The sequence below is a fragment of the Scatophagus argus genome, chromosome 7 (assembly GCF_020382885.2).
Source record: "Scatophagus argus isolate fScaArg1 chromosome 7, fScaArg1.pri, whole genome shotgun sequence".
In the NCBI taxonomy this organism is placed as follows: Eukaryota; Metazoa; Chordata; class Actinopteri; family Scatophagidae; genus Scatophagus; species Scatophagus argus.
The window spans coordinates 12265483-12545225 of record NC_058499.1 but is presented as its reverse complement, the minus strand read 5'-3'; the positions used below and the strand labels follow the sequence as shown (position 1 = coordinate 12545225).

The window sequence follows — 279743 nt, the reverse complement described above, 5'->3', positions numbered from 1 at the left end:
AAAACTAATGTAGCGCCAAAAAAATTTTACATATTGTACGATGACATTACTAATAAGATTATCAAGCTTTGGAGATGAGGAATAAGGAAAATGACAGCAAACTATTCCTAAAGAGTAAACTGAAGTGATGGATATAAGCTTTTAAGGAATCTATTTGTGGGTTAAAGTATGTTCATTGTACCCAATTTGAAAGAACGTCAACAGACGACATGCGTTTCTATAACCAGTTGTTACAGAACTACAGTCGATGAAAGTTGCAGTTGAGTACTGCTATACTTAGAGGCACATAACAAAAGCAAGCTAGCAGCAGTCTGATCTACTGAAATATTTACCCAGAGGTACTGTAGATGTAACAGTGATAAGGAAATAAAGCTAATAAGTGTCACTTTGATGTGACAACAAATTATACATGGTTCTATCAGATCTCATTTCCATTCCACAACACAGAGACAGAGAATACCCTGAAGCATGGCTGTTAATGGGAGCCTCTATCAGCCATCGTGGAAAGACTGCCTCATTACTCACTCCAACACAACTGTGCCCAGGGTGGTCGATTTCCCCAACGGACACTGGTTCACAGACCGGAGACGCACTGTGCTGCATATGACTTGTTTTTCAGTGTGCGGGGCGCAGATGCTGTCACGCTGCAAGTGTGCAGAATCATTTCTTATCAGGAAATTCATTTAGGCAAAACATTTTTGAATTAAAGAGAATCAGTCGCTTAAGAAAAAAATAGATTAAATATGGGGTCGGAAATTTTTCTAATATTTTATTTTGCGTCTAACTTATAATTATTGGGCTGATACATTCACAGTTGATTCTCTTCCAGACTCTAGAAATTTGTCCTACGTAGCTAAAACCATCTCCCACTCATCTTCGTTTTCATTATACGTCTGATTCTATACAACCTGATTGTTATTCAGAGAGAATTCTCCATTCCGGAGGGCGCCAAATACGCACATAACCTTCTATCCCCTGTGCAATGAATATTTTAAAACCTAAATGTATATTGGCCATCTGAATTTTCAGCCCGAGCCTCTCTTTTGTCCATATAATCTCAGGGACCGATTTCCTACTGTTGTGGTTGTAACTGAGAACACTGGCACTCTCGTTATTTTCTTCACAATTTGCAGTCACTGATGCTCTCAGGTTTTACTCCCTCTACCTCTGTTCCTAGCCTCCCTGACAAAGTCAATAGGGGGCATCCCTCATCTGTCAAAAACAAACACCAGAATACTTCTCGTGCTTCCCTCCTCTTCCCTCGCCCCGTCTCTTTGTGCACTCTCTCCCACTGTCTGCCAGACATACTGTAGATTGTCACTCAGTGCAGATTATGAGATTATTAGTTGCGTTGCTTGGTGACCCCAATCAACATGAGCGAGTAAGAGCAGTCAAAACGTATAAGGGAGAAAGTCCTGAAGAAGTAGCTGACCCTCTGGTGACTCTCTCACCCAGAGGGGTGGCAGCAGCACTTGCTGTGTGTGTTTCAGTGCAATCTGTGGAGCAGATGGCTGGAGTCCTGGGCAGAGAGCAGCAGGTCTCAGCCTGCATGTCACCAGGATGATGTGAGCTGGCTCCCTCCGAGCTTTAGTTAATACCTTCCTGTATTACTGACTTGTTAAGGGTCTGGGCGAAACTCACAGAGTCTTTACAAAAGAACAATACTCTCTCTCTCTCTCTCTCCTCTCTCTCTCTGCTGCTCTCTGTTCCGCTTTCTCTTTGCGTGTTGCCTCTCCTGGGTGGTAGTAAATGTTTACTGGTAAGTATTGCCCTTAACCTCTTTGTATTTATATATGTTGGTCTCTGTGGTTGGGTAACGTTATTCACACACACTTTGTATTTGTAGGCTTTGGGAATGGACAATTAAGTGTCATCTTGTGATTTATCATAATACAGTAGATATTGTGTGAATTGCACTGAGAAACTGTTTATGGATAAAATAACCAGATGTTCGTATCTGTTTTTCAGCTAATGGAGCTAATCAAATACCTGACATAGGAAGGCGTGGTGATTGAGTAATATGGCACAGGTTTAAAGAAGATTCAAAGCCGTCTGGGCCGCCTGAATAGAATACCTTCAAACTGCAGTGTCAAAGAGTAATTATGGACATTAGTGTTTCACTGTTAAAAGATAATGTCCCTGACTAAGTGATTTTGCATCGACTTTGATTGAGAAGTTTCTGGTTCTGATGAAGTCATTAAAGCAGAGTCGCTTGTGAGGTAGATAAACATTGACTCCTCTCTTGTTCGTCCAGCTCTCCCTCTGCCACTTACTGTAGGCTTTAATCTTGGTTACTGGCAGGTAGAGCAGGCTAGGCTGTGCCTTGTGAGGTGCAAGTGGTGCTGCCTCTCCTCCTCCTCTCCTCCTCCTCTCTCTCTCTCTCTCTCTCTTCATATTATATAAAGAGTGGCAGCAGGCAGAGTGACAGACTGCCCCAAGAGATGACACCTGTCACCGAGGGGAGTGCTGCTAATCTACAAGCCTCATTTTGTTTGAACTCTTTGTCACCTTGCCGTCAAATCCTCATCTTCTCAGTCACTGCCAGCTTCACTCCCCTCTGCTTCTCTGCTCGCTCTGCTTTGCCCAATCTCTCCACAATATACCTCCACCTTCACCACACACAGCACGCTCCCCCAGACAAACCGTGACATTTTCCTGCCAACAAACATTTTTTTATTGAATGTGTATTGTATATATTTTTTTTCTCTGTTGTTTTGGATTTATAAATAGATACGTAATCAATGCTTTTTTGACAAAGTCCAAAACCTGTAAAATCTCGGCAGCTCAGAGTCTTTTTCAGACATGCTTAAAATTGCTCGGGTGCCCCCAGCTTATGAGAAGATGATGCTGTCTTGTTCAAATGTTTTTATTTTCCAAACAAAGCCCCATTCATTCATATTGAGATTTGTCTAAGTTAAAGTGATCTGAATAGAAATGCAGTCTGGAGTGGCCCAGTCTCTATGGAGCAGCACACTCCACCCCCAGCCAAATATCTATATTGTCCACTTATACAGACTGTGCTTTGTAATTATAATATAATTCATTATGTCTATGCTGCATGTGTCACAAAGGAGGAGTCCGCCCCAAAATCCTCCTGCGCTGTTCAGGCTGACCGAACACATTCTTGTTCCCATTTTAAAGCCTGCGGCTTGGAAATACCCTCTCACACCCCCATAAACAATAGATTTTCCTACTTTGCTTAATTGAGATATCACCCCGCAAATCTGACAGCTCACACCGGCCCCTAACTCCGACTGAGGCAACGCTATATAGTGACAGGAAATGGAAAGAAAAAAGAGACAAATAAGAATAAATGACAAAGAATATAATAATATTAACAGTAATAATAACAACAACAATGCTAATAATAGCAACAATAATAATAATATTAATTGATTTTAATATGTCTCATTAGTTACCCTCTCTGAATGTAGAAAATCTCACTATTTTTTTTTTTTTTGCTTCTATCAAAATGATCAAATTATTAATTTGGACGCTGTAATAAACATTCATGTTGACGTTGAGTCCCACCCCTTCTCCTTTTTTTAAGATAAATTGTGACAGCAGAAAGAAATAAAAACATGGTATAATCCAAGTTGCAGCAGAGGCATCAGCCAACTTCTTTAAATGCCTCCATTAAGTGGAATTATCTTTTCCAGACACATTTTGCATGAATGCGTCCAAAAGTCCCCATTCCATTTGGACTGCATGGGGTTTAATTTAATCCTTCTGCTTATTAAAATATAAGATGCAGCATCTTTAACAATAGAAGGGCTAGTCTACATCGAACACAATGGCTAAGGTTAAATTGAAGGTTGTGTGTACCCTTTGCTGTATTGGCAGAGCATTCATATTCAGATAAAAGTAGGCATCACTGGTTCATGTTGCATAGCGGTGTACGATTGTGCATTTGCACCCACAAAGCACAACCGCAATGCAAAGTTTGTTTTCTAATATTAAAAATGAACAGCCTTCTTTACCCGTTTTTCATTTTGCATTTGCTTAAACATCCTGTTAGCGGTAATTTGTTCCTCTCTAAGTCATACAACTTCAATACTTAGTGCTGTACAAACAAATAAAACCACCAGCGGAGAAAATACTCTGTTGGTCATGATCGTTAGCACATTTTACAGTGTTTTTGTTCAAACAAAACCACAGCACACGTCTCCAGCCCTGTCAAAGGATGGCAGAATTATAGACTCATGTGTGTTATGTGTTTAATGTTAACTAAGGAACTTGAAAATCAACCGGAAATGGAGAACTTCTATTTGATCTGCTGTTTCGTCTACATTTCAGTTCATCACAAAATTTCTAAAACTGTTTCGGGGCCAAGAATATCTTAAACATTTTACTTAATAATATAATATTTATGTGCAGTACACTTACAAGAAGATAAGTAAACCTTACAATGCAGTGCCAAAATGTACAAATTAAAGCGCTTAAAATCCATTAACTGATATTTCTTTTATTAATTTCAGCATACATATTTTCATGGTGCTGTAGAAAATATCAGTCAATATTAATCATGGTTAACAAATGCAATCAGTGACTACTGATGGTGGCAGCGCAGAAGCTTTTGTAATTTCAACCATGTTTGCACACCAGACAGCAGAGAGAGGGATGTGCTTGTAGCCAGTGTGCAAAGCAAAACTGGGGATCAAACATTTTTCATCTCGTGTTGTCATCAGTTTTCTCAGACAGAAAAAAGAACTCGACGTTAAAACACAATTTTTACATTTGATTGTCGGAAGCAGCATATGCCAATGTGAATCCAAATTCATCACATATTTAAAGTTGGACATCACACGTTCACCTGTTGGAAGGTGAACAGCGCGATGCAAATGACAAAATCAGGGTGCAACTTTAGCTTTAAAACGAAATGATTCATAATCGTAAAACATTTGACACTGACACGACCGCTGCAGCTTTGCTTAGCTGTTTCTTTGTTGTGTTCAGCTAAATGTAGCCATAAAGGATAACAGCAGTCCTCACATTACAAAGGCGAAAACCCTCACTAATCTTTAGGCCAAATTATCACAAAGTAAGAACCAGCAGAGTGAATATGAAGAGTGAACTGTAAACTGTTCATTACAAAGCAATTCAGAAAAGACATGACACATTTGACATGTACTATATAGCCTTTTGAAGCTTCGGCTAAAAGGTTTATCTTTCAGGCAGCTACAGAAACACACACAGACTGTAATAAAGCAAACTATTTTCATACATTAGAAGGCACAATGGAAATTTTTTTGAACCTCTTCAAGCAACTGAATAAAAAAACTTGTTCTCTTGAATAACCTTTGCCTAAAATGTTTTTGGCACAAAGTGTCTCTACCCGATTTTCATAGCTAATATTACTGGTTTTAGTGAAACAGCAGGCTTGATTCCAAAAGAACTAACTTCATGAGTTAGCAGCACAAGTTAACAGTGTAATGTTTAAGTTAAAACACCACACAAATGCAAAGAAACTTGCTGGTACCAGCAGTGACACACAAGCGTTGTATGTTTGTTTTTTGGTGTTTTGTTTTTTTTTTTTAGCATTATCATTTCAGCTGTCATGCGATCAACAACTTGCCCATCATGATCGCAGAGTAAACTTTCATCTAAGACTTAAGTGAATTTTGCCACCAATTCAATATACGTTGACAATATATCTCTTTCAATTAGGGTTGATTAACTTCTAAATCTAATATGTTCTAATTAAAGAAAGCACAGTTTCATTTATGAAAAAACTAATAATAAATTAGTACCTAGTAAACATCTTTGACTTTATGACCTAACTTATAAGCAAACTTGTGTCCAGCTGCTAAAACTCACTTCACAGAGTATACTGTTTTCTTGTTGATAAAATAAAGAATTAATTTCACACACGCACACTGAATTGTCACCAGTCCAAATAACCTCCATTTTAGTGCAGAGAGACTCTACCTCGTGATGCATTGTCTTTCCCATCCCCCTTTGTGTCTGGGGAAAGTCACGTGGCTGTGGGGAAACAAATAATTTCATTGGCTAAATTCAGAGCATGTCTAAGAAGAGCACAGCAGCTTGTCTTGGGAGTCAAGAACTTGGTACAATGTCTTCTGCAATGGGATGGCCAACACAAATGGGCTGGCGCACCTATCCAATTAACACCCTGCCTGCCAATCCCTGTCAGGTCACACGCTGACTCCCATGGCATGCTCTACCTGTCTCTGCTGCTCTCAACACATGCCCAGCTCCAATATAGAATTAACGCCACTTTTCACCTGGTCACGCTGACATGCCATAGATTAGACTGGTGCAGCATGGAGATATGCTAGGCACTCCAAATGAGGGCACCTTGGGTTAAGATTTCAAATGCAGTGGGGCTATTGTTTTGCCACTCTTTTAATATTAATTAAACTCTGAGGTGAAAATGTTCTTTACCAAACTACCGCTTAATTCTTTCACGAGTGAACACCTGATAAGAGATTTTATTTAATGGCTGCCTAGATGTTACAACTTATCACACCAGTTAAGACCTTAATAAGACCAATAAGCTACTGGGGCTGAGCGGTTCTTTTGTATTATACAATCTGTGAGACATATGCATTTTTATACGGAACCACAAAAGGAAAGGTGTTTTTTTTGTTTGTTTTTTTTTTTCTTTTTCGCTTCTGTCCTAATCCTTAAACACAATGAAATTGATTGCTAGCCCTGCAAAGAAACTGATATTTTCAGTTATTTGTCAGAGATCTTGACTGCACATGAGTTATCTCTAAGTGAGGATCTCTAGATTTATTTTGTTTGCATAAATAGTTTAGATAGTGTATGCAGTTTTCGAGAAGAAGTTAGTAATACTGCTGTATCTTATTTCAGAAAGTTAACTGTTTAGTGTATGTGATAGCACATTTTAATATTTGCAGATGCAGCTGTTATATTGTAGCTTGCATAATGTGTTGGATGAGAACAGCATTTCTGAGGTCAAAACAAAAAGTGTACCGAGTGGAGTACAAACACGTACAGCAAGGACAAGTATAGTCCACTTAGTCTTTGGGTTTTGGACTGTTTTGCATGTTGAACTAAAACCTTATTCAGCGTCCAGTCGTCTGGCAGGTTTCTGCTGCATCACGGCCATGTTACAACAAATCAAATGTTTGATCTGCTGTGTCTTCTGTTTTTTGTGTCCGTCAACTCCTGAGAAAAATATCTAGGTTTGTTAGCATGTCTGGCTGTCTCCATTAGCTTTGGACAGTGCGATCACTTCATTATCAGAGCCTGTTTGCCGAAAGCAGTTGCTGAGAGCTGTGAGAATCAACTTTGGACAGTGTTGTGTCAGTGAATGTAGAATATAGTGTGCAAATACACTGCTATGAACCAGACACACAGAAGATTTTGGTTTCCAGATTGTCAGTTTTTGAAGTGTACTTAAATTGAAAATTGAATTTACCTCTCATGGTTGGGTGTTGGTTGCTGTGACAAGTTAATAGCATTTCAGTGGATTAATAATTAGAGCAGAATGAATTTCCACCAATCACAAATGAATATGTCAACCCATGCCCAACAGAGATGTCAGATCACAGTAAAAATGTTCTTTAGTTTTAACTCAATACAAACAGAAAAATTAAAAATTGGAATAAAAAGTCCTCAAATTAAATGTGAATCATCCAATCATGCAGACAACTGTATAATAGACCAATAAATAGCACTTTACTTAAATATAGAAATAACCTTTCTATTTCTATGTATCAGTGTAGGAAATACTGATTGTCTGGAAGGTTTCTTTTTTTGGGGGGGGGGGCGATCAAACTGGATGTAACCATAGTGATAACAGTGAAGTACCGTTTTCAGTTTTCTATGAACTTCACCTCTCATGTCTCACAATATGCGTTAGCAGCACCAGCATAGCTGTTACTTCAGCAGAGAAAGCATTCAGTGGTTAAAAACCTTACAGGTCTGGTCATGTTGATAGCTGCAGCTATGCCAGCTAGCATACAGGACTGACTATACAACATTGGTGATTGTATAAAATGAGGAGGTCTTTGTGGTGTGGTCTTTCTAATTATGTATTTTTATAGTCTTGTACTTCTATTATTTTATGAACAGCTATGACTTTCTGGAGTTGTGAAATGATCTTTTAAATTGACAAACATCATGTGTGTAATTCAGGGCAATGGCAGGACAACGCTGAAGTTGGCGTAGATGAGAGCCACAGTACAGCATACTGTATGTCCTCACTGAAATTCTCCAATGTTGGATTTATTGGCTCCAGGAAGCGTTTTCATATGATCTGCCTTACACAACTACAGTTAAATGTCATATACAGGCTGGTATTGAACAGTTTAAAGACTAGACAAGACATGATTTTCATACAACTTTTCAGAAGTAAACGCAGATTATATGGCATGATTACAAGCAAACACCAGTAACTTTAGTGTTATAAGGCATTGTTTATTTTATTAGCAGCTTCTCATCTGTAACAGTATCTGTGTTATTTGAATGAATTGACGTCTTATGTCCATATGCACACACCACCCAGAGGAGCAAGTTTTTTTATTCAGTTGTTCATTGTGGTTAATGTTTTAGATACAACAGTGTTCACAGTTTCAATAAAATGACAATAGCAAGTTGTTCTGAGCAAACTGTAGACTGTGTGTATTAAAGTATTGTGTTGAAAAATGATTGAAAAATAATTTGTAATCTTTATTTCTTTCTGAAAAGTTTTCGTTTTTAACTTTAAACTTTTCTACTGTCAACTAATACGTCTTCTGTGATGGGAAATCAAAGTCATGCCTCTGTAGGAAAATGACATTGAAGGCCATATTTCCGTATATCCAACTTGTAGGACAGATACCAAAAAGGCACTCTTAAACTCCCTCTTGAAGGGTTCTGTATTCACTGCATTCAAAGCCTGATGAATGAGTTTGCAGAGTTAGGTTTGGTTTTGCAGTATTCAACTGAATGAATATGAGTAAACTGAATCAGAACAACCTGCAGATGATTTGACTGCCAGATTCGACTGCCAGGACATTTTCTGTGGGGAAACTCACAACATGTTGCATGCAAAGATCATTTTTGCACAACCCACTCACCAGATAGTCCACTGGTATTGGACGATTTCTCAAAAACCCAGATGACGTTCTGTGACAACGTTTTTGAGTGTTCGCTGCCAGAGTTTTCCAAATGATTTATTCCTACGTTGTCCAGTTGATTAGTCTGAGGCAACTTAAGATACTTGATTTAGGTCATGGAAAGACAGCAGTCGTGGCAAATGAACCAAATGTATAAAACTACACAGCAAGAAGAAGTTTTTTTTAACTCATGATCCCATATTTGGACCATGGTGGTTTTTTAACGCAGTATTATTATCATTCACCTTTGTCGTTTCCTTAATGTTCATTTGATAGCCAGCCTCTGGAAAGCAGGTGGGGCAAGTGATCCCTCCCTGAATCCCATTCCCCTATAAAAGCCTCAGGTGGTCCTCCATGCAGATAAGAGTTGGTAGAATTTGATACATGACTCCCTGTATGCATGTGTAAAAATTTAATAATACTTTAACTATGGCTTTTCTCTCTGTCAACTTGAGCAAGGGAAATATCATTAGTGCCACATTTGCCCGAGATAAATTTTGCTATCTTGGGATGTTACAAACCATTATCATCAAGCAAAGGCCTATCACTTTCCAGGACTGAGTATCGTATGTGAAAGCCTACACTCACCTCAGTGGGTCCCAGTGGATATTAAGCTAACAGTTCTGGATTCCAGTGGGCATCTTAGCAAAGAGAACCTCTTTATTACACTGTAAGTCAATGGCACAAATATGATCTGGGTGATGTGAGGCTTTTTAGAGGAGTCAGCCCAGCAGCTTTGTAGGAAGGGGTGCAGCTTGTCTACACTGCATGCAATTTGCAGATTCTTTACACTGTATTGTGTACACTGACAGGTTTGTGATTTGTTTGCACTTCATGGGTGTCTAATTGATTAAGATTAAAGGCGGACGGGTTGTCTGGCTGTTGAGGGAAATTCCTGGCTGATTTGTATTTGCTGTGCAACTAGACCCTCTAACTACACACCTAACATGAGCCAACACAGGCCACATGCTGGTATGCATGCTGGTTCACATGCACTGCATGACACAGCAGCTGAATAAAGCCATCAGTTGCTCACTAAACAACTGGGCTTATGGCGTTGCTGCCTCGTCCAGGGAGCTTTACCATTTCTGTACAGTAGTGAATATTCTGCTTATACTGTTATTGATAGAATTAAATGTATGAAATGTTTGATATCTACATAGCATAATTCCTATATTTAGAATGTATTTCATCTGTTTTTATCACTGAAGTAGAGATTAAATAGTCTGTATGTGGTGCATCAAATTTTAACAAGATAGTCTTTTTGTTATCACTAGTAATTGTAAAAGTAGTACTTGTATTTCTGCAAGCTGGGATCCTGTAATGCAGTTCTACTTGAATGGGCAGGCAAAATCCTTGAAACTGTTACTTGTTTTAATTAAACCTTAAATTTGAAAGGTGGGAGTGAAGTGAGTTGAATTACAAAGGAAAATATTATGTCAAAGTCAGAGAAGTGGTTTTATTTTTTTGCTGCGAGCTAACGCTAAACTACAAAGTGTAAGAACTGAATCCTGTCCTACTTCACTTGCTTTGATAGTGGACCACCATGTTATAAATAATGTATTAAAGGATTTACAATGCATAGAAAGAGAGCTGCTTTCAGAAGAATGAAAGTTCCTTTGCTTGTGCGTGAAAAAAAAAACATGTTAACTCTTTGCAGTCCAGGCCCAGACTGAGTTATAAAAGACTTCATATATTTTCTTTTGTATTGTCCAGGTTAAGAGAGTGTTTGGTTTCCTTTTTACAGTTTGTGGTAGCTTATTTTTTCTGCCAAAAGGTGTCTGAGGCCTACTGGGACCACTTAAAAGTTTATGCAGAGCACTAGCCAAGTTGGACAAAAAAGCCTTGAAGTATACACACACTGGCCCCTTTCTCAGAACCTCTCAGCGCTGGCTAGGGGGAGTGTTGTTGGTTTATGAGAGGGAAAATAGCCCCAGCCTTCTGCAAAAGTGAAATGGGATTAAGGCCTTTGTTCAGCCCACAATGGCGAGGGGAATTAGCAATAGTTGTAGGCACTTAGAAGAGCTCTCACACAGAAGCTTATCCAGGATTTTGCACAATAATCATTTGAATATCAACAGTGTTTTGCAACTACAGCGCTAATGTATAAACCTCTCTCTTTTAGATATCGAAATCGCCAAAAGGATTTTTTTACCAGTGGCCACATCACAAATATTCACGCTCTTTATGAAGAGTCATATTTTTGACTACCGTTGCGCTTCATGTATCAGAAAACTACATTTTAATAGTGGTGAGGATAAGTTTGGGACAGAAGTTTTCCACACTTGTATCTGTTGTATTCTAAGCTTTGTATATTTGTTTGTTGACTTGAAATGCCATTGAATCAAATACATGATTAAACAGTGAAACGACATCATCCTGTATCCAGCAGGTCTGATGACTGATGTCCAATTTATTGCAGTATTTCACTGCAGATTTCCTTAATTATTGCTCTGTTTTTACAACATTTCATAGCAAAATTCACTATAAGGAACACTTGTAAGTGAACTTTGTACTTGTGACCTTATTGCTGATTTTCTGTTCAAAACATCATCAAAATAAACAGTTTAAACCTCTAAGTCACTGATATTAAAGATTCAAAAGCAGCATAATGTTCAAACTGAATTGTGGGTTGTGTGAAAAACAACTTTTACGTCTCTCTCTGCAACTTTTTCAGTATGAATTTTATATAAAATAGAGTCTTGGTCATATCAGTATAGAAACACAGCAGCCTGTACTCTGACTGCAGACTTAACTGGGATCAGGCGGATCCACAGACTAGCGTAACTCTCGCAGAGGACGAATAATTCAGAGCTTCTGCCTGAGTTGAGTCTCACAAGACTGGCCTCAAGAAGTGTGATGGCCTCAGCATTTTTGCCCACACAGTGAAGACGTATTGTCCAAATCACAAAACATTGAGTGAGATCAGCAGACTTGTCAAGAGGCCCTGGCTTGAATATGAATGATGAGAGAAGAGCAGGGTGGTCCTAGTGCTGTTCTGGTGTAAGGCAGGTGAAAATAAGCTCAACTGTCTCCGCCAGCTGCACATCGCTAAATCAGAAATGGGAGAGCAGAGAGTTTACAGAATAAAAAGCAAAAAAGGGGGAGAAAAAAATAGCTGTTTACCACTTTTATGGAAATTATCACTGGTAGAACACACAAGTTATTTGCAGACAGTGGTGTTATTGTCAAAATATAATGAAATCTCTGCCATGATTACAATATTTCAAGCCGCAACGTGTAATCATAACACCAGCCTTCTCAGATGTGATACTTCAGGTAAACTACAAGTTCTCGTGCAGAAATGACAGGGCTGGAGGTGGTTTTTCAACGTGAAGCCACGCATGCATTTTCTGTCAAAATGAAGAAATTAAGACATAACACCTCCCCTTCTTTCCTGTCCCTAATACGTGCACGCACGCTAGTTCAATTCACTCGAGTGTCTGCATAGTTTCTGCATTCAACTGGATACAATGATGCACAAGATGAATAAAGTTATCTCTGTAGCTGAATGGGATGTTGCCGGTGGGAGGGAACAGGGAGGTTCCCTATACGCCTGAGCTGAAAAGAGCTCGGCTTTGAGGGCCAGTGCCGCAAGGGTCAGGGCCCAGCTGCTTTTAGGGGTGAAAGGGACACCAGCGGGCTGGACTGACTCAAGGAACATAACAAAACCAATCATGTCAAATAAAGACATCCCAGATTGGACGTTGACAGATCCCTTCCCGAAGTCGCTGAACACACTTCACACATTCAAACTTTGCTCTGGTTTGTATCATGTGTCACAGTCAGAGTCTCATTTCACTTCTCAAGAGTCTAATATATAACTCTTTATTTTTTTTGTTCGTTGGTGTAGGTTTTTTTTATTATTATTAGTTGTTTTTTTGGGTCTGAAATCAACATTACTACACAGGTAGGATATATTTTTAAATCATTTCACAGTGCCAGAAAATTTTGTTAAATTTAAAAATGATACTCAGATATTTATTTTCATAATAAGGAAATTTCAAAACCAATCAAAGTTCAAGTCTTCTTGGTTTTTAACTTATTTGTCAGTCACTCTTATTCAACATGAAGATTTAATCTCAGATTGAAAGCAGATAACGAGGATTTTTCTCATATATTGGACATTGTGTGACATATTGACGCATGTTGTTAAAACCATCAAGTAGTGTTCTTTCTTACTTTCTTTCTTTTTTTAACATACTTTGCTTATGTTGGAATTGGCTACATTGGTGTGCTTCAATGAAACTGTTTTAAAAAAAAAAAAAAGAAGAAGAAGAAAAGAAAAAAAAGACTTTCCTGTATGTGAGTTTACAAATTTCAAAGGGTGCAGAAATTCACTAAGTTTAAATTTGTGGGGGGTAAGTAGGATAATAATCAGGCCACATTATGAGGAATTGATGGTTCATTTTCCCTGTCAGCAGTAGCAGAGCTTTGCCCAAAGATGTGCCGACCTGTGCAGATGGGGTTCAAAGCCAATTTCCATGTTAAAATCTCCACGCGGTTCAGAAATCCCTCTGACTGACTCTTGCTGATCAGAATGTCTGACAAGCCTGTCTTTTAAAACAGGTCTGCTCATGTAAGTAGATTGAGGTGTACAAATGTGTACAACAAACAGTCTGGTCAGGTTTGAGTGTAGTAATAGTGCTGTTTTCATGCATGCCCAGAGGCAATGACATAAAGACAAAAGATAGCTTTGTAGTGGGCTGTCAAAATGGAAAATATGGCCCATTGTATGTGTCATACAGTAATTACACAAACTGTAAAAAAAAAAAAAAAAAAAAAATAGTCCTTTTTTGTTTTACTCTCCCTTTCATCAAATGTGTGTCAAGTGTCGTTACAAAGCTTTAATTCTTGTAGGAAAATCAGTTCAACCGTTCATCATCAACTCACATTTAAATTCGTTTTCCTTCAGGATGCTTTTTTTTTTTTTTTCTTTTTTGCCTATGTGCCGACTTTACTCAGAGACAGAAAATCTGTGAGAAGAATAAAGAGATCACTGGGATGGCAGGAGTTAGTTTGATGAGTTATGAGATGAACCAGTTTTAAAAACGAGGAAAAAAAAATACATCTGCCAAGTACCATCCTCGGTATCCTGAGGATGGCAGCGTTTACATCACTCTTTATCTGGCTGTCAACTGCTGCCTGAATGCTGTGTGTTTGCACACACACATGCACAGACACATACTTGTAGTGTGCAACTTGCAGGGAGGGATGGTTTTACTTCTCTTAGTTCTGCACAGTACTACCAGAACTGGCTTTTTTTTTTCCTTTTCTAAAGACATCTATCTTAATTGCAATCACATATACTTCAAGAAGAGAGGCAACTGGAGAACAGTCTCATTTTTTCAGACTTTGTTCTTTGTTCACTGTTATCACACGACTCTGTGTAATGGTGTCTGTGCTATAAGCTGCCAGCCTGCTCCACTATGCTGGATATATTATATCCATTGAAATGCTTTGCTGGCTGCAGAGTATTAAGTATGGTGAAAACACAATCTTGGTGGAGCCTGTGCGACTAACAATAGATAGAGACGTGATGACTTATTAAACACAGCCAACCAGCAGCAGCATGGCTTTTCTCATTACCTTTTTCAGTTCCCAGCCTATAAAGCCTATGAGTCTAGTGACAAAACTCTTGCTATGTAATTCTCTCTCTCAGGCTGCTTTCATCAGCCGATTTCGTGGGGAAATATGAAACTGATTTTATCGTACTCTATAAATTCACAAAAGGCCCTCAAGTTGCCCCCATGGAAGACATACCTCATCTCAGTGATGTGCCACCGCTATTGCTGATCCCAAGCATTTGATAACAGCACCTCTCCTTTTTAATGATTTGACAGGCGTCACACATGAGCCCTATAGACACAGCATTTTTTTTTAATACACTTTGCTTTACTTGTTTACACCGACCTGCTTGGATGAAAGAACATATCTATCATCTCTTTCTCTATCGATAAGTGATGTATATGAAAACCTACAGCAGCTTTCTGATTGTATCAGCTGTGCATCTTTGCTACACACAAATGGTTTATGCAGTTGTCAAAATAGTGGATGCTTTTAATTTTATGGCTTCACACACATTTATTTTTTATAGATAACATTTTCTTTTAAAATCTTGGCCAACGTGCCAGCTCGACACACAACGCCATCCAGAGTGCTCTGAAAGTCTTTGTGTTCCTGCAGAAATGTTTCATTAATACGTGGTACACAAAACAGGTATATAATAACAAGTCAGAGCCATCGAGTCAGTTGTAAAAAACAAAATGACATATCAGACAAACAACAAATTAGTTGTTGAGGAATCAGAAGAAAGTAAGCACTAATAAGACAGTTACTGTCATATATTGTTAAATTGTATGTGTTTGAATTTTCCTCTGTTTTAACCAGTTGTGTTCACTTTCCTCTTATCTAATTCTCTCATGTGGTTTCTGGCACATTTGCAGTATGCTGACATGCAGCTGGGATTGTTTCCTTTGAAATGTTTTGACTGCGGTGTCATTTTTAAAAACTTTCATCATGCATGGGTACCTAATCAATTGAAATACAGCTGCCTTAGCCCCAAGCTTGGGTGTAACTTAGACCAGCTTTCATCAGCTCAGCCTTTTAAAAATAGAAATCCTGCTATGGTGAAATGTTCAGGTTTGAAATGGATATTCAGCTTCTCCACTGTGCTGTAACTGTATTTAAAGTGAGAGTGATTTAGGCAGAAGATTGCACACATTTTTAACATTTTAAACAAGTTTTATACATAGTTTTTACATACAAAATTTGTACAACGAGCACTATGTCATGATGGTTAATATTAGTGGTGATGTCTATAGTTTATAATGCGCCATGTGTCAGTCTTAGCAGTTTACATAGTCTGGTTTTGATCAGTGCATCATGGAGTAACATCCCCCCCTCAGTCCTAATTAGATTTCCTACATTATAATGTTTGATAACGCCTCAAGGTTTGGTCCCTTCTATCAAAATATTTCTGCAGATATTCCCTCCTGTTAACTCTTTGTGAGTCCACGTTACATAATTATTTCATATTTGCTATCTTCACCTCCATAGGGAAAATATTATCTGCAATAATCATTGTCATCATCATGATTCTCTTCGTGGTCTGTTGGCTCCAAATAAGTAATTTAGTTGTAAAGCAGCTTCATTTATTTTGCCTATTCATTTTTCTTCCTATCATATATCTAAATACAAATCTTCATTTTATAACTGACAGCTTATTACCTCTGAGCACATGCTGATAAATTTAATTCCAATGAGTTAGCTTCCATTTTCGGATCCCATTATCCACTAATGTGGCAGCGGCGTGTGGGAGGAGGAAACTTACAGGACAAGAACGCAAGCTAAAATATGTCTTTACATTAAAACATGACATGTTTTAATGTTTGTTCATTATTATTATTATTGTTATTATAACTAGTATTATATTTTTGTGTTCTAATAAACATGTATTTATCTCTTAACGTAAAGATGAAGCTAATCCATTCTGCATATTTTTCATAGTTTTTTTATTTTATTATTATTATTTTGATTTGACAACATTAACTTTTAAAGTGTGCAAGTGTCAACCATAAAGCTTAAAAAAGAGGTGATTTTTTTTTTTTTTAAAGGTGTTTATTTAGTGGTTTATTTCTCACTGGTGTTCTTAAAAGTTTTTCATTCAGCCAAACTGCAGCAGTGCACTTCTTCCCCCCAAATAAAGCAGAAGTGTGAGTGTATGAAGTGTGAAGTGAGACTTTTAGCGACGAGAGTGTTGCTTGGCTTGTATTTCAGTTCATTCAGAAACATAGGTCCCTTTCTAAACATATACCTTGGAAGAGTGCAGCATTATGCCACAGTTGGGTCTATTTTGGCCAAGTAAGGAAGTAAGTAAACAATTATTATTAGCTTTGATGTTGGCCTGAATAGCACTCAATTAACAATGTGGCTAATGAGCCCATTAAGGATGAAAGTGTTCTCAACAGGTATGAGAGGATACTGCTGTTTTTGGAGTCTCAGTTCTCAGCACTGAATGCAGCATGAATAACGGTGCTCTTTCTCAATCGCTTCAAAGGCCAAACCTCTACAGCCCAGAGAGCAGAGTTAAATAAAGGTTTGCTTGCAGCTGGAAAAAAACGTCGCTTGGTAAATATTTTATGGAAAAGAAATTTGAGAAGAACAACAAATGGAAAAGTAGGACAAGAGTAACTCATGCTAATAATGTGAACCAATAAATTCCACTCACATCTATTTTTATTTTTCTTTTGCATGAAAATTAAATCTTTTTTTTTCCTTGTCTCTTTAAAATGCTTCATGAAACAACAAAGGAAGCCCAAAATCAATTTGTGTATTTTCAAAATTTTTAACAAATCTTGTTTTAATTACGCTTTAGTTAAAGTAAATATGAGCTTGCCTCAGTCTAATAGTAATTACTCTGCAGCACAAATAGGGCTTGTCTGTGGCAAAGAAAGAAAACTGAAAGAAAAAAGAGATTGTGAGGCTTTCTGCAGCCCCACTGTTTCCTCTGAAGGACATCCCAATGAAATGCACTGAAAGCCTCACGCGTGGATTATTTCGACCTTATTTGCTGCTGGATTCCAAAAGTTCTTGTTAACTAGCAACTACAGTCCTTTTATAATGACAGTTTGTTTTATACCCGGGAAACTATCTCTATATATAATTTTTTTTTTTTCCAATCTCATTTTGCCCAACAAAATGAAAAAAATAAAAGGGAATGAATTAAATATGTCAGGAATTAAAAGTAAAAATGTGACCTTACAAAAATTATCTTCCATTTTGTGGCAAGCATTTTGAGATCTTATTTTGCAATACATTAAGTGTGACTTTTTATTCTTTGCTGTCAAGCAATAAACTTTATACTTAAATGTAAACTTCCTTCAACTAAATAATAAAATCAGCTTTTATTTGTAGGCAGTTGAAAAGCAAAATAATTTCTGAAAGAAAAAACAAACAAACACTGCAGAAAAGGGCAAAACTTGTATTTAGAAACAGTCACTGTGCAATAAAAATGACAATAAATAAAGAAAATGATATAACAGTCTGTTGAATGGATTTATCTATTTGTAAAACCTGCTTGTCTGCAGAAGTTTCAGAATGTTATCAGTAGTTTCAGCTCAAGAATAGCTTGAGGTGTTTTGAGTGTAAATCCGTCTAAAGCTGCCAGCACTGACATACACAGCATATGCTAAATACAGATAAGAGTATTTTTAATAGATCTGCAAAAAGTCTCCCCACATAGCTCAATGGATGTGCTTTGAATGTAGTTGATAAGTTGGCTTAAGCTGAATGCTGTATCCCACTGCAACATTGTGCTACTGGGTGAGCCCATCACAAACTAGCCTTCCAATAAAGACCACTTCCAGGGGAGGGATTATAGAAAAGCCTTCGAGATCAGCTTCATGTCTTACTAGAGTTTCTGATTATAAATAGTCCTACGTTACAGGAAAAAAATAAATAAAAAAATAGCCATTGCCAAGGATCATATGGGAAAAAAATATCTTTAAGCATTTTATTTACCTACAATGTCAAACTGAAAAGAAGAAGTACGAGGGACATTTAGATTTTGTACTAAATTTCTTTAAACAATTTTATTCTCTTTGATGCAAAATTCTTCTAGTTTTAAATGTTTAAACTATCTTTTTTTTATTTATTTGAATTAATTTCTAAAGCATCAAAATAACATTTTCTTCAGAAAGAAAATACATTGTGAAACTGTGGAAACAGAATGTAAAAAAAAAAAAAAAATCCATAACTCCACCATTATACTCGCAGAGTTACCATGTGGTCAGACTCCTGTGCATTAATTTATGTCTGCACTCTGAGTTGGCTGAACTCGGGTCGCGAACTTTGCCTCTTATTATTTTAAATGTGAGGAGGGAATTCTGTTCCTTCCACTCGTTCTGTACAACAATTTGTCTCTTCAAGGTCCAACATGAATTCAGAGTTAAAGTCTCTGACATGATGAAATCATCCAGGTTTACCACAAAATCAACAGAGAGACTAAATAAAAGATAGATAGATAGATAGATGGAGGAGTAGGTGTTGACTGTCTTTGTTTCTCTGTAGCTCTCCTCAGGTCATCTGATTATGTGGCTGAAGAAATGAGAGGGGCAGATAAGCCTCTTTTATGCTTCCAAGCCACTTAAAGAGCTGAAGCACCAGCTTCTGTTGCCACACTGCGAGGGAAGAAAACAAGTCATTTGTGTACTACAAAATGGCTTCTCACTCAAATGTGTTCCCCCACATCCCAAATATACTGTGAGCTCTGGCTCACTGCTTCCACAGTTCATTTAAATGCAATTTAGAAAGTGGGCTTTCACTTCCACCGCAGTGTTGTCACTTAAAAATGTTAAAAATGATGCAGTAATATTTAATAATATGAAACAGTAGTACTGACACAGTATTCTTGATTTCATTTTCATTCAGTATTTCTCCTTTACTTTGACTCTCATTTGGATGTTTTAAATTGCTTTTTTGTTGTGTGTGTGTGTGTATTATTTCTAAATTATGACCTACAGTAAGTGTTTGTACATGCAAATTCTTTATTGGCTTGACTTTTGTGGATAGCAAATAAAACAGAATATAAGACTGTATTTTATTCAGTAATATGGAAATGTCCTCAGTTCCTGCTATATGTCACGAGGGCATCTCTTCTCTGCCTTCTTAATAAGGTGGTTCTGCAGGCCTCTACTGTAATATATTTCACCAATAAAGCAATTCCAAAGCTAGCCTGGCCTTTTGACCACCACTGAGAACGTGGAAAGCAGCAGGCCGCCTTTGCTAACTAGGCTTACTCTCTAATATTAGATACCTGTCCCCTGGCTTTCAGAGGGGGGCTTAGCAGTTGATATTTTCATTTGGTCCTGCCAAGATGCGACACCCCCGCTTTAATCTTGTGTTTGACGTTAAGCGCTCTGTTCATGAAAAGTCTCGGTGAACTTCAACCTTAGGGTGGTGCTGTCATACAAAAATGATGTGGAGGGGGGAGTGGAACTGGCTGGTCTATCCTTGACCTCTCCCATTGGCCTGCCAAAGTCTTTCCCCTGCCCTTCTTAATCAGGTGGGACCCTTCCCTTTTAGCGTGGAAGATGGTATATTCTCTGCATCCAGCTGCGTCTTTTATACCAACATGGCACAGATGTCCACGGATAAAGAAAGAGCAGAGAAATTTTGAGGGGAGAGAGCAATGCTTTGCTGTGCTTTTTGTTGGTGCAGATTTAAGATAGTTACAATTCAGTATCAAGAAATACTGTAGAAAAAGAACGCATGCTTCTTTTTGATACTTGATAATGAAAATCTCATTCGTTAACAAGCATAACTAAACACAACGTTGTAGCGTTTGGAAAAATGTTGTCGACACGATACGTGGTCTGAATTGAAATCCACTCTGTTGTTGAGAGGCAATTACTTTTTTTTTCTTTTCTTTTTTTTTTTTTTTTTTACCATTTCATCTGCGCTGGAGAACATCAGTGTACATTTGCAGGTATTAGACATGTTTGAAAATATCAGAAGGCAGATGCAGGCAAAGGAGTGGACTAATGAATTTCTTATGATGGGTAACTACCCCTTTATTCAGCTGCAGGTATTGCGCACTGCTTCCATGTTAGCGTTTATCGTGATGTTGAGGACAAACAAGCCACTTCTCTGCAATCGTTAAGATGAGTTTCCCTACTGATTGATGTGTGGAATCAATTGCTCCCCATAGCATCCATGTCAGTCTATTACCGCACTGCCTGGTAATGATAGGCTGTTCTCCACAAGATTATAGAGCTCTGTCACAAAGCAACAAAGACTTGCTTCCCTCTATCTGACCTGGTCTGCTGTAATTGAGAGTAGCTTCATTTTACTCTGTAGGTAAACAGAAAAAATTACAATGTTGATGGAAGGACGTCTTTATTATATTTAAAATAGTGATTTTTTTTTTTATGCTGTAATTCGATGAATTATTGATGATTGAATTACTGAATAAAAATGGATTTTTATCGCTCAGCGCCTGGGAGAAAAAATGTCCGCATTCACTATTGTACCTTCAAAAAGTTTTTCAAGAAACTTGTTAAACTCCTATGAATTTGCAGCTTTTTTTGTTTTGTTTTGTTTTTTGTTTTTTTGTTTTTTTGTTTTTACTTTAATGTCAGAGAAACCATTTGAAAAGCCAGGATCATATTCACAGCATGTCTCTGATCAGAATTTAAGACAGAGTCCACGCTTTCCAATGCAAACATATTTGAAGTCATCAAAACAACAGGTGTTTTATCCTCGAAACACCCCTCTGTGTAACTGTCCTTTTTTTTGTCATGTGAACACACCACAGCTCTCTTACTGCCAAGCTGACTACCATCCAACCCAGCAAGTGCCAGCAGCACTGCAACTCATTTAGTTTGTGGCCCAGAGATGCACCACACAGCCCAGATCCTGATTACACATGATCAAAGATGAGTTCTTCAGAAATTTGATTATATATGTGAGCTTGACTAAAATCCACGTGCCTGCGCTCCTCTGAAACAACTAATTGAATCGACTTTAGAGTTTCATAATGGTTTACAATTGGCATTTTTCTTCAGGTTGACCTCATTTGAGTAGGACTACAGTATGTGCTGCATTTAATTACCTACAGTGAAATTTGATTATCAGGAAATATGCTGCATATCAAGTGATTCCCTGCCCTTAAGTAATATTATTCTGTATAGTTAAAGTTGGAAAAGGATGACATGGGAACTTTAGTCAAGAAAAAAGACACAAGCTAATGAGACTGGTTAGTGATTCAAATTTATGGAAATTTTATTAATTACAGACACCTATCTTTCATCTGTACCATTTGGTGGTGAAGTAATTAAAACCAACAATGACAGTCCCAACGGTGGAAAAAGCAAACAAGATCAAGGAAAGCAGAGCAGTCAGGAGAAAGTCCTGCACACACTGAACCGGGTCTGGCCGTGGGCAACACGGCCTCATTAAAGTCAGACTGGGTTGATCATCAATTAACCTGCAGTGTTTTGCTTCTGATTTCCAACTTGCATAACACCACCACTCCTGTGCTCTTCAGCGATTGAGGTTTTGTGTGTCATGTCGGGCTGGAAGTGACCAAAATGCATCGTAAGAGCTTCTTTGTGTCATGGAGGGACAACTTTTGATGGGTTGACTGGAAAGGACAGTTGACCCAGAGGAGTTTACTGGCTTTAGTACATGACAAATGATACTTTTTTTTGCCATGTTTAAAACAACTTGTAAATGGAGGGCTTCTTTGCTGTTTTTTTTTTTGTCCCTTTTAGCCGTTTTTGTTCACCCCTATTAAACTAAAAACAAAAAGGCTGATTCAGACAAATTTACTTGTTTATGCATTGCCCTTGCGAATTATGTGAGGACAGACTGTAAATGTGTAGACGCTACATTTATGGAGGTTATTAAATTTGTTTCTCACTTGATTTCTGAGTTACGAAGACGTAGAGGCGGAAACAACTTACCGATGATCTCGAATGTTTAGCAGCGTAATGAAACCCGTGGCACTGTTTTGATATTAGGTGCAAACACTGCATTTTGCAACAGCTAAGTGTGCAAAAGTTGACGCCATGACGTTTTCTTTTGCACTGTTGCTTCTATGACAGGATTTGATGATCCGTCTGTGTTGAAGCACCTAGGAAAATACATGAAAATACATGTTCTTCACAGTGTGTGCTAAAAGTTCAGCAAGGGCTTGAGAATGTTCAACTCAACCACTGATCGAGATATTTAAGTTGTTTAATTGACTCAGACTCTGATGTGAAGATTACCACTCACAGCAGAGGAACGGATCACTGCCCCTCACAAAGACCCACCAGAGACCTGAAGCTATATGGACAACAAATGGATGGCTGGCCTTAACTTTTATTATGAGCAGTGGAGGTCATATTTAAAATGAGAGATTAGCCGCTCATCACAATATTGGTGGATTATCAACTACCTGCAATGAAAGCAACCCCTGGCTCTGGGTCGATAAGAGTTTGACTGCATTTCGAATTAATTTTCCTCAGCTTACAGAGCCGGACTCCTATCTTGTTATTGATCACAGCGTTAATCCATAACCGAGCTCATCCTCTCCCCGTGGAATGAGCAGGAAAATATAAAACGATCACTGAGGAGGACTCTTAACTCTTAACGTATTAAAAAAAACTGGAACAGACTTAGATTAGAGTTCATTATTTAAGAATACGCTCCCAGAATGCTGTTTCACATGTCATTTCATTTTTGTATTGATCTGTAGGTGTGTCCCCCCCCCACACACACACACACAATGTTATGCCAACATTTATTCTGCTCAGTATTCCTTTGGTCTGGGTTGTGTTTATACATGACAATTGATTGATTTCCCCGACAGCAGGAACACTTCACACCTCAGCTGCTTTCTCTGTTTGTCTTCTCCAACAGAGGGACCTCCACTGTGGATGAAATTTAGTCTCGACCTCTGAACTTTGGGTTCAGCGTTTGTCTCCAGTCCAGTGACCACAAACAACTCCTGGATTGCTGTAAATGTCAGTGCAGCGGCGTCTCCGCCCTCTCCCCTGTGAACCATAGGGCTGCACTCAACCTGCACTAATAGGACACTTTCACGAGAGCTCCATTATCAGTTATGCTGTATTTGATATCTCAGATTTCCTCCTTATGATGCCTCTAAAAACCAAACGACGTGTCGTCAAACAAAGAGCAGTGAGGGCCCGGCTTTTTTTTTTTAAAAACGTTTTATTATGCAGCTCTCTTCAAACCTTACATTTGACAGCACTCAACTTAAGGCACTTAACACAACACGAGAATGTGAAAAATTTGAATTATTTACATTTTTTATTTCCTTAATGTGAGATTTTTAGACGTGGACTTTAATAAATAAATTTTAAAAAAAAGCGCCTAAAGACTGTAGGGTGAGCTGCTGGAAGTGACCCATTTAGCTCACAAAGCAGCTGGTACTATCATAAGGTTCAGTTATAATAGATTAATTGGATTCTGAAGGGAATGGATCTCTGGATTCATGTTCTGAAGACACTGGTTGTAATGCATCCCATTCTGAAGCACTTTGGCTCGCCCTTCCCCCCACCCATAAACACACACGCTCCCTTTCTCTCCTCTCTCGGGCCTCCCGAGGTTGGTGTCTCTGCGTTAGGACTCCATTGTTGCCTACTGCTGGATAATGCCCTTATTAATTGTACCTCTTTGTAAGGTGTCAGCTGTAGCCTCAGATTGAGATGGATGGATCTCTGGAGTCTGCTCCCTGGCCCTCCACAGACGCTCTATCTCTGCACAACACACAGATGCAACAGTGAGTGCTGCCTCACTATGACTAAAAGCTGAGATAAAACAGGCATTTTAAATGATTTCACCAAAAAAAGAAACGTGTGCTGCTGAGAAACCTGTTTTCTGCCCTCGCTAAGGTGAGCTAGCATGTGATGTGTTTTAATTATCTGAATATCTGAGCATACAAACCATGGCAGTGATGAAATATCTTTTTTATTGATTATTTTAGTGTGTTGCAGGGAAAACTGGTTAATTAGGTGGATTGAAGCCTCAGTGAGATCAACAGCATTAACATCAAATCCTTTCCCTCTCATTAAAGGAAACAGAGTCAATTTAATTAATGCATATTAATCCCCACTGATGCTCATTTTAGCTTTAAAAAAGCGTGGCAGTGTGGACTTCACATTCATCCATTTCAAAAAAAAAAATCCAGGTTTGAGCGCTCTCTGAATCAACATATAGGAATTTTAATAGCATTTTTCATAATCTTTAGATCAATTAACTGAGTTTAAGGTATGACTGTCACCTTCTGGTATTTGGTTTCAATTATAAGGCGAGACAATAACACGCTAATGTAGTTTATGATCTCAAGGTGCGGTGTGTGTCTTAATACATAATAAGTACAATTCTTGGTAATTAGGGACATCCAGTTTATTTTTTCAAGTTACAGAATTTAGTACAGTTATCATAACAAAAATAAAAGGCTTTTTTTAAAAAAAAAAATAAACATTTTAGTTTAGAAATCAATACACCTGTATGAAGAACAAGCTGTGATGATATTTGCAGTGTTCATTTTCTCCATATCACCCCCCACTAGCATCTACCCCACTGATACTGAGCAGCATAATTTCTTGTCCGAACGTTCCCTGCTGTTTGCTCTCTTAACGTGGCTTCATGGATGTCAGCGGACGCCTCTTTAACCGACCCAGTCGTCATGATCAGACAGTTAGCCGGGGTTGCTGTAGTTATAATCACGAGTTGCTCTGAAGCCCCACTCTGAAAACACATGGTGTAATGATTTCCCAGAATGAACCTGCTAACAGCAAAATTTTCACGCTGAATTAAAAAAAAAAAAAAGAAAATCCTGCGTGTCCTGCCTCCACTGTCACCCATGTGCTCTTGAGCAAAGTAACTCATGCCAAAACAGCTCCGAACTCTCTTTACTTTGCGTTGTCCTACTCCCGAGCAACTCTTTAAAATGTCAGCGGAAATTCTAGTTGATCAAATAAATTAAAGTCGAAAAAATATGTCAAATTTGTTTTAACCAACCGCGACACTTATTTGAGAAGTTATTAGAAAAAATGTATAAAGAAAAAAAAATGAACAAATCTTTTTGTGTGGGTCATTCTTGTACATACTAAAATCCTTTGAAAGCACTTTATCCACAGTTTTTCCTCCAAAACAATATGGTACCTGCACAAGCAAAAGACTGAAGTAGGAGACAGGAGGAGGAAAAAAAAGAAGAAGAAGAAAAAAAAAAAAGCACAGACCAGAAAATGGAGATCCATTCCCTTCAGATCCCATTTAGAGAGGCCCTGCACATTTTTAAAGTGTCAATTGTTTTTGTCTCTTGAAGTGTAGATGGAATGTTTGAATTCCAGTATTAACTGTAGTGCCTGCTGAGTTAAATTATGGTCCCTGGGCTGTGGGGTGGGAGTAATCAATAAGAATACACGAGGCAGTGTGTAATGTGTCTGCTCCTAGCAGCAGGGACACTGTCCCCCTTACCCTGTCCCCCAGCAGGTTAGATAAATATGATACTGAAACAGGGCACACTGGATTATATGATATCAATGTAGAATCAGGGAAGTGCTATTACACTCCCCTAGCCCACTGTGAGTACTATTGACAAGGTTGGCTTTGAACACGGTAGTGTATTGCTCTCTTTCTTTTCTCTCCCTTTCCCCTCTCTCTCTCTCTCTCTCTCTCTCTCTCTCTCTCTCTCTCTCTCTCTCTCTCTCGCTCTCCCTCACTGCATAATGTGAAGAACCACAAAAAGAAAGGAGTCCATACTTCACTTAGCTTTGATTAAAATGGCAATTTTATGCTTATGCCTTTAAGTTTTGTTTAGCGCACCCAGGAGTTAATCTGTGAAGGGCACAAGCTGTGATCATAATTTCTACATTTTCCAGCCATATAAATATATGTAGCATAAAAAGCCGGCAACGTAATGTACAATCGATACACAGTGGATTTGATTTCTGTCACTCTGCAGTTGTGCGTCTTATTCATAACTGGATCTTTTCTCCTTTTTTTTCCACTTTGACCCTGTGAAATGTCCAGCCAATTAACCAGTGTGCCGCTGTTGTTGTTGTTTGGCTGCATATTGGTTACTCGCCCAACAACGTCATATCGCTGATCTTCTCAGACTATTGATTAACTCTCCCTCCTCAGTGGTGAAAGGATCAAACCTGGCATGTCTAAAAGGCCATTATCAGCGTCCACTTCAGATAACCTGCTACAACCTGATACAGCCCTTTTGGCAGGTCGCAACCTCTCTGCCCTCTCTAGACATCTAACCTCCCCCCTCCAACCATCATTATCATTCTTATGTTAAATGACATACAGGTCAAGGAAACGGCAGCATTTTGATGTCTCACATGTGAATAACCTCGTGTTGCTGCAGGACATCTCCTGCAAAATGTCATGCATCTGGTTTATCAAGCAGATTTTAGCATGAAGGTAAATGACAGTTTATTATGCACTTTCCACAAATTAAAATATACTGTAAGAGAATTTTTCATACGCTGGGAAATGTCAGCTCTTAAATATCACTGAAGTTTTCAGAGCATTGTTTCCAGGAAGAAGAAAAAAAAACACTTTCATAGTAGACAGGCAAATTCAATTAAAGGTTTATAACAGCAACCCAGAGTCTTCATTTACACGTTAAGTCGTTCCTTAATTTCAATTAAAACCACCAACAAGTGCGCTGGGGTCCAGAATTCTTGATTTGTTGTTACACTTTTCAAAATGCATTTTGCATTATGGAGAGGAATGTAGATATTAAAGCATTTTTTCTTTTGGTGGGGGGGGGCAGGTATTAGTGACATTGCAGTTGCTTTCACATAAAAGATTTGGCAGAAGTTAATTTGCATAAGGTCAGAGTCAAGCTCCTGATGGAAGTTGTGCAGCATCCCTGTCTCTTAGCAACACTCTTTCTCTATTGGTGTCTGTGTTGAATTGACTGGTCCTTGGCACTCATCTTTCACCAAGAAAATTCATAATGAAATGCCACCCGACAACCTGCATCTATCACCAAGAGACACTCCTCGCTTCCCTCGTGGGCTGCAATACTTTTACACTGAAATTAATAAATCAGTGCATTGTTTAACGGCAGGGTGGAGGAGAATGTGACTGCTACGTGTTTGCTCCTGCTCAGATTTTCAGAGACTAATAAGTTTATTAAGAATTATGCCAAGATTAGAGACAAATTAGCAGGTAATTGGAGACACCTGCAAAACAAAGGGGAGGATGGAGATGCGGTAGAGTGGAGAGTGATAAAGGAAGAGACTGGGCTTCTGTCCTGGCCTCCACCCATTTACTGGTGGGGGAGGTATTTAAAAAGAGGGGATTTGGTGTGTTGAGAAAATGACTTTTGTCCTGTGCCATGGTGACAGGATCCAGATGCTGCCAAGAGATGTTAATAGAGGGTCAAATTTTGGACAATAGTATCCATCATTGCTTTTACAACTGCCTCCGTCCTGCAAGACGGGCGCTTTCTCTGGGTGAAAGAAGGGATGTGCTCCAATTACTGTTTTTGCCAAAAGCGGCCATAAACTATACTATAATTACCATCCCGGTGATTCGTATCATTTTGGTCACACGTGTTCCAGTGCTCAACACATTTAAACTTTCCGTGAAAAGGTCAAAATCGTATGGCCAGCTTTATCGCACACTTCTTTTACATCCTCCTCGCCCTTAGAAGCGTAGCGCGGATCTTTTATTCCTCCCTCTCCGTCTTCTTCCTCTTCTTCGTCGTCACAAAACATCCAAGTCATGACAGGTGCTGGGCGGACATTAAACATGCTGTTTTCTCTTTCCAAGTACGCCGACTAATTTCCAGTCTGGCTCTGTGCACTGGGATTTATTTCAGCTTTTCCTGCTGTTGCATACACATGGACCCTTCACATGACTCCTGCCACTGCAGTACTGACTGTGATTATTAGTATTAGTATTATTGTGAAGGTTGCAGACCTCTGATTAGGAATGAAATAAATATATTACTTATGGATCTCAATTCTTTTTAAAAATGTGAATTATTTCATGATCCATTGCGGTAAATTGACACGGAGCGTCCTTTAAACGTTCTCTCGGTCTTTTATTTTAAATATATGTTTTCTGTGTAAATGAAAAATAGACTTCAGGGAACCCCGTGTATTCTACATGCTGTGCCGCTCTGTTTCCGACACGATCAGTGACAGTAAGTGAACAGGGAGTTTTTTCTTTGCTCCTGCGCTGAGGTGATCCAGATCTGCCGCACGGCCGCAGTGACTCCAACAGCATCAAACCCACTTAATTCTCCCCCTCAGGCTCTAGCAAAGCTGCGTAAAAAATATACCAGCATAAAATGCTGTAAATAACAAACGTTTTGTGATGCTTATTTATTGATGTGTGTGTGTGTGTGAGAGAGGGAAAGCACCTGCTCTTTCTGTCCATCTCGGGATCATGAACGCACCAAGTAGGTCTAATTTCTGAGACACTCATTTGGGCAGTGTCTCATTGGGGACTGAGATCAGAGGCTGTGATTGTCTGTCGCTTTAGATTGGGTTGCTCAGAGCAATTCTGGCAACTTTTATTGCAATCCACAGATTGCAATGATGGAGAGCCTTCGATGTGGCGGCGCTGATTACATCAGCCAGCCTCTGTGTCTACCTTTCATCTCAGGTATTTATTCGTTCTGCGCAGAGCCACAAATAGCTACAGCTTCTATACGTCTTTGTTACTGTTCACATAGGGACGGATTGTTCATTACAGACCGTAAACTCACAACAGTCTGACAGTTTCATCCGTTCATTGATCTTAGCGCTTAATTAGAAGGCAAAGATGGCCTTAAAACATGTCCAGATGTTTACATTTTGTGCTGAAAAGCATTTCCGCACACTTGTTTTCCGAGTGGAACTGAGTGGGCAGGAGGCTCCTCCTCGTGTGTTGCTAAATGATGTTTCCATGCCAAGTTTCCACAAGTATTCAAGTATTCATTCCTTTAAGCAGAAGATGAAATTCTGCAATAAAAAGTATCAGTTTCGAAAGTGAAATTCTGATAAAAAAAATAAGATTCAGACAAAATACCCCTGTGAATGCTATATTATTACAAACCATATTACTGAATTATTGTTAGTGACGCATTGGCTTTCTACCTGGTGGAGCTGATTTTAATTATTTTAAATTCTGCGTACTTCTAGAAAGGTGCGTCCACTTTTATAAGAGCATCATAAGTTTTCCTTGTAAATTCTTAATATGTTAAGTAACCATGCAGAGGAGTAAAAAGTACAATGCTTCCCTCTGAAATGTAGTGTAGAGAGTAAAAGCATGAAGTGGTAAAACTATACTTAAGTCATGTACTCAAGTAAATGTACTCACTAACTTAGTTTCATCAGTGTCCTGTACAGTAAAAATTACATTTTACAATCACACCTTTTAATTTTATGTCATAGTGTTGATGCATCACTTTGTGTAAGTCAAAGAAAATTCATTACTTTTTCTTTCTGTTTGCTGTTCACAAAGTGCTTTCTTAGATAAAAAGACAACTAACCAGACAACATTGTCAGACCCTTTACTTCAAAAAAAGTAGCAACACAACAGTGTAGCAGTTCTCCACTAAAAGTAAAAGTCCTGCACCGAAGTATCAGAAGTAAAAGTACTCATTATGTGGAATGGCCCCGTGCAGAGTGTTATATATCAAAATTAATTGGATTTTTATTACTGATGCCTTCACGCTGATGTGGCATCATCGTGTTGCAGTCGTCTGAGGCAAAGCTGACTGAACACTGCTGAGTAGTTTATTACAGTACGGCACATTATAAACTCACACATTTTGGATGTAAAATCTTCTGTAGGTGTCAAATAAATGCAGTGGAGTTGAAGTGTGTATCCTATAATGATATCAAATCCTCAAGAAAACTACGAGTACCTCAAAATAGCACTCAAATGCGGTACCTGAGTAAATGTACATGGTTACTGTCCGCCGCTGCGGCTGACAATAAATCACACTCATGTGTCTGCGGGTTGTGATCGCTATCAGCATGTGATTTCCAGCATGTTCCTATGAGAACCATCTCTGTGACATATGGAGATGCTTCCTCCCACAGCCACACCTGACTGATCCTCTCCTCTTTCCCTCACTGCACAGATGATATCACACGGCAGTGAAACAGTGACGAGATTCCCAAACGGCTCTCCTTTGCAGCGAAACACGTCATCTGACCATGTCGCCCGGCGAAACCCAAATATTGTGCATTGTTGGTAAAGAGAGGTCAGGAAACTGGCGAGTCGGGTATTTCAGGCTGTGTTCTCTAATTAAGTATTCATGAAGGAAAGTATAGGTTTACACGACACTCGTGGTTCCAACGGCATCACACCGCCGCCGCCGCCGCCACCTCCTTGTGTGTAATACTCAGCTTTCCCCCACCAGCAGACAGGCCATCATTCCTAGTGTACTTCGAGCAATGATATCAAAAAGGTTTTTTGGTCAAGCCAAAGAAAGGTCACTCTAATAATACCCAAGGTCAGTGGTGGGAGCCAGCGAGTCTCCCAGTCATTATTCATTTGTTCACAGAGTTAATGACAGTTGCAGGGGGACGAGAACTTGGAGCCAGTAGCCATGTGATGTCACCAACACATGCCAAGGGATTATGAGGGCAGGCAGGGGACAAGAAGTGTGGATTATACAGAGGGAAGGAAAAAAAAAAAAAAAACTAACCATGTTTAGTGCTGGAGTTTTGACAAACACGTGGAGGTATCACTCAGTCATGACTGGCTGATGTCAGAGGAGGCAGCACTGCCAAATAAAAGGCTACAAGAAACCTTTAACAAAAATGTTTTTATTTATTCACATTCATCCTTCATGTTCAAACATCATTGTGCATTTTCAGTCTTTGGGTAAATGACTGTAATATTGTTGATATTTTCATGGCTGGAGCCGATCCAGCAATCTCGCTCATTTGCTTCCCTTTTGCAAATTACTGTATTTCACAGTTACCACATCATATAAACGATGGCATAGTCAAGCACAGTAGCAACGCTGGCAGGAAAAACCGGAGCCCGTGGCTTTCACACACGGAGGGAATGAACAATGAACACACCTTATTCAGTGACTGGGCAGGCAGCGCACAGGGAACAATGAACCCCTCCTTCCTGTCTAGCACCATGTCTGATAATGACCACATCCACCACCACTGATAGCGCTCTTCTTTTACGACCTACATGAGCATTAATACGACTCGGGTAATGCATTTCAGGAAGGATACTGAGAATATGATCAGCTGCTGCAAAAGAAATTCTGAGGGGTTTTTTTTTGTTTGTTTGTTTGTTTGTTTTCGTGTGAAAAATATGAAAAAAGAAAAGCCACATGTTGCATATTTACAATACCTGCTGGTCACTTGATCCATGAGGTGAAATTATGTGGTTTTGCCTTCCACGTGAAAAGAAAGGGAGGGGAAAAAAAGGCTCCATATGTTGTTTTGTCTAAACAACATTTAGTCAAACTCTTTGTTGCAAAGCAACTGGTAAAGTAGTGTACGCCTTTGGATTTGCTCTCTTCTTCTTTCAGTTGCATCTGCTGAATAATTAGAAAACAAATAATATGCATTTTTATAAATTATGCAACAGGAATCCACCCTTTTTTGCCTTTGTCTCAGCACCTAACATGCAGATAGTAGATTCCCTGTTTGAGCATAAGGTCAGAGTATAAATATGAGCTGCATTTTGCATTACTTTCAGATGAGTGAAGCTGTCAGACCAATAATATGAGCTTTCAGTCCTACTTTCTGCCACTTATCCCCCATTCTAGGACCAAGGGGTCATGTGAAAATTGAAAGTGACAGTCAAACCAGCATGTTGAACAGGCTGATTGGACTAAGCTGTCATGGCCCAGATCAGAGCTCTTTAACACCAGGCCTATCAGAGGTCTTTCTGTTGAAGATCCCAGCCAGTTTGCAGGAAAAATAAAATCCTGACAAGGAGAAGAAAATATCATTAATCCATAGCTGTTCAGTAACTGGAAATACAGAGTCTGAACAGCCACGTGAATACTATAAGAGACTGACACGGTAATCAACAAACGCATTTGAAAAGAAGGACAAAGTTGTAGTAAATTGTCTAAATAAAACGTGAAGAACACTAGTGAGCACAGAAACAAAAGCCTGAGAGTTCACTGAAGGGCTTTTCTCTCAGGCAGGATTCAGCTCTCATTTCCACTTTCAGATGAATGAAGCCCAGCGTTTTTGGGTGGGTTTTTTATTTTTCCTCCTTTGTGGTTGATTGAATGAAAATGTTTGTATCACCTGTTTTGTGGATGATTTAATGAGCACATGATGCTGTCACATGAAAGATTTTTTTACTTCATCGAAAGCATTCCCTGTCAATTTATATTTTGTTTCATATGCAGCATTGCATGAAGCTCCGTCAAAAGCAATCAGCTCGCCGTCATCCATTCAGATGATAATAAATCACGTCATTATCACTTTTACTTGGGTCCATCTTTGAAACACAGCGAGAATGAAATATTTTTGTCAGGTGGAAGAATAACTTATGATCCTTTTATGTCCTGCTGAGAACCCTTGAAAATAATAATACACCACAGAAGAAGCACACGAACAACTGAAAGGCACCGAGTGTTATAAATCTGATGGGATTTGCATATTTTGCCTCCCTAGCAAGAAGCAGGCAAAAGAAATCACATGGCATATGAAAAAGGAAGCAGTTAGAAAACACTCAGAAGTTAGGGTTCACATTAAGAAGGATACGTTTCTCCAGAACTCACTAGTGATTGAAAAGAGGAGGATTTCAAGGTAAAAGCCTCTTGAAGAAAAAAAAAACCCTATTCTTGTATCTGAAAGACTCAAAGTCAAGATTACTAATCAAATAATGTGTCAGAATGTGCTTATTTGACCTTTGTTCTTTTTTTTTTTTACTTTAACAGTTTCTCTCAAGTTCATTTCTGTCTTATTTCAACAGATTTTCTTTATTACAGCATTTTTAAAAATGCTACAAGAGCCTCGAAATACGCTGAAACCTCAGCTGTCAAACAATGTTAGTCCTTGCTGAAGAAGCACATGTCTGACAACTTGGGAATCAAAGTGTCAAGTCTCGTCTCTCATGGGAATTTCAGGATCGGGCTTAAAGACAAAGTTGTTACAAATTTTAAGTTGTCAGTTAATTGATGTGAATCATGCTGGGAGTGAGTATGTTGTCATTGCTGTTGTATCATGTAGAGGAAGAAGCCAGAAAACCTTAAAAGACTAATTAAAATCATATTAATTGAGAATTTTCAAATACAAAATGTCTAACTGCTTTAAGATGCATAAATGTAAACTTTATGAAGACTTCACACTGTTGGTTTTTTTGTTCTGAGCTGTGATTGGCTGAAACAGGCTAACGACCACGTAGGACTCTGCTTTGTGTCGTCCTACATGCTGTGTGTGTGTGTGTGTGTGTGTTTCTGTGTGTGTGTGTGTGTGTGTGTGTGTGGGAGACACAGGAAGATGTGTGTTATCTGCTTTATATTTAAAGTTATATTTGTGCTGTTATGAGTTAAAATCAATAGCCCCTTTTCACATGCAGTATGCATCTCACAAATTTAATCTAATTTCATGCCTAAATTGTGGATATTAGATTTTCTCGGTTTCAATGCGGTGGCTTCTCCACCTCCTAACGACTTGGTGAGAAGTTAAAAACCTTGTAGAAAACATAAGAGTTTGATCACTCAGACGAAAGAGACGATCACCACAAAATATCAACCTGACTGCAGCCAGACGTCCTGTTTGTCTCGGGCTTCAGAAAAAGTTGATCAAAACCGCAGCGAAGTAGCAGTCAAATGGTGAGTTATAGCCTGAAAATAATTAGTAATGAAGGGTATAACAGTCGTTATTTAATTCCTTGCTTCTGTTTCCTTGTTCCTGAACTGTGCCAAAATTATTCACAAGTGTTCCACAGCTGAAAAGGGGCTCCACATTTCAACTACTGAGGTTCTCCTGAATCCGGGAGTCACAAAACACTTCAGAGCCGTTTTCCTGCACTAAGTCTTCCTGTCGACACACACCCAGCAAATTAAAGGAGAGTGTAGAGCATGTTTGGCACATTAAATTTCCCTCCTCTCTCTCTCTCTCTATCACACACACACACATTAGAGACGCTGTTACTTGTGTGATATGTGTTTTAATGTAAGAACAAAAACTTGGGCTCGCCTCCCTCCTCTAAAGGATCAGGTAAAAGGCTCCTGCATTCCAAAAAGCATTCGTCCCATGTCCATCCCAACATCAGAATTCTCCAACCCATGTTCTCCCTTTTTTTTTTTCCCTGATTCCACTGATCTGAGCTTGAAATGCGAAGACAGCAAAGCACTAAGCCTTCAAACGTGTGATTTTTTTCAAAAGATCTCTAGAAGCAATCTCTGCCTGACTGACCCCTGACAGCTGCAGATCTCTTTATTTCTCTCTCTGCTGGCACTTCATTTGGTAGAAAAGCTCTCAGATTCACACCTCTATCAGGCAGCACAAGTGTTTATTATGTGCATACACACAGAATATCCTATACGGTGCACACCTCAAAGGCATGCAGGCTGCAGTCTTTTAACAAAACATCCTGCAAATTCACACACACACACACAAAAAAACCCCATATATGTTACACTCATTTATGCTGTTTTTTCCCCTCATATTTATTGCACAAAAATCTTAAACACATGATTAAACATTTTCAATGAAACATATTCATATTTATTCCAAAGCCTTGATGTAATGAGACCCAGTGTAATCCATGAAATATGTTTCCTTAATACCAACAACGAACCTGAACTGCGTCCCCAGTGCAGGAGTAAAATGGTTGAACTTTCCCCTCATATTTGAATGTCATCTATTTTTTTTTTTTTTTTTTAAACCCACAGTAAGAACCACAAGACTTTACAGGCAGAATCACTACAACTTCAGAGGAAATCCTGACAGTGGCACCCAAAGGAAAAAAAACAAAAAACAAAACAAAAACACTGTCATTGTGTGATAACATGGTTCAAAACAAATGCATACATACTGTAAGTAGTGGTTACGTTTTAAATACACTCTCCCATGTTATTAGATTATAAATATCCACATCACAACAAATTTACCTGCAAAAACAGCATGTGTTCTTATGTGTAGTTTGTCTTGGTTTTATTATGGCAGCCTTTCCTCCGTCACTCGGAGTGCAGGGTTTGCTGGTGCCTCCCTCTGTGGAAATGAGACTGCAGGCTCTATCATTAGATCGGATGGCAAGTCTTTATGCAAAGTGTTTTGCATAATTACATACCAAAGCCAGAATAGCCACCCTCAAATTTTATGGGTCACAAAGCATCAACAATTGCCGCATTATTGTCCACCAAAGTCCAGCCCAACCAATGACAAGGAACGAAAAAAAAGAAGAAGAAGAAGAGAGAGAAAAAACTCGTCTGCCTAATCTAAGCTTGGGAGATTGAATTTTCATTCCAATAAAAAGTAAAGAAGATTATTGCCAAACTGACAACTTGTTTACATATAGTTGTAAAGTTCAGAGGACTGGCCAAGGCTTCAGGGAGCTTTAACACTGAGCCCACAACATGTGAGCGTCATGAAATGGCTCCAGTTGGTTAAGTCCTTCGTCTTCCTAAACTCCTGTGCAGAACTTCTAATTAGAAAAAGGAAACTTTTTAAAGCATATTAAGAAGTCACGTCATTTTATTTTATCTTTAAATACTATTTATTCGTGCACTGGAAAACACACAGTAGTAGTAGTAAAATTACAGTAGGCTAGCTGAAGTATTGCCTATCTAATATTGTCAATTACGAGGCTATAAAATGTTTTACTACCTAAATACATCGAGCCTGTGAGTTCAGACACATCACCTCAGTGGTTAATGCAGCCGGTTTAGGGGAGATTCAAGCTTTAATTTATTTTAATTTTTTTTAAAAACAATTTCTGTATTATAATAATAATAATAATAATAATGAATCCGATCACATGAATTGCATTCCAGCTTTTAAAGTCCACAGAAGAGTAAAACAAGCAATTAAAACGCGAACTAAAAACGAAAAACACGTCAGAATGATCGCATTTTAATTTCAGTATTCCAGACGTAAATTATTATTCTAGGATATTGGCTAAAATCAGCATTGGGACTTAATAACAACAACGATTTTACAATTTGTTTTATCAGCGGACATCCGTCGTGAATATGCATAATAAAAATCAGCCCCAACAGGGAGGAGAAGCTCCCAAATGAACACAGAAACAAGATTTCTCTGTAAGACAAAAGCGTTTGTGAAAACTGGTGACAGCAGAACTGCGTTTGGTTGTACAGCGTGGAGGGTGGAACAAGCTGCGACAACACGGAAAGTCAGAGTGGGGAAATAAAAGGTCTGATTTTCAAAAATGATCTTAATTGTCTTTTCAGTGAACATGTAAAGTGTTCGGTTGTCTTTAAAAACTGATCTCTTTGACGAGTAAAAAAAATAAAATAAATAAATAAATAATAACAACAAAACGAAAACATTTTCGATTCATGAGACGCAGCCTCGCGTGACACATTGTGTGTAATGACAAAATGCTTGTCAACAACGTGCGATTTAAAAAAAAAAACCCAAATCGAAATATGAGCAGCAGTGACGGCTCCGCAGGCTGCACCCATGAGCTCTCCTGAGCTTAGTGTAGCCTGCAGCACATAGACTGGATCATTTTTGTTTATCTGACCTAATATTTTTATCTCCTAAAATATCCTAAAATCCTTTATTTTGATTATACGTTAAATTAATGGCAGAAAAATGAATTTTCTACGAAGAGAATCAGAGCACATAATTTAAATTTGTTTGTAAAATATGTGAAATTTCCAACTCTTGAGTCTCGCAGCAAGTTCCCGCATCCCATCTATTGTATTAATTATTTATTCCTTTTTTTTTTTTTTTACATTTTTTTCGTATGAACGATGACACTCGCACGATTAAAAATAGAGAATAAAGCCAGTTAGAGGCGTAACACAATAGAGGCAGCCGGAGCACCGCTGAGGTTAAACGTGCAGAACAGCGCCATCTCGCTGCTGCGGCCAGGTATTCCTTCACATTTTTTTTCCTTCTTCTTCTTCTTCTTCTTCTTCTTCTGAGACCCTCCGTGAAGATTTGTCCTCTCATAAGGTTGACCGATTTCTGTGCGCACAGCCAGCTTTGACAACAGCCTGCGTGCTGCTGTCTTTTGGCGCCCACCAGTTTATATGTGTTATCGCTGTTCATTAGTGCAGGGGGTCCCGGAGCGGGTCCCGGGACCTGATGGGGTCAGTGAGGGAGGGAGAAGAGGGGGGGAGAACGGGGTGGCTGAAGCGCGTCCGCATCGACTTCAGATGTACTGTCATCTCACTGTAATCTAATTCAGCAAAATTATCACAGTCAAACATATACCCCCCCCCCCACCCACACACCCACCCCCCAGATCTGAGGTCCCGGGACGCTCGTGGGTCAGCCAGGAAGATAAACAGGGTGCTCGGAAATCAGAGACATAATTTAATTTCTCTTGTGGGTCATCGCTGGTCTGCAGTTGCACATTTACAGTGTCTATAAATTTGGCGATGCTCAGCCAGGACTTCGGCTTCGCGGCTTTTATCTGTTCAGTTTACGGACAGTGTGTACAAAAACCCCATCAAGCCTCAGAAAATGTCAGATGTGGATCCCTGTGACAAAAATCTTATCAAGCGGGGATCCAGGGCCTGTGGAAGCAGCGCGCACGGTGATCCTGACTTGAAAAGACGTGGGAGCCCGTGAAGTGGGAGCGAGAGGAGCCCGAATCTTAAGGCAGAAGAAGAGCTGTGCTACCGTCTCTATGAAGTATTACTAAGCTGGTTTGAGACTGACAGTTTTATGGAGAGGCTCTCTTGGTATATTTTACACGTATTATTATTATTATTATTATTTTAATTGAGGATGGAGAGGGAGCGGGTTACAGACTAGGGGTGGCGGATGGGTGTAGGGCCAGCAAGACGCTTAAGTTTACCTTTATTTATTTTTATTCAAACATTAAGAATATTATTCCAAAGCAAGACCTTATATTATAAAAAGAAATCCTACTTCAACAGCAACAAAAGGCCTGCAGGTCAAATAGGAGCAGCTAAGCAGTGCGTAAAAATGCCGTCAGAGACACACGCGAGAGCAGGCTTGACTGTAAACGGGCCTTTGCGTTTTCCTGTGCTTTCTCACGCCTGGTGTTCTCTCTGAGGTCCCGTAAGATGCCCAGTAAGATGCCCAGTAAGATGCCCAATAAGCTCCGTTCTGCTGAAATGTCAGGCGCACCCTCAGTGCCATTAAATGAACGGTGTTTTGCAGCTGCAGCGAGGAGCGGAATCATCACGTAAAGAAAAATAAATACAACATCACCAGCTTTTCGTGGAAACGTTTCCAAAGATTCTCATGTAGGGTGAAAAAACCCGCATGGAATTACACGTTAAAAGTTTGGGTTTTTTTTTTTTTTAAAAAAATCAATTTACAGGAAAAAAAGTTAACATTATTTTTACATTTTTTATTTCTTCACCTGTGGAATATGCGAACGTGTAGGCTATTGTTCATTGTGTTGCTGGTGGAAATGATGATGATGATGATGGTGATACTAACAGTGATAATAATGATGACGATGATGGTGGTGGTGATGAAGTCTGGACGTGAAATAACGCTCAGGGTGTGAGGAGGGGTTTTTTTTTCTTTCTTTTTGTTAAAGCACCTTCAGTCTAACACCAGCATCGACCAGAATTACGCCAAATTAATTTCACAGTTTGAGGGAGCTTTGCCAAGTGCGTGTTTGAAGTTTCGACAAACACACACGCCCCCATGCACACACACACACACACAAACACAAACACACACGCGCGGTTTTCTCGAAAGAGTATTTAGAGGGAATAAAACAGAAAACATCTCCATTAGCGGCGCGTAATGGCAGAGCCGTGTGTGGAGGGACACGGGCGAAGCATGGCAGGCCAGCCCGCCTAATTAATGCAAAATTGATTAAACATTTAGCCCTTATTTGAGCTATTTATGCCGCATTTTACATTCACATAAGCCAATGTCTTCAATATCATCATCATAATCATCAGGATCATCATCCTCATTACGTGGCTTGAGTTGGACAGATACGCACCTCTGCACCCACATGTACGTGCACGGAGGGGATGGGGGGGGTAAGTAAACAGACCTGCACGACTGACATTGTCAATTAAGTTGACTTCACCACACACACACACACACACACACACACACACACACACACACACACACACACACACACACACACACACCGAGGCGCCTCAAAACCACGCACGTGATCTCTAACTTGACGTGTGCGTAAAAGCTGAGATGTAGTCACACTCAGGCAAACTACTTGTGTCGAGTCTGTAACATTAATACTGCGACCCCTGGAAGACTGACAACCACTGCGGTGCACCTAATGGGGATCTTAATAAAGTATCTATGTACCCCAAGTAACAAATCAATACAAGATGTAGGCCCATATCGATCAATACCTATGAAGTAGCCCTGATGAAATAATGCGTTTGGGTTTTGGGATGCTGAGCGGGGGGCTGTCTAATATCCAGGAGAGTGTTTGCGGTCTCTTCAAATCATCCCTCCGGCTCACCGCCCGTCCTGGTCCTCCTCCTTCAGTGTGATCGTGTATATTAAGACAAATCAAACGGCTTGCTTTTAAAAAAAAAAAAAGGTGATGTCTCCCTGCTTTAAACCGTTGGCCATATCGTTATTTGATTCTCGCCCACTGACCCCACTTCTCTATTAAAGTTCAGTCCTCTTTCGGCTATAAGTAGTTAAAAAATAATAATAATAAAAATATAGTAGACCATAAGCGCCAGTCATGCTTACTCTATGGCCAAATAGTAGCTCGCGATTGGATTGTATTTGGCATGCAATATTCAAACTATCACAGGACACGCCGGCTGCTCCACTGGCATTGAAAGGCTCACTGTGAGGGCGCTCGGACTAAAAGAAAACTGAAATAGCCTTCTGAAAACGGGGGGGAAATTCAACATGGACTATGTCCACAGTCTTGCTCCACATCAGCTGCAGTTGTCTTTATCTTGCCTATTTATATCACCACAAAGCGCTGCGCCTCTTTTGAAAGTCTGGCAGTGTTTTTCTTTTTTTTTTTCAGACGAACCTTGCCATGTTGGTGTTGATTGGCCCTCTTTCTGCACTCCCCCCCACCCCCACCCCAATTTTTTTTTTTTTTCCTGCTAACTGCATTAAGAGGAAAGGTGTGTTTAGACTGGACAACTGCAGTAAGATAAAATTCTTGTTTAAACGCACTGTCATGGTCAGCAGTGTTCACATGTCTGAATATGAGAGACTTTATGAACCCTGGACGTGGGAAGCCTGTAATACTCCAACTGCTACGTCCAAACCCGCTCATATCCAGCATCAAGGGGCGAAAAAAGCGCTGATGGTGTCAACAACGCGGTAGCGTGTTTCCACTCAGGGTTACAAATTAAAGCCGTGAGCCACATGTGATGTGCAACAATTTCGAAGAAAAATCCACAGTTATCCCTTAATGTTATTTAATTTTAATACAAACCTCCCTGATAGAATCCCTGCTACTTCTGATCATGTTCTAAAAGGGGCCTACAGCATCAGGTTTGGACTCTCCTCTAGGCAGAGGTGGGCAGTAATCGCGCACTGCCTTCTCCACTCAGACAGACAGACGCAGTGGGATACAGAGTGGGTGACGGGTGCTTAAAGCACACGTTACTTGTAAAGTTACAGACTAATAGCAGTCGGCAGCTGCTGTCGGGGTGGTGCAAGGAGGCGCCTGCGTGTGCAGCGCGGGTCGCTTTCCCCCTTTGTGTCAAAGTGAGCTGAGGTCTCCGAGGTCTTGAAGCTACAGTTCCAGGGACAGCGGGTAGATGGCACAATTTTCTTACATTTATGGGCAGAATGCAGGGAAGCCTTGTGCACTAAGAAGTCAGAGGTGTTTAAAAGGCAAAAGATGAAAGTGGAACAGTGTTGAGAAAATTAAGAAATCACAAGTTTAAAATAAAGGGACATTTAAAATAAAATGAAAAAGGAACAAATGTGCTGCTGATGCAGGGTTTATCGCAATTTTATAGCCAATTTATTAGACGATAATAATAATAACTCTAATAATAATAATAATTTTGTTCAAAGCCAGTGCAGTAACATAAGGAACAGGTGTCCCATCGCGCCAAGCAGTTGACTTACAGGCTACATTGTAAATGAGCTGCGGTGCCTCAGTCTATATATGCAATAAAGCGCATGCTGTATGGGCTAATTTGTCATAGAGATAGTGCCAAGGTGCAAATAATGTGCATATTCGTCGTCGCTTAACTGTGCGGGTGTGTATGCGTATGTATGGGTGTGAAAGAGACAGAGGAGAGGGAGGGAGAGGCTGCAAACCATATTCTTATCTTATTGAACAAATAGCCCCACTAATAGCCTGTGAGCCCTGAATAGGTTCGCAGCTTCAGTGTGTAAACTCCTACAAACGTCAACCATCAGCACAGACTCGACTGAACACACACCTCACGCCTCGGGTTTTTCATTTTTTTGGGGGGGGTGGGCTGGACTATACTGGACTGGACTGGGGTGGGGGTGGTGGAGGGGTATAAGGCCACCAGCTCGTGTGTCAGAAAGTTCTCACGTCACACAGATGTAAATAAAAGTGACGTCGCAGTGAGTTACACCTCATTAGTTTTTCTGTACAATGCTAATAAATGAGCAGAAGTACAAATTATAGATTCCAGCATATACATCACGCTCTGTCAGCTAAAATCAGCCCGGCCAGTGTCGAGATCCGACCCGTCCAAACCTGCACTGAAGCTCTGCTTATGGCTTCTGACTGAAGTCAGTGCGCTTTTTGTTTCTGGAGATTTCAAATCGTCAGTGTGCTCCTATTTTGAAGAATGGTGGAGTGTTTTCTTTTTCTTTGATGGGTGTACTACTGTAGTAAATAGGTGGTGCAGTGAAATCATACTGGCTGGTGATGGTGATGGTGTGCAGTCAGATGTCCACCGTCAATTATCAATGTGGGGCTTAAATTGGCCCCAGTGTGACACAGTCCGGTTGGACAAACAGTGAACGCGTCACTCTGTGGATAAATAACGCTTTCAGCACGAAGCCGAGGATGAAAGACCATCACCATCACATCATAATCATCATTTTCATCATTATCAACAGCAACAAAACCACACACGCACACACACACACACACACACAGCAGCAGCAGCAGCAGCACAAACTGTGATGAAGTTGGCTTCCATGCTCATCCTGATTAAGCCTCTATGCAACAAGGCTAATTCTATTTCAGGCCCAACTCTCGCTATTAATAATTACGGATGGGCCAAAGGTTTATAGCGTCACAACAACACGCGCGTAAATATTTGGCATTTAAAGCCATCACATCCACTTCCTGGGTGGTCACACGTTTAAAAACTAACAGCTAAAAAAAAAAAAAATAGATAAAAAAAAGTTCAAACGGAGCGCTGAGCAACTTTTAGTCGTGTTAATGAAGCTCAGGGGAAAAACCAAAAAGTAGACCACAATGACGCAAAGAGTAGCCAGTGACATCCAGAGAAAATAAGTTCAACTTCTTCCCTTTTCAGTATCACAGCCGTATTGTTATTTGGATTATTTGAATGATAGTACTCATGATGTGTACTGCATTAATATTTATGTGAGATTCCACTGGTGAAAGTGTGTTCAGCTGAGTTGGCTTTTTCCCTCCACTGTACGCTGCCTGTCCCGTGCGAAGGGGATGTGCTGCTACGAAATGTTATTACCTGCCGAGGTGCCTTATTACAACTGGTGTATTTTCCTATTTCTGAAGTTTAGCAGACATCAGCCTTCAGTTCATTATTTTCTAAACAGTTTAGTAAAATACTGACCGGTCATTTTTGTAGAAAACAACGTTAACCTTGTGGCAGAAAGTGAAGGCGTTGAGCGGGCCTGTTGGCTGATTGATTAATTATTTTGTAATTCATTAATCACCTTCATGGGGCAAAAGGGCAACATCCTGCCACAGCAAATTGACTCCAATACCCCACCATCACACACACCCCCACCCGAGGATACACACACACACACACCACACACGCACATACAAGGACAAGTTCACACGCATGCGTGGGAAGTAAAAAAAAACATGGAAAAACTTGTGTTTTCAAATTCATAAATTATAATTTAATACCAAGAACAAATTTACAGCAGAATGCTTGTTTACAATAAGCTAACACAAACAAACAAGAATTGTGTTCAACTATAAACTTTCACACACACTCACATATATCACTTGCAATTAATAATAATAATAATCATAAAAAAAGTATCTATACGTTATCAATACCCTGCAGTCATATATTTTTATATATTTATATAAAAACGTGGGTCAGTTTAAACTGTTCATAATTACAATCATGTATCATTCTCTGGTCCATATGTGGCTACGAACAGCCAAAGATCAGTGTTCAATCAGTGATCCCTTTTTAATTCAACCACAACATGGTGTTTTTGTGTGTGTTGAAGAAAAGCCTCAAAACAAGGACAAAATTGCTAGCTTCCAAATACACACGCGCGCGCACGCACGCACTCACGCACACACGCGCGCGCAGACTCACATTCACACACACACACACGCGCGCGCGCACGCTCACGCACACCCACGGCACCTGTCAAAGACCAAAGGAGCAATAACACTAAAGTTAAAATATCAACTCCTTTTCCAAACCTGTTCACCCTGTTTAAGTCTGTAGCCTAATAATGAACGTCGTTTCTTTTTCTTTTTTGTTTCTTTAAATACAAGGGCTAGTGTACTGAATGCACAGATTATATCTATACAGTCAAAAAAGAGAGAGAAAAAACATTTACATTTATATATCAAAGGTAAAATAGGTTAGCGACCTGTGGCCATGCATTCACAGTCTAAATATACATGAAAAAGAAAACATTTTGTAGTAATATGTATATACATTAAAAACATAACTTTCAGTGCTACTAGCTAAGTCTGCCACTCAATTTTGAAGACGTTGTATTACCGAGAGAAAAAAAAATGGCAACCACAGATTTTTCTTAATCACATATACTTTGTATAAAGGAAAAACTCATTGAAATGAATTGACCTATATTTACAAGAATACTGCCTCTAATCAGTGTTTTTCGAGCGAAATACACGACTGAAGTTTCAAATCTAATTGTGTTCCCCAAAATGTTGTTGGCCTACTTTAACAACGTTTTGATAAGAAATCACATCATGCTTGTCAGGCACTTAATGCTTGAAGTGAATAAAGGGTGACATTTCAGGGAAGCTTTAATAATACTGCTATTAAACACTACTCTGGCTAGACTTCAAACTTTTATGACCCCTGACCTCTCCAATGTTTATTTAATTTTTTTTGGAAACAAGTCATTTATGTTTTCGGTGCAGTTTGAGCCACTGCGAATGCTCCTAAAATGCAACCACAGTGCGTTTAGAGCAACCTGTCTCAAGTGCCTTTTAGAACAGCATGTCCAGGCAACTTGTAGGATTTCTTTTATTTTTTGTATCCATACTGGGGGAACTGAAGCCAAATATTCAGAGGTGGACGAAATGGGGAAGACTTTCTGACAAAAGAAACCAAAGCGGATCCTGTAACTTCATATCGATAAAGAGCAGAACTGTTTCTGCAGGGTCATAAAGTTGGACATGAAGTCTAAAAACCTCCTCTTTTTTCCCAGATGGTATTGGTCATCCTAAGAACATAAGTGCGCTTGCAGCATTAAGCCTAAATTATAAGCCTACACTCCTATTGCTGTGGTTTTAATTCTTCTTAGAACCTTTTTTTCAACATTATTTCACCTTCTCAAAATAAATCATTGTCTTAGAAAATAACACCACCTGTACTACAGAAATCACATAGGCCGGTTTGGAACCAGAAAGGAGGAACAAAGAAAGTACAAAACACAGCTATACATGGACACAGGACAAGTCATTTGAGAAAAAGAAAATTCACGTTTTGTATTTTCCCTTTCTCCTGTTTTTTTTTTAAATTTTTTTACCCAAATTATCATTTTTAAATGCACTTAATACTTAAATTTTCCTTATAAGGACAAACAAAATCCCTTTTCCTTTTTTCCTCGTTTTCTTCTTTCATTAAAAAAAAAATGAATCGAAGCAGGTAGTTCTGCATGAACACTGGGAGCTTGAATCTGCCATTTTGAAAGTTCAGTGGATGTCTCGATTTTTTTTCTTTTTCTTTTCTTTTTTTTGCGGAGGGGGGGGGGGATTCACAGTCATTTACGTCAATGTCTTTCTTCATGAAAGCCAGCCCCGTGTAACAGCCGGTTGGTTTTTTATTCCTTCCAAAAAAGCAGCTATAATCATTGTAGTCTCGCAGCCCCCCCCCCACCCCCCTCCCTTCCACTCCCCACCACCACCACCACCAACAACCCCCACCAACCCCACCTTTTGTTTGTTCGTCTCCACCTTGGTTTACTGAATTGACATGTAAGGCCAGTTAAAACTGCTCCCCGAAAGCAACATATCCCTGATGAGAGTTTCAATTGGGGTTTTACCTACCAATCGGACGAAAAATAACTGTTCTATGACCGAGGAAGAGACTGTGCGGAGGGAAGGCAAGCGGAGTAACAACTTCCCAAACCGTGTTGGCTGGTTGGGATACTGGCTCCGGACATATTCCTCCAGGGCGCACTGGGACTTCTCCTGCAAACTTTCCACATGGGCCACATCTGAGAGGCCACAAGCATCTGAGAGGGGGGGGAAAGCAAATAAACATTAATAAAGTGTAACCTAAAGTGTTTCTCTCACTAGGAGGTTTTTTTTTTCCTGCTCACCGTAGTGATAAACTGGTGAAAATTGATAGCCTGTCATGTTTAGGGAAAAAAAAGCAATTATTTTAGAAATCATTCTTATCCCATTACACGCTAAAAAAAAAAAGTTGGGTTTATTTATCTCGAGGCAGGATGTTTTTCAAGTATTTAATAATAACTTGTCATCATCATTGTAACATTGCGCTGGGCGATAATTACAGCAGATAAATAAAATATAGTTTAAAATATAGTTCTACACTGTGACAACGTATATTGTTTTAACATTATGTTTGTTTAAAAATAAAAAATATGCATGTAAGGAAAACAGAAAGTTGGACTGTTGAATTTGCCACAGCAAGAAGCAGATGGAAACGTGAGTGTTGTTTTCCCACCGTCTCAATTCTGTGTTCCTCGATTTTCATCGCCCCTACAACTCGGTTATTTCCCTCGATAAAGCCACTAAAAAGTGAACTAAATAATTAAGCATATTCATAGCTAAAGACTGTGTTTTAGATGGGCCTGTCTCTCACAGTCAGAGGCACAGCGTGGAGGGGAGGACGGGGAGGGGAGGGGAGGGAGAGGGAAAGACACGGAGACCTACTGACCTTTAGTGAGCAGAGATTTAGCTTGGAAAAAAGGGCCCATAGCCTACGGAGCTGCCGTCATACTACACCACCAGAGACGCATAATCACTATCTATGCTGCTGCATGTGGGCGGCAGCTGATTATGTGCCAAAAAACGCTTGTACTCACATTGGTTAAGTTTGTAAAGTTTATGCATGACAACAACCAAACCACCAAAGTAGCAAAGGCGTGTCAGTCAAACTACAACACACAGCTCATGTTCAAGCCTCCGGGACTCAGGTATGGAGGCGACAAATTAAGCCATCGTGGCACCATAAAGGCTTCATAATAAATTTCAATGACCTGAAATATGATTTTTTTTAAATTTTTTTTTCCTTTTCTTTTATTTATTTATTTTTTTAAGAATAGGCTAACAAGGCACCACGGAAACAATAGTGGTTTGCTCGAGCTAAATGAAACACAGAGGGTGATGGCTCGCAGGTATGATATCATATCAAAGACATGCATTCACTCTACGGTGAAACCTTATAAACCTCTTCCACACGTATTTTTTTCATTACCCTGCTCCCTCCCCCCCTCCCTTAATTGTGCAGCTAATGTAACAAAATAGCAGCGAGGTTCGGGTCATGACCTAGTTCTGGAGCAAGTCCAGAGACGCCCTGAATCCTACAAGACGCAGGGAATATTTCTGTAAATAAAAATTAAAGCCGCCCCTCCTGCCACTGTTCAATATCAAACAATCCTGTTAGATAGTGACACATTTTCTGTTGCAGGGTGTGCATGGGGTTCTTCATGCTCTCTCTTGGACGTGGTCTGTCCCCCAGAAATGACAGGAGAGCGTTGAAACCTGCTCTTTGCTTTTACTGTGTGCAAATGGCACATTAGGCTTGTCTTTCTTTTTCTATTCCCCTCCCCCTCGGAGCCTGACATCATTTATATCTGTCATTCCCTACAAACAAGACGTGGGGTATACACACATTGATAAATGACGAAAAAAAAAAAAATAATCAAAGTGTAGCAATTCATCTGCAAGCTTGTGGATTCTCCATAAGTGTATTAACCTCTAAACTGTATGGTGCTTAAGGCAATTATTGTGAAGTTATCAGTCTTAATAAACTCATGATTGTGTTCTGAGGTTTCAGTCAGGCTGGACTTTTCTCCGCTTTGTTTTCATTTTAATTAAAAAATATTTTGTGTGCTCATGCCACGATTTCCGGTTTGTCCCTGTGCGTGTGCGTGCGTGTGTGTGTGAGTGAGTGTCTGACAAATTACTTTATTAATCAAGTGGGTTTTTTAATTTAATAGCCTAAAGCCTACCAAAAAAAAACTCTTGACCATGAAGGCAGCATAAGTGAACGTTTGAGCAAGGCAAAAATGTATGACAAGCAACAACCTCTAGCCAGTGCAGATATATTTAGGTCAGCGTTGATTTAGCTGATGTCAGTGTGCATGTTAGTGACATTCACACAGTCTGAACTTGGAGTGTGCCCGTCTATTGTCTTACCTGTGGTGAAGAGCACAATTGCCTTTAAGCAGCTATATTCAGCAGAGTCAACGTGCAAAGCTTTGAGCTTTTCCACTTGTTCTTGGAAGATCCTAATGTGGTCCATAAAGGCCACGACTCTGTCCGCAGACATCGGGGAGGCGTGAAGGCCAGCCGCCGCCAGGAGAGGAGCCACATGCAGGGGCATGGAGCACTGCGCGGCGTTGAGCACAAATAACTCACTCCACGTCAACCTCAGCAGAGCCACCTGGTCGGTGATCTGAAGGTCTGGAAAGAAGGGAATATTCCTGGCCCACTCCACGGCGCTGAAGAGCATCCTGGCTGCTAGTTCACAAATGTTCTCGATGCCCATTATGTTGTTGGGCTGCATGCATTGACTGCCATACCGGGACGTCGGGTAGGGCTCCGCTCTCAACAGAAGAGAGATATATCCGGATAAGTAGGAATGGCAGTGCAGTGGGTCTCCATTTGTCAAGGCGAACTGACCGTGGTGTGGCTGCGTGGGTGGCACACGTCCCCTTTGCACGGCTGCAGTAAAAAGAGAAACTACAGATATTGTAACCTGAATTCTTCCAATCATCACAATCACTATGAGCATGCAGACTGCTGTCAGATATATTACGCATTTTACAAACGATGAGAAACTGACCGCTGAATCAAAAGCTTACTCAAAAAATAAATGACACACAGCATGTTTGCTATATAAGATCATAACACACATACACACACAGAGAGAGAGAGAGAGACAGGCATTCACACACGTTATGTTATTGCACGGGAGTTTAATAAAGACAGGTTGCATTGTTAATAACGAGGCTGTGGCGAGACTTGTCGTGTACTGAAACAGCAGAGGTGCGCTTTTAACACGTTTTAACACAAGCCATGCATATGTCTAGCTTTAAAATGATGTTATACAGCAACATGAGCTGGCTGTGAAGGAACACAAAGAGGGCAAGGGAGACCTTGCATGTTTAACCCTTAACCTACTTCGCAATTCATCTCGCTTTACCATACGTGCGGGCCTATTTTCGACTAATGTTCAAATGAATTCTTGCGGTTATGCGGACGCTTTACGTGCACAATTCAAGCTGTTGCCCAGTTTCAGACACAGTGAGCGAGGCATTGCAGAGCTGATGTGGAGATGTAGCCTGAACACGCTATCTCTTAATTCGAGACTCGCCATAATAGCGCAGAAGGCTATATTGTATCATCTATTCAATACAGATGTATCTCCATGCCCGTGGCTTCGTCTAAGCATAAATTCGATAGCCCCAGCCCGGCCATGGGTCGGATCTTATTTTTGAAATGCACAGCTATTGCGTCGGAGCTGGATAGTATAATGCAACGCTAAAAGGAGGATCCGGCGAGCCCCGTCTCGACCACAGCAGAGAGCGGCTCCATGGCGTGCTCCAGCCGCACAGCCTTGGAGGGAACAGTCGGGAGAGAGAACAAGCTATGGGGGCGACATAACATGGTTTCATGTCTGGAAAGCCTATAAACGCACAAACACACACATGAATAAGAAAACAAAAATCCCAATACCTTCCCGTCTCATGCCGACTTTAAGGCATTTTTTGAGGCGGCAGTACTGACACTGATTGCGGTGGTGTTGGTCGATTGGACAATTCCTGTTGGCACGGCATGTGTAAGTGAGGTTCCGTCGTACGCTCCGTTTGAAGAAGCTTTTGCACCCCTCGCAAGTAAATTGGCCATAGTGTTTGCCACTTGATTTATCCCCACAGACCACACATTCAATGTGCTGTGGCTGTTTCTCCGACTGCTGCGTCGTCTGGTTCGTCGGCGTGGACTGTGTGTTGTTCGGGGGTCCTTGGACCGGAGTCTGAGGGGTCGGAGGGGCGACCTGAGAGGCTGTCAGATTCAACTGGCCTGGTTGAGGGGTGGGAAGAGATAGTCCTCCTTGGGTTTGCGAGGAAAGGGTGCCTTGGGTGTCAGCCACATCGTCCTGGGAGCCTCTCCACACTACCATTGCCATATCTATCAGTCAACGTAAAGAAACTTTTTGTCTGCCGTTTTGGTGTCGCGGTGAACAATGTCTCAAGGAAACGCGGAAAACTGTGATTAACAGCTGGACACACAAAATGTCAAATCTAGCCTACGTTGAATCCACTCTCGATCTCCCGAAAAACTGTCGATTTATTGCTGTTGGAGACGTTGCGAAGCACGTTTTCAAAACTGATGCGATGGCGAGCTGAGTCGCTGCCTTGCGCTTAAAGGCCAAGTCCAGGGGCGCTTACAGTCAGCCATCCAGTACACCCATCAATGGGAAAGGTAGTCTAAATATTAAAATAATCAACCGAGGTAGCATGGGCTATTCAGTGAACGATGGAGCAGGTTTGGTAAAGACCGTGCCTGCAGCAGCATAAAACAGTTGGTGGTGGTGAGAACACTGTAGCAGCTACTATCAAGTTCCAGCACAAGTCTTGAAGAAAATCACCAACTGGGTAAAAAAAAAAAATGCGTCTTCTTCCTTTTCTTCCTATGAGGTAGCGCCAACAAGCGCGCAGCTGAAGCCAATGTTTTGAGAGCCTGGAATATGAAGACAACTCTCCCCCCAAAAAAGCGAAAGCACTAAAACCAAAAAAAAAAAAAAACAAAGATCACAACCTACAAACCTCCTCCGTGGACTGAAAAATAATAGGAAAAAGGAGTAGAGAATCAAAGTGATCAAATATGTTAAAAAGGCGGAGGTTAGGAAGTGATTTGCGATTGGTAGGAGCCGGGCTGGCAGAATGCTTTCTCTCTGATCAGCTCACTGAGCTCTCTATATAGTGAACTTTGACACGACTGCTGCAACTTAGCACACGTTACCATGGAGATCAGCTGCCATATAAGGAAGGCGAGTGTGTTTGACTGGTCAGAGCTCAGGGACCTCCCCCTGAACCCCATTGGCTAGTCGGCACTTGTGCTACTTGGTACCTTGCCAGAGCTAGCAAGGAAGGTCGAGAGGGCCGCTTGGTCCTAAAAGGAGACGATTTTCGGGAAAGAGGAATCATTTCTTGTCACTCTATCCGCCCAGACTATAGGCTATTCTCATCATGCACGCCCGGTAAACCCTCCGCAATTTCAGCAAGAAAAGGCAAAATATCAGTCCTTTGCGTCACATCGCGGTGCAGCATACTCGGTGGTCTTACAACAAGCCGAGATATCCAGAGAGATTTCAGTCCCCGACACACAGGTGCACCTTCTGGACATGGTGTGTGCTCATAACATTACAAATGTCTGTCTATTGTGCCTGCATCTTAATGCTTTGGGTGTAAAAACAAACACTTTACCAAAACACACAAGATAAAATAAGGCACTGTGACCGCGTGACGACTCTAAATTAAGACTGTCGACATCATTAAATAATGAACAGCGTGAGGAGACTTGTACGGTCTGTGCATACGTATACAGGGTCACCCACCATGTGAACAAGACAGTAATGCCATGTCTTTTTTTCCATCACATTTTTATCAACATTAAGCTCAAGTCCCTATAGCTGTACAAGCCAATATACCTATTTTAGTGCTTCATCGCGCCAGTTACCATTCATTACAGTCCTCGCCTCTTATAAAAATGTTATGATAGGCTCCTGACATCATCTGGGCACCCATAATCCTCCTGGCCACACAAATAGGCCCGTCTCTAACCCACCAGGTCAGAAAATGCCCAATCGGATGTCTCAAAAGTCAGAGCGTGGAGCTGATGTGGTCAAAAGTTGAACTGACTCTAGATTTAAGCGGGGACTACATTTAGGAATGCTACTCGAGGTTAAAGGCCATGCACTTCACATTGAGGTTAAAGGATGAAAGTTAAGCCGCTCCCTGATAAATAACAGCATAAAAGCTGTCTGTGGTTATTTATACACTTCATAATGTCTGTCAGATGTCGCCCTATAGTAAAGATAATCTACAGTATGTGATAATTACAAGCACAATGAGGGGTGTAAAATGGGGTCAGTGGCAGTTCGGAGTTGCTGCCTACATGGTTAATAATTTTTTATTTTTTTAGGCTTTTATTCAAAAGACTGGTTTATGTTGTGTCCGGAGGCTGTCAAACTTGATCTGCAGGTAAAACTTCACGGAGCCACACAGATGATCCTGAAGCCTATAGAGCTGCGTGTTAGTGTATAGAGAGGAGCAGCAGCAGCATGCATGCATTGTCCCAGGGTGTACTACAGTATATGGGTGCCCCCTAGCGTATGAAGTTTTTTTGCTTCAAATAAGATTCAATTTAGAGGAGCCATCCGACACGGAAACTGCCTCAGTCTCGTCTCCCGCATCGACCAAACTAACGAGCACCATTTTAAACTGATGACTGTTTGTTTAAATTCTGTTTTACATGACTTGGACGGCAAAGCTTTGAGAGTTGCCAGAGTTGGATTTACTTTTTGCCACTTCAGACAGTCCCAGCGGTGGTATTTAGACCAATTGTGTCTTTATTCTAAAACAAATTAGCCAATTATATTTTGTCTGCATGACTATTTTGTCGGTTTTATTTACAGATCCCGCGAATATGGAGAGTCTGTAAATAAAATATCACCGCACGATATCCATTTACCGAGGATCCACCTTTGCTTCGAATGGTAAGTATACATTTTGCACAGTTTGTGGTGACAAATCGGCAAACTAAGGACGCTTTATTCTTCCGTTCTAAATTGCGTATTGTCTAAACAAGTGCACATGCTTATCTGTTGGAATAAAAGACACGGACTGCTGCAGACAGAGCACACAGTAACGTAGCTGTACGATATTTCAACAACGCGCAGCGGATACGCGACCCTGTCAGTCATTTTCTCTTATTATCCAGCTGATCATTTATATGGTGATCAACAAAAAAAACCCAACTTGTTTGCAAATAGCCATTCATAAAGTGATTTGATAGTGAGAGTGCGGCAGGAGGCTGTATTCTTATAGTAACAAACCTACCAAATGCATATGTTGCTGATTCGTCCGTAGCGGGATGCATCTTCTCTCTTATTCAGAATATATTTAGTCTTCTCTTTTTCGACACAGTGCTCAGAATGAAACTGGCAAAGCGTCCTCTCCAACAGACGGGATCAAACACAAAAAAAAACCCCCACGATGTTTATTGGAGAACTGCAATGTCTGATCATGCAAAAACTTTGGAGAGCCGAAGCAAACAACTGATTGACGTTATGTGTTGTTGAGCGAGGAAGTGGAAATATATAAGTTGACGTGTCGTCCGAGCAGAGTGATCATTTGTCTGCCTGTGGAAATGACAAGGAGGCTTTACAGCAAGCAGAGATCCTGCGCGTCTTTTCTCTCCTACAGTAATATGGCCAAAACGCGCTCGTACGCCGTTGCTTTGTGTGGGCTTGGAGAGAGGGAGCGAGGGAGGGAGGGAGAGGGGGGAGAGAAGTCAGAACAGACACCTGTCTTTAAGTGTGGCGGGCATGCATTACGAGATTCTGCATATTACAAATTATGTTGAGGTTGGCAGCAAAAAAAAAGGCAGTAAGATCAGTAATTAGAGCCGTAATTAAAAATGCCAAAATTGTAATTTTATTACAAAATAAAACATCCAGTATGCTTAAGTGAAGCCTATAAAAACCAGTAGTGATTATTATCATTAGTATTATTATTACAATTATTATAATCAATATTATTATCTTTATCAAAATTAATAACTACAATATTTAATTTTTGCATAGACATTACACACAAAATAATATAGATATACCATAATAATATATACCCTTTTTAACAATGACACCTCTAGCAAACATACATTATGCGGGGATTTAAAAGCACTACGTAAAAAATGATAACAGCCTCAATTAACCTCACGTAAACCTATACTGGGTTGATAAACGTTGCAATTTTTTATTTTTTTTTTTTTTTTTGTCCCCCCACGAATAAACATTTCCACACCAACACAATTGATTTGCTATTAACCCTCCCTCAAAAGTCTTGTGCTGTAGCTTTTATTTCCCGGGTTTAAAAGTTTCCTCTGTGTGATTAGTGGTTGTTCCCCCTTCAAAGCAGAGGATAAAAGCACTATATGCTCAGCAAGCCTGCATGCACACAACAATAGCGCTGCCCAACGGGGCCAGTATCGATTAAGACGAGACAGAGGATGTCGCCTGCACTAAATATTTACTGATCACACACAAATAGCTGGATCTTCAACGATTTCCCATGCTCCGGCTGGGAGAAAGGACTAAATCACTTTATTATTGTTAGTAAAACAAAGCGCACGCTCTGAAACACAGGAGTGGAGATGTGCTGATTGGGATAAGTGCAGTTAAATTAATCGATGGTGAGCAGATAATAGTTGAGATTTACGGGCGCGCAAAGAAAAAGCTCTCACTCATGTATCGGGTTAAACTGACTTGTGCAATGAGACTGGCAATTCTTCTTGTAGGTGCCAACATGCGCGTATTAGTCAGAGCAGCGTCAAATCAACAGATTATAGATTGAAGCACAGCAGTCAGCGTGAACAGTTTTCTTGAAAATGACGTTTTAAGAAAAAAAAAAAGCTTTGAGTTTATTTTTTTTTTATAAATAGATTGTCCTGTTGACAGCGAGAAACCCCTCCTCACACTTGCGTAAAAAGTCAAAACTGGAAGAAAAAGTCCACTTTCATCTTATCTCTGCCTTCACCAAGTCCTCCATGCAGATAGAGGGATACTGACCCGGAGGTCTCCAAGTTCCCGGCCTGATTAACCCTTCAAGACCCGCGCAGGAGCAAACGTTAACCAGGCTAATCAACTTCAGGAGTCTGATTGAATTAGATGTGGAATCGGGATAGAAGCTAATTTTTTTTCTTTTTTACCACTTAAAAAGAGAAGAGATACGCTGGTCATTTTTTTTATTTTTACAACTGAGTCAATTTAAATTAAGACGAAATATAAAATAGACAAAGTAATTAAACTGCAGGCAACAGGTTCCAGATGATTCTGGCATAATACAAAATTAAACATTTTTAGGTACTTCCGATATTCAAAAGTCTCTTTACGCACCCACCAGTTGGTTTTTTCATACTTGATAAAGATCACTTGATTGATGGTGCTTGTGCCCCATATGTTATGGCGATTTTATCTGCTGCATTACATAATATCAATCAGTACACTCCAGTAAAAGTTTTACGTCTTGTCTCTGTATGGCAGTTCTTCATTGTGCTGTTGTAATGCAGTTAATATATGCAGATTGAGAGAGAAAAAAAACCAAAACTGGACCAATTAATCAAATGTCTTCTTGTACTTTTAGCTCCATTAAGGTAAAGAATATTTGCTGGTAAAACATAATTAAAGTTTCAAGAAGTTACTGTAGACTCACAGAACGGTGATAAAAGGAAGAGCTACAAGCAAAGCAAGTAAAATCCTCGTTTATAAGGATATTTTAACTTTCATGATAAAAAAAGATTGAATAATCGTGTGAGCAAACACTGATTATTTCAAATGTGGTGACATTTTCAGGACATTTTTTCCCCTGATGCAGTATGCTGTGTGCATATTCTCAGTTTGTCGTGATCTGACTCACTTTCTTTCTTCATAGTTGATTCTTAGCTTTATATGACTTGTCCTTTAAACTATGTCTTCATTATAATACACCAATAGAAAAAATAATGGCATTACACTAACACCCCCTTATGGTAAATATGGGGTGTGTGTGTGTGTGTAATTAATTGTATGCACGCACATATAAGCTCTATAGAGTCAGGTACATACGCCGAGAGACAAAAAGGTGTGTAGTCACCTTTTTGTGAGTCTGCTCTCGTGTAAGCAGGCATACACGTCTTAGGCGAGACCATTTTACAAAGAGTCCATTCAGCGGAGGTAGATCACTTTCTCTCTGTCTGCATGCCCCAAGGGCCGCTATCTAAAAAGGCAATAGATCCCAGATAGCTCACTGTGTTCAATTTGCCAATGATAGATTATAGTGCCAATTTATAAAGATAGGGATCAATTTGTCTCAATGATCACTCTTTAGGCTGACTGCCAGACAGCTCTTAATGTATTTGTAAATGCTGCTTATTTAAAATTGCGGCCGTTAAAGTGATCAAAACTGTATGTAATATGGGGGAATGATGTGAGAAACGATAAATGATGTATTGTTTTGGCTGCTAAAGGCTGCATAGATCGAGCATACGTGACGGTTGCTTGAGGCAGCAGCACTATAGCAGCAATGGCCAGAAGGTCAATGGTTTAACTCTAACGACTCCCTGGGAAAGTCTGTGTACGGGAATTGTGTGATAAGTGCTCTCTAACCCTCAGGAACTCCTGCTGAAGTACCCTTCGGCAAAGCAGCTTAAACCCCATCTGTCCCAGTGGAGCCGCGCAGCGACCGGCAGTACAAGACTGCGGTTGTACTGGGCACTTGTGAGACGTGTCTCTTTGAGTGTGACCTGCCCACTCTTTTCTGTTAAAATAGGGAGAGTGGGCAGTTCACTTGCCTCACACGTTTTTTTTTTCTCATGTCAGACAGGGAAAATGTTTGGGAGAAGACACAAGAGGGAAAGCTGTGGCAGTATTCAGTCCTGAGCCCAGACGTTGCTCACATGTGGCCCCAAAGGCAGCAGACAGTGTATTGAATTACTGTAACTGAAGGTGTAATGTGGTAGCAGTGCGGAGGAGGTATAACTTACACAAACGGATGTAGAAGAGGCTTATTTCAGCTTTCTATTACAGCTTTTAAAAGTGGGATTGTACAGGTTATTTTCTCAAATTTCAGCCATCGCCATATACTGGTTAAAATGACAGCTGTATTTTTTTTAATAGGGATCATTAATGTCTCATTATCATTAGATTTATCAATTATATCGCGATGATATCGTCATGTAAAAACCTTGTAGCTATGATTTTCACGTCAGTTCAGAATTATGTGGTTTATAGTGCAAGAGAAAACGCTGACATCTGCAGCCGTGTTTCTTGGCTCTTGAACAGTTTGGACATTTAGGGAACACTTTGAATTGTGACATGTAACACCATGAGATGACCAGTTAAATATTACTCTTTGAACCGATGGTAGTCATGTAAGTATATTGTATATAATTGCAATTTGTTATCTTACACTGGCTACATTTGACTAATAAAGTTTTGAGACATCATACAAGCTGTGTTTTAACTTTTTTTAAACACTGTGTCTAATGTTGTGCACATACATTTCAAGAACTGATTATTTTTTATTTTTTTTCTTACAGTTTACTGTAAATGTGTAAATAAGCTTTCTTTTATTCCCCCCCGCCGCTCAAACTATGCTTCGGACTGTTTAACACAGTGACGGTGCACCTTCCTATCGGCTGAATTATTCTCTAAAGCTAAAACAGACTTTGCCTTAACTGATTCTGCAGAATATATGAAACAGTGGAGGTGCGTACTTCAAATCCTGTGACAGTCAGTCCTGACACTTTACACTGTATAATGATGGCATCTTTCTGTGGTCCAGAATGGTACTTACATTTCCTGAAATTAAAGTAAAACTAGATTCAGGACTAAACATAATGTTCACATTATTACATCAGGCACTTTTACAAGTTCCAAGCCTAAAGACTGCAGGCTGAGAAATCAATAAAGCTCAAATGTTTGAACGTAAGAGCGGATTTCTCTGTGAATGTGTGGCAGACATAAATTTTATTACTATGAGCAAAACCAGCAGTCCATTAATATTGAAGATGTTAACTACATCTCTCCTTCCACAGGTACTGATTCAACATAACATATCGTACAGTGGCAAATACCGCCATTTGAGCTTTTTCAATCGCACGTATCCTCATGTGATCAATGGTCCTTGTGAACTGATGGAGGGAATAAAAAGCTTAGGGAATGTGAATGGGATTTGGTGAGACCGTCTAAACAGTGACGACTCCCAATGAAAAAGAAAAGATTTTCTTGGCGTGAAAATGCGTTCGAGGTCAAAAGCCATTAAAAAAACAGAGCTGACTTATTTGCAGGATCTTCGTTACTTTATCTTTTATATCATCATGTGACGACAATGCAGAAGCTCCATGCACAGCTCACAACATGAGAGTCGAGACTCCCTGGATGATGTCATCAGAGTCAAAGCTTAGGCCTCCACTGACGACAAATCGAGAGAGGATTTGCAGACATTTGATAGTGACCCACAGGTGACTTACTGTGCTTTCAAATGCATGCTGAGGTGTGAACAGTATTTGTTTGTAATGTTCTAGTTTATGAGTTCTGCTACCTGACTTCCTCTGTCAGTAAGGCAATAATCATATGGAACTTTTGTCACTTTAGTGCATCGTACTTTACTCTGTTTAGTATTAATTATTAGGCACTCAAGTTTCTAAACACACAATTTCACATTTTACAAACATTTGACAAACACTACATTTGATGAAAAAAATAAATTTATTTTTTAATTTAGGCTGCTCTGTTTCTAAAATGCAGTCACCAGTGCAGACAACTGCTGACGAGTGCGTCAGAATACCTCCAAATTTCAGTATGTAACAATGCGATTTATGTTCGGACAAATCAGGATTGTGACAGCGGGGGCCACTGCTTTGTGTGGTGTCAGATAAACGTGTATTTTCAGAATGTCAACTATCAAACTAAAAGGATGCACTTTTGTAATGTGATGCTGGCACATGTTCACCGTTGAGTCTCATTCACCATCTATGAAGCTGCTCTGTACGTCACAGCCTGATGACATCAGCCTTCGGTTTCCATCAATCATGTTTGGTCAACTTTAAAATGTAAAGACAGTAAGTGGAGGTGCAACCAACACTGCCCACTGGCAAGTGTCACAACAACAAAATAAAACACCTGACCATGTTTGCCTGCCACCTCCATTTGTCACATAAGAAATTGGGTGAGACATTTTATGTAACAGTAACAACAGAGTCTTGATGCTGAATTATTAGATATAATTTAAGACATATTTTTCTTCCAAGATGGCCACTCGACCCTACGAATTATGGATTAAATTATCAGAGATTTTCCATGGCCTAGGATGTAATGATGTATTATGGTGGAATGAGTTCATGTACTCACCACAGTGCTTGTTTCCAGCATTATTGTGGATGACGTGTGAAAACAAAATTATGTTGTTCATTTTTACCTCAAGTCATACACAGCATCAACACTGTTTCCAGTGATTTAGGTAGCAATAAACTACTCATTCAACACAGCCACATGGCACACTGCATTAAGATATTGCACAATGGCATTTACCGGTTGTTTTTACATGGTATGATCAGAATCCATTGCTCAACAGGTGCTGTATAAACAAAAAGGGCTGTCTGTGCAGCCATTGCCTAAACTAAAAACATATGTTATAAAATGGTGTTATTTCCATAACAAAGGCTGGCACAGATGTGTGTGTGTGTGTGTGCTCTTGGGCAAAACCGTCAAAAAGAGGTGCCCACACGTGTCTTGTGTTGTCTGAGGTTGAGAAGATGGCTTTGCAAGCTTATCTGGTTTGCAAAGGAAAAATATCAGAAGGCAGAGAAGAACAAAATCCTTTTGCTCGTGCCCATCAAATTATTAATTGAGTAAAGAAAGGCTTGGGGCAGCGGAGTACTACTGAGGTGGCAGGTACACAGGGATGCCATGACAAGATTAAACTGCAGCCACCTCCCCTTTTTTGATTATCCAATCCTGTCTTGCCTCATCTAAAGTGTCCTCTATTGTGATTTCATTGGGAAATAAATAACATTTTATAAAGTATATATATATATATATATATATATTTCATTTGGATTTACAGTACAGTACATTAAAACAATAGGCAAACTATACAGTTTTGTCCATTTAGAGTAATTTAGTGGCATTTAGGTACTGTAGACCGGAGCATTGCACTATGACCTGTTACAACAGCTATTTTGCTCCATAGTTTACCACAAAATTACTGCTTGGCCTTGGGAAATCAAAATCAATTTCGAACTAATTAGTAAATCAACATATTGAGCAGGTATGCAAAACAACTGATGAAACCCCCCACAGACACAATTAGACATCACATAACTCGTGATGTGTGTACTCTGCATACTGTATGTACAGTACACTGGCCTACCTAGTAATTTGTTCAGTCACTACAGTACAACCTGTGATCTTATGTTGCTTCAATAACCTGCAGTCTGATCAGTTTTCAGCCATGAAGCTGTTAACTGTAATGGTTAAGGTAATTATATTTTACACAGCTTATTTCAGATGAGGATTTATAGCTTTTCAGATCATTAGCCTGCTTAGAGTGTTAGCCAGTGCTAACTTCTGGCTCCTTTTTGATCCAGATTTTCCTCTATGAATGAAACACTAGTAAAGTCTAGCCTGTTAAAGAGGGTGTGACTGATCTCTTCCAGGAAACATATACGGTAGAGGACAAATCTGCACAGTCAGGTTGCACGGCTGCCGTGGTAGTGAGTCCACACTGGATTAAGTCCTCCAGAGGGAAAGTTTGAAGCAAGATGGAAACATTGTGTACACCAACTCAAATAGCAGGTTTGTGCTGCTAATGAGAGCTCATTATGTGAATTTTAAAATATCTGTCTGAAACATAAAAGGTTAAACTAAGCCATGGGTACTTTATATACAGCTAAATTATATTTTTTTTCTATAAAAACAAATGTGAACAAATAAATTAGTATATTCATTTCATACAGTACACGTATGATCATTAACTGCGCAAGTTATAATGACCTATCAGTGTGAAATAAACACTGAGATGAACTGAAATAAGGAAGTTAAAAAAAAAAATGGATGCTCTATGGCTGTACTGTATTGTGTATGTGCTTCACGGCTAGCCTAGTAATGGTGTGATACTACCACCTTCATCACATGAACAAATGCTTCTGTCTGCTTCTGAACTTTCTCTGCACAAATTCAGCTGTGGTGATAAAAACAGAGCTGGCTGGGCTTTAGTACATGAAAAGAGCTACAGTTTGTTTAAACACCATATTGTTTGCAGCTCAAGGTGAAAATAATGCCATAAACTACAAGCCTGCCCATAATAATATGGGTTCACATTACCAGGCTGCGAAGGGAAAAAAAAAAAAGAGTAAGGCCCATTTCATCAAGCTAATTGCCTGTTTGTTAGAGAGAGCAAACTTTTCTACCACCACTCTGTTATGGAGGCTCTTTCTTAATCATAAATAGAGCCCTTGTATCCCAGAGGGACTTGCTATTCTAATTTACAATTGAACTAAAGACCAAAGCTATCAATCTTTCACAGACACTTTATTTCTGCCCCCCTTCTCTCTTGTAATTGTGGTGACATAACCATAAACAACAGAGGAAAACGCTGCTGTGACTGATCTGTGGAAATGACAGCATTAACACATGAGCTGCACATAAGCACTCCCATCCACCATGCATGTGATTGTGAGCGCGTACGCACACACACACACACACACACACCAAGGTGAAATGAATAGTCAGCATATGCTGAGTGACACAGGCTAAAAATTTAAATAGACACAGTGTTATGAAGACCTCTTCCTGACACATTATGAGGATTAATACATTTCACTGGTCTGAATCAAAGTAAAGCAAGAGATGCCAGTGTAAAAGGTTTTGGGAAAACCTGTAGACCCCGAAAAGAATCCACCACTTTTTCATTGGACATAAGTAGTAACTAATGGCATTATTTAAAGATATATATTATATACTAATCCTTTTAGCTACTGTTTACATTTGCATTTTTTATAATAACGTGCGTTTTTTATTTACTAATAAGCATTCAGTATGTAAGCAATGTTAATAAGCTGTATTTTGTTCCAGATGTTTTGCACACCCTTCACAGGATGTAAGGTGTCTAAGGCTCAGCTGAAGCCAGGAGAGAAATAAAACAACCTGGCAATCCAAACATAGCTGGTTACAACTGATCTGTAACGCCAGGGTGGTCAGTGGTTAACTGTTAACCCCAGAGGATATTTTTAACCAGTTATGCATGTTGTTCTGTAGTTTAAGCTGCATACAAACACGCAGACATGCACACATCACATTAATGCTGTGATGTGAGTCAGTGTGGTAGAGGGCTAGTAGAGATAGCTCAGTACCATGAGCCCAAGAACGTTATGTCATCAAGAGATACTGTAGCTAAACGCAGACAAGCTAACTCTGATCACCGACTGCTGGACAGCTCTCACAAACACAAGTTACATCACAGCTTCCTGTCACTTCATCACTGCTGACTGGAGGATGCAGTCCAGTTGGCTCCTCTCTCAGAGCCTCTCCATCCGGGACACGTCAGACAATCTCGACGAGCGCTGGACTAAAATGGAGTTAATTGGTATGAGGCTATTGAAATCAAAATTAACGAACACTGACATCTCCATTTAAACAACGAATAAATGATTTATTAAACAATGATAAAGCTACTAGTTATAATTTATACACCGCTTATAAAGTGCGCCTTATGAGAAGGCGGTACAGAGACCTAATATGTGACGTATTTTAAATCCACTGCACAAGACAACAAGAGGAGCGTGTCTCGGTAGATTCCCATTTTAAACAAAGCACTGCGAAGGTCTCATGCTATCAGTGTGCTGCTGCGGAGCTCTGGACACATTCCTACTTGCGGTGGCAGTGCAGTGTCACCACTGTTGCACCGTGCCTCCGTGATGCCTTTAATGATGAGTCTTTTCGTTAATGAGTTAATGCAAAAACTCTCAATGTCATCAGCAAAGATAAGAGGGAAGAAAGCCACGTATTGTACACATAATGACAGGCTCCCTGCTTGCCCCCGAGATGTCACGGGTCAGCCATGTTAAGAATGTGTGTGCCCAATCATCCACTGATCTTTATCTGGTGGGCCTGCAGCTAACCATGACATGGGCCCAATCAGGGGTGCTGATGAATGGACAAAGGGGCCCTTGAATTGTGGAAGCTGCCACATGACTGCCTCTCTACTAAATCATGATGACATTAGCAATCAATATACCAATTACTGAACAAGATATTAAACATGTTCGGCAAAGCAATGATCTTTGCAGACTATATACTGTGCATTTCAGGGATTTGTGAAGTTTAGTGTAAGTCAAGCTTCTACTTTGATAATTACAAGTCAATTTCAAACTCAAAATGTCTCCTACTTCCAAGGTGCGTTGAAAAGGGGAAAAAAGTCTAGCGTTAAAGTTGTTCTCTATACTAAAAATGCTGTATATATAGTTTTGACTTCTTTAGTGAGTTTGTGATAGCATCTCCTTTTTGTGTTTGCCTTTTAACAGAAGCCTCAATTTGTACAAAGTGACAAATTAGGACCTTAGATAGCTTTGGGTGACACAATGAGGTGGAATATAAAAGGTTAAAGAGATAAATTCCAGGCGTCACTGACATCATAAAACCTGACAAATTGTAATAACGGACTGTAATCCACACCACTGTCATTCTCATCTCTTCAAGCTCTCCCTGACACAGTTATGGTCTCAGATTCAAGTCCGCAGCCAGGTACAGACAAAAAGCCCCATCCGGTCCAGTGGCGTTTGTCTTGTTCTACACTATCTGAAATCAAACGCTCTATTCCACTCCCACCGTTCCATATAGAACAATCAGCCTGGCCCGAATGTGGGAATGTCTGTAATCCTCACAAAAGGACGCTGACATTTATACCCAGCAGAAATGAATTAGAAGGGGTCTGGATTCCTCCAGTGGCTTTGTGCATGGTACACTAGACTGGGTGGATAGATAATGACACTTTATTACAGGGTCATTATGGCAGGTAGCTCTCAACGATGAAAAGGCAGATCCAGTCAACATGGACAGCTCTGAGACAGGTGACCCAGCATGTTAACAAATATGGCACATGGGCATTATGGGACTAATGAAATCAAAAGACGCTCTAGGGAAAGATCAACATAATAGCTTGGCCCATCTGAAGATTGCCAAAAATGATACACATCTTAAGGCTGGTTTAGGGAAATATTCTCAACTATTGTGACCTGGCTTTCCCACAGTATTGGAAGGCCATGTTCGAATGTTTGTCAGTACTTTAAATTTACTTTACCAACACTTCAAATATACTGTAATAAGATTTCTTTCTTCAGTAAGATAAAGACATGCTGTTGTGTCGTCTATTTTTTTGGCATAAGCACAAGTTCCAAAGCCAAAAACATGTTAGTTTATTTCCACACAATTCTGTGTATGCATTAATACAATACACTTGGTCAATACAGTCATATCTTATAGACGTCATCTGTAAGTTCTCAATGTTATGTTTAATACCTTGACAAACTCAAGTTTAACACTGAGCTGAATGAGCGCAGAATATTTCACCCGGATCTCAGCTTATACAATCCAACCGATATCTACTAATTTACTGTAGAAAGATGGCTTCTACCTCTACAAGGGTTCTATTCAAAAGTTTAACAAGTGAACATGATTTTAAGATTACACGGTTCACATTTCTATCAAACATCTGAAAAGCATCTCCGTGGGGATAAAATGAAGCCCAAGAAAAGAAAAACAAAAAAGTTTTGTGTCAAATGTTATTCACAGGTCAAACTCCAGTGTAAAGTGAAATGTAAAAATGGCCACATTTGCATGTGTTCCATACCAACCTCTCACAGGGGTCAGGTTGCTGTTGGTATATCGATACTACTTACAGAACTTGGAGGTTCATCCTGTTCTTTTGTCACTGTGCCAAAAGTTTACCCAATGAGATCAGTCTAGGTGGCTGCAAATCCTATAACATGAGATTAGCCCTTTTGGCTTTACAGACAAGGTAATGACATTAGCTAATGTATGAACAACAGAATACCTCTGTGTGCATTCTGATACCTCGCTGACAAAGACACACCAGCACTTCTTCTGATTTCAACCAGTTTTTTTTTAATTCTCTGTCTTCACCGGATCCATCTAATGTGCAACCTGTTTATCAGGGCCAATTAAAAACAAAGGCTTGTTTGTCCTCTGCACTCTAATAATGATAGAGTAGTCTGTTTTCAAGAGTAAAGTTCTTAAAAGTGCTCATCACAGCAAGTGATTCTCATTACGTACAGTATGTGCCATTACTGGGTCACACTTGATGCACAAGTGGTTTAACATTGCACCTTGTAAATAGATGTTAACCTGATGATGGCAGGACTGATTAGATGCTAGCAGCTCCTTCACCTCCAGTGTGCTCTCTTTCCTGAACTGATCCTATGCATGTTTTTTTCTACACGAGGATAAGTTTGAAACAGCTTCAAGCTGTCACTGAAGACTGATGCGATGGGGCAAATGATTGATGATAGCTTTGATTTTTATTTTTTCCTTACTAAAACCAAATGCAAGGGATTTTAACAAAAAAAAAACATTTTCAGTGTCTTATTCACGGAGTTATGGATGCAAATGCAGAATATTTTAGATTTCCCCAAGCGGTTAAACATGCATCAATAATGCAAATGAAGGACAGAAACATCTTAAGGTCTTCTGGGCAGCATAGGGGGGGTAAGTAACAGACAGTGTAATTTGTTCAGCTGAATAATAGCTTTTAACAATGTTTAACAGTCTCAGATGTTTTTGAAAAGTAGCTACATCCCACAGCCACATAAAGAGCACACATGTGATTTTGTTCATTAGAGATGGGGAAAAAAAATGAAACACTGGTAGTTTCACAAAGCAATTACACATCGTAACCTTATGTGAATAACAGAGGCCAATCATATCATGCTTTAACATGATATTATCACAAAACAATTAGGGGGAAAGACCAGGGGAGGGTTCAAAGCATAACGAAGGGTGAAAACTCCCTCAGCCAGTGAACTTTGTGACCTGTGGGTTTTCCATGTGACCCCACCAATAAGGAATGTCTCTGGTAATTCAAATCAAGTGGAGGTGTGTCACTTTCAAACGGACTTGGCTGAAGAACCCTGCTGTAGCAGCATGCTGCTCCCCGACCAGATGTGTGGGGCTTTTTTTATCACAAGAGAAGGAGAAGCTGATAGTTGCAGGTGCAAGGCCGACATGAGGGCCAGCTTTGCAGGCCTTCATAAAGGGATATCCATTGCCTGCGTTTAATCAGAGCCAGTGGGACGGGATGGGATTCATTGCTCTTTGATGGAGAGCACTGTTATGAAGATGGACAGTCACTTTGCTCTCTAAGTGAAACCATCGTTTAGCCTCAATTCCCAGAGAAAAGGTCCATTTGTTATCCACAGGGGAGTGCAGCAGGGGTGGTTATGCTAGGTGGAGGCTGCATGCATTTTCCACACAGTTAGCGTGCACAGGCATACATTTATGGTCAGAGGAAACTGACTATGCTAAAGCCAAAGTGACATATAATATAGACTCTTAATATCCATTTATACCAACAGAGTAAAGCTGCAACACACTCACACACACACGTGGTATGATGTGTGTGTCCATGCATTCTTACTTGTGTGCTTATCTACTCTTTGCGTAACTGTGTGTTAATAATGTAACCGTGTTGAACTGTCACCAATTCTTTAAAGAGGCGTTTAGAAGTTTTTAAAAGGTGTGTCCTATTAACAGTCTGTCCACTGTTGGAGTTCTGACCTTTGCGAGTCTGTTAAGATTCATTTGAGGACAAGTTTATCAAACAGTTTGTTCTCCAACAGGTAAAGAATGAGCCTTGTCAAAGGAGGTGACATGGTGAAGAAGACAAGTCTATGTGGAGCCTTAATTCCTTACTCAGTCGTCCAAGAGGATGGGAATTACACCATGTATCATCCTGATAAAGAAGCTCCACTCACCCTGTTCATGAATTTGGACTCAAATTCTAATATGCTAAGTGGGAGTGTGTCGGAAAGGTTATTGCTAATGGTAATAACTAATCAAATTAAAGAGAATTAATTTGGAAAATTAGATATTGTGTTGCAGGCCCACGACCTATACACACAGAAAGGTGCACTAACACACACACACACCCCCTCAACAAACCGTTATCAGATCTGACATGTCCCTAATTTTCTAAGTCTGGTACTCTGACACAGTATCCTTGCTTTAGTGTTTAGTGACTTTAAATCTCCTTGCTGTATCCACTTTAAGGAATTTTCCAGATCCATTGTTTTGTTTCTAAATAACCAAGCTTGACAGGCTTGCTTTGGATCAGTGCTTTATAGTATCAGGGTATGTGTGTCTTGTCAGCCACATGTTGTATTTCACACTTGCATTGCCCTGTCTCTGCTATCATGCTTTTGTTGTGTTTAATGGTATCTCAAGGCTTGGACCACTGATACCAGCTGAGCGGTCAGAGTGTTAGCACTCCTCAATATCTATTACAATTAGTTTTTGATTAAGGAACCCTGCGTGGCTGTTTGAAGCCTTTAATGTTATGTCAACTGGATGATGATGGAGAGAGCAGTGTGGACGCCTCCCAGTAACAAAGCAGCCAGTAAAAGGCTCTGAGCGAACCATTTTATCTTCTTAATGGAAACCAGATGACCTTTCTTTTCTTTTTTTTCTCTGTTTTTAATGTTGAAGTTTTTCTCGTGGTGATATGGACTCAGAGTATTCCCTCACTTAAGTAATTTATGCCAGGATTTTTGGCAGCTTCATCTCACCTTTCCTATATTGGCTTTGGCCAGTGTCAGCCTTGGAATAAAGCATGAAACAAAGTATTTCAGCTCAGCAAGAGCTACAAAACATTACCTCCTCTAAACATCATGATCAGGATTTATTTAAACAAATGACAAAAACTTTAATTTTTCAGTCACAAATCTAAAATATCTGGACATTATGACACAAGCCTTTTCCCCCCTTTTAAAATAAAATCAATGTTATTAGCATTTGGAAGTTCAAAGTCATGACTTTCGATGACTCAACAGAAGTGTTTGCAAAAGTGGTCTTTCCCCAAAAACGAGTGCGATTTAGGAACATCGTTGAACATTGTGTTTCAAGAAGTTAACTTCCCCTATGTCTGTCTACATCAAAGAGTATTTTCTCAGTGTTTCGTATTCACATCTTTGATTATTATGTTAGAAACCCTTGGAAGTGACTTCTTAACGGTAAACGACCGTAAATATTTTTGAGCGGTATGTTATGTTGAAAGTTTTTGTAGAAAGGAGAAAGAAGAAAAGCAACACTAACTACTTTTCTTAATTAGATCTAAAAGTATGTTAAAAAGAACAACAGAGTACTCTTATTATGAATTTATGTAAATAATATGAACAAAATGAACCAAAAAAGTTACATATAAAGGAGTACAATTTCCATGATGGTCAAAGTTCAATTGTGGTATGCAAGCAAAAATGTTGGAAAATTATAGTATCCCACCAAATATAATTTTTGCAAAGCAAATCATAGACTTCTAAAACATCCTTTCATCAGTTATGCTGTGGTGCATCGTCTTTCGAATATGTATACCAGTTTTTTTTTATTTATGACAGATAATTTAGAAAACTTTTGTGAACATTTTATGCAGCATCCGTCATTATAAGTTTGAAAACTAAGGAAACAATGCCTACTGAGAAATTTCAAAGTAGTCAAAGGATTTCATAAATAAACATGTCAAGAAGTCCAAAGGTCAAACAACCACACTGCCTTTCTGTATTTTAAAAAGCTGCAAAATATTTAGGATTCATGTTCTGAGCACCCTGGTGGTTTTGAGGGATCACATGTTGAAACAATTTACAGAGTAGTAAGTTCTCGTCAAGTACTCAGCTTAGTTACTGAATGTGAGAAAGCAATCAAAACAGTTCTCAGAACGTCTACAGAATGAACAAAATAATCCTTACAAAAGCTCCATTTGTGCTGTATAGAAGGAGAGTTCAAGTGCCTTTTCCTGTGCTTTCCTTGTCTGTGATCAGACAGCATGTTCACTGTAACTCATTCTCACAATGAACAACCAGCAAACTTGCCTTCAACAAGATTCTTCCAGCAAAAAAGTGATAAATCAGCATGGTAATCAATTATTAAGTAAGAAAAAAAGACAATGATTCAACATGTGACAATAAAAAAATCAGCCACTCTGAAATATCATACATAAAATGGCTTCCTCCGTGTACAACACTTTTACATGTTTTGTGTTTTATTAATAAAGACTGAATTCTTAGCATACTGAAGGTCTTTCTAATGTTTGGTGAGGACTGTGAGGCCTCTCTGTCACACTCACAAACATGAGGAGAAGATAAAAAAAAAAAAGTCCTGGCATGCAAGCACTCTGATAAGTTGCAGCTTGTGTAGTTTTGTTTAGTTTACTTAATCCCTAAGCTGGAAATGACCTTGTGAACTTAAGTTGGTTGGACTGTTTTTTTTTCCTGCCCATTCTTTTCTCTTTTCATTTTACTCAGTCAGCAGCTATTTCTTCATACAGCACCTTCATTACAGTTTGGATGGCTTTGAAATATTTAAATCGCAGAGTAGCTGCCATCGATTGCATGTGTGCCTCTGCCACTTTACTGATACTTTCTGTCTAGTACATTCACACATCACAGGTCAAAGATCGCTGTCCTAGAACAATTACACTCACTCCTTTGGCACCAGCTTCAACCTGCTTTCATCCAACATGCTTTTGTGCACACATGGCCTATAACCTGGCCAACCTTGGCTTAATCATTACCTTGACCTGTTTATCTGATTGTCATGCAGGTAACCATTAATAAGTGTTTACCTCCCGATGACCTCTGAAAATGTGCATGCCACTTTTGCCCCACAAATGTCAGCCCTATCAGACAAGTTGGCTTGATTTTTTTTTTGTTGAAAGTGGCTGCACCTTGGACTCCAGTAATTCAGCCAGACCAGTGTGATAAAACCCTGCATTTATAGATTTGATTCTCCTCAAATTGTTTCCAATTTCTTTTGAAAACAACTCATTCATGGTTCAGCCCTGAGCACTGGGATTGCAAATTGCTTGACAAATTAGGACAGAATATGTGTGAAGTAGAAAGAACGTAAGATAGAAAGAAAGAAAGAAAGAAAGAAAGAAAGATTATTAGAAGTGAATCTGGCTGAGAATTGTATTGGCTTTGTGAAATCCTGCCATTTCCCAGTGACCAGCCGTGCCTCCCATCTTGTGTTTAGCTGATGCAGAATGATAACTCACCAGTTGTCTTTCTCAGAGAGATGGGTAATATATAGCTGAGAGATGTCCTGACATAGTTATAGCTGTTGGTGTCCTCGAAAAGACAAGGAGAGTCAATTACAATGGCAGAGCAGAACGCCTGTACGAATGTCAACTCCCCGCACAGACGGCTGTGATAAATAACACCTGACCTCACACCAGGCGGTGGTTTCTCTGCAGGTCCTGAGACAAGCCTGCACGAGGAAATGTGAAATCAAGGCGGAATGTGGGACACTTTAGGAGAAGGGTGTAGGGCACAGCACCAGCGGACAAGGGACATCTGAATGAGCAGCAAGAAATGTCAAGAAACATAGTGCTATTGTACTACTGGTGTTTACTTTGTGACAACACTGTGAAGATATGAAACTTCACTCGGGGGGTGTTGTGGCAGGCCCCGCTGTTATTCATACCTATTTCTGACAAGAAAAACAAAGCTCCAGCCCATCCCGCACATACTCTATTTGTCCGCATGAGACATAAAGCAGCAGGTTGGTCTGCCCAGAACTCCCATTGCGCTTGTCTGAGTGTAATCTTTGTTGACAGAAAGCAAGTGTGGGTATCAGGTCACTTTCTATGGCTTCCAGTAAAGCACCACTACAGCGTTGTGAAACCAGCAGAGACAGCGTGCAGATTGTTGATGCTCTAAGTGAGCTCTAAGAGACCTCTGTGCATGTTCGTGAACAGACTGGATTATTGGGCCCCAGCAAAGCTGACAGTAGCAAGGTGAGGGGTAGCATAAAGCACTGAAATAGTGAGCGCAGCTGAATATTCTCAACCTACATCTGCACGTGTGTGTACTTTGTGCGTATGCAGGCACACAAGCATGTGAGCATGTGTGTAAGGGGCAGAGAGGGGCAAGTGGGGGGAGTCCCAGGTCCCATAGGAGACATGCTGGCTGAAAGAAGGGAGGAATGAGCAACAGGCAGATACAAGGGCACAGGCAGATGTGTGCAAAGATAAATAAGGAGATAAATCACTGAGTGTCTGGGACTCTGGGCCTAAGGCATTTGCATTCCTGAAATGAAACTCCAAGGAGAAACACTGGTGTGTTCTGAGCTTCAGTGACTTTTCATAAAATATATACAGCCTGTGTGGCGTATGTACATGTAATGAGTGTTCATGTGTGGGAGAAAGAGAGATGGAGAGAAAATATTTTTCCTCCTAGCAGCTCTACAATAAAAATGTATCATGTTACTTCATCAAACAATAACCTCTGTGCAAGTCAAACGACTGTTACCAAGTGACAACAACTCCTGGTGGGTTGCAGCTTTTATCACACATTGTACTTAAATGAAATAATGAATTCGAGCAAATTGGGAGTAATTTTCATAACAAGCCTTCCTTGGTTCTGCTTGCTAAAATAAATGGTGGAAGGGGTCACCTACACATGGCTTTTTTTAGGCAGGCAATGTTTGATCTATGGGGGTCCTGGGTTGTCTCAATGTCAGAAAGAAGGACACTCCCCTTCTGGGATCACAGCGCCCCACATCTGATTTTCATGTCCACAGAAAAGACAGCTAAGACAAAAATCTGCTTCACAGGAAAATGTGCATTTGAATGAATTTCCAAATCTTCATCCTTGCTGATTTTTTTTCCCTGCCTTTGAAGGATCAACAGTGGGCAAAAAAACTGCAGTGGAATAACCACTGTGCTTTCCAGGAAAGAGTATTATAATGTTATAAGAACACAATAAAAATGTTGCAGGCTTTGCAGCTAATTCAATCATAGTTACAAATGCAAGAACATTCACTGTTTTTAGTTTGGAAAGCAGATCTAATCCCCCCCCCCCTTCTGAGTCATGTGAAGATAAAACTAAATTTTGCTGTTCCTACATGATCATTCACCCTGGTCATGACTTTACTAGCAGTGGGACATTCCCATGAACTCAAAGTGGGAGGCTCTGGGTGTGTGGGAGGGAGCATGAAGGAGAGACTGTCATCACTAATTCCTTGCCAGGCAGCCCAAGAAGTGTTGACTAACTAATGACCGTGTTTAACAAGTGAAGTGTATCGTGCTTGAGGAAACACAGCTGGATATGGGTCCTGTGCATTGAGTGAGTCAGAGAAAACAATCCATTGTCTTAAATGCTATCCACCCACAAACAGTTTTCTCAAAATGAGAAGGATATTTATTCATGAATGAAGTAAAGAGGGAGTTAAATTGGCAAAGGGAAACAGCTGGATTTTTAAAGCAGTACGGTTGGCGGTTGGGTCACAAAGACATATCTCTGTGGTGCTGTGGTGGGAGTGAGGGATAAAACGGTAGTCCAAGACTCATAAATGAGGGATAGAAGGATTAGGGCATGAGTGCAAAGTAAAGGAATGCAACTTATCTAAAGGATGTTGGTACAAAAAGGATGAGACAAACTGAAATGTTTCCTTTGTAAATCATAGTGCTGTATTGGCTTGTGAAACAATCAGCAGCAGCTCATTTAGAAGAAAGATGTCACCTCTAATAACAGGTCAGACTGAGTTCAGAAGTGTTATGTGAGAATACTATGAACATAAATTTGTCTGGTGAAAATCAACTTCTTCTACCAGACAACACCTCAAAATTACAGGGGATTTAAGCATATGCTATCAAGTTGTCTGACAATTATTTCAAGTCAGTTTTGGCATTTGGCAGCTACACTAACACGTGTTAGGATGATGCAGGGAAGCCAAGTTAATGTTTTATTTTATAACTACAGCACTCCTGGCCAGACGAAAGCTCACGCAGTTTTGTATTCCTCTCAAGAGGGTGGTCATAAGTCATTTCACATGCCAAGATTCTGTTTGCCTATAATGAGGCAGAAAAAAAAAGGAATTCCATTTAACAATAGTGCTTTGGTTGAACGGTGAACTAGCATTTCCCTAAAATGTCCTCCTAATGAGCATTTTTACTCACAGTCATTTAGGACCATGTTGTAGCTACCTTTTGACCATTTGATCTGGAAAAAAAAAACCCCACAAAAACAAAACTGTGCCTATTTATTGCATCTCCATTACATTATTACCAACCTCATTGAGTACACGCTTAGCCAGCAAAGCAGATTTTACTAGCTTATTTAAAGAAACATATACCACTAACTGAGCTCTGCCTGCTTGAAGTTGTCCTTTTGTACTGCTATACTCAACAGTGGAGAAATGTAAGGCCATCTGAATTGTGTTTTTAGCAGCATGGCTCTAGAAACGGCAATATCGACCCAACAGGGACTTTAAATTTTATATTCTAAATACATATTATAAACAAAAGTATTCAGACATACTTCTTCATTATTGAATTCAGATGAGGTATGGGGCTGTTTTTCAGGGGGTTAACTCGGCCCCTTACTATTCCAGCATGACAGGACCCCAGTGCACAAAGTAAATACAACTTTGCAGCCATAGCCTCTACTCTTCTGGGAAGGCTTTAAAGAAGATTTTGGAGTGTTTCTGTGGGAATTTTGCCCATTCGTGCAGTAGAGCATTTGTGAGGTCAGACACTGATGTTGGACGAAAAGGCCTGGCTCACAATCTCTGTTATAGTTCATCTCAAAGGTGTTTGATGGGGTTGAGGTCAGGACTCTGTGTGGGCCAGTCAAGTTCTCCCACACCAAACTCATCCAGCCATGTCTTTATGGACTTTGCTTTGTGCACTGGAGTACAGTCATGCTGGAATAGAAAAGGACCTTCCCTAAACTGTTGCCACAAAGTTGGAAGCATAACATTGTCCAGAATGTCTTGGCGTGCTGAAACATTAAGACTTCCCTTCACTGGAAGTCAGGGGCCAAGCACAACCCCTGAAAAACAGCCCCATATCACACCTGAATTCAATCATAAAGAGGTGTGTCAAACGAACAAATATTTTACACACATTCATGGTCCCCTGGTGATGAAACCTACTAACAATAGAGACTTCTACTCTGGTGCACCCTGAGGTTTTGTGTGACATTTTCCAAAGCTATTACATGGATTACCCTGAAATTTGCTGGGCACATTCATGTTCCATTCTGGATGAAATGTAAACACTTTGGGGATCCTCTTACATGTCATCTAGCGCCATCATCAGATTAAGTTTATATTATTCTTTTGTTTATGACCAAATACCTGCAAAAACAGGGTAAAAACAGCCTTGTCATTGTGAGCATGTTAGCATTTGGCACAAAGCAGTGCAGGGCACAAATGCGGATGTTTATGCAACTATGAAAAAGACATGGCGTTAACTGCATTAGCATTTCACCAAAAATCCAATCTTTCAATAAACTCAATGAAAGTCCTCTTGTTGCTTAAACCTAACCACACACTGGAGTCAAATACAAACCTTAGTCTCTAAGTCTCTCATCTAATGACCACTTTGACTTCCCTCTATGACTTGTGTGTGCATCAAAAATATAGAATCTCTTTCACTGTAGAGACAATTATGGTTCCTAACAAAACACACTTTGGAAAACAAGTTAGGAGTATATAAATGTTACTTCTGAAAGACACACCCACCATTCATCCTGGGCACTTTCCCAGGAGTTTTGTGTAGTACAAAAGTGAAATACTTGCTAATAATCCCGTGCAGTAGTTGTGGTATCTTAAACACGTAACTGGTGAAAAATTATTTTTACTATGTAAACCTGAGACAGGGCCAGCCTCTTCTATGTCCGTGTGAGAAAAATGTACAAGACCAGCACGAATTCAATTTCGGATCCCAAGTTTAAATCAAGCTGCCACCCGCCTTCCTCAAACTAACCACACACACACACATGCACACACACACACACACACACAACAACAACAACGTTCAGTAAGGAAGCTGTCCTAAGCCACTTAAATCTGTGCTATTTGATAGGGTTTGTGAAACGTTTACTTGTGACCTGTGCTCTCAAACTCCTTAAGCCATCCACATGACTGAGGGAAGTGAAGGGCCTTTTAAGGCCCTAAGTATTGCCAGAGTCCTCCTTATATTACTGATGATATCTGTCCTGAGGAGTTTGCTGACAAGAGCCCAGGGATCAGAAATAGCCATAAAGCAGATGGGGAAATTACATCTTATCCAACACATACTGAAATGGCCTGTCTGTTGATAGAAAAGGCTCACTACAGTGTCTTTAAGCAGGGATTTAGCCTTTGACCCATCCTCCTCAAGCCCATGGACACTACATCATGACTCAGTTGCCATAGCTTTACACTGTACTGCAACACAATACGCTGTAATATTGGTATGTCTGAGTGCTAAACAGAAGTGAGGGGAAATCCTTCAGCAAACCAAAAGGCAAGGCAAAAGTACATAATATGTTCTTGTACAGGGTTCAGCAAATAGATGTGTATTGTTAAACTACAGTGACATAAGACATGTATGAACCAACTGTGCTGTACCTATGTTCTCTCACAGCACAGTTTGATTGAATATTGGAGAGACAGAGTAAGCGCGCGAGACAACATTAATCCCTTAAGCCCTTCAATGATGGCCTTTGACCAGGCCATATGAGATCCACTACTCTCTACTAATCTGCTGCAAACAGTGATGAACCCAGAAAGTGGCTCTTGCATTTAACAAACTGTTGACAGCGGGATTATCCAGTTTGTGGCAATGCAAACGTCAGAAATCCTACCGTAAGTGCATGTCTCTTCATGTTGTTGTTGTTGTTTTTTTTTTTTTTTCCAAGAACGTCATGCGGATATACTTATCATGTCATATATTATCATGGTTCCAAAACATTCTTTAGCTGACCTACTCATCACTTAATCTCTGTGGGATAATTACAGACACGTGAATAGCAAGATTCATCTACACTCTGCAAATAAAAGACTTGACTTGGCCTTGGTCTCGTCAGTGTAGTTTACATGTTCTCTGTTCCTGCTGGTTTATTTCTGTGTGCAAAATTTAGCAGAATGCTGTTATTTTATTTTAATTATTCCCCTCACTCCCACAGTTGTTCTCTGTCTGTTTCAACTTTAAAAAAAATAAAATAGTAGAAACAATTTTTTACCCCCAAGAAAGCCTGAAATTGTGTTTTTCTTTCATGAACAATGAAATAATACCAACAGACCATTTAAATGGAGTACACACTGTAAGCTGAAGTCCTATTTTGTGTACACAGCAGCAGCATTAATACAGATTAATCAAAGGATTAGGGGTTTCATTTAGATAATGACACTCTCCCCTATTAGAATATATAGAAAAAACATAATCTCCTAATTGATATCAGATAAGTTTACATGAACCTATAGAAGAGTGTTTGACTCAGCGTCGGTGCTTTCTTGTCAACAAGTTTATTCTGTTAAGACTTTTTAGATTCAGAGTTTAATTTTTGTTTATCAAAACAGTCATCCAAAAGAGTGTTCACTCTTCATAAGGGACACATTTTACTGACACCGGGGTTAATCTGGAGATTTTCTGCCCCCTTTTTTTTCCTCCTTATTTCCTGCTAATGTCTTTCTTCAAACTTTACAAACTCAACTCCACTTCAGGAAGAATTTGCACCATTAACTCTCTCTCCCCGCCTCCTCCCCCTCCCTCTCTCTCTCTCTCCCACACACACACACACACACAAAGGAACAAAAAAGTACTGTTTGTTGGTTTGAAATGTGTTTGCACACATATAGACATAATACCATCAAATTCATTATGTGTAATACTGTCACCTCTCATCTGATAAAGTCCTTGAGTTGGTGATTGACACTTTGAGCCATGTTCACACTCACTCAAATGAGGGCCTTGTTTTTGAAAAGACACATGAGTGACTGTCAAACAAAGAACCTGCATTAAATTTTCACAAAATTTGCCACTGGTGAGGCCTTGAACCTACAGACATCCAGATACTAATGCTTAAAAGAGTAATTCATCCACAGAATGGCAGTATGTGGAGGTTTTACAATGTTGAATTGAACCCTGGATCACAAATCACAAATCATTTCCTTGCATCAGTGTGGAAAGGGTAATCATTTCATTAGAGTTGACCTTAATGCTTGGAAGCTTTAGCCACTGGTAAGCAAAGTCCAAATCAGTATAAATGTGAAATTAGAAAAGGAGACCTTGTATCAACAGCATAAACAAAAAGAAAGAAAAAGGGTGAGAAAGAGAAAGAAACTGGCCTCTTCTATGGCATTAATCTCCACACCTCCGCACACAAATAAACCAAATGTGTGCTCCATGTGCACAAACGCAGTCCAGCGAAAAAGGACTGAGGCAGGGCATTTGTGACAGTCCTAAACTTCACTTAAATAAAGGCAAATTTATATTGTTTATCTTGCTTCAAGCCACATGATCAGAGGAAGAAACAGAAGTAGAAACTGTGCAAGTCACTTCCATCCTGTGCACAAAACTGTCACTGCTTTTGTTGTAGCTTCAGCGGCGGAGGCAGGGTAAGGATGGCGGTGCAGCACGGAAATGTGCGATAGAGACTGTATGTATAAATGTATAAAATATATGTGTACACACAAAAAACCATATGCATCAAGATGAGATTGTATCACCTCACACAGACCTCAGACCAGAGCGCTGAAATTTTTCTATTGTCTTCATTTACAGTCATTACAACTATGACTTCCCTGACTGATCCTGAATTGTAATGCACTTTGTAAAATCTAATTCAGTATGAGCTCTATAGATTAATGATTGATCAACCTTCTGACATTGAATAGTGACGACGGAGATATGGTTTACAGGTCCATGATATCAATTAGTGATAGGGGCGTCAGATATACCTACAGCTGTGCGTACATGGTTGATGCAACATAATCGATCAATCTGCTCTTTTTCTTCGCCGCCGTCACTGACAGGTCTAATGAGTGGTGGAGCAGACACGAGTATTGCGACTTTCTTGTTGATTCCAAAAATAAACTACACAGAATGCCACTACACAATAATTAAATTCACAAACTTTAGTATAGAACCTATTTGGAAAAATACATATGTTGAAAACAAGCTATAAAATACCTCAGAAAATTGTGTTGAAGACTTTTGAGACTTTTTAAGGGCCCTAATGGTGGCTACATTTCTTTATCAACTTTTTCATACTTTGAGACCCTTTCTATTCCCACTCTGCTATGATTTGTGACAGTTGACTCTCCACGAAAGAGCCTAGCTGTTGAGCATGATGCTGTGAATGGAGCTTTACTGTGACGAAAACAAGGCCAAGTGTGGCTATGTGTGCAGGCCCTTTCATTGCGTTGCACTCAGAAGCTGCTCATCTGGGGGATGGAGTGATTCCATTCTGCTCAGCGACAAAGATGATGGATCCCTCGCTATGGCTGAAGAGGGAAGAGTGACTGGGCTAATGTCGGGAGTTCTGTCTAAACCCGACTAAAACTGATGGTTAAAAGCCCCCTTCCCAGTTTGGGAAGGAGTGTAGCTGCTGATGACAGCGGTCTGTCACAAAACAGTTTGGCAGCCATCAGGGACCAAATCTAGGCCCAGTCAGTGAGCAGGAGGCATAATCCTGTTTTTACCCAGACTGGCAGCTTAAGGGAAAGTGGGGTCCACCATTTGGATTCGCAGATGATGGAGCTGTCTTCCCAGCTGGCCTCTAATCTATCGGCGGGTGAGAGTACACCATGTAGCTATGCCGCCACTCTCTGTAATATACATCCTGTCATCCTGCCTGCCATTCAGTGAGCGGACATCTCTGAGGACAGCCTGCTGAATTTAACGTTATGTTGCTTTCACCCATTGTCATCATGTCTGCTGCTTAGCAGCATGTGGACACGTTATGGGACGATTCACAGAAAGCAGGGGCAAGACCAACACTCTTTATTCAGCATACACTAAGAGTCCAGCTGATTTAAAGGTTTGTGGTATGTCGATGGTCTTCATTCAACAAATCCATTCAACAAATTCTTTTCTGTCTCTTCATGTGTTATGTGTCCTGTCTAAAGGTGCCAGTATGTTGTTTGTTCGAATACAACAACTTTGTCTGGTGGAGTGTAACACACACAGTAACCTATACAGGCAGCTTAATAGACTTAAAAAATGTTTTATCATACACCCAGGAAAAATAGGTGGTGGAATACATAGAGGTTTGGTGAATAAAGTGAAGTAGCTAAGCTTGGCTGTGGCTAGAGCCACTCATGGCAGAACTACCTATCATTCAGCAGAGCAGTTCAGATAAAATTGGATGGCACAGCTCGTTTGACATCTTACTCCGCATTAAACTCTCTATTAATACTGTAAAGAGGGTGCAGCTGGTGTATTTTGTCTTTAGGAACAAATCTGTTATTTGTGGTGAATTCACTGAAAATAATTGATTTAATTCAATTGTAACAGTTTTTAACATTTTAAAGATCAAAAACTGTTCTTGGTTTTCAAGTAACAGATGTTGGCACCTGTTGCGTTATGTTTATGTTGGCTAAAGGTAAAAAGCACAACATATTGTGGGGTTGCACTATGCACTGGATGCACATACATCACAAACTAACTAACAAACAAACATTTAAGGAACCACGGGAGAGAAACAGCGTTAATTGTTCATGAGTTTTGTTTCGGGAAAATGCAAAGCACCAAAAAACAAGGGAGTTATTTAGATTTATTAGCCACACACACACACTCTTCAGTGTTCTCTGGTTGGCTAGGAATCAGACTTTGCTGAAAGAAAAATCCCTCCGACTCCCATCCTGATAGAGTCCATTGAAACGCAGACCCCACACCAAGACTAATAGCAATGGGAATCAGCTGAAAATATGTGACATAATCACATTAGTGTCTTAAAGAACACAAAGCGCATAGTCAACTTCCCTTGATCAAGGCACATCTGGAGGGACAGGGGACTTGAAACAGAGTCCTGCCTTTCCCCTACTGAAATGAAAACAAGCTGTTTCACTATGCTTCCAGGCCAAAGCAGAACAAGAACTTTGACACAGTAATGGATTGCTCCAGCAGCCGCACAGCGTAATGTGAAGATGCCAGAAAAAAAAGGGGAGAAGAGAAGATCTTGAAAGGTTTCAGAATAACGCCCACTGCTTTCCCAGTGCTTTTGAACTCTGACCTGAAAGACTGAACATTCAAAGCTACAATTTTCTCCTTTGAAAGTGACTGTAAAGCACTGTGCAGTTGTCCCATCGAAGCTACCAATAATGTCCAATTGTTCCAGTGCTGATATCTATGATCTACATTTAATTTTTTTAAAAAAACAAAAAATCAACATTAAAAAGACTGTACAAGACTTGAAAAAACAGAACAACATTTTCAAAACAATACTTTATAAACTAATGGAAAATATTATAAAAGGGGCAATTTTTCAGTGGTAAACTGCTGTCCTCAAATTGTATACAGCAAGTTGCCAAAGAGTTTTCCTGCTGAGCACACACAGAGAGGTGACAGTCATTATACTGGGCTTGTGATTTGGTCCAAGTGTTCTTTTAAAATATGAATGCTAGTTAATATTTTCCAGAGGTCCTTCTACACACTTTTAATGCCTACTTTTTGTCTTCTCCCTATCCAAGGAACAAAGACTAGTTTCTGTTTCTGCTCTCAGCCTGCTGTGCGAGTAAGGGCCTGGCCAGCCCATTAACACCCACCTCAACATGTTCCATTCCAGCATTGGGAGCTAATTACAAACACTGGCTAGGCTTAAAAACCTCTTATAGACAGCAAAGAAAGAAAGAAAGAGCGAGAGTGAGGCGCTTGAGCCTGTTAGAGAGAGGGAGAGGGGGAGAGAGAGAAGGAAGGGGGGAGAGAGACACTAAGGGAGAGAGTGGGGACTGAAGAGTGGGGAGGCCCCAAAGAGGCTAATGAATCCATAGGCAACTCCACAGCTCGGTCACTGCGTAAATAGTTGTTCACTATATGCGCTGCTACTTAGGCAAAATGGGGCTTCAAAATGTTCGGCTTTTGTCGCTCATCAAATTCCTCAAGAGCACAGGCGCTGAAAGGTGTGGCGGTATTTTATTCTTCTTGTGCCTCTCTCTTTCTTTTCGCCCTTTCAACATCTACTCCTGTGTAGTGTGGATTGGGGGGTGGGTGGTCGAGCGAGCAGCAGTGGCCATAACCCACAAATAAAGCTGCTCAAATCTGTGTTCAATTTGTGAGAGTAGAGCGCATGTTAATAATAAAATTTGTGCTATCAAATGCTGAAAATGGGAATTTGGTTAATCAGGACAGGTTTAATGTTGACAAAAAGTCAAATTCAAAAATTTAGAAAAATTAAGAAGGTCTTAAATATAAATGATCTGACACCTCCATAACACATTAATATTCTTTTCAATTAAAAAGTTGATTAAATAGGAGATTTTAATATTTATTTGTTCCACTGACAAAAAGAGGAATTTGATCTGTACTTTGATATATACTTTTTTTCCAAAAGCTAGATTGAAAATGGTATGTAAACACAAAAAGGATAAGAACCTTTACAGGCAATGGATGCGTTGTTTGTTAAGATCGGCTCCTTTGTGTCAGAAAATGTATTCTGAGATCTGAAGCCTTGAAAGAGAAAGTCAAAATACCTTGCTGCGAAGCCACCGCCCCTCTTACCTTTGTGGTTAAAACTACAAAGATACTGCAGTTTCCCAGCGCGGCTCTCACCCCAGTATATCTTAGCAAAAGACACATGACATGCATGCGGCTGACATTTGCTCCAAGTTGTGGTTAGCGCAGTAGTTCCCACATGTAACTGTCTCTAATCAAGTCCTGTGCCTCGACGCCTGAGGCACAGAGATCAGACAGATCTCAAAGTGTGCCATCAACCACAAATTACAGCCCTTGATTTGAGGTTAACTGAGAGCCACTCCTCTAAGAACAACAGAGACAGTTGTAATACCTAGATTGGCAGAAACCTGTGACAGAGCTTAGGAGCAACACTCGGTCTCAAGTTTGGCATGGAATTAAGTATTTTTACAGATAGACAGAGAGGGGCTGAGGGACACTCTGCAACTGTATGTCGCATTTGAATAAAAAAATCTTATGATCTTTAGTGTATCCAGAGGGCAGAGTTGGGGGTCTTGGCCAAACACCTCAACTTGCTGATAGTCTGGTCCATTTCCACATGCATGTGCATGTGCAGCGTGCAATCCAACTTCTACGTTTTTTGGAACACTTAAGCCCTACATGGGTAATGTCCCCTGCCAAATACCTACTAATAAAGCAACCACTAAAAATAAAGAGTGAAGACTGTTTTATTTCACCTCGCGAGGAGGTTTTATCATGTGTACTTTTTGGCACGTAAATAAGAAAAGCGGGTGATTGGTAGGCTCATAAGAAGTAGCACAAAGACATTTCTGGTGCCAGAGTTTCACATTTTTTATGTCGAGGCTTACGTTGCACTTCACCTTTTTCAGAGCCTTTAGTTACCACATCATAAAGCTGAGGCAGACATTTTCCCCCTGCTCCTGGCACCTCCTGCTCCTAAATCTACTTTTCAAGAATGCTTGAACTCGTTTGTTAAGATGCGAGCCAAAGTAAAGCAAAAACATTTGTCATTAGTTGGCTGTGGCAGAGGGGTGCCCCAGATGTAGCCCTTGTGCTGGCTTAAATGCAAAGTGTGTGTGTGTGTGTGTGTGTGTGTGTGCATGTGCTAACCAGCCCAGCTTATGTGGCTGGTAGGCAAGCAGCCAAGAGAAAGCGGCCTCCTACTGTTTAATGACAATAAATTTACTGCCCCACTCCGTATTGCTCTTGTATTTTGTAAACAAGGTTAATGCTCCTTTTATTTGAGTACCTGGTGACAGTATATGACCTTGCTCATGGTGACACTGATCTCTCTGTCCAACTGCGGGTGATGCTTCTTTCTTTAACCCAAAATCCTCCGTCCACCCAAAATGAATCACCATGCACAAGTATTTGAAATTGCTCATTCACTGATTGTAGTCAACAGCATCAGAGTTTCAGTCCTGCATCCAGTTGCATTTACTCGGCAGCAATTACAGTCTTTAACACGTATTTCTCAAGCACAAAGTTTTTGTGTCATTTACACAAAACTGAGCTAACTTCTAATTCCTCCTCTTATTTTCTTTAAAAAAAGATCGGCATTATGCATTTCTTATTTCATCTCACTTAAGGTGGTTCTTGTTCTTTAAGTAAAAACTTAAAACCCCTTTACTATCACCTCAAAAGAGGGATTATGGCTAATTGAGCATTGTAGCCAGATAATTGGGCCCGAGGACCTATCCACATGGCGAGAATAACCCTCCTAGTCTGATTCTGAAAAAGAGACAAAGCCAGGGGGTGGAGTAATGTGAGTTAAGGGATTCTCACCAGCTCTTGTGAGAGCTTGTTTCACATACACAGCTCAAAGTGGAGCTAATAACTTAACGCTAGTGTGTTTTCACTCTTGAGGGGTCTTTCTCCTTGGAACCTAGAACATTCTCCCAGATCCTTTGGTAAGGACTCTTGAGGGACTTTGTTGAGCTTGCCAAATTCTTTACAAAGACTTTCCCTCTCTTTATCTGCCTCTGTCTCGCTCTTTCACACACACACGCATGAACACACGCTCAAAACACACACACACACAAAACAGAAAACAAGGAATAATTATAAACTATTTTACAGAAATCGCACTGTTGTGAGTTAGTTACATGTCATAATCTCAGTTAAAATTGTGGTCCTGCTTATCTGTTCTCCATTTTCAAATTAAGGTGTAAAGCACTAAAGAAAAGCTTTTCCTTCTTTAAATGTATTTTTATTGTAAAACAAAACTTTTTGTGATATACTTCTTTCGGCTCAGTGTGGTGTAAAATTAAGACTACAACTTCTCTAATTAAGAAAATACTCAACTGACAGTCTGATATTTAAATACATTTTTTAAATTTTGACTGAAGAGAAGATCATAGCTGAGTGAGGTTACGCTGAACTTATCTTTTTAATGCTGAAACAGTGACTGAAGTTGTTGCATTCACTTCTTTTGGAGCCAACTGCATCTCTGTTGGCGACAGGATCACATCCCGCCATAACTTTCTCTGGCCCTTAACTCTCTTACTAATACTAATACATACAAATACAAATATACTGTAAACAAATACAGCTAAGAGAGATTTACTGTACACTTGAGAATTAGAACAGATTGCGTTATTCAACGTAACATAATCATACTGAACTGATTTAAAACATGATAAACAAACAATCTCTGCACTTGTAATGCCAAAGGGAAAATACTTTTTTTTTCCCCCTGTTAAAATGAAGGCTGTACCTGACCATAACCTGGCAGAAAATTCCCCTCTCATTGCCGCACGTAGCAGCAGCAGCTCTACAGTACATAGCCTCTTTCCTTTTCCTGTGAGCTCAATGTCCTGATATGGAGTCTCCGTCTGCAAAAACACCACAGTTGCTCAAAAAGAAAAACAACTGAATCACCACTGACCAGTCTCACTATCGCCTTCTACTGCACAGTGCATAGCTGTAGGGTCAAGGTATCCTACTTCCTTATTACATAACTGCCCGGCATGTTAAAACAGCTCTGAAGAGTGGCCCAGAAGGTCTACAACATTCCTCTGTATTTCTGTATCTGTGTAAAACTATACCATATATTCTCCAAATTCCATTTCAAAGAACGTAAATGAGTATTTCATATTCAGTCACACCTTCACCCACAAAACTGCTGTAAGCTGCAAGCTAAGCTAGGGGAAGTGAGTGTAACACTGCTAATGGGGTCTGAATCCTTCTGCAGTGACCCCTACCCCTCCTCCCATCCTCTTTCAAGACAAACAGTCCATGACTGCCCTTGACTCCTCCTCTGGTGCTGCAGCTCGATGCCCCAGCCCTCTCCGAGTGTGACCCTTGGTTGACAGTTCTCTCCAAGCCCCGAACTTAAGCAGCATTTCGCTAAGCCCGGTATGACGACAGGGGCATCAAGTGATCACTGGTCTCGGTATGAGAGCACGCCCCCCAGTGGGAGGCTTGTTAGTGATCCCCCCAGCAAGAAATGGCCTTTCTGTTTCCCCTATCTACGAACTGTAGTCTGACAAACTGTAGAGCGCAGGTGAAACATGACACTTGGCAAGAGTGCAACATCAGTTAACGGTGTAAGCTTCAGTTTCGCAGATTTACAGTTTTTCATAATGGTTGACTTATGGTTTGTTCAGGTAGAAATTTTACAGAATACCCAGAAAGTTCAATGAATGAATGTGTGTCTGTTCCCTTGTCTAGCCACCATAGACAACATTTATTTGAGTGGATTTTCTCTACATGAAGAGAGTCGTTGAAAGTGTTTAATGAGGGTTGCCAGATTTTTTGGGGGGGTGGGCCCTGATAGATGAGGAATAGGAGAAAGTGAAATATTAACTGTGTCATCCACCAACACTGTGTCATACAAATATAATAACACTCTGTACAAAACTGCACACATGCTGTCGTTTTGTTAATTCAGCTCTAATAGTACTGACTATACAGCTGTCCTCATCATCATGGCCAGGTTTCAGATGAAATAATGGGTAAGTGTATGTTTGTACACATCCTCTAACTGAGCTACAGGAAAAGGTCACAAGGAAACATATGGGGAATAATAGCTAAAGGAGCATCCCAAGCAGTGTGTTGCCTTCTGTTAATATCACATAGCTTTCTACTGATGGTGAACAGTGGGGTGACCCTGGGATGAGAGCCAAATAATTCTAAAAAGGTCAAAGATTTACTTTGTCTAAATTTTCTCTAAATGTGACTCTAACAAAAACAAAGAGTTTACAATTGCTCTGTCTCAGTGCTTGAGGAAATGAAAATGTTGCCTACTGACAGTGGGACATTAAACCAGGGAATTCCACAAAAATAACAACACAACACTTTTTTTAAGTGCAGAACATAGAGTGGGGGCATGCTAAAATTCCAAAAATTGAAATTAAAAATGACACACTTTTAAAAAACCAGTGACCAGTTGTGGCGGTGTGATCCAATTTAGACAAACTCTTAATGCCAATTTAATTCAGTCAAACTGCGATGGGGACTCCGGTGTCGGTTTTTCCAGCATGAAAATGCAATATCTGTTACAGAGATCTCATATTCTCATTTTGCTGATGTCTCTGTTGTATTTGTACACTAAAGTTCATCAAAACAAAAACTAAAACATTCCTCCGGTGCCAGATGCTGAATCACATCAGGTCGGTAACCAATCAGAGTGCATTTTCAGTGTACAAAAACATGGAGAAGATCTCAAAAGAAGTCATGGTCCTCTTATTCCAGACAAGACCACACAGCTGGTATGAAAATTTGAAATCTAATTTGATTAGATAACAGCAACGTCTTTTCGCGGGTGGCAAACGTCGTCAGCACTGTACAAAGGGACCAGTGGTAGCAGTCAGCGGTTAAACCACAGTAGCAGAAAGGTTAATACACTCAGCACATGTTGCCTCTTACAACAGGTGGTGCAGCACGATCGGCGGCTCCCAGCATTCCAGCTTTTCCATGCTGGTGGCCCCTGGTATTCTGGGATTTACGCTGCCTCCCCTCCTTTCAACCACAGAGGCCTGACTGACAAGCTAATCGTTGGGCTGGGATCCCCTCAGCTATTGATTCCACTGCAACACAACACCTCCCAGTCCATGAAACTGCAATATAATGCTTGAGCTGCAAAGAAAAGGGGAGTATTAGCGTGTTGAGCAACTGGAAGAAATTTGCTGCTGCTGCCTCCACTGCTTGCTCCTTGCTGCAGCTGCTGGTAGGTAGAAACAGAGCGGCACAAATAAAGTAGGGAAAAATGTGTCTCAGGGGGTAGAAGCTTGAAGGGGTAGGTTATTAAAAGCCACAAAGTGGAGCCCATGCTGGGCATAGAGAAATAGCCGCAGCATGGTAGAGGCACAATGGAAAAGAAGGGGGTCTGCTTTCTAAATTGTCCTAATCCTTTGAGTGTTTTATTTCATTCTGTTTTGTAGTTTAAAAATGCTGCCTTGGACTGTGAGTATTCTTTGGTTGAGCTACAAGCCATACAAAAAGGCAGGGTTTGTCAAACCAGCTGTACATTTTTTAAGATGAAGCGGCACATTTGCTGTTTGATTAAATGAGAAATGTCTTTAATTAAAAAAAAATATATACATTTTTAGTTTTCCAAATTTTCCACTATCTAAAAACGATTATCAAAAGTTCTTGCAAATGTGCTTCCAGATTACTGTAGAAAACAATCTGTCATCAAATTTCACCAAGTTATTTGATCACTCCTTTTACTTTTTAGAATTCAATACCTAGCGACTCTAAATATTGATTTGTGAGGCACAGTGGCTGCAACAGTAACCGCAATTAGTCGTATTACTGTTGGTTCCAGTCACTTAGTCAAGTATCCAATTTCCATGCTGTGTGAACACTTAATTAAAACAAATGTGTTACAAATATATATTGGGGATCAGCAGCCTTCAAAAAGCCCCTTGTGGCTGGGCAAGTCAATGCAACAAGGAGGATAGCAAATCAATATCGCTGGTCACTTATGCCATAGGGATTTAATCAAACTTGAATACTGACAGCAATGCCCAGAGAGGCCGGTGAAATTATGGCTAATAGCCTCTCTGGGAAAAAAAAGACCAAACACGTTGTTTATGTCAACTAAGACTTAAAAACTTCTGTTGGCCATTCTTCATTGGAGATTAATTTAAAAATGCCGAGGTATTACTGAAACGCACACTCGAACATCAGTGTTTGATGGGTGGTCATGCCGTCCAGTCTTTTCACGAGTGTCCTTTTCAGTTTCCATATGAGTAACAATGTACTTACTGTCGTGTCAGCGTGACCTCTTCTGATATTTGTAGCCTGTTTATACTTGGTCTTAAACATGTCAAGATAATTGAGCGATTCATATTTGGATGGAATATGAAGGCTGAAGTGTTATTTGTTTTCCAGCATGACATGCAAATGAATTGTCGGTCAAACAGGCAAACTGTGTCGCTACTGCATATCATAGAAGCAGAGGTCAGGAAAGTTCATTCCCACATGTAAACACTCATGCAAACACTATAGAATTATCGTGTGCTGATTTCACGTTGAATGGAAAACCAAGCTTATAGCGACGCAAAGCAAAATGAAGTAAAAGGCAAAAACAAATAGATTACTGTAGCATATTTACTCAGATAATTCCAAACAAATTCTTAAAACCACCCGCCAATGATCCGCCAGGGTCAAAAGGAATGACAGCTGCTCTGACAACAACAAATTGTCCTCGCGGCTAGTAGGACACAGCAGCTATGTTTGGTGGTTAAAGGGAAAGCTCGTAGTCATGGTTTGAAGGAAAACCAATGTTGAGTGCTGGTAGCAGGCAGAAGCAATCTGCGGTCTCTGGTGTAGAAAATTACACACTTTGTGCGTGCAACAATCCACCCCAACCTCCGCCTCAAGAGTTTTTATGACAGTGCAACAACATCCTACAACTTCTGCTTTTGTTACTGCCTTTCACAATCACTACTCCACAGCCGTGAGAGGCTGTATACTGGGACATATAAACATAAGTCATTTGAAGTGTGTTAACAAGTGACAAATGTTGTTGTTTCCCTGATGCATTCTGTATGCTCCAAGAAAATGAAACTACGACAAGAGATGATGGCGATTCTTCACTCTACGGATAAAAACGAGACAGTCTGAAGGTGCGTTATAAGCTCTGGCACTTCCACTTTCCAGTGCCAGTTAAAACCCAGTGACTTGTATGAAAAAAAATAAGGACAGAAAAAAATACTGGCATCCGAACCGGCCAATTAAGTGCAAATGGAATACTGACAAATTTTCACTTGGTTTTAAACAGTTCTAATTTTTGCAAATTAGTTCTTCAAGCATATGGTGTCCAGGGTGCAGGAAACATAATTATATACAGTGTATATGGTAATGTAGTACCAGTAGGGTGAAAACAAACCACTTTCCATGTAAAACTACGCTGAAAAATGTTTGATTTAAAAGTTTAATAACTTTTTTAACAGCGTTCAGTGTTGAATGAAGCAGAGTAGGAACCTAAGTGAGACCTAGGAGATTTTGTCTATAAATCTCATCAGTGTCCAGGCCACTTGATAATCAAAACAAAATCTGTGTGGATGCTCAAATGAGGCTTCTTTCACTAAAAGGTTTTAGCAATAAAGTGATTAGTAATTTTAATTATTTTTAGGACTGTTTGGAAACTTTTGATAAAGAAATTGTCATTACAAGTGCCCAACCTTGGCAAAGGTATGACTCTCTCCAGTGATGCCCTCACTATTTTGTTGTGTTCGCGTTAATGAAGGAATCAGTAGCAGATGGTTAGTGCACCATAAATAGCAAAGGTAATTAGACAGCCTGTCAAAACAGAAATGTGCTGTTGGTTCAGGTAAGGAAAAAAGAAAGCAACCAATTCCATAACTGATGGCCCAGGTTTTCTCAGGGGTGTTACACAGATCCCTCAAAGAGGAGAACAGATGACTAGATCGCCTTTAGCACGAAAATTACTGGTTAGCTACTGTTTCAAGAATACTTTCCTGATGCCAGATGGAGTTACTGTACCAGTTGCCAGACGTAGGAGTGTTATCGTGCAGTTCAACAGGTAGAAAAATAAAACGTATGTGTTTGCTGCAGTTGCGATAAGCGAATACTTTGAAAAAGCTGAAAAAACTCTAGGAGCAGCCATATGACTGCACGTGCTGTATGGATGCTAAGCATTTGTTCAAGTGATTACAAAACGACATTTCAAGCAAACAGTATAAAGACACCATGATAATAATGCTTTGTAATGGCATGAAGAAGTCAGGCTTTATTTATACATCCGCAGAGCGCTCCCTCTGTGAAGCTGAATAGGCAGCGCTTTGAAGTTTTGTTGAGATATTTCCCACATGTTGTATCACAGCAAATGACCTTATAACTCAGGTTTGTGGACATTTTAAAACATAACAGCCTGTGATTTATCTCAGTGTAATGCACTTTAAACTTAACAAACATGCATTAATAGAATAAGTCCACTCTGTGCATGATCAAGTATAATCCCTTTTTTAACATTGCGTACAGTAAATAAACATGAATGTGGCTCTGCATGATTCATCATTTAAATATGGCGGCAGCTATTATTATTATTTCTGGGCTTACTTTCCCGAAATGTTTTAACTGGATATTAGAATCTAGGTTACTGTTTTCAGGTCATTCTCTGGGAGACATGGGCCAAAATATCTTGGAACAAAAGAGGGCCAAACTGTTTTCTGAATATTCCCTGTCCTCTGACAATAAGCCTGTGCTCTGCATAAACAGCACTGCTCCGACAACATTTTTCAGTCCTCAGCCATTTCTAGGGCAAGCTCGGACCCCTGGGAGTTTACAGAAATATCCACAATTTCAGTGTGTGGCTTTTTTTTTTTTTTTTCCTGAGGCTCACCTGTGTTGTTTCACAAAGGGCCACAAAAGTCAACTGGAGCTGCTTGACATCTGACAACAAAGGTTATAAAATCTCTCTTATTCGCAGGTTGTTTGGAATTAACAGTATTTTGCCCATTTTGTTTTAACACGCAGGCAAAATTTCAAATGTAGTTGATAGAGAAAAATAAAATCAGTGTTTCTAAACCACACAACACGGCAAATATAAATGATCTAAGACACTTTTAAAAGTCTATAAAGATATGACCATGAGAACACATTTCATGTAAAAGTAATCAAATGTTACATAATAAGCGCCATTCATCCAAATTTATTTAAAATCTAAAATCTTAAAATCAATTGAAATGCCATTATTGTAATCTGACATGAAAGGTGAAGCTTATTTCCAGAGATTTTGACACATGATCCTGCTCAGAGCACTCAACTGCTTTACTGAAATTATAGATGGTAACATGTGGAATGAGATGAACAAGCGTACACTGTGGTTTCCCCCGAGTTTAATTCAATTTAAGGGTCTATAAAACTAAAATTAGATTTGTCAACGTTAGCTTTGTGTGTCTAATCCCACGTGTTCAGTAGATCTCCTGTAAAAAGCTACAGAGGCAATATGTTTCCTAAACATTACTGAGTGACAGCCTTGTAGATAAAGACTGTGTTATTTTGTTTTTTTGACAGCAGTCATCTGATTCATTTACGGTAACAATACTGTCGGACTGAGCTATGACTGTCACTTAAAAATGTTTTGAAGAATTCACGTGTGTAACTGCAATATTTCTTTTAGATACTGAAAAAAATACTTGTTTCCCTAAAGAGTTTTTTAAGTTAACCAGATTTTTTTCCTTCCTATTTAAACTGAGGATTCAAGGTAATTTTGTGTCCATTCAAGTATTCAAAATACTAGAACAGTCAGTCATATATTTAAAAATGTAATATTCAGAACCAAAATCACGTTATTCACTTTGCAACCACCTTGTCTTATTTCTTCATTTAACACCCTATTTAGAAAAAAAAAAGTTTTATAGACTTAAAAATACTTTTATAAGCGGGCTCAACACCACCAACTTGCAGCTGATAATGTATGAGCCAGCCAAGAAAAAAGGAGACAGAAAGCTGTGTCTTTAAATCTTTGTAGGAACAGGATGTCATCAATTGTTTTCCAAGCTTTTGACAGGTTGATAAGCAGCGCAGCAGTAATGCTTTATGTCAGCTTTCTACAGTATCAATTATTGTCAAATATGCAACTGCAAGTAAAACGGTCTATTTCAAACTATTATTTCAATTGATTTCAAATGATCAGTAGAGACTGAAAGAGCTGATTTTCCTTTAACCTGTTTTCAAACAGGTCATTGCAGTGCAGCAAAGAAACCCGTACAGTTCTGCAGCATGTAACTTTGAACACTCGAAATGTCAGGCATAGCACAGCAAATTACTAATTTCCTGTCTGTGTGTATGGCAGCAGAACGTTAGAGATACATCCTCCCCTCTGGCTGAAGGGAAGGAAACAGTGTGAATGGAGAGGGGATGTCACTGACCTCTCTGAAGAGAGTCAAGGCTTGACCTTGAAGCCTAGCTGACTAAACAGGGGAGCTGACTATCTCAGGGCTGAACATGGACACTGCTAGCACAATTTTTTTCAGCTCAGATATTCTTATGGCTGGCTGTGTGTTTAGTAATTATTTCTGCATAAAGAAAAACAGATTGCTGAAATATGTTCTGTAATTTGTGCCAGCATGAACGGCATGTCGTCATCCCACTTTGTCACAACCTGGTGTGCTTCAGTTTAGGAACTGAAACTGCAAGGTTTGGTTTAGGAAAAGATCGGTGATGTGCATTTTCTTTCACACAGGACCCGTACTCCACTGTCTCTTTGGTGAAAGTCACGTGACCCACCACTCAACCTCGACTTCCACCCCTCTGTCCTAAAGCATCATCCAGACGCCTTCACCTGGATAAGATGCGCCAAAAACAGCTAAAAACATTATTTTAAATGTTGCCAACTGAAGCACATCTGTCAGAGTTACTTAATTCTCTAAAGGCTTGTTTTTAATGCAGAACAGTATTAGTGGGTTAATACAGACAAAACAGTGACAGTGAACTAGATCTCTATTAAGTGCTCATCCGGTTGAACACACATGCTGTCTTAAAGTCAGCACTCATCCCGCAAAACCTAACATGCTACATGCGTTGGATCATAAAGGTAAAAAGCAACTTCCTAAATTTATGTGCCTACAACATGGGACGAAACCATTTGGTTTTTATTATTCCATTTACTCTTAGCCGGACCACAAAGTGGTTCTGAGAGCCTGTTTTATGTATTCAGCTGCCTTCCCCTCAACAAGCATGTGGAGCCGCTTAAATAAACCATCAACCAGAGCACAGCTGCAACAACAACCGATCGATCGGAGGCAGGTTACCGTCTGAACACTGCGCCGCCAGCACGCTGGCTTCAGCAGGTGGGGTGGGAGTTGTAATTTGCTGCTGAAGGGCTTTTGTGCCTGCCTGACTTCAGAAAAACTGTAACTTGTGCCTCCCTTGATAGATAGCCATGAAGGCTGATAGAATGTGTGTGTTTGGGTGAGATTCGCCGCTGTATAAACAATCGACTCCCTACCTTCCACAACATCTGGGAACTCTCAAGTATCGAGGCAGAAACAAATAACCAGGGACTTGTTAGTTTCTGATTAGATTTTAAACAACTCATCATGGCTCATGGAGTTCCCCTCACTGCGCCGTGTGGCCAGTCGCACAGGAATACACGAGAGGGAAAATAACGACAAGATTAAAAACAAATGAACATGGAGGACTCATCAGTATTCAGACACGATCTCCCAAGAAATATCATGAATTACATGCTTATAAGTATTTTTTTTTATGTATTTCTTTTAGCTGTTAAGAGTTTTCAACCAGAAAAGCTTTTCTAATTACAATAAAGCAAACGGTTCAATCACTATGAAGACGGGGTCTCGGTGGCATGACAATGATGGCAATCTCTCAGTAGGATTTAATTCCCTGAATTCTGTGTTCTCACTCTCCTTAATCTCCTCGTTCAAACAAACAAGCAGCATCAGATTCTTCTCCCCGTCAGTCAACTCAGTCCTGTTTGCCAGCTCTCCTTGAATGAAGACTGTCCACATTATCAGTAATCCTTTTGTCCATCTCAGTCTAAAGACTGGATGAGCATTGTGAGTAAAGTCTGGACCTTTCTTTGGCTTCAAAATAAATAAATAAAGGAATTCCTTCTTTTGTATGAGAGAATTTCATTACTCGCATAAACGGCGTCACTGGATGTAAGACAGGACAAGACTTAAAATCACTTTAAGACAAGAGTTTTTAATCACTTGTATATGATTCTTCAATGAATTAAATAATAATCGTTTTAATTTTATAGTAACACTGTAAGTATGCAGTCGCAGACTTTGAACATGACACCTGGCTTTCACTACTTTACTGACACATCTAACAACAGGTTGGAGTATAACTCAGTATCAAACAAACTGTATATGCATCACGCACCTTGTTGTGCTCTCCATGTGTGTCTGCATGCGTTTGACTTTCGTTTACACATTCTCTCTCACACGCACATAACCTCATACAATCATGTCGGCTGCAGCTGAACTTTTGCACTGCAGCATTGCGCAGGTTCTGCCCCTGCAAATCCGGTTGCTAGACAATCTAAGCCAATTACAGTATGAGGGCAAATGGTTAACCTCTATAATATACATTTCCCAGCCGCTTTCTCTGAGCTTGCTTGTCATCCCCAGAGAAGAGTTATGCACCAGGGCCCAGTGTCCCAGGCGACCCAGTTTGAATTGGCTCAATTCATTAAGCCAGGACCCGTGCACAAGCCTGAGTTCACACGGCGAAGACACTTGCAGCAAACAGCTGCTGCACATTCCTGATGGGAGGGCCAGGCAGATGTCCAAGGAAAATCAAAGGGAGAGACAGGGGAAAGTTTATGAGCCAGCGTTTGCCAACCTCAATGAGAAGCTCTCCATTCCCTGCTCAAAGACAGGGTGCAGCTGGCGGAACTCGAAGCCCTGTCCTGTTTGCGGCTCCCCTGGTTCTCCCTCTTCCACTCAAAACACTGCAACAACTCAACATGCTGACAATATCAGTTGTCTCCTCAGTGATCTCTATTTGAACCACAACCACTTTGGCACAAGCGGAGGTGGTCTGGCTGAGGGGTTGGCGTAATCATTAAATTTTATTCCTTTGACATTGTTACAGTGAACTGATTCACTGTAACATTCAACCTAAAAGTAAAAGTCGAGAATATGCAGCCTTTGATCGTATTTTCACAAATACTAATGCAAACAAACCTTTTGTTTAGTGTCTGCTTAAGATCTGAAAAGGTAATTTAGATTCACTGGTTAACTTTTATTGATAAAGTCATTGAGGATGAGATGGTAATAGATTTTCACACCTAAATACACGTATATTTTCATACATTTTTGAATAGTTTGGATAGAAAAAGTTAGCATCTTTCACAAATCATCAGACCTGGAAATATGTGCTTGTTTTACTGGTGTTTACAAACTCTAATGCAAGCAAACCTTTTATAGAATCAGACACATAAATAACAAACAACTATGAAAGTGACAGCAGGTTCCAGTGCACATGACTACCATCGCTGTAAGCTTGGATCACACCTTTGGAGACAACTCTCAAATGCCACAGTGCCTCCGTCATCGCAGGCCGCTCATTCATCACTTTCCAAACAAGGACAGGAGCATGGTCATGCTTACACTTCTCTCTCTCTGATACTTTTTCTTTGTCCTGCAGGCCTCCTCCTAACCCAGTACTGTCTCAGCTCTATCTTTGTCCACCCCCACCCACCCGCTCATCTCCACCCCTGCTCCACTGCACACAAACACAGCGTGATGCCAGTTGTAATCACTGTTGGACACAATTTCAGGGACAATTTGAAGACTATTTATTATCCTTGGTCAATAAAATAAGAGGGGACAAGCATTTTCTGGATGTTCATTTGAAACCTATTGACAGGTTTATAAATGGAACACTGAGATAGTAATTATTGTGCATGTATAGCCTTTAAGTGTTTATCCATTTTAATTAATTTTGTTCATTCTGAATGAACACATTTTAAGTTCCTCATATTCTCCTGATATGTCAATCCAGTACATTTTGAATTTTAATTGCACTGCATGCACAGACTTTTCACCTCAGTGAAATTAATGCTTGCTCTGCTTTTGATGTGCAGAAACTTAACACAGATAATTTAGCTGTAACCTAAAACTGATTTCGTCTTATAGCTGCAGTGTTGAATAAGCTCCTGCTTGGTTACTAAATTGAATATGAAGCCTGAGAGAGCTTCCCTGGGAAAAAAAACAGTGATAAAACTACTGGTAAACGGTGCTGTATCCATTCGTGGCCTCTTCAGATTAGGTGGACAGGACAAACTCCCCTCCAGGGGAAAGTTCCTCAGCAGGGCTCCAGGTAACACAAACCTCTTAATCACACATGACCTGGCAGCTAAGTGAGAGTTAAGCAGCAGCATGGGGCCTCCCATAGCGTTCCCTCCCTTCCTACAACATCATTAACGGGGGCACACGGTCTGCCTGCATCCATTCCAGTGTTTACAAACACCATCATCAGCGACATGCCAGGGAAACTGTGGCTTATTTTAGGAATTTGCTCATGATGAATTGGAAAGCCTTAAAGTCTATACTAACTACTACTCTGCATCATGTAAATTCCATATTAAGCCAAGACTTTGCTGTAAACATTTGTAATCTGTTGTGCCAAACCAGATTACCACTGTACCATGCCAGTATGAGCCAGTTTTGACAAAATGCTCTTACTGTTTCTCAGCAACCAATAAAAATCATTACAAACACATAATGTTTAATGAGGCCTTTCCCACTGAAAAAAGGGTGTTTGCACAGGATTGCATTGTACAGATGATCTCCTTCAGCATAGTTTTACTGGTGTGTGCGCACACACACACACACACACACACACTTCATTTATCAAAGCAAACTTTTAAAGGAAAAACATCCTGTACAATGGTTGAAGGTTTATATGTCATCAGCCATTAGAGTGACCCGGGGTGCTACTCAGCTCAAGGGAACAGTCTGCGTGCCCTTGGAAGAAGCTGACAGCAGGTCTACAATATTTTGGTAGAAGAGTCTATAAATATAACATATGTAAGATGTTCATCCGTGACAGGCGCAGGCTTGGCAATGCTATGTACACTTCACTGAAGGCACCATGACAGTTCAATCAGCATAGTGTGATCACGGTCTTGGGTGGAATCACAAATACAATGTTAATTATTTTGCTTGATTATCTTATAGTTGAAAAGCTTTCGTGGGAGGCAGGTAGAAAGTAAAGATAGTGTTCTTTCAAAGACTGGGAAAAAAACAGGGTTTCTTTTTCCTTTTGTCATGAATGACAGGTAAACAAAAGATGTTTAAACTTTACACAATCAGTTATGTTCAACTTTGATGCAACACTCATGGACATGGGAGCAGAACACTATAGTCAGTTTTCTCTTCTGGTTGTTTGTAAGTCCATTTATTTGGTGAAGGTGAACTAAGGTGAACTACATGTAAAATGTTCATCTGCATGGCAGATTTCTTAAGATGTTTATTTCACACACACATCACATTTCCTTTTGCCAGTTGCTCAAATTCCTAAAATCCACACCACATTTGGATGAAAACCTAGCTAGTGACAGTCTGAACAATAATTTACAGACTGTCCCTAATAAATAAAGATTTTATCTCAGTCTCCTGAATATATTTCTGAACAACAAGAGATCAAAAGTGTACAGTTTGATCACTCAAGGCAACCTCGACCATATCATAGCAGCTGCTTGCTTACCGATGACGGGTGATTATTATGTTAACATTGTACTATAACAAATTATCATGTACAATACAGTCGAATATCAGCTTCCTAGACACTTGAACAACACTTTGCCTTAATGTAATTTGTAAATTTCAAAGTGCTCGGCTTTGGCAACAACTTTTGCAGAGGGCAAAGGCTAAAGGAGGTCTTTAAGACCTGGGGCAGTTGCTCCGTGAGCTGGAATGCAGAGGGAGGCTTGTAAATTAGAGACCTAATGAAAACTCTCTGGTGTCCAACTGAAGCAATCATCTGGTTAGAATCAACCAGTTATTCCACTAATTTCCCCCCACTCTCTCCATGCCCCGAACGCCTAATTTAGAAGAAAAGTGCATGTTCCATTTTACACACCTGCAACTTGAACTCGAGACTGTGAGGCTGTGATCTCTTCTGCCAACTTTTTCCTCACTCGTTTTTCAAAGCTGGGTAAAAATAAATAAATAAACAACAACAACAACAAAGTGAACAAATCAAAAAATTCATTTGAACTGAATGAACTCAATTACCAATAACTGATTCAATGCTAAAATCTGATTTGTTTGATTTTTAAAGTTTACAGTTAGACTTATTTAAGTTTATCAAAATACTCAAAAATGGCAATGGTAATAATCCAAAATATTTTTATTAAGATTGAATTATTCATTGAGATTTTAAAAGATAAGATGCAACATGAGATAAGTAGATACCAAAAACAAGGTCTGAAACATCTCCCCAAAGATGTGGTCACTACCTTCCTTGGAGTTATTCAACCTTTCACCCACTGGGCCCCCTGAATCTGACCTTTAACCAGATGCCATTTGCAGAAAATCTCCCTGCCAGTTTCAACCTCTGGAATCTGCAACGCATTATAAGAGAAGAAGGGAACAAAGGCAGTAGATTAGAGCCCAGCCTGGTTATTAGTTTGCTGATACAGTTTTACAAGGGTCAAACACAATGATAGGGAAAACAAGCTCAGGAAGAAAAGGTGTTTCACAAGCTCAAATTTAAGGCTCCTAATAGAGCTGTAGAAAACAATGCCATGACAAAATAATCCCCCCCCCCCCCCCCCCCCCCCCCCCCCCCCCCCCATGCATATGTGTGCATCTGCAAGTTTTCTAAAACAGCAAATTATGTGCAATCAGTAATCCTGCTGCATGCCATTGCTTTTGTGTTTCCCTTGTCGGCAGCTCCATGTGGACTAAATATCGAATGGTAAAAATTCCTCCTGTTTCTGATCTTGGCTTGCTTTAAATGTCTGTGGATTTTGCTTCCCCCCTCAATCTCATATTATCTCAGTTAGAAAGTGTGTTTTTACCAGGGAGGGCGGCAGTGAGTGGAGGTGCTGATGTATTGAGCAAAGTTGCTTGTCTTTGCTGAAAGCTTTTGTTTCCTGGGGCTCTCTATTCATCACAAAGCCTTTGGTGGGATGAGACATAAAGACAGGCTGTGACCCTGGTGTGAGCCCTTTGACCTCTGTGAACCCAAGGGGACAGATTTTCAGCAACTGTGCAATCACTATTAGTTGACTGCGGGGTCTGTAGTGGAAAATGGCTGGAGCCAGACAAAGTGCATGGAGAGGCATGGTGGGAAAATCTGGTAATTTGTAGAAGTTGAGAATCTATTTCAAAAGAGGTGATGGTGGATCAGCTGACACGTGGGGTCAAAGGTGATGTTTGGTCATGATTTCCTGCCTGTGTTACTGTAACATCTGTGTGTTAAGAGTCGTCTGGGACTAAAGCATTTTGACCCTCAAGGGCATGATCGTGAAAGAAAAAAAAAAAAGTAAAACCCTACAGTTAAGAGCGCTGATGTCAATGACCATGTTTGACATGAAGCTCTCTAGAGCTGCTTTTGACAAGATAAAACCACTCACACCACTGAAAAAAATCAGTTGTTTGCCTTGAACTACTGCAGCACATTGAAACATTATAATGGTTAATGTGGCATTAAATCTCAATGTAACCAATTTTGGAATAACTTTCAACACTGCACTTCATTAAATTCACTCTGAAAGACAAAGGACTCTCCCGTAAAATGGCTCTGGTCATGGCTCTCCTATGAGACAAGCTGTGATAAAGTGGATCGTTTTGGCTCTTGCACTGTCATCCACAAGTGTCCGTGTAAAGAAATACTGGGAGTCCCCAGCCCCAGGGCTAGCCATTAAGTAAATTGGCCTCTCTAGACCTATAGCTGTGTCACTGTCCGTGACGAGCTGCCACCTATTTGACCCATGGATAGGAGTCCAGTGCTGACCAGCAGCTGCTCTGTGGGCTTCTCTTTCCAAGCCTGGGAAGTGGTTCCTAATTAGCCTCCCACACCCATAAATGTGTCCAGTAGGTCAGTCACTCCACGCTCATTGATCGCACTGATGTGTTCCGTGCTGAGGTTTGACTCCCTTACAGGGAGCTCCCTTCATCAAAACGAATGAGAGGCAGTAGGTGACACAAGCAGTCTGCATCTGTCAATAAGACTCTCAGAGGTAAACATCGTATTAAAACAAATAGATGTGTTGGCTGGCACTGATTTTGTAGGTTTAAAACATCAGCAAGTAAATAATAATAATAACGATGATATAATAATGTTAATGATAATAAAATGGTGTTGATCAAATATGAGGTGGTACATTTCATTGTAGAGGTGAAAGAAGATGAAAATAGAATATTTCTTCTATGGTTTTATTGTCAATAGAGGGAAGGGAGCAGCCTCCAGATTTATCTCTAATGTCCTATTACGGGCATCATGACCAGGTCAATACTTCAGCGGTAGCGACCACTAATAATGATAATGATAAATGGATGGAGCTACACTGCAGCCCGAGCACAATATCATCTCTGGCGTGTCAGACACGGGGTTCTCTTTTACTGAAGTCATAGGAAACAAGTCTTGAAACAAGTCTACCCTCCACAATCACTTCTCCAGATATTTTTCTCGTCCTTCTCTACCCTCCATGAGTTGTTTTTCTTTCATTTAGCTCGCCTCCACCAATAAAAATGCAAGCCAATTTTCCAGCGCATTAACCCAAGAGATCTTTAATACACAAGAGTTTTGGTGCAAAGGGGACGGCAAGGCCTCATGGAAAGATGGATGGGCCTGCCGACTAAGAGTGGGCAGTTTTCCCACTGCCCTGGTCTCAGCCTGGGACAAAGGCCTCATTGAGTGTGATGCTTGACATCAGCATCATAAACTAGTCATTGCTACAATGACTCTGACACTTTAAAGTACCAGCTACTGCCGCTCTCTTTTCTCTCCTTGTTACAGCATTGCTTAGGCTAATCACGTCGCTGCCAGTTGTTCCTTTTTTTCCTGCATTCACCAGTGCAAAGACTTTACATGTAAAATAACGTCAAGAGAAATCGCTCATGAGTGTTTGGATATTCACTTTGCACTCTTTGCCGACTATTAGGCAAAAAGACAATCTGCAAGATTCCAGTTTTTAGTGACACCATTGGTGATTCACAGTCACACACTGGACAAATATACAATAATTATCATGCTTAATGTTACAAAAAAGACCCCCCAAAAAAAAGACAAGAGGTGTTTTGTGCCTGATTACAGTGGATCAGAATTTTCTCAGAGTATTTAATTAAAATATGTCCAGGCAAATGATGCATAAGTCTCCTCCTGTACCCACACATAATGATCACTTTAGCAACTAAAAGAAAAAAAAAACATCTCAATAACCTTACAGTCATGGCATCAATAAGACAAGGAGATATGAGTGTGTTCGAGTCAATGGCAGTCTGATCCTCGAACATGATGTCAGCTTCAAAACCGGTTTCAGTTTCTCAATGTCATGGAAAAAGGCAAGGGTGCACTTTAATAGATTAAACACCGAAAGCCAGACAACTGTGCTGCCAGGGAGGTGCTGATGGATGCAGTCATGTTTTATATGAATTCATGCTGGATTGCGACAAAAATTAGGGACAGCACTGTATGAAACATAAATGAGAATGGAGCAAATCTTTAAAAGCATCATTATCCAGAGAAATACACATGCAGCATTTCTTTGAAAATACCAACATCAGTCAGTTGCTACTAATACATTTTGAAACAACATAAGGAAACATGAGAGAATGTAGGATTGCAATAAGGCATAATTAATTCTCTTTTGAAAGCAGATTAATCAGATTAAAATTGTTAGTATGAATCAAAAGATGAGGACAGACAACTACAACCATCCCTTATAACTGCCTACAATTGTTTTACTTAAATCATGACCTATATTTCACTCTTTTACACTCATTCACAATGTCTTCATTGATCAAGTCAAAGTCATATTTGACTTGAAGCAATAATTGCTCTCAAGGGCCATAGCTGCAGTGCATTAGAAGACTAAGCATCATAATGGAGAGGAGAGTGTGAGAATGATACAAACAGTGTTTTTATGTGTTGGGTGTGTGAGTGTGCATGCACGTGTGCATGTGTGTGAGGGTGGGGGGTAGTTGGGTGCTGTAGGGTGCAGCACAGACTGAACTCATATACGGGGAAACAGCTGCTTCACATTGCTAACCCCTGGAACAATGTGAAGGTAGTATGTTTAGACAGGTTTGGGCAAGAATAGAGGTCACCAAACCTTTAGGGGAGATGTCAGCCCGAGCTGTCAGCCCCTGGAAACACACAGTGAAATTACATTAGTCCTCACTGGCCTGTACTGCAGTTTTTACTGTGCTTTAATCCTGCAGGGCAACGTAAGAAGAATTTGAAGAAGAAATGAAATTTTTCTCCACCGACTCCTGTTTATTTCCTCAGTGAGTTTGTTACGAGGATGCAATTCACACTAAAGCGGTAGACCACCTGTCACCGAAGTTATTCTGCATGGATACAGAGGGATCCAAGTCGGTGCTGGTCACAGACCTTAAAGAAGGCAAAGACCTCAAAGAAGTGTGACACTATTCATCGTTGTGACCGACAACCTTGCAGCTGCCCAGTCGATCTATAGGGCAAAGCACTTGGCTGTGTTTTTGTCACCTATTTACTCGGGCATGTGTAATAGATCCTTCATGCGTTTGGAAGAAAACTTCAAGGTCTGGAGATTATCACCCTTGCCAGCTGGCTCACATGTGCCTTTGAGTCTATATTTAAATACAGTAAAATGATGAAGAATGAGTCGACGAGGAAACCATTATACATTGGCAAGCCAGCGGCAGCTTAAGCGTACTCCTCTGAGTGGGCCATTTCAAATACATTATTTCTGAAACTGTGCAATGCCAGTGTTGTGTTGTGTTGTTCAAGTCTGTAAATTAATGCCTTTTTATGATGCTCTTTATTTGGGATGTTACATTATCTTATTAATAAACTTCCACTTTCTATTTAAAAAAATACATTTTTGTCTGTTTTTTAAAACATAAAAATTTAAGTGTAATGATGAACTGGTAAAATGAGATTATATTCTGAGATGATTTGCACCTTCACTCTGAAAGTGTCCATGCTGTCCGGTCTTCTGAATGACTGAGGCATTATTCTGTTAATAGTTATCTGTCCTCAAGTCCTTGACCTCAGTGAATTGTAAACACGCTTTTTACACCACTCTCAGCACTCTTTGACCAAGGGAGTTTTGTCGACGGTGGGGCCCAGAGATAAGCAAGCAGGGGCTGAACCTGTTCCGGCCTGCACTGCCCTCTGCAGCACCTCTACTCAACACTCAGTCAAATTTCTCCCAGCGCTGCCAGATCACACGGGTTAATCTCTCCTGACCCCGACTCCTCAAAAGCACAAGCCTGGCTCTTTTGGACTCAGTCCCGGTGAGAGTGCAAAGCAGTACCATGGAAGTAGACCTCACACACATCCCCTTGTTCACTGGCACCAGTTTGCAGACTTCAGAGTAGTGAAGATAAGGTACAAGAATGTCAGGAAGTCTGACACCAATGAGCGGTATGGTAAACAAACAGTTGCAGACGTCTGCCCGCATCCCCTTCTCCTTGACAACCTTCAATTCCACCCTTTAAAATGTCAAGATGTGAAATATGGTTGTTTGGGTAGGCTACTCGTCAAACATATCGTGCTGCATTAACTGTACAGCCAAAAATATAGACATTAAAAACTGACATCAAAATTGACAACATTTACTTTACTTCTGTTTCGTATTTTCATCTTGATTTTAATTTCTACCATGTACCAAATTTCACCAATTTCTCAAACACATTTTCTACAAATAATTACCAATAGTACTTACAAAAGATCTGGTAATAGGAGGGCCATGTCTGCAGAATGGTCACAGGACATACCACATGGTCGTAACTGTTGCCGGTGCAATTCTAGCCGGCGACCTACCTGCCTCTCTCCCCTGCTTTCCTGTCTGCTGCTTCCCTCTATTCAATAAAGGCAGATAAAAGCCTAAAAATCTTAAAAGAAAAAAATCTCAAAATAGCTCAATCAGAAGAAAATCAAGCAGACACATAATAAAATAATTGCGTAACACAAAATACGTTTTCCATAGAATACCACTGAAACGTGAAATAAATGCTAATGATAGTCAGCGCAGCATTTTGTCTTTTAGAACAGGTCTTAATTATACGTTACAAATCTACGTCCTAGAACTCATTTAAATACGTTGGCCAGACATAGTGAAGCATTCCCACTGCAGCCCCTTGCCAAAAGCACTTAAGTACATATCATGCAATATTGTGTGTGATACGTCCGCAGAGGTTGCAGGTTGCGCTGAGAGGAAACAGTGACGATTATATATGCATGGAAGGTAAAATGAACAGAGCAGGATTTCTACTGGGACTCCAACACTCTGACATCTTTCATAGGTAGTTTGATCCCTGTGGTGTGCTGAAGCAAAAAGCCAATCATTCTTAACCACATAAAAGTTAACAGAGCATGGCCTGGTATTTAGTTTTATGTTTATCTGTGTTATTAATGTGGGCAAGAGGAGCGTGGCCCGTCACTGCGGGTCAGATTGGCAGGTGCTGAGCTGTTCTGACGCTGTGATTTCACAGCCTCTACGCTCTCTGCTTCAGGTGAGTGAAATGATGCTTGCTTTAATAGGGGACTTCAGCCTGACATGTGTAGGAGTATCACATGCTTCAACAACAACAACTGTCATGCTGGAATCACCACTTTATACTTTTTTTTTCCTCCCACTGAGAATAAATAAAGGTGTGATGAATTATAATTAGTGTTCTGAGGGTTGAAAAGGATAATTCGTTGATCTGCTAAAAAGGCAGCGCTTTGAGACGAGATAGCATCTGGGGGACAAGTGAGTGGCGGGGGGAGAAAGGCAGATAAAGAAATGTGACCACGTTTTTACGCATTCTCCGAAACCACAGGCAATCCTGATAAAGATGATAGAGGGAGTCTCTGATTAACCATCCGGTAAGCAGGATGTATGTCCCTGCCAAGGCAGACAAATGGAACTATTGTAATGCTGTGACAGTCTATGATCATCTCTGTGTTCAGGGAGAAATCTTCATCAGAAGTCCTTCTTGTTAAAGCTGTCACAGGCTAGCAGGCATAAATATTTGAAGTGCATTAGATTCCATGGGCCATCGATATATAATAATTACACTGAACATATGAGCACCTTGAGGCATATTTCTAACATTAAAGCACACGATTTGTCTTTCTACTTATTTAAATCTATGTTTTATTAAAGCTCTTTAAGCTCTAAGAGAAAGGCATACATATAGAAATATACATCTTCAATTTAAATGGCTCATAATATAAAAATGCAATTACCTGAATTACTTAAAATGATGTGTTATATTAGTATTATCTTAAATAATTGTGCTACTAATGCATATGTAGTATGAGCTTTACTATGTCTATTTTTTAGGCTAACTCATAAAAAATTAAGATGCTAAACTGTGGACTGATTGACCTATAACAGACAGCAGAAAACTTTTCACAGCCAGGAACCCATCTGTATGGTTCTACTGAATATGCATGGGGCTAGCAGTCTAGCCCGAGCCATTAATAATCTTGTCATCACAGCCCAGAACTCCCAAGTTATTCAGTTATTGTCTAACTTATTTTGCAATCCTCTGAATTCCCCATAACTACAAATGTCACAGCCGGAGTCAAAAAAGCAAAACCTTCTGAAATGAAAGCAGTGGTTCACTTTTCTTCAGTGGGATTAAACACTTGGGAGACTGCAAAAGGATTTATGCACATACATACAAAACAAGAAGACATTTTCACTGATGCTGGGATGTTGAAGCGGAGCTGTGTGTGTGTGAATGTGTGAACGTGCATGTGGGAGCTGCCCTGGCCCCAATAGTAAGCAACTATCAGAAGCGAGAAAGCGGGGGGTAAGAAGACTGACGCAAGGTAGCATTTGCAATTGGGAGGTTTTGGTTTCAGGCTCTCCAGTCATCAATCATCCCGGGCCTATTCTGTTCTTTGACAGCTCAGTACAAGGCTTGACATTTAACACTCACGACCCTGGACCAGGCTGTGCTCGAGACCAGAGACTTCAGAAACACAGAAATTGAATAGAATGACACTTTTCCCCTCTTCAGTAAGTGGTAGAACTGAGGCAAAGCAGATACAAATTAATAATTCCCATCTGCAATACACTTCACTCTGGTGAAATTACTGCTTAAGGCCCCGTGTTCCCCCTTTGCCCCTTACTCTGACATACACAAAAGAGCTAAATGAGAAAGTCAAGAGGCCTCTGGGCCTATTAGACTAAATGCTAGTATGTTTTTTTATGTGTGGATGGACTCTGTGAACTTTGTGAGAGGCAACTTTGAAACAACTCACGAAATCATTAGCAGTGTTTTGGAAAAATGGAGAGCAGATCTATTTTTATAGCTTAATGTTTTCAGTTAGAAATGCAGCATGATGGAATCTGGATTAATTGTACACATTTCAAATTATGAGGGAACATTTATCTGTCCTCAAGCTACCTCTGATATTACACTCAGTCAAATTTCCAGGGGGAAAACAGCTTATGTTTTGTGACCACATTTGGATTTCTGCCTTTTGGGGTCAGTAGGTCACTCTAAACAGAGTAATATTGTTGAAAAAACACTCCTCTGATAATAACCGACATGACCCGACATCAACTGGATAACGCAGCACTATGGCCTACAAAATACCAGATTTACCAAATTTGAACAGGCTTTTTTTTTTTTTTCTTCAATAAGCACATCTGTCAGTCCAGAGATCTCACAATGTGACCCACCCAAAACTACAGAAACTGGTTCAACTGCATTATATAACAACCCCATTCACCCTCTCTGTCTGTCTCTCTCTCTCTCTTCCTCTATCCCACGCACACATATGCATGTTCGTGACCCGTGATAACTCGGCAAACCGCATGCTTTTCATTTACACTGTTTTCTCTCAGGCCATACAAGCACGAACCTCACTGTCTTTCTTCCCTCATGGATTTAGTGTGTGGACGCCGATAACATCGCCTGGACATCAACCATATCCATTCACTCTTATGTCAGGGAATTGATAGCTTCTTTTGGATTGTGTGAGCAACAGAAAATCTCTTCCATCTTTGTGTGCGATACGCTCTGCTTGCTGCATACTAAACATGTTGCCAGACAACTGGTCATGTCTTAACTGTGAAACTGGCACCTATTGTTCGTGCTGCTATTGAACGTGCCTCTAACGACTCCAAGGGCAACCTTTTATCTTGCACAAGGTACCAGAGCTCTTAAACAGTTTCATGCATTCTTTAAGGTATTTCACATTGCAACACAGGTCTATATGCTTAGATAGACATGCAGACATGACGCAAAGAAAAAGAAAACTGTTGCATATAGTTTGTTATTCTAAGAAACAAGGGCGCCACAATTTATCTGGGGGAATGTGTAGCAAAAATATAGCATGTCAGTGTCATATGATTCTCTTAAGGATATTTGTCATGCTTCTTAATTTGTCACTTTTGATGTGCGCTGAGAGCCACACGCATGCATGACAAACTAAATATGCAAGAGGCACACATGCGTATACACACATACAAACACACCAGCGCAGATTGTTGTCCAGATGATTGGTTGTGATGTCATCATAGAAAACCTCTTTTCTGAGAAAGATTCATCAGATTATGACCAAAGCCAAGCCTTTCTTGCAACACTCCACTAGCTGCACCATATGGCTGGGTCCTAAAGCCATGGGTGGAGGGTTTAATGACAGAGCGGATGTGCAGCGCACATGCCGAGGGATGTTGGGGGATGGGCTAAAAAAAACACTCATCAAGTCTTTGGCCTGGAAAGGCTGCACAAGGTCAGCTGTGCGGCGGGGGCAGGGTGAGGGAGCCAGACACATGTCTACAACAAAAGGCAGGTGACCACAGCTGAAGTTTGTATATGGAAAATACAATAGCACACAATAAAATACTTTCTTTCCTTATAGTACCGTTCAAAAAGCTATTCTTCGTTTAGTACCTTACTATTTCTTTGTCCATCACAGTGCTGACATGTTTAGCGATTAATAACAACATCTTTCCTCACATTCACGAGGTCAGTAGTATAGGGACATCACCAAAATATAGAGACATGGAGATTCAATCCTCTTGGCAAATATGCACAGCTGCCAGTGTGGGGTGTAGGGATGAGTAAACAAAGATGGACTCATAATTAATGTTTACAAAGGCTGATGCAACTGCATGACATTTCTAGTACTGCACGACTTGTCCACTGACCACAAATGATCTCTATAAACACTTTCTTAGTCAGACGTCTCCTTTGGAGCTGCATATTTAAACACAGATCCTTAATTCTCTCTCTCTCTCTCTTTCTCCAAGTGAGGCTGCCTAATACCTCATTTCAGCAGCTAAATCGATTTGAAGTCGAGAAAAAAAGAATCTGTACAACAATACGGTGGTTGATTTGACAACATCTGATTCTCTGCCCTCTAACCATTATGAATATGCATATCTTAAAATCCCTTGGTTTCACGGGAAGAAATCACTTTGATTTTTTTTTTTCAGTGCATACCACCACAGACACAGCTTTAGGTAATATTAGCCCAGCAGTGGTGAGGTGGGACATGGGGCAGCCTGAGGAGTAAGAAGGCAGGGCAAGTGATTGATGGAGTTGTGGTTGGTCTATAAAGGTCTGCAAAGAGTGTTGGGAGATAATCAGAGAGAGGGTGTCTGCAGGCCTCATAACCCTCCCACCGCTAACCACTGCACACAAACATACACACACCCACATACGCACACATAAGCTGACTCAAGAGAGACGAGACGGGGGCTTCCGAATTATTAAGCAGACAGAAGCACTGATGATGAAATTCTGAAGGTTGGACGTAACAAGAGGCACCTTACAAGGGTCGCAACCTTTTCCTTGCTGGGTGTTTTGTTCTTTGTGCCCCCCTCACAACATCACCTTCCCACCTTTGTGTTCACTGGGGGGCAGGTGAGTGGGGGAGTTGTGTTACATCCCTGTTTATCTGTTCATGACCTCTAGCCGGCAATTCTGCACTTGATAAGAGGAGGGCTCGCCTCATAATGTGCACGGCAGCTGATATCAGCCCTGTATCCTTGTGAAATTGATTACCAAGGCCCAGGGAGCGTGCAGAATATAATAAATAGAGATGACACATAAGGCACACATGGTCTCGTAGGCTGATGGGTAACACTGCCTCAGCAATTACCTGCTACCCACTTAAAACAGGGGTCATGCAGGGCAGGTTGGCAGTGGAAGGAGTTATGGTTATTTCTTATTTTCTCTGCTGGGAGAGACTGTGAAACATCTTTCTTTCTCCCTCGTGTGTGTGTGTGTGTGTGTGTCTGTGCGTGTCAGGGAGTCTCAAAGGTTTAAGTAAAAAGACCAGGAACAGGTGTGGTTAAGGAACATCAATAATGTATGAAAGATAAGTGTTCTTTATGAATTTTTTTAAGAATTAGACTCACTGTGGATACTTTGGTCTGCAGCCTGCCTCATCTCTCAACAATAGTGTAAGATAAGCTAAGACGGCGTTGATTTCATTGTGCTTTCACCTGACCTCACAATCTAGCCTAGAGCAATTAAATCCTTGGGATCTTTTTATGATATAACTACTGTACTCTACTTTAATCAATTAGTCTTATTATACTAATACACTGTGGCAAGCTATTTCTTTTTTTTATTTATACCTTCTTATAGCCTAAATTAGGACAATAATTGACACAGCTGAAAGAGTGGCAGTGAATGATGAAGTCAGCAGTGAGTTTTGGCTGTCAAAGTGATGTTTTCTCTCTTACAGGAAGTCCTTCGCGGGAGCTGAGGATGTAATGATGCTTGGTATTCGTGTAGCGTGGCATTAATAAAATGTCAAAACAGTGCTCAGGTTTATACTTTGTAAGCAATAATTATCACAGACGGACAGACAGACAGATCACTTTTGTTGATACAGTCATCAACATCATTAGCAGAGCAAAGCCATCATTATGTAATTGGAAATTATAGTCATAATAATCATTGTAAGAATACAATGACTCTCGATATCTCAGTATCATCTCATAACATTTACAGTTGAGACATTTTCCTTCATCATCTTTAATCTGCATGCCCTTTATTATGCCACCAGTCGGCAAGTTACTGTTCCCACATCCGCAGAGAGACCTTAATCACTCTGGTCAGCCTCAGACTTGATGATGCCAAAGCTGTTTTTCTTGTCATCAACTGCTGCTAATAATCTGTTCTATCACACTTGCTTCACATCCCCAAAACAAAAACAATTACTCCTCTCATGACTAAATTCTCTACATTTTTGAAAATGGTATATCACCAATTTGCACCATATATAGCTGAGGTTGTCACTGACTAAATCAGTTCCACCATGTTCATTCAAACGTTTTATTGATCTCTTTAAAATGTGGTAATTTATTCCAATTATGTCCTGCCAAACAATTTGCAAAATGATAAAGAACAATGAGCTTAAACTACCTATCAAACCAGAGAGAGTTGAGTGTAGAGAGCTTAAACATAGTTTAGTTTAGTTTTGGGACACATTTTACTCCAAAATCTTTATGGCTTAAAAAAAATATATATGTGCATATATATATATATATATATAACTGATTTATTTTATGCTATTTGGCCAAATTACAGTGGACTATGACTTAAAAAAAACAAGGGGAATGTTTGTAAGATGTGTTTTCCAAATTCTTGCCATAAATATTTATTTACAAATAAATTTATTTACAAATAAATCATTTGTAAAATTTCTAATATTTTGTCTGATTGGCTGCAAAAATTAACACCTTTTCAAATGTAATCTTGCTTTTATCCAAAATAATATGGAACACACTGCGATGTACAACACATTACTAGCCAATGCTGCAAGCAACACATTGTGTTTCCAGGCAGTCGTTGTGTTTTAAAAGAAATCACCAACTGTCCAGCTGATTGCGTACTGCACATTCAACTAGCCCAAAAGAAAATATATCTATTTGTGGCCTTAAAGTTTCCACCAGAGGTGTCCTAGCGAGTGTGGTGCATAATGTATGGTTCATTTCAAAAAGAGGCACTCCAGTTGCTTAATGTTAGCATAAAGCAGGCCATGTAGATGTGGTGCTTGCCGTTTCAATGAAGAAATCTGAATGGCTGTAAGCTGCCAGGCAAACCTTTATATCTATTTGTTCCACTTGTCTGGCTCTCAATGAGTTTAATCAGCTGAGAAGAAGCCGTGAGGGGGGTGTTGCCTTACCCGCCCATACATTAGAGAGCCCCCCATGCACCACACACTCACACTCAAATACACACAACCTCAGAGCCCCATTCTCTGTGCATCGATGTGAGAGTTGAGGGTCTCCCTCTCCCCTGTTGCCTTACGGATTATCAAGTACACTTCAATTACTGCCGATCGATACACTTCTGGCTGCAAAAGGGAGTGTGAGGGAAATTAGACAGACTTTGGGTATGGCCGTGACTACAAAGCAATGGATTAACACTGATATGCATCTCTTCATTTACATCAGGAATGGGCCCATTCTCCATCAGCATACTGCACTCTCCTGTGCATGGACGTACATTCACATAGGCTTTAAGGGGACTTTTTGAAAGATTGCTTCTTTAAGTGCTGGGCAAGGTGAGGGCAAGCCTGTCATATACTGTAGGAGGATTAAAACCTACTGTAGTCACTATGGGAAAACGAGCCACTGTAACCAGGCTTTCTAACCGAATACAAGAGGTCTTGTGTAGAACCATTAATGTCATCATGATAATACTATGTCTTTGTAGGGTTGCCTTGTGATTGTATGTGTGTATTGTGCTCCAAATTGGCCAGGAGTCATTAAATGATTAAAGACACACTAATCCCAGAGTGCTTCAACACTAAGATTTATAATCCAGCCAGGTTCAAATATTTGCCGTAAAAGAGAAGAAAGGAGCATTTCCACCCTTAGAAAATGCGCGTCAGCAGATAATACAATGGCTGGCGTTGGTAGGAAATAATGCCAGAGTACTCGTCCTCCTAAACTGAGAGGAAAGGGAAATGAAAGCAGTACTGTGGAAGAGGATAAAAAAGAAGTAAAAGTGTAGGAAGAGATAAGCAGTGGCTGTATCCCCCTGAGGGAGGCTGTGAAGGTCTCCCAAGCACGGCCCCTGCCTCTGAACCCCCTCCAGGTCATCTGCCCTCGCTCTCCCACCCTTCCTCTCTACAGAGGCAGTAAAAACACTCCAACACCTGGGTTCCCCCTCTGCTCCGCGCAAGCTACAGCACAGCGCACCTCTGACTACATTTTTCATCTGCAGGACAGCTCCCATCACACAGAGAAAGTGCAGAGAGCGCTTTGTGATTGGATCTCGACATAAAAACAAAAGCTTGTCTCTGATAGGTTATTGTGAAGGCCGAGTAATAATGACAGCCATTACAACATCTGTAAAAAGATTATTATTGACTGACCTTCGAAGGCATTCCTAAAACATAATTTCATTGATTATTTAGAGACTAAAAAAGCTACGGGGTTTAATTCAGACATTTAGAAATCGTCCCGATGTTATCATCTTCTTCAAATGAATTAGTGTTCGAAAAATGGTCATGTGAATCAAACAGTTTGTTTTGGTCACGATAATATTTTTGTGTCTGTCACCAAAAGTCAGCGTTTACAACGCTCGCTGAACCATGTCCACTTCTCTCATCTCAGGGTCAGAGTCACATTACACATTACTACCCAGAGTGGGAGTTCAGTTTTGCGTCTAAAATGGCCTCCCTCCCCAAATAAAGATGCCTCTCTATTGAAAGCTCCTCACTCCACCATGAATTTGGTCTCCCTCCTCCCTCCCTCTTTCCCTCCCACTGCAATCTGTCCTGCCAGCTCCCACGGTTTGTCTTTGGAAGTGATCCGTCCCTGAGCGTTGAGCAGAGCCACTTCATGTTCACATCGGCCCCAGAGGCATTCCTGCCTGCCCACTACTCCTGCTTTCTTTTGTCAGCCAAATGGATACCAATTAAATCAACTGTTCTCCAATTAGAATTTGGAAGAATCTATCTTGTTCAGTGTTCTAAATCCCACTGCTTGACTTCTTTCTCTCATGTAGCTCCTTTTCTGGAATCAGTTACAGAGAAAATGAGACTAGTTATTTCCTGCAATGGGATACTCCTGGGTTTCTTTGTTTTTTTTTCTGTTTGTTCAATATGTTAAAAGTGCATTTAGGCAAATGTTTATAGGACCGTACACGAGGGACATTATTATAGTGCAAGTTAAGTCAAGGGCAATGGTCATCTGTGGAATAACAAGGAATAAATAATCCCCAAACCACGGCAATCATTGACAGCAGTGACTTACACTTTAACTGTACATTTTTTAAACAGGAGTTCATCTTTTCCTCACTGGTGAAAAAATACATTTCTGCCCCTGCAAACCTCTTTAGAAACAAGTATTCATATGCTGCCCTCACGCAGAGGCCACTATTTGATTAATACAAGGAGGGGCATATCTTAATCTGCAGACATGGACAGCAAATGGCTTGGACTTGAGCCACGTCATTATTGCCTAATAGTCGTGTTCAGAAAGTATGCCCCATTGTGTTTCATATGACCAGGCAACACCCCCTCCTGCCACTTGAAATCACATCCAGCTAAACAAACCAGCCTGCCTGCTTCCTGTGGAGCAACAATTCAAATCCCAGGCACTGGTTTAAGACCTCTGCAGCCTGCAGGATGCTACCATCCACATGTGGACCTCTGAGATGTTACTTGCTCCTCCACATTCAAATTGATATACTGTAGTGCTGTTTAGTTTTTTGTAAATAAGATTTCATGTTAAAATGCGAACTTGGTTTACATCGCCTGGTTTGCATTAAGCAGTTATTAGCTTTAGAGTACTGTTAGGTAATCAGCCCCCATGTAGCGATTCAGCAGTAGAAACACCAATCAAGTCCTCCTGCAATGTAAAGACAATAAAGAGAGTTACTAAATGAGGCGAATGTGTTCTCCCTGATTTGCCTGTAATTTATTGAAACATAAATAGTCCTGTTGGAGCAGCAAAAAGCTCAAACAACAAGCAGCACATCAATAATGAGAATTTAGAAATTGTTTCATATCAAAATAAGCAGAAGAACACTTTAGTTCACACATTTAATTATGGCTTCCATCATGAAGCACATCCACTGGGAATAATATCAAATCACAAATGGGTAATTGTGAGTGACTGTCAGAAAACTATTTTAATCAATACAACTTATTCAGCTATTCCCTCCATGAGAATGGCCAATATGTAAATAGTGTTGCTTGGACACTTCTAGTTTTGGATGTTTGACGGCCCCCTACTTTTACTTTGTTATGCTTATCTGCTTTAAGAATGGAGTCCTATTGTGTCTGAACAAAGGAAACCCTTTTATGTCCATCACTGAACAAAGATGGTAACAGACATTGTGCAACAACACAGCAAACCATTTCAAACTGTTTGCAGACCTCAGTTAAGGCAGCATTCTGAGTTAACCTCTTAAAACTTCTGCATTCGTTCATCCCTCTGCAACAGTCAAATATTCTAAACGTTCATTTTGTTCAGTAAACATCTACTTCCCACTTACTAGATTCAGTATATTCTTTACATTTTTCAGTGGTCCATGTATTTTTTTGTATTTCATTCGTACACTCAAAATACTAGTTGGCAGGACTACAGCAAGACATAACCTTACTTGGTCTTGATTTCATATACCATTTATCCTCATGTTCTGTACTCACATCTGGCACTACGTCCAGACAGAGTGTATTTTTCTTCAGTAGGTATCTTGTTACAGAGATAACAGAAATTTTGTTAAAACATGAAGTGATGGAATGAAGTATAATAAAATATGTGACATACTGAACCCCTCGTTTATATAATTTACCAAACAGTTAAATTGAAATTGAATACTTTGGAAAAATTACTATACCAGAATTTTTTTACTGTATGGAAATATTGAGAATTTACTCTTTCATACATGGCTCAACATATTTTTCATGGGCCAGTCCTTAATCCCTAGAAACTATATTAAAAGTGAACTGAAATACAAATAAAAACATGAGAGCGATAATACAGACAAAAAGGCCAAGATACAACATACTTTAGAATATTAATCATAATTTCAACTGAAATTTTAAATTCATTTGTTTTGTCCTTCAATATTATTGTAGTTTCAAGAATTTTCAAACAATGCCTCGACTGTAATGTTGATAAATCAGGATATTTCCTCCTATCTGGATAAAATATTGCCCGTCGGTTTTTAAATATACTTGCTCCTATTTCAACGCTTTCCAACGCAGAGCCTCAGAGCTGAACTTTCAAATGCCTCAAGTCGGGAAACCATCTGAGCTGAGCTCTAAATGAATGCCAAAATACAGCACTTGTTATTCCAGCTGGAGATAGAGGCAGGTTACTGAGTGTATAAACACAGGGAGAACATAATTTTCACTCTTCAAAGTATTTTGATTTATATCGTGCAGAACAGAATTAATATGCATAATTTGTATCGCATGGAGAACATTTGAAAACATTAGTGCAAGAGTTACATTAGAACAGTGTGCCATTGAGTCTCCAATAAGCAGTCACTGCCACCCACAGTTTAAAACCTTATTCACTGTAAGGTAAATAAAGGAACAATCACAGATTTTTTTTTTTCCACTGACTAATTCCAGAAGAAGAAAAAAGAAAAACAATTAAAAGTCCCTTCCCCTTCCCATCCAGACTATTCCCACGCATTTTTTGGCAGAGCTCTGCTGATGATCTCCAGAGGCTTTGCTTCTTGAGGAACTTGTCAGGAAAAGATCTACATTTCCCAGGGATGAGTGTGGGTGAAAGCGAGAATGAAACTGCAAGACAGAGCAGAAGTTTGAGCACAAGCCAAAAGGCAAGAATTAAAAGTGCAAAGAAGAGTTCATGTATTGACAGGGGGAGACATGGGGTTAAGAAATTAAGGACTGGGCTCAGGGTGTGGGGGTGGATTTGTGATATCCCCAAAGAAAGGAAAGAAAAGGCTAAAGAGAACAGAAAAAAATGGCACCTATCTGTCAGGGATCTCGAGCTGACTTGTATGTTAAAAGAACTGATGGCATTAAGGCACAGGGGGAGAAATATAAATCCTTTAATATCACTTTTGTTCTTCAAACTGTGACCCACTGAACACAAGTGCATCACTAATCAGTTTAACCCTGTTATACTAATTCAGCTTTGTAGCTTCACATGATGTGCAGCTGACATGAGTGCCAGGCCCACTCTAGAGTCAGTGTGGCCTGGAGCCCAGGGCAGGGCAAAAGCCCCGACCTCAGAGGCATACTGAACTGGCAGGGGGACACCTCTCTTGGCATTTTGACATCAGGTTCAGAGACAATAGATATCTTTCCAACAGCATCTTAAAGACTCCTCAACCTGCCACCATTATGATATTATCCTTATTCAAATGCGGGTTCATTTCTTTTGTTTTTTGATTTGTCTTCAGTGACATTTTGTTGACGGACTGGGTCAGTCCTGTGAGTAGTGGGTCACAAGCTGACAAAAATGCCAAAACTGGTTTCTCTGGCTTTTCAAACACACACACACACAAACACATATACACCATGACTGTTTGCTTTACCTCTTGAAATGAGGCCGCAAAGAAACAGTTGAGTGACTGAAACCTGAGTTACCCAATCAAAACGCATGTTTTATGGAATCATTTCTAAGCTGCATTTACCATTTGCAACACTGAGATACAAATTGTGTTATACAGTACATGAATACTGATTTTATACTGAAACATCAGAAATGTATTCATGTCACTAAATTTACATGTGCTATGAATTAAAAACCCAACATAAAGATATTTCAGTGCAGTGTTAAATACTGTTTTGTCTTTCCCATGCAACTAATAACCTAACTCAAGGATTACTATCTTGTTTTCTTTCAGTCCAGGACATCTCAGGGGATCTCAAAACTTCACAAGCCCAACAGGAAGTCCCTGCAGTCACGCCCGTTAGGTCAATAAGCATTCGAGCATCAGAAGAGGCCCTGCTCTTAGCTGTGGACATATTTATATAATTTAGAGATGATGATTGCTCTTTATGTATTCTTTATCTTATTTAAGTGGTTTGCTACCACAAAGATTTCAAAGTTTAATGTGCCATTGTGAAAATCTTCAGTGGAACTTTGCTGAAAACAAGGATGTGTTCATGTTAGTTTTCAGCTTGTTTTGCTTTCCAATTTGGCTAACCACTTAGATGTCATGTTACCAACACATCTCCAACCAAGAACAAAACCATTTTGCTACATAGTATCTGAAAACCCTACTACATCTGTATTCTTGACTTTGATTCAAACACGGTGACCTCAAGCTGAATCCGCTATCTCACTAGAATGTCTTTATCCTCAGATTTCTACAAGTGAGAGCCATACATAACCTTACTCATTCATCCTGTTCTTGTAAAACCTTGTGTCCGACCTGAGTAACTTTGGAGTGCAATATCATTAAAAAATCCTTTATGTTTCTAAACAAGGTGTATTCAGCTTCAGCTCAAAAGCACTTCTTTAACTGTGATTTCAGATAACACACATTGGTAGGAAATGTTGGCAAGAAAATAAGGTCAAAAATGGTTCTCGACAAAAAAACCCCAAAAAATAAATTAAAAAGGCAACGTTGTGATTGTTTTGAATATCCATAGATGAGCAAAATATTCCGTACTGTATGAGGTCTCAGTACAGCACATCTTCTCAAAGTGTGCATGTCTGATCAGTAACACTTCTGGACTTCATTGTAAAGCAATACATCCCCATTATTACACTGCGGTTGTCAATTGAACGACTCAGAACGTTAGTGAACAGACAGACACTTGGAGCTTGCAGACAGCCAATGCCTGGAATACCTATGCAATACTATAGATCCTAGTGGATCCTTAGATTTTTAAGTGAGTCAAGGTCAAGTTCTTCACATGGGAAAAAACTTGAGGTTCTTCAGGTTACCTTGAAGCATAATGAAGCTAGTCAGTGCTCAGTGCATGGGCCCCTACTCCACTAATCCTCCTGTAGAAATACTGCATGTTCAGTCAGTGAAGGTCATGTATTAAAAAAGAAAACTAAGAGTCTATAAACAAGTTAACAGCTTGGTGAGACTGTTCTTAGCTAAATGCTAAAAGTAGCGCTGGTATCTCCACGATTCCATGCTCACAGTGACAATCCTACCATGCTACTGTTTATTAAATCAAATGTTGACCATGTTAATTGTCTTAGTTTAGCATGTTGCCATGCTAATATTTGCCAATTAGCATTAAACAGGAAGTACAGCTGAGGCTGAAGGTGATATTGTTACATTTGTTTTAAAAATAAATAAATAAAGCTGATGATGGCACTAGATGGAAAGTAAAAGACCAAGAGAATTGTAATAATTCATCCCAAGGTATATATGAATATCTGTACAAAATGTCATGACAATCCCTTTAGGAATTGAGATATTTCAGACTAGAGGTAACATTAGAAGAAAATTAGTAACTTGAATTCACCCCCTATGAATACCTATATAAAATTTCATGGTAAACAATCCAAGACTTGTTGAGACATTTCAGTCTGGACCATTGTGGTTTATCAACCAACCAAAAGACAGAAAGACTGACATTTCTGTTGCTTCCAACCTGTCCAAAAAGATTATTTTATCGTCAAGGATAAAACTTGCAAATCTGCAGGAGGCCCACATAGTTAACACACTGCCACTATCTTGCAAGGTTAAACCTCCAAGCTGAACAACTGACAATGGATAGCAGGGCCCTGAGAGCCACAGGTTATTATCATTTATTTCCAAACAACTGACTCCATACCAGATAACAAAACCTGTTGTTCTAACATCTCATACTCTTGATTTATTCACTGCCCATTAAAATGCTTCCCCATTTGTAATGTCAGATTGTAGAAATCAGACAATATATGACTTACACATATTGTAATTGTAATTATGACGAGGATGTCACAGTAGTGGATGTTGTTCATACACGTGCGTTGGAAAGCAGTGCCATGATAAACCAAGACTTTGTACAGCTCTACTTGAAATTTAAATTTGATAAAAAAAAAAATTTAAGTCCAACACAAAAAGTGAAATAAGTTCAGGAAAGTTCCCAGTTGAGAATTACATTTGTTAGGCTTCTTAGAAATTGGTCTCTGTTGATGTTTGAATATGCTATAGAATATTCAATTAATTTTCTTCTTTATCTTTGGGATAGTAGAAACCTTGGACACTGAGTTATTGGGTTTTCATATGTATGACTGGACGATTCTTTTAAATATAGTTCATTTAATTCAGTTTTTTTTTTGCCTTATTTAAGAGACTTAGCCTTGGATTATTCATTGGATACGACACAAAATCACAGTAAAATATGAGATGAAAAATTGATATTATTTGGGTTACTAAATTTCAGAATGAATAAAAAAAACATTGAATTTCAAGCTGCATTGGAATCAGTTACATCCAAACCATCTGAGAATAAGTGATATCTCAGTGGTTTACATGATATGGGTCTTATGTCTCTACTTGGTCACAGGCTACCAAAGTGGAGAGCATGTCAGTTTGTCTTTATTAAGCAACAAGCAAGTTTAATCAATACTGGGGAAACTGTATGCTTTCTTTTCTCTAATGTGCCATTAAGAGCCATTCAGAGTGACTGAACAGTTGTCACAGAAAGTGGAGAAACACTAAGTAATCAATGATAGTTAAGAACTGTAATTTATCACCTTGCCACAACTGAGGGTTTGCAAAATGAGCCCTCTTGCTTGTAGGAGAGAATGTGTTGGGGGGAGCTTTGGTGATATGGTGGCCGAGGCACACAAGGGTCAGGGCCCAATTACTCTTCATCTACTGCTCCTCATCACCACTGACAGAAGCACAGTTCAATTGCTGCATTATCTGAGCATATCAATAGTGCAGAATTAAAAGTCATTGATTTTTTGCAAGTTTTTTTTTTCTCTTTGGTCAAAAGAAGGTAGAGGGAGCTGTTACACTGAACTTTAAATGAGTAAACACTAAATATATTGAAAATTAAACGGAAGGGGCAAGTTCTCTTGTTCTTCTTAATTTAATCTTTAAATAAATACAGTCAATTTTTACCATGGTAACAACAGATAAAAAGTCAGCTTTACTGGGAATTTTCTGACAATACTTAAATGTAAGATATTAATTTTCAGTACATTTACTGAAGTCTGTTCAACAAGGATATATTATACAAATTATGTCAGAATGTGACATTGTACCTTTTAAACATTACTTTTTTGTTGCACCCTTCCAGCAATGAAGTAAGAAAGAGTTCACTGTAAGCTGCAGTCTCTATCATGGCCAGAGTAGACCTTTCTGTGAAAATGACTCAACAGACATAAATAAAGATGCTAGTAATCACACATCAATCACATTGTGCATGAACAGTCAGAATGACCATAGCAGGAAAGGGTTGAAAGGGCCAAAAAAAGAGAGAAAAATTTCAATTTCAAGAGCATTATTATTTTCATTAATCATAGCCCAGCCATCAACCTATCCTTATGCCTTAGTGAGAGATCTATTATACGCTCCATTTAGCCTCAGCCATATTACCTCATATGTTTTCCTGGCTGACCAAATAAGACTTAAGAGATAAAACAATTTACTGTTCATTATGAGTCATGTCACTGGAATCAATCTATTAACCCGTGTTAACTGGGATGGCTAGCAAGATCTCATGGACTGTATTGAAGAAAAGAAAATGGATATTTATGTTTGGTATGTCTATGGTCATAAAACGACTGGGCATTTAATTTGCCCCCTCCAACTCAGTGGATGACTTTATTTTTCCGATGGCCAAGGCGCCCTCCTCGCCTTTAAGCAGCCTCTGACCTGTGAAAGATTCTAACAAATTAGCTTCTATTGTGAAGCCAAAGGTGCCATCAATGAGGAGATGGTCCACTGCACCTAAACTATGATGGCAGAGGCAAGCAACAGAGCAGAGAACCTTGACATGATTGAATTAACCCTTTGTAGGAAACGTGCTGATAAGGATGGTGGTGGAAGTTGGGTTAAAGGCCTGAACTGTTTGCCTCGTATGACAAGAAACAGGTGCCACGCCTGAATCTCACTTCCTAAACACAATGACCATTGACAGACTCTGCAATTAACTGATTTTCCATGTGTGAAATTTATTTATTATTTTCTGTTTACCCTGTCATTTAAATCAGATCTGTGTTGCATTTGAGAAAACAAAAATGGAGTTTACAGGTATGGTAGTAGCTCTGTGAAACCATAAATGCCATAGATGTAGAACACTATCTGTGATATGCCAGGATGGAATCATATGGCAGTTATCTTACATGGGTCCAGTTTAAACTAAGCTGTAACTGGAACCTTTGAAGAAAGAGGCTCATGTTTTCCTCATAATCCTTATATTTTTCTATCAACATACCAATATTATATTTTATTTATCAAATTAATAAGCATGGCATAACTGTGCCAGTGTGGAGCGACCCCCCCCCCCAAAAAAAAAACACATTAACACATAAAAAAAATCAAACCACATGATTTTTATAGCTCCAACAGAACAAATCATACTTTGATTTTTTTTTTTTTTTTTTAATTTTGCTTGAACTTAATATGCAAGAATTGTTATTCTGAATGATTCAAATATTATTATTAAGCAAAATATATTATGCAGGAATCCGGGACGCATTAAATGCTACTGCCTGCATTCATAGGCAATTACAATCTCTCTTAAAACAGTTCTAGTAAAACCTCTGCTTAAGAAGCCTGATCTGGACATTGCTGACCCTGCAAATTACAGGCCTGTCTGAAATCTCTCTTTGATGTAAACATGAGAAGATTGTTTTTGACCAAATCAATCACCATAATGTCAGATATCACTGTTTACACACACACACACACACATACATAAATGCATATCTATCTATCTATCTAGAGACATCAGCAACACCACTCATCATTCAGCATGGGCAGACTGCTTAACACACTTTCTATGCTGCGCTGCTTTGATCACTGTTGTCAGTCTTCACTAGTCCTGCTAAATGTGCTGCAAGAGTTTGTGGTGGCATCTCTCCCACAGCTGCTCAGTTTTAATGTTTGGGGCTACACAAAGACAACTCCATTGTGTCAGCATCATGTGCCAACAAACCTCATAATGCCATTTACCATTTGCTACCTACATTACCCCAACAGATTAACTGACCATGTTCTTAGATTCTGAAATGTTCAAACATTGAGAACCCATGCTAACTAGTAACAGTGGCTGATGACCCATATAATGGTCAGGAAAGACCTGGAAGTTCATGTTTGTTTTTGTTAATCAAATTTTTAAACTGGCTACCAGAGCGAAAACAGCATGTTAGCAGTGCAACAGCTTTAGTCCTACATCACTGTTCTTGCTGAATGCATTCAGCTATAGCGGAGGTTTTCAAATTGGAAAGTGGACCTGACCAGGGAGGGCTATAAACAGTTTCAGGGAATGATCAGTAAATGGAAGTGAAATAAAAATAAATTACATTAGTTAATACATTAGTTATCAAAATTAGATCACATAGAACAGCTTAAATGTTTGTGAACTAGTTAAAGAGATATAGGACATATGAGGAATTTTATTGTTCTTCCCACTTTCCCAGAGATAAAAACAAAATAATGCCTAAGGAAATACCTTTTTATGCATTTGGTGTAGTCTGAAGTTATGTAAAATAGTAATATTAGGCTATTTTGGCTCAATTGTTGAGTGTCTATAGGATCAAATAACATAACTGTGACCCCGCAGGCATCTAGGAGTCAAGCAAAACTATGAAAGTGAGGGAGCACCTTTTTCCAAGCTCTGTCTGAGAAGGGGATTCAGATTCACATTTGTTTTGACAGACCAATACAACATCACTGTAGTTACAAAGCCTAAAAGGCTTAAGCACATAAAGCATCGCTGATAGAGACAGCGCTACTGATTAAAACGGAACCAGACCCATTCCGTCAGAAGGTCGTTGCAAATGGCTGAAATGGATGAAAATTATAAAAAAATGATTAGTCTCCTGAAAACAGGTAGTTTTCAGAAAACAAGACAATATGTATAAATTTATGTAATTGCAATAACATGTTATGAATATGTCATTTTGGCATTAATTAAACAAATGGAATCAAATGGATGCCTGCATGGTGGGAGAATAAAAAAAAGAACAAAACATTTTTATATGCTCAGTAAAAAGTGTGCTTTATAAAGTAGTACTGTGAAGTATTGTGAAGCAATAATGATGGCATGTTCTTCCCCCTACACTCAGTATACACCGCGTAGGGTGTACAGCTAAAAAAACAAAACAAAACAAAACAAAGGCTCACAATAGGTGCTGTTGGTTGTCAACTAGTTAAGGAAACATAATAAGCCTTATACAAACCCATTTCAAGTTGAACAAAGTTGAGACAAATACAATAAAACAATCAAAATACACAGCATAATTTGTAAAGAAAAAAATACCTCAATTGCACTGAAGTAGGTTCGTAAATATGCTCCTAAAATATGTGAGATTCTATTTGGATTTCTGTTTTCATTTCACTGCACTGTCAAAGAATTTGTGAACCGAGATATTGACATTATCATATTTTTAATCAGACTTCAACACCTGTGACACTTTCCATCATAGAAAAAGAGGGTGCCAACTATGAATATATGTTTGGATAGAAAATTAAGTTCATAGGTCACCGGCATGATCTGCAGGCTAACAGGAGGTGAAATGTCCTTATTTGTTTTTAAGTCAAGACTGATTTCATTAAGACTGCGAAAGGTCAGCATGACATGAAAAAAGAGATTCAGTCTCTGTGGTCAGATCAAACCACACATAACTGAGTGAGCTGCTGGTGTGGCTAAGGATGCTGGGCTGTTGAGGGACCTGGGTTTACTGGTTTGCATAAGGTTGTAATTCACTCAGCATAAACTGCCCATAGGTACAACATGGAAACTGTTAAGTGACTGGTAAGATATAGGCTGTCAGAATGATAATTACATGGAAAAAGTCTAACAACAAAATTTTGTGTCTGACTGTAAATCAGAATATATCTTTGTTCAAATGGAAGATCAACCAAAGAACCTCTCAGGCTGATTATTAAGTTATCATCATGGGTAAACACCATTTAAAATCAAAATGTTAGCTGACTCTGGGTCTGAATGTCAGAGGGTTTACCCAAGGAAATATATGTACCTTATGGCTTTAGCAACAGCCATACAAAGGGAAAAAAATAAATAAATGGAAGAAAGGATCCCATACAACAGTATTGCCTTTAGGGGACTAGGAGTGTGGAGAGGACAATGGGGTCAGAGCAACTTGATTTGTATCTCCTGTCCTCTGGGACAAGAGAATACACCAGTCAAATCCAAGTTACCTGGCCTTTGGATACCCCTTTGCTCCTAAACAATAAGCTGGGATACTAGTAGATGTCTACCCCAGAGGTGTAAAAAAAAGGAATGGAATAAAATGGTGTGTTTGAGAGACTGAGGAGAAGGGAAAGAGGGGAGGGCAAAGTAAGGGTTACACGAGGAATGATTACCAAATAATTGCAAAGCTACTGGGGACCATTTTACTATCAGAAAGAAATGCAGAAATGCAATGAGCGCATATGGTCCATTCCCACACAAATACACATCATATTCTAACCAAAGTTCTACAAGTTGAAAGTAGAAGTTGAAAGTAATAATCCTGGCTCCTACAAATTCTGCTTATGTAGAATGACTTTGCAACAGAATTTGCAGTGTGTTTAAAATCTATTCACAAAATGGTACCTAACATTGTAATTATTGTTTCACCAAACCACAGTCTGTCTCTAACCATAACCAACTATTTACTGGTCTAAATCCTAAAACACGCAGGATGTAAACCATAGTCAAAGTCTGGCCCTTTACACACCCAAAACATCTAAAAACTATTTATACATGGCACAAGAATGTATCCCTTCATTAACTGCAAATACATGTTGTCAATCGACATAAATCATGCAGCAATTAAGTTTCATCCAAAATGATCTGGCTCTGGTTGGATAGGTAGGGAGTCTTTGTTAAACACTGTCACGGTATAATTAATGTTTGTCAACAGTATGCAGTGTCACTGACATTGATTCTAGCTAGCATAATGTTAGCTTTCTGGCTTACAGATGAGCAAAAGGGTTTTATGAGCTGAGCAGACTAGAAATGCTGAGTTCCCAAGTCATAAGTAAGTCCTATGCATAGGAACCTCATGGGGTGGTAATGATTGCTCCAGGTATTAGTCCAACCTTCAGTTATTACCCTAGATATTGAGTTATAACTGGTGAAAAACATCAAATTTTGATTGCAAAACACATGAAAATATGCATTTAAGTTCTTATTTTTTTCTTTGGTAAGTGACCAATAGTAGATATAGATAAACCAAAAAGGAAAATAATCATTAATTGCAGCTCTACAATTCAAGTTCTGATTGAGTGGACATGATTTCATCTAGATTACTGGAAATATAACGTCTACAAGGAGAAAACAGATCCTGACCTGACACAAAATCAATGATTATACCACTGACTTTTTGGCACACAGCCATAGTATTTGAGTTTAAGTTGATAGAAAATCAACTTAAATAAATACTAAATTAAATAACTTCTACCATGATATATGTTAAACTATACATCATGGATTGGGGTTTCACAAAATGTGAATAAAAACAAGTAGATGAAAACTTACATAATGCCATGCTGATGTGCTCTTTGAAGAGGGTAATGATGTGCCATCACCATGAGCACTTTACTTATCAGCATTGTAATGACTTAAGTGTTTTTGTAATCTCAGCATTTCACTTGTCCACACAGTGTGTGTTTCCTAGTATTTATAATAACAGTGTACCTTCCACTGTACTGGTAATTGTAAATTTAATTCACTGTCCAATAGCTTTTGTGTTATTATATACTTACATAACTCTGGCTGCAGAACAACCAGAGTCAGAAAATCAGAGCAAGGAAAAAAGGTGTACATCCCTCTGTATTTAAGTGTTTCAAACAAGTATGATCTGATTAAAAACACAATGTGTATCCTTTTCTTCTTAATCCACGCTCGACAGACAAAGAACATACAGATGAGGACTAGGATACGAATGTGTCTTAAAACAAAGAAAGCAAATCTAGGCCAGGCTTGGGAGAAGCAATTTGGCACATAAGCTCCTTGTAAGATATGCACCATAATATGCAGTCAGACATTTCATTTCTTCTGTTTCATCATCACTATCAGGCACCATGAACACATGTTGTTTAGCACAATACAGAACAACTGCATCCCCATAAAACATCTTTTAATATTGGAAGTGAATTTTCTCATCTCAGGTTGTCAGATACTGCTGCTTTGTCATCCAGATGCACAAGGTGCTAAGCCTTCCTGCAAGAGAGCATTTCTAATATGGAGTTAACATGAAACATCGCTTTGGCTTGGGCACAAAAACTACTAGATGACATTTGGTTTAATATATGACGTGAAGACAGGTCTCCTGGGTGAAAGTGGTCTGTGTGACCTACCACTTAACCACAACTTGGGACTTTTTGCTTTGTAAACTATGTCATGTTATGCAGTTGCTCCAATTGTTTCACACTGACACCCTGGGAATGAGACCGGGCTGATTCATTGGACATGCCAGTCAACTAACAAGGGAGTAATTATTAGAATGAAAATGAATCACACTGCAGGGTTTAGATGTACTGTCAAAAATCATCCTTTAATATAGTGTGTTAGTTTTAACATGAGAACAAAAAATAGAAGTAACAGAACTGAAATCTGTCCACTATACTTGTAGCATCACCCCTATACAACCCTAAACTCCAGTTTAAATGCTAATTTGCACCAGAAAATATGTTTTGAAAAAAATGCAATTCATGCCAGATTCAGGTTGTATTAACAAGGAAATGTTTTAGTTACCATATCTGCAAAGTCACAGAAAAACTCATATTCAATTCAAAAATCGTATTTATTGTATGTACTTGTATTTACTTTGATCTCCAGATGTCTTCACTTGCTCATGGCCAAAAAACATGATTGATGGTTTCATGGCCAAAGGTTTTTAAGGTTAGGAAACATAAGACCTTCTTTTTTTTTCGCCATTTATCTAATGGAAACTTAATGAACTGTTGAACAGTGTGGAGTCTGAAGAGGGCATTTATAGTTTTATGGATAATTCTGCTGACAGACGGCTGGGATATTCCAAGTTCATCAGCACTGCATGACTGCATTTTCTAGTAGCCAATTAGCAGATTTTTGTGCAAACCTTGATTCCTGGGGTTATTAGATTGTTTCAATTTATTGGGGAGGTGATTGCATCCCATATTAGGTCCACCACCATCAAAATACCCTTGTGATTGACTTCATTGATACTTTTGTGTATTTTTACAAAGTACTGATATGTTGAGCTGTGTTACAAAAGTTAGATGACTACTAACTATTAGATCTTAGTGACCCAAAGGCTTTTGGGACTATCCATAACTTACAGATTTCGGAGGTGTTAGCGCTCAAATGTTTCTATGTAGGCCTAACCGAAGACACGCTATTTTGAGGCTGGTTTTTACAGTAAACTACAGTGTTTTTTTCCTAAGACTGCCCGAATTAAAGATCCCCAACACAAGTATGAAGGCATAAATAAAAAAATTTTAACTTGTATCTGCCATGATCTTTTCTTTTATGTTTACTTAATCAAAATCCTTAAAACGGCATCCATTCATTCATTCGTTTGGGTTTACCAGGTCTGTCTGGCAGCTTCCCAACTGATCCAGCGCACCACCAGGTGACCAGATCTGCCCCTCTCTTTATGCGACGTACAGCTGCTGCTCTTATGATATGACCACAAATTTGATCACTGACCTTTGGCCTACAGTGGTTTGGTAACAGGTACACTTATGAACCACTGTACACTTGAACATGGTTTTTATTATGGCAAATCAATGACTAGCATAAAAGTCCAATAACAAAGCACCCCTCAGGTTCTAACAGGCTGTTCCTCTGAATAAATGTTGTATTAATGTGTACAGCACACTGCACTACCCCTGACCAAAATAAAGAATTGTAGGTTTTCACATGTAGTAACAGTATAAAAAAAAAGTAAAAAAAAAAAGATGATAAAAAAAAAAACCATTCAATTTAATTAAATGAAATTTGTTTATAAACAAGCGTATATTGCAGCACTCCACTCTGGTATCTTGCATTTGAAACAAACTTTCTGTGCACACAGATGCAACTTGGTAACACTACTGGCCAGTTAGCAGAACCCCAGAAGTAATTATGAGGTGTTGAGGTCCTCTTCACATTTTTCTTGCCCATACAGGGGAAATGCCTCTGGTAGCCTATTATCAAGCTATGATATGATGAGACTCACATAAATAAAAAACACGACTTTGCCTCCCTCTGCCATAATAGTTTGTCAGCTGTGTATTGACATGTTTGGTTTCCAACAAAAGCACAACTGAAAGCATGGTGGAAAATCAATACAAAAAAATATTAGCTAGTTTAGATGAGGTTGTGAGGTTACTGCAGTAAGACCACAGAGCAACAAACCAACACCTAGGTTCATATCACTGATTGGTTTGAGCTAGAGAACTGATAAAGAAAAAGAGAATTACAGGACGACATGCACAAGGTCTTCCTTACAATATGATACAGAATGAATGTAGAATTTACAAAGCAATGCATTTTTGAATGATCAAAAGATTAAGCAATCACTCCTCTTCTTTTTCATCACGATTGCAGTTTTTTCCCCAGCCAGTTTCACCTGATCAGGAGCTTATTTATTCATGTCAAATTGAATTGCAAACAAATTAGTTCTCATTGTTACCCTATTATCACTCATTTTGCTATTCAGTTGCTATTATTTTTATAGTGCAATACATTGTGACATTTTATTTCCTTAAATATCTTGCTGAATTGCCAGTACAGTGCATTATCTTCCATTTCGGCTTTTAAGTCGCTACTCTTCCATCCACTTCAACCGGTCATTCCATGACTGACTTTCTATTTTTGCTTGGGTTTATTCAAAAGTAAATTACTAGGGCAGTAACCAATGGTGGACTCACCTATTTGTGTGTTTAATTGGCCATGCTGTCGCTGGAGTTAATTGGTTCTCTGAGTCCAGGTAGTTACTAAATGTTTGGCAGCATTAGAACCTCAGCACTTTTCCATTAATGGTGCGTGAAATGAAATGTTTGATACTGCAAATAAAATCAGTGATATTCAAGGATGTTATGGTTGGTAATGTGTTGAAACTGCCATTTAATGGGTCCTGGAAGATTGGGGTAGTGTCAGCCGGAACCGCCTGGGCCCTCTCCTGACATTGCTAGTTGCCTCTCCATTCCCTTAACGACTGTCTACACTGATTACACAGACCCCCAAAAGCTTAAAGCTGAGGAAAGATTCTCTATTAGTAGTCCAATTAGAGTCATTAACATATTCTACTTCATTTTGATGCAATGATTATGCTGCACAAAATATAAACCTTAAAATTACAGTCAATAAGTACGCTGAAGAAGAAAAATTACCATGTCTGTTGAGGAAATAAACTTTCTTATCTTTCACACTGTAATGAAAGCTAGGGCTGACAAAACAAAACATTTTTTCATCTCAAAAGTTTCTGAAAAGTAAAGGGAAAGACTGACAGGTGTAAATATTGTGAAATAAGAAAAATAATGTTTTTTAAAGGTCTAGTCTTTTAAATTTAACAAAAGCCATTCTTATTATTAATTTAAGTTTTTATCACAATAAATATGAAAAAGAATACGATGTCTCTTAACCAGGATGACTACAACTGTGAACCTCCACATAGGTGTTTACATGCTTTCTGGCAGTTATCTGGCCGTCAGTGTACAGTATAAGTTACAGTGTGTCAGTCAATAAATTCTGCAGCTTCTCAGGACCAAGAAATCATGTCTGTTTTTTTGCTACTGCTGGAAAATTGAAGCAGGGTGTGAAAGTTAAGCAGGAACAGCTAACAACACTGTTGTGGTATTCATGTTGGCTCCGTTGTGATCATAACCTTTTCAGAAGCTTTGTAATCTAGCCTTGAATTGCAGTGTCTTTTGAAAGCTTTGGTAAAGTAAATCCGTAATTCCAACACTGAATGTCTTCTTTGATCATTTATGGCTTTTACTGTGTTGTCTCTGCTGTTGTTGTTGTTAGCATGATTATTCGTTGTCTACTTTTAACCCCATGATGCTTTAGGTTGAGTCTGTTGACCAATCAACTCCGTGGTCAGAATCACATAACCGCAGTTTTGAAGTCACACGGTTATTGTCAGTCTTAATCACGTCTGCTAACATGTAGTATCTGAGGTGGGATTTTACTTTTAAGGCAATAACCAAGATGTCTGAGTCAGACACACACTGAAATATTTACTTTAATATAAGAATCATAGAGCTATACAGTAATTTGACTATTAAATGCACTGGCAGCAAGAACTGAGTAATGTAAAGATGGGAGTAATTTTGATTCTCATGACACCTCTGACAATGATAAATGGTGAAAACAAAGCAGGACTGTTTGTGAGGGAGAGGGGTGACAGACAGGTTTTAATGAGCACAGTGGTGTGACAGTATCAGCTGAGAATGGAAATGAGGCCTCAATCTATCTTTGCAAAGGTTATGTCCCTATTTCATAAGAACATACTACAACCAGACAGTCTTTTGCTCTGTAATTGATTTCCTATATTTCTGCCACTAAATGGACACTGTCAAATGGTAAATTCCCTTCTCCTCCATCCAGATTAAATCAATTAAATTTCTTTTTACCCCAAAATGTATTAATGCATAGTTTTAAATACAACAACAGCAACTTTAAGTTAACAGTTAATCCAGTGAGAAGACTGATCCATGTGACACAAATCAGGTATCATGGAAATTACTTATGAAGGTACACAATATTAACAAGAAATGTCGAGTAATGCATTACTAATGTGTCATGCACAAAAATGTGCTTCGCTATACAAACAAGATGCTTACAGCATCTAGTGGCAATGCTGTAGATGTAAAACACATATTCATATGTAATGTGTTGATTTGGCGATTTAAACAAATGAATAATAAAGGAGTATTTGGTGGTAAGATGAACAAAACATTAAAACACATCTGCTTCTCACAAAAAGGTTTCTTACTCACATACCGAACAAGATTTTTTAAATACTTTTTAACACTTTTTTTATTCAATGTGTAAACCAATCTACCTTGTTTATTTATTTACAAATGGATTAGGGGAATGGTTTGACATGCCTCTGCTTCAAATACCAGCTGATATTTCTCGAGAAAAAAGACCTCTAACTTGTGTATAAAGTGGCAAACATGCAGGCAGGAACAGGGATCTGTTCTTTGCGATAAATATTCAGGTACTGATGACTGGACAAGATAACCAACATGTCTTCAGAGGTTATCAGAGAGGCTGCCACATTTGGATATATTTTATCAGAGTTTATCTGTTATCTGTTTAGCTAGTGGCTACCACAGAAATCAGAACAGGAGAGATTTTGAATCAAAATGAGATTGTACTTAGTGAAATCAATATATCTCTCTCTACATAACCTTTTGTGTAATGCATGGACAATGATGCTACATTTTCGTCTGCTTTTAAATGTTAACTGAGCATTTTGTAAATCTCCTGAAAGTAGTAATCAGTGTTCATCTCACTAAAATGTCTGGCTTATTTGTATTAAAGAAATGTCAATTATGTCATACCAAATAGTGTCATCAACATCAATCTGTCATATCATATATCAATAAAATGCATATACAAGGACCTAAAGGTTGAAAGCTGAAGACGATGAGATTACTTATATCATATTTAATAAAAAGTATTTGTATATCCCTGCTGATTTGCTTGATGCAAAGAGCACATCCAATCTGTTTCCCTGATAAATAAGTGAATGAAGCAGATACAAATTTTATTTTCTGCTACACACACTTGATGAGAGAATAAAATTGTAATTAATGAAACACCCAAGATCCAACATCTCAGATTTATTCCATACCCTTTTGCCAATTAGGCCTCTGAAGGTGGGACCTCTTTTGAAAGAGGCTTTTAGATTAATCATATTATCTGCAGGTTCTGAAACAAGAATGGTTCTTGACCTCCTTTTCCATAAGAATCCATTATCTTAAACTATCACAGTAATCCTGGCTTTGGGAGGGGACAGAAGGAAGCAAGAATCAAGCCTAATAGATAGCAAATAAGATTAATCTATGATCTAAGTGCCGATTACACTTGGACCTGCCCTTGAACACTCAGGTGTAACCTTGAGATCTGCATCCACTCTTAGCAAGCAATTGGATTGAAAGTCCCTTAAGGGCCTTGGGTGATGGAGGGGCACTTTGCCAAGACCTTACCCCTGAGAGATCAAAGGCCAAGCAGCTTAACCCTTACAGAACCAAAGGTGTTAAATATTACAGGTAATGGCTGGTCATAACAAATCTATGGAAAGTATTTATAGGTGTAAGCCCCCTCCATGTTAATGGGTCTTACTTAAAGCACATTTTAAATTTCATCATGTAACTATTCACATTAAGTGAAATACACCTGAACGTTGTGTTATTGCCATGATTGCAGAAATATAGACAAACAGGAATATATGACAAATAGGTGTATGTTAATTCAGTTAATATTAACTGCATTAATGATCATATTTTGTGAAATGTTAAACATGCTACCTAAGTGTATTTTCTAACTACAGAGAAAGAACAAGTAGACATTTGCCTTTGCACTGAATAATTGTTTTGTGATGGACTGTACATGTTTAACATATGGAGATCGATATAGAAGACTTTCACTCAAGGGTCAGATCAGCAGCATGAACGAGCCGCAGACAAACACAAGACTTGCAGATCGATGCTTCTTTCAGTTTGACTCTGAGGCTGACTATTTGATTAATCTGCCGGGGCAGCCGGGGAAGAGAGACCAGGCACACAACAGCTGATAGTTTCATGCCATTAGGATGGCTAGAGTAATGAAATTTCATTTAATTTGTCAGGAAGAAAGTGCTAATGTTAAAAAGCTTTTGGGTAATAAAAAAAAAAAGTCTTGAGAGATGTGAAGGAAAGCCTTAAGTAATTACTCTGTGTATCTTGGGTCCTCATGATGGAATATTTACATTACTGTCATGGAGGTCCTAAGAGTAATTAAATTAGTGAGGTGGGTAAGCTCTTTATTCCCACATTTTTTTAGCCTTTTGTGAAAGAAAAGACTAATATGTGGACAAAGCCACTTTTCCTCATGATGGAATTGCTTTGCAGTCGAGCCATGGCATGCAGGCTTAGTGAATGACTGTTATTTTATGGCATATGGAGTAAATACTATACCCCTTTGGACTTGAGTGCGTGCAGTAGTCCAAACCTTTGACAGTGCAGAATAAGCTTCGCTAAATCTATCAAGGTTTTTCCAGAGATGTGAGATGAGATGAGTGTGATGCTTTTGTAGGGATCATTTCCATTTATAGTGTTCTGATTTTGTGTGAGAATGTCAAATTAGTACACAGTGCTGATTTGTTAAACCTTAAGACTGAAGCCATAAGGTAAAAGCACTGTTGTCGTGCCTGGTTGCATGTTGCAGCTGACAAGTGCAGAAGTTAAGAAAATAAATTGTATGATGAAATAATGAATGACGTATATTAGAGTGGGAACAAGGTTAAACGTAATGCTATTCCAGTTTACATTCCAAGGGTACAGGCTCCATGATGGTGTTAAAAAAGGTCTTCAGAACAAAATAATCATAAATCCAGCAAGCTGTGTGTTGTGTCTGACATCTCTATCAGGGTATATCAGCATCCTTTCTCACTCTGTTCGAGTCTTACCAAGACAGATGTGTGAAAGGGCCTGGAAATGTATCTGACCGCTGGCTTGCTCTAATGAATAACTTCCACTTTAGGTCTTGCAATGTAAGCAGAAAATCCACCTTGCAGACGCTGGAGCCCCGTCATGAATCTAACCCGACAGCCGACATAATATAAAGGCGACAACACTTGTATGACTTCCATTTTCTTTGCTATCTATTGATTTTCAGTTAATAACAGAGGGAAATACTAAACGTCTGTGCTGAGTACCTAATAAATCCTGTCTGAGCTTTTTTATTGAGGAGAATTTAATAAAAGCAGTGGGCTAGGCATAGGGATTTGTCTCAGTGAGAGCAGACAAAAAAAGGATGAGTGGGGAAGGGTAAATCCAGATACTAAACACTCATTCAAGTCTGATAACGATGGCAATTTATCCATCCATTTTATGTCTCTATGCTTTCCTTTGACATTTAGGAAAATCCTACATTAGCTTTCAAAAAACATTTATATATATATATTGGTAAATATCCAGATTAGGCACTGTTGATATTGTTTCAATGATACTGTAAAGGTAGTTCATGTTAAGTTTAAAGGCTATGGCCTCATTGTCACAAACGTATGCAGCCACAAATGACATGATGTCTCGTCAAATTCCTGGAGGCCTGAGTGATAGCAGATACCCTATTAACAATAAATAACTAATGGCAGGACTGCAAATAGTAACTAAGTGGTGAAAAACATCTCCCCTCAGGGTGAAGCACATCAACCAATGCATAATTCGTCCTTCACAAACATCAAAACAATTCATTAACTCAGATATCTGTGTGTTTAAAATGAAAACGAAAGAGAAAATGTCCATTTAATTTATGTCAAGGTAAGCGGACTAAAACACTACCTCTTCATTCACCCTCAGGTCTAAAGAAATAGACAGCCCAGATGAAGTATGAAGGTAAAACATCAGCAATGCAGCCATGATGTCAATCGGTTATGGCAGCGGTTCATTGAGCCAAAGGTCTCTTTGAGGGCTAATTATGTGCCTTTGAGGAATCATTTAGAGTACAACACATCAAAGCCTTCAACACATACCATGGAACAAAAATAACATGTGAAGCGGAGATTGATAATATTTTGCAGTTTCACATTCAGGTTCATTACAAGAGCTTATGTCAATGTCAGTGACTTTTTGACCAGTTAATGTGTCCCTATTACTTTTATAAAAGCAATAGCTGCCCTTGTACACCATTTCATCGTCTAATCTGAAACACAGATTTTCAGCGTAGTTCAAATAATGACTGATACCATGACTAAAGCAGAAGGTTGACTGGACTGGATATAAATGTTTAAAAAAATAAGAAAAAAGGTAAGACCTCTTCTCCATCTCAAGGGCGAACAGAAAAAAATTAAACCAACCCTCAAATGAAGGCCCTTAAAACAATCAGCACAAACATCTGCGCTGATAAAGAGAAGTCTAGTGTGGACACCAGTGCATCAACAGGAGCTATTACACAGGACTTATCCCAAATGTAAATGCTAATTATAAGGATTTTAGTAGTCCATTAGGCCTGCACCAATATGCAACACGACTGAATTGCAACACTAGCATCACCAATCACATAATCATTTGCCCAAATTGAAAAACTACTACAACACATCCACCTGTGACAGTGGCAATGATTCCTCTTCACACTAGTTTATCTGAGATTAACTGGAGCCTTTGTGAGATTGCCACTGTTCCACTGTAGATGTGGTGCAGCCATTGAAGTCGTAATCCTCCATTCTCATAAAACAAGATAAATCTGGCAAATAACTTTTTTTTTGATTTGTGGAAAAAAATATGTTCTGTTTCCTGCCTCTCTGAATACCTAACCCAACTACAAGAACCTTATATTGAATCCTCCTCACTCATAATTTGTGTTTCCACCCCTTGATTCGGAGCGACTCCAAAAATTCATGGGGTGACCTATGCTACACTCTTCCAGCAAGTTTCATGAAATCTGGGCCAATAGTTTTTCTGCTGATATAAGACAAACTAGCAAAATGGACCAAAAACAATTATATTTCAAGGGGCGCTGTACTACAGTAAAGATGAGTGATATGGAGGAGAAAAATAAACAATGATCAAAACTGAAACAACACAGGCAGAGGTACCTTGACTTTGTGGCCCAAACTCCACAAGTACTCACTCCTCACTAAAACTTAAATTGACATGACTCAAGTGATGTTACTTGACCATTACACCAACAGGGACTTCAGTGACATCACATTCTAAATACATTGACATTACTGTGAGGTTAGTCTCTTCTTTGCAGTTTTCCACTCTTCTCAGGAGGCTTTCCGCCAGATTTTGGAGTGTTTCTATGGGAATTTTTGCCCATTCATGCACTAGAGCATTTTGAGGTCAGACACTAATGTTGGATGAAAAGGCCTGGTTCACAGTTTCCATTTCATCCCAAAGGTGTTCAGTAGGGTTGAGGTCAGGGCTCTGTGTGGGCCACTCAAGTTCTTCCACACCAAACTCATCCAACCATGTCTTTATGGTCTTTGCTGTGTACAATGGAGCAATCATGCTAGAATAGAAAAGGGCCTTCCCCAAACTGTTGGGAGTTGGAAAAGTTGGAAGCATAGCATTGTCCAAAATGTCTTAGTATGCTGAAGCATTAAGATTTCTCTTCACTGGAAGTTAGAGGCCGAGCCCTATCACTCATCTACTCTCTGTGTAATAAACATGGAAAGAAACAGACAGACAGACAGACAGACAACAGCTTTTGAAATATTATAATAAACTAATTTAATTTAATATTTTATTTATTCCACTTCAACTTTAGTAAATCAAAGACTATTTTTAGTAACACCAAAAGTCCCTTATGCTGACTGAAATGTACACTTAATATCAATATACATTAGTGTTTTTTAACAAGTAGGGTGAATGTTTTTTTTTAAATTGTTTGACTTATCAAACAAGACATTTTCCACGGGCCTTGCTAAAATTAAATAATCATCCATTACTAAATCTTTTGGAGGTTGTTTGTCTATGAAAAACTTTGAATTTATATTTAAAACATTGCAGAAATAGATCTTTCCAGGCCTCTGCATCAAAGAGTTCTGAACATTTACTAGGCCTCTCGCTGATTTCCTTACTGCTCTTTTGTCTGTATGAGAAAAAGCCACTCGGGGTCAAGCCATTAAAGGACTACCCTTGCAGTGGCTACATTTTCTCACAATTGAAACTAGAGCAAGAGATTAACAGACAATTGATTCAGGGGAAGAGGGAAACCAGGTATACAGCCATGATAACCTGCACAGGTCAAGTATCAACATCAGTGACGATTACGATTATCTGCAATTACTATTCCTTGCCAAGTCCAAAAAAAAGAGCAAGTAGTGTTTAGACTGAAACAATTACAAAGTAACACAAATGATTACAAAGCATGTGCTCTTTGACTTTTTATCTAAACTTTTTTTTGTACAAAGTGATAACATTGTCTACATCAATGGTTCTCAGCCTCCTGGGTAAATTCACTGAGGCATTCTTTGGGTGGAAAAAAATATATCCCAGACACACGTTATTGTCAGGTACGAAAGAAATAATATTTATTTGTGTCACCATTTAAAGTATGCCCTTAATGGTTGGGGTTGTGGTTTGGGGGGGGAATCCCAGCATATGCTGACACATTTTTTATCAAGGCAAATTCAAGCTCACTGTTTTCACTGGAGAAAACAATAGGTCAAGTCTTGATCTGGACAGAGAGCAGAGTAAGTAATTGAGTGGAGACATTTTAATAATCCAAATTATAAACATCAAGTACATCATCGTACAGGAGTCACAAACATATGGTAATTAACTTTTACTACCCGGATATAATATATTGACCCTGCTCCTGAATACACACATTCACATTCATACTCACACACAAAGACACCATTACCATATTGCATGAGATGAGAAGAATCATTTGGTTGATTGGACATAGCTTATAAATACTATAGAGGTCAAGGAACCAAGTGGAGGTCTTTTAATGTACTCTGTCATGAGCAACCTACAAATTAGTATCTATGAAAGATTCACAACATGTATTTAACTGAAGCAGCAAAAGTGTCTACTTCAAGCACCCAAAAAAAGAAGCATCTGTAAGCCCTACTGCAATTTTGACAATGTGGATTCAAAGGTCATATTCCAGTTGTATAACAAAGAAACACTTCCCTCAAACCAGTCATGAACCAAAAAAGTTGACAATAAACAGGACTGACAGTTTAGAATTCATCATGATTTACCACATATTAGCATAGCAGTAGCTTGATATGGCAAACAATTGAACAGGTGCTTATTTACATATTCAGCAAATTCAGAGAAACATTATCATTCATTTAGAGTCGTGTTGTTGGCCACTTCATTATTTTAAGTACAATATCACTCTCACTGTGGTGCTATGTTCACCAACTACTTGCTGCCTGGGTCTGTCTGCCTTTGGTATGCAGGCTGTACAGTGAGTTTTTAAAACTTTTTAAAATAACTGCCTGCTGCAGCCAAAAACTTCAGTGATGAGAGCAGTGAGACTGAAAAAGGTTGTGGGCTGGAAGACCAGCTGAAAGACCCCATCTACTGTAAACTTTATTTTCTTGTGAGATGTTTGGCTCACTTAAATCTAATCATTACCAAACTTTACGTTTAACAGACTTAAAGTAAGAACACCTTTAATTGTTTCTTTGAACATATTTCAACTTAACTTAGTTGACTCAGTGAGTTGAATCATGCACATCATGGACATTACTGCTCTGAATTTGACTTCACAAACTGTCACTGCGCTGTAAAAACAAACTGTTGTTGACTCTGAAACTGACTTTGAAAAGAATTTTACCTCTCTAAGATGTGCATGATTCTGTTTTTTTAAAAAAAATCTTGGACCTTCCTGAACACATACAAAACTTGAACAAAACACTGAAATAAACTGTATTGTTCACATCGCCACTACATCCCATTCTCACACTTTCAATAGATTCAGTTATTGGTACCATCCCAACCACAACAAGAATCATATATGTTCAGGCTCTCAACACAATTACATTTAAAAGAACAACCTTTAACATGCTATAAAATACTGCAGATTATAAAAATTGTTTGCACAGAAGCTTGGATTTTGTTTGGGGAGCGTGTCTGTTCACTTTTAATAAGGCATGCAGGCAACACAATAGTTTCCTGTGTTTTAGAGCTAGTACTGCAAGACCTTCTCCATCTACTCAACTGCTATTATTCTGTCAAGAGCTGCTGTGTTTTCCTGATGAAAGGAAGTTATTTCATTTCCACCTTTTGTCTGTGTCTGAATGTGAGCGGCGCTCTTTCAGCAATATTCACTTGTTTTAACTACCCTCTCCATCCTAACTAAAATATACAACTTTTCTCTGCCCTCTAACTCTCACTGGTCCCAGAAAAATAGGAATTTCCTCAATTGATTTAATTCCCCACACCAGATTTCAGCAGCTTTTTCTCCTAGCCTCAGCTGATTCCTGCCTTTCCGACAGACTACCTGTAGATTGACTGTAAGATCAGAGGAAACAAAACAAAGTAGATGCCAACAAAATATCAGCATTGTTGAACAGAGGGTTATAAAAACCTTGTTGGTTTTAGACAAAGTGACTCTTCAAAATGTGAAAAATGTGTTTTTAAGTGCTTGCCTACCAGAGCTGCATCCTGAACACCAACGTTAACGAATAAAGCATACTGATGGGTATATTTCTGATAATTCAGACTCTCCCTTGGTTTTACGTAAACAGTCCAGGTGCAAAAACAAGCTCAGAGCAAAACAACAACTCTTCAGCTTTTGTGACTACAGATTCAAACACAACTTCGGGCAATGTGGTGCAGAATTATAAAATATTATTTGTAGGATAAAACAGGTACAGTGTGGGTGGACTTCAATTGTGTCCAAACAAATCTGCTGTGAAAGCTGTATCCTGCAAAGACGAACAGTTTTCTCATGGGTTAGGAGGAAAGTCCAGTCCAGTTACAACTAAGAAAGAAACTCCTTCTTGTCAATAAGGTGCAGAGGAACAATAATCCAGTGTCAACATACCGTAATTATGTAACATTTCAAAAGTTACAAACAATTCCCTTTTATAAGTTTAATTCACGTTTAATCACACACCAAAATGAGGTCACTTTAGATATTTGTGCTATAACATTTGGGGGATTCACTGAAAACTTAACAGTCCTCACATTTATATCCTCTGTACAGCAAGTGGTCTAAAGGAAAGATGGCAGAATTGATGTGGAAACTGTCATTAATTTGAAAAGCACCACTGCAAAACTGGAAAATGAGCCAGTTTTCAACATCCAGTGTTACTGGGCTTTTTTGATTTTCACTGCAATGTGAAAAAAAAAAAATGCAAATTGACATGAAAAATCTTACCTAAAACAAGCAGACACAGAGAGGTGTCTGAAGTTGCAGCACACCTGTTCTCGAAACTGGCACGAAGATGACATACCTTCTTACGAATTAAGTGAAAACAAGCCCTACCTCAACAATCATAAAATACAGAATCAACTAAAGCCTAAAGATTCATTAGCTATGCAGTAAAATTGTACAGATTGGCAATTGGATTGTACACTGATGATTTAAGGGATGATCAGTGTTGGTTGTTGTTTCACTGCTCTGTGCAGGCTTGTGTTTCAACTGTGTCTCATTCAGCTGCATCTGTCTGGGTCCCACAGGCGAAACCACAACCTAAGGCCTTTATTTATGCTTCAGGTTTATTTTTTTTCCTACAATATGTGCATAAACAAAAGGCTGACAGCCCATCATGCTGTTCTGGACCGAGTAGTTTACTGTTTTATGTCACAAAATGCAAAAATGACTTCTTGTAAGTCTACAATTTTTCTGTTCAGAACATGACGGTTTATGTTGGCAATTTTTGTACCGTTTACAGTTCTAACCATTAGTAAACAGGGCTGACATAGCTGAGTCCATGCTGGCATTTCAGTAGTGTGTGTAACCCCATCAAAATTGTTATGTACCACTGCATTGTCTGGAACAATCTCAATATACTGTCCAACACCTCGCGTCTTCCACTATGCGCCTGCATTATATAGAACTAGTTGTCCATGCTCCACAGATTCATAATGTAAAAGTCACAGGTGTCCTTCACATCCCACCACTCCTGTTATTGTTGCTGCCTGACCTTGATGCCCTCTCCAAAAGACACACTTTACTTTGCAGGGCGGTTGTTAATCCTTTAAGAGAGATATGAGCTTACCCGTCTGCTCTTACATAACCTGTAATAAAAATTGTAGTCTATTTCATAGCACTGTGCTTAATATTTTATTATCTAAATTTTCATCTTAGCTGACCAACTGTTATCTTAACAGGCAACACAATTGTTTTGAGTTCAAAATATGTTTCATTCTCAAACAGCACATTTTTCGTCTTTTCCTAGTGAGCAAATGTTCATTCAGTAATCTCTCGCTTTTGGCTTTTGTCCCCTGTGCACAATATATGACCTGTCCTCCTGCTGTGGGGAGCAGACACATTAGGAGCAATGAAGCTAATGATATCAGAGCACTCTATAGAGCACATCAGTGCACAGGGATGACAAACCTGTCAAAAGGCATAATCTAGGAGGAGGTCGTAACATCCTCAGAAAACCTTAGCAATTTGCACTTATTTCTTGCCATCCCCTAATAACGGAGCACCAATAAATTCCTTACCTGCCAACAGGCAGCGAGTTCACAGGTAATAGCCAATGGCATTACGGGATGAAACATATCAAGGAAAATGGTTGTCTAGCTAGGCGCTTAGGACCTTGTTAGAGTCTTAATTTTCAAAAATGGCCTGAAACCTTTTATCCCTGGCTTATTTTGTGCTGATTTCTCTCTCTCTCTTTTACTTTCTAATAGCACCAAAACAACAAATTACTCCTCTGACACACTGCACGTACACATGCACATGTACATGCTGCAGCATACTGCTGTAAGACTGGGGCTGGAGTGCCACTGTCTTTGCCTGGAACTGACTAAGTCCAACTAGTGTAATGAACCAGCTGATTTAAAGGCTGGTGTGAGCTTCTAGTTGCTGTTTCTCAAAACTATTTGTCAACAAGTTTTTAATATAGGCAGGTAGAATATAAAGCATGACTCTGAAACAGCATTAAGTAATTGTTTTGAAAATGTTATTCGGAAACTGATTTTGGTTTATAATGATGTTTCAAGAACATCATTACACTATTATATTTGCATAATAATAATGTATGTGTTTATTACTTAATTATTATGTTTGAAAATCAGAAGCAAAGACCAATTGCTGCCCAAACAAGAAAGCAGTCATTCATCTATTTTCGTTCAATACAATACAGCTTAAATGTTGTATTTTCATGGTCTTAAGATCTTCAGTTCAGTCAAACAAGTTTCTGAATATAGAAAATTAAAAGAGTGATTCTCGACCTGGGGGTACAGGTACCACCTCTTCTGCAGTTACCATCTGCCATGGGAGACATCTGCAACCAACTTCAAAACTAGTAAGGAAACGAACAGAAAAGTCCAAATGGAGAGTGTACAGGCAAATATCATTCACAGCAAAATCAGTTCAAATGAACATATTTGGAATGTGACTTCTCTTGATGGAGAGGTACTTGAGCTCATCTGATGGGGCTGCCAGGCCTAAAAGGTTGTGAACCACTGTATTAGTCTGTTCTAGCTGAGAGGAAGGAACAGTCAATGTCTGTACAAGTTTTTGCATTATATTCACGTTACAAGTGGGTGTTTCTCAAAAAATCCTGAGCAGCAAATATAAAATCTAAATCACTACTTGTCAGCCCTGAAATATATATTTATTTATTTGATATCTCCCAACAGTAATGGCTCATGTAAAACTCTAACAATAGCTCCTTCTTTGTAAGATAAATCTGTTGTATCTTTCATTTTGTTTGTAAGAAGTGTGTTGCAAGAAGATATATGTACCTGGATCAAAAGAAAGGGAAGGGATGTTCTGTTTCTCCAACATAGGTTGGATGTCAGCGATAATAGAAAAGATTGGTGAATAGGTCTGAAATTTGAAGCATACCTGTGTTAATCCTGTTCTAGATTGCTGTGCTGAGACTGCTTGTATTTACATATGCAGAGGATCCCGCTGTTTTGAGCACACCATTGACAAGACAGAGCAATTAATCATCCCCAAATACTCCCGCCGTGCAACAGACGACCCTTGCAGAACATGCTGCCACAGAGGGTGTGCAGGTGTGAATCAAGCTGCAAGAAATATTTTCAGAGCCAGCCTCTTCTTCAATCCTCCTTGTTTGTCATGACGATCTCAAGCTTCAACAGAAATCTGATGTTTGCTCCTGCCCTGTTTTTGAATGAAAGCTATTTTCTATTGCAAAATCAATTTAAATTACATTTAAACTCTCTGCACCGAATTGTTTAATAGTATCATCTTTGTTACATGGTGGCACTGTAAAGTAGTAAAAAGGTCTGTTGATGTTTGCTCCACTCTAATCCACTGGGATAAAAATTCTACACTCAAAGAGAAAAGTATCTCAAATAGAATACTCTACTACTAGAATACATTTTTGGCTATACTGCTCCAAAGGTTACTTGCTTCCCCAAAATGGGGAATGACTCCCTTAAAACTGCATACATTATCTGTACTACTATTACATCTATTTGTCTCTAACTCTAAAATGCAATACAATATAAAATAAAACTGAACTGGGTCTGCATCTTGCAGGTGTCTGAGCCAGCAAATAAGCAAGTAGGTTGTCTTATTCTATATCAAAAGACATCGACTCCCAATCGTTTTCAAACCCCTGGAGCAGGGAAAAATTGTTGAATTTCGGTGAAAACCATCTGCTTGCTCTTAACAACAGGGGATAAGAACACGCTGAGGAGTAAGCTCTCTAGATAGCTTGCATTGGCTTCTGATTCCTTTGCCTATAACGTTCCTCCTGGCATCCTGTCTTTAGAGATACCACATCACAGTCCTCTGGGAGGCTCGACTTGTTGATGAGTTGATATATCAGCTGTCCATACTTTGTGTTTGAGGGTAACATCTAATCTGAACCATGGCGTCATACAATTGCATTTTCCACAGCTCTTGAACTATCACCACTTACACTGCGACGCATTTTTCTTCCGTTTGGTAAACTGAGGTAGTGTCTAGCACAATTTGGTCCTGGTCAGGTTAGACAAACAACACACCTTATTTTTAAATGCTGCCCTTACAGTCAAGGGCAATTTGAAGTACAGAAAATAACGCCATTGGTTGTACGAACATCTGCTCCCTGGGTATTTGATTTCCCAGGCAGATGTTAGACCCCAGCTGCTATCACAAGATAATTTGTATGTTTGTGGAGAGGGCTCCCCATTTGGCTGTTCTGTTGATGGTTATGTCTTCCTTGTGTGATTCAGCCAGCATCATTGTTAAGTATGTTTTACAGTCTCCCCCACCCTGATGCCCTCCATGCCCCTGGCTGTATGCATCCGCCTGACCTTTTTTAAATGTTTTGTCAGAATGAAGTTTGGGTGCATTATTTCTTCCGAATATGCTGCATATACACACAATCTTGCTTGCATGTGCACTTAATGCATACTGTAACTCTAACATAATTTAGGCAGAGTTTAACCAATAAATGAGCTGATATTAGCTTTTTACAGATATATTGTATCAGTGTATAAATCTGATGATAAGTAACAAGACTGCAACAACCTACAACTATATATTAAAAATCTGTCAGATAACACAAGTTTATAATAACATTGTTTATTTTGCTACTGTAAAATACCCTGTTCAGTACATACAGTTGCTCTTAAGAACAAAAATCAAATTAATAAAAATATTTGTTAATGTTATGTGTTTATATTTGTAAAAATACATCTTTTCAGATATCTCAAGAATTTATACTAATATCAGCTTAAAACTCCAGTATCAGTAGGGCTTAAGAATTAAGTATTCTCCTAAATCCAACTTAAAACTGACAACTTATGTTCACTTTCTCTACAGCTGTGTGTAACTGACCAGTAGCTAAGTCACAAAAGGTTAAAAATTACTTTACTTTTCATATATTTTTGATCACTCAATGACCTTGTCCCAGTGATGATTACAACACTGGGGTGAAAAATATATTCCCACAGAAGCCAAAATCAACAAGAGCATTTCAATGATCTTGTCATGTTGAGAATGTGGTAAAGGTTGTAACGTCTTCTCTGACACGATCTGTAGGCATGTACTGTGTGCCTACCTACTTACATGTATGTACCAGGCATGTACCTAAACTGGAGCTTGTACACCAGACATGCTCAGAGATAAAGTGATCAAATATGTCAGTGAAGTGAGAATGTAGGGCTTTCACATCACATTACCTACAGAATAAATGGCACACTTTATAGATGCACTGCACTGAGATAAAATCAATCAAAATTCTCGAGCAGGATTTTAAATTTAACATGAATACAAGAGTCAGAATTCCTTGTTTGCATTTCAACAGAATAATCAGCTTTCAATGCAAACATAAGCCTTTCATTCTATATCAACACTACAGCATTATGACAGCAAAATCACTAGAAATATATGACTGTCTGCTTCGCAGCGTCACCACACCTCATCCTTACACTCTGACCAGTTCAGGTGCAAGTAATATCATCATCTGTGACATGTGAAAGAGAAGGCAGTCCACGGAAAAGATAACTCAAAGGAGATTAGTCCCACACCTGACCTAGGAAGAAAAATGCAGCATTATCTGCTTGAGGAGAAGCTTGTCAAAGTCTCACAAGTCTTAACTGACCCCACCAGTCCCCACTTTTGTTGAAGCCTTTAAATTCTCCCCTCCCAAGTTCAGAGTCGATTTGTTATCAAATCAAGCGTCGAGCGTCTGATTCATTGCTATTCAGCACTCCAGCTGATTTATATGCAGAATGTAAAACAGATGCCTTATGTGATACATATTTATGGTGAGTCCTGCTCTCACAAGATTTATTATAGGTTCGTTCATCGGGGTGTGCATGAGCTGTGCTATGATGACTTGTATTTCCTCTCAGCTGCCAATGCCAAACTCATTAAAAAGAGGTGTGACTATTAATATACATTGTAATACTGACAACTCCTAATTTATAACCCAAGAGCATGTTTGGGGTTTCTTCTTTCCATGCCTCACATTGTTGGGGAGGGGGTGGGGTAGTGATCTTTTTGTATCTCCACATCCTCATGTGTGCATGTGCACATATGGCTCGTGTGCAAATCTATACAGTACATGGACCATGCAAATGCAGACACCATTTTTCAAATGCCTTTTTGTTCTCTTATGATATTTCATATTGATTTATTGGGTGTAATCCCTTGACCCTTATATACTCTGCTCTGGGCAATGTGAAGACTAAACCATAGCCTCTGAAGTTACAGCATACTCCTGTATCAGAATCTACAAACCACTACTTATTTAAAAGAAAAAAGAAATGCACATCCACCTAACCAGATTATTCAGTCAACTATAGCTATTGGTCTAATTTAGATCAAGTGAACACAGCAGCACAGATTTGCAGTTTCAAACTCTTTCACTCAGTATGAAATGTTAATTTTATTCTTCTAAAATCAACTTTCAGACTCAGTTTCAGTACTTTCAGCCAAACTAAAAAAAGATTTATATTCGCTAAAAACAATCTATATGCATTCACACAATGAGACAGACACACAGTCATATGTGTACAGTCACAGTTTCCGGGTAAGTTTACTGTAAATGATTATTAGTGTGCAAGTGTTATGAGTTATTTTAGTAATTTTGCTAAAAATCTTGCAAACCTTTTTCATTACTGACATAAATAATGTTTAGAGTTGTGCTCCCTGTCAAAGGGGAAAAAGTAATAACACGCTGCTGTGTCCCTTCAGCAATTGCATTTGTTGTATTCTGAGTTGGGCTGAAAATGTTCTGACCAGGTGAAGATCCAGGGATGTTGGACTGGGTGTGAAAGAGGACTGGATATACAGGAGCCTCACGTGAAGAAGGCCCACAGAATAAATAGCTGTGGATTTGGTGCTTAAGCACAGGGTCCAGAATTTTTTGTGCTATGCCCTGAGAAGGTCTTTTATATCGAAAAATATAATAGAAAAAACAGGATGGACAAAACAGAGTACAAGGAAGTGAGTAAAAATATTAAAAAACTTATGTAACCTATATTAACTTATGGTTGCATTTTAAGCACAATACAGCATAAACCCTATGGTAAGAATTAAGCAATATCGTTGAAAATGCGATTCAAAACCTTTTACGCTCGATTAAATGGCTTGCAAAAAGATTTGTGAAACTCAATACTTTTGATGAAACAGTATTCATTAAATACAAAAGGGTTTTTGATCATTTTTGAAATATCAGAATTATGCTGTGGCAGTATGGCACTGCAACATCCTGCTAAGTACTGTTACATAGCGAACACTTGTGATTTCTTGCCTTCTTTCAACCTTTAGTTGCATTCTTATTATGCCATATCCATGTTATGTGGGAGCTGCTGTGATCACTAGTTTCATGTTTCTAAGTATTTTTCATGTCAACATCCTAATCATAATCATGGAACTCAAAATCTTCTGAAAGCGCTGATATAACAGAGTTGGCACTGAATACTATGCTATGCTAATACTATGCTACTGTGCCTGAAAAAGCAAACGAACACAAACACCCAACATCAGTTGCTCAGTGAAATTAAATGCTAATGGATATACTCATCATGTACACCATTTTTTCATCATCATGCAGCTGCTCTGAGTTGTCAAATTCCCATCAGCATTCTCCATCCCATAAACTGTAAAATATATTTGAATCAATGTCTTAAAATATCAGTGAATAACACAGCAGGGGTGCGAGGGCTTGGGCAAAACAATGAATTGACCTATCAAATATAAATATATAATAGGACAGGTTCCTGGTAGATTTGCAATCATCACAAAGAATAAAATCATTTGTAAGAGTTGTGAGAATCTACCGTAAAGTGTTATTAACTGCTGTGCAGTGTTTCTCTGTGCAACAAGCCTTTCAAATGAATGCGATCAGTGGCGGTTATTCAATCATATTCCTTCTTACTCTGATACTGTAGCAACAGAACCTCACCAATGCAATGCCATTTTCCTTTGATCACAGTGGTTATTTATTCTGAAGAGCTTGCTAACATTTTTTAGGAAGGTGTAATTTTTTTTCCAGTTCAGGAATAATCCAACGTTTTCAGCTTAGCTGCTGTCAATTGTTGACTTTATGAATCCATACAAAGTAGCATTGCTTCTTTGTTCACACCATACAAACACACACATGTAAAAAAGTGACATTTTGGTTTCATGATCGGTTACATGCTGGACTATTTCTTGGCCTGCACAATGACTACACAGAGTCTCTGCAGTTGCCTAACTACGCACGGCAGCATAAGGACAGTACATCAGTACAAAAGATCATGTTTCTCCCATATTGGCTTCTCTGCGATGGCTCACAGTAAAATAAAGTGATAAAATTTGTAATTCTTCTCCTGTTGTACAAAGCCATTGATGGCCAGGCCCTATTGTAACTGTGTTACCAGGATGCAGGGTTACTTGTTTTTTTTCCAGTCTCCATAGCAGAATGGGAGCCAGAGCTTTCAGTGAAAATGCTCCTCTCCTGTGGACCCATCTTCCAGTCTCACTATAAGAGGCAGACACCCTCTCTGTGTTTAAGAGTTAAGTTTATGTTTATAGTTCTGACTGGCCTGAAAAGCAGAATATTTGATCACTCATCTTAAGCAATTAATACATCTTATTGTCAAGCCCTGTTCCTGCTATGTTTGTATATTCCAGCACTAGGCCATGCCTCTGTTATACATCATGGCTGCTGAAAGAGACTTCCACAAAGAATAAACCTGTGAATTCTCACTCACAGCTTCTCCAGCAAGCCTCCTCTCTCCTCAAGATGCATTTTAAGCATTGAGAAGTCACAGGCAGTTTTTTTTGTGTGTTTGTCTGTGCAGGATGGAGTGGGCATGGTCTACCTTCTTCATGATCCTGGCTCCTGACTCTATAATCAGCTCATCTACCTCCCATCTATATAAACCCCAGCTCTTCTGCTTCTTGTCAGATCACTCTGCTTGTTGTATGCAACTGTTTTTTTTTAGCGCTCTAGTACATAGTTTTTTGTTGTTACAGTAAGCTAAGTTCTGTCTTTTCCTTGTCCTCCAAGATCATCACTCATACGTCTGTCTACCTACCTGCTTATTCATTCACCCCATCCAGCTGGTCCTGCCATTCTTCACTGTCCACATGCCCTCTGCCTCAGCTAGCTACCTCCCCTGTTATTCCACCTCCATTTCCCTACTGCAGTTGGCAATAAGTCCACCTCATTTATTATATCTATAAGTCTGTGTCTGCATTTGAATCTACATTGCAAATTTTAACACCATGATTAATTGCGAATTAGAAATATTTCAGTCTAACCCTGATAGACAGTTTAATAACATTTAAGTTCTTAAATGCAAAAACAGTGGTCTGTGGCGAGGAAGTCCAAGGTATATGAATTAGCAAATGTAACATGATGGGGCTCGTGAGAATTCATGAGAATAAGTTCATGGAAATTATTTAAGATTGATTGAACATTTACTAAAAAGATTAAAAACAACCATTTTTTTTTAAATGAGAACTCTTGTTTGTTGTGACAATTTGCTTAAAATGCTTTAAGGAAATGCAACATTCCTTAAAATTATTCTAATGATCATTTTAGTGGACGTGCACTGCATGTAACTTTCTGAGCCGACACTGATATCCGATTTTTTTGGAAGCATGACTGGCCAATACTGATTTTTGCTAATTCCAATTTTCTTTCTAAGAACTATAATTGACAGCATACACAAACAAAAATCAACTTTTCTTAAATGCATTTGATATACATCTAAATATAGCAAAACATAATTTTCCTTGTAAATACTTTGGTCTTCACTGCTCATACCAAGGAAAGACAGGCTTGTGTCTGACACTGAGCTCTAGCTAGCTTTAGCTTCAGCTGCTTTTCCGTTGCTAGCTTCTTCAAACTGGGCATATTCAGCTGGATGCTGGTGTGCGTCTGATTGGGTTTCTGAATGTTTTTGCATTAGTCCGCCACAGTTAACTTGGCAGCACGTGTATCATGACTTATGAGCTTTGTGTCTTCTTTACTCACGGTGAAGAACTTGTTAGTGTCTGGCTGTGACGTTACGGCCTGCACTGCTGTGCGTATAACGTGTGGAACATGCAAAAAATGGACCGGCATGGAATCAGAGATATGGAAGACCGACTGGCAGGTCTCCGGTCCAAACCAAGTATGCTGAAAGCCGGTCGATTCTGCTCCATGGCCAGTTTCCTACTGGTCTATTGGTGCAGCTCTACATTTTAGCCAAAGATTGACATTGGGGTTAATGAGATGTTCATTGAAACAGAACTGTTAAACGATGTGATGTCAGGACAAACAGCCCATTCATTTTGCATAAGCAATCTGAGATCATGACTCAATCAGCATACAATAAGGAAATACAGTATATTTGTATTGACTGGCTTTATAGGCCCTAATGGGGGTAGTCACTTAAATGTTGACATGGAAAGTGCTAATGAGACATTTTAATTCTCCTATAGGACTGTATGAGTATATGTTAAAGTTGAATGTTTACTACTACTCTTACTTGAACAAAAGATCTAAATGATTTTTTAAACTGTCAAACAAAATTTCACCCAGTGAAGCCCAGTATAGTGATTTTTTTTTTTCTTTCACATATCTCTTCATGTTTCAAATGCATACCGGCAATCTATCCCCACTTCTGGCTCTCTGCATCTCTCCCCCAGCCCACACTTGAGGTGCTTTTATGTTACACGACTACTCGAATTTGAGCCCAGGGGGGACTCTATGGGTCCCTGAGCGAGAAAACCCCCAAAAATCTATAGACCAGATGTATGATGTTATATGGTCAAACTGGCAAACACAAAAGGTCTAAAAACAAAAGCCATGAATTAACTGAGGGCTTTCAACAGTGTGTTTTCAAAACAGCCCAGCTGAGAGCTCAGATGCCTCTCCTCCCTCTCAGTCACTCCCTCGCTCCAGTCTCGCTCTCAGCACTACCCCATCTCTTCTTTCTGTCTCACTCACTACACCCCCTTTCTCCATCTCCTCCTCTCGGTCTCATTCTCTCTCGCTCTCTGCCACCCCCCGAGACTAAATGCTTAAAAAGAAAAGAAAGGACACCATTTTTGCTAATTAGTTGAGGACTTAACAGGCACAGGATATGCTGCCTTAGTTTTTCATCTGCTGTCCACGGGCTGCCGACTGTCCTGTGAAGTTGAGCCTGTGTGGCTAAGAGTAGAAGAAAGAGGCAGGGTAGACACACAAATGCCTCAGTGGAGATCCTGAACAGGCCTCCAGTGGGGGTTGAGCTCAAAATGGGGGCCAATCATTAGTATTTAACATTTGGGAATAAAGAAGTCTTAAATAAGAAGTGTAAATGGCTCTGTGCCCCACCTCCATCTTTAGAAATGTTCACAGGCTTTTTTTTTTTAAATCATAGGGTTTTTTTATTTTGATTTTTTTCCCCCTTTTGTGTGTATGTATGTGTGGACCTTGCATGTGTGGTAACAATAAACTTAAAAAGAAAAAAAAATCAACCTAAACACAAATTAATTCTGCATTAGCAATTAAAGTAAAATTATGGTTCACTCCAGTCTTTTCACTTAATCTTTGTTTCTTTACTAAATTGAAAGATTTTGAAAAATCTTTAACACACTTTGATTTGTACTTAAGAAAGCTCCCAATCAAAAATAAATTTATGCGAATATGTTTGGAACAAGGATCTTTAAAATCAGAACTGAACTCTGAATTAACATCAGTTGGCATCAAACTGTGTAACTGAAGCTAAATTTGCTTTGGTTGAATTTACACAGTGACACTGCAGGATGGTATCTGTAGTAATCTATGTTGCCAGCGTTAAATGTTACATTACCAATGTTTATGCAAAACTACATTTACTGGATTGATCTTAGGCTATATGTAAAACAAGTTTTACATATTTTCTTTTCTTCTTTTAGTTGAGAAAAATGCTGGAAATGAGGCCCATGTTCCCACCTCCTCAGCTGAATTGCATGTAGTCAAGCAAAACCACATCCAGCACATGAAACAGACAAAGAACATGACAGAGAAAAAAAAACTCAAACTGATTTATATTTCAAAAACAACCAGGTCAGATACAAGGTTATTCGAAAAATATGTATTCATAATCACATTAACATATGCAGGACTATAGCAGGACTTCTTAAAACCATGACTGTATTTCATGTCATTGAGTCTGCGGGGGTGGGGGGGTGGGGGAGACTGACATGTTAAGCTTGAGCGTCAGAGGTTTAGAGAAGCACAACAAAGTGGAAAATTAACAGAGTGGAAACTTAATAAACAGTTGTTTCACTGCAGCACAACTCGGGGTAATTCCCGCAGGAAGAGAAAGGCCAAGACCATAGGAATGGCAATGAGACTTGCAGCAGAGGAGTTAAGACAGGAAGTCAGGGGTGAGGAGAGGGCTCTTGAGAGTCAGAGTTCAGCAATCACTATTAAAAAGGGCCAGAGTGTCTCTGGATTGTAACAGCCTTTCAGCATTTCTGCCTTAAAAGTGATGTTGCAAATGCTATTCCCTTGATAGCTGAATCAGATAAAGCATTGGTAGCATTGTTGTCATGTCCTAAAACACTTGCATTGAGATCTCTGAGAGGCTGTTATATTGCTTGCTAAAAGGAACAGGATAAAGCGACATAGGCTGCTAGCATTCTCAGATACTTTGCTCAAATGGGTGTATTTATCAGAGATGTAAGACACACATCCTATAAAACCAAGGGCACCAGAGAAATTCCTCACATGATCACCACAGCCCCATAACTGTCTGGGACAAAAATGGAGGCTGTGCCGTATGTCAGTTATATGGAGCAATAACCAACTTAAAGAAGTGTGGTAATAGAGCCATTTACCTGATCTTGAAAAATGAGGAGATAGGAGCCCTCCCTACCCCCTTACACCCGGAACACGCGTGCACGCGCTCGCGCACACAAACACACACACATACAAGTTGTTGCACAAACACACGAACCTGGTAAAGTCTGTGATTTCCGTTTTTAAAATAACTTTGAACAAAATTTTAAGAGCCACAGAATACAATAGAAAAATTAGAATTAAACAGCACCCTGACCCAATGCAAATAAGTGATATGACCAGTTGCAAGGAATGTTTCTTTCTCACTTTTGCATCATTTTTTTCCTGTGTACCTATGTATCAGACAGTACTGAAAATATGTCAAAGTGGCAAAAACAAAGCCATTTCAGTAATATAGAATGTTAACATACCGTATACGGTAAAGTAAAATATTTCAGATTACATGACACTTATCCATTTCTACAACACTGTACATGAAGACACTGTAATGACGACCTGCCAGGAAAGTTGTGTTTTGTTGTCACTGTGGTTGATGTTCTTGTCAAACACAGAAACATATCAGCCCAGCATATAGACGAGTGAAGGCCAAAGCAGGAAAATGAACATAGAGCAGCTTAGTGATTTTTTTAAATAAGTTTTTTTTCTTTGACATGCAGTGTGGAACTGCTGACTAATGTGACTGCAATAATCTATGTGTGCACACCAGCTCATAAAATAGTTTGAAAATGGAGTATAAAAACACTAAAAACACTGTTGTTAGCTGACACTAAATCTGTTGTAGAAAAAGCCTGTCATCAATGGCAGCTTAATAATTACTGTCCACAAGGGAGCAGAATTAACAAAGATTAACAGAAGGAAAAACAAACTTCCCTACAGTAAACTGCATCCTGGAGAGATGTAGTTTTTTTCAATTGTTCATCATTTTTCAGTGTACCCATAGAGACAGAGCACAATTTAATAACAGCACAAGCCAGGAGAGCGTATGAACGAGCATGCTGCTCAGGAGTCAGGCAGGATTATGCTCTGAAATCCTCTGAAACGGGAGCAGCGGGGGCCACTTGAGGCAGGGCAATTGTGTAGACTGTGAAGCAGGTCTCCAGTAGAATTGTGCTTATTTATGTAATCATGCAAGAAATATCTATTCTATTGCTTGTGAAATCATCTAAGATGAGAAGTCCAAGCTCTTCTTCTCTCTGATTCGGGATCAAAATAACAGTATAACTGCTCCCCCTGGTGTGCTTATCATTGCATTGCCTGGGAGAATAATCTGTAGTGTAATTAGTATTCACCCTCAGGTCAAAGTAGTGACGTGGTAAGAGTGCATTTTCACATAATGCTTCAGCTCGGTAGCCTTTCATTCACCTCTCCTGATGCCCAGAAAATACTGCATCATATTCCAGTATTTCCCTGAATAAAAATGAAAAAATAAAGAATTTCTGCTTTACAAACTTTCAGAGCTCAATTAAAAAATCTGATATGACACAGTGAAAATGTCAAAATGTTAATCCTTGATGTTGAAGAATTAAGGCTTATATCTGTAATAGATATAATACAAACGCACACACACACACACAGTCTCACACATACATAAACTGGTGTAAAGAAAAAAATGCTCTCATAATTAAGTAAGCTCATAAATCACACCAGGTTAATGCTCCACAAAACCCCTTCAACAACATTTAAGTGTTAAATCATCACTATGTGGAGGTAGTGGGAGAAAAGACAGGAAAAGGGGCAGGCAAGCAAAAGAGATAGTGCTGTACTTTTTCAAGTATGAAGTCTGGGGGTGTGTAGAGTCAACCTTTCAGTCAAATATGTTGCCATGCAAGGGATTAGGGGTCTGTGAAGAAGTAGGTCTTGACCTGCAAGCCATGGAGCCTGGTTGTAACCTGACCCAATACCAGGTGTATGCCTGTGGGTCAGAGGGTTGGGAAAGCATGCAACAAAAGACAGCTCCCCAATAAAACCCTCACTGTTCCAATTAACCATTTTAAACCTTGTTTTCAAGCCGTCAAATAGCTCCTGCAGTGTACAAGCATGGTTTTGCGAAGTGTGGTGGAAAGCCTCATATTTCCTTAATTGTAGAAGCCCACACAAATGTCAACTAAATGAAATGTGTAGTGTGTGTATATCCTAATAGAGAGAATGTTAATGGCATGCTTACTCCCTGCACCCGCCCGGCTTTGCTTTTACTTTCAAAATAATTTACAGCGCCTTTAAAGCTCCCCGTCATCTGCAGCCAGAGACCCATAACTGTCATGTGAGTCGATCATTTACGTAGTGATCTCCTAAGTGTTACGTGTTAATGGGTGGAAGCTGTAGAAAACGTAGGGAAATAAGTAACACCTACAGAACCAACAGATCATCTCTGCAGAGAGGAGAGCTGTATCATTTCATAACACATTCAGGACTGCAGCGGTTAATCACGCTACCTGCCAAGAGGACTGCCATATCTCAAGAACATGTCAGAGGAGAAGTCTTTTAAGTACACTCATATGGGACTGTATAACTGAGTGGGATTATTCTTTTACTTACATTAGTTGTTGACACTGGGGAATTGTGAACATTATATTTCGTGGTGACAAGGTTAATGTAACATAATGTAGTCCGCTAGTATGTGGTTCTTATTTTTGGCTGTAAAAGATAGCTAGAGTTGTACTTAGTTATGTCCAGTTGCTAAAATTGAGAATTTCAAAGATTAAATAATAATAAATACATGCATATGCACAAATAGTTCCATACAGAACCATTTCCAGACATGAATGTGATGAATTTTCTACATATGCTATGAGATCTAAAATAACAACAATACCTCAGTAATTATAGTCCTGATTATTTCAATATTTATTAGGCATTCCAGGCTGGGTTGACCTATCAGCTAAAATTGACTACACTTGAACAAGCCTGCAACTGGCTGGCCTCAGAGGGTCATTAATTGCTCCAGCATGGCCTTGCACAATGTGTTTGGATAGGTGTTTCTTGTAGCTAACAAAAAAGCCTTTGTATTGCTTCACTTTGGTCTGTGACTCAATTAGGGAAGGAAATGAGAGTAAATACAAAAAGCTATTGTTTTTCTTTGAGCTGCAGCTTGAACTGAAGATGTTACATAACTTTACAGTATCTAGTCTTTTACATGGACTATAATTTTTAACTGTAATGAAGGAGATGCAAAGAGAGATGAGAGAGTAGGTCAACTGCTGCACTGCTCTGATGCTGCACTATTGATGCTTCGAGAAGTAACTGAGCAGCATTGTTGATACAACATCTACAGTAATTTAACCAAGTTGTTTTAGTTCAGATTTCATACTCCAGAATCATTAAAAACATGCAAATTCAACAGTATCAGAATGAGAACATCAGTGACGCAAAACAATAATATAATAAAAACCTAACTAGTAAGTTAACTAAGTAGCTAATAATTTTCATTATCTAGTAATCTGCAAATTATTTTTTAAATAAATTATTGTTTTAACAATAAAATGTCCCAATCTTCTGAAAAACAAAAACTTTACTGACATCAAGCTGAAGTCTTCAAAGTGGCTATTTTTGTCTTACCAAGAGTCCAAAAGCATTCAGTTTCCCATTGCATAAGGCAAATACAAGCACGCTTGAGAAAAGGCTTGATGATCAAGAAATTATCAGAACAGCTGGAGATTAATTTCCTGTTGATCGACCAATTAATTAGTGGGCTAATAGTATCTGTTCTAATAAAGTAAAACCTCTGGTTCAGGTTAGCCTAGAATTTCTCTCAACAAACAAACATGACAGAGTTTGAAATTAAAAAAAAAAAAAAAAGTTTTACACATGATTGAGTGCATATGTTGCCAACCAAGCATACATTACTAAAATCTCAAAGTCTTTCAGATGGTTTTATTTGTGTTCACAGTCTGCTTTGTCTCACTCTTTCACCTCTGTGTGTCTCCCCTTGTCCACTCCTCTCATTCACTCTACTCATCTTGGAAAGGGGTTTCCTAGTGAGGCGAATTCCAACGTGCACTTGCCAAGTGACCCATGACCATGAGCAGACAAGGTTAGCAGTCATGACTTTTACAGCAGTTTCTGCCTCCATACAAGTCTGTATGTCTCCCCAGCCTGAAATAGTAAGTCGGATACTGTTGTAATGAAAAGCCCAGAGTTGGGAGGCTCAGGACAAACCTGCTGCTCTGATGCCCTCCAGGCTCAAGCTGACAAAAGCATCAAGACAATGACAGCAAAGTATAAGAGGTGAACAAAACCCCAAAGGATGTTAGAGGGAGCAGGGAGCAAAAGGTGACACAGCTTCAGAATCTACACACTAAATAAAAGTGTAATTTAGCACACTTATGGGTTCTTTGTCTTTTATGGTGCACCTGTGTGATAGAACTAATAGCTGCACTGTATAACATTTTCTGCTGTGGATCACTTTACATGGGTATACAATGGGAAAAAAACAAAACACTGCACACAGTACTGTAGATCATACATTTAGTGAAGTGGTTTTATCCTTAGTTCCTCAACTGTTCTGTTAGATTCAGATCCACATGCCATGCCATGCTATGCTATGTTCTCTGTCTCAAAAACTAAAATATGTGATACAGTCTCACAAATTGACAATCAGTGGTCATTGAAGTCATTAGAATAACATCCAATTAGTCATTTTATTAGGTTTTATAAAGATGCGCAAAACAGCATTTAGTTTTGTGTAAAGGGTTGGAGCAAGTGCTATACTTCATATATAACACTGTTACCTGAAACTACCAAAAACTACTTGAAAAAAATTTGCTTTAACATGTTTCTCATATGAGCATGCTTTAATTATTATACTTTATCATAGGTCAGAGAATACTCAAGATCAGAGAATACTCAAATATAATTGCTCACCACTTCTCTTAACAGATGCCTCTCAAAACATTGTGATGCTACTACAGGAGTATAGTTCTTCTTTTTTGTTTTTAAGGGTCTTTCTTGTCATTTCAGGGACAAAAACAAACCAACTTCTATCATGTGCTATCACACGACAAGAGACAACATGTCCTCCCCATTGTTTACTAAAAGAAAAATAATCCAGCACTACAAAGATATGTCCCCTGTTGACATGAAGTAACAAAATGTGACATCATGGTCAGTAGCCTGATGTGAACTTCAGTCAAGCAGGAGATGACATGCTGTGCTAGAGATATATAGTACAGTAAAATAATCCCATCTCACACAATAAAATGTGCTTTAAAATATTATGAGACATACGGGTATACTCAGTGTGCAAGAAATATTGAACATGCGGTGTATAACAATTTTATGGTATTTAAATCTTATGTGGCTGGTATAATTTTTGTGCCGGGAATACAGACAACTCCCATTTTGGTAATGTAGGGGTCGCACGGCTTGTAGCAACATACTGTATTCCTGGCACAAAGCCAAACACATTTTCGGGAATGTTTGACAACGGCATGGTTGCCCTATGTCTCTGATCCTGTTTGTGATATTCATGGATAGGATCTCAAGGCGTAGCTGAGGTGAGGAGAGTGTACAGCTTGGGAACCTCAGAATTGTGTCTCTGCTTTTTGCAGACGACATGGTTCTGTTGGCGTTATAGGCCTGTGACCGACAGCTCGCAGCAGTGCTGTTTACAGCTGAATGCGATGCGCCTGGGATCAAAGTCAGCACCTCCAGTCTAAGGGCATGGTTCTCTGCCGGGAAACAGTGGACTGCTCCCACCAAGTTGAGGGGCAGTTGCTGTCCCAAGTGAAGGAGTTCAAGTATCTTGTATCATGAGTGACAAAAAAACAGAGAGTGAGAACGACAGGCGGTTTGGTGCACCAGCAATGCGAGCATTGTAGCGAGCTGTTGTGGTGAAGAAGGAGCTGAGCCGGAAGTCAAAGCTCTCAATTTACCCCTCACCATGTGCTCTGGGCACTGACCGAAAGCATGACATCATGGATACAAGCAGCCGAAATGAGTTTCCTCCGTAGGTTGGCTGGGCTCAGCCTTAAAGACAGGCTGAGGAGCTCGGACATCCATATACCTAGTAACGAACTTCATTAAAACATATAACTACAAGGTAATACAAATTTTACAACAGCATTAAAATGTTCATTGTGTAGGACTTGGGAGCAGAAATGGAATATTCATGTTTGTGGAATGTTCAGAACACATATATCATGGCATGAGGTGAACCAACTTAAATATTTTGAACTGTTCAGCTCCACTGTGAAGAATTGGGCTCATCATCAAACCAGATTGCACACATTCATCTCATTCATGTCCCTCATCTGTTGCTGAATAAAGGGTGTAAAATGGTAACAGAACTACAACTAAATCATTTTCTTCCTCCTATACAGTAACACTGGTTTTGTAACACAGTGAGTCTTCTGGCATTTTGCCTTGGGGCCCATGGTTTCTCTACTTTGGTCAAGATGTACGTTTCTACCAGAGAAAGACACTGTAGAACTACGACATAGACTGAATGTAAATGCCTCAGTCACATTATCAGCTTTGGACTCTCTTTGCTCATGGCGGTGTCTCAAAAATCTGTCTTATAATAAAAGGCAAACTGGAAAAGGAAGACAAAAGCAGTGAATAAGCTGCAGAATTCAGTAATACTCTCCTTACCCCTCAGCAACATGGCCCCTCTAGGTCACCTCAATGTGTTCATTTTGTGCTATAATTTCTTTGTCCTTCTTGGCTCTTTTTTGAATCACTGTGTACAGCTTGGTGGACAAACACATAGGAAAATACATAAAACAAACACAATATGTGTGTGTGGTTCAGTACAAAAGCAGCTGCAGTGCTAAATGCAGACACTTAGTATATCTTGTTATTATTTTTTTTCCAAAACTACAAGTTACATTTATGTCACAAAGAAAATAAGAAATTAAGAGGATGGAAATACAACCCCATTGAACCATGAAGAGCGAACAAGCAAATGGGAGAAAGATAAGCCTGCATGAATGGCAGTCGATGCATAGTCAGTCAGTGAGAGAAAGAGAGAGAGAGTATGTTCATAAGAGTATGAGCTCCTCGTCCCCCAGGGTACACACCCTGTCAGAGAGATCATAATAAACTGTCATCTGTACAGCCAGGGGCTAAAGTTCCATGCTGGTGCTGAGACCACAGGAAGACTGAAACACTAACTGATGCCATGCCTTAGAAGGTTCCTGTACTGTACTGTTCTGTACAGCCTGAAAACAAGCCTGACTTGTTTTCTTTTCTCTTTCTTTCACCTAAATAACAGTGACACAAGCTCAGCTGAAAATACGCAGACACACACAATCAAACACACAGTATATGATACAGAGTTAGTCTAAAACAGTTAAACAAAACCTGAAGACAATAACCTCGCATTTACAAACTGTTGTGTTAAACCGCATTATTTTTAAGCGTATATATACACTGTGTAAAGGCTGTTGTGTTCAGGATATGAGGCTCAACCTCTTGTTTAACCACATCTCTCTATGAAGGTCACTTATAATTGCTAAACTCCACTGACCTTTCAGTCAGTCACTCATGCCCTACAGCATGGTGATGAGTACTGCAGGTAGTATCACAGCCATATATGCTTTGAAATAATACAGAAAACATTTACATGGATTTAGTGAGGCTGACAAGTAAGTTCTCATGGTCCACCAACTCTGATTTTTTTTAACAAAAACTAAGAATGTTACTTGCAGACATGGGGGTGAATTTTTGACCAACTATCACTCAATTTCATGACAAATTTTCACTACAGACTCCATCTGTTTTTGAGAAGTAAAGGGAAGCGGTGGAGGGAGTTCTCCTGGATTAAGACTGCTGTTTATCATTCATCAGACTATAGGAGTTTTCTGTGCGGAGGGGAAAGGGAGGAGAAAAGACCCCTAATTTTCAACAGCCATACTTTCTTTTGTACTTCAGGATTAACGGCAGGGCTGAGAGAACCTGATGAGTTTAAAGCTTCAGAGGAGAGCAGGGTGAAAGAAAGCCAGATCAGAACAGAGATACCATTAGAGAATCTCATAAATCAAGAGCGTTTATGGAGGGGGAATACCCTCTTAAAAACCATCTGGACTTTCAAACCTTAACATTTATTTTGAGCTGTCTCCATTGGGAATATGCTTTTAAGGATAGAATTTTCTCCAGTACCACTACAGTTAAGGATGCTCACTTCATGAAGAAAATGATCATGTTTTTGTTCAATCCACACTGCACTGATGTTTAAAGTCAGTGCGGTACTGGTATGAGGACCAATAAGAAGCCCATGCTACCCATTCCAACATGAACATTATGTTAGTCGGGGTGACACCCAGGCTCTTCAGCATGATAAGTGTGATTCTCTCTGAGGCCTTCATAGGCCAGCCAACTTCCTGCAGAAACCTCTTCCTTTCCGTGCTTCCTGATGTTATCATAATCCGGGACCCAGAGTGGACCTTTGTGGCTCATGGCCTCGTCTTCCGCTAGCACACGTGTGCGTCACATTATCTGCTGAGAGGCCAGACTTCACATCCTGCCAGGTGGGGGAGGGGTTGTAGAGCAATGTCGGGAACAGGAAAAGGAAGTGGACACGACCAGGATTGGGTGAGAGAATGGAAGGAACAGAGTACAATATCTATCCCCCGACTCCCTTCAATAATTTATAAACAACTGTGTCATATTTTCAAAACTGTAAATGTACTATGTCAGCATAGTTAAAAGAGTCTATCAGAAATCAAACCGACTGACCCCACAGTGAACAGTTTCAGTATTCACTGGCATCATACCAGTGGCAGTCTACCGCTGAAGGCTGACAAAGCTACTTCCGAAGTCCAACAGGCTGAGTGGTTAAAAAATGAAAAGAAAAAATATGCTTCTTTGTGCTGTTGTCTGTGTGTTTGTTTGCATGAATGTTGGCCCACCACTTGGCTGTAGTGTGAGTGAGAGTCAAGCCATGAGCTTGGTCTCTTGGCTCTGTACACTTAACTAGGCTTGGAGCTCTCATTTCAATGGAAGCCTAAGTAGAGTTTGACTTTGAAGGCTTTGATCCGGAGGCAATGCTATGGCATTTGACTTCTAGCTAAAAAAAAAAGCAGCATGTCAGACCTCTGGGGTCACTGGGATCACTTATCACGGCTGAAAATAACCAATGGCAAGCCACGATTTGGGGAATCTAAAAGAGGGCTGACATTAGCAGGTGCCCCGAGGTGGAATAGAGACAGCTACAGAGCAGGTCACTGACCTTGGACCACAGAGAACTTCTTTTTCTTTTTCTATCTCTCTCTCTCTTTTTTTTTTTCAAACCCGCGGGCCTGGTTTCATTTAGTGGAAAGGTTCTACAACTGAAACTGGTGAATCCACCAAATGTATAAATCAGTGCAAAATAGCGAACTAAAATGCAGTAAGGACCCATTTTTCAGACTCTTTATTGTACCCTTAGGTTAAGGTTTAGGTCATAATCAGAAGTACCTTTATTTGTAACTTGAAATTTCAAATGGGAAAGTTAAACCACATAAAACATATACTGTTGTTGTTGTATGATGAGCAATACCAATAACAGTTAAGTGATAATAAGTAGCTGTGTTGCTAAATATATCAATTGAAACGTCTAGAATCTAATTTCAAATGAATTAGCTGAAAGTTTGGAAATTGTTAAACTTCAAATCACCCTGTTTTTCTAACGTGGCCTCTTGTTATTTACTTGTAGTGATCAAACGTATCATCATCATCATCATCATGTATTTCTATATATTACAGATTATTTTAGAGTTTGTATGCATGACATATTCTCTGAGTGTGATGCATCACTTTTAATCAAATGACCAGAAATTGGTCTTGCATGCAAAAAGTAGTGCTTGCAGGGCTATATTTGCTGATTCAGAGATAACAGTCTATATAATTTAAGTGCTTATTGATTTCTACTTTAGTAGTCATTTTGTCCACACTCAGAAAAAGAGACAGACAACCTGTTTCTTAGCAAACCCAGGAGAGAAGAGGGGAAGATTGGCTACTACAAGGAAAGATTTTTCTTTTAATTTGGTAGCAAAAATAAAACTTGACATCTGGAAATACTACGGAAGTAGCTGTGGGCTGGATCAGGTACAGCAGACGTTGCAGCTGCTCTTTACTGCTAGACCTTTTACACTAAATCTAAAGAGTAACTTTTTGTTCATGTTAGTTGAATATCAATGTTGGAGTGCTGGCCAAAACTGGTTATAAGTAAAGACTGAATCCATATTTCCCCATATTGAAGTAATAGCTATGATGCACAGTGTGACTGTCTCCAAATCTGTAACTGGGCTGTGAGTGATTCCAAGATGATCATATGGACTACAAAATCATTCAAAGAAGTTTGTAGTTTAAGTTCCCAAAGGGAAATTCAGGGCTGTTGTAGCACAAGGGCATGAACATGCATTCTGCTGTTCAACCTCTGCCTTACCATTTTCTCTGTCCCATTTTGTGCTTGTGAAAAATCAATGGGTCATAGATGTACATAACTGTGCACACATAACTGTTCATCTGAGCACATAATGCCACAGGGGATTAACACATAGATATGCAGTAGTGTGGATGTAAAGGTGCTGTGTTCGTAAATATAAAATGGAAAAAGTCATTCCTGTGTGAAACAATTTTTAAAAATTGTATTTGGAATGTCTGTTCCTTTACATTAATTAAATTTCATAAAAAATAAATCAGTGAAAACATAATTTACAAATGTTGTATTATAGTGACAATGTAACCATTTAGCTGAGAACTGTCTAGTATTTGCCATATTTGTTTCCTTGTTGTCACTGTAAATAACAACAATTACAAGTTGGACAACAGATCAGTTAATGGTGAAAGTGCAACTGGCAGTAAAAAGATATCTCAGAAACTTAGGATCAAATTTCTCTTAAGTCTTCTTTTGATATTTATGGTCCCAAGAGGACGACTCATGAGTTAAAGTGATATGAAATAACCAGGAGAAAAAAAGACACTCTCTGAGAACATACTTGCTCCCAAGAGGACAAATCCATTTCATTTTAATGACCCCATGGCCTCTGCTCTTGTACCAGCATCAGGGCAATCCCACAATGGCAAAGCTTCAGGAACAGCCAAACTGGCAGTATGTTGTTTGCTTGGTCAAACGCTTTTGTGTTGTGTGGTGGAATGAACATTGCAGGCTACAAGAAAATGGTTTTAAATTTTGAGTCTTGTTAATCCCTAAACCACACACTACCCCTGAATCAGCTCCTGCTTGCCCAAATAAGAATGGTGTCTTAACAATGGTGCCGGTGGAGTCTTTGGAGCTCCATCACAAAGACCACCACCCCTATTAGCTTTGCAGCCAGAAAAAGGGTGTGAATCCAGTGTGCACTAGGGCTTCATCTAGTGAACTGTCAAGAAATAAGGAAGTTCTGAGCACCCAAGGCAAGATCTTTCAATGACCCAATAGCAGTCAATAATCAACAGACTCAGTACTTTCACTATTTACAATTCCATCTGATATTAAACAACCTGGATGACTGATATAACTGATGATTCAATTGCCAATAGCCAAACAATTAGTTTGTCAGAGCCCATAAACATTGATGAGTACACACTAAGAAATACTACTTATTGGTTGGATTAGTAATAGGTTTATAAGAATGCTGGGTTTTGTGTTAAAACAAATAAATAAATGTTTTGATTTTTGGACAGGCCACTTTATTTATTTACTTTATATTTCTGAGTGCCCTTTCAAAATAAAAGGAACAAAGCCTGGCTTTTTACCTTGACAGACACTCAAAGCAGGGCCATACAAACAGTGTATGAAAACCTCATTCTTTGTGCATTCTTCTAAGACACAGGTTTGGAAAAAGATTAAACAAAACTGAAAAAAATGCTGCACTGTTAACAACATAATGAAAAAGGGGAAAAGACATGAAAGGGGGAGTGAGGCAGCATCAAGGTAAAGAGTGCACAAGGCAGACAGAGAAAGGAGAGACAGATCATGTCAGGAAATAAGGTAGAAAAGGTTATTTACTTGACATTGATCTGTTGCAGCAGCATCTGAGCTTGCCCTGTTTCTCTTTTGTTAACCTTTAAGCTCGAATATGCTCACAAATGACGGGAGAGTCAACTAACAGGTGCAAATAATGGATCGAAGGAATTTGCACTACCTCTGTCAAAGAATCTTGCCTGTATCGTTACAGTCATGGAGACATTTAAACATCAATAAGAATAATGAGGAGAATTTTACAATGCGCTCAGGATTGAGTTTCCTCCTAAAAGCGTGGCCAGCTGTGGCACATAATATTTACTTTACCAATTCTGAATACATTATTAATGTGTAGTGACAATCCATATGTATATGTATGACATACAGAACCATGTCCTGTATGTCAAAATCTGAACAGAAATCACTTCCTTAGTAGAAGTATTGTGCCAAAAAATGTAATTCTGACGTTTTTATAGTAATTATTATTATGTATAGTAATTATAGCAATAAATCCATGATCACAAGTCTTCCAGAAACCTTAGTGAAGCCTTTTAGATGCCAACATAAGACATTATTTTAAACAAACATTTTAGTAGCCTAGCATTGGCCTCATTTTAATTATACTGTAGTTGCCATGCACAGATAAGTAAAAATATTCTTACTGAAAGTTTGTCATTGATATTGGAGGAATGTTGAACGGAACATAATCCCAATGTTCCCAATGTTTTTTTGTAAACACTGTCCAACACCGTATGGAAATAAAATGTGAGACTGATAACAAAGTTGATTGAGGCTGTTTCTAATGGTGGCTTATAGACATGAAAATGTCAGCTGGATTTGGCAAAAAAATAGCAATCATGACTTAACTGGGGTACCTTCGTCTCTCATGTGTCCATAGAACATGTAGAGTGAGAAAAAGGAGATGCTAATCTCTGTTTCATTAGATGTCTGAAGTTTTCCCTAACTATTAAAACCTTCTGCACTAGCATCTCTTAACCCTACATGACGTCTGTTTTATTGCACACATACTAAAGCTGAAACTGGAGTGTTATAATTCCATAAATTACAGCTGTTTCTCTCATGCAATGTCAGAGATTTAATAAGACCCATTGCATCTTCAGAATGTTTCAAAATACTCTTGAAAAAACTTGGTAACATTTTTCTAAATTTATTGAGATAAACTTACTGATCACTTTCTTTACTGGATAATCTTGCATGTATTGGATGTTTCACAAAAAAGGATCATCACAGCCCTCACGTTAAATGTATTTCTTATGAACACAAGAAAGTGACGAGATTGTCTAAGGAGAAACTAAACAACTGCAACATCAGTGGGAACTGTTGTTGCGGACTGCCTGACTGAATGTTGTGGAAATGCTGGTCTGTAAATCTAGTTGTCCTGTGGGTCAGTCTTCTACTGTTGGGTAATATTGTTCAATTTAAAATAACTCTAAAAAGTGAAAAGATTTGAAAATTGGGTCAAACCGTAAAATGAGGTTCACGACTGAGTGAAACATCATGGACAAAGGCTATATACTGTAGTTGCACTGGAGCAATATCTAAAAAACAATTAAAAGGGCAACCAATCCTGAATGTGGAATTGAGCTCTCTCATGAATATACTGTACAAAAGCAAAACATACGGAAAACTAATAATGGTAATGTTAAAAGTACATCCAATGCAGAGAAACTGGTCATGCTTGTGAAGCACATGAGAAGTACCTGGCGTCCGCTCAGTGATCACCTCTAGACATCCATCATGTCTCTTTTTTAGTCCATGAAGATGGCACAGACCTGATGCACTGAATGAGGAACTATTTGTTCTTCCATATGCCAGTGCTTGTAATCGCTTTCTCAGGATCCTGCCAAATTCTGCCCTTTGCCAACAAGGGCCACATGTTTCCACAAAGGCAAGTCTGGCAAATGGCACGCTGATGATTTTGTAATTTGGGGTTCAATAGGTAAAGTCCTGATTCCACCCAAATCAGCGCAACCATATTATTGTTTCACCTTACCTTGTTTCTTCTGTTCTTTCCATATTTATTTATTTCTTCATTTATTTTTCTCAAGTTAAAATCACAAAGAAGACAACTACAGTGGCCTGTAAAATAATGTTGCAATGTCTATCATATAAAATACATGTCTACAACATCAAGGACGATGCATAAAAAGCATTTCTTTTTCTTTTCTTTTCTTTTTTAACTTTCTTTCGTGCCTGTAATAGATGCCCCTCATACACCTTAGGTCATTTTGTGTCTGACTGCTGACACCAACAACCTTACATGTCCTTCTGCTCACACTGTTAAGGCATTGTAATTTCAAGATGTGGCTTTTTCATTGGCCACACTAACTGACTGAAACTTCACCAGTCTCACTGGGTTGGCAGGGCTGCTAAATAAACATGCATTGGTTGCTCAGGTTCATAACCTTTCCACATAGCACCACCATATGCCCTAATGGAAACATTCAATGTTGTGCAAAAGGCTATTTTTCTTTTTTTTTCCTTTGTCACACCCCTGAATGTCATTTAGTAAGACAAAAACTGCTGCATACAGAAAGCAAGGGTAGGTAAACATTTTTGGCAAATATTTGAGTAAATACATAAATACATGCCCTGCATTGTCACGGCTGTCATGCAATCCTATAAATAAAGAAGAGTTAAAAAAAATATATACATATTTTAATGTTCTTACATGGGTGTATGCAGAGGTGCTTCTCAGAAATCAGTCCATTGTGTATTCTGTTAACTCATTTTAAGAGAGGAAGTAGACCCAAGGGGTAAGTTGACCCTAAAAGAGCCAGGAAATTTGTTTTTTTCTCCTCCTGAACTTGGCTATATCTCACTTTCTAGAGGTACCTGTCCCACTCATTCACTCTCAAGGCCCAAGCCAATCTCCCTTTGTAAATAGAACTATGTTTTATAATTCCCCCTCTCTCTCAGATGACCATATCAATAATGCAGAGGAACCGCATCTGTCCAAAGCCATGAGATTATTTCTCTGATTTGGGCTGACAGTTATGGTAATAGTTTGGCAAACAATCTACTCGAGCAACAATGACCACAGATTACAGCTGTTTCCAGATCAAAGAGACTGCAGCGAGGCCCATGATTGATTGCTCACCAAGAAACAGAGTCAGGCAGTTCAGCCCCCCACATCTCACTTTTGCCTCTCTACTCTGATAATGGAAAAATTCCTTTATTTCTAATCTTGGGAATTCTGCTATCTTTTAGAGACCAGATGACCCACTTAAGCACTCAAAAATTTTAAAACATTTAAAACAAGGTTCAGTTCTTTTAAAACCTGTTTTTGTTTATGAATACATTGTCGAAACATATTTTAAGTAAATGCCAGAGAAGATTTCTAACACAGTGGTAACAGTGGTGTTACTGTTACTAACAGATTATTAAAACTGTGTATGGTCTCTACCAATGTACATCCTTGTGCGGCTTGAGAAAGACAGGTAACATTTTAGGTTTAGAGACAAAGTCTAAATATAGTGGAGAAAGTTCTGGAATCCCATCACATTAATAACAGAGTGATCTGTAAGTAATCTGAAAGAAAATGCCTTTTTCATCCTTGTTCTTCCTGCCACCATTGCTGATATGTTCTCAGATACTTAAGTTAGCGTGTGGTAAGAATTTTCTATGAGGGAAAATAAAAACTTATTTAGAAAGTACTGTATTTAGAAATTACTTCATGCATTCACTAAGCAAAGTATACTATTCATGTGGCATTATTTGTTGTTTAGTTATGGGCTGTAGCCTCTACTAAAAACTATGTTATGCTGTGTTATGTTGTGCAACATTGTTTTCTGGTATGAACACTTTGTATCCAAACACCTTAAATATCCAACAAAGAAGCTCATTATTTATTAATGACAAAAGCTGTAACACCATTTGGCTAACATAAATTTGCATATTTATTAAAATGGAGGCATTTGTGATTAATGGAAACCATGTCACTTGTGGATAAGGAGAAAAATCATGGATCCTTGATCATCTAGAGCCATGATGAGTGCACTAGTATTCCGACACTGTTCTCTACCAATAAAATACTTAATTGAATTATTGGCTCGGCAATATTATACTATACTTTTAGACTCATTAAGCAGTATTACACAATACTTCTATGACACATCATATAATGTATAAATAAAATGGCTTTATCAAGTAAATATTTTGTAATTTCAGTAGCAAACAACATGAACACACACTTTTAGTTGACTGTGTTGAACTGTAAAATACTGTGTGAAAATACTGGCTTGTCTACCCTTGATTCAAAGGGGAAAAATAAAAAAGGGAATAAAAAATTGTCTTGACGACAAGGACATTGTCAGATAAGTGGAGAAGGGCAGTCAGAGAGCTATTTAGAGTGACGGTAAATGGCCTTTTTACCATTCCAGCTACCACTGCCCCCCTTCCCCCGTTTAGGGATGGCATTAGAGACTGCAGACTGACATACATTTTTTATAGCTTCATAAAGTCGTCCAATGACCAGGTCACCCTTCTCATAACTAGGGAGCAGAACGCTTGAAAAAAGCCATTCATCACCATGAAAGGGCCTGCTTGTCCAAGCGCCTTCAAACATGCACACAGTCTGGCGAGAGACGCTCAGCACAAATGCTAACGTACTTCTGCCACTAATGCCAGATGACCTTCTCACATCTATTAGCGGGCTGGCTGACGCAGAGGGCGGACACGAGCCCCTCTTGTCTCTTGCAAAGATTTCAATGACAAGGAATAGAAAATATCATGCATGTTAATGGCTGTTGCCACCAACAAAGCAATCCTTGCCATTTTTTTAAACAATGCAAGGTAATGTCAGGTGAATATTAAATAATCTGTGATTAATCACATGCAAAAAATATTTGTCTCCACATACACTGCCCTGTAAATTGGGTGTTATTGTAGAGGTGCAGTTAGAGGAAATATAACAGAATAACATGACATGCTTTTTAAATGTGTCTCCTTTGATTTGGCAAGCTAGAAGGACCTCCAGTGTAGAATTGGAACACCCCTCACAGACAGACCATCAGACCACCAAACCCCATTAGTGGGCAATTAGTGACAGCTGGTGGGTTGTCAGCTTGGTAATGGCCTCAAAAGGAGTACCCATGGAATACAAAACTACCAGCAACGCAACGGTTTACACCTTGGTGATAAAAGTCAAAACAGAGAGCTTGTAGTTTGGAAAGTCATGTCCATTAAGCTCTATTTCCATATCTATAAAATGTACAGCAACACATTGGTGAATACCATCAATCCGACATAATGTTATTTTTAAATGTAATAGTGCCACTACAACAAAAAGATCCAGCATGACAGCTTCAACTGTTGAGCCTAGTAAATGCAGATATATTCAACTGATCCCATTTCAGCCAAAGGTGTGCTATTTTAGTGCTGTACCAGTTCCTCCTTTGCTGGCCTTTCATTTGAAAAGCAAGGGCTAAGCTGTGAGAGGCACAAGAGGTGGACGGGCAGAGAAGAAGGAGGAGGAGGAGGAGGAGAAGGGGGATGAAGTAGTTTAATAATTTATTTAAGAGGGAAAGAAGGCAGCCAAGGGGAACAAATAGTGTTTCTCCCAGAATCAAGCCCTTCTGACCCCGGCCCTGCGTACCTGAAGCCCAAGCCCCATCGCATTAGTGAAATTCTTATTTGATGGCATTTTAATATTCTGCCTTGATGACTTTTTAGCAACATTTACTTTCGGAGGTCTCGAGCGCTTCCCCCAGAGGAAATGAAACATGTCAAAACCCATTACGAAAAAATCAAAATTTAAATACCTCAGCCGTGTTAGCGGTAATACACACAATCCCCACCGCTCAGAGGCAAGGCTCACAAACACTCATCTGCTTGCCGGCTCGTAATGAGTCTGTTTGATGGGTAAGCGATTTGTGGGTCACAGAGCATACGTTACAGATCCAATTTAACCCTTGATTGCTTGTACTCTGGAGGACCTGGGAAAACGTGTTATTGAAATTTAATACCAGATCATTTCTTCTTCCTCCCATGCAGAGACAAAGGTATGCTTACATGACTCCTTCGATGGCCTGTGCAGATGGGGAGGCAGTGGGAAAAGCAACCAAGGAAGAAAAGGGAGAGACAAGACAACAGAGAAAACCAAACACAATTTTATGCATGAAGGTAATCTTTGCCTCATCTGCAGGTCTTGCTAAACACCGATCCAATTAGCCCCTGAAGGCGCTACACTAAGCACTAACTCAATTCAGTATGGGTTTTCTATCTTGATATATCACTTTTATAATGTTTATTGTAGTCTGCTGTCAAGTGTCAGTGTTGTGACCCCCAAAAACAATGTTGGCTGACTCAAGGAGGGTGTTCCTTTTCCTCTACAAGAACATAGCCATATTATTTGGCTGTGTAGCCTGAGATGACAATTCTAAAGGTACACTGGGAAGATATCTTATAATTAAAAATGTTAACATTCTGGTTTACAAACGCAGTGTGTTTGTTCTTGAGTGTGAGCTGAATGTGTCTCCAGCAAAGCCATTACTTAATTTTTTTCAAAATCTGCACTGTTTATATCCATGTTTAAATCCACTACCATTTTCCCCTTTCTCAACATTTGCTGAGACCATGCTTTGTTTCTTGTCACATTTCCACCAACAACTCTTGATCAGTGAAACAAAAGAAATACAGTACATAAATACACTGCCTGTGAACAGTATTCACTCCTTGGATGTTTTCCCATTTTATTGCTTTTAGAAATGAAATCATGGCTACAGTTAACAAAAGAAACCCTCTTTAATTACTAAAAGTGAAAACAGATTTCTACAAAGTAATGCCAATTAATGAAAAATATACAATGCAAAATAAGGGACTGCATAAATATTCACCCCCTTTAAAGTGGCCGGCCTAATTCAACTGGCGATTGTAGTCCCAGAATTACGGTAATGGAGATCACCTGAGTGATCAAGCGAATGTAGTATAAAGACACCTGTGTCTGGAAGATCCAGTCTCAGCATCAGCATTTGGCTACAATTACACCATGAAGGGTAAACCCTTCAATCAACTTGGAAAAAAGGTTATTGAAAAGTATAAGTCAAGAGATGGATACAAAAACGTTTCCAAGTCACCAAACATCCCCCGGAATTCTGTTAAATCCATCATTAAATGTGTAAATTTGCTGAGAGCAGGCTATCCTCACAAACTGAGTGACTGAAGGAGACTAGCAAGGAAGGCCACCAAGACACCTATGACTACTCTCAGCTTCAGCAGCTGAGATGGGAGAGACTCGGCATACAACAACTGTTTCCTGGGTTGTTCACCAGTCAAAACTTTATGGAGGAAAGCCGCTGTTGAAGAAAACTCATATTAAACCTCAACTAGATTTCGCCCAAGGGCATGTAGGAGACTCCAAGATCAAATGGAAGAGGATTCTTTAGTCACTCATTGGACCAAAGAATCTTCTGAGTCTGATGGTTTACTTGTTTACTTTCTAACCACTGCAATTTCTCCATTTTCAACAATTTCATATACTGAAATTGAACTGACTTTTAAAAATCATGATGAAATTACAAAGACAATATTGTTTAATCATCGATGTGTCAATTTTTAAAATCGGTAACATGAAGCCTTAGTAAGTGTAACTGGATCAGAAAGTTGTACCCAGTTTTATTAAATATGGTCCAAGGTAGTCAACCCTAAAGTTCAAGATTCTAAATTTTTATGTGTGCAAAAACAATGGCATGATTTTTCAATATTATATAACTAAGACTCTGCTTACTGATTTTCAAAGCACAATCAACTGAGCTGTGTCCAACACAAGAAAAGTATATTAAAGGGGTAACAGAAAAAAAACATTTAGGATTTTTGGGAACAGTCATAGTACTTGCAATAACATTCAGTTTAAGGTTAATGAACACACTGCAATAGTTGTTTTTTTCACTTATGGTAGTGAGAGAGAGAGGAGTTATGTATGCTGCTGAAACATCCTTGAGCAAGACACTGAGCTTGTACATCATGAGTCATTATTAGTCACTCTGAATAGCAGCTTCAGCCAACAGCAGAAAATGCAAATTGACAGCCATGAAAAGCTTTGGGCTGGAACCAAAATTTCTTCATGTCTAGAGTTGTTCTTTAGGTGGTTTCTTCACAGTTTTAAAATGAATACCACAGTGACAACATTGCACTTATTAACCAGAGTTAATGTTTTTGTTACATTCAATCTTGGTAACTGTGAAAAATGCCAGAGTTCTGAATGGACTGGAGACTTGCTGGTAAGGGGGCTAATTGAAAGCTCAAGTGAGCAGTCGGCAAGCTGGCATGGCTCATTCACAGTATTTATCATTAGACCCGACTGCAGGGAGAGAATAGAGTGCACTGCACCGTTCGTGTGTAACCAAGATTTATGCTAATGTCTCCCTGCATATGCTTATTCTACATATCTATATTAAACTTAATAGACTGTTACATTGCTTCTTAACCTCGGCTTCCATACATGATTACCTTTTCTGATTTCTTTGCAAAATGGCATATAAACACGGGGCAGGGATTTTATCAGCGTGTCAGTGAGTTTGTTTCCAGTGGCAGACCATGGCTCTCATAATCGTTTTGATACTTCAGGGACTCTACCTAGAATGCTTGCCTTAGAGGCCACAGTTAATATGTCACTCTGTAAATCTACCAGAAGGCAGAGCAGACCTACATTTACCCACGAGTGTCAGTGATATGGTGAATTTTAATTTAACACAACTACTTTCTATTAATTTGTTCCTATTTACTATGCATTTATTTGTTTGCTGAGACAAAAAAGCAAACAAACCTCCGCCCCAATTAACAATGCTCCTGGACCCAAGCAATACTTGGAATAAATTATTAAAGAGTACTTGAATACTTGCAAAAAAGAAAAAGAGATAAGATCTGACATGAACATCAAGCAAAGATGCGTTTGAAGTTAGGGCAGGGGGGTTAGGGTAACAGCATATATTAAAGACCACTGTTAGTAGCGTATAACTGTTGTTCGTTAATATCGACCATGTCTGACCCAAACTGTTACCTGTTGTCTGTATCTGCACAGGTCATTTGATAATAATTTGGCTACATGGATCTGTGCAGAAATTCACAGATAAGCAGTTACATCACTCCAACCTGTCCAAAAAATTGAAAATATTATATATGTGTGTGTTACACAGTTTAATTCTACAATTTGTCCAAAAACGCATATGTAATTGGGAGCCCAATGAAGTCTGCCTGGGACCCAATCAAGTGACCAGCTATGGGTCCCAGGGACTCAATACACTGAAAATCTTTTTCTAATGTAAAACATTTGATTTAGAGATTTATTAAGAAAGATGCAGACATTACTTGACTAATTTTTGAACCAGTTCTATAATTCAAAAACAAACTTAATATCATGATATAACATTATAACAAAATACCAATATGTAGAGACAATGTTAATAGGCAAGTTGCCATTTCTTTTTCACACAAATCTATATAAATCTTTAATTTTCGTATTTATGCCACCAAGTCTGATCCTTCTTGATGCTCATATTATCAGGTGAGGGAAAATACTGAGAACAATCATGTATGTCGCCGCTGACATTTTGACATTTTAGCATGAGGAATTCTCCTTAAAGCCCCGCGGCTGACTGGCGACCAGTCCAGGGTGTACCCCACCTCTCGCCCGTAGTCAGCTGGGTAGGCTCCACCCTTCCCCCCCGTGACCCTGATGGATAAGCGGTATAGAAAATGCATGGATGGATGGATGGAATTCTCCTTACTGAATACATCCTTGTAGATGACTGTATGGTTAACTGGGACGAGCTTAAAATCAAAACCTGATAATTTAAGCACTACGCACTGACTAAAACAAATCTGTTTTTTAAATTTCAAATTTAGTCTGTTTGTATCTGCCAACTCTAGTTACATGTCAAATGCCATTAATCTTTTACGGGTTCACTTTGTTCTGATAAAATCTGTAGTATCCAACAACACTATATAATAGTATCTGATATAGATAGATAAAAAAGGCTCAGATAATGTTTCTGGTGTCTTTAAGAGGCATGCAAAGTTGACCAGGGCTCCACTTGCCCTAAAGAGACCCTAGGCTCTCACTTTACACACCATATACTTTCAACTCCTTTTCCTCTCACACTACCCATTTTGCCAGGCTCTTGACTTACAAATTGCTGCTTTAGACTTGGCTTCATTGTAACAGCTTTCTAGGCAGAGGGGAAGAAACATTTCTAAAAAAAAAAAAAAAAAGCCCACTCAGGACACTTATGTCCCCATGCAATACAGCAGATCAAGTCCTTGGCTAACAGTCAGCACATTGTTTCCGCTTGTCCCTCAAAGTACTAACCTCAGCGCTGTCAATAACCTCTCTATCCATTCTCTAACCTTCCCATCTTTTCAATCTACTTGGACGACTTCCAAGAACCATGAAAAAGTTAAAATGCCCAGGACATAAGCTCTCAATGGCTCAGCGTAATTCCCTCTTTAAATGTAAGACAAAAATATCAAGGCTCTTTAGCATGCCAATGAGACTGCACAGAGGGCAGTGTTCCCAGTGGACGGTTGACAGGAAGAAGGGCAAGTCCTTCCTTGGCATAAAGAGGCACTGTGTGAAGAAAAGACACTGAGCAAAGGAACCATTTGAGTTAATACACATGCACACAATCACCCGCCCAGTATGCTAAACGTTCACTGAAACCTGCATGTGTTCATTCTACTACAAAATGTCCAGTACATAATAATATGCATTATCATATAACATATCTCTGCACCACGAGTGAAGGTCTCATCTTGCAAATGTTTTAATCACCTGCAGAACATATTCACTTGGGTTCAGATTCACTATCATAACAGCAAGCTTTTAAAACTCCAATCTCATTGAAAGTAGCACAAGCTTTTTTGTGTATTCCACCTAAAACCTAAAATACCTCTCCATCCAACAGCCCCGTACATTCCATCACACTCACCATGGCTAAGAATTAAAAGAGTAATCCAATGAAATATTAATTAAATTATTGTGGGGTTTTCACTTAAGCGCACCATTTTCATAATTGTTCCATAAATTATATTTTCCAGTACATTTGCTTTAGATGGATAATTAATTCCTGGCTTTGCCTGTTTCAATTTGATTTTGTTTATGGCAACTACTGAATGCAAATGTTTGTGTGTGTGTGTGTTTATTTACACACAGCTTTAGCAGAGCTCTTAGCCATGCCAAAATGTGATAGATTTATTTACTCAACTGTATATTTAACAATTACACACAGAAGTTCAGAGAATCAGTAAGGTCATGGCAAACAGCATATCATAGTGATAAAGAGGATTTCATCATGACAACATGTAGTAAAGTACAAGAGAGATGTAGCTGCATGCTTCAAGATGCACAAGAGTTTTGTCCCTCCATAGAGGCACTGACCCATGTAGATTCTACATACGATAACAACAATATATAAGTAACAATAAAAACACTAATTATTTTCAAGCTTGTGCATAAAAATCGGTACCAAACATGACAGCATGCGCAAAAAGAACCATAAAAAACCAGCCGAGAATCTTTTGCATTTTGGGCAGAAGCTAAAGCTGCAACAAATACTAATGGAAAAAATGTTGATGTATAATGCAAAATATGCCACTTACAACTCACCAACTCTGCCATTTATTCAGCTCTATGAAGCATTTTAGGATCTTTTGCTCAGCTCAATTTTGGTGTAACAGCCCTCAGTTTCACTGTTTTGGTTTCATTCTCACTGCTTTTATTAATCCCTGTTCCAGTCAAATTGAAATCGAGCATGTCTAACCTAAATCACCAAATCACAGTATGTATTTAATCATGCATATATATATATAGATATAGATATAGATATATATATATCTATAGATATATATAGATATATATATATGAAACATCCAAACATCTTGTTATGGCTAACCACCAATACAGGGCTGTACAAGTTGAATTATTAATGCAAACAAATCTGTTCCACAAGCTCAACTCTCCCTGTATTCAACAGTTATGACAAGCTGACAGTCAACAACACAGTGAAATGACACACATCAGACATATAAACATGTACCTTCATATAGAGTTCCTCCATGTTCGTACAATGATATTTCTGGGTGCTAAAAATGGCAGCTCAGTAGCTTCAGAATCTTGTATAAGTGAGGCCACATTATCATTTCACAAAGCAAAGACAGAAGGCAACATATGCCCGGCACTGTCCTTTGGTCCCTCAGACTCAAAGTATTCATCAAAAAGCTGTGCTCTCCCATGAGCTTGCTGCCATATGCGCTGGAAAATGTCACCAGTAAAAGTCATAATAATTCACGGGCTTCAGATCCGTATTTGATATTCCTGTTTTTCGAATATTGGAACTCGTATCTCATACTTTGGAGGTATATGTTGCCCAGTAGTCAACATAAAACAATTGTTATCACTGGCCTTTACATCCAGCAGGTGAAATATTGGTATGTCAAAATCATTTTATTGTGCAAACTTGGATTAACATACATCATCTGACCTGAGTTTAGGTCTGTAATTGTGCGGCGTTTGTAATAAAAGGTAACTACAAATTCATATGAAGTAACTACTGTAACCGTTTAATAGATATAACAACTCCTGACCTTTTCAGCTGTAACTATTTTTAAGAAAAGCAGTTAAACATAAATACGAACTTTTACATTCACTTTAAAAACTGTGACAGCATAAAAACAACAAATTTTATTTAAGCTACACCTATCATCTGGACATTATAACTGACGTAACGACGACATGAGAGCTCCCGAAAAGTTAAACCAAAACATCTTGATCGCCCCCTAGTGACGGGCTCTGAAACTAAAACCTCAAAATACATGCCAAATAGATTTTTACCAAAGAAGAATCAGCTTTATTGACAGTATATATATTTTTACATACACACACTGAATTTGTCTTTTGCATTTGACCCATCCTTAGTTGAACACACACATGCAACACCCAGCAAATTACAAGGGCACATCAGCCGGCTAATGGGAGGGGGGAGAATTTTTCGCATTAATCACTCCACCACACCCAAATTTTTCCTGCCCGTCCGGTGGGGGAATCGAACCGGTGACCCTCCGATCACGTCGGAGGGAGGTGCGGTGGTGGGATAGACTCCAACCCCATTTTAGGTAGTTTTTAGTGCAAGTGCTCATTTTACTGATGATTTTACTGGTTTTAATTAGTTATTAAAAGGGAATGAAATGTCATGATTGACAGCTGAGTGCTACTTGCAATTGGTTCAGATGGGTACATGGGCGGGAATACAATCCTGCGGCTCCATCACTCAATCACTACCGCGCTGTTTTGGGCTCTGAACGATGTCATCAGTGCAAGGTCGCAGTGCTCACATGTGGGATATTTTGGCTTCAAAATTTTTTGGTATAGTAGGAGAGAATGGAGATGCGTTGTCCATCTTTATATGTCAGTGGTGTTGCACAGACATTACTCCCAAAGGTGGGATGCTCATTCATTCACTTGTGCATTTTCTATCCTATGTAACAGTTAGTCAGTATTTTAGAATTATTACTGTAGCATTAGTTACATCAGCTGTCTTAGCCTAAAATGGGGGACATGTGAGCAATGTACTATCTAAATAAAAGTAGACTGCCAAGGACGTGTGAGAAAATCTGAAATTCAGTAATGTCACCATTACGATATCTGCTTCATCCTACAATGTCCTTGACAAATCCCCCTGACATATCTGTGAATGCTTGAATAGCCAGAAAATTTAAATAGAAGTGACACTTACAGATTATTATTTTATAATTGGTTTTGAATACCAGGACATGGGTCCTTCGTGACCACTCTTCTAACAGAGCACTAAAATCCGCTTACATTTGAAAAGAGGGCTACAGTTTGCACGATGACCCACTGTGGAGTACAAAATTCAGGTGGGAGGGATAATAGTCTGTTTTAATCATTAATCTGGCAACCAAGAACAGACAGTGTAATATAAAAGGTAGAGCAATGTACATGTTCAATGGATGGTATTTTCTGACAAGATGTATTCAACATTAACAAAAGATGTTCAATTAGAGGTACTCATCTATATTTTAGAAAATAGTGTTGTCATACGCACACTTTAAAGGTTTAAAGGAAATTATGGGGTTTTCCAAAATAGATTGTTCGGCAGCCAAGGAGGTCTGAATAATGGAATTTTTTAAATGGTTAAAATCGGTGTTTTCCTTATTCATGCATGGGCAGAGGGACAGAGAGAGGCAGCGCTATTCTGCGTGTTAGATGAGGGAGCTGTGCTGTTATCTGCTGATCCCAGAACTTCCCTTGGAGCACCGGAGTGGGTCTGTATCACGTAGTGCACCGTGCACTGGGACCATGCAGCCTGCTGACAGGAAAGCTCGATTAGCGAGCCACAAAGAGGCCAATATAGAGGAGCACTTCCTAAGCCAAGGGGAGTTTGTCCGGAGAACACGCTCCAACCCTCTTTCCTGACAGGGGACAGTGACAAACACACACACTGGCTGGCCCACCTTGGGGAATTCATGATGGACTGGGATTTGGTTTCTCCGACACATGTACATGCAGGAATCCCAACATAAAACATGACACATACAAACATACAAAACAGTATGTGAATAAGCACCAACTCTTTTTTTTAACAGGTAGAGAGAGTAATCTTTATTCACTGCTAAAACAAAACTGTTAAATGGATTTGGAAAGTAACGAAGTTTACATTCTTCAAAGAATACTGGCAGTCATCCAGAGAAAGAGATGAGTATGTTTGGACTGGCCCCAGCCCTGCGCGTGCTGCCTTCACTTAGACAATGGGATGTAGATGTGGAAGTGGGCCTGGGCCAGATGAGGAAGACGAGATAGCAAGGGTGGGATGAGGGGTGGAGGTGCGCTGAGCACAGACTGGTAGGCTGTTATGGGACCCTGTGGCGGAAGGGCATTGTTCAGCAGAGGAAAAACACAACAACAATAAAAAACAACTCTTCCTGAATCTTTTTATATGATTATGTGGAGAACAATTGAGTGGGTGGGATCCGCCACTTTGAGGATATTGAAAGAAGCTTCTCCTTTGAGACCTGGAATGATCCTTTCACACCTTAAACTGGAACACAAGCAGGAAAATAAAACAATGTGAGTTGCTGAGCAAGTAGCATATTGATCAAGAACAGTGTGTCCATTGAGAGAGATTACAATGGCCTTTGGCCTGTGACACATTAAGCAATGAACCAAAGGTTAATGAGAGGAAAATGGAATGATAATGGATCTATTTTTTTCAAAGATACAACATATTATGCATTGTGGTTTGGCATAATGCAAAGTCAATCAGTATTAAATCGAATTAAATTTAAAATGTACTCTTCCTAGGCAGTTAGTGTAGGATAAAACAACATGTACATAGATAATTTTAGATGATAAATCTATCTATCTATCAGTCTACCTACCTATCTATCCATCTATCTATTAGGATTGGGCAATATGGTCTAAAAAATTTATTCCAATAATTTCTGGTATTAATCACAGTAACAATAAAAATGACGATAAATAAACACCAGTTCAGCCTAATCTTTTTGACTATAAATCTATCACCAAAATAATAATAAAGGCTACTAAACTACATCAATTAAGTTCAAGTAGTACACCTGTACTGCAAAAATGTAGTGAGTGACACCAAGCAAACGCGTCCGAGATGTGAGAACAGAATCTATTATTTATTAAAAATGTATCAAAACGTTTTGGCACACAGGCAGTTTAAAAAAAACAGTGCAAGAAACAGTGCAAACAGCAAAAATAACAACTACCTCCGTTAATTCTTTCCACCATTTGCTCTGATCATCATACAGTGTGGAATGAGCAAATGCATCGGCAAGTTGAGTTGATGGTTTCTTTGGATGAAGTTGACGTTGCTTCTGCATCCTTGCGCATTTTCTGGCTATCGTCGTATTCCCGTTTGTGCTTGTGTTTGAGGTGGTGGAACAAATTAGTCGTGTTACTGTCCTTTGTATGCACTATTTGTTTGTAAACCTTGCATGCAGTAAATTGCTACTCCGCGTCAGACTTTTTAAAACCAATGCAGTTCCAGATAACGGAGCTGGAGCCCCGTTTAGGAATGAGCTCCCCACTGCCCGGCGTATCTGCTCCGCCTTCCGCCATTGTTGTCAATATTCCACACGTGTTGGGCTGCAAGTGTGTCGCACACTTACATACGTCATCAATGGGAATTTATCGTTTTTATCGAGGGATGACATATTCTTACCGTGGGGAATGTTTTGACGACATATCGTAAACGATAACATATCGACCATCCCTACTATCTATCTATCTATCCTTCTATCTATCTATCTACCAGCCACAGAAAGCAAAACATTGTATTTATGAGGGCATATGACTATTGTATGAGTGAGCATGTAATAGAAAGAATGGAAAGTTGGATGTGTGCGTCCATGTGTGTGTCTAATTCTATGCTGACCACATGGTGTCGAGTTCTGTGTTCGACTTTTACAGCTAATACTGCTTGGCTGTAAATTTCACTAACCCTAAGGTCATGCACCTGATATACCTTTGAATCCTGCTGTTCGGTGGAGTGCAGAATCCTCTCAGGGGAAAGACTCGTCCACAGATAAGAGTCTGGTGTGATGTTGTGCATCTTGGCCCTCAAGGCCTAGACACTGGTTTTCTCTTCATCTTGCTTTCACATTTTCGCAGCTTTCCATTGATTTAGTTCTAGCTCAATTCATTGGCTGTTCGAGAAAACGTTGTATTAGCTGGTGTGCCATTGTTTCTATACAAACAGTTGTCAATGTAAACATTCAAGATAAGTCCATATTTTATCAGTGTAGGTCAATATAGACACAGTTTCCTGTTATCCTCTTCACATTCTCCATTTGTCAGGATTCTATTAAGATCCTTGAACAATGTTTACACAGTTGAGAGCTCTTACAAGAGGAATGATAAGATAGTGGCAACAACAACAACAAAAAAAACATATTCAAAGTATCTTTAGATGTTACAATACTCAAGGCCGTTTTTTGGTCCCTGATTAATGTTTTGGTGAGAAGGATAAGCAGCTGATCAGTCAAAACATTTTACAAGCCTATGAATGTAATTTCACTTTCTTTGCACAACAATTATGTTTCAGAGGCCTCTGCTGGGCAAAGTAATTACGTTGTAACCAATGTATATAATGTTGTTTTGTCCATCCATTTTCTATACCACTTATTCGTTAGGGTTGCTGGGGAGCTGGAGCCTATCCCATCTGACTATGGACCAGAGGTGGGGAACACCCTGGACTGGTCACCAGTCAATCACAGGGCTGACATGCAAAGACAGACAACCACATTACTCTATATTGAACCTAGGGGCAATGTAGAGTAGCCAATAACCTGATGTTTTTGGGAAGCCAGAGTACCCAGGTTGGTACTCCAGAGAACACGCAGACTCCACACAGAAGGGCCCAGACCAGGATTCTAAGTACTAACCACTGCACCACCTTGCAGCCCATGTTATTATTTATGTATTTGTATTTGATTTTACTATCAGTTGCTGTATTCTGGCAATAGATAGTTCGATAGACCACAATCATTGACCATTTTTGCATAGTTCAAAACTGGAGTGCAAAATACAAAAAGTTGAATATTGGTATCTGCATGTGCCTTTTGTTTTTGACAAAAATCTACCTAATAGCCGGTCACTACTATTCTGAAATATAACATTTACAAACATAGGGTTATGAGCTGCATGTAATTTGTATTTTTAAACATGGCTAAAACAACTAATGTGAATAGACATTATAATGTTATGAATTAAAGTTTTTTTAGATTGCATTTCAAATAAAAATAGAGAAAATCTGCCTACAAAACTATTCTGTTTGAGAAATTAAGTGAAAGTTAGAAAAAATAATAAAGATCTGAACCCCCAGATCTTTTTCTTAAAGGTAAACATTTATTACTTCAGAAGTACCTGATAGGTGAGAGGCCCTCACTTCACCAGACTCTAAATGTCATCTTCTCTTTGACACATTAAAGACAAATGAGTCAAGCTCTAGTGGCATGAGAGATGATTTGCCCTTCCTTTCTCTGGTTCAGGCAACTAGCTGGCTAAAATCACAAGCTGTGCTTTTCAGAGTACTGAAGTATATACCATAAGTAAAGTAATCATTTACCACATACATCAATGTAATATACATTGATTGGACAAATTCCAAAATGTTGCATGTTTATTACACAGTGGGTGTATTTTTCTCCTGCCTTGCAAACCTGATATCTGAATATTGTAAAACAATGCATCAGTGTTGTTTGTTGTTGTTTTTCCATTGTTTTAATAAGGCTGTATAATGCCTGAAAGAATTGTTCTTATTTGTGTAAAATTAGATACATACATTATCCATTTATTTATTAATGACTTTGTACCGGCTGCATTTTATTTTTAGAACTAAAACTTAGGTTCTGCTCATTAAAGAAGAGCACAGTAATCTCTGAGGCATCTTTTTTCTTTCTTGGACTAACATTAGGTTACCTTCTGGAAGTTCTGACCTGGGCCAGACAGCAAGGCTTCAGAACTGGCAACTGTCTCTCCACACCATTAATCAGGCACACAGAGGACTGTCTTCCATCCAGATGGGGAGCCTCTCGACAACTAGAGAAAAATAAGCAGGCTAATTAATTCTTACTGTTATAGACAGAGGGAGATTAGATGGAGAGAAATTGAGAAGGAAACAAGGATGGAGATTGGCGACTAAGTCACCTTTAACAAAGCCTAGAATTCACAATATATTCTCCCTACATGCACATTGTTTCTTCAGCAAGCTATATCTATGACTTTAAATGCTAAATGAATGAATGAGGAGGGCAGAGCGACATCACAGCTAGAGGTTAATGAATAATAAGAAGCCTGGAGCACTCTGGGACACAGCGCGACTGTGATTAGACCAATAGGACGCAATCAAACTTTGAGTCCACTTTACAAGGATAAGTGAGATAACAGAGAATAATTCCCACTGGTTATATTACTATGTCACTCTAAATACCTATACATATTGAAAAGCAGACTACTCCACTGTAGAATTCTAGGGGATAGCTGCAGGTTTGGGCAATAGTATTTATTTGTTGTCGTGGTAACAAAATGGGTAAATAAGAAGTCTAAAGTAAAGAAGACAGATACTGTACACATCCAACCTAGTAAGGGCTTTGTGTTTATTCACTGCTATGATAGCAAAGACATTGAACAGGGTAATGAATGAGACAATAACACATTTACTAAAAAGAACAACTACTTATCAACTTAGATTATAATAATGTTCCCTAGTAATTAATTCAGACGAGGTTTGCTTCTGGGTTAATCCATGCTCTTGATGATTCATCGTCATATTGCCAACCACAATTTAAGCTATATTATGGGTACAGTAAGTTATATTTTTTGTAGGAGGGTTCATCAGCATGCAACCCTTATGGCTGCCCATGTGGATCTATTTACTTATGGCACGTTAAACGATAGCAATATTACAACTTTTGTTTTAAAAACTTAAAGCAGCTACAATCAATATTCATAGTGATGAACACACAGCAAATTATCAGCCATTTCTGCAGTTCAGTTCTGAAGCAGTTGAAGCATTTCACCGTATTTCAGCTCTTTGTTTTGTTTTGACTGAAACATCGATGTTTTGATTCACTCTCACCGGCGTCTGTTCCAGCGGCACAAGGAAAAGCTACGATAAACCCACTGTACACTTTCCTCCTAGCACCAAACAGCAGTTACTTAGCAATTAGCTGGTGAATGTAGTGCAGATTTTAGGAGCTAAAAAGCCAGATATTTCCCTCAGGATTTGGTGGAGACTGAAAACAGAGCTAAAAGGATAATCAATACTGGACTGAAACACGTTTGCTAACCCATTCAGCACATCAAGTGTATTGGTAATAAAATAGAAAAGAAAATGGAAAAGGTTAAAAAAAAAAACAAAACAGCACAGTTTTCAACCCAAATCTGCATGGATATTGCCATCATTGCATAAGTGTTGTTATGTGTTCAGTGACTTTTTCTGTACCATCACTATGTGCAATTATTTTTATTCTTACAATCTTTTTTCCCTTTTTGCTGTGGTATCAAGAGAGGTATCATAGGTATATTATTGAGGTATACTTTTTCAATATATTTTTACCTTTTATCTCTAGATAGCATACAGAACTTGTACACTACAACAGATGTCTTCAACCAAACCTTTTCCAGGGAGAGACATTTTTTTAAAGCATGAGATATTAGATACAGTAGAGACCAACTATGAGCCTGATGTGCTGAGGTAATCATCAGTCTAAACTAAGAAAGGCACCCTGTATATCACACACTCACACACAGTCGCTCTATGCTTTCCCACAAGTCATGATGAGATAAAAAAAAAAATAGTTGAAGTCAAGGTTCACAGCGTTAGCTGATGGCTCTCTTTACATGGAGCAACAACTTATTGGTTTTCTTATCAAATGTGAATTACGGAGAGGATATGAGTACCTGTTCCATAATAATGAGACAGCAGGTTAAATTGTGAAATCAATTATGTTAGTACGAGTAAATGAAAGAAACACTCTTACGTAGACGGAATATCTATACGCTTTTGCTGTTATACTCAGGATTACAAGAAAAGGTCAATTTAGGGTTTCCAACTTCTTAAACCTGACTGAAACAAAGACTGGGAGCAAAGAGAAACATCTCAGTTAGCTCAAACAAAAGTGATCAGACATGCATTTACAACAGCATGTTGTACTTATTAGTTGCCAAACAAGTCATTAATACCTAATGATTAAAACTAAACTGTATAGCTTTGCAGAAAAACATAGAACAGATGAACTGTGTTTTGTTATCAAACAAAATGCTTTCAGTGAATTTCCTGTTCCTGTCATCTAAGACAAACATACTGCAGTAACAAACAGTGGATAATGACGGAGGTCGTCTCTAGAGGACATGCGCAATTATCTCATCTACCCTGAAGCCTCCACTGGCATCTGTGGCTCCCCACCTGAAAATATGACACAAATGAAAAGATAGGATAGTAACAGAATGCCACCATTGTGCTTTGGTGACAAACCACACAGGGCTGCTAGTGTTTTGTGCTGATCCATGTAAGCACAAACAGCTGCTTAAGAATACTTGCACATGCTTGATTTTTATTTAAAATAATTATATCCGTCGTTCGTTTGATCAGAGCAGGATAGTAAGATAAATTCACACTGACTGTTACTTTGTCTTCATTTTTAAACTCAGAACTAAATTATAGATTTCTTTTTTTCTATTTCAGGAAATTTTCAATATTGACTATTGATTATACTTGTCTATAGTTTTGAACAGGGGTTCATGCAATGTCGCCTCTAATTTTCTACTAGCTGAGCTGAATCTTACATCATCACACGGACTGGACAGCACAGTTGCATCTTTTGTCTTATTGTGTGCAAATATTGTGCTGTTTTCTCAACTGTAGGCTCACATTGTTCATGTACAGCAGCATTTAAAAGTACCATTTAAGTATAGTAAATAAGTTCAGATTAAACACCACTGTATGATTTAACTTACCCAGCAGGTTCATTGAGTTATAATTGGTCTCCAACCACGACTAAAGAAGTTTAATCATTGTATCCCTTCAAATCACTGCCAGGAAAAATTTTCATTGCTGTTTGTAGCTGTTATATTTTATGTTTATTTGGATTAAGATCTCTTTTAATTTGAGTGGGTTCATCAACCAAACCAAACTCACTCAATGGCCCATTTTATGAATGCAGCGATGGTGTACGGGCCAGGGACACTTGCTCTCTTTCTTGTGCAGACATTGTCCCTCATGAACCTGCGAGCATGCTCCTCAACCCCTTGTGAGGCTGTGAAGGAATCTATTATTTTTTCAATCCTGAGGGAAGGAGAAAGGTCTCCAGCATCATTATTTTCCTTCAAAATGTAACTGACTTTACTGCACACCCTAATTTGCTTGCCGTAATTATAGGTCATGCTCCCCTTTTGTAATTTATAAAACCTTTTGTTCTTATCAATAATGAATGGGCTTTAGCAAATCATGGTGCTATAATATTTTGATATTATGAAAATGCTAATGCGTCAGGGACCTTAAGCCTTATCAGCCAGGTCCGATGGTCTATTAAACAGCCAGCAGAAGAAGTTGGACGCAAATTGCTTATGTTAATGCCCCAGTTGTACCCAGACAGCATGAGGAGTCTGCAATTAATTTCATCCAGGCGGTGGATGGAAAGGCAAATTTATTTCCCTTCCACAGGATGGTGGCTCCCCCTCCTTCCTCAAAAGGTCTCCATGCATAGAATTGGAAAGGCTGTGAGAACAAGAGACAGAGGGTAAAAGGGAAAGTGAGAGGGAAGCGGTAACTTAGGAGCAATCTGTGACCTAATTGAACAGCGGCAAAAAGGAAGGGTAGCATCAGGGAGACAAGAGACGAAATCTTCATTCATTCCGCTGACAAGTGTTTTCAGAACTTAAACCTGTTTTATTAATTATGTTTGACATTTCCCTAATTACTTTCATTTACATCACATCAGCTCCTAGCAGATGATTAGACTGCATATCAATTCAGTGCGGTGTGAGAGTGCAGGGAGAGGAGTGGATACTGACTGAGTTATAAAGTGTTGTTTTATTACAAGGAGTCTGAGATGATAAGATCTCGTACACTCAGAGACAATGTACCTCACTTCTCTGTCAACTTGTTGGGTATGGCTGGAGTGTAAATAAAAAAAAAAGAAAGTTTCAGCATGTTAGACACTTGAGTAATGAACATACAAGTCTGCCCATGTTTCAAATAGCCATCTCTGCTGAGAGAAGTAAACTTTGATGTCTTGTAGAGCACGGCCCATAAACACTTGATTAATTGACACCACTGTTCCCAGTTATATGAGCCACTGCCTTCCAAATGCCATACCATGACAGAAACACCCACAAAGTGTGTTATTTTTATCCTGCCTTGAGAAGAAAAAAAAAAAAAGGCATCTTCTCGCAGGAATATGCAGGAGAGAGTTTAGGTACAGTAACTCCAGCCTCACTGCTCATCTTGTTAAAAACCCTCACTGGGGCTCTCACAGGAACCGTCAACTGGAGACCCCACACCTCCTTCTTCGCTGTTGACTTTTATTTGTAATTGTACGCTCCCTGGGCAATTCCCACAGCCATGATGACAGCATTTTTAACAGAGCTTTCCTCGACACGTTGTGGGACATCGACCACAGATCATGATGCCAACAAGCTAAACAAGACCTCCTCTATATCATAAGCTGACAAAAAAAATAATCGCATCAAAGTGATGACACGCAATGAACAATCAGGTAATCCATTTTTTTTTTTTTTTTTTGATTAGTTGATTTATTGTTTAGTCTATGAAATAAAAAAGTAAAAAATACCACCTCAGGTTATGAAAAAAATCAAATGTGAGATAATGAGATGAAAAAAATAGTCCATAACCCAAAGATATTTGGTTTACAATGGGATTTTCTACACTAATTTTGCTTGAAAGATGACAATAAAGATTATCAAAAAACTTGATTTCATCAACTTATTATTTCAGTCCTAAATAAAGAACTGAGCAAACTTGTGCCAATTAGGATGACACTGTACTTCCATAATTGCATTCTTTGTGAAGCTGGCTGATTTCTGGATGCTCTTCAATCTGACTGCTTGAAGGAATGCAGCAAAGGATTGTCTGTTTAATCCAAATAACAGTGATAGTTTTAAAAACATAATGGAAATAGATGAGGATGGCTCATAAAAATTTATACCTCAATTCTCCGTTTTAATTTATTGCCCACCCTACAGGCACATATTATTCAAACATTAATATAAAAAAGAACTATACATCAAAAGATGTCGGCTTTCACTTTTACTTCCATTCATAGTCATGCATATTATATGCAGACTAGGCCTGACTGCTACTCGTCTTATAACAATTATACATTACAGTAACTAGCAGACTGATGGATTGATGGTTAATGTCTATATTCTGTATTCAGTGTACTTAAATTTTAATGACCTTTTCAACACCCTTACGTTTCACTTATATGTTTAGATAATACACTTTATGCAAATTGTAGAATTCTATAAATTTTAGATTTATCTCTATTCATCTTTCTCTGTGTCTGTGAGAGACCTTCAATGTGAAATGTGATTAAAATCAAGTTAGCCATTCATTTTCCTGGTGTGAGTAAGAGCTCCCTGTGTATAGCTTTATCCAACAACACACACACATAAACAGAAAAAAAAAAATAAAAATAAAAAATCAAAGCTTGTACGGAAAAATAAACCAACGTCATTCATCCATCAAAATAACCTATGTCAAGTACAGTATAATGCTTCCTTGTCTCTGTAATCAGTATCAATACTACTGAGATCAACCTCTGGATGCAGACTAATCATCGTGTATGATATATTGATGTGTAATGTTCTTGTTACATTAGCAATCATTAACAATGCAGTCATGTGATGTGATGCTAACAAACTGTTTGCCTTAGCGACAGGGGGCTAGGTAAACATCCAAATGGCATTTCTGCCCATCCCCCACCCCCCTCCCTCCCTGTCCAGTTTTAGTCCCGTATGTTTGGTAATCGGCATTGGTAAGTCAGAAGACATCAGCTTGACTCTATTAATTACCACCTGATCCTTTCTTCCTGGATAATTAGGTGCCCATTAGTTCTAATCAAGTAGTTACTTAATTATTGCAGTAATTAGTCTAATGGTCTAGCAAATTGAAGCTTTATCACTTTCGGATACTTAATGTTCTTGGCAGACTACATCAAAAGTGTCAAGGCTTGGGCTTCAGCAATCAAGCAGTAGAAAAAGAAGTTTCAACTATGGCATAAATAATATTTTATATATAAATTTAAATATATATTTATACGGTGTGTATAGAAATTTGCAACTTAACAAGAAAAAGACAGGCAGAGCTGGATTATGCTGTACAATCACATTAACCTGCTTGAACGAGGGAAAAGACCTCTGATACCAGAGAAAGAGGGCGAGGCAATCAGTGACACTAATCTACCAGCAGTTTTTTTAAAGAATGCATGGTATTCAATTCAATCATTTTTCCTTATGGGTTGTTTCAATGCTCTGTCACACAGTGGAGACACCAGACGCCAAGTGCATGCTTAGGGGTGGGTAAAAGCAATGCTCCAACATCAGGACTCACCCGGGCCATAGAGGGAAAGTGGATGGGTTGTCTTCAAACTGCAATAAATTGGGCCTGGCTTGTCTGTCATCACCTTCCAATTAGCTGCGGTTTATTGGGTCTGCCAGAGATGGAGGACGTTGGCAGGTGAAGAGAGGTGTCTGAAAGGTGCCTGCGCCAGTACAGCCAAATTGGACTGAGCTCACTTGTGACCCAGACATCGCCCACCACCTTGACCAATAGACCTCACAGGTGAGACAAAATAACATGTACACACACAAACTGCTTACAATATACAGGGCAGAAAAGCACAGAGTCTGTGAAAGCCCACAACATGTTTGGGTTTATTTAATACTATGACTAATTTTCAAATCAAAATTTACTTGATATAGCTGGTCAGTAAGGCTGAATTATACACTCAGTCAGCAGTCTGACAGAACAGTCCTGCAATAAATCCTACCTTTACTGCAGGAATATTTTATGAGTGGGAATGGGTATAATTAAGATTTTATCTATCAATATCGAGACCCATTGATATTTTTATTGACACTACTCTCCATATGTTGGTGAAAAGGCAAAGGATAAACACAGTTTATCAAAGAATATAATGAGCAGTTTCAACAGTATTTGCTGACACAAGTGAAAGTCCTGAATTAAATATTCGATTTATAGATTTATATTTATATATAGATTTGTAGAGTAATAGCATGCTACAGTGCAGAATGGCTGCTATAAGTGCTAATTTATGTCACTAAAGATCTTTCATCTTTTGAGCAGATGAGGACAGCTTATTACAGAGCCAGGCACTCTCCACAAACTACTTTTTGCCAAATGGGTCTCCCTGTGTAACTAACTTCTTCCACACCACTGGCCATCTCCCTAAAGTTGAAAAAAATTAGCAACCATAAGCAATACTAAATTAGTTATTTCTGTTTGTCAGGGCAGCCCAAACTAACTTCAAACATATACTACAAAGCAGTTAGCAATTTATGCTATGCTAGCTATTGGCTACCGAGCAGGGCTGTATATATTTCTTAATAAACTTAGCAACAGCTCTGTGACATTCTTCAGTTTTTTCCTGTTGTTTTATTTCGTCCAGCAACAGAGAATACGCTGGACAGTCTTTTGTGACACACTGATGAAGACGTTGCTGCTGACAATCTCTAAGGGACTATTCAGGAACATAATATATGCTTACAACTGTTGCTAAATGTGTCCCGAGTTAATAACTACAGGTTATAACAAGTGTTACCATGAGGAGGTTAGGAGGATGCTGCAGTGAGGACGTAGCATTAGCTGCAGCGCTGAAGATGTTTTAGTAAAGCAGTCAAACACACTGCACTGCTTCAGATTAATAAAAACTGTTTCTGAAACAGGAGCAGTTGAACAGATTTGACTGGCACTGATTTGCACAGACCGTAAGTCCATGTTGTAGTTTAAGTAAAACTCCAAAGCACTGCAAATTTTATACACGCCTACATCGTGTGGATACCTTCATTCATTTTCTTTTATAAGTTCAGTGCTTTCCATACATTGACTACTTTGTAGCGGAACACCATATCAACACTGACTGCCACATATTGAGTTTCTTTTTTTATTTTTTCCACGCTATGTAAAAAGTGCAGTGCATTTCCTTGCCATGCACGTTCTATCTCCCCTCCTCCGTCACATGCATGCGCACACAGAGACTGCCAAATGATTAACCTATGAATAGTTCCTCTTCGTACACACCATATCTGTCTGTGGAAGCGTGCTATTTGGTGCGGAGAAGACGAGAAGGCGGCTGGCGAGATCTAGAGTTCATGAATGGTTGGTATCCCATGAAAACACACAATCACACATGTTCAAAATGAAAGTTACCCCAGACAGATTATTCTATGTTCTGAACACAGTAGTGTTGGTGTTAATGTCGGAGACCCCCTAAGTAGGCTAAGCAAATAAACCATTGGAAACGTAGCGAGCATAAGCATAATTAGCTTATGTTTACATTAAAATGCAGTTGGGTAGTCCTGTTTCCCCCACCAAAACTGCTCCTGAGTCTATGAGAAACACACTATTTAAATAAAAACTGACCTTCTGTGGTGACTTTTATTATTAATTATTTCAATTTTCACCCACAGTCAGTCCACACGTTATCACTTTCACCTGTACTGGCTTGGAGCAGGACTCGATGTGGTGTGGGGTGTAAAAAAAAAAAGTTCACACCAGACTTAGCCGAAACTTTCTTTCAGCAGAAGCAATCAAAACCTTTGATTTACAAATAATGCAATAACAAGATAAAAGTTCTGTGAATTTTTAAAGCACACATAAACCTGTCATGTTTCCATGACCTATTTGTCACTGAATGCAGATGCCCCACAAGATGCCTTCATAGAATAAAGTAAAACGCAAAACTCTGCAGGCTTCCTTGCCATATGACAGGAGTGTGTGAAAACTGACACACAAGAGTTTTAAAATTGGGGCCCGGGGAGCCGAAGCATAAAATAACTTCAATCTCAGCAGCTCTCCTAGGAATAGAGCAGAAGTGCGACCAACAACAACACAACAACAGAGAGGCAGGAAGGGGTGAAGGTAGGAGTTATTAGAGAATAAAACATGCCTCTCCATCTCACTCCCTCTCTCTCAGGAAACCCAAGGATGATCAATGGATTTAGTCAGAGAGATATTCAAGCAGAAAATTGCTGCCTTTTTGCTTTTCTTTGAAGTATTTCCAGAACACATACCGAAGCCCCTGTCCACCAGGGTTGAAAATAACAGCACAAGTGCAGTATCTAACAGTAATCCTGGAAAAGGGAGAAGAAGGTGGGGGAGGGTGCTGGTGCAGGCACCGAATGTTAAAGGACGCCGGGAGGGCCTAGATTGAAACTTTGCAGGTATAAAATTGAAGGCAGCCAGCTGAATAGACATAGTCAAACTATGGCTATTTTTCAAAAGGGAACCTCAATGACCAACATAGAAGCTTGAAAAATAATAAAAAAAAAAATAAAAAAGAGGCAGACCCTGGGCCGAGACACAGGGCAAAGCTATGCAGATATGGCTGTATGATTTATTACATCCCGTTCACAACTATTTACTTTAAACATGCAGTTAACTTTACTGTAAAAATGTTTGTCTCACCAGTAAATCATAATTTGTACATCTTATAAAAGAACGGTGAGAGTAAAACATTATATTTTACAATTAGCAAACATTAGTGGTTGCCCTTTACTACTTAATAAGCAGCAGATTTTCAGGGTCATTGTGATGGTGAAGGTTTTCTAAATGAGTGATTGAACCAAAGTGCACCAGAACTCGAGAGCTGAATAGGGAGGACCTCCTTGGCCCCTGGGGGCCCCCAGTAGCACTGTGCAGATCCATGTGGCACACTCGTGGCATTATAGATAGGACACAGCAATGGGGGACCAGACTCCTCAGCCCCCTGCTGTGTGGCGTGATGGTCTCATCTGTTTTCCCATTGCTACTCTAATACATCTTCAGCAAATTTCCTCCTAACTAAGATCCCACTGTTCTATTTGTCATAGGATGGAAAAGGATATCACAGAGGGTAGTTTAGTCACAGTTTTGGATTAATTGCTGAGCGAATCACAGCAAACAACAATTGTCAGTGAGTCCAAGCAAGAATACCAGTGACAATAAGTCTGCTTTCTCTCCTTTATGTTATTTTTACTGATAAGCCTCCGTGGGGAACTGGACCCAGAAACTACGTATCACAGCCTGTTCCTCACTTGCATTATTAATGCTTAATATTGTGCTTGTTTAAAGACAAGGTTGAGCACGTATTTGTACAGATAGACACAGATGCAGTTCTGCTCTATGTCATGTGCCTTGTAGTTTTTTCTGTCCCATGTACAGTATAATGTAAGTAGACCTAAACAATGACACTGACTCTGAACACTGAAATAACATCAAAGAACGATTTGCAATGATAATGGTTTCACTGGTCATGAGCGCAGTTTCCATCACATCACATGCAATATCTGCCCCTTAGGTTGTTTTCAGCATTTTTATCTCAATCAAATACAATAAAAGAAGTAGTTTGATGATGTGATGTACTGTGCTGTAGCGTGAGGTCATGGCAGTTATTGTATTATTGTTATACATCACGACAACTACAGTAACACGTCACGAAATTCTATCGTGATGTTTAATTCATGTTACGTTCAGTCATGTTTGCAGACTTTCATCCTCACTCTCTGACTCCCTCCGAGAAGTTAAAGCAACGGACGACCAAATGAAACACATCCATACTGTGTATAAAACTGACAATGAAACTTGTCTTCATTATTGGAAATCTAGTACACAATTCAACAAAATACAGAACAAATACATAGTCATTGTTGAACATTTTAATGCGATATGTTTAATATTATATCTTTAAACAGGAATTTCAGGGTCTCTGGTTGGTCAGTGTGATCACAACTAAAAAGTGTTTTGCATAGCAGCTACAGAAAAGTTAATAAAATATGCCAACAACTGTCCAGTGGTGTCAGGGTGTCTCTAAAATGTGGTTAGACAAATATATTTAATATGAGATTGTCTCAGGCCTATGAAGTGGCTAGTTGGCCCAGATCATTCTGCTACCCTCAGACTGAAATGTGCTTTGCTCACTGGAATTTTTGGGATCATTTTACACATCATGTTCTAACAATATGACAGTGATAACCACAAAGTATTACAGAATTTGATGTGAGTATTAGGTTTGTTTATAAATAAAACACAATGTGTCAAAAATTGGATTGCCATTACATGCTACCTTTGAAACAGTGACCATATTCAGGTGATTATCTGAATGTGTAGTTTTCTATCATGAGGCAATCCTCATGTTATGAGAAAGTCAAGCAGGTTGAGCTTGAAATATAGCATGTGACTTGAAAATAAGCTCAATCAATAAGCAACACTCCTGTTAATGTAATGTTTTAACATCTGAAAATATTGATAAGAATCTTTCTTTAATTTGACATTATCTTGGTTTGGAAGTCTCAGCTCTCTGGTAGCTATTTTACATAACATAATATTAAAAGTGCAACATTTTAAGCGATAAATCTTTCAAAAATATTAAAATCAATTGTTTTTTTTTAATAGTTTCAACAAGAAGAGCATTCATAATAATGCCACGCACCTGAAGAAACATGTAGTGCCATGCTCTTTCTTATGTTCTCTCTCATGGGGAAGACACGCAAACACTATGTTGTAGATAAGCCAAAGAACTTCAGGTAAATCCTGGAGAGAATAAAAACATTCCTCCATTTTCAGCATGGTTCCTATCATGTCAAGGGGGAAGGATTTCTTTTTATGGTTTAATTCAACAATAGCATTTGCGATTGGGGTTTTGGGCATCTCAAGGGCATTCCTGGTGAAATTACTGAGACTCTGCACCATTTATCACAGCCTGACATGTGTCATGTTCCAGATTCTGGTGCAGAAAGGTTACAGCTGAAGACAGCTCTCTCTTTGTTGAGCAGCCATCAAAGACAACATCTCGTATTTATCAAAAAAAAAAAAAAAAGGAAAACGTGGCGGGGGGATAGGAACTACAAAAGTGTTGTCATATGTTCTCCAGTGCACTCTAATTCAGGCATTTTCATATGATACAGTATTGAAAAAATATCCAATCATAATCCCAGAAAAGCATGTGTTCATTACTACGTCCACAATCTAGTAGTAAGCGTTACACCACATGGCACACTTTCAGCTCAATAAATCATAAAAACAATATCAAATCAAAGTGTGCTCTGCTGTTTACTTATATTTTTGTTGTTTTTTATATGCATATAGTTTTGTTTAGTAGAGATTAGACAGCTGTAAGTCCTACAACTGAAGGTAATAAATAAAGAGGTTACTGCATTGTAATGTCTTGTACTTTTACCTTAATACAGAACAGAACATAATCCATTACAGACCGATAATGAAATTCAAATGGATGAACACAGTTGATAAAAAGAAGCCAGAACATTTTCACTGACTAACAAGTCATCTACACACTCCGATACAGTAGGTGGCAATATGTATCACTTAAGTGTGGTTGACGTCAACGACAACAAAGAACAACAACAAGCATAGGGCGTTAGTGTCACGCTCAAGCTCAACACAGTTAAGACACAGTTTAGACTAAATATGCTATTTTTGCAAGTCTGAAAAATAAATGGGGGGAACAAATTGAAATTGCAATTTGCAATACTAAATTTTAGCAGGTTGGCTACTAAGGACAGGTTCTGATTTGTCAAGACCATCTTCACGGAATACCTCATTGATACTGTCCATGCTGGCACTGAAGTGATCCATTGGTAGCCTGACTACACTGTAAGAAGTGTGGTAAAAAATCCATAGCTCTAGTTCCAAGCAAAATCCATAGCCACGTCAAGTGTGCATCTTCATCCTGCGTTTCACAAGGGGATTTACTGCATGAGTTTTGTTCTACAGTACAAAGTGCATGCAAGGAAACTGCAAGGGTAGACATTGTGCCTAGAAGTCACATCTTTGACAGTATAGCCATACTAAAAAGATATCTCTTCATTGCCAATATGAGAAGTAGGAATTATTAGAGTGACCAGTCTCTTTTAACTAGAGATGCATCAATCAAACGAGCAGGAACCGGAATCGGCCGGTTTTCAGCATCTCTCGAATCGGAGACCAGCCAGTCAGGCTCCTGTATCTCCAATTCCAAGCTGGTCTGCAGGCAATATCACAGCCGCGGTCACAGCGGCACACTAACATGTTGTACCGTGGAAGGTCTTCTCTTTGAGTGAAGAAGGTACAAAGCTTGCAATTTGTAACACATGTATGGCCAAAGTTAACAGTGGGGGACTACCACAAGAACATTTGGAACAACAAACCTTCTCAGACACTTAAAACACCATCACCCATTTGAACATGTCCATTTTGAAGAAGCTAGCAAAAGAAGAGTGGCTGAAGCTAAAATCAGCAAGAGCTCAGTGCCATCCACGAGCAAACAGCCTCTCCTGTCTTTCCTTGGTTTGAGCAGTGAAAAGACCAAAGCAATTATGAGGAAAATTATGAAATTCATGGCCCTGGATGATCAGTCGTTTTCCATAGTTGAGAACAGAGGCCTCAGACCTAGTGAATTTCTAAGCATACTGTAAAATGATAGAAGTAAATGACATTTGTTAGATATACATATGTGTGTGTTTGTGTTGCAGTCAGCCCTGCGATTGACTGGCGACCAGTCAAGAGTGTACCCGCCTCTCTCCCGTAGTCAGCTGGGATAGGCTCCAGGCCCCCCGTGACCCTGATGAACAAGCAGTATGGAGAATGAATGAATGAATGTGTTGCACCTGCTTTTGTTTGGTAAAGTAAAATATATCGGATAATGTTGAGTTCACAGCAAACTTGATTTTTGCTTGTTTAAACTGGCCTTACATATGGGCAAGTGAGCTTTTCATTACAATGGACAGATTGGAACAGTACCTACTGGTCAGGAATGTACCATCAGTAATCATTTACAATTATCAATGACTTGTATCTGTTTAGGTGATCAGGTACAGGGCAAACATTTTTATCAACAAAAATCATCTAATCAGGTACATCTACAGAAGTGTGAAAATAATGCTTGGAAAATAAATAACAGTTTTAATGTATTTGTAAACAAAATCCTTAAGTTACCTCGAAAGCAATTTTACCAACACCATGAGTGCCTCACAAACTATCTCCTTTTAAGAGGCATGTAAAATGTCATTGTTTAAGGAGTGCATCAATAACTGCTGACATCGTTAAATGTAAAGCACCACGTAAGGGGGGGATGTGGGGTGGGGTGTGTGTGTGTGTGGGGGGGGGGGGGGGGGGGGTATAAAATTAATTAATTTTACTGGCACATTATTTATGACTTAATATGATATACTGGTGTGCTTTATAATAACACTGAATGTGCATATTTCTGGAGGAGACAGTGAAGTAATTATGCAGAATGCCTTTTACCATGAATGTACAATATTAATTACAGGCACGGTTGTTTATCAATTGTGAAACACTGTTTATAAGCTGTTTGGAAGATTGCCATGATGACCCAGGCTTGCTCCGATCTTTTACTTTCAATTGTTTATAATGTGACACAAGGCAACCCTTTCCAGAGCAATGATATCCAGGTTGATTAATGAGGAAGCCATGAAGGAGAATCAAAGATTCAAACACCCGATAACCCTGACAAAGGCAAAGGAATAAATGAGATAAGAATGTTAAAACATTAATGTCAAGGTAATATTTTATACGCATCAAGGCTACATGACATAACCTGTTCGTTGACCATGCGCTATTGTCACAGACAGGCAGCGAGTTTACCACGAAATACTGGAAACCCTGTTCTCCACAAAATTGGGCAACTTCTATTGGTTGTGTTTTCGTTTAGTTCATTCTCTACACCTCTTCAAAACAGCCAGGTCACGAAGCAATTTGGACCATGTGTCACTGATGTGCCATCACAGCATTACTCGCCTAATCCTCCACATTATGTTGGATGAGAATCTGCACTCTGATAGCCTAAAGCACCAAGGAGGATTTGATCCCAGGGCCGTCTGTTTCAGAGTGGCATGTAATAATCGTCTGACATAAGTGGCCAGGCGCTGATAAGTACACTGGTAGAATTGTTTGTCTTCATATACGCAGTGCCTACTGAGGCCTGATATTTTTTCAGCAGATTGTAGTGCGGTTTTGGGGGATGCGGAAGACTTTTGATGGAAAATTTTCTTGGACCAACATTAAGATGCAGACTTTATGACACTAATTCTTCATTGGAAAATAATTCAGCTAAAATTGAGTAACTAAGAATGGTGATCTTAGAAGTCCATGAGTACATTTTTCTAATGTTTTGCCAGTCAGAAAGTATACACATGGTAGAGATCTTAATCAAATATTCAGAAAACCAAGATCATATGGTAACTGTAAATGAACTGAGTAAACATTTATAATAAAAGCATTATCTGTCCTGGTATCACATTTAGCATTAAGGCACATACAACGTGACAATGTCCTTCAATTAAAATCAGACAATGAATTTGCACAACTGCACAAAATGCACAACTTCCTAATAAACCAAAAATAAAGACATAGAACTTAAATAGATTTTAAAGGCATAACATTCAGCAACTGTCACTTGCTATTTGTAAACACATCATTAAGCAAATCTGGACAAAGAAGGTTGATTATTGAGCTTCATTCCCCGGCTGCCAAACTGTCACTAACCCAAAACGACAATATTTGATGACCTGAGAATGAAACTAAACAGCCAGCTTTCTCTCATCAGAATCACTGACTGTCACTGTCCCAAACGCAGCACAATATTAAGAAAACACAGGCAGAGGGCAGGGTATCCACAGGTTTTTTTTTCATATGAGCCTATACACTTTTTTTTGTTTTTAGGAAGTGTCTGCATATTATGTCTTTAATTTGATTTTTCAAAAAAAGCTCACACAGCATACAGTATTCCAGTGTTTTGAGGCCAAACAACAACAACAACAACAACAGATCAATATGTATCTGATTATGTCCCCCACAAAAAAATGACCTCAAACATCCAGAGGCGCATTGTTTCATAATAACTTAATGAGTGCTGCATTTGACAAATTCTATAAATTAACATAATGGCTTTATAACAGAAACAACAAGAAAAGCAAATAAAAATTGAATGTAAGTTTAACACTCCCCACGGGAATAAATGATACATAACAACGCACTTTATTTATGAAAATTATATTATATTATTCATCACACAAGGCTCCTGACAAACTTTCACTTGATGTGTCTATTCTTTTCATTTATGCGTATCAGTGCAAACCTTGGGTGCAATCAATAATGTAAGTGTTACCTTTTTTAGTTTCCACCAACATTGTTATTTCTTAACAAATTATCTAAATGATTCTAAACAGGAATAAAGGTGCAAATGCATGTTTTTCTGTCTGCTTACTGGGGAATGACAAAAAAATTAATTAAAACTGTTGTTGTGTTTTCCCTTGTCTTACTATGATATTTGTAGTATAGGAGAATTTGCTTCGTTTTCTCCATTTATTATGATCAGTATTAGTTCATTATGAGAACCCTTCACTGCTGACTCCATCACACAAAAACACTGAGTAGTTCTGAATCCAAGTAAGAGACATCAGGGTCAGACAAACCCCTGCAGAGAGCAGACATCTACTAATACTGCTGCTGTACAGTGACACTTGGGTACAATTTATATTGTAATAGGATGTGTAATTGAGTGAAATTTCTTATTACAAGATTATAAGATAGATATTGGTACTCAAGCTTGATCAAAATTATAGGTATCTGGCAGAGTATTAATGTCATAATATTTAAACATAGTGTAGTCCCCAATGACAGAGAGAGAGAGAGAGAGCTCATACGGACAGAAGTGTAGACGTGATACAAACACTTTCTGAAGTTAGTGAGTGCATGCACAGTGCTGACTGGATTCTCTACTAGCAAACAGAGTGAAGGTTGACTCATATGAAAAGGTCCAACACGTGTGTAAGGTGCAGCGGTAGGGCTGCATTATATACAACTTGTGTATGTAATATCAGCAACTAAACTGCATTTTTCAAACTAAAGTAAACTTCAGCCGCCACGCCCAGATACGATCTTAATCCCTTTTTCCTCTCCTCCCATGTCCCATCATGGCAAAATGTTAACAGAGGAAACAATAAAGACAGCCGTCTTAAGACCAAGGACAGGAGAGACAGCGGACAGGTGTAACAGTTTCCTCCACCCATGATGTTGAATTCCTCTCATTTGCATGCAAGGAATGCATGAGGTGAAAACAGTTGCAGCCTGGAGGCCTGGACAAAGAGGATTGTGTAAGGCTCCAAAAAGTTAGATTTTTACAGCATGTGAGACTGCTTTTATTGTGAAAGGCTTGCTATCTGCTGCTTGTTTGGACTGAGCTATTAAACTAAATCACGGTGGATAAAGAACAGACATTTTTTGAGATATGACAATGCAGACGGTGCTGTAAAGCTATTTCAACTGTTAAAGGGGCATGTCACAGATTAAAAAAAAGAAAAGAAAAAAAAAAACTCAGGTGATGTCATCAGAGTTACCTCAAATGGTCTGAGACTAAACAGAAAACCTGCATTATAAAGTGGTGTTGTGGAGACTGAAATACATGGACATATAACAAAAGATGCTATCCAGTTGCATTACAACACATGTAAGATCCAGTGCTTTTGGAGCTTGACCTATATAGTTACCAAAAGTCATGATGTTTCAGCACTTGCAGCTTTGACCATGTTTTTTATTTAAAAAAAAAAAAATCTGTCTCTCATAAGTATCCAACTCTTATGGAAGTGAAATAGTAAATCATTGGCGTATTCCCAATACAGAAGGGAATCTGTTGTCAGCAGGTCTGCTGAGTTGAAACAAAGCTGAAGAATGGTTCAGTATAGTGACCCTTACTTCAAATACAACTTAAATAATAATACACATTACGAGGTACACCAAGTTTATCTCAAATAAATGAAAACATACACAAAATAACAATGGAATATATTTTCTCAGCCAACTAGCTTGATTCTCACAGGTGGTTTTATGCTGCAGGATCACAGGCTCTAAAAAGGTTTCATTTACTACTTGTCACTACTGCATGTATGCTGTTAGGAATGCCATGCTTGGAGAACATTACATGTACTGCTTAGAGAGGACAGGACAGAACCTAGGTTTACACTGTGCCACGTGTCTTCACTGCCCTCTACAGGATGAAGAGTGTTTGTGATCTATGATCTGTCCTTGTGCCGCCCCCAGTATCATTTTTACAATGACCCCTTGCAGCACTCAAGAGCCCTTGCTTTCATTATTTTTTACACATGGGTTCCAATACACAGAAAAGGCTGTGGTGATATCATCTAAATGAAGAAATTCCATTAAGTTGGAGGATAATGACATTTCATGTCATCACACAGTGTAGCATCATACATAATTTGTTTACTCTTGCATCTCACAGTGTAAATGTGATTGTTTTGTATCCTATGTCTTAGTGGACCAGGTTAGTTTTAGGGTAGTTGCTGTGTTGTCTGTCACCTACACTTCTCAAGGAGCACAGTCTAAGATTATCTGGAGCTAGGGTCACTGAACTGAGTGGCTGAGAGCTTAACCAGCAGAGCAATTAACTCACAAACAAATCCGAAACAGCCAGTTGTCCAAGTAAATCTATACAGACGTGCTTATTCTAAGTGCCTGGTTTGTCTGCATATTTGTCAGGATCACAATAATCTTGACTTGAAACTTGAGAGTAAAGAAGAGAGGAAGTCCTTTAAATGCATACTAGCTGGTACACCATGACATGTCTTCCTTTTTATCAAATATGATGAATACATATATGCATACCTGCAACACTCATCTCTGATCGTAACTGCTAGCAGGTGGTTGCTATATTGCCACCATCATCATATTGGGAATGAGCCTGGAGGCTTTTGCTAAATTTAGTGACATACTACCAAAGAAGTTAAAGCTTCACAGCTTTGATAACTGCACCTCCACCACCAGGAGAATGTCTGATGTTATACTGCACCCCTCCTGGGCTCAGCCACCCAATAAAAGTCCAAAACACTCAACTCAATACTCATATCATTTAAGTGGCCATGTTGTCATATTTGATGAAATTGCTTATAATAAGGCATTATAGCTATTTAATAAAGCAATATTTCATTGTACTTACAGTAAATACATGACAGCAGGACGCTGTCATCACCACTAACCTAACACTTGTTTTAAGTGTAACTGCATCAATAAACCAGCACTACTCCAACAGCTATAAGTACTGATTGCTTTAGCTTAGCGGCTCCCAAATGTTTTCAAGTTAAGGACCACTAAACAGAAATGAGACCACAGACAACCATTTGATAAGGTTTTGTCCCAGAGTATCCCACCAGATAGAAATTTTGCTTTTAGTTGTTTAATTACAGAAGGTGACCAAACTCATGACAAAACAGTCATACATTCTCTCACTGTGTTATGTATGGACGGCATTATAGTGAAAAAGGAATTATTTCCCTTTTTCCTGGGAATCTTGGAACCCAGTTTAGGGAGCCTGCTTTTAAAACCACGGCTTTAGCTCATTAATGTACGAGTGTACATCTAAATCAGTGCAGATGTGATTTGGCATACCATGATATCAATTCATATTTTGCACTTCAACAAGTGTACCTGTTATATGAAATTATTATCTTTGACAACAGTGCATGACCCATCAGTTCAATATTATATGACTATGTGGCAAGACACACATTTTTTTTTTAAAAGCAATATTGCTGAGTTTATCCTTAAGTTACCTCCCACAGCATTTCCCTTACTGTAGGCATGTGCGTGATCTCACACTTTGTTGAGCCCTCCCTTCCTCATTCTCTCTCCCTCTCACTGCCTCTCCTGTCTCAACCTCATCTTTCTCTGCACTCTCTCTGCTTCTTCTGTCTCTGTGTGGGGCAACCGAGGCAAATGTGCCAAACTGCCCTATTTAGGTCACACTAACAACAGTAGCACAGCTCACTTGGGATTCAATCCGGCCAAATTTGACTGCATCACGGCAGTAGGGCAATTCGGGGCATGGCATCTTCAATGTGAACTCACAACCACATACAGAGGGCTAACTTTGTGACAAACACAGCTGTGTTAACTTCAAGACAAAACAATCCAGCAGATTTACTGTGCTGCAATCCATCTTCACAATTCCAAGAGGCATTCATAAAATCAGGTGATCATGTTGTCTCTGAGCACTCTTACAAGGGTATAAGGGCACTGGGGTCAACAGGGGTAAAGGTGACCTGGCTCTTTAACATGTGGCAGAGGGAATTACTGATATTGTGCACAAGGACAGACAGAGCAGCTGCTGTCACTTTTAATGGCATCATAGATTGCTTCAGAAGCACCACCGCTGGCTTTAGCTTCTTCTGTGATCTGGACAGAGCAGCCCAAGCCTCACTGCTTTGTTGCATTTTTGCCCAAATGGGTGTCACCTATTCTCAAGGGTATTGGATTTAAAAAATGGATTTATTTTTATAAATCTTTGAACTATGTCTCACAGTGAGCCATATTTTCATGTCCCTGCACCATTCTTGTAGTTCACTGTTTAAATCTGATAAAAACGTAATCTTTGTAATGACTGGAATATCCAAAAAATGGTCAAATACTGCAACTATTTTTAGCATGGGTGAACACAAGCGGGAGCTGTACCACATCAACCACCAAATGTGATCCCAAAGTCTCTGAATATGTTATTTCCCTTTAGACTCTGACAGATTTTTCCTAAATAAAAAAAAAAAAAGGCTTCTTAAAAATATTTATGTCTGCGGTCTGACTGTCATGTCTTACACTCATCACTACAGTATACGACAAGAGTTGTGCAGTGTTCTCCTGCCACTCATTTCTTATCTGTCAAAATACACTTGCTTCCACATTAAGAGGGCAGCAGTGACAAGCTGGCTGGCTGGCTCTGTGTGTGTGTGTGTGTGTGGGGGGGGGGGGGGGGCTCCATCGCCAAACAAAACAAGCTGCATTAATCTGTCATGATCTGTGACTCTCCCCTCATCATCTCATTGGGTGTGAGGTCTTGGGTGTGGTTATTAAGGACACTGATCTTAAATGGGCCTTCTGTTTTGTCCACTGATTATTACTCACTGGGCAGCTGTGTGCGGGATCACTGAGCTTTCAGACCTTGTTCAAGTGATGCAAGTTTAAATGTTGCATGGGCAATTCCACACGCAAAGAAAAGAGAAACTAATAAAAACTAAACAGTGCACAGGCTATAAAAGTTAACAAAATGTCACACACAATGACACAATGTGTGCGTTGAAGCCTAAGCAGTACAGCTTACCATGCTGCAAATTTAGACTAAAGTGAGGAAGTAAGGTTCAGTGCATGTGTGGAGAGTACAGTGACAAGTTACTAAGTTGATGCCAGAGGGAAGCAGACATACTTGTTGAAGCTCTGAGAACAAGCAGGAGATGAGTGTCGAGACCTGTTAGACGTTTAGAAATACTATGCAGAGTTTACACCCATGTCCAGGAGTGCCTGAAGTCCCACCCCCAACGTACCCTTCTAACAACCTTTGCCCTATCCAGTTTAGCTGCTCTGGGGTTAATTCCATGTCCTGGAGCTGAAACAACAGGATCACAGCCGCAGCACTAATACTCAATAGACACTGACCTACTTTGTTGGTTTATGTGGGAAAAAAAAAACCCGATCTGCTGCCCTAATGCCAGCAATGAAAACGATCTAATGGTTCTAACTGCTCTGTTTAATCTGAAAGCATGCTCATGTTATTAATTTCTCATTATGGGAATGCAGTTCTGATGATGGGATTAAATGCCCTGCTCCAGCTCTCTTTCATTCTATGACCTCCCAACAAAAACACAAAGGCTAAAAACCATCTGGACGGACACTCCCTCATGTCCCTTGTTTATTTGTTTGTGTCTCTCATGTGTAAGGGGCAGTGGGTTACTCATCCATGTTAAGACTCAAAACAATTTGAATCTAAGACAGTGGAGCGGCTAAATCTTTGTGACTATGCTCTGAAAATAAAAGAAAAAGTATGACTGCACAACACATCTCTGCTTTGTTTCTCTGTGAATTCTATAATGTTGTAAATTGAAATATTATTCTTTTCTCCATCTGGCGGATATATAAAACAGTAATATAAAATATTACATTGTTTGAGGCTTGTATAAATTGCTTTGCACATTGTTTCTTTCTGTGCAAATTAATGCTCAAATGGACATAGAGTGCCCTTGGCTGGTTTTACATCCAATTTGAACAATCAAAATCTATTTTTCTGGTCCATTACATCACCACCAGGGGGCACTTGATTCCTCAAGCATGCAGTGTTGTGTTTGACAAATTGCCATAGAGTTAACATATGTATTCAGCAAGGGAATTAGGTAACAAGACTGGGTTTACAACCAGGCTCCATCCAACCCACCCACCCCGATTTTCTGTGCACAATCTGCTATGTCATGTCAACCAGCAGCTACAGAAGAAGAGCTTTAACAGCATTACCCCTGGTTTATAAGTCAATAACTCAATAACAACAACAAGTTATTGGCTGAGGGGGAAAGAGAGCATAAAGTCACCTTAACATATTTTTAAAATGATTGTGATGTCATTTTGCTGTTTTTTTTAAATCCTTAATTAAGCATAATTCTTGTATAACTCACTCAAGTAGTGTGTCCAGAAGCAGAATAAAAAATAAAAGCTTTTCTGAAAATACACAATAACAATAGTCTTTTTTTTTCTACAGCTACATAATTGGCAGTAACACTAAAATGATGACCTATCTGGTATGTAAAATTGGGGTGTTGTGATTTTGTCCCATAAAAAATAGTATATAAAATGATATTGTGATATTCTTATACAGTAATACAAAGACTGCATGTAAGCTTATTTTAGAGTACTTTGAAGTAATCCATGTTGAATGCACTGGTCTATATTAAGCTTCACCTTTATCAACAACAACAAAAACACACCTTTGATAAACATATGCAAAAAAGCTTGTATAGTATTTACTTTTCACCAGGCAACAATTCAAATGGCTGAATCAGCAGAAAATATGTCTAAACCTGAGGCTTTCAGTATACCTAATAATACAAACATGACATGTAATACATCATATCACCCATTACCAGTTAGCCGTCTAAAACATGACGAAAATGCACAGGCTGTAGACACATCAGAAAAGGCATCTGCATTACCCTGTGGTATTTTCTATTCAGTCGTTCCACCAGCAGTCATTGTAATAGAAACACAGTGTTTTCAGGAAAATCCTTCTATACTGCCTTGTATTTTGAAGTGAAGAATATTAAGTATTCAAATTTATTTTAGATTATTAAATGTGATGGTTTTCTCTCCCAGGCAAAAAATATACAAATTTGTCAGTTTGTTATAACAAATTCCAAATGTGACATTTTTAAAAGCACAGCTATCACAACTATATTTAAAGCATGTACCATTAAGTTCAAAGAGTAAACCCTAGGGGGTGAGTGCTATGAATTATTTGCAAGGGAAAAGGCATGATGCATCTTTTAACATGTGCAGTCATTTCAGAGTGCAAAGCCTACAAATGTCATGTCCTCTTAAGATCAAAAGTAATTGGTCAGGCTGCACAACAAGGCACAGGGGTAACGAGGCAGTTTGCCACTGTAACAGACTCAAATGACATACTGTGTAGCATGTCGGTGAGCTAATAGACCCCATCGCACAAGGAGAGACCACGGTTTCACTCTGTCTTATCAAATTAAGCTAAAGAGGTGAACTACTTTTTTTATCCGCAAGCAACATTATTCCCCTGTAATACCTGATTTTTCAAAGCTGCAATGTCTAAGCATATCTAAATTAAAACTTAGCATTAATTCTGCTGCCAAATGCTAAAAGTATAAATAAATACTATTCATTTCACAGGAAGGTATTATTTCTCATCTCATAAAATCAGACTAATACTAAAACACAAGTGAATTATGTTTAAAAAAAAAATCTATGAACACAACATGGGACAATTCGTTGACCTAAAGAGAGAAGTAATTGCGTTCCAGCGTTCTAGGTGTGCCAATGAGTGACGCTGAAGTGTAAAGGCCATTAAGAGGGCAAAGTGGGGGATGCGGTGCACTAGCTCACAGAGCATTGACCAGGACCTGTGGTGCCTCACAGCTGCAAGGAAGAGGGTGGTGACAAGGGAAGCAGGTGATGTGCTCCAAGTCGCCCTCCACCACTTTGCAGCCTGCAGTGAGCTGCTCCTTCATACCCCTGAGATATCAGATGTCAGATCTGATGAATATGGCTCAGATAACATTAGGGCTATACTGACTTTAACACTAGGGGTTCAAGCAGAACTAGAGAATATAATCAAAACACACACAGTAATATGACAACATTTCCTACACTGCATGTTGGAGAATTGGCTAAGATGTAAGAGTTATTTAAGATACAGCAAAATACTACTACATCATTTTTATTGTTAGTTAAGAAAATAATGAAATCACCACATGAAAGTACCACTTAACTGTCAAGCAAATATACTGGATTACATTTTTTTAACTCCTGTGTACCTAAAGAGAGCACTGTGTAGTTGGATTATCCAGGAAGGTACATGTTACACTATATTAGATGTTAAAAACCCACGTGACTGCATTTGACATCAGGGGAAAACAAACTTGAACGATACATCTCTGATAATGGCAATGATGTGTGTAATTAAGGCAGAGCAATGACTTACAAGGACTCTAAAGAGTTCAGAAATGTTTTACACTTTACTTTTTAATGTACTCCATTTGAGTGAACAAAAATGAAAAAAATAACTATGCTTTAAATAGAATGGATGCTATGTGTCTTCCTAGTTTCATAACACTGGGGAGTAAAAGTTTTATACTTTTGGTGAGCATGGGGACAGGAACACTTGTCACAATGTGGGGCAAGCTGTTCACTGGACATTTCATTTTTATACAAGAACGGTAAAAATGGATACAATCAAAATAATTTGCAACAGAACAACTCAAAGAGTGACTTAGGTAGAAAACAACTGTATTTGAAGCCATGTTCGCTTGACTTTCTGTCCTTTGCACAACAAAAAAAAATATGCGGGCACCTTAAATAACATCTGTCAAACAAGTCATTAAATTCATCTGATCTGACGGGACTACAAGTCAACACTGCAAACAGTGGAACTGCTGTTTGAAGGTGAAGTTGATGCTGCTTCATACGTACGAGCACGACTGTCATCCTCCCATCAGCTAGTAAGTGGGTCACAGGACTGTACATGACCCAGACAAGGGTCTCGCCCCGCAGGGTCATGGGCCAGTCAGGCATGAGGTGCCAACTGAGCGCCTCTGATTTGACTCCCAGTTAGGTGGCCTGAGCTGAGCCCCTGAGTTGAGCCCCTGGCTCGCTCTACTGACACAAGGCACAGTCTGTAAGGAACCCCAGGGTTCACACACAGTCACAGTCACATGTCTTCAGCAGAACACTGCTTTAGTATGCTTGGACTGACACCACTAACCCTTAGCTTCTCCCCTTCTCTTTTCATCTTACATGAACTCATATATTTCTTTTATAAGTATGTTTTAATTAACACATCACAGTTAAGTTCTCAATTTACTTATCATGGTACCATTAACACATCATGGTAGTAACTATACTCAGAGCAGAAACTGTATTTCTGTATGTCAACAAAATTTGCTTGTATTGTTCAAGAAAGAAATATTGTTTTACTGGTTTGTGCCAACAGAACATAACGTGGCAAAGAGTGCCCGATAAGGCTCTTTCTCAGACCATATACAAAGCATGCTGCTAAGCACAAAGACAACATTTTCTTCAGTATTGAGCACTTTTATGTGGCCCCAAAATGTTCTTTTAGCCAAGGAAAGTTGGAAAAAAAAAAACACAATTCATTTTTACCTGCCCATGGCCTGTTGATTGAAATCACAGTAATACAAATAGGGCAGACATCAGTCTGTCAGAGGGGCCCCCTGCAGTGACAGAAAAGCCTTTTTTTCCCGGAGCTGGTTGATGGACATGATTTATAAAGCTTTTGCCTGTTGTAGAAAAAAAAAACTGGGCCAAAATGGATAAGAGGACATAATAACATCTAAAAAACTTCAAGATTTCTTGTACAGAACAAAATACCTGATTTTTAATATAATAGTACCAACATACATGTATGTGTAGAAATGAAAACATGGCAGATTAATCTCCTTAATGAAGCTACCAAACAGCAAATAAAATTAGAGTCAGAGGCTTGATACATCCAGCACCCAAGCAAACGCTGCTTGGTCAGAAAGTGTGAGTGAGGATATTAGAAGGCAATACTAATTAAGTCAACTGGCCTATGTAACCCTGAGACAATTCGTACTCCAGCCTGTAACATCTTTATTGATCTCAGGAACGCTTCAGTGGACTCCCTGTGCTTATCTCGCCATTAAAAGCATCTCTTGTGACGAACCATGATTTAATTAGATGACAATCACTGTTAACAATGTGCGTCTAACATCACAAAATTTACACATTACTGTTGGCAGTGATAAATTTCAGTATCCCAGCAGAGACAACTCACATCTTTCACTTAACCAGGACAAGATAGTGTAGTTTTCTAACTTTATAATAAAGGATGACACACAGGAACTTTAAAAATCCAACAAAGATGACAACATATTTTTCCATGTACATCAGATGTTTTTGCTGTGTTTCAAAACTGGAAATTAGCGTCAGGGCTTTCCTATAGTACAAAAGTTTATCCTGGCTTACATCTCACCTCACACTCAGTCATGTGGCCTAGCAATATGAGCAATGTATGAAAAGAGCCACTGGAGGGCAGTATACAATTTAAACACCATGAATTTGTATATTTTATTCCCAAGGATATTATAAAATGAAGGAGGAGCATACTGAAGAAAAAGTTTGGGTTTTTTTCCAAAAAATAGGGAGTGTCAAAAAATGCACTAAAACATGTAATATTGGATTTCTGGGAAATTAATGATATTGGCAGCCTTGTGAGACATCAAACTACATTTCGTAACTGAATCTTTTGGGCTGAGCTACATAAATGGATGTAATGAAGAGAAAATACAGGGAGGTATAAGCACATATTATACTGATATTTACTGGCTGTTTTCATCAGTGCAACTTCTGTCACTTTACAATCAACAATAAGGAATATTTGACCTGCAAAGCTAAAACCTAATAGAAATGGTCATCGAGACAATAACAGGAAGACACAGTATTTTTGGCAAGGTGAATAGGTGGAGGCCAGGGGCTAATAGCAATGAGGGATTTGTCAGTCATCCCTGTATTTAATAATCCCTAGCTCTCCATTTTCTGCTGTTTGTTTATATTAACCTCTGGTTGAACCCTCTTTAGTGGCAGCCTCTTTTGCCAGAAAGTTCAGTGAACATTCAGCTCGGAAGCGGAGAGCATGTCATCTCGAATCTATTAGCCCACAGGGGAGATTGCAGCGCCTCTCTCTCTCTCTCTCTCTCTCTGACGCTATCCGTCTCTCCTCCTCTCTCTCTGACTCTATCCATCTCTTTTCCTCTCTCTCTCTCTCTCTCTCTCTCTCTCTCTGAAACATACACATGCACACAATAACACACACTAGGTGAGCTTCTAACTCACACATTTTCTATGCTGATGGTGAATGTAACTGAGATTATTGCATACAGTGACCTGGTTCTGACCTCGCCTCTTCACTCATGCCTAATAATCTCATCACACCATGCACCATATAGCCCCACAGAGCTATACCAAGCTAAGAATGTAAAGCTTGAGAACAGAACAGAGCAGATGAAGTTTCGAAATAAGAAACGTGATAGATACATGATACACTGTAGTTCTCAAGCCAAATTTAAAAACCACATATCTTGTACATTATGTTTAACTTAGTGTGTTGAGTCAGAAGGAGGCCCACGTGTTTGAAAGCTATTAAAGCAAAGCTAACTATGGTGAAAGAAAAGTAAATTTTTAATATTTATAAAACTAATATATTTGGATGGTGTATACAAACTTGTAACATTCTAAATTGTCAACCATTGTGGGATATTTAGAGGTTTGATTTTATAAAGCAGGTATACCACTAAGCAAAAACAGTCACATAGTGACAGTCACAAGTTGTGCAAGCAAAATTATACCTTTAAGAGTACACATGTACATGTGCAAAAGTACAAGCAATCACTAAGCAAATCCGGTGTCCCATTTGGGACTTCTGATGCTTTCGCAGCTTTTTAAAGCTAGTCGAGATGAAGATCATTATATCCACTTTATATACTTTTGGATCAAGTTTAAAGTTCCTCTCTACTCCAAAAAATGCTTTTATTCTCGTTATAGTTAAATGTTTGGCCTGTGTGGAAGGGCATTTGTCTGACACTACGAAGCTGTTCTCACATTCATTCCTTAAGGCCTACAAGCAAGATTTGTGACATCACAAATACTTTGGAAGCCACAATATACACATACACAACATCACAATATACACAGTTGTGATGTGGAAAGTTGCCTTCAAGGAAACAGGAGATGTCTTGTGTCCAGCAGTTAAAATCTGGAAATGAAAAAATAATGAGGCAAAAGCTGCCATTGGGTAATTGTGCTTTTTTTTCTGCAAAAACAATGTCAGACACACATTAGAGAATTGTTATGTATTAATACATGTGTGAATGAGATCTTTAATCAAATGCTTCGCACATACAATGTTAAACAGCAAAGTAATGACACCAGTCAGGTATATCTGCAGGGGGAAGAAGTACTATATTTTTCTTCCAAATGTAGTGAAGTAGCAATACACACCAGCAAACAACAGATCTGAAATAAAGATTTCTTTTTTTTTTTAATAACAGCTGCACTTTCAACAACATTAAGGTGACTATCATCACTTTATCCAACTTATTGTCATGGTATGAGCATAAGCTACTGTTCTTGTTATAGAAAGCTGAAAAAAAACTGTTTTTTGTGTAATTTCAAGACACATTTAATATGACAAACTACTTGTTTGTGGCTGATATCCTTAAAAAAAACTTGTATCCTACACTAATGCAAGAATGGTAGCAACTTTCATTGGTGATGTGAAGGACTTATTGTTGAAATACAGCTCAGGCACTCATCATACCTCACTGATAAATATGAACATCGTGCTTATATAATGCCATTCTATATACATATATATATATATATATATATATATATATATATATATATATATATATATATATATATATATATATATTTTGGCTTTTTTTTCAGATCTGTGTAGGAGACCCTGTACTAAAATCCTGACACTATCAGCACATTTTAGTCACATGGAGCTCATCAGAGTGTGACAGGCATGTGTCTGGGCCAGTGCACATCTGATTCAGTCACCGCCTATTTACCTCTACAGATGACAGATTTTTAACCTCTGTCACTATGAGGTGCTGGGACATAGACGCAAATTGCATCATATTCTTACTCAAAAAGCATTTGATGTATCTTAAAGAAAAAGTTGATGGTGATTCTAATGCATGGTTGAGTCTGGTAATTTGCCTCAAGTGATGTCACTTAAGGCAGCTTCAGTTGGGGCTGAAGATTGCAAGTTTAAAAATGGAAAAAAAAAAGAAAAAAAAAATCTAGTACAATCGGGTGTGCAACCAGAAAGAAGTAAGAAGTTATCAGACCGTTCTTCATCCGTGCTTGAGGCTAGGATTCAGTTTTATTATCTTATTGTTAGACCTTTGAAGAAGAAAAGCTGAATGATTGTTTTGAGATTGTTTACTTCTTTCTGGTTGCACACCCAACAAAGTGTTGTTGATAGATTGTTCCTCCAATCTTCTCCTGGGGCCTCCTCTCTATTCACTCCTTGTCTCCTCAAGGTGCATTCAGTGGACTGGAAGGGCCTGACCCCAGAAAGCATAAGTTAGGATAATGAAATGCACGCCTTTACAGTCTAATGTTCCAGGCTTTCCCAGTGTTTAGTCCATGTGATTTTTGGACCTTTACTCTGCTTTGTCTGACCATGCCTGTTTTTTGACTTTTGGACTAGATTTTTTGACAGTCCCTGTGGATATTGTTTGCCTGTCTTGGACTGCATTTCAAGTTTGACCGTTTCTTACTTTAGTCTCGTGTAAGCCTTTCGTTCCTTTGACTGTTTATATTAAATTACTGCACTACCTCAGCATCTGAGGCATGCATATCAGTCCAATTCCTTTCATTACCCATTTCCGTGTAGGCAAAAGCACAACATGGTAGAGTCCAGAGAAACTTAATAAACTTAATGAAATGCTGTCAAAGACAAATTCCTAATTATTTGGGCATTCTTGCAAATTTGGCAAGTGTTATACATTAAGTTATTTCTGCATGTTGGCTACTACTGTTGGGCTGCTGATAAACAACAACAAAACATTTGGTCTTTGCAAACTGTAATTGTGCTGTAATTGTGCATGAAGAGCGAGGAATTGAAATCCAATCACAAGTGGTCATTCAAGACAGAGATGCATTTTACCGCAAGATATTAGGCTATGTTCACATGTGATAGTAAAACCTAAAACACATGTTAATGCCCAGTATAAACAGCCTCTTACATTCACACAGTACTTACAAATAAACATCTGAAGTCTTATTCTTACATTTCATAACTTTGCAAGACTGCTCCTATAAATTTCCTCTTAGGGTTGAGGGTAAAGCTCATCAAGCAGGAGTACATCCTTATGGGAGAAGTCGATTTCATCCTCATTAAATACATTTCAATGTCCCCGTTCATCTTGCTGGCCCATTTTCTTCAAAAACATGCTTCTTAACCTGGACCAGCTTCTGAACACGAGATAACCGCTAGCAAATACCCAGAGCATCACTGTGCTTGATCATATTTAAACAGCCAATTCTCTCTCTTAATTTCCAGAGGCATGTTGAGATTAGTATCCCACCAACTGCTTAGACAGTCGCACTCTGGGACACTAGAGATTTAATAAAGCACCTTTTATAAGAGCAGCATTAAGATTCATGAGGGTGGAGCAAGCTACAGTAGTTTAGCATAGACTCAGTTAACATATACCCTCCAAGGCTAAAAAAAAAAAAAAAAGAAAAAGAAAAGAAATTACAAGAACTTCCTATGCATCTTCAGGTAAAAAATTACGTGATTTACAAGGTTGCTGCTCCAAGAAAAAGGTGACAAAAAGATCATTTATTGCTGAGTATATAATGCTTCCCTTTAAACCACTAGGGGGCCACAAAAAACATTTTGACAGTCACATAGCCACCACAACACCGTTTGCTAATGCACATCATTGAGATGTAGGGCAACATTAGTGCTAATTTGGAATAATGCGTCTGTTTACTATCCCAAAGTATATTAAACTCTTTGAATAGTCATATTAGAACTAGCGTGACTGAGAGATTAGTTTGAATTACAGCAATTGCTTGGAAGCTTGATACAGTGATAGAAAGCTACGGCTACTATACATGATGGCCACTGTGACAAAAGCTGTCAATCTCAAAGACAACGGACATTACATATTATTTGAATGGGAAACGGGTGATCGTCAACTGAGGCTCGAGAGTCATATCCACATCACTTCCACAAAGCTTCCAATCGTCTGAGATCCCTAAGTGGAGTTTTTGTTGAGATAAGAACTCATTCAGTAGTTAAATTGTAGGTTTTGTATTGAGCACTGCCTCCTTAGCAGAGGTCTAACAGTATTATCTAAATATTATTACAAATTTCCCATGGTTTTATAAGTCTGTTCATACTAATATAGCTAAATAAAAATAACATTAATTTTGTTACAAAGTGATACATATATGTATATATAATACTATATACATATTTTATTTGAAAGCAAAGGCCCAACACTGTATGCTTAGAAAATTCTGGCCCTTGGACAAAATTAAGTGTAGCTGATGACCTTTTCAGATGAATTTAAAAGACTGGCTGATCAAAAGAATAAAGAGAAATAATGCCCATTTCAAACAGATGCAAATAAAGTGTGCACACACTTTGTACACATGATTCACCTCTGCTGCTACAATTCTATCCTCGGAGAAACACTGTATCTACTAAGTATTTGAGGTGAAACAGAGAGGATATATATTTTATCACAGAACATTATCTTAAATCGTATGTGACAGCTTCCCACAAAACAGCAGCAGCAATAAAAAGACAATCAGTTACTTACTGTTTAACAGGAAAATAAATTCATTCAGTAAACAACCTCACAGACATACAACCCATGCTCAGTGGTCATACCCTCATGCTTGTACAAATTCACCCAGGAATCTTTTGGGATGAGCATCCTGTGCAAAGCTGAGGGGTGATGTTGTATGTTCTGATGCCAGTATATCCCCTGTACATGCATGAGGGGTTAACTGAAGTCAGTGAATGCTTGTTTGCTTCCATATTGCTCCCTGTCGTCAGCAGTAAGCAGCTACAATGGGTCTTGAAAGTCAACTTATAAAAGTTTTATGGAACTCAGAGAGCTTAAGTGATCTTCCCAAGCTCTGCAGTAGCCTGCAGCATGCAGGATGTCTGCTTATATTAATTTCATGGAGTTTAAGAGGTCACCAAACTCATTTGGAGATTCTTACTCATTTATGAACTCTGCAACCCTTCTGTTCTGCAGTGCTCTAAGCTACTGGTCTTGAGATGCTTAAATTTACATGGAATATTATATGGCAAGGTGGCAAAAAGTATAGTGCATTTGGAGTTTAAAGGACATAGGGCTGAATGAAAATGCACTTTGAAATGACATTTACCTGTGTTTTAATGAAAAGTAAGGTGAGCAAGCTGATGTTTTATCTGCCTTCTGTCTTGGGATTTGGGCAGCTGGAGCAAGCAAGGAAGGGTTAGGAATAGGGGCTTTGGGAAAATTGGTTTATCCAATATTCAGAAGATTTCCAATAAGACAATGGACTTCTCAGAAAGCAGCTTAGCTGGATAGCAGTGAAGCCCTGAGGATGAAACTGAGTAAATGAGCTCACTTGCCGGTCTTAATTCAAGGAAAAGACATACTGACAACGAAACAGAAAAACAGAGCATTCCTTTCAATTAAAAACCAAGTTAAGATACTAAAGCAGGACTATAAGAGGGAAGTAGTTAAAGCTCAGCTTAAAGGTTAATCTGATGGTGCTCTCTCACTGAGAGATCCAGAGCAGTCTCATATTGTGGACAGCTTCACTGTCCACAGAAGCCCTTTGACAAAGCCAGTTTGTGGCAGTCTTTCATCTGCAGCAGATCTCCTAGTGAGAGTGTTTAAAACCAATGAGGCCTCACATCTGTGCAGGGACTGAGCTTGGTCAGGGGGGTAGTGGGTGATTAATTGATGGTCACATCTCGCTGACTGCTGCCCACACCGCTTTGATGAAGAGGGATTAGGTTGTGCGCCACAGGCTCAGCTGATAATAGGAGAACAGAAAGGAAATGCTCATGTCACGCTCCATGGCAAGGATTTCAATCAAAGGACCACTTCATCCAGAGAACCAAGACTTTTTAAACCAGTAAAACCCTTAGCTTCCTGCAGCCTGTTTATTAGAAAGTAATTATATGTCAGGATTATAAGTTACTAATTGACTGCATAATTTGAAGAAAACACATACTGCACAGGCAAAATGATCAACAACATCAACTGAAATCTTAAGACTAAAGTTTCTGATATAATCCCAGCCAGAGTGATTGCTTTAGTTGATGCTACTTTCTGAAGTCCGCTTGGAGTACTCATTCCACACATGTAGGCGTAACCAGACATAACCTTGTTGTAGCATAAAGGACATGTCCATGTGTTGTGTATAGTATAGTTTTGCCTTAACACCAGTTTGTTTTCCTTGATCTTTACGGAGATTATTGTTACAGTAATACCATAATTGCAATGCAGTGGAATATTGCTAATGCATTAGCCAATTCACATGAAACTGAAGTCCACACTGAACTAAGAAAACTGAAAATAGCATTTAAATAAAATTCTCATAGAATTTAACTAGTATTTTGTAGACATACTGTAAATGACGAACATAGACATCATAGTGAGCCAAGGGAAATGACTGTCTTGGGGTTGCAAGGTTTAGGCATAGTTTCATCTATCTGAGCCTTTATTTAGCCCCCTATCCTGTCTTGGTACCTGCTGAACTGAGATCAGTCTGCAGTTTTCCCTAGAGACAACACTAATGTCACATACTGACTTGGCACACTAATATTTCACATCCAAACCCAAACCTATTAAGGATGACTACTTACCATAGACAAGATATGTCCTTCACAGCAGCAACCTTCACATTCAGTGTTTTCTCAATCTACACACACAAACACGCATACACACACGTGAACATGAAACACACATAAATATGTGCATACACACACACACACACTGCTGTGCATATTTTTTGTGTTATATATTTTATCTGCTGCCACATACAATGGTGTTGTCCTCCGTACAAACATCCTTATTATACCCTTGAAATCTTAACAACTCTATAGCGTACCAATATTTTCTGATATCAATGAACACATGGCACAGGGTAAATTCAAAACACACTGAAAATTACAATGCCTGGTAAGTCCTCTCAAATTATAATGTGTATAATAATTGACAGGAAACAATGATACACGTGAATAAATTATTACTTTTGCTCTTGGTTGCGTAATTCACTCAAGTGAGTGCCGCGCTGCTTGCATTCTGTGTTTGTTTCTACAGTGGCCGGTACTGACTGCAAACACTGCACTGTGTGCGCAGTTTATTTCTTTCTGGATCTGGCTTTTATCATTTCTGTCTTTGATGACACTTAATGGTAGACACCAGATTAAATGTGATGCGTTCCTGTCACATAACATACATAGAGTTGCAAGATGTCAGCATGGGGTTAAAGTTGAAAAATTAAAGTTGAATTGGTATGCAGTGCTGTCTCCCATATCACCTCACTACTAAATAAAGCTTGGAAAACTGCTATTCATGCATGCATTTGCAATAGAAGGTGGTTAGCTCAAGGAGAACACTAAGTGCCATTTTATGCCAAAGTCAGCACCATCAGCAGAATCAGCAAAATGGCATTATTGGGGCAGTCGTGGATCAGCGGTTAGGGTGTTGGACCCGTAACCGGTGGATCGCTGGTTCGATTCCCCGTCCCGGTGTCCATGGCTGAGGTACCCTTGAGCAAGGTACCTAACCCCCACTGCTCCCCGGGCGCTGCACACGGTCGCCCACTGCCCCGGGTTTGCTGTGTGTGTGTGTGTGCATGTCACTTGGGTGGGTTAAATGCAGAGAACAAATTTCGTTGGAGTGAGTTCCCTCCAATGACAAGATATGTCACTTTCCTACTTTCCTTTATTATTCAACATGATCTGCATCAAACATTATCTCACCCGTACCACTCTCCGGACCTAAGTGCAAAAAGATTCATTTGGACTCAGGAAATTACACAAACAGGTTTATGTGCACAGTACTGACATATTATCACTTTTAAGGTAAGACTGCAATTATTTTTAGCACTTACCAGCAGATATGAAGCCACAATAGCATTCATTAAAAGTAACGTATCTGTTTATTTAAGCCCAATATTTACTCTCCTTTTAATTATGTAGAGCTGAGGGAAAACTACAGGATAAGGTGATAATTCAGTTACAAATGCTTTCACATTAATTATGCTCATTCTTTCCACTGTTATAAAAATACTGATTATAGCTGCTATACCACACATCAGTTGTATTGATATTAACTTTTTTGACCATATATGAGAGATTAGACACTACATTGTATCTGTTTCCTGTTGCGAAGGACACTGGAGTTTGATTTATGCTTTCCCCTATTCTATTGAACTATACAAAGGAACTCTCCACCTTGACCGCTCTATTAAAGTAAGGAGCCAAAGTTATCAATCGAGGTGGTGAAAGAAAGGGAAGTCTTCTCTACAAGCCATGCTTTCTCAGCTTAATGGATCACACTATACTGCAGAGAGCAAGAGAGTGAGACAGGGGGAGAGAGAGAGAGAGAGAATGAGTGAGTGAGACAGAGAGAGCAAGATGTTGCTTCTACTGTATGGTTTTGACTGATTATGCATTTTTTTCTTAAGCTATTCATAGAAGATAGATTCATCATTCCAATTTGTCAAGCTAGCAAAGATTTCAATTAATTATGTGCAGCGAAAGACCGGGTATATTAGGCCTCTCTGTCAGCACTAGTCTGAGTCCCCATTTACCGGACTCAAAATAAAGAGGTATCAGAGAGGTGCTTGGAACCACCAGTAATTAATTTGATGAATGCCTTAGCGACACAAATAGTGGCAGCCGTGCATCTTTTCATCAGACACCGGCAGCAGTCTCTGTGCTCAGTGCTAATTTGAAGGGGGCAGCTCATCTGTATAGTGGATGTGTTTGGGGCTGGGTCTATTCTTCAACCCATGTACTCACAGCCTCCTGCTGTCCAGACGGTGTGTGGGGGCTTTATGTTTTCTGTCAACTTTGTCCTTGTGCCAAGCAACTTGCTCCACTTAGTGCCCAGTTTTTTGACTTTGTGGCCTGAACTTGATAATGGGGGGGCGACTGGATTAATGGAAGGTGCGGTCATGTTGTTTCTGGGCTGCTGCTCTTGTGGTTTTCCAGACACTGTATTGTGGGAATGACCATATCATATACTGTACCTGGCAGGAGTGAAATTGATAAACACCATGATGAAGACTCCAACTTGATGAACTACCAATACCCCATTAAAGGAAAATGGCTGATTACAATCTTTAGGGATAAAGGTGCATCTAAAAAATGATAGATGAAGTAGGTAACATAGTGGGAGGTGTGATTGGGCCAATCTAAAATGATGGATCATATTATTGTTATTAGATGAAAGCTTCAATGGCAGCTATTTGTGATGCATACCGTCAATGTCGACAGGAGCCTAAGCCGAACAAAGAAATAATTGGACTGGTGCCACATAATTCAGGTTCATATTTTCACAAGTGGGGGAACCTCATTATAAATCAGGTCAGCCACTGATACAAGACCATAAATCAAAGAAAGACATGGCTCGAACAATTAGATAATTACTAGACCACCGTGTCACTGCTGCTGAGATGTTTTGCTGTGCCACTGGGAGGGAGTGGAGAAAGTAACGAACGGCACTAAAAACCCACAATCACACTTTAAGCATCAAATCAGACAGCGGGGAAGATTTCAAAAATAAAAAGGCATAAACAGGAATGTAGGAATGCAGGCTGTGCTTTAAATGGTGGTCTAATCAATAACCTTTTGCAGCAATTGCTTTGTGGTGAAAATAAAAAAAAATACATTGTTATTGCTAACATTTGTGTATGTATGTGTAAAAGAATCACCTTTGGTCAGATACTAAAAAGTCTGTCCTCTGATCATAACAAAAAGTGATGATATGCATGTTGGAAAGGGTCTCTTCACTACATGATTGCGTAGCCTGCCAATGACCCCTAGTGTTGCTCCAACATTCAGCTGCACTGCTTGAACTACAGTATGAAAACCTGTTACTCTAATTAGATCTACAGCCCCTGATTACCCCTAGGCATATAAACTGCCTGAAATCCAGAGGCAGGGGTCCAATTGACCCCAATTGAAAGTGTCATTTCACAGAACTGCCAAGTAGGAGATGCTCTTGCAGCCCAGGATAAGCGGATGTTAATTCAATGTTCAGCATCATTGTTTGAAATTTGAGCAGCTCTTCCACTCTGCCGACCTCTACTGTTTCTTGTGTCAAACCAGAGTGCAAGGAAGCTCCAACAGCAGTCCAAAATTGAGGTCACAGCACAAGAGTGAACCAACTGGAACAGATTGCTGTGGAACCTCCAGGCTTTTGCAGACACATGTTGAACCCAGCACAGTATGTCCTAGCTTTTACCTTCCCAACCCCTTCTTGGCAGCTCCCTTGACAACAGCTTATGGATAGCTAAAATGTACAGGCCTTTACCGCAGTCTTTTATCACCACTTGCACTGAACAGCCCCATCCATGTGTAAACTATGGCAGGCTTCATAATAATCAATGTCTAATACTTAAATGATGGATCATGGAATAATATGTTTTATAATATTGGGGTCATTTATTGTAAAATACAGAAATTTGGGAATGACATGCTGCTCATTTGAATATTAAAGAGAGGTTTAAAAAAATGAATTAAAAACAATAAAGAAAATGTTGGTGAAATTTTGATTTTAAAAGATATACAGAGCAGTGCCAAAGCCCTGAAGTTTATCCATTTTTTTAACTGTCAATTACATTTTTTTTTAACATTATATTTTGTTTTTACTAGCTAAGGGGGAATGTGAAGTGCATTTGTATACTAACAGTGGTCAGGGTTTCTTTTACCAAGAAATGTGATTCAAAAGATTCAGGTGAAAATCAAATTTAGTTGTGGTTAGAAATTGGTAAGAAGAGAAAAAAAAATGCCCATATCCACATTTTAGTTTATACAGTACATGTGTATCAGCAAAATTCATATGACAGTTGATTTGGTCTAAGCTTTCTCAACCCAGCTGAACAAAATGTAAATGTCTCATTAGATCATTGTCTCTAAAGCACTTTAAATAGATATTAAAGCCGCTCTGCATAAGCCCCTTCTGTTCTACTGCATATCCCCATGGAGAAGAGGCAGTGTTTTAAGGCACAATTGATCCTTTTATAATGTCATGACCACTGTGTGACCCATAGTGGGAGGTGTGTTTGTTGTAGGGAGGTGGCCTAAATCCAGACACACACACACCACGTTGAGAGAAGCAAAAAGAGTGTGTTAAAGGTCTGGTGATGGATGATGGGTGGGGGACAGGTACGATGTCTCTGTTTTATTCAAAGTGTCCTTTTGTGTTAACTGGCCACATCTGGCAACATTTCTGACATTCTGTCATTATTGTCACTTTACATGAGAACTGGGACAGCAAAGAGGGAGCAGTGACAGCAGATTGACCCCAGATGCTGTTCATTTGATTGATATCTCTACAGACAACGATCCTTTTCTGCACTGCAGTGGTGGTTACATGGCGAGGCGTTGGGAGGGGGCAAATACAGGAGAAATGTCACACCAGGGAAGTCAGCGAGGCGTAAAGCCCTGCCTGACGAGCGCAGGGTCAGTGGCTCCTCTCTGCCCCCTTTGTGCCCCGGGTAAAATGATCTAAGTGGCTCTGGACCTCTGCCACCGATCCGCTGGAGTGCAGGAGTCAACCGCGTAGGCATAGTGGAGTGAAGGCTGGCAAAGGAGTTGCTGATAAAACTGCACATAGTACGCTATTACCAAAAGGACAGACTGGTGGTTTTATTATATGTTTTTTCAATAAATTGGATATATTCTAATAAGACACAAACTATTTACAAGCTTGTGTTTAAAAGTAACAACTAAAATATATAGGCTGAAGATACTAATTAGCGTCACTTCTATCAAATTGTGTTATAAAGCTTTTAAGGCGAGAGTTCCATTTCGCATAATTTGTGCAAATCCTTCTGATGCGGACAGTGTTTATTTTTAGCTGGAAAGTTCAGCCTCCCAGATGATGAGTAAAGGGGAGAGGTTAAGATTATATTGTTCTGGTAAATTACTTGCACAGAGTGGCTGCAAGGCAAAAGCCATATCAGCGGATACATCCTTAAAAACTGCAGCACAGGATGTACAATACGCCTGTGCTTGCCTCTAGTTGTAAGCTGTCTGTGTTTGATGATTGTGATCAACCTTAATTAAATGTGTTAATACTGTCTTTGTCTCAGTTCAATTAGGGAAGTGGACACTGCAGCACAGACCCACAAAATAAACAGCTTTTCCTTCCTCTTCTTCTCTCTCCTGACATGCTCCACGATGGCATCCATAAATTTAATAAATTCTAGTTATTAAATGAAAACGTCTTGTCATGGTTGATATAGCATTAAAAGTTCCAACATAATCTATCACTGGTAATTTCCTATATGTTAAGCATTAGAGAAGCATCGGATTAATGTGAATGTAGTCGATGTATTTCACAAATATCTTAAAGGTTGGGTAAAGTATCTGCACCGAGATGTGTTTGTGTGTTAAAAAGTCAAAGGGAGCAAGTTATGTGGCAAGCTCGTCACTGTGCGGGGTAATAAGGTCAATGCAAAAAATAACCCAGGGGCATATTTCCCAACAAATGTGCAGAAACACACACAAATAAACACACACACACACACAACACTGTCCTGGCCTTATGTTGCAGAATCCAAACCAATCGAGTCAATTGCCAGAAAACATGACATGACCTTTCAGATTCACTGAGCATCAACCATGAGTGGGACTGGCGTGCTTTCCGTTTCAGCGCACCCTCTGCCCCTCCCGCCCACTCCGTCACCCCCAGGGCCCTAAACCCTCCACAAATAATTACTCTCGGTGGAGTCTGTACTCCACAAGACACAGCCAAAAAAACTTGACTCTGATCTTGACCCATACTTAGGGTACTCTCACTATTAAATCATCCCTCACAGGGGTTTTACTATTTGAACAATTCAGTCACCATAAATTGAAAATGAGCAAGGTCAAGTTCATGTGTACAAATATTCTGCTCCAAATATATGTTATGAGCTATACAGTATCAACAGGAAAAACTCAGCTCTTTATAAAATATGTGTGATGATATATGTGTTTTTTTCTGAAAGGTAAACTGTGCAGGATTCCCATTAATGGCCTTTTTTAAACCATAGGTGAATAGGTCACACACTCCTCTACTGACAGTGCACAACAGTTAGCAATACATTTTTCTTATAATTTTGCAAGAAATAAAAACTCAAATCACCCAAACAGCTAAAAAGATCGATCACAGTATTCATGTTTTTTGTTTATTTAAAGTTATATTATTGTCTAATTATGCTTAGAAACTCAAAGCCATGTATGAATTAGTATTTTCAGCAAATTAAAGAACCACAAAGCAAGTAACAAACAGCAGCAGTAAGTTGTACATGGTCAGAAAAAAGTGATGCAAACTTTAACCAGAGAGCAGATGCAGAGTAAGCAGGGATGGCTTCCCTAATAAAAGCCTTTTTAACTGCCTTTGAATGAATTTACTGATGTAATATGACTACCACCTACTGGTTAAGAAACAGGCTCTGCCATCCATCCCTCCTATATTTAAGACAGTACTTTTGCATGTGCTTAATAGTGCACGACACAATATCCTGACCGGTACTGTTAGGCTGATGCTAATATCAATATCTGGGGGGAAAAAAAACATACACGTACAACGCCCCATAGGATGCTTCACTCTAAAAACATGACAAAAAAAATCTTGATACAGATCCTTTAGATTGTCTTGAACTATTGCTGTTGCAATTAAGGTAGGGTTTCTACATTACCTCAAACCTAGGGTCAATTCAGGATTTGTAAACTCTTGTGATTTATTGGCTAACATACAGTATACACTCATAACACTGTCTCTTCAACAAGCAACAGGCTGTTGATTTTATATTGAGTACTGGCTGCCTCCTTGGTGGAGGTCTGAGATCATTTTTTTAGCATCTACTTATCGTTTGAATTCCCATATTTTTAGGAGACTGGTCATCCTGATACAGGCTAATAAAATAACTAGTTTCATGAGAAAGAGAAAATATTAAACAATAATGGGTTAATTGAACCAAGGTATATTCCTCCAGCGTTGAAATAAATCCATGTGATAGGCATTTTAAATTTTAAGTCAAGTACAGCAGTAGAAGTAGTAGTTGAAATGTTAATACAAGTTTTTCATATTTATTTTTGGACCTGTATTAATCTATTTTTTTTGGTCACTTGAGATCAAAACTGCCACTGTCGTGTTTATTTATTATTAATCTTCAGTCTGTTCAAGACTATATGATACAATGTATAATATACAGTTGTGAGCAATTACAAAGCAAACCGAAGTAGAACAAGACCTCCATGAAACTGTGTAATTTTACAGTATAAAAAAACAGATATCTAAACTTGTATTTCTGTTCAGTTCCATATAATGTCTGAATTCTAGCAGACGATGACAGAACGTCAGCAGTCAAACAACCGGGTTGAGGCAGTGGATGGACTAATGTCTGGTTTGTACCACCGTTCTGCATGGCAGCACCTGATGAAGTCATGGATCAATGAGGATTGTAGCTACTGACACTCAACAGTGAACTTCAACAATGTTATAATGGTTAGTCACTGAGCTGTAACTGAACTGTAAGAGACTTATTCACCAAGGCTTGAAACATATCTCTTTGTAATTCAGCAGACCAAACCTGAACACCGAATGATTCCTCTTGTATGTTCAAGATATTTAAGATATAGGTCTGTTTTATTGCTGAGTTCATAAGGGTTACTGGTATAAAGAACCTTCTAACTGCATCAGTTAGCTAATTTATTTGTTGTCTCGTACTAGTTGGACTTGTATCCTGATCACATGCCCGAGCCACCTTAACTGGCTCCTATGAATGCAAAGAAGCAGCAACTCTAATTTGAGCTCCCTCCGGATGTCTGAGCTCCTTACTCTATCTCTAAGGATGAGCCCAGTATCCCTGTGGAGGAAACTCTTTCATCTTTCATTCATCATCAAGACTGTTGTGGCCATTCAGCTAACGTTCTGTGCCAACAGTGGGGCACAGCGTCCTGCGTGATGAGGCAAGCCAATATTGCAGTGTGACTTTAAATAAGAGCAGCAGTTTTTTGTGGTTGATCACTAGTCACGCCATCTTTGAACTGTTCAACCTGACCAGCTGGACCTCCCAGAGAAACAGTCCATGATGTAAGTGCTGCTAGCCCAGCTTAAGGATACACCCCGCTAGTGTCCAGTTGTAGGAAAATGAAGTGGCCATAATGGGATTCACACTAACCAAGTAACAGAAAATCAGAAACTGCTATGCCCACAGACTTGTCTCCACCATAACATCCACCACCAAGCCGCTGTACTCGATTGGCAGAACCATGTTCTGAGACAAAAGAGCACATGACTCTGGCAGGACAGGGGAAGGAAGGCTCTGTGTTTACCTCATCTATGTTTAGCGGTCAAATGCAGTAAAAGTTGATGCACAGTGTTTCCCATATGTCGAAGTTTTAGTGAACAGATAGTGTAGTACATACAGTGTCCTATGTCTATGGTCAAGATGCTTTACGCATTATTATTACCATCGTGTTACTTGCGATAATAAGACACTTACATCTACAAATACAAATCTAACTCGTAAGTCTTTAAAGACTTGTGTTGCCTAGATACAGACGAAGCATATCAAAGCTTCATACAAGCAGAGTGATATAGTATCGTGTAAGTCATCACGGTTATTGCACCACGGCTAACAACCATTATTGCCTGATTTGCACAATCCATTTTATAAAATATAAATAACTACTATGTCCCATTTAATTGACTTCTATCCTGTCTTATTCTAAATCTATTAACCTGTATATATGTTCTATGTTTGTAGCTTGTAACCCAGCTTTCAAGAAAAAAAAAAATACCTCGACTCCATATGCAATTTGCAGAATTAAATTTGTGAAAATGAAAAAAAAGTGATTTAATGAACTAAACCAACAGTATGGTATTTTGAACACTCTTATTCACACTAGAGTGTACAAAGGGAAGTTTGAATATTCATTATTATTACCATCGAACTAATGAACGCAGTTAAATACCTTACTGAGTGTAAGAGGCACTATTTCTTTCATCACGGGTAACTTATCAGAATGGCGCAAAGGTCAAGAATTTTGAATGTGCATTTTGACTCTGAGTGTGAATGGCTCCTCTGCTATCGTTTTTCTTGCTGAAGGGATTTGAAGTCTGATACACTGCACGGTCATGCACATTTAACCCTAGACATTTAGCTTATTTCATTGTCACATCTGCATCCTCAAATTAGTGTCAAGCTACAACATTTTTTTCCTTGGAGAGGGCATACCTTTGTGACTCACAGCAGGGAGAATCCAAGTCTCTTTTCATTTACCGCAAAATGAGGAAGGCAGAATGATTTGGGGGGGGGGGGCAAAAGTCTTAATACAACAATCTTATTTCATGGATGATACTGCCCTTTACCCCCTTTGTGTGCCTGTGAAGTTGATTTGAACTCATGGTTAGTCCTTTTGATATGAGGCTGGGTCAGACCAATTTGCCACCTGGTGAGGAGGGGGAAGTAGGGAGGCACATTTTTTAATTGTCAGGTCACTTGGTGCAGGGACAGAGGATCCTTTGGGCACATTGTCTGTCTTTGTGTGAAGGACCAGCCATCTGAGATCCCCCACCTCATTATGAGAGAGGGAAGATTAATTGACCAGTTCACTAACTGGCAGCCTCAAGACCAGATCAACTTAGGAAGGGAGCTCACCAATTAAGACTGGACTACAGCACCTTTTCTTATACCAAGAGTAATTCCTTTTATTATCATTAGTCCACTGTGAAAATCAAGGCTAAGTTGCCCTTTGTCGAAGGCATAAAAAAGACTATAGGCTGTGAAAGCATGATTTAATGTTAGTGATAGCATGTGTAAATGCTACAGAGCACAGCCCAAGAAGGTTTCAATAAACATGCACTTGCATGAGCTAATTAATTTAATTAACAGCAACATAATGGGAACAGTTCAGTTGCAAATGTCAACACAGTGGGTTGTTAATTTTTTTTACTTTTTGCCTACATAACTTAAATAAGCAGGAATCGTTATATAAACAGATACATGAATTTCGTCAAATGTTTAGGGGACTACAGTCCTAGATTATATTGTACACCAGCTTAATTGAAGTGACAGAATATATTAACCAATTGCAAACTAAATATATGTGTGTGTCTAATAAATAGCAAATATGAAATATATTCTTGAGATTTTTTATTTCACTGAAGGATGCTGTACCAATCATTCAAACACACACAGAGGGAGGGAGAGAGAGAAAAAGCAGAATTATTCCCTGTGATTTTTCAAAAGCTGCCATGTTGAAAGTTTTTCTAAACAGCTTTAAAGTCTTCAGAAAACACAACAATGTGTACTCTCTGTTCATTATCATATTTTGCTATATTTATAATTCATGGCATATCAGGTGTCTTATTTTCTTTAGCAGATAAGTTGTTGTTAAACCAGCATGTGTTATCGCAAAACTAACTGGAGGGGATGGACATGTCATGACCACAGAGGTGTCAGAAATCTGGTGCCAACACCTGTCAGTTCCCAAGAAGCTTAAATCTTCAGTAACAACACTAACTCTGACATGAAGCATATAACACTTTCATACATATACACACACTTGAATACACACACATACTGTCACTATGTCTGTTGTGCACACACAAATGCTTTGAGGGGAAACAGAGTGCTGCAAAGATGTCATCACCACTCTCTTCAGGAGGCCATTATGGATAGGGAGCTAATATACAGCCCAGATATTCCAGCATCTTTTTTTACCAAGGGCTACATATCCCTTGTGGGTGATCGGTAAAATTGGTTGACATTTCCCTGGCTCCAATTAACCTTCGATTTGACTCTCAGTTTTGCCTGTCTTCTTTTATTGTCTTCCTGAAAAAGTGGCAAAGGGATAGCACAGTTGGAAGCAGAAGCACTGTTTCCCGATGTTGACCATTTCCTTTTTTGGCCTAATTGTTCTCTTTCCCTGTGGATGACCACCAAATACAAAGAAGATGTACTTCATCAGTAGGTCATGGCATTCTCTACAGAAGGTTGATACAATACTCTTCTTCATTGAATTGTAAAAAATACCCTTGGAAATGGACCATGAGTGCCATTTAGTTCATGATACAACTGCGAAATACTATGTAATAATAGCATACAAGATAATCTTGTTCTCTTGTTGAAAAAACATTTTTGTCTTTTCATCCTTTGTGTCAGCTCTATAGATCTCGAGGAATTCTATTTTATCCTGAGCTATATTAGTTGTGGCTTTACAGGTCAGTGACTTGTGTTTGTTGGGATTACAGCGATTACAGTCGTGTTCAGCTCTACAGCACCCCTCCTCCATATAGCTTTTTCTGTCCTTTACTGTGGTTCATTTGGAGGTCAGTGGCTACTTAGATCACGCAGGATTTCCTCATATAAAAACCTACTGGACAACTTACACACTTATTACACTTCATCCTTCCTTTATATTAATAGATCTTCTCAAATGAGATAAAGGTGCTTTAAGTTCCTCGTGGTGTTTTCTAAAGTACAATTAGAAAAAAGGAATTAACTGGTTTAGAGGATTATTTCAACTTAAATCAACTGAAAAAATACTAGAGCTCCCATAGCCTAGAACAAACAACAATCAACAAAACAATTCTGATCAGGATAGATTTTACCCACCCACAAAAAAGTTAACTCTGTGTTGTATTTTGGAGTGGATAAAATTAAACTTTGACAAACTTGGTACTGGTGTAGTACTGCGAGGGGGATACAAAGCTGCCTTACAAGTCACCTCCGCAGGCACCTTCCACTAATCTGCAAACTACACACTACCATGTAGTTTTATTGCTTCCATTGTGTAGACTTGTTTTTGATAGCAGCTTCAACTTTTATAACATAACATTACTTTTTTTTTATTGAATCACTGATAACATATTTTAATCATTTGTGTGTTCAATTGCTTCATGGTTCTGAGGAAAATGGAATGAAACTGGAGAATTCCTGGAATAAAGCCTAGCCAGTACAGAGGACAACAGGCAAACTCAGAAAGGCTCAGGACTGGAAATTAATCCCTTGCCTTGTAGTTATGAGGACACATCGCTGAGGTGGCCTGAAGATCTAAAGTCCGGCCCCAAATCTGGGTAACCTCCTGCAGAGAAGGAGGTTACCTAGGTGGGGCAAAAATTGTGTTTTGTTGAAATACCTGACATGGACAAAAGGTAACCATCCATGTAGCTATACTCCTGAACCAGTTAGCTTGTGGAGGCAATTTAAAACCCCAATTGCAGCTGCACTGCCCCACTGCTTGCACAGGTCCTTGAAGATGGTCTTGTGGAGATTCTAAAAGTTCTTTCGTGATATGCATATCTGCACCTTTAACTTCAGCCCATATGTTTTCCAAGAGACTTTTAATGCTATCTTTGCACTTTGTCACTTCACTTTTTGAAGCAACTGCTGATGGTATAAGTGTCCATTAAAGCGAGCATCACCCTTTCACCATGGCTGTCAATCTGAGTATTCATCCACCAGTTCATCATGACTATAAAATCCATACTTTGCCCCATATATCAGCATACATGTCAGCATGTGATCTAGGAAAAACCATTTTCCTTCGAGTTCCAATTGTCAGAGATTATGGGATAATATTGGGAATCATCCCATTGGTGTAGAGGAGAGTGCTAAGTTCTTGCTTGAATATCAAAAGCTTACCTCTGGAAATGTTTTCTCACCAGAGAGTCCTCTTTTTCATTATTTTATTCATGAAAACGAGTACAGTAGATACGAAAGGTGTCTCTGTTTTTCAGGAGATACCAACATTCCAACATAACCCTAACCGCTACACTTACAGCTCAACTTTGACCTGCCAACAAGAATACAACAAACTGTGAACTTTTTTGTTTGTTTCCGTTTGCTATTTCCCTCAACCTGCAAGCTGCAAACTCCTCCTGCTCTCTTTTCATTCATGCACCTGTCTGCTGGAGTTGCCCGGGAACCTCTTTTTTTCCCCTTTTGTCATCAAACTGTGTAAACTATCTGATTCTTTGTTTGGTTTGTTTGTGTGGCTCCCGCGCCATATGATCTCCTCCCCACCACAGGGGCCACTTGGTGACGCCTCCAGCTGTCAATAATCCACAGTCTTCACGTTATTATTTTTGCATATCAGAAATTTTGTCATTATAATCTGTTCTATGTTCTGTACAAGCAACACCTATTGCATGTCTGTCTGTCCTGGGAGAGGGAGCCCTCCTCTGTAGCGCCTCCGTTTGTTTCCTTACTAAAAAGGTTTGTTTTTTTTTTGTTTTTGTTTTACCTCACAAGAACTGAGGTTTTAAGAACAGACAGTGTCATACACTGTGGAGACCGCAAAGACTGGTGAGGCACTGTGATTTGTGATTTGGGGCTATATAAATAAAATTAACTTGATACGACTTGAGAAATGAAAAAGAATTTTGTATCATCGCTGTTGCTTTCTCTAAAAACCATACATCAGTTCCATTATGGCATTTTGGCAGATTGTCTAGTGGTTCAGCTAAGGCGGAAAACCACAGTGCAGTGCCTGAACATAACTGGAATACATTATTTAAAAACCTGCGGTCACAAGGAAGCTTACATTCTATCCAGCAACATTGCAAAGGTAGTGACACTCGTGACTGCAGTTTGAACTCTCACTGAGGATACCAAGCATTACAAGATATTCCCCTCTCTGATGTTTTTTTCCGTCATAGCCCATTACATGAAGCCTCTCAGTTCAGTGTTTCCTTCGGGGTATGTGCATGCAGGTGTTGTAAAAAATAACCTCTGCCTAGTTAAAAATTAGTGCATTTTGCTCTTAGCCACAAATATTTCTTTGCTTTGGACTTTCTGAATTTTTTGTGATATTACATGTAGAAGAATTTCTTAAAGCTTATTCATTATGTGGCTTTAATGTTTTTACATGTTGAGGGGTTTCACTGTTGTATTCATCTGCTGGATATGAATGTACATTACAACTAACCTACAGATGCTAACTTGCTTCTCAAGCGGGACTCCTGCTTCAAGGCCTGTCTTGCTGTGAATGCCTCTGAAATAAGATTTGATTTATAGCGCAGCTATAGTTAACACACCCCCACAACGCTCATATAAAGTCATGTCTTACTCAAACTACAGACTCCAAATAATTCACATTCTTTCATTCACATTGTAAGCAAATCAGCTCCTTACAAATTCTAACTACAGTGTATGAGATAGTCAAGGGTGTGGAAATAGAAAGAATAATAAGAATAATGAGAGTCTGGTGGTGCTATAGCTATCGGTATATCAAAGCCAGTAACTAATCAAGTAACTCACAGGGGTAGTGAATTAGATGCCAACATAGTGAATCGAGAAGGTTGTCACTAGCATATCTAAGCTGTTAACTCGCAGATAGACGTTTACAAGTTCTTCACTGTGAGTGAAGAAGACACAAGCAAAGGAAAAGCGGCTAAAGCTAAAGCTAGCTAGAGCTCAATGCTAGACACAAACGAGCAGCCTCTCCTATCTCCTATCTCCTTGGTATGAGCAGTAAAATGACCAAAGCAAATACTAGGAAAATGATGGAATTCATAACGCTGCTTGATCAGCTGTTCTCCATAGTTGAGAATAGAGTGCTGACAGAGTGGCGTGGCTCCTTTAAGAAACAGAGCTATATGTATGTGAGTGCGTGGTGAAGCGAGAGCAAGAGGCGAGTGATGACGTGTGTGCAGCAAAGCAGAACTGTACGCAGAGTTAGCCATAGCTTTTAGTTGACTGTAAATGTCCAGTGCAAGTCACAGTTGGTCGGTAAATAAATGCTGAGACTTCTCAAGACCAAGCAGAGCTACTGCGTGTTGCTTTGCCACTGTTTGCAAAGTGAAGGAGGAAAATCTCTCTTGCTTTCCAACCACAGTCCTAAAACTCAGCAGACAAAAGGTTAACAAAAGGCTCCAGAAATCTGATAAATGACCTCAGCTCCGGTGAATTTATAAACATATTGTAAAAAAGATAGAAGTAACTTGTTTTTTTTATATAAATCTGTTGCACTTGCTTTTGTTACGTAAAGTATAATATGTCAGATAAGATTTTATCAAGTCAATAAAAGTTCCATTGAATCTCTGCTCTAATAAGCTGCATTCTCAACTCTATTTTAAAGGTTTGCTTGCACTGCTTGTGTTATTTACAGGATGCTATAACCAAAGATACAGCTCATGGAGAGAGAGCGTTGTTTCATTTCCTACCTGTCATTAATAATCAATATGAGCATACAGATTCTTCCTTTTGAGTCAAACAATTATGTTAACATGTTACTTTACTGCATAAATATTTATTCTTTGGTTATCTGCTTATAAAAGTGATATTTCATCAAATTTTGACTGAGATAACATTTAAAAAAAAACTTTCCATTTAAACAAGGTTACAAAGGCTTGTGCCCTTGTTTAACAGACGTACAGGCTACAAACACAGATGGCATCATGATCCAGTACCATGCCCCAAATGTCCTAGCCCTGGTACACAGCTAGGGCGAGGTTATACAGAGCCTCAGATCTCATAGGGATGGAGTGCTGGCTCACCGTCAATCACAGTAATGTTAGCTGACACACTGGTGAGGGTGGTGACAGGGCAAGGTTATGTGTCACTGTACGCTCATGGCCTGCAATGAAGACCAGGACTGCCAGATCTCTGTCTCATGTGAGGGGTCACCCTTAGGGTTTGGGATCCAAATTAATATATCCCACTACAGAGGCATTGCACCTATCATCAAATTTCAGACCTTCCTTGTCTGACAATGTATCCATGGTATCCTGAAATACACCATCATTAACATGCCTGCATAACAGGGAGCTTGTTTAATCCGCCAACATGTTTGCACTCTATTGTCCTCACAGAAAGAGTTAACCTTGTATTTTGTTGTGCAGTATTTAATTCTATTCTGAATTTTTTATTATTTATTTTATTATTTTATTGAGAATAATGCTACAACTAACAAGGTCCGATTTTCATTATGAATAAGCCGTTTTTTGGGGGGTTGTTTGTTTTTTGATGCATTATTTGTTTGGACTATAAAACATCAGAAAATATTGAAAATAATCCACTGCAGAATTTCTTCTTTTGTCCATTCACTGCCGAAAATATTCACTTTAAAATAGTATAACTAGAATAATGGTGATTGTTTTTGTCTGTGAATTATTATTCACTTGATGAGTCACTTCAGTTTCAATTAATGACCACTGAGCTTGAATTTCTAAAAACCAAAAGGACAAAGTGAAGATTACATATCTACTGATCTAATATCCATCGCGTCTCTCAACACGTCATTATGTCCTCATGAAATTATATAATCTCTAACCAATGCTCAGTTGTTCATTCATTCGAAGTTCAGTTTTGTATTTAGAGTATCCCAAATATTTCTAACAATGTCTAAACCCAAAGAACTCTGTAATTTAACTGCAGTAAAAGTACATTTATTTTGCATGTTCCTGTAACTTCCAGGAGAGAGTGAGAGTGAGGAAGGAAATGCATGAATGCAACAAAAAATTGTAAAACATTGCCTCATTCGTGAAAATTTTTACCCCAGTCTTGTTGGATCGTCCTTTGTTTTGTCTTTACTGAGAGACCCATAGCATTATAAACTACGTATTGTCCTTTTTAGAAAAACTAACTTGTAGACAGCATTACTGACCAAGCTATTCCAACACAAATCGTATCACCAACTTTTACAATGCTGTAGAGATTTATTAGAGTTATACAAGAGATCTAAATATGAAGTGATGATGTATTTGTTTGAATGTTCCTCTACTAGTGATGGATTGCTGAATTAGGCCCCTCTGAGTTGTGAATCACATTCACCTGGGCAGTTGACATTTAATCAATAAACATCTGAACTGTTGCCATAACCCTGAGCCATAGGGATTTAATTTGATTTCCCCACACCAACTACTGCTGCAGGACCCCCTTGGATATCCGAGAAAAACCTCCAGTCACCTGTGGCTCATTTCAATGTCCGCCCAGCAGATGAAAACAAAAATCTTACGCTCTATTTTTTGCAAGACAAATAATCAAATGTTTCAGTGTATGGCAATATGGTGTAATCAGGCCTGTGTCAACACTTCAATAACAATAAAAGAAATTACTGTGATATGCTAACAAGGACATGAAAGATTTGCTATTGTTGTGCATGTAGATTTAAAATTCACTTGCTTTCAACATCCACCTTACCATCACATGCCCTATAAAAAGTCGAATTTTGATGACAGTTTGAGCTCCCCAAGGCGGCTTTAGCCTAAAGTTTGGTGAGAAACAGGAGAAATATTCAATATATTATATATATTAATATTTCAATATATTCAAGTATTTTATCAATAACTGATTCGTCAAAACTGCAGTTACAGTTGCATTTAAAAGTAAAAATTTGAAGCCAACTTTTGCGCATACATAATACATCATCAACACGTGCTTTGTTAGGAACAGCAGTGCGATCATCTGGCTTTAGAAATACTTCTAAAGGAAAAAAACCTCTCACACATTTTTAGATTTAACACAAGATGAGATATTGGAACATGATATAATGTGGCCACACGGCAATGAGTTCATAGATGTGGCATACATGAATCTTTCACCTCAATAAATATTTAATCTTTGCTCTGAATCATTTAAAGCAAAGCCCTTTTTGTTGTTCTTCAGGCAACATGTGCATACAGTGTACACAGTTTTAACCCCCACCCCTCTCCCTCCCTCCCTCCCTCCCTCCCTCCCTCTCTCTCTCTCTCTCTCTCTCTCTCTCCATCCTCCCCGTCAGTTGGACAAGCTGCTCAGCGGCCCTGAAATATGGCACATTATGCCGCTCTGTTGACCATCGCTCAGTGTTACACTCTGAATCTGAATGCAATGTAAATGATATGATGATTCCCTCAAAGGCAACATTAACTTTGCTATCACTAAGGCTTTTCATGTGCAAAGGTTGACTTCATGAGACAATGAAGTCAACAGTAAGGCTCAGCTTAAGTTAATGCAGTGGTTGTACTGGCAGATAAACATACAATAATGAGGCAGTTTCTGAACAATCACAGTTACAGTGGGCAACAGTGTACGCCCATGAGATCAATGACTATTGAGTGATTCTTTTAATTAAGAGACTGGTTTGTATCTTTAAACACAGAATCTCATTTGCTAGTGAGTTGACTATGCTGCCAAGTTAAAGGAGTCAACTGGAGGTCATTTATGGTTTCCAGCTGAATGGGTATGCATATGTGAAGAGAAACACTAGAATATGCATGACTGCTATTAAGTTCATGTTCAACGATTCTTGCTTGTAGCCTTGCCCCGCATTATATGCGACTTCAAATAATATACACATTATGTATTTTATAAAAGGCAAGACCCCAAGCACTGAATATAAGAAATACATTCTATCCATTATAGATTAATTGTTCAACTGAAGGCTTATTTACACAAGTTCATTCAGTCGAAGCATTTGTCTCCTGCTGGGGAGAATATTGTAGATCAATAGACAGGTCAACAAGATTTGGCACACAATGAAAACACTATACTTGAATCTTGCAGTTTTTCCAATTTTTCAATCCAAACCATGGTTGTCAAAAGTACCAAAGTATCAATAATTTTACGATACCCTGTGTTTAAAACAATACGGTATAAGGATGTGATAATCAAAAGTACAAGAAAAGACATCAAATCAGATTCTGAACCCAAGGCTGGACAGATTAATATCTGACATTATTACAAAGGTGTCGGTATTTGTTCAGTGAGAACTACATGTGTGCATGTTGTTAATAATACAAAAAAAGGATCCCATTTTGTGTGCTTAGAACATTTTTTTCCATTTGCCATGGTGTAAACTATCTTTTCTAAAGTTTAAAACTTTCACACTGACTTTGTTCATTTCACCTAAAACTGTCTTCACGTCTGCTTTGATTATAAATTGATTAATAAATTAAGCATGTGATATATCTGACACGCCAATTTCATGTTAAGACAACATAAAAGCTTCAGCAGTGATTCATAGGAGTAATTATCATGAGATCCATGCCAAATTAAGAGTTGTGTCTTTAAGATGACTTACAGGGCAGCTCCTTCAAAGACTTGATGTTTGTCAATGTTTTGAATGCAGCTCCCAAGCTAAGAACAATGACGCTGTCCCAATTCAAGTTCTAAACCACAAAGCTCTGATTGGTCGACTGATTCTCCAGCCAATGGAAATGTCATCATTTGCCCATGTTTGCTCAGAGAACAGGTAACCATTACAACAGTTTGGTACATGATTCATATGATTTACAGTACATTACTCACATACTGTACCTAAGTACAGTTTTAAGGTACTTGTACTTTATTTCCATCATTATTATTATTGCTATTTATTTCTATTTTCTGCTTCTACTCCAATACAATTTAGAAGGTATATCAGAATCAGAATCAGCTTTATTTGTCAAGTACGTGTGACCATACAAGGAATTTGACTCCGGATTTTTCTCTCTCCTGTGCACCATACAAAATACAAAATAATAAATAATAATAATAAAAAATGAAGAATAAAGTATTTACAAGAAGAAAAAAAAAACGAGATAAATATATATATACATGTAGTGCAAACAGTGGAATGATGTAGTGCAAGCAGTGTGATGGTTCATACAATGGCAGGTGGATTACGGGGAGATCAGGGAGACAGCCTGGGGAAAGAAACTGTTTTCTATGCCATACTTTTCACTCCACATTTGTTTGATAACTTTAATAACTAGTTACTTTACAGGCTTAATTTAATAATACATATTATAATCTTCTAGTAAATTATGATGTAATATTATAAATTGAGATAAAACCTTATTGATTCTTGATTAAAATTCAGAAGCTCCATTGGAAGATAAACTGTATAAATTGGTTAACCACGTTCACTAGTACAAGATCTGAGTACTCCTTCAACCTCTGATGATTAATGTGATGAGATCACTGGAGCATCTTTTCTTTGTCTCAAGTGAGAGGGAACACATCAGCTAATTTCTGTGTCATTTCAGGGTAACTTTCTATATCATTATCACAGCCCGACACTACATGAATATGTCTTGCATTACCAGCCATATTGTGCTTTTATTCACTTCGTAATATAAAATAACAAGGGAATGGTTTGCCTTCAACGGAAAACAACCGTATTCTAGCCAAAATAATATTGTTTACATTTTTTCATTCACAGTAATCAGGAATCTCATTGAGCAGCACGTGTCTTACTGAAAAGATCAATGACTCTTGCTTTACGTTGACATTACTGTCAACAATTGAGAAGAAAAGACTAGAAAACACAAGCCCTCCATGTTGACAAATCACAGTTACTACAATCTCCACATGGTTTCTCTCAACACTCCACAAACAAACCACAGATACACAAAGACAGTGCTATATCAGAAATTATTTTCTGTTTGGAATACTTTTCTGTCTTGTCCACGACATTCTGTATTTCTATCTCAGAAAAACATTTCACCAGGGTGACAAGTTCATGATATCAAATTTATACACCTTACATTAAATTAAAAATTTACATTCAACTGGGACAAAAAAAATAGCCATGACAAGTGAGGAATGCCGAACCGAATAGATTCTATAGACTTTATGTACTACAATCACGTACTGTCACTTCCAGTTGTCGCTGTGCGACTTTCCATGTCCTTGTCTATACATCAGCAAACTAAAAGAGCTTGAAAGAGTCGCACTGAAAAAGTCATTTCTCAGATATTTGTTAACTGGTTTTAGCACAATTCAATTAGCCATGTGGAAAATGTTCCACAATAACACCCACTACTATACTAATGTCATGGTGTGTGCAATGACAGTACAACTCACCTCATTATCTCTTTTTCTTTTCTAGGTGCACAATTGGTTTCTCTGTCTGAATCACTGATGCCTGTTTTGAAAACAAGTATGTCATAACCTTTTGAAAATGTTGTTTTTCACTTAATACACATAACACACAAGTTTTGGAAGCACAGTTTTGTGGCTTTTGCGAAGGGTTGCTCCAAAATCTCTGTCCAATTAACCTCCATCAGTACACACCTTGTATAAATTAAGATACAGCCTTTCACTGGTCCCATGTGAGTCTCTCTTCACCTACCATAGTAGCTTAGACAGAGAGGAGGCTAGCTACCCCCACAACACAGCTAAACATAAACATGGAGCATAGTAAAATTGGGTTTACTTTTCTGAATGAGAACATTGACTAAATATCTCAGCGTCTTGCAGCCAGCAAAGTACCAAAATATTACATGAAGCATTCAAATAAAACTGAAGTGGTGTTACACTGGCTCAAACTATTTGTGGAGCATGACATGATGACTAAGAGACCACTGATCTACATGATGTATATGTGTGAATGATGTGGATCAGCTTCACCAGATTAGGATCAATGTATATTTAGATTAATCAGTATTAGGTTTAACAACCCCAGGCTATCTCTAATCCATTGTCAGCTACAGCACATCAATTGTTAAAAAAAAAGCCCCACTGTGCTCTATGAAGACACAATAAACATACAGCATAATGAGTTTGAATTCTGTAAATCATCCTGCCAAACAATGTAGGACACTATGCATATTACAGGAAACTACCACAGGCAGCTGATGTTATCCTTCTATTTTAAGCTACTGAACTGGCAACCATTAAACTGCTTCACTAATTTCATGCATGCTTACTGTAGGTCAAGTGCACATTGTTCAGTTGTGCGAAGTAAAAAAAAAAAAAAGTCAACAAAATTACTATAAATGGGGTATAAAAGTTGATAACATAGATACAAACAATATAGGACTTGGGTGTGGACTGACGGCAAACAAAATGTTTTCAGCTCTCCATTTCAGAGACTTCCAAAATCTTCTTTAATGAACTTTAGGCGGGGTTGCAGTCATCTGAAAATATTCACTCATTTACCAATATATTAATCTCAGTGGTGTAAAAGACTCCAATTGGACGACGTACCATCAGTTACAACTATACTGTTTCATAATGAGTTGGTCTTGAATGGCTGAAGTGGCAGCTTTACAGTTTTATAGGAATATCACTTGTACACCCAAACAAGCTAATAACGAAAAATCTTGTTGTACTTCCATAACAAAAAGAGTTATCCCCACATAAAACCAAATAATGTTACCTGTGGCATAACACGCGTTAACTATCAGTAATAAGGAGTTATTCTGAGCGACGTTTGAGGGTTTCAAGCTAGGCTAACGTTTCCCCAAATTTGGTTTTAGCTAGCATTAACTCATAAATTATATTTTATACCCAAATTGGTTCTGACTATTCTAATTTACATTTTATGACTATGTACCATCTTATGCTAATATTAAATACCGTGAACGTAACTTGCTTACCATTACTGTCCCCGCTTGCCCACGGTGCTTAAGGTAAGTCGTGAATATTTGATAAGCGTGAAACATTGTTCGTCCAATCATAGCGAGCAAACGCTCCTGGTTGGGTGGAGTTATGGGATTTATTAGCATGGCCGAAGACAGTAGCCTGATGTTGCTTCAAATTTCTTTCCAACATACAGCTCACCGTGCTTGCAAAAGTAAGCTAAATTTGTACGTCTCATGTAAAGATTAGCAGCTAACCCGTGGCTACGTTCATTCAAATGAATGCGGGCTGCTCAAGACTGACCAATCAGATTCTTTGAAGCAGGACGTTTGTCACGCTCCGAACTTGTCGGATTGGCTCTGACGCACACGAGAACGCAATCTTTCAGAAGCCGAAACACCTTGATTAGCCCCCTGGTGGCAGGCTCCCGTAAACAACAACAACAAAAAAAACTTATCAGAGGGGACGTGGGGCAAACTAAAATCTCAAAATAGAAAAAATTGAAAAAAAAAATACTAAAGATGTTTTCTGTCATTTTAGATAGTTCTTATCAAGATGTATTTTAAAGTGCTCGTTTTACGGATAACTTTGGTATTATTCAGTTGTTTGATGTCATAACGGGGTGAAACGTCACGATTGACTGCTGAGCACTGCTCGCTATTGGTTTAGGCGGTTGCGTGGGCAGGAAGTCGATACTCGAGATACACCTTTATCACTGCACAGTGGCAGGCTCCAACAGTCAGTCATCCCTTAGGTGGATTGTCTTTAATGCCATAATCCCTCAAATCCAGTGTAAAAATTGACATTTTTCATGAGATGAACGTTGAACCTTTACTTTTCCTTGAGAAAATGGCTTTCACTTAAAATAAACTTTGGGTTATTGCGAGGGGATTTGTCGTGAGTGGTCAGAGTGCTTCACGGACAACGGTTTAATTCAATATCTGAAAGATGTGGAGAAAGCAGAATAGGACCATATTGTGCTGACCGAGCTTGCAGCTCATCCTGGTGTTTGGTGCTGCAACTGAGCTGAATGGTTGTTACTGATCAGATATATGCTTCTCAACAGTAATCGCTATGCAGGATGTGGGACAGACTGAAAGCTACCTTTTGAGCTTTACTTGCATATTGCTCATAGAGCATGTGCTTTAATGGCGGGGCAGCATCTGACAAGTGATAAACCATTACAATGTAATATTTTTTTAGATAAACTACCTGAACTGCATATTCCACACCACTAAACAATAGCAATCAATAACAGAATGGAATGAAAATAATGTTTTGCCCCACGCCAAAATACTGTTTGTATCAGTCTCTTGTAACAAACAGATGGATGAGCAGCTGGCAAAAGATACGACAGATCAATAGCCCCATCTATTGGTCCAATGAGGCACCACAATGGTTTGACAAAGGTCAGGATATATCTGAGACCTCTTTGGTTCTTTCCCCACAGACCCAGAAACTAATATTCGCCCTCTAGCATCCTCTCACACTGCTGCTCTCACCACCTCTTGTCTGCTTGCACTGGGAAAGTAAAAGAAGGATAGAATCCACATGTCTCACAGGCTTAGATTAAATGTAGGCCTACTGATGATCTCCTCATAAAAAATGTCAGATATAGAGTGGCTTTTTCATTCCTTAGTTAATTAGTATGTAAAGCTTTAAAGGAAAAAATACCCTAAAAAGGATTTGTATATACTAATTTTGTATTATGCACATCATTGTAACTTGTATGTTTTATTAAAGCTATTTTTGCGCAAATATTATGTATTTTTGGAGATCTGGTAGTATGAACTAACATGTTTACTATTTTTTATTTTCGATTTTATAAGTATCATTATTACACATCAGTTCTGTATCATATTTAGGCCCCTGAGGAGTATAACAGTGCCAAAATTAAAACTTAAAATGTCAGTTTCAGTGTAGAAAACGGCAATGATCGTCGTCATCATTATCATCATCATCATCGTTCCAGTCATCACTGTATTTGAAAATAAAAAATGATGATTTTCTTTTTTGTTTGTTTTTGTCATATCCCTGAGCAGTGGGTGGCGGTAGTACATCTCTACTTCTTTTCAAGAGTGGACGAAGAAGAAGCAGACACAACTGCAGCCTCGCATACTACACGACACACCCACTTCACTATACGACACACCCCTTCAGATTGTTTTCTAACCCTAACCAACTGCTTTTGGTGCCCAAACCATACATATCCTTACCATTGGGAGACTGATCCATGTCGTAGGCGTGTCTTGTCGCTGCTGCGTGTCGGCAGACTGACCTGCTCGAACCAGTGGCTGCTAATAACACCAGTGGCTGTCATAATGTTAGCAAGTCAAGCTAGGAATTACTGTTTTGGGAAGGCGGCGGCGTGAGTTACCTTTGCCAAAGCTTTTGAATAAGGTAACCGAATAGGAGTACCACAGTCTGATTTTTCAAAAAGTCTGTGAAAGTGTATTTCGTTGACGTAGCATTTATCCACGTGGTCTCAATCACCCGAACTCACCGTAGCTGAATTGAAACAGATCGTGGACTTGGACTTCTGTCATGGTGCCTCAGAAGCTAACCTGCTAGCATTAGCTGCCGTTAGCATGTTAGCCAGCTAACGGCAGTGCTGCTTTTAAGTGCTCCCTGTGAGCCTCGTCCACCGACCACATGATTTGTAAATACGATTTGCTTATCTGTGCTAGTTGTGGCGCCAGTATCAACTGTTCGATGGAATAAATTACTAACTTAACAACTGTTGATACTGTTGAACTGTTAAGATAAAGATAATCCAGATGCGATAAAACAACTTTTTAAGCGTTCACCAGCTATGCCCACTATGAGGCCATATGACTCTTGGCAAGTATCATCGAGTGCTAACAATATTGTCATTTTATTTTGATGAGGCGCTCATATTTTTCCTCTTGAGTCGTTTGGACGACAGGCAATAGAAACTCCATGAGAAAATCCCACTCAGTTACATGGCAATGGGCTGATCCTAGCTAGAAGTGTTGCATGTACATATCTGAGTCAGGATTCCATGTTTAAACAATTCTCTGGTGTGATTTGTTTTTTTTTTTGTTTTTTTTTTTTAAATTGCGTCCTTGCTTTAACGTAGGACTTTCCTCACAGGCTGGCATTTCATCATGCGGCGGGGGGAGCACGGTCCACGGGCTTTCCAGGCTCCAGTGGATGTCCATGCCAGTGCAGATGGCCAGGTTTACATGTTCAAGAGGAGGCCAAATGAGTCTGCTGTGTTCTCAGATGATGAGGAGTTCAGTGTCATGGAGATGAGACCGAGGGTTTATCAAGAGCTGGAGCAGGACTCACTGAGGAACATCCAGCTGCTGGAGCGGGAGGTGTTGGATGGTGACAGTCTGAACAAGCTTGCACTGCAATATGGCTGCAAAGTAAAGACTTTTAATAGTCACAGAGTTTCCGATAATTTCTGGTGTTGATCTCTTCAGTGGCGTATGCAGTGTTGACATTTGTGTCTTCATTCCTGTTTTGTCAATAGGTTGCAGATATAAAGCGAGTGAACAACCTCATGCAGGAACAAGATTTTTTTGCACTGAAATCTATCAAAATACCTGTTAAGAAACACAGCTTTTTACATGAGACTTACCTCAGAGACCCCGAAGAAGAAATGGCACTTTCATCTGCTACACCAGCGAAGCCTCTGGACGGAGCCAGAGCCCAGCCACACCTACAGGAGGTCACCGACTTTCTCATGGAGGTGGACCACGATATTGAGAAACTAATCGAGACCACGAATGATCAAGATGAGGATTTTTTGGAAAACTCACAAAAGAAAGAGCAAAGGTTTTTTTTCAGAGGAGGGCGCCCAAGCAATCACGGTGCAGACTGGGGCATTCAGTGGTGGAACGCCGTAGTTGCCATGCTCCTGATAGGCATCGTCCTGCCATTATTTTATGTCATTTATTTCAAAACAATAGATAATGGCAAAGTTTCACCGACCAGTCCCGGTGTTACTAGTGCAATACAGTCATCCACCTCCTCTTCAAACTCCTCAGGGACAGGCTTTGGTGCAAGAGGACTGGAGCATTTTCAGGAACCAGGATAGTGTAAAAATTAGTATCAGAAAATCAGAATCATTATTTAAGACTCTTGGATTAGATGGTGACAGTCAAGATAAAACTTAATTTCTTGACATCTCAATGCAATATTCCACCATGTCTAGTTTCACCAGTGAATTTTACCTTTTTTATTCTATACTAAAACTGTGATGCTTGAGGCAAATACTTCAACAAGTTTCTTGAAGTGACGTGAAATAGCTGTTCCCATTTTTTGTAACAATTTAGAACACTAACATTCGTCACAGACGTGCAGTTTCCTGAAATATTACATGATATTATTGATCCTTTGCTTTGAAAAACTTTGTTGGGGCTCCAGTTCTTCATGTAGTATATTTGCAGACAACAACTTTCTAGAGATTTCTTTGCAAGTTTTACCACAACCTGCCTTTCCACCCGTGCCTGTTGTCTTTATCAGCACATAATGTATAAAGTGGCATATCAGTGTTGCATATCAGTAACACAGTAATACAGCTTTAAACTTTTGCCTCAAAAATGGTTGCATGACAAATCCCCCCTCCCATCACCAAAACTGTGAGGTTAAATTGCATCTGGAAAGGGTTTGAGTATTTATTGTGTGCCTTGTTTGACATAACTTTTTTTCTGTGTGTGTGTGTGTATGTGTTCATTGTTAACTTATTGCCATGCACATTGTGCCTTCTGTCTGAGTATGAATACAGTGCCAGAAATCTTGAAAATGACATTTACTGATCTTTAAGTTTCTTGAATGAGATGTGAGATGTTGTAAAGTGCCTTAAAACCTTATTGGCAGATCTATACACTTATATATATATATATATATATATATATATATATATATATATATATATATATATATATATATACTTCACATTGTTTGACGGGTACTTGAACCCACCATGAACAGGTGGTGAATTTGTGTGACTTGCCAAGTGCACTTTTTAAAGTCTGAAATAATTTAAAGAAACTGGTGAAGTTATTTTGTTGCAATATTTTTCAAACAAGCCAATTTTGTAAAACATGTCAGATGGAAACCTTGACATGATGGATGTGCAACAATGTTTTTATTCAACGTGTTCCTATGCGAATACAAACAATATAGTGTGGAAGTGCCAGACTCGTATGTGCGTCTTGTTTTCTGTGACTGTTCCTCCAAGAATATTTTATCACAGTTTGCTTGTTTATGTGTATTAGGATCAGTCTACTTGGATAAAACTGCTAACTGCTAACTCCAAAGATTAAACTTAATATGCACATACGCTGATCAGCCACAACATTAACACCACTGACAGGTAAAGTGAGTAGCATTAATCATCTGTTTACAATGTAATGTTCTGTGGGGAAAACTTGGGTTCTGACAGTCATGTGGATGTTCTTTGACACACACAACACCTACCTAAACATTGCGGACCCCCCCATCCGGTTGCAGTACTCACAAACACCAAAAGATGGAGGCATACACAAACAATACTCCTTCTGTGGCGCATACACTTGTTTTTGAAGGCATGGAGTCAAACTCATGTGACACACACTCCTTTCTGCAAGTAGGATGAGTACATGGCTTGAAACAGGACAGTGAGTTCACATTACAAATGATTAAAATAAAATAGTGTAGATAAACAAGACAAACTACACCCAAGGGTTGTCTGAGCCTCCTTAGTGTACCAAACACACGAGTAGCTAATTGTAGCACCTTACTGAGAGCCTGAGTTTGTTGCCTGGTTACAATCCAGATAATTCAGTTGAGAGCTAGACAGCCAAATTGGACACAGTTTTCCTTTGTATTTACAGCAAAATCCAAAGTGTACAAGCATAGTAGACTATGTGCAGAACAACTGCAATGTGACAGGGATTCTGAAACATTTGCTGACGAGTTATGGGACCCAGACATCATACAAAGATTCTCGATTTCCAAATCCTGCTTGATTTGGCTTCATAACTTATTAGCCTGCTAGCTAACTTCTTGTTAATGTTTAAGTCTGCTAGTTGACAAGTTATGAAGCCTTCTCTATTCATTGAAGTGAAAGGGTGAACTTTCAACATGTGCTGTCTGAAATAAAAACTTGTCATTTGCACACCTCCACAGGCAGTGCTTTTATCTGTAAGTCAACAGTGAATGCACTTCTTGAAAGTGAAATATTTCTATATGAAATTTCTATGAAAGATTTCAGTCACCTAACCAGCAGGATTTGAAGGCCTCAAAGTCAAATGAATTGTTTTGCTCTCCCCATCCATGCAAAAGTCAAAGCACAAGGCCAGCACAGCTAGAACTAATAAAAAATTCAGTGTCTGGCCTGGCCCAAGGATGCTTTCTGTCAAAAAACAGTTGCCATGTCGCTTAAAGTTGATGTAACTTTACAGGACATGGGCACATGAACAGATCAAGAGGTCTGTGAATATGTAAAAATGTCTTATAACCACTGAATATGCATTGATAAGTCCTCCATGTCAAACATCCCGCAAGTGAGTGGAAAAATGAGCTGCATTTGTACTTTCTGAGTACAAACGCAGAGAGTGAAAGCTGTAGTTTAAGTTCACTGCTGCAGAGGCTCTATGCCTTTTATTATTCCATGACCTGAGACCCTCATCTCATAACTACAGCTCACGAACCCTGCTCTGATCTAGCTCCAGGCCGCAGAGCTCTGGCATCCTTCCAGCTCTCAGACTGAGTCTTATCCTACTGTTGATACATGCACCCCAACGCCCCCACCCCACTCCACCCCTCTTTTACCTCCAACCTGGACACTTCTACTCCCTGTCTTACTTGATGAAAGTCATATCGACTTCTCCTTTAGAGGAAAGATTGATTTAATATAATTATGTTTAATATAATCAGAGTCCCTACCTGTAACAATCCAGATATGGTGTGTCTGATTTGTGTTGATGTGATCATGGATTTTTTCCCCATAAAATACATTAAGTGTGTTTTCCTTCCCAAGACATAAATCAATCTACTTAATCTCTGTTTATGCACACCCTCTGTATAGGTGTGTTTGGGGGGGGCTAACAGAAAGGCTGGTTTTAGGATCCAGCACATTTCTGGGAGTAGATCAAGCTTTTATGGAGGTGGGGGCTGAGGAGGAGGTATTCCCCTTGAACAAAGCACACTCATCCATACAGTCTTGGGCGGAGGGTAAATAGAGTGAAAAAGATTTGTGAGCAACCCGAAGCTCTGCAGCTTTAAGAAGTTTGCACACTTGAGCAGCTGGCAGTGGGCCACTTGGCCAACATAAACAGCCCTAATCCTTTTTCCAAGGAGCTTTCAACACTCATCTCTCTGGCACATCGGCCACTGACTCGCTCTCTTTCTCTGTCTGACATTCCTGTCTGTTTGCAGTTCAGCAGAGCTGTCACTAGGAGGCACTGTGGTCCTTGCAATGTAAATGCTCTTGGGTTAATGCTGTTGATCATTATTCACTGCGAAGGTATGTGCCTTCCTTTGATTTTTCCCCTGAAGCGAAACAGGTCTCAGTTTTCACTCTTTCTTAGTGGAGGCTTATAGTTTCACAATGTCATGTCGATCCAAAGCCCACAGAAGTATGGGTTGTTCATAAAACTGATGTTGACAAAAGCAAACAGGGAACTTTCATATGGTTTCTATTCCTCACCTCCAGACGCTTTCATTAAAATCAGCTTTTTGGTGAAAAAGTTAACAGAAGCTTTTGTAAGCTTGTCTCCACTTTCAGTGCTAAATACGAACACACAAACAAGCCGTGAAGCTTTAAAATTCATCCCAACAAAAACCATAAACGTATGTTATTTACATTTCTTAAATACAAAGCAACATAATTGATAGGATTATGAACAGAAATACCATCTACATGGCTGCTGTGCGAGTGAAGCTGAGGTCTTTCTGTGGGGGCAGGGAGATCCAGGGGTTTGATTTCCTCTGCTCCCGGGGGGATTTGGCAGACACAGGGTAATTTGTAGTGAAATTTCCAGCACAGTTTGTTTTGCAGGTGGCTGAGAACGAAGGCAGGGCGTGGTAGGGAATGAGAGAAGCAATTTGCTGTCTGTGGGCTGTGAATGTGTGTATTGTTGCACAGCAGTAGATTTGGTGTTGAGCTGGTATGCCCTATGGTCAGGGCTGGACTCATGGAAGGGAGGCAGCAGCAGCAGCAGACATTCATGGACAAACCAACAGCACAACTGTTTTACCTGTAGAGGAGGTTTTCAGTGAACATACCCTTTTCATTTGGGGAGTTTAGCCATTATTGAACAATGATGTTAAATTATTCAAAGTATTGTCTGTTCATCCTGCAAAAAAAAAACGGACTTCTCTCTCACGAGCGTTGAAAAGACAGCGTCAGTTTGACATGTGAGTCACAAAAGGAGGGGAAAAAACTATTTCAGTCTGTGAAAGAGGTCACATGACAAAGCGTTCGACGCTTGCATTCGACGCTTCTTGCCAAAAGACTTTTCAGTCTCACATTGTTCAGAGTGGATTCAATTAAAAACTCCTCTCTTTGAATCTCCAGCCAGGATTTCAGTGTATAAATCCATGCCAGATGTTACAGCGCCACTTGAAGAACACACAAGGTGCAAAGCAAAGAGCTCAGATTGTTTATTTTGCTTTTATCAGCATATCTGTAATCTCATGAGAAACATGTATGCATGCTATCAAAACTAATCTACCTTAAAAACAGAATATATTCTATTAAGGAATGTTCACCACTCCTTGATAGCACATAATGTATAATATATTGCATGCATGCTGTATGTTATCCCCTAAGTCTGACTGTGCAAGGAAGGAATCAACTGGAGACACAGCTGGCTGGAGAATGTGATGTTCTGTCAGTCATGATCTTGCAGGGACGGCTGTTTTTCTTTCACCCCCGCCGTGGAGCAACTGATTGTGCAGCACCTGTTTTACATTCCACGCGAGGTGCGAGGGGTCTTCACTCGAGGGACAGCGCCGCTCAAACTAAACAGATCGAGTATACAAAGACAGCAAAGTTATGTAGTCTTTTATTATTGTTGTCTTTTGATTCCTTGAGGTAACACATTAGTCTCTTTCTTAGCATATGCTTTAGATATCTGCAGGTTTCATGCAAGGGCTCGTGCTCCTCATTTCCCAGCCCCAGCCATTCCCATGCGACCTCTCATATCGTCAAACATTACCGACCAATGGCTGATATAATACAAAGTAATGGGACCTTTGGCTTGGCTCTTTTTTTTCCACACAATCATTACCTGTCTTATTTATTTTGAAATACATAAATCCAATAAGAAATACCATTAGGCCATTAGGCAGGTTAGTAACCTTTTTTCAGCAAATAAAATGTATTTGTGTTGTTCACACACATGCAAATACTTCTTACTCATAGTTGTGTACTCATAGTGTAAAAGTCTTCTTCCAGCGTGTTTTACTTCATTCTACAACTACATTAGTTCATATTCACGCAGCCTTGCTTTTAGTACTCAATCTATATTTTTTCATTGTTTTTCCTGTATTTTCCTTTTTTCTTATTTTTTGCTGTTTTTGTATTACTTTTTTTAAATTGGTACACAGAAAATAGCACATAATACTAATACATCATTTATCACTGCTAGTTGTACAGCTTTTTTTGTCACGACTGTAATGTGTTGTAAAATATTATAAAACTATTCAAATATACAGCATAAATTACAAACTACTGTTAAATATTTAATTCATCTTTCAAAGCTGTGGGGTTTTTTTCAGATTCTTTTGTTGGATATTAAGCAGTAAATTAGTTTTAAAATTAGTTTTACTTTATTTTGCAGAACTGAGCTCAGAATTCATGCGCTGTGTGTCAACACCTTTGAAGATCAGAACAGTTTTTAAAAATCTAACCGAATCTTAGCTGCATACACTCTCATTTAAACTCGCACGCCATTGTGTCCCTGTTAGCTGTAAGGGACAATGTGAACTGTCGGCAGGACGAGTGAATCCACTGAGACAGGCATGGATGAAGAGAGGATAATGGGTTGGGTATGCTGCTCTAAATCACTGGATGCAACTCATCTGAGCACCTGCTTGGCTGGAAGCAGCACAACAAGACATAAACAGGAGGCACAATGTGGGCTCTCAGTGCTCTTATAGTATATTACACCTGCAGTGGGGATTAAATGAACCTTTTACCTGCAACCTGTATGTCTCAGAGTGGACTCTGTATCATCTCTTGCAGAAAATGAGGCAAAATTGTTTGGAACAAACCTGAAATTGTCTTTTTACACAATATGCTCCCATCAGAGATAATGATAAACAATGCACTAAAGAATAGATATAATCGGGTGTAAATTGGTTGAAAAGATGCTGAGTGAAGTCAGATTTTGTCTTTCTATTTGAGGTGAATGAACGATTTTTCCCGAGTTCTTCTCTTATACCGGCTTGTAGATGCCAAATGAAACACGTTGGTTTTCAAATAACTGGCCAAAGAAATTTCCCCTTTTCTATTTTCGGTCCTCAAGACATTTTCAAGACCTCAACACAAAATCAGGCCTCTTGATCTAAACTGCAGAGCTGTGTGCTAAACAGCTGTGTCTGACCAGGTGCAGTCTGTTCAGTACTCCAGCCTCACAATTTATTCCATAATTCCTGGCGGATAATTCGTTGCTCCCCACTGCCAGAAGAACACTATTAAAAGTGGATGGTTTTTAAACCTGAACTAGATCCCCCCCCCCACCAACACACACACACACACACACACACACAGGCAGGTGAGGGATTCCTGCTATTAACAGACATTTCTTGTTCTGCGGTTTAACCCACACGAGGGCTTTTTTCTGAAATAAAAGGATGGATAATCAAAGTATGTACACACTGCACTGATATGAAAATCAAGTCACATCACGCCAAGTGTATTATTACCAACAACTAGAGCAATGTTGTGAACATATTGGGAAAACAGTAATATAAGAGTAATTATGCCAGGAGACTAATATTACCCCAACACCACAGCTGTGGGCCCAACACAGCAATTTGTTTACAAGATGACATGGCTAACGAGAACCACTTGCTGCTGGACTCCATAAATTCTGTCATGGTTTGGAGGTTGCAGGGCTCAATACTCTGCTCATCCCTCTGAAGTACTTGAAAAACATTCATTGCACGTCACGCTGAGAGATGCCGAATTTCCTGCCAATCCCAGATGTTCCCGTGCAGATGTTCTCAGAGGAGTCTTTCAAAGGAAAAGTTATTTGCTTGCGAAAGCTGTGCTCATGTTTGCCATTGCTCACACGTCCACGCAAAAAAAGTTGACATTTGCAGATCATTCAACCTTAAGTCCTGTCTGAAACACACCAAAGATTGTGCAAATGCTATGTTAGGCCAGTTTAATTTATTTTATCTTTACAAATAATAAAAATTCTTATTATGTGTTGTGCCCTAATTTTATTTTAACATTATCTGTATTGCTTGTGTTGTCTTTTATTTATCTTAACAACCCATCTTTTATTGTTTCTAAATGGAGTGCATTAGTCTTCAAATCCATTTTAACTTCCCCTGTTTAGGCAATCACTTGTTAAGCACTTTGAATGGCTATATAAATAAAGTTTTTACGTCAGACTGCGGTTCAGAAGTTCTGTCTCCCCCTTCTGGTTGGTGGTGAGAGTTTTGCTGTTTTTGTTTGTTTGTTTATTTGTTTATTTTTGCTTGGTTTTTCTCATTTTAACATGTTAACTTTATAGAAAAATGGAGATGAAACGGATGTGCTATATGAAGGTTTGAAGCTATTTATCCCATACTCTCTCTAAGATGTTAAACCTTCAGCGTAAGCCAGAAACCTTTGCCACATTTGACCAGTTTTGGATGGTATTTACTTTCATAATCATATTTACAAAGGTATGAGAATTTGTCAGGAGTTTAAACCAGAGTGTAGAGCACAGTGAGAGTAATTAGACAAATGCTGTGGACATACTGACGTCTTCATAGACTCAGCCACACTCCTATTAGCTGTAGCCTACTTTGTCGCTACTGTAGCCTCCCCCTTTAGCTCAAGCAATTTAAAACACAACGCTACCAACTGTGTGAGCACCACAAAGGTTGCCATCAGCTAGTTTTAGTATACTGCGAAATAAAAAGAGATTTATCTGTTGATTGTAGGCTTAATCAACATTGTGTGAACTTATTTGTCGAGAGTTTGACTGTAACAGATGGTCACTTGCACGTAATAATCCAGAGTTTAAAGAACCATTTCCATTTTGTATATGTGATTATGTTTCTTGCCATAGAACTTTTTTGCCTAAAAAGAGAAAACATCCAAAATTAACTACTTGAAATGTTTGTTAGTTTGCCTCCTTACCAGAATACATTTCATCCTGCAGCTGCATTTTACACTTTACCGACACAGCCAAGTTGTGAGAGGTACTGACCATCAAGTGAAGCTGAATGGTGAGGTCAAACAAACGTGACAGAAGATGTGGTCAACAATGAGAACAGGAACATGTAACAAGCATGTATCTCTCATGATGGGGCTCACAAAGCTGTCATTAATGGGGGGGGGGGGGGGGGGGGTACTTGTCAGCTCCTGATCCAAGGTCAGATAAAGACACAGTGACAGACCCTTTATACTCAAAGAAGAACTGTAGCCTTGAAGATTATTTGGCATTGCAGAGACAGACAAAAACGGGCTGTGGAGGGACTGATGTGAGTCGTGACCCTGAATGTCTGTTCTTCTTTTGAAATGCTGTATTGATGCCAGAATATGCAGACTTGTGAGATGTAAACTGATCTGTGTGTTTGTATGTACACAGTCAATCATTAATTGCAGTCCATGGACACAAGCAGATCTTGAGCTGGATTACAACAATCAAAGCCAGTGTATACACTGAGGGCACTGGGTTCAATTTTGTGTGCTCCTCTGCATGTGAAATGGAAAACTAAAAGTGTGGGACAACAACAGGAAAATCAGGGATCACAGCTGTGCACTCGGGTTTGCTATCGCTCTACAAATCTAACCCAGCCTTTCTTGTGGTCAGTGCTCTGTCAGTATAAATCAGAGCATCACTGTCTCATGTTGATCTCTGTGTTGCTTGTTCTGACACTCGGATTGGAGAAAGATTCAGCAGGAACATTGGCTTTGTTGTTCTGACCGTTAGTCAAACCAAAGCTCAAAACTCTGATATAAAAAATCCATGAACAACATCAGAGCTTGATATGGTATAAGAAATGACATCCTTTCATGGCGACCTAGAAACCTTTTGTCTGTTTTGGATTAAAGAACAATAAGTCCACAGCCACGTTGGCAACTCGGTGCTGCATTTAGGGACAGGGTGCTTTGAACTAAATGCTCAACATCAGCACACTAATGTTGCTTACAATGAAAATTATCACATGCTGTGTTCGCCATGCCTTGTTTAGCAGGTATAAAGTTTCACATGCTCTGCTTTTTAAATTAACGTGTTAGCAAGCTAACATTTGCTAACAAGCACTAAATTCAACATGGAGATGAGGCTGATGGGAATGTCATTATTTTTGTAGGTATTTAGACTTTAAATATCTTTGGTTTGCTTGTGTGGCAACATGCTGTTTCCTGTTGCTCTGTAAGCCATGTGCGCTGTTTCGAAAATACTTCTTTTGTTGTCGTCGCTGTCTATATTATGTCTTGTTGTCTCTTGTATCTACATTTTAACCATCACCTCCATTGGTTTCTTGCCAAACAGTCACGCTATCACCAAACTCATTAGGGTTCATCCTCTGGAGACTGCGGATGTCACTTCATGGTAATTGACAGAACAGCTGCTGAGGTATGTAAATCTTAAACAAGGTGGTGTCACGCTGTTAGCTAAAAACACACCACATGGTCAAAGAAAGACGTGAAAATCGAATCGTTTCTATGTGGAAAAACACGATGTGCCAGGAGAATCAAAGTGAACAGCCCGACTAAGTTAACAGGTCACTAATGTGGCGGACATTTCTTCATCAAGTTATTATGGGATGATAATATCCTTTCCTCGTTGGACATGAGGTGTACTGAGGCACCTTTCGTCGACATTCATGGAGTATTTTCAGCTCTGATGAAGTCTGCCACATTCATACCTTTGCATATGTAAACTCAGTTAGGGACAGAACAAATCAACACTTTTCAACAGTGTGTATAGACGTACAGCACTTCAACAGTATCAAGATGGCAATCAGGATAAGGGGAAAATGCCTCTTGAGAAATGTAAGCACACTCTCCTTCCTGCGCCTCTCAGCTCTGTGATAAACATGCATGCAGCTCCAAATTAGTGTACAGAGAAAGATCAGACTGCAAAGCTTCAGGCTCTAAATATTCAAACAGAGCCAAGCATAAACAGACTTTTTTTAAGCACAAAATGAAAGATTTACAAACTTGCAAAATATTTTACAGGAGAGCAGAGGGTGTTTTTTCCTTGTACACATAATTAATAATAAACTTTCTCACTCAGATACACCCAAATTGATTGATATAAATATTAGCTGATTTGACTAATTCTGACTTTTGACGACTTGAAGACCTGACTTGTGAGCCAACATGTAAATTTGATTTCAATATGATGACTTGGTTTATGAATGCAGTTTAAAAATCACAGTTTCTTCTCACTCTGGCTGGAGCTGATATGTTTTTCTGACCTGATTTGTGCTCCCATGGATACAGCTGCAGCGGAGGAAGAGTGGGGGAATGGAAAACATGATCTCTGTACTTGGAGGTAAGCAGTACACAGGCTGTATATGTGTGTCAAAGTGATGACAATGAAGGCCAATACACTGCAACCTGACGCAAAAGGTCAGGCTTTGTTCTATATTTGAAAACACGGCAAACCACTCAGATCGGTGGGAAGGTGTGCTTTTAGCTTTTAGCTCCATGTACTGTAAATACTATCCTGTAGTACTGTTACATCCGTGTCAGTAGGCCAGTCGTTGAGCCTGTCAGCAAGTCTGAATGGCAGGCAGTAATCAGCAGACTTTGAGGCTATCTATGAAAACTGTCCAACTGAAAAGTAAAAATCTGAAAAGTAAATAAAAGACAGGCCGTTTCTAGTATCTCAGTGATCAGAAAACAATGTTTCATATGACAATGTATTTATAACTATTTTAGTCCAAACTGAAATTTAACTACTGATGGATTGCCATTAATGAATGTACAGACATTCATGGTCCCCATAGGCTGAATCCTACAAACCTTTGTGACCCCCTGACTCTTCCTGTAGTGCCACCATGAGGTTGGCTTTTCTGGCCGTATGTCAGATGTCTTCACTGGATACCTGGGTGGATACAAATATTAGCTGGTCCGATACAGACACAGACATATAGTCATCTCATGACCTCACAATGACACTGAATAACTTCAGTGATCCCTGAAATTTTTCTCTCATCTTTTATGGATGCTGCGGCGTATTTAGCTTTTTTCACAATGTTTGCCATTTGCTATTATGAATTTCTCTGGGTATGAGCATCACTGCAAACATTTGAGCCAATGTAAGCACACAGCTTAACAATATATATATATATATATGTATACATAAAGAAATGTTATATATCCTTAATGGACTGTCAAAAAACCTAAATTACAGTGTATGATCAAAAATGTAATCCTACCAAGCACGGCAAATGACTTAACATAACTTTTGTATCAAAACTAAATCTCTGCAGTCAGTTGAGGTGCCCACAGGGGAGGTGCTGAGTGGCTCCTGCTCCGACTGCCTCTTCATTGTCACCATCTGGTTTGGAGGTGTTCTCTGAGCCTCATCAGGTGAGATCACTGAAGCCTCTTTCAGCACAGCAATGAGTGAGTGACAACAGCCTCCCAGAGATAAGAGCAGAGCGAGAGAAAGACCTCTGGATAGCAGTGCTCCTTCAGTGTGTGTGTGTGTGTGTGTGTGTGTGTACATGTCTGTGGAGGTGATGAGTGAGAATCAGGCCCGAGGGGGATCACGTCATCACAGAGATAGCCACCATCGCCTAGCAACCTCAGCCCTCAGGCCCACTGACGGAAGTCCAAAGTGAAAACTGATCCTCGTCAAAAATGTGCTAATAATGGATCCTTTCAAAGCAGGCAAAACCCTGAAACGTAATAAACCCTTTGTCTTTAAAGGATCAGTCCGGTCATAGTCTTTATTTTTCTTGTAAAGAAGACCAAAGCAAAACAATACACTGATCCAAGTATTGTCTATTCCCTGGTGCCATAGACCTCTGTTGTTGTTCATAAACTATTTTAAGCACAACAAGGAGCCGCACCACTGAATGATAGCTTCCTTTATTGTGATGAACATGGGCGCTGCGGTTTATTTCAAGTCATCGCCGTATACACCATCCTGTGCTAATGAACCAAATCTGGAGCTGAAAATAGTCCTCAACAAATTCATGATTTGGCTCCCATTTGACTGACTTCTGTTAAAGACTAAAGAATCTAACCCCTATAGGAAGTTGCTGAGCCTTTTCAGAAAAAAAGAAAAGAAAAATACATTCGATTTACGTGTTCACAGAGAGGTGGGGCACACTGAAAACAAACGCACTGCTGGCTTTAGCTTGTCCTGGGATTTGTTGATGTTAAAACGAAATATCGGCAGCCTTACTCTTTAACGAGCACTTATTCCTGATCCTAGTGTTTGCAGTCTAAGTTGTTACTGATTTATATAATTGATGATCAATTTCACGCAAAGCACTTAGTTAAAACTGCAATCTCAAAATCAACACCGCTTTAATCCCAAAGCTGTGAACGAACGAGTGCAGAGGTTGATGCATTGGTTTGTGCGGCAGCTCTAAATGACTGCCTAATGTGAGATGTCCTTTATAAAGTGAGCCTGTTACTAGCTGTCGCTCTGCCCCCAGCTAACGGCGTCCAGACTCTGAGCTCACTTCACATGTGTTACGAGACAAATTATTGTCTCCCCTCGCTAGACACCCCTGACGAGGCACGTACTGCAGGTGCAGTTGGGCCTGAAATTGCTTTGTTTAAACTTGTCAGGTTGGAATGAGGATTTTAAAGAAGATCTGTCCTCATTTGCACAGCTGAGGCACAGTGCAAACCTACAGAGATTTGCACTTCAAACTGATGCGGGTTTTAGGAAAACAAACATTTTTAGAATCCGAAGTTTGATAAGCTGATTGCTTTGCTTTTTTCTTTGTAGATCTGTCAATAATCAAAACTTTGTTCACTTTCCTTTAAATAAGCTTCTGGTTTTGCAAGTATTGGTGTTTACTTCACTTTTCTCCCCTGTGTTACAGTGCTTGAAAGGAGCTCTTAAAAGTGGAATTTGAAGGGATATGCAAATTGAAAACTAGAGGAAATCACATTAATGTTTGAGGATATTTAAAATGATGTTTCAGCATATGAAATTACCACTTTACCCAGTACTTGGTGTATTCACGTAAATCTGTTCATCTGTATGTCGATACAAGTCATCCTATTACACACTCAAGTTCCTATTTTTTTTCTTTTTAGCTTCATATTTGATACACAGTAACAGTTGCTCACAATGTATGAAGTTTTCTAATTTTTTAGAAGAAGAAGAATCAGCTTTATTGACAGTATATATATTTTTACATACACACACTGGATTTGTCTTCTGCATTTGACCCATCCTTAGTTGAACACACACATGCAACACCCAGCAAATTACATGCAGTGAAACACACACAGGAGCAGTGGGCAGCATCAAGCGCCTGGGGAGCAAATTCTGTGTTAAGTGCCTTGCTCAAGGGCACATCAGCCGGCGAATGGAGGGGGGAGCATTTTTTGCTCATTAATCACTCCACCACACCCAAATTTTTCTTGCCCGTCCGGTGGGGGAATCGAACCAGCGACCCTCCGATCACAAGCAGCTTCTCCAACCTCTAGGCCACGGCTGCCCCTTAAAGTTACTTCTCTCATAATTTTAATGATGTATCATTTCAATTTTCCTGCATGCGATGCTACTTACCAACTGACACACACGACACCATTCAGTCCACACACCACAGCGCTTTCATTTCGACTACCATTCACTTCTTACCTTTCCGCTGACATTTCAACTCTTTTCAGTGCTTACACTGTGACTGACACTTCAGAACCTCTCAGATCTCTGGTCCTCACCTTTTAACGAAGACAAAAGAGCTTCTTCAGCTTGTCTAACTAACAACTTTCACTGCCAATACGTGTTTTACTTCGGCGGACTGCAGTGCAGCTAACACTTGAACTGCCATCGACATTCAGCATTCATCGTTTCTTTCAGGACTTCCACTTATATCCACTGTGCATCTAATGGCATTTCAGTCCCTTTCAGTGTTTTCAGTTCAACAGATTTTTGTTTTTAAACTCAAGTTTATACCTAAACTGAATCAATTTTAACTGAATTCCAAAACTCGCTTCAATGTAAATTTTGCAACTCCAGTCTTATCTCAAGGTTTTATATTGTCTTTACGCAGGGTCAAACTTTGGCAACACATGTACTTTCATATCTAAATCGACCAATGTATAAAATACAGCTCGGTGTTTTAGCATTTTCACAGGTGTCTGGATTGCTTTAAGCCAAAAGAATGTAAAACATGGCCGCTTTAAAACACCCCTAATGCATGGATTATGCCGGGTTGAATAGTCTTTTCTCCCCAATTTGTTAAGAGGACAAAGGGCAGTGATGCACATTCCTGAGAGCAGCAGTGGAGAAGCATTCCATCCACTGTTTGTAATTGTTCACAGCTGTAAGCAGAGTCTGCTTCCTATTTGTCACATTCACGGGTCAAACGTTACCATATTTTTCATAATCACTCAGAAAAATAGAAGTAAAGCTCCAGAAGGAGAAGACTGTGTATGCGCGCTTACTGCAGTAGGTGAAGCAATGCAGCTGTTAGCCTCCCTGCACCTCCGCTACTTGTTCATCTTCTGCGCTTTGTTATTGTGAGGATGTACCCACCATTTATCTATTTGAGCAGAGGACGGTAAATAAGACCCTGTCAAATGTTTCGGTAGGATTTTCCTGTCATGTCACGCCATGAGGTTTTCATTGTGTGAAAGGTGTCTCTTCTTCTACCCTCAGCGCAGGATCTAAGGTTAGAATAAAATTTCTGAACGCTACTGCTGATTTGACTCTTCGCAGCGTTTCACACGCCATGATGTCCTCACACTGCAGTTTCCTCTATTCTTTTTTTGTAATTAAAAAAAAAAAAATCCACGGATGTCAGGCTTTAGGTGTTGTAGTATTCATTTTGTTACAGATGAGTTTTTAAAAAATGCAGAAATGAGAGGAAAAGCAAATATGGATCACAAACTGTCTTTTCCAGTTAGAGTAGAGTGCTCTCCCAGCTTGAGCCACTGCAGAGCTACGTTATTAAAAATAGGTGTCTGATTGTTTACACGTGTGCAAGCATGTGTGTGTGCGTGTGTGTGTTTGCACAGGTGCCAAAAAAATTTAGCTCTGTGTACAATATGTGCTTGTGCAGAGAGCGAACACGAGTGCTTCTCCACTTGAGAACAGAGCAGCACCACAGTCGGCTTTATTGTTTATAATCACAGTCTGTAACAAAGTGTGAATCACGCAGACAGCAGGAAGACAGCAGGAAGACAGCAGAAAGACAGCAGGAAGACAGCTTATGTCTTAAGGTAGTTGTTTTCTAATCAGCTGAGGGCCACACTTTCAGCACTGGGTCAAAAACACAAACATATATTTGCTTTGTTTAACACATAAAGAGCTGGGGGGGGGGGGGGGGGGGGGGGGGGGGTTATGTCTATTGTTTCAAAGTCCAATAACAAACACAACACATTCATGCAAAGGAACTGACATCAGCTGGAGCAGAAAACCTCAGTCATCTTGTCCAAGTAAATTTCTTTGCCCAAGCCACGAAATTACAGTGTCTAAGCTTGTGGCCAAGGGAATGTGAGTGACGGTTTTTCTTGTGGACCTCGGATATGTTTTCAGGAACCACAGACCTAAAAGATCTCTGCTGCCAGGAGAGGGCTCTGTAGCTCCTAAAGTCTTCGGAGAAATTCCTGGCATTTGTGTCTACAGATCTGGTTCGTTGTCACCAGCTTGAGGAAGAGAAACTGCTGCAGTGGCTCTGCTCAGCTACACGCAGTACGCTGTGGCATTTGGATTTGATTTCTTTGGAGCAACACTTCCATCGTCATGTGTTTCATTATCAGCAATGAGTGACGATGGTTTCAACAGACAATGACCCAAACTCCAGTATTTTGTGGTGGGTTTTTTTTGTTTGTTTGTTTGTTTTGCTGTTGAAGCTCATCTTCTCCACAATTAAACAGAAACGGACATTTGTGACTGTCCCTGCTTTGTTTTTGTTTTTTTTGAAATGCAATTTTACTTTTTTTTTGGAATGTGCTGTTTGCATACACAAATAAATGTGTGCATGGGTATGTGCACTATGATGAGCTCTATGCTAATGCAGTGCTGTGGTTTGCACTGCTCCCCCTCCTCTGCTGGTCTGAACTGAAACAGCTGCCTCGGCTGCTTTGCCTCCAGCTGCCTCCAAATTGTCCTGCCATTAAGCTATTATATGTTTACAATCACAGCGCCCGAGCAAGCCCACTAGGTGCTAGAAATCCTGATGATCCTCCTCTGTTGTAATGGATCATTATCCCGGTTTCTTGTTACACAGCTTTTTGCCACGGCTGTAATTAGCTGTGATACAATTAGGCATACTATCTTAACCGAGCAGTAAAGGTATCAGGCAATACTTAATACTTTATTAATAGCCTGAATGTGACTCTTTGACAGGATTAAAGAGGGGGGAAAAAATTCCTAAAAAACGAATTTACTGAATAATACACATCTCCATGATACAGTTTATATACTGACATTAAACTGATGGGATACATCTGTCCCTTTATACTGCAAATGTGGCATTTAACATAAATAAGATTTTTGCTCTCAAACATAAGCTTCATCCGTGCTAACTCTCTTTTATTCCTGCTCTCAGGCTCTGGAGCTGTGGGAGAGTACCCACTCGGAGGAGAGGAGCACGAACACATTGATCTTATTTGGACAGCCTTTTGTCTGGGACACGTCCAAACCCAAACAGCCAGGGGAAGTACCACAAAAAGGGTGTAAGTAATTCTCCTGCAATCCAGACACACTCTGCATAGGTTACAGACAGAGCAGAGCCACTTGAATCATTCAGAACAGTGTTATTTCTTTATCTGGCATGTAACGATTTCTTTACTCTGCTGTGTTTTTCTCTCCTGTTCAGCTTTAAAAAGCGGTTATGCTGTTATTTAACGTACTCCATCTCTGCTCCTTCAGACCGAGCTAAAAGCTGTGTGCCAAGGAGGTGTTTCTCTGTCAAAAAATGCAGCACAAAAATACATCTGGTTTATGTTATGACAGCACTGCTCGAAGACGCGGCTTGTATACAACTGAAGCAGTTAGCAGCTTTCAAGAACTGGAAGCATTCACTGTATGTATGTTTCTCATTATGTATGAATGCAGAATAATACTGTACTTCAGTATACTGCACATATTCATGACACACTTACACAGTTCACAAGAACTTGAGTCTGTTTACTTGAAGTGAGTCTGTAGAAAAGATGTGATGTGCTGTATCTCTTTTCCGTTTCTCAGTTTAACGGACAGTTATCACGAGTGTCTATTAAGATCCACTGATTTTATTTGCTTTGATGAGTCACTGAGGTTACGTTCTCATTGTCTAGTTTAAACATAATACATACAGTACGTGGAGAATGGAGTTGTTGTTCTGATTTGGTTGGAATTTTTCAAGACAAACATTTATATATCTGTAGTTTGTGTTAAAAGAGGAAAAAAAGACAGAATAGTGCCGAGTGCAAAGTGAAGGATGGAAGTTGACGGCTCATAGACTCATAAACAGTAAACTGTTGTGGGGTAAAACTGGGGTGACCTAATAAACCACTGTGATAGACAGGTAGACACTTGAATGCACTAGAGCTATAGCTAACAATCATTTTCATTATCAATTAATCTGCCCATTACTTTCTCAATTTATTGATTCTTTTCTTCTCTATAAGGTCGGTAGTGAAAATGGTCCTAACACTTTCCTAACGCCGAACATGACATCTTCAAACATCTTGTTTGAACAATCAAACTTACCTATAAGACTGATAAGATTAGCTAATCTTCACGTCTAATAAGCTGTAACAAATTTTTCATGTTCTCTTGACTATCTTAGAACATACTGTCACTTGATTAGACAGAAACAGCAGATATACCAAACAGAAACATAGGAAATTTGGTGAACACTTATGACACATAACAGTACAGAAGTGGTTGATCGGGGTGGATTAGAGGGTGGTGCTGGAGGAAAGGACAAGAAGTCACTGAAATCAAAAAGGGATCATCCCCTCAGGAATGTGAATGTGCTCAGAACATATCATGGCGATCTGTCTATTTGATGACGAGATCACATGTACAATTTTGATATTTTGAGGGTGGTGCTCGAGGAAAGTTCATGCAATCTTCAAGGTTATGGGTTCATCCTCTGAGGGTCCTGAATACCCTCAGGTATGTCCTCACGTCACGCTCTCATCTGACTATTAATATTTATGTAATATGTATATAAATGTTGTTCAAAATTTTGCGTCGGGATTAACAAAGTTCTATCTGAAATAGAATTTTTGGCCTGGTTTAGCCACTGGACAAAAGGTCAAGCCGTCTGTAAAATTATACTGTATATATTCAATTTTATGGCCTGTAGTTGTTCTGATAGCAACAGACACACAGACAAAATGTTACTATTTAGCAATGAAACATTTACATGCAAACAAATGATCTCTGTAGGTGGTACTGTGACCTTCGACCCTGTTCCTGTTTTGATAGTCTGGCGTGGGTTTCATCTGTTTTAGGATGTGGAAGGTGGAATCATTCAGGTGGTAACATGTTCAAGGGTTACTCTTGTTAGAAGCCTTTCGATTCCTGTGGTAAAATGTTAGGAAATTAAACATGACTTGTCTCCCCATTTATTTGTTTCACTCTATGCAAAGCAACAGGTTCAGTTCATGTCTTTATCTGGCATCTGGTTAGAATGAGGAAGCAGAAAATACCAATTTGAATCAAAGAGCCAAGTTTACGCTCAGCTGGTTGCACAGATATGCTGTGCAGCGGCTTCATGGCTTCCTGGTTGATTTGATTCTGACTGGATCGCTATCTTTAGCTGCATCAAATAAGCACTTAATGGGATTAAAGAAATTGTGCTATGCCTCAAAAATGTCAATTCACACGTTTGAAATAAAGTAAAAAGTAATTATCACTCCTGCCTTATCTGTCTTTTGATTGCAGGGTAAAAGGTAAACAAACAAACAAAAGATCACCTAAAATAGATGGACTTGTATTCAACATGTGTGTGATCTTTTCACATGTACAGAATCTTTTTATATACTCTGGCATTTTTGCACATTTGAGAGCGGTTTCACTGAAAAACTAATTAATAAATTAGCCCATAAGAAACAGAACTACCTAGCAGCAGAGTTACACAGTAATACGTATAATCTAACATTGTATTGTAGAGGAATCCTCAGTACACACAGTACAGCGTCTGTTTGTTTGTCAGCACGATTATGGAAAACCCACAGGTCTGAATTTCACGAGACTTGGTGGAAGGTTAATCAAGCAATTAAAATGATATAAAACCTGAGTCACGTATCACTTGTTTAACATTTCCGGTGGCGAACTCATGCAGTCGGCTCATCGGTGTGAGCCACTGTTTGCGGGAAGCCTCTCTTTATTATTACCTTCTTCTTCTCCCAGGTGACTTATTGAAAGAGGATCAACATGCTCAGAGTAAATTGCATTTAGTGCTCTGCTGTAGGATGTGATAGGTGATAGATCAGACTGTATTAGGTAACAAAAGACTTGAATTAACTGGTTGTCAAATCAATAGCAGCATCCCTCTCTTTCTCCCTCTCTCTGCCCTCTCCCTCACTCAGTTTTCCAGTGTGGATTTTTATTGTATACATACTTGAAAAGAGATATATTTCTTTCTCTTTTTTTAATCTTTTAATTGAGGAGTTGGAAGCAGTGACAGTTTTCCAAAGCAGGGAAATTTAAATATTAAATTAAATATTAATTTAAATATTAAAGTCAAAACAAAAATGGCCACAAAACAAGCGAGAACATTCACAACAGTGAGAACGGTGTCCCTGTACATGGACCTAAATGCAACATAAATACAAACACAATGGCACACATACAGATCAGATACAATGAAGTTGCAACAATTATGAATTAAATAAACAAATGCAGTAAGGGGTCCATTCTGGGGGAAGAGTCAGTAGAGAATCAAAATAGTGTATCAAAGACCCCCTTTTCTGGAAAAAACTTTACAGAGGTACCCTTAAGCAAAAGGTTAATCTTTTTAGCTTGAGAAAAGACATGACATGCCTGAGCCATTTGGAGGCAAAGGGAGCTTTAGATGATTTCCATAAGATACACCGTCTTGCCAAAAGAGTGGTGAGAGCTAATATATCGGACTGTGAGGCGGAAGCTTAAGAAGGGATAGCACAGATACAGAACACAGCCATGCAAGGGTCCACCTTCAACTGGACAGAACCTTAGACAAAATCATAAAGACATCATCCTAAAATGTCTGTAAAACAGGGCAAACTTAAAACAAATTACGAGTTACAAAGAGAATCAGATCACATTGATCTGATATGTTAGGATAGATACCAGACAAAATGAACTCTGTGTAATACTTTAAACTGTATAAGTTGTAGTGCAGTGCAAGGTGTGCTAGAACGTAACTTTTGCACTGCGCTGTTCCATAATATAATATATCCGTTTGACAGCGGATGATGGGTCACAAATCGACTTTGCTCTCTGTCACGAGGTCACGAATCAAAATAGTGTAAAAGCTGAAAGCCCGTGTTTGCGTTGTAGGGCTTTATACACATGTTCTTTCCTTCTTCAGTGCAACTTTTAATATAAATTCACAATATTTAAATGTATTAAATATTCATTTTAGGAAAGCAACAAAATCTGTTTAAGTCCTCTGTGATGCTACCAACCAGGAACAAACACATGCATACAATTCACAACTAAACAGGGCGAACGTGCTGCAGTAATCTCTTGTTGCACGCAATTCGCCTTTGAAGATTTTCTTTGAAAGTGCGTGCTCACCCCTCGCAGGGTCCGTTGTCATCCCTTGATTCACCCATGTGCTTTATTCAAGCAGTGTTTCATTTGGAAAGCAGATCACTGTCTGAGATAACCGTGTGAAAAGCGAAAAGCTACAGAATAATATGTCTTGTTGTGCATGCTAACAGAGAAATATCAACATTTTCCTTCGCTGACGTTACACAACGGCTGCAATACTTCCTGTGATCATGCATGCGATCCATGCGGCGACACTCTGAATGTGTGTCTCTGATTTCCTCACTCTGGTTGATGTGTGTGTGTGTAGCTGTGTGTTCAGTTCGTATTTTTGTCGGAGTTGACAGCCTGTTCTGTGAGAAAAATCATCCCGAGCTGTCAGATTCTCTCCGTCGAGCTGTAAATGTATATGACCTTGTTAGGCAAGAGACTTCGCTCCTTTTGATATGAAGGACCATCTAGTTTATTTGGGAAAAATGTGCCTGTCAAGGTTCACAGATTGGATCTTGTGCCTTGAAAAAATAAATTTTTGTATACTATACTTTATAATTGAATGTCTTAACTTTGTTTACATCCTGAGATTAACAAAAGTGTCCAGCTGACAAGGACATCACAAAGCATTAAACTTTAAAGAAAAATACCACTGACCATACGTGAAATATTTTCTTGATTGGTTAAATCCCTGATGAAGTATTTTAGAAACCCCTTAAACACACAAAATTCAGGGTTTGGAAGTTTAATCTCAATAACTATGCGGTGCACAAACTGTAAGAATGTCTGTTATGTGATCCAGCCTTACTCATAGGACGGCTGAATTAGACAGACAAAATGCTGTGTTGAGTATGTTCATATGTGCAGTGGTTGTCTCTCTGAGATTTAGATACTAGTTTTGTGCGCAGTAACATTCGAATACTGGCTCCAGCACAATATAGTACTATGGCAGTTAGCTTACACACAATCCCTAACTAATTTGGAACAACAGGAAATGATACAAAACCAAAGCAGTTTGTCAGTCAATTTCAGATTTGGAAATTTAATATAAAGAAAGGAAAAAAGCTTTAAGGATTTTCAGGATTTTCACCAGTATTTTTGCTGAGGTTAGTGGGTCCTGACATTAGGTCCTGTTATTACATATTATTTCTGTTTCAGACTTATCAGTCACAAAAGTACTGCATTTACACAAACTGTTGCAGCGCCTGCACTGAACTCACTGAACTGATGGTTGGGTATCGAGGCCAGACAGTTGTTTCATCCAGCCTCCTGATTTCACTGATCATCACTCTGCGTGTAGGCTCCCTCCTGACGAGGCTTTAAAATACCTAGAATATCTGTGGTCACACCAGGTGAAAACCTGGTACACTATATGGACAAAAGTATTGGGGTACTTGACCATTACACCAACAGGGACTTTAAAGACATCACATTCTAAATACACAGACAGCTTTGCAGCTATAACAGCTTCAACTCTTCTGGGAAGGCTTGGCACAAGATTTTGGAGCGTTTCTGTGGGAATTTTTGTCCACTCATGCAGTAGAGCATTTGTGAGGTCAGGCATTGATGTTGGACCAAAAGGCCTGGCTCACAATGTCTATTCCAGTTCATCCCAAAGGTGTTTGATGGGGCTGAGGTCAGGACTCTGTGTGGGCCAGTTAAGTTCTTCCACATCAAACTCATCCAGCCATGTCTTTATGGACTTTGCTTTGTGCACTGAGGCACAGTCATGCTGGAATAGAAAAGGGCCTTCCCAAAACTGTTGACACAAAGTTGGAAGCACAGCATTGTCCAAAATGTCTTGGTATGCTGAAGCTTTAAGATTTCCCTTAACTGGAAGTAAGGGGTCGAAACCAGGCCCTGAAAACAGCCCCATAAAGAGGTATGTCTGGATACTTTTGTCTATATAGTATATCTGTCTCATTGTAGTCATGCAGGGACAATATACAGTTCAATCATAAGTGTTGGCACTCAACAGAAGCAGAGGAGATGATTATCCAGCTATTTTTGTGAACTGAAGCGACAAGTGCAAATAAAAAGAGAGATTATATGGCCGACAAGTTTAGGGTTTCACAGTGTGTTGCAGTGCAATGTGCAGTCTTTATTGCTCACCATATCAGGATAAGGTACAGTTAATGTTAATGTTTTCCTCTTAAGGTATATTCTCAATGATAAAGTCTTTCCACAGTGCAATAAATGTGATTAATTGGTGCTCTGGCAGTAATTTTAGCTCTCCTTGGAGCTGACATTTTACTCTCATTTCTGTGTGACAACCTCCCATACAGCCATTACAGTCCAATACATTAGGGGGCTATTAAGTTGTTAGCAAGTGTGGTATGATGGGATATATTTTACTTTTGGCAAAACCAGCGAATTGAGATAAGTGAAAATGAAGGGAAAGGTATGAATTTATCTCTTCAGACTGTTGTGTGCAATAACATCAGCAGCTTCACACAGGAGCCTGACTTAAAGCAGAGGCCTGCAGACAGACAGGAAGTAGCTGTAAGAAGCATTTTTGCATGGTGGCAGTGTCAATATTCAATATAACAATATAATAATATTCAGTATAACGAGCAATATCCTTGCTCCCACAGATGTCCGCTTAATTACTCAGCTACACAGACATAAAAATCAGAAATATTCACCTCTAAATAGAAAGTGAACAATCATCAGAGGTGCCTTTACGCTGCAACCTGAAACATTAATTTGGAATTAAAATATTAATTGCTCACTTGACAGACAGCATTAAAGGAATATTTTGACAAACTGGGAGATACGCTTATCCACTCTCTTGCTGATAATTAGATGACAAGACTGACACCGCTCTCATATCTAAATGTTGGATATGAAGTAATTGCCAGCAGGTAGTTAGATTAACATTTCATCTAACTCTCAGCGAGAAAGTGAATCAGTCACTTCAAACAGTAAGGATAAATGATTCATGACAAAAGTGAACGAGGCGGCTTGAAGCTGGACAAAGTGTGCAGTACGTGTTGGGTTGTAACGTCGTCAACAGATCCAGTGTTGCTGTGTGCAGTTCAGATTTGGCAGACACCACGAAGGTTTGACATGTGTGTGGTATTTATGACTCCTTTCAGTCTATGATGACTTGCACTCGGCATTATTTAAAACTCTGACACACGTTTTTTTTTGGTTTTTTTTAAGTTTTTCCAATTTCTTTTTTTTTTCCCTCTCTTTTTTCCCCCTCTGACTTTCACACTTGTGTTCCAGCGGGTGCCAAAATGTGGCTGTGTGCAGCAGAGCTGGAATATATCGCATATGGTTGGAAAGCAGAGGGGCTCGCTGTGTGTGGCAGAGGCCTACACTTGGATTAATTTGTGTGATGTGAATTAATGGCTCACTCGAGTGTGGTTGACGCCCTTAGTATCACCCACAAACTACCAGCGCAGCTCTAGATGAGATCCCAGCAGCATTAGATCACCCACAAAGCTGTGCAGAAATAGTAGATGCATGACTGAATTAAACAGTCATGTCACCCAAATCTGTTTTTGTCTGTCTGATGAAATCTTCTCCAGGAGAGTATTTTAGTTACAGCTTCTGCTCCCCTTGATTGGACTGGAAATCATCTCATCCCTCATGATTAAGCGAGTTCAAAAAGTGTAAAAGACCCAAAAGTATCAGACGGTTATCATCATTATCCTTTTCATCTGGTCAAAAATGTGCTATTCTGGGAGCCTGCTATCTTTCTTCAGTCACAAACCGCACTCTTTTTGCTTTTTCCTCCGGAGAAATAATCGTGTCTTTTATGTGATGCCTGTCATTGTACCTGGAGAATAGAGACAAGAGAAAGAATTGCTCAGTGTGTGTGTGTGTGTGTACGCGCACATTTTAAACTGATCGTGTCTTTTACTTCCCGAATTTGATTAATATATTATACTGTTCCAGGCTTGCAGTGAAATTGCAACCACACATTGCCCTGAACTCAAATATGGGTTCCATTCAGAAAGCCACTTTGGTCAAGTAGCACATGTCTAAAGCGCTGAGCATTGTTGTCTGTATCCCTCTGTGGCAAGCGAGGAATCAATCATGCTTGTGTTTCTGTAATTCCAGGTTTTAGTCCACTTAAAGAATGGCTCTGTGTGAGCACCAGATAGCTATTGGCAGGGTGACGGCACCACGCTCAGGTATTGATTCCCAGCTTCGTGCTGTCGGCTGTGGTATTTTTAAATCGTTGTTTTTCCTTCTGTTTCTGCCTCTGCTAGAGACAACATCACAGTATAGGTAATAGGCTTCCTTAGCTGTAAATCCCCGGAGAGACTAGAAAGTGTAATGAGACTGGGGCACCAAGTTTATCTGGTTTTCAGAGTAACAGAAGACGCATAGTGAAGAGCTTTTCTTCTTCAGTGTTTTACCCTGAAGATGTACTGATTGCACTGATTACAGTGTTAAAAATCTTTTAAGAAGTATTACTGCCATTTAAATATGCTACTTAAATATGATACTAGCATTTTTAGCGTCAATAAAACAAACACAGATAAGGCTGGCAGCCTCTATTTGGCCTTTTAGTTTATGTGCCACCTGGCTGAACGTTGTGGGAAATCTGCTCAATGCTTAGAAGGAGGACGCTGTTCTTCCAGCTCTAATGAAGCACTCTGAGGAGCAAGAGAAACGTCTAATCATGTTTATCCTTTTAATGGAAAAAAAAAACAGAATAATTTTGATGAACAGGATTTATGAGGTGTTAATGCTGTCAAAAACTGATGCCAAGTATCGCAGCAGAGCCAAATGATCTCAACTGTGGTCTAATTTGTTTAAGGCGAGGCTGTCCTTGAATTATATTATAACCTTTTTAATTGGAAGGGTTAGAGATGCATGATTTTATTAGTGCTAATTTGGCATTTATATCATAAAGACACATAACATGCTACTTGCTTCAATGACAATGACAATGCTTCAAAACAATCCTAAAAGTGGTAAGACACAAACAAACTGTGACATTCACACAGTCACATGGCATTCAGCCGTCCTGTCTTTTAATAGCTTTGATTCTATACAGCAAAAGATGAATTGAGAGCTGAAGAACATCAGCACCAGAAAAATATTGTCTGATATCGCATTCATATGATGATTTTAACTAAATCTTTCCTCCATTAAACGTTTCCACCGTCCACATAAATCTGACGTCAATCAATATGGTTGCATTTTGAATAAGAACCGCAGCCCTTTCAACAAACAAGCGAAAATGATTAACCAGTCATTATAAAACATTAGTGAAGTTACCGGTGAACATTTTGGAAAGCCGTAACGTAAGATTATGCCCAACAGCAATCGCTTCGCATTTAGCTGCAAAGCAGTGACCTTGAAACAAGGTGGGGCTGTGTATTCTGAGCTCCCGACAATTTGTCTCTCCGATTTCTCTGCAATTCCTGCAGTCCATCACTGTCATAAGCTCATTATTGATCAGAGACTGATGCATCTCATGTTCACTGTTAGTTGTCTCCTGCCGTATCCTCATCACTCTCATTTGAGCATTGCACAGTGAAATGCGTGGTCTCAGAACTGTAGAGTAAAACAGAATCTTCAAGTGTGATTTCCAGTACCAATAACAACAATAGTACTATCATATTGACGCGCACTCTGAAGTTCAAATATATTTATTTATGGGTATTTGGGAGAAGGCACAGATAAACGATTTTGATTTAACTCCAGTGGTTCAAAGAGACACACCAAACGTAGTCTCAGCGATCACAGTCAGGGTCGGAGAGGTGGCCAGGGGTGGCACAGGACTCCCAGAATCTAACTGAACAATCCTGGTGCCCAACCCCCCCCACCCCCACCCGTCACTCTCGCTTGTTAGTATCATAGATAGATGACTGAATGGGCCTCCCAGGTACCGGCTGAGGACCCCTGGACCAGAGTCTGCGTGTGAAGTGACTGTCAATATTTATGTAAATTCCAAGAGTTTCAGAGAGAGAAAAAGCTACCACAAAGAGACACAAAACAAACCAGAAGAAGACAACCAAGAGATGTAATGCGTAGAACCAGGACTTTACAAGTAAGTCTTTACACATTTTTACTCATTTTATTAATTCCTTTCAGCTGTGCCAACAGTCTGAATGGATGGGATCAAAAAACGTCCAAACTGACTCCTGTCAGGGACTGAGAGTTTAATATTTAAGGCGAAAGATGTGGCAGTAATGGTACCCAGCTCCCTCTCAATAAGAATGGATATAGTGTAAGCTTTCCAACAAAACCTTCTAACCTCAGCCTGAAGCACTTCACTGTACAAACAGCAGCAGGAAATTACCCCAAATTGTGCCCAGAAATATGAGTATGTGAACAAAATGCCTCATGCGAGCGTCTCAAATCACCCTGTAAATGTCTGAGGACTGCTGCGTCACATGAAAGGAACATCCATCTCATTTAAATAAGTCAACAACTCCAGAGGATTTAGATTTCGGGCTCAGTAGACACGGGGAGACCTCCACAGGAGACGCCCATCGGCCTGTTAGCTTACTGCTGATTGACTCAGCGGGCTCTCGTTATCACGGGGAGAATGAGCTGTAAATGTTCTCGCTGCCTCTCCCGTTTATTTTCAGCTTACGTCGTGGTTGGGGAATGTCACTTCAATGCCAGTTTTGTTTTTTTTCCTCTCAAATTGAGAGGAGCTGTCACCACATTATTTATGGTACGACATGCTTTATTTAGTATTCCCACAAAAAAAAAAAATCCCAATCCCAAAACCTCTTTGTTGGTGCAGTGAGTGAAAGTCACCATGACTGTGGCTCTACAAGTGTATATACCACCCTCTCCATTTCTTTGTCTGTGCGACACCTCATGGGATATAAGAGTACACAGCAGTTTTAATTATGTCTGTCTTCAGGGTACAACCTGACAATGAGGTACCCTAACTCTCAATAATGTTGGGAGTAGTGAGCAGCTGAGGAGCTAAAGAGGTTTGAAGCTAAAGAAAAGCCTCACGGGAATCAATCCTCTCTCAACCAACGGGTAGGGCCGAGCCCAGGCGGTGTCTTAAGAGTACAATCCCTGCCTCTGCCTAAGACTATCTGCATATCTAGTTTCACATATTTACGTGACATTATGTGTCTACAGCAACGAAGAAAAACGAGCGGTTCTCAGTTTCGTTTGCGTGTCGACTCTTTTAAGAAGGTGGTTGGTCAGCAGTTGAAAGATTGAACAAAAGCCACAGAGATTTGTGATTTGTTCACATAATATATTGATCCGTGCAGACTGCAGTCTTGTGATTCTTGAAGCTTTTCTTGGACTGCAGACAAGAAGCAACTTAATTAAACATTGCACGTTAACGGAATGGTGGTGAATGTGAATGTTGTATATGAATATCGGATTAAATACGTCTGATCCCTGATGACGCGGAGGGCGTAAATTATACATTGCATCTACACTTTATCCATCTAATACTTTAATACATTGCCCATATCTGTATTCTGCGCCTTTCCATTTCGAATCATTTTGGTAACTACATTTCTTCTGACATCTTCTTTGAGAGAGCTATAAATTTCAAACAGTTTTGAACTCTGTTCCCTTACAATCTACAAACATGTTAAACCTTTGACATAAAAGAATAAAAAATAAAGCGAACAGAAAAATACAGAATTTCAACCCTTTGCAGTGCAGTTTGAGCTTCCAGCGGTTTACATTAATTAATGTGCCATACAGTCGAGCTTGCTTCTTGAATGACAATGCCTCATTTGCCTCAGAAGCTCTTATCAAAGGTGATAGACCTGGCAAGATCAAAGTGCAGCCTCGTGGTTCTCCCTCCGGCGCTTTTTGACTGGGCGACTGAGCTTTTAAAGGACTTGTGACAAGCACATCGCCTTTGAAGCAGATTAGTATTGTTACCGTCTCATGTTGCACAATGATGTTCACAGCCTACTGTCCCCAGAAGTCAGTGGTTTAAACTCAAACGCCCCACAAATTTCCCAGATGTGAAATATTTGCTCTCACATTTTCAAAGCAGCCCCCTGAGCATTATTGTGCTGCACGGTAATCATAATGAACAGGACCTCTATAAGCCCAAAAAGCTGCCGCTGATAAAACTTATTAAGCTTGTTTTTCATGTCCCTGAGGAAAGATTGATTACACTGAGAGCTTTTTAATATAAACATATTATCTCCCAACAGTGATATGAAATCTCACTCTGAAAAATGCTGCTCCGACACTTTATCAATGGAAACGTGATCAGAGGCAATCCAAGATTGCAGCACATTTCAAATCCTGCGGCCACAGAACAGCTGAATAACCGCCTCAGTATATTCTGTCTCAATAGAACAAAATAAATTGTTGTTTCTTTAACCTTGAACATTGCTGTCATATTATCTTTTGTTGCTCCTCTGGTTCATTTCGCTTTCAAACAAAGGAAGCGCATGAAGACAGCTCATCCTCCACAGCGAGAGCTGCTATTATGGAGCTTTGTACGGCTATTGCACGTGTTGTATTGTTCATCAGCTAAACCAAACAAAGGGTAAACAGAATGACAAAACAATCTCACCACAAGGTCCATTTAGCAACAGGTAGACTTTGAGCATTTTTAACCGTTTTGACATTTTGGGAATTAGAGTACAATGAGAGGAGAGACACATAAAGGACACGATAAATATGAGACTGGAGCGAGAAGATGGTTAGCTTAGCTCAGAATAAAAACTGGAAACAGGTCCAAACAGCCTGGCTCCGTCTAAAGATAACTAAATCAGACTAACAACACCTCTAAAGCTCACTCATTATGTTATGTTAGCTTTTGCGGATTATCTTTTAAATAAAAATCAAGCGCAAAAAATTCCCGGAATTAGTGCAGCTCACAACCCCAGTAAAGCCACAACCTGTCGTTTTTACATAAACTAAGTAGGTGGTCTAATTGAACTTGGGTTAACTAGCTTCCTTAACTTAACCCAAAGGATGATGTTTGACTGAATCTGGTGGTGGCTAAATCCAATATAATACCTAAAATGTCACAAAATGTGAAATGGTTCTCAGCAAGCTTTATTTTGAAAGTCTAACTGGATGTTTTATGTTTATTATTGCTAACTGAAGCCTGAGGGGCGACTGGAGCGCCGCAGTTTGAAGTTCAAATCCACTGACCAACCTGGTGTATTCAAGGGTTGGGAACGAGCACGTATGTCGCCCCCGGCTGTAGCCTCATATTTAACAGGCAGATATGAGAGTTTTATCAATTCTCTCATCTAACTCTCGGCAAGAAAACGAATGAGTGTATTTCTCAAAATGTCAAACTATTGCTTTAAGGGCTTGTCAGCCATGTTGGCTTAAAAGTTGAGACCAAAAGTTCATTCTTGACCTTGAAACTTCAGAAACAGAAACTTACAAGATGCATTTAGTAGCTGTTTTGGGGCTGGACTGCAAAGGAAACTACTACTACATTTAAGGTGGAAATAATTAACTTTCATCTCAAAATGTTTGTAATTTTATAATGATCACTGATAACATTTTGTTATTCCACAGACAAAGCTGAAAATACATCTTCCCCGCCCAATGAAAAACACACACTACCAGATATTATTTAATCTAAAAGTCAATATCATATTTAGGAAGCTTTCAAGTCACAGTAACATTTTCTGATCCCCATCAATCAGTCTGATTGATTCAAAAGTCCGCCCTCAAATATAAAATGTTGAACAGACTTAAGAGCTACAGCAATCCCAGTGACTCTAGGATGTAACTCAAATGTGAATTCAATAAGAGTTGAAATTGATGAACAAACAGTTGCTACATGTCTCGTCCCTTTTTTTTTTTTTTTTTTTTTTTTTTTTGTAGTCGTGTGAGTGAAGCAGGGTCTAGGATTAACAAGGACAGGTTGAATTACAGCTTGAGTTTGGAGGCAATTCAATAGGAAGTGAATCAATCTGAGGATTAATTGTTGCACCACATCCTGAGCAGCAGACACTCGATACAGCCAGAGGGAGACGGCTATAATGGAAGTGAAATACAAACAGCACACAGCTAAAGCAGCTTAACCCTTCACATCTCCTACTATGCATTTATGTCTTATTTAAAGCATGAAAAAAACATTTTTAAAAAAGTGAGAGAGCAGCATTAGAGTGTCGGGGTAATCTTAAACACTGCATGGATTATTTTTCCTTAAATATAGAGACAAGGTGAATATTACACCATGCTGTGTGTGATGTAGACCAGTAAAACTGATGTATTCCACTCTGTTTAAGGTATATTTACAGTGAAATCATTTTAGTATGTACATAAAGTAATGGTAAAAAAAATAACAGCTTTTAGTCATAGCTTAGTCAGTGATATAAAGTCACATTTTACAGATAAGGTGATGGAGGCTGTAAAAATGTGGAGGTGAAAATCATAATTTTGTTTCTGTTTGTTTTGTCCCTTGTAGCTACCGTCTGAACTGAATGTTTTACTGATGCACGTGGATTATCTTCACAAGTAAGTGAGCTATAACCTCAATATTTTTGTCTAAAATACTGCTGAAAAAAGCCCTGCAGGATTATTAGATATTTAATGCAGGAGTTGTTATTTTATGGTAAACACTGTTGTTGAGGTTGCGACTGGTCACTTTGCTTCAGAACAATCTCAACGAGTGGAGAAGGTGAAGGTGAAATGTGAGTGGAATACGTACACGACATGGAAAGATGACAAATTATGCTTTTCTGTGCATATAATATGTGTTTACTGGGTTTTAAATGTTATTGATTAATTAACCCGTTCACAAAACAATCGCACCTTAAGTTGTTTGAGCTTCCAGTCATATCACAGAATCGTCACCATCAGAAATTTGACCTGCAATTAAGGAATTTCCCTTTTTTTTTCCGAACACTAAGAACTTCTTACATTGGCTTAAAAGTTGAACTTTAAAATTAATTATTAATTCTTGATGTTGGTACACCTACTGAGATATTTTACCTCTGGATTCATTTAATGCCTCCTCTGGAGAGATTGTATCGTGTTCTGTCTTGATCCTCAAAATAAATTTTTTATTCCAAAAGTTTTGCTTCTGAGAGTCTGCTATGGCATTATTCCAAGTCAATAATATTTTTATAAGGAGCCTCAGGGTGACATTAACTGAGAATAGTTTTTGCCTTTCTATGTGCAAAGTCAATAAACATGTTTTATCCATTGAGGCAGTGAGTTAAAGCATAGGAATAAAAATGACTGAGCTTCCCCTGTTTGCTATTTTATTGAAAGTCTTTCAGAGATGTTGCTGTAGATATATATTTTATTGAATGACATAATCTGATCTATTTTAGCACATATTACAGTTCTCTCTCCATCTAAAGGTTGACTTCTTGTCAGACCATATTTGTAAACATATTCCCATAAACAGATTTTTGTCTCAGCTGAGATTCCTTGCAGGAAATTGATTCCCCCTGGACATTATTCCTCCAAGGAGATGCTGCTACGATCTGAAGGCAGGTATACGCTGTCATTTGTCAGGCGTCTGTGCCTGTGCTCTGTACGCTTTGATTCATCGCATCTGTGTTGGCTGGAGAGAAGATAGTCCCTTAAACAAATGGCTGCTGTCACACGAAGGGAGGCAGCCTGTAATGAGCCTGTCTTCACAATTGGCACAGCCCATGTCAAGCTGCACGGCTGATCTGAACTGAGCTTTACACACTTTAAACAATTGCTATAAACTGATGAATAAATGAATAGTGTGATGGTAATAAATGTTCATAGTAACAAAGGTAGTTCATGCTATTTGCGAACTCCAAGTAGAAATCAGCATTGTCGGATGCTTTAAGCTGGTGGCATTTCATTCTTCATCAAAATGTGAATGCTGATCTTTGAAACAGAGCTCAGGTGTAGTTGTGACATCACTGCAATGCTCCTCAACACCTGGGGAAAACACTAAAGTGTTGTCGTACTCAGACTGAGGGCTGAGTTTAGTACGAACACCAGGAGAGAGAAGCCAACAGTTCATTCTTTTTGCTACCTCCGAAACACATTTTGTGTAACATTTTGTGTAACTTAAAATGTAAGACATATGTGAAAATCACGACATCATCATGACACAGTCAATGTGTTGGACAGTTTCGTTTTTTCTTTCTTGTCTTTTTTTAAGAATCCAGCCTTGGTTAAATGTAGTTTCTTGACTAGAGGTTATATTATCATAATAAATGTTATCATAATACTGTAAATAGGAAATGTTGAGGAAAATCATCCCCTTTTTTAATCCAAATGATGACCTCTTTTGCCGCCTTACCCTGTCAATCATCACCATACCAAACATCATTCAAGACGCTTCAGTTGAGGTGGATCATTTTTAGATTTATTTCACTGAATCTTAATAAACATAAACACGTGAGAACAAAAAGAAACAAAGCTTCCTATAAAGAAAACAAAGCAGCCTGTGTATATCATGGCTGACTTGATATACAGTAGTGCAGGTCATTTATTGTGCTCAATGTCAGCTACAATGAGCATATGCCGGTTCAAATCTACTTGGACGTCATACTTTAATCTGACACAATCGTTCTATGTTTTCAAAGCATAGGTGAATCCACGCATTGTCCATCCCTACCAAAGGATCTTCAGAATTGCTAAATAATATAGAGGTCTTATCTTCAAGCCTTTCAGATTAAGATTAATGGGTCAATTTGAAAAGTAATTAGCTATCCTAAAGCCTATACGTGTTCCTTGAATACCTGCCCTTTATCACAGTGTGTGCCAAACGTGCAATTGGCTCTCATTTCCTTTGTTCTCTGGAAAGTGAATCTGTTTAGAGACAATGGAAATGATTGATTTGCAATACAGCTTACTCTCTCTTCTCCCATGCCCTTTTAAGTATAACACCTGAGCACAATGAGGATAATTGATTGTAAAAGCTACAGAAGATATTCAGCTGTAAGAATCTCAATTGCTTCATCACACAAAGGTTAGAGAAACAATTAGAGCCACTGAGTCAGTGAGCCAGACAAAGCTTGTATGAAGGTTTTGAGGCATCACGCTGACAGAATATGCTCCACAGAGGCTGTACTGTCTCTCTGAAGGCTGGAGGCAGATTTATTGCGAAGGAGTATCAAAGCAGGCATCCTCTCTGAGATAAATACCTCCATCTATTTTTTCTCCCTCCCTGAGAGATAAGGACCCGAGCTGATGATCCTGCCTTGCATTTTAGATGGCATGTTTTCTATCTCAGAATAGGGTTTGAATATTCCCAGTGGTTATCTTTCTCTATGTCTCCTACTCCTTTTTAGTCATGCAAAGGGCAAATTGGCATGAAGTGGACAGAATCAAGAGTCAGCTTTACTGCATTCCCTTCATGTGCAGAGAGTTTCACTTAATTGATGCACTAAGATACGTGTAACTGAAGCACAATGTGATACAACAAGAAAGAACATCTTGTGCCAAAGGAAAACTCAAGTTTCAAACATTAAACATTTGATATCTGCATGAGATATACCTACAATGAATACAGCCACGCAAGCATGCTCACAATGAAAATGTTAATGACTTTCAGATGGTAACGTTTATAGATTTATAGATTTATAATTCAGTTATTTTTACATATAGAAGAAAACAACACAATGGGTCAGACAGACAAACACTCAAAGTCCCGTTGTGTCCTTCTACCACCAATTTTGAATTCAAACATATCACTCCAGATTAAATATTTAGTTTCTTTCCTGAATATTACTTCTGAATTCAAATAAAAAGCCTAAGTTGAACCAAGTGCACCATGCATCAGTATTATCTGAACTGTTAGCTGAACAAAGTGGTTGATGCAGTGCGATGTTTATCACTGCTATCGCTGCTCAGTGTGGGTAGCAAAAGATAACATGGCGTAGAGAAAGATGGATGTGACCTACATAACAGAAGGCTATAATAGATACATGCACATCCAGATTCAATTGAATGTCATTGTATAGTACACATACGCAGTGTATGCAGAAATACAGTATACATGCATGCTGTATATAAGATATTATAGTACGTCCACAGGGAACATGTGTAGTATGTAGATAGTAAATACAGTAGCTATAATGCAGGGATGTTCTGTGCAGGTTGCAGAGCTTCACAGAATTCACAACGACAAGCATCTATGAAGGCCCATAATGTGTTTTGAAAGGAAAACATAAAAGGGGAGGCTCACAGAGAGATTAGACCATTAAAAAGATTTTTAACTGTACAAGACTAATGACTAAACCTCCCTTTCTGGTGTTTGGCCATGTGTGGTGTTGAAGTGGTTATGTGTGATCACAGCTGATATTTTTGTTTTATGTTTTCTGCCGTCTAACTGCATGTCCAGATTTGAATTTTGAATGTTATCATGACTGAGCTCTCAATAAATAGGCGGAAAACGATTTTAAACAGCCGTCTGCCAGCAGGGCGATGTGAAAGCAGCAGCAGAGATTTATTTTCTGCCGCTGTATGGAAATAAGGCAGTGTTTAGCTTCACACCATTAAACTCTCCCAACAGGAAGAACTGTGTTAAATAGTCATTTACATTTTAAAGTGCTTTATGGAGAGTAAACAGAGAATTGCAAGTCTTGTATGAGCATCGGCAGAATAATAAATCCTGTGTTTCATTAAGGTTTTCTGGGAAAGTCACAAGAACAGAGGAAGGCTTGGGAGTTCATATTCACAATGTAAACTAAATCCACCATAATTCACAATGTAAACTAAATCCACCATAATTCACAATGTAAACTAAATCCACCATAATTCACGAGTCCATAATATACACCTTTCTCATGTCCATCATCATTTTTGTTTTTTGGGGGTTTGGTCAAGGCAATCAGTTTTTCCATGGTGTAATAATAGGTTAATCCTTTTTTCCCCTTACATGAGATGAAAACAAATCGACTCTCCATAGAAATCTGGGTTTTATGAACTGGAGAGTTTACAAAGTTACCAAATAACCTTTGAAGCAAGCAATTACCAAAGCAATTTTGCCCAGCTGATTGCAATTACCTGTGTCTGCACTCTAAAGAGCAAAAGTCACAGAATGCTTTGGACTGTATGTGCTATTATGAGAGAGCACAGAATCCACTGATTACACTGCAGTAAGTAATGG

General features: G+C 39.2%; 2 protein-coding genes and 2 long non-coding RNA genes across 9 annotated transcripts; 2 read left to right on the top strand and 2 right to left on the bottom strand.

The window, feature by feature from the left end:
* Window positions 1-43730: 43730 nt before the first annotated feature.
* Window positions 43731-53984, bottom strand: nr2f2 (nuclear receptor subfamily 2, group F, member 2). 3 transcript variants are annotated; one of them, XM_046393904.1, is made up of 3 exons: window positions 53393-53984; window positions 48465-48992; window positions 43731-46312 (listed from the first exon to the last, which is right to left on the bottom strand). In XM_046393904.1, exons 1-3 carry the CDS (start codon window positions 53430-53432, stop codon window positions 46038-46040), a joined length of 843 nt encoding a protein of 280 aa, XP_046249860.1. In that variant the 5' UTR covers window positions 53433-53984; the 3' UTR covers window positions 43731-46037. The 3 variants fall into 3 exon arrangements, with proteins under 3 accessions (XP_046249860.1, XP_046249858.1, XP_046249859.1); XM_046393902.1 differs by lacking the exon at window positions 53393-53984 and adding an exon at window positions 50007-51476 and having other exon boundaries at window positions 48465-49010; XM_046393903.1 differs by lacking the exon at window positions 53393-53984 and adding an exon at window positions 50007-51464.
* Window positions 52144-57536, top strand: LOC124061721. Its single transcript, XR_006843805.1, has 2 exons — window positions 52144-52881; window positions 52969-57536. It is a non-coding gene; the product is annotated as an uncharacterized LOC124061721 (long non-coding RNA).
* A 39838-nt stretch (window positions 57537-97374) lies between these two features.
* Window positions 97375-240201, bottom strand: LOC124062146. Of its 3 annotated transcripts, none has more exons than XR_006843868.1 (5): window positions 239747-240201; window positions 238230-238290; window positions 182795-182914; window positions 98151-98255; window positions 97375-97842 (listed from the first exon to the last, which is right to left on the bottom strand). It is a non-coding gene; the product is annotated as an uncharacterized LOC124062146 (long non-coding RNA). The 3 variants fall into 3 exon arrangements; XR_006843870.1 differs by lacking the exons at window positions 97375-97842; window positions 98151-98255 and adding exons at window positions 177353-179384; window positions 180840-181020; XR_006843869.1 differs by lacking the exons at window positions 97375-97842; window positions 98151-98255 and adding an exon at window positions 177353-181020.
* Window positions 240202-241913: 1712 nt separating this feature from the next.
* lysmd4 (LysM, putative peptidoglycan-binding, domain containing 4) lies at window positions 241914-244600 on the top strand. 2 transcript variants are annotated; one of them, XM_046395163.1, is made up of 3 exons: window positions 241914-242129; window positions 242844-243121; window positions 243229-244600. In XM_046395163.1, exons 2-3 carry the CDS (start codon window positions 242858-242860, stop codon window positions 243793-243795), a joined length of 831 nt encoding a protein of 276 aa, XP_046251119.1. In that variant the 5' UTR covers window positions 241914-242129; window positions 242844-242857; the 3' UTR covers window positions 243796-244600. The 2 variants fall into 2 exon arrangements, with proteins under 2 accessions (XP_046251119.1, XP_046251118.1); XM_046395162.1 differs by lacking the exon at window positions 241914-242129 and adding an exon at window positions 242221-242570.
* The last annotated feature ends 35143 nt before the right edge of the window (window positions 244601-279743 follow it).

What these genes read in the sequence shown, in the direction of transcription:
- nr2f2 (XM_046393902.1), bottom strand. Translation starts at nt 50,457, where the DNA reads ATGGCAATGGTAGTGTGGAGAGGCTCCCAGGACGATGTGGCTGACACC. An exon ending in AGTCGGCATGAGACGGGAAG is followed by an intron (nt 49,011 to 50,006) that starts GTATTGGGATTT and finishes CAATATCTGTAG; the next exon opens with TTTCTCTTTTTACTGCAGCC. An exon ending in AATTGTGCTCTTCACCACAG is followed by an intron (nt 46,313 to 48,464) that starts GTAAGACAATAG and finishes CCCCCCTCTCAG; the next exon opens with ATGCTTGTGGCCTCTCAGAT.
- lysmd4 (XM_046395162.1), top strand. An exon ending in CACTGCAATATGGCTGCAAA is followed by an intron (nt 243,122 to 243,228) that starts GTAAAGACTTTT and finishes TTTTGTCAATAG; the next exon opens with GTTGCAGATATAAAGCGAGT.